Genomic DNA, 288,358 nt, shown 5'->3' with positions numbered 1-288,358 from the left:
CTGTGCTTCCATGAAGACTGGATATTACAAGCACTGCAGCAGTGATGAGAAAGGTGAAATTTTCATGATCTTCAGAGCTACCCAGATCACAACACACATTAGTATTATGAGGAGAATAAGGTTAACTGGTTTTGAAAGATGTGTACAGCATTTCAATAGTATTCAGCTCTGATCTTTATCTAGATTTTTATTTGTTTGTGTTTTAAAGTCCCATCTATTGAACCTAGAGGCCTCAAGTCAAAGAAAAGTATCACTGCTGCAGAGGTGCTCCATCATTTCTTTACTGTTGTTTGTTGCCTTAGCCCTGTAAGCTTGCATGTGCTCAATTCTTAATTTTTTAACTGTCCTTAGTCTCTTTATTGAAAAGTCTGTCAAAAATCTATTTGCCAATGGCAGATTCAGCAATGGAACACAGCTTTACTTGCCTAGTATGGAAAAGCAAAAATCCATTTTTTCTTTTGTCTCTACTGTTTTGAAAGCTTTGGTACATTAAAGTATGAAAAAAAATCAGTTCTACTTGCTGTTACTTATTCAAGTGATTAAGATGGTAAAGCTGTCAAAATGAATGCAGACTTCAAGAAACACTGAGCTATTGAAAATATTTTATTTTTAAGCTCTCTTAAAAATCCATTCTCAACATATATGGCACACCTCTTCTTAGCATAGTATTACTGAACAAGGTAAGAAGTCAGAAGACTGGGTACATATTATTGGTTTTAGTAAGTCACCACTCAGAGACAGATAGTCTTCTGTATAGAGGAAACTCACACTGGGCTTTCTCAATATGAAACTACTAAAACCCACACAAAACGCAAATGGGCCAAAAACACAAACAAGTTTCGAACCCACAATATATGAGTTCATATTCCCTTTTCTGAATAAAAATTCCCCACTGATGTCAAAAGGGCTAGAACAGCACCTTAAATTCAACATCTGCCTATCAATTTTTGATCACAGCACTCAAGGAAATTGTGGGGACAGAAAAAACATAGTTGCCATTTGAAATAAATTAAAGTAGCATACCTGCATAAAAGACACCAGGAACCAGGTATATTTATTCACCCCTCAACTCCCAATGTGCCAAATTACCTTCCTAAGCCAGAGTTTGTGGATCGATCACTATTTGCCCCAGTGTGCAGCTACCCCTGGGAGCTGTACGACAGCTATTACCAGCGCCAAGCCACAGCGTAGCGTGGCCAACACCAGCAAGGGACCACCAGGTCCGGCTGAAGTGGCAGGCAGAAGGCAGATGCAATTTTACTACCTCTACCATTTATTACTGGCATCAGAGCTTGCAGGTCCACCTTGAGGGTGGCAGGATCACACCACAGGATCATGAGTCCTGCAAGACAGTCCTGGAAGGAACAGGGAGTTGAACTCTATGATCCTTATGGGTCCTTTCCAACTTGAGATATTCTATGATTCTGAGTTACCTAAAAAGCCAAATCTCTGCTTTGCACATCACCATAAAACAACAAGCTTCCAGCAGCACAAGGTACTGCAGCACCATGTCAGCGTTACCTGTTCCTAAATGATGTGTATCAGAGCAGTAAAATTCTGCTTTCACACTAATGTGGAAAATGGAAGAGGAGGAAACATTAGATAGGTTAAAAGGGTTTTTTTTTTTATTTTAATTGAATCATCAAGATCAAATTTCAGAGCATGGAAATTTCCATGTCAGAAAGTGTAAAAGTTGTTTGGAAAAATAATCCAATACAAATATTTTAATTTCTTTGTAGTTCTCAGGTGAAGATGCTGAAACATAGCATTGACTATTTCTAAGCAGATCACTGTGGCTCAGTAAGTGCCTTCAGATTCCATCGCCAGTTTTCTAAAGGTCACCCTACTTCAATACCTTGCTGCAGTTACCTCATCTTTCCTGCTCAAGAGTATGGCTGACCTGGTCACCCTTTTGGGGAAGGGAAAGCACTCATTAATTTGTCCTCATCATCCCACTTCTCTCCTGAAACCCAAGGTGATTTTACCACCAGAACCACCATTGTTTTAGTGGCATTCAATGCCACTTGCAGAAGAGTTTCAAAACACAGCCTTTAGCTCTACATGCATGCCCTTTCACCTGCCAGGAGGGCCCAGAAGGTGTTTTGCAGTCCAGACAACCAGGAAAGCGATGCCTTCTCTAGGCAATGGCTGGTCCATTACACTGTCTGACCAGGTAAAGCACTAGCACAGATTTCAGATAAAGAGACCTAGAGCTCCTTTTTCTCAGGCTAAGGCCTCTCCTGAAGTTGAGGTTGTAGGTTGTTCAGTGATTCAGGTATCTTTTCTGGAAACATTCAATTTTTTTCTCAAGCATTTTGTCTAGGAATACAATTTTTTCAGTGTTTTTTTTTTTCTTTTTTTTTCCCAGAAGTTTTCTTCTTTTTTGGTGATATCTGTTGAGACTACGCAAGGTGGAGATGGATATTTTGCTCACCTCATGCTCTGCATGATGTAAGTCATTGGTTATCACAGGCAATGTCAAACACCTGATAGTCATCTGAAGATAGCACAGCAAGCAAAGAGAATGAGTAATGGTTGTAATATGGTTAAAGCCTAGAGTGAAAGTAGCAAATAAGAGGAGGACAGAATAAAGCTGGAAAATCCTGCACTGATAATTTATGTGATCTGAGGAGCAGAAACCTGAGAAGTATGGTCAAAACCCAAGACTACAGAAAGAAGTAGTATTCAGTGAGAGAAGAAGAGTAAAATGCTATGCAAGGTATTGCTGCGATATGATCCAGGTGGGAGACTGGGAAGGACAGTAAATTTCAGTTCAGAAAACGTTTACAGAAGAAATAAAAACTTTTTCACCTACTCACACAAAACGCCCCAAGACAAAAACCAAACCAAACAAAAAAACCCCACTAAACAAAAAGCTTACTCCCTGCAACAATCTCCTTTATACCTTAAGACTTTTCATGCTTATTCTATGTTTCAATTGCAGTGTTATCACAGGCTAAGTAAAATAGGGGAAAAAAAAAAAAAAAGAGGCCAACAGCACACCACATTTTTTTACTTTTTCTATAGCTACTCTATTAATCTGATGACAAAAAATGAGGTGGGAATTGAATAAAATATTGACTTTAGTTCTAGGGGTTCCTTAAGCAGTCAGTATCATTAATTTAATACAGAAATCTTCATGCATTTGGAAAGGCCTGGTGTGTATACATGCAGTTATAATTTAGAGAGGGGAAAAAAAAAATCCAACGAAACCATGACAAAAACCCAAGCACAGTCCAGTTTCTGAAACACTCCCATTTCAAAATCTACAACACAAGCTACATAAAACTATTCCATCTGAGGTACAATAGCAGAAGAAAGACTTTAAAATGAATTACTGCATTATAATCTTTTGGCCCCTTTTCACTCTTTTTTGTCCCTAAGTTTATTTCATTTTGTGACATGAATGACAGGTTTAAGATACCTGGGCAGAAAGACACTGCGGTACAATTTAAAGCATGCCACAGTACTCAAAGGGTTGAGTTTTTTTCCTCCCCTGACTATCAATTTTGTACCTGCTTTCGGTTGTGGTCACCACTTTGCCTCTGCAAAATAGTGCACAGTCAGAGGCTGAAACCCAAATGGTCTATATTACAGTAGAAACAGGCACCTGCAGAAGAGGAAATGTCACCAAGATGAAGATTAAAAAAAATTATTACAACCTCAGTTATGAGGGGCAAACCTCCCATACAAGTTTTGCTGTGGTCTTCTCAGGTCATGATTTTTTCTTTGTCTTCCTCATATAACAGAGAGTCAGGCAACTGTCAGAATACAGACATTGTATAATGCAGAAGGAACATGAGAGAAATACTATGAAAGTTTCTGAAAGTTTTGTAACTCACCACCTTGACAGGTTTGAAGAAGGCTATATTAATTTCCTGACACTCTGGCAGCAACTACTATGATAAAAAGGTAACAGCAAGAAGAAAAATAGGTGTCACTTCTCTGCATTAATTCATAATATCATTTCACATTCTTTAAATCCCTTCCTCTCCCATGAAGTCACCAGTGTAGGGGAAGGGAGCAATAATGAAATTCTGCTCTAGTGAAGGAGGAACAAAGAGGCCTTTCAGTCTGTGCATTGCTATGTGAAAACTGCAATTTATATTTAAGTTGCTCACTGAAAAGTGCTCATGCTGTAAAAGATTTGCACAGTACCTGTCCAAAGAGCTGCAACTGCTGCATTTTCAAATTATTCCCTCAAGAGGGGGCATTAAGTTGTCCCCAACTCACACCCCTCTGAAATCTGTATTTCAGGGGTGGGGGTTTTTTTGTACTCATCAAGATTGGGGATCAATGACTATGCACATCCATAGTGTAGCAACAATTTGTTAATCTTGAATTTATTTCCTGCAACAGAACATTAAGTGCATTAAATCACACAAGGCACAGATTCCTTTATGGAGCTAATACAGAGTGAAAAGCTGTACAAGGAAGGTACTAGCACAAGACAGATACATACTAAACAAATGTTATTACAGAAAAATGGCAATTAAGATTCTCTTAATTAGCCTGTCATTTTGTATTTATCATCATAATGTTTGTTTTACAATGCTTTATTAAATCTGGCTTTATGACAAACAGTCTGCTGGCAATGCATCCTGCTGTGCAACATATGGCGTTACACCTAATGAATATTAATGCTGTGAAGTACAAATGGTCTTCTGGGACAAGGGCTGATGGCTGGGAAACTCCTGCAGATGACATTATTATTCGAAGAGGTTAACTTCACGTGTTTCTCATCAGGTCTCTTCCATAGCTACCTGGGATTCTGCCTACAGGCTTTCAAGAGAAGGCTGTAATTCACTAAAAAAACTTCACAGTCCCATTCCAAGTTATCAGGGGTTTGGTTTTTTTGGTTTGTTTTTGTTTGTTTGTTTGTTTTTTTACAAAAAGTTATAGTTTAGTTTGATATTGTAAGTTCTAGTTTTTGATGAAACAAATACAGCCATCTTCCCAAGCTGAAACCAATCCTCATTTGGGATTTCTTACTGTGCTGGACAATGTCTGGTTTTAGTTGTTCGGCTCCTATTTGTGTTACGTGCTCCTTATAACAGATCTGGTGAAGAGAGACATCCCCCCCACAAGGTAGATATGTAGGGAGATGAGTATTTCCCCTGCTCACTTAGTTGGACCTTTGGGGCCAGCAGAGTCACAGGTCACAGAGGGACACAAAGGGACTATGGTAAGGAGCAGTGAGCAGGTAGCTAAGCCTCAAAGGCCACAGGAAAAACTCCCTGGGGTGCAGCATTTTCTGCAACTCAAAGTCATTGAGCATTTGCCATTGAACCTGGAGAAGAGGATCCATCTGCAAGAACACAGTGGCACAGTGGTGCACAACCCTTTCTACTTCTGTTCTGGCATACCTCTTCGCTTCTGAGTTTTCTATAAAGTGTTAAGCCTCACCTTTTCCTTTTCAATTTTGAAAGCCTTTCACTTCCCTCAGGGACCTAGCAGTGGGAAATCATCCAGGCACATCCATCTAACAGACCTTAAGTCCCACCACACTTACACAGAAAGAGAACCTGTATAATTGGGAGACTCTTGAAGATGCCACAGAACCAAGACTAGGCTAACTTTGAGTCACATGGCAGCCTTTGTTGAGAAAGCCTATTGATTACTTCAAGACGAGCTACTTCTACCCAGCACTGGTTCCTGCACTGCTTGCCTGGCAACTTCCCCTAGGGATGTCAGTTGGCAAGTCAGTGAAGGGAGAAGTGCCTGTACTATCCCCAAATTCCATTGCACAGATGTTTCAGTGGTACATGACTTAGCATTGTCTTTATTGGAGGCAGAAGGTCCCTCAAACCAGTAACTGAATAGGGAGAGTTCCCCTCCACCCGTTCCTTCTTGTGGAAGAGGTCTATCTATCAAAATGCTCTCTCCTTTTTCTCTGGCTGGAAAATCACGATACCAAGAGAAGTAGCCCTTTATGACTCCTAGAGCATATCCATTTAGGGATCTATTACAACTGGAGAGATTCCTACTCTGAACAAATTTCTTATTACCTCACAGCTTCAGGAGAATAGCTCAGATCTGGCAATGATGTGATCCAAGAAGTTATTTACTGGTCTTTTCAGCACATTAAGTTTTTAACATTTGATTACTCAATATGGTCTATTTTTAAACAAAAGCTACTTGCTTGTTTTAAAAATCATCCTCCATCCTCATCTCGAAAACAAAAACCCACAAAAAACCCAACCCACATTCAAAAGACCTGATTAAGTTTGGTCTGATTACTTCCCTTTGCACACACAAATCTAACAGAGTTTTTTGAAATTAATTTTGGACATTAAAAATAAGAGTCTGAAGGAGATAGTGTTGTATCTCAATGACAAGAGTGATTATGGTTTTCCCTGCACAAGAGACAAGCACATCATGTTTGTTTGAGAAATCTTCTAGATTCTTCTGGAAGCTTACAAATTAAGAATGACATAACAGACCTACCAGATTTCCATAACAATTTACTCCCAGACTCTCCATCAAGTCTGACTATAAAAATGACAGCTGCGCTCACCAATAGTCACTTTGTTTATGCTACACCAATTATACAACATATTCTCCTAAACAGCTGGGCAAAACACGCTTATCTGAATGCCATAAATGCTTTAGCCATTCACAGAACCACCCCAATATATGCTTTTGGCTTCCTCCTGCTGAGAGAAAAATGTCACAGTTAGAGAAAAGAAAAATAAATACAACACTGGCTGCCAAAATGCTGAAGATAGGCTGTTGGATTTCCCTAGATTTATTTTGAGAATATTACATTTATTTTAGCCTTTCAGTTGCCTGTTGCTGCAACAAATAGAAGATACTCACAGCTCATTTATACCCAAATATTTCTGGATAAGCACCACAGAGCCAGCACTAGCTGGAACAGAAGGGTAAATCAGCAGCTTATTGTAGGCACTATATAGCTTTATGGCTTTTGCAACACTTCCCAGCTCAAAAGCTTCAACTATCACACAGAGATGACCCAGGAGAATAAGAACACAGAGCACAGTGCGAAGCCAACCCTGCACCTTCACAGTGAACAAGCTCCTTAGGAAGACATTGACCCACAGACTAACCCTCACAAGGTCAGGCATTAGCTTCTCGGATGCATTCAGACTAACCCATACTTTTGACTCCAGTTTGGTTTTTTGTGGCCTATGGGCAGATCAGCAGCCAGGTCCTCCCTCACTGTAGAAGGACCACATCCAAGCTTGGACACAGCCTTTTGTTTAAGATACAGTTCACAGGAGTTTCAGTTTTAGGCTTTCTCGTATAATGCCCTAGGAACTCAGACCACCGTGAAGTTTGAAGTTTAATGAGGCAGAGTTAGAGTCACCATGGTCCTAAGTCTCTACCTGAAGTACACTACCTGGAAACAGATCATACTGTTCTTCCATCATCTCTCTAAAGATCTATGTATATAGTTTAGTATGATTTTATTTTGTGTATATAATCAAGGTTCAAGATTGTGAAATGTTTTCCAGGAACAGCAATCACTGTGCCTGCTGCTGTCAAAGCCAGAACAGCTTGGTCATTTAAAATGAACCAAGTCCCCTACGTATAGCTTAAGGCGTTTGATGATACCATGTGGACAGACAAAGCTTGTTTTCCACTGTTGGGAAGAGCTCTCAGTGTGCCTAACTCCCAGATCACCTCCCAGCTCCATTCCTCATTCCCAAACAACATTAATTTCCAGCAGACATCTGAAGAACTAATTAGACTGACAAATTAGCACAATATACTATTGCAGAAGAGCCAATAAAGATAGTTATGTTCTTTTAAGTCCTGAGGACCAGAAGGGTATGCAACTGAATATTACAGTGAATGAATTGGCGCAGAGATTTCCCTGTCAGCAAATAGTTCCCTTTCACTGCTTGAAGGAAATCACCTGCAAGATACCACAAGTCTGATGTGGGGTAACAGCAAGGGGAATGAATGGGAATCGCAGTGTATTTAAAAGCTATTCCATTTATCAACAAAAAACCGTGAAGTTTTGGCAGTCTTGGACACAAGGTCAGAAGCTGTCCTGCCAATGTCCTCCTTCATCGCTCTGTTTTGATGTATACCTTCTCTGTTTGGCCCACGCTTTTCCCCACTGCATGTTGAGATCAAAGTGGAGGCTAGACTGCCGCCCCCTTACTTGTTTTTCTGTATGTTAAAGGTACCATCAATAATGTAGGCAGATCTCTGGGAACAGGTTTGTTATTTAACTTTGACTTTTTTGCAGCTGGATCCAAAAATTGTAAAACATCATAGATGTTTCTGTTCAAGTGAATAAACAGTAGCTACTGCTTTATGGATATTTTGGCTTAGGAGAGAAGCAGTTTCTAAAAAGGCAAATTAATCATTTTTCATATGGGAGCTAGGGAATGCATCACACCAGATTAGACTGAATTTTAAGGTAAGCAGAGACATAACAGGCCAAACTGTCTGCAGTCTTGATACAATAGATCAGACAAACTCAAGCAAAAAAAAAAAAAAAGAATCAGGTGTGTTAGTGGGTTACACTATTACATTGCTCAACACAACAGATGGTGCTAGCTCTCTTAAAAGTTTTTTCTTCCTTTGCTTTCTTTTAACTTAAAAAGGTTTTTGGAGACATGGAAGATGCCAGAAAGATTCATTTTAGCCTAATGAAATTAACTCAACTTATTTGGTGATTTTAAGGACCAGTCTGCTGTCAAGGAGCAGGATCTCTCAAATTATTTGTAGTTTAAGGACATAGAAGTTGGCTCTTTGTGCCCTTCGGCTATTGAAAAAACAGGGTACCCACTCAGTTGCAGGGCCTTCACAGATGCAGTGTAAAGGAGTGCAGCCAGCATCAATCTGCCAGGCTCAGAAAAAATCTTCTAGTATTTGGTTCTGGGATGGGGTTTTGGGTTTTCTTGTTATTTTATACCCAGCAAAGAACACTGACAGGGCATATCAAAGAGTTGCAAGTATTTTGTTTCATTTAGTCTTGACCACTGTCTTTGCTGATATCTACCAGCTGAGTTAGTGGGTGGTGACTTCCAAAACTTCAGGTCTGCACTGAGGTATGAGCAGATGCACCACTACTGAGAGGACATGCCTAGACTGCTTCTCCTTGGGGCACCTACATTCACTTCCCTGGTGCAGCAGAGCTGCCCCCATCCCAGCAGCCCCTACCCAGCTCGGCACCCCCCTGCCCCAGTGCCCACAGCCCCTGTGGATGGGACAGAGAGGAGGAAGGTGATGATGAGAACCACAGCAAAGTTGTTGGCTCTTCTCCCTTTTCCTTGCTCAGTGGGATGGCTCGCTACCTGCACGCAACCTCAGGGCAGGACTGTCCATGGCTGGCAAAACACCCTGAGTGGTGCGGCCCCTATCTTCCTGGGAAGAGGATGCCCAAGACACTTTTCAACCACTGCCCAATCCAAATCTACAACAGCTGCTGAGAAACCCAGAAGGTCTTTCTCTGTCTGGCTTAAGGCTGAGATTTTGTTGCCTGAGGCAACTGCCTTCTTTTCCTATGCCCAAAGCCCATCCTGTTTACCCAGGAGATGCAATTAGCAATTTCCCCAATACAGCAACTATTTGAATACAATTTTCTGATTTTTTTCTTTCTGCTTGGTGGCTTAGCATACACTTTACTAACCTTTATTTAGTTTTCAAACTAGCAGGGTTTGTATCCTGATCAGCTTAAACAAGGCAATTTCCATGGCAGTTTGTGCTCTTGTTATCCAAATCTGGACTACTCCATCTGAATATTCAGATCACTGACCCCAGAAACCTCATCCTAAAGGCTGATAAAGAAGGTGCATTCTTTCTAATAGGTCTCATTCCTGATAAGGATCCTACAAAGTAAACACAACTAAAATATGCTTTTGAAAACTTCCCTACTCCTCCTCCGATTCCTGTCAGCTCACCAGTTCTGAAGGTATCTACCAAGGTCAGTTTGTTAAACACTGCCCCAGATCCCCCTCCAATGGCTTCATACATTTCTGGGGAAGTTCGGTTAAAACAAGCAGCAGACAGATGATAAAACCTGTACAGCCTTCATAGATGAAGCCTGCAGCTGCAAGAATCCCTGTGAGAGCACAGAGCTAACTTTTCATGGGCTGCTGAATCGGGCACTTTTCAAAGCCAGAGCAAAGTTCATCTTTAGAAGAGCATCTTCAGACTAACAGGCTCACAGATAAATACAGGCATTAAAATAACCACCTTCTTTTATTTGTGGTACATCAAAGCTGCTTACACTCTTGCACAGTCTACAGAGTATTCAAGGTGCAACTTTTTGGCTGCTTGGTACCTTATGCAGCTGCTTAGGAACATAATTCAACAGTGAGAGTTTCCCTCTGTTGCACATGCATGCCTAGACATGAGTGGGAACAGCAGCAGACTCCTACAGAGTTTTTAGCAAAACTGGAGGAAAAGCAATTAAAAAAAGACTAGAAGGTGGCTGGGCTGGCAAACCTGAGCTATGCCAGCTCAGCTGAGTGTTTTTGTTATACTTCTAAAGATGTTCTTTAAGCCACAGAATAATTCCCTTAAGAATAAGTAGTTGATAATAACTCCCAGCTGCCACTTTTACCCCAACCCCAGTCTTCCCATCACCACCAATGCCACAGCCTTGCTACCAGGTGACTGCTTTCTCCAAGCAAGTTTGAAGACCAGAATGCCTAGGTTGTAACCTGTGTCCTAAGCACATTTTTCCCATCACTATACCATTAAGCAGGTCAATTTAGTTGGCTGAAATGAGCAGTGTTTCCAGAAGATGTAAACATCTCAGCAAATGTTATGTCCTTAAGCAAACCAGCAAAGGTTAAAACAGCATTAACATTGATGACCGGCTTACGAATTGTTTCTCACACACAGAATGCAAGCAATTCACAATACTGTACTAATTCAATAACTAGAATAGCCGAGAGTCTTGTACTAGGTTGTATTTTTAAATTAATTGGTGCTGTATCAATCTTAAATGTCAAGTACCAAGTTTCTAAGAGCTATGCACCATCCATGAACATAACAGAAATGGCAGGTATAATGCATCATATCTTATATACTAATAAAAATACTGACTGCTATGCTTTATAAGGTCATGGCTTACTGCTGTCTCTCAACAAAAAAAGCTTAATGCAACACTGGTCTCTGCATGATATTCATAGTCAGACTTAATGAGGAGGAATCACAATTAATGGTTTTCTGCAAACCAATGGATCACAAGTGACAGGAGCTTATTCACAATTTATGAAGACCTGATTTTTTTTCCTCTTAGTGGGAAGACGGCAAGAAAATTGCAAAGCGATAATGAAAAATAACTATTACACAGAATATGGTAATGCAGGTTTATAATCAGAACCCACAGACTTGCCCATTGTGGGGGACTAACAGGCTGCAGGCTTGCAGCTCCAACAGGGGTAAGATTTAAGGCACACTGACAGAAAACTACTCGGGGAAGCATTTGCGAGTAAATCACCACTGTGTAAAATGACCTATAGAAGGCATCTTTCTGTATGATTTGTGGTTTGAAATATGAATCAGAAAAGACAAGGAGGAAAGGTACATGATGGGGGAGAGCGGAGCAGGGAGGCAGACTTTCCTCCGCTTACTTACCAGTCTAGCAACAAATTGGTCACAATATTACAAGCTTCTGCAACCCTCAGTACGCAGGTTTCAAAACAAATCTTACTCCAAATACCCAGAACTCATATCTAACTTGTGGGTCTAAAAGCTCGTCTGTGGCCCAAGCTGCAAGTGTTCCAGTTCCCTGGCCTTTTTTAGTTTTCTTTAGAATGAAAAATCCTACAGAGGCTTATGTTTATACCTTTGGCCACATACAGAGTTGTCCCAGTCTTGACACAGGTTGGTCCCTTGCTCCTTTTTAAAAAAGGGATCATGATATAGAAATTAGATATTTCTCTGTTTAATGTCCTGGAGGGAAAAAAGGTCAGGTAGTTTAGCAGGCAGTCTTTGAAAGCCTCTGAAGCACATTTACAAGTTAGGTCCACGCAGCATGTGCTGCCAGTTCTTATTTCTGTTTAAGGCATGAAATGCCTCCACCAGGCAGGACTTCAGTCAGTAAGGCTCAAGTACCAGACACCTTCCCGCAACCTGGGTTTATAGTTTATGTGAAGGAGGTTCTGGAAGAAGACTTCCCTTATTTACTTTCTCTGGCCCAGTTACTCTTTGGTTCTCTGCCTCAAGTTCAACTAGAAGCATGAAGAGGCTCCTGGCCAAGCCAGCCAGGAGAGCAATCTTCAAAGTAGCCTTCAGAGAGGCTGGGGTGAAGCATTTGAATCAACAGAAAGTGGACAAGAAATACCAGCTCCTAGACCAGGACCTACCAATTAGAAGTACTGAAGGATTAAGCTCCACTTCTTCTCCCCAACCTTTCAACAATATTGTCCCTCTTTAGATCACAGGGTCATTTTAAGACTCCTAAACTGCAGCTAGCTCTGCAGGTCCTCAAGAGACATCATTGCCACCTGTAATAGCTTGCACAGCCACCCTAGAGCTTACTTAGACCAGGAGTGTCAGTCGTGTGGTGCCCAAGCTGCTCAGTGGCTCAAACCCTCAACTTCTTTGGCTCCTTAAGATCTCCTGTATGTCAGAAAAGGAAAGCAAGATGACCTCCTTTATCAAATTTAGCTTGAAAGATGAAAAAATACTGAGTAATTTAGTAATTACACCTCACATCAAGGCACGTATCCAAGTGAACAGCAACACCTACAGGCTCTTCCCCTCCCTCTCCCCACCACTTGCAGAGAAAACAAACTGGTGCTACAATGGCAACTGAACAGCCCACAGTCAAACATGGCAGTGGCTGAGGCACCTGCACCCTGCCACCCCGGAGCAGCCAGCCATGGGCTGCCTGGGGTCAGGAGGAAGTGTGATTTGTGGCACAGTGCTGTGGAGGATTTGAACCAAGGCACTCAGTAAAACGTGCTTTGCTTGCTTGCTACTAGATGACATGCTCTTTTGCAGAAGGTGGCAGTGCCAGAAAAATAAAAACTGGAATAAGCTTGGAAGGGCTGTGCTTGCAGTACACTGATATAAAAATACTGGTGTCAGAGTGAGCATCATTGGTTCAAAGCTTCCATACCCACTACCCTCCTCCTCCTCTCTCCCCCTAGAAGAACTTTTAGCACCTAAAGCTAAATGTGTTTTCTATCTTAACATTTTGGTTAAGCAAACCCACTGATTGTTTTCCTTGTCGCAGCCAGTTACCAGGGAGATACAGATGAAGGCAGAGTGATGAAACCTGGCACAATAATTCCAGCTATGACATAGATTGTGCACTCTTAGATTAATTATTGAATTGGAGTGATTAGTTACAAAGAGAACTCCTGTTTTCCTTCCGCAGCAATACATGCAAATCGGAGCAGGCAGCTGGTGACATCAAAAGTCCTCGCCGGCACATCTGATTTTCTCCTTGCATCTGCAGAAGTCCACCAATTCAGATTTATACCGGTGTGGAACAGAGAATAATCAAAGCCAGCATGCACTATTTGAGTTAGGGTGGAAAGTGTCAGCAACCTTAATCTTTATAAGAAATCAATCAAGCAGGGCTTTAATGTAGTCTTGATGCTATACCCGAATCTGCTATTGCATAATGCTAGATGCATGGTAGGTAACATAGCTTGAAAGCAGGGAAGAGATAATTGAAATACACATGTAAACTATTACTCCCTGCAGGGCAGGCAGGGGGAGCAGCTGCAGGATGGCTTCCAGGTGGAGCTCCTGGAACATGAATTGCACCAGTCCCTGGAGAAAGCATATAGCAATGGAGCAGGGGAGAACAATACCCCTCATTTATTGACTTAAAAAACAAAATAAAGCTACAGATGCACACAGTATAACTACAAATAAAAGCTGTGACACGACAGTGGGACAGATCCTGGTTAAGACCCTAACAGGTTGCTTTCCTTTAGGCTGTGATAGTGGCAGAAGGCAGAAAGAAGGAAGAGGGCAGAAGGAGCAGGGAAGGTGTGAAGGGCTAGCAGAGACACCAGCATCAGCCATGTCCTAGGCTAACTCGAGCTTGCAACATTTTAGCAACAAAAGTGACTCTTAAGCTTGATGTAGTCCAAATAAAGCCAGTGCTGCACACATCCTACCTGCCCCCCGCCCCCCCCCCCCCCCCCCCCCCCCCCACCTTTTCAGCAATGGAGCACAAGCTGAGCCAAACATGCTGTGTGCTGGTAATGCTGGTCTGATGGGAAGAGCCTTTAGGGTGACAGTACACAGAAACAAAACAATCAGTAAAATTTATGCAGGGGTCTAATGGTTTCTCAATAACTGTAGGAGCAGAGAAACACCTTTAAAATCCCCAGCACATCATCTACTGTATTACATCTGAGGATTCAGTCCTAATGCTTCATTTTTACCCACACAGTTATTCTAGTCTCTGATGCCTGAGGACAAGAACTTCAGAAGTCACTCCATGCAATGCTAAGGAAACAACTGGAAAGCAGATCAGTTTGCAGGGACCTCTTTGGCATGGATTAGCTGTTGTGTCTAATTATTAGAAGTGATGGAAAATGGGATTGCTTCTTTTTACATGAAGATAAGTGTCAGAGCTGTCCTGAGCTGTGAAAGAATAATTAGTATGAGAAATAAAGCCAGAGCATTTCATATAAACACCCAGATGCACACATGGTGAGCTTGTAAAGCTGTGTGTTTGTTGCAATGCTATAGAAAGTAATAAAGCAGATGTAATTAATCTTGGTTATAAATGCACAAAAAGCCCGCACATTTACCCGCCAGCTACAGCATATGGTCTGCTCACAGTTGTGATTTCCTCCCCCATGCTCCTGGCCCAAGTGGATTTTGTTCCATCCTTCCCCCCATCCCTGGCCAGTTCCCATAAAACACAGATAGGTGGTTGAACTCTCTCAATCATCCCAGTTTGACAGCAAGTTTTCTTCTGCTTTACACTTTGAATTGGAAATAAAGCTGAGTGACATTGCAAGCCATGACATCAGCATTAATACAGCCTCAAATTTAGATTATGTATAAAACATTTCTTCAGCAATTCCCCAAACCATCGGTATTTTTCCTAGCGTCCAATTGCAATGTGTTAACCAAAAAAGATACAATTCACATAACACACTTGAGAAAGAGAGCTCTGGAGACCTTTTCTCTGGTGATAGCTTGGAGCTGTATACAGTGTAAACCCCCTACACAAGGGGACTGAAATGCTACGAACTGACCTGCCACCTGTTCCTGTCTCCCAGCACAGAACTTTGATGCTGATTTCCAAAACCCCATTTCCTTCCTGCACTTCCACTTTGTCCCACCCTTCACAGAGCAGCTAAGTGTAAAGCAATGGGGGACTTCCCGGCTCTTCTCAGTGCACAGGGGATTCCTGACCGCTGTGCAAGGTGGGTGTCCCATGGGGGCTGGCTGCCTCCATTGCAAGCGGGCAGCACACAGGCGGACACCGGCAGGACAGCAGAGGACCCAGCCCACAGCCCACTGCAGGCTAGGTTGACCGAGCAAGTCCTTTCAGGGGTCTACAGGCACATTTAAACCTGAAGATGTTCTGTATTTGTAGCATCAAAGTATTTTGGTCAAGACCTGTGCTATTTGATGTGCACATGGTTCTCATTAGTAAGGAATGGTTTGGGCTCTATGAAGAGATTAACTTTGGTGAACTTGTTCATTAGGTAAAAAACAACTTTCAGATGCAGAACTTCTGTGATCCTTACTTACCCAGGATGATTTTATGATATGAAATAAACCAGTTGCAAAATCAGTCTTGCTTCTTGCAAACTCTGGGAGTGAACAGCAATAAAGGGCATATTCATCAAAGGTTAGTGCTCAGAGTGAAGGAGTCCATATGGCTTTAGACTGGAGGTGGAGGGGGGGAAGAGGCGAAGGAGGGGGAAGAAGGGGAAAATTTCACTGAGGCCAAAAGTCATGAGAGCTGCTGAACATTTGAACGAGAAGTTTGCATCAGGAGGCCTGAATGCTCTTTCCAGAGATAAGTCCAACAGGCAGCGACTTTGTCAAACACTAAAGGGAGAGAGTAGGACTCTTAACACATCTGGTACTGCATTTACCATGCTCACTAGTGTGGCTGAAGGAGTCAGATGAGCATGCAAACTGAACAATAAAAAAATCCTGAAAGTCAAAATTAGGGCTATTTCATTTCAAAATATTTTAGTCTCATGATTTGTATATTTCACACAGCTATTCTTCAAGAGTTACTTAATATTGCATTGTTCCAAGACCCAGAACAAAACACTGTAAGCAAATTTATTCCAAGCCAGAAAAGCTTGATTACACTGAAAGTTTTGCCCAGTTATTCCAAAGTCATGTAGCCCATACCTTGAACAAGTGTTGAGAGCCTCCCACTACAGAAAAGGGAATTTAAAAATTCTGGATATTAAGGCTGGATGTTTAAAGTCAACATTAAAAACAACTATTTAATTACATAAAAATGAAGTGCGCTGACAAAATGGGAGAGAAATTTGTGTTGATTTAAATTAAATAGAAAAAAATATCTATAGGTAGTAGGCAAAAAGACCTCAGGAAGAAATAACTGTTCCTTGTCAGCCAAGGATAAGGAAAAAAATAGAAGACAGAAAAAGGCACTTTAGCCCTTCTCGCTGTGGACTCTATCACCCATTTCCGTGGGAGCTGCTCAGCACTCATATCTCCAAAACAGCACTGCAGATTGTCTCCAGTTTGCCAGCAGTCCGATACAAACCGGGCTGCTTGGCAGGACTTGGGGATTAAGTGAGTGAATGGGCCAGTGCCCCAGGCGCATGACCCGAAGTATCATACTGCAGTTTAGCTGGCATTTGCACCAGACCTGCTTCTACCGTATATATCACAGAGAGAAAAAAAATAGTTTGAAGTGTCAGTATCATCAAGAGATTTATAAATGGTGAGGTTTAGTTACAGCAGATAGAATTCGTGTCTGCATCTTATCAAATTGGGGCTGAATTATGCCACAGATCTCAAGTCTAAGGCAAGGCGCATTGAACAGACGTGCTATTCATTTGCATCCAGGGCACAAAGGAAAGGGCCAGATGTGGGAGGTAAGGTGAAGTATCATTTAACCATAGATGTTAAATCTGATCTTAAAGTGTGCCAAGGGAAAAAAACAAGTGAACAAACCCATCTGTTGTTGTTGGTTAACTCAATTATAGCCCCACCTCAACATGGAATAAATTCCAGTGTGCTGCACAGCTTTTCACCATGATGGAGCTGACTGCATCCCCGAGCTTCCCCACGAGGTAAGGGGGAATGCTTTATGCAACTAAAAGCTATGAGACAGCTGATCACATTTTCTCCTTGCCAGCACATGCTGTACAACCGAGACAGAGCTTAAGTTGGCAGAACAGATATTCAGAAAAGCTTGCAACACAATATCAGACTTCCCACAGTGTCTTTACACTTTCTCATAGTGATTCAGAAAGTTATTCCAAAGACTGAGAAAATGTCAGTTTAAAATATTCCTGTGAGAATTTGGCACCAGTTATCTTGCTTAGTGTTTTCACTGTAAATTAATTAGCTCTTCTACAGACACATTTTCTATTTATAACACTTTCCTCTGCGATATTGATGCTTCTTCCTGCCTAAATATTAGATGCCATCTGTGGGTTCCCCGTTGTTTCACCCACAAGTCAAACAAACAAACCACAACAGAAAGCACTGCTATCAGTGCATTCAGAAACAGAGCTGATTGTATATTTTAAATTTGGCAATATATAATGGACAACATGTATAGAAAAACAAGAAGAATTACACAAATAGCTGACCTGGCCCTCTGTGAAAAAAAGGTATTGACTCGTCTTCCCCCCAATGCTGAAGGTTTCTCATGCTCTAACCACAGGGATGCATACATCCCCTCAATCTTTATCTTCCACTGAAGTATCCATTAAGAAAATGAACCCAAACATCTCCTGCAACAAAGTCAGTAGAAGAACACCCCATGCAGGCTTTCAGCACTCTGAAGCCAACTGGAGAGCAAAACATCATGGAGGAATCTTGCAATTAAAATGAAAAACAAAATTCAATTTCTCACTGAATCCTGTGGAATAACAGAGTTTCCTGCCTCCTTCACCCAAGTCTTTGCTTTCTGTCCTCCCATCTCATATCAGCTGCAGACTTTGGCCATCCCTGAGTAACGAGGCTGCGCAGGTTCATAGCACCCAACCTGACGGCATTTCTTTCAACCCCCTCCTCCTGGTGGCTGTTGCCAGTGTCCCCCAGCCCACCTGTCAGACCCGGGGCAGCATCCCATGGGAAATAATGAGACACCAAAGGAAAACAGCAGTACAGGCACCTCAGGGCACCCACCAGAGAGGATGGTTTATGTTGCCCTGCCTTGTCTCCAGCAGCTCTTCTTCACCTCCAGGGAACCAGGGCAGGAATGATGAACTCCAGTTACAAATAGTAGGATGGGACCCTCTGTGGTTTTTAAGAATTTCATTTTATTGTGGACAGCATCCTCCTAGATAGGATAAAGGCAACAACAATAAGCTGTTCCATAGCCTGGTCTGGAAAGGTTTTGGTGAGTGGACTGGAGTTTGGGCTTTTAATTTTTTTTATTTTTTTATTTCTCTTTAAAGATATCAGATTCCATAATGCTTTCTTCCAAACTCTTATAATTTCTAATAACATATTTGCAAAAAGGTGTTAGGAAGAGATACAGATATTTTAAGGTCTTTTTTAGCTTTGTCATTCCCTCCTTTTCTCTTATAATAATGTCCTGGTTTTGGCTGGGATAGAGTTAATTTTCTTCCTAGTAGCTGGCATAGTGCTGTGTTTTGGATTTAGCATGAGAATAACGTTGATTACACACTGATGTTTTAGTTGTTGCTGAGCAGTGCTTACACTAGTCAAGGACTTTTCAGCTTTCCATGCTCTGCCAGGTGCACAAGAAGCTGGGAGGGGGCACAGCCAGGACAGCTGACCCAAAATGGCCAAAGGGCTATTCCATACCATATTATGTCATGCTCAGTGTATAAACTGGGGGGAGTTGGACAGGGGGCGGTGATTGCTGCTTGGGGATGGGCTGGGCTGGGCGTCAGTCAGCAGGTGGTGAGCAATTGCATTATGCATCACTTATTTTGTATATTCTTTTATTGTTGTTACTATTATTCTTTTCTCTTCCTCTGCTGTCCTATTAAACTGCCTTTATCTCAACCCATGGGTTTTACTCCCCACCCCCGCAATTCTCTCCCCCATCCCACCTGGGTGAGGAGGGTGAGCAAGCAGCTGTGTGGTGCTTAGTTGCCAACTGGGATTAAACCACAACAAATAATATGCAGCTCTTCTATAGCACTTTCAGAAAGAAATCCTAATGGATTGTGAAATGATGATAACAACATACACAGGGAAGTGAGACAAATTGTGAAAAGCCACACAGACTACAGCCAAGCCAGTAAACTTCACATACCCAAGACCTAACTCTACTGCTTTCTTCACTGGGCAGCTCTGTCTCTTCATAAGGGATTCGACTTATTAATAAAATGCAGAATAAATGCAGGTTATGGGAAACAAAATGATAGATAGAAAATACTTTAAATCTTCACTTTAATCCCAAGCGGCAGAGCTGCCATCTCATAATAAATTTCTTGTAATCCCCTACAGATAAATGGCATTTAAATTTACAAAAAAATAAACACCTCAACTGGGAATAGGTAGCTGGTATGCTTCAGCTAGAAGTCCAAAACAACTATATAAGATTTCTACCCCTCCCCACCATGAGAAACTAATTCAGTGCTATCATTAGAAATATGTTGAATAACAGTTTTGTTCCCCCTAAAAAATTTTTTTCTAAAAATTATCAGTCTTAACTATTGGAAGGTATATAACTCATGAGAGGATACAGGAGAAGGGGTCAGGAAAAAGGCCAAGAAGTCTTTGGAGACAGGAAAAAGTGGTGTGAAAGGGGTGCACCTGAAGAACATATATTTCTCTGAAGTGACTTGCAGACTCCAGAGAGTGGAGAACCCTGCATGATGCATCCAAGAGGTTTTTGCTCAAGCAACTGCAGAGATAAGTGTTATGCACCGAAAAGAGTATGAAGAAGCTATATAGGAAAAGCTGTTGTCAGTCTAACAATATTTTTCTTTCTCTAGATATAGTATGATAGAAAAGGAAAACTTATTGCCTTCATGAATTCTTATCAACATTTATAGTGTCCTTACATACCATGCATTAATATTTCACACATTCAAGATGTGTGAAAGTGTCCTTATACCACAAACATTTTCCCTTCAGCGTGCAGCAGAGATTCTTGGAGATGTGCATTATCATAGACCAATTACTTAGTAAACATTTCTGTACGATAGCTTTTCCTAAAGCTCCATACAGGACCCAAAGGTCTATGTCATTTGGTGCTGCATATAACCAAAACTGAAACCCAGCACCCAGATTCTTAACAGTCTGAACTCAGTTCCATGGATATTGATCAATTTTCTCCTTCATAATCTTATCACCATTTCTGATTTAGCTCCAGACAGAAGAAAAATTATATATCTTGACCAAACGTCTTTGTCCACCTTGCAAAACAATTGACATGTTTTATACCTCCCAGTGGCTCACAATACCAATTCACAGTTATAATCAGTTTTTCATCTTGGTTAACACACCATGAAGATCACTAGCCAGCTAATAGTTGTATCTGTTTCTTTCCTTATAAAACTGGGGAGATGTTAACAGACTCAGTTGTAATGTTGAATAATTCCTGAACACTGCTCTCAGATTACTGCCTCCACTCCAGCTAGAAGGAAAAAAAATAAAAAAAAATCAATTATCTTCAGCTGCAGCTTTGAGGTTCTTCAGTAACATTTTAAGCACAGATTTTTGCAAAAATAGAACCAATCTGTACCCCTGAAAGAAATCCTCAATCATAACCACTTAAGACTGCAAAATTACTAAATAAATTATTATTGAGACTCTAAACAATCACATTCCAGAGGCATTATAAGAGCAAGATGAAATTTCTCAAAGGCTTTGAAGCTGTAGTGCTCTTTGCATCTATAGCAAGCGCTTAGATTCAGCAGCTTTGCCTTGATTACACATTTCTTAATACATTAAAGTCCATCAAATTCCTGCAAGGCCAGCATAAGATGTTCTCAGTCAAACGCTTTCTAACCCTTGCACATACGGACTCCAATAGTAGAAGAAGGTGAAAGCAGAATACAGTCCCATGATTTGTTTGCCATTAATATTACAGATCATCTCCTCTTATGCAAATTTTAGCAAGAGGTAATGTAATGATTAAATAAGACCCAAGTTAAAAGCAATGAGGACTTCAGAGGGCAGGAAGGGTGGGGGAGGGAGAAGGAAGTGTGACACAAATAGAAAAAATAAAAGTGTTTGACAGAAGAAGGAAAACACAGGCACATATACAAGAGGAAAAATTATAAAGTGTTACACAAACACACACCAAAAGAAAAAAAAAGTCAATTCACCCAATACAAAAACATTTTATGTACTACATTTTCATAAGTCTTCTATTTACACAAATAATAGATGCTGTAGGAACCAAGGGAAAATTAAATGCTAAACTCCTACACAATCACATATAGTGGAAAGAAGTTTGTAACATGACTCTTAGAATAGAATGGACATACCAGAATCACTTACTGATATTAAGCTTGTTTTATCTTTTTAAGGACTCTTTCTAAGGAAAACAGTTTCATCAGGAGAACAGACCCAGTAATTACATACAGGTCTTTCCCCTTTTCAGTGATGAAGTACCAGCCATGCCTAGACTCAGCTTGGGGTACGCGTAGCACAACATCAAAAAGGATTGAGTGCCCATCAGGTCTCCTAGAAGTCCTTGGTTACTAAATTGGGAAAGCACTAAGTATGAATAAGAGGAAAATGATGGATCTAGGGAACAATTCTTTTGACATTTATGCTGAAGGTTCTTCCAGAAGCGGTTTATATCCAGGCAACTAGTCTTACCAGTGCCTATAGCTTCCTAATCAAATTAGAAAGATCGAGTCATTAGGGTCAACTGACCAGCCACAAAATGATTAAAGACAGTAATCAAGAAATCGAAACTAATTAGTACCTAAGCCTATTAAAATAGCTTAGAAATAAATTACTTCTACATGAATTTATGCCCAGAGGTCCAATTTTGAAAAGTAACAGAAGTTTCAGAGATTGGTAGGTACTAGTCACAGTATTCCCAAGTTGAATAAAGTGCACTGAATTTCACTGGGACACAGCAGAATACAGGAAAAAAGTGCATGACTCCAGGTCAGCATTTTCAGGTGAATGAGAAGATTTTGAAAGGTCAAGTGTGACAGGGCTTGAACAGTCTTCCATGGTTAGCTCATCTACATGGGAGCAAGACTACATTTGTAAATACCTAACTTCAGGAAATTTTACTCCTAGATGCAAGAGCAATAAAAATAATTGTTTTCAGAAGTTCTGAGAGGCTAAGGGGAGAAAGTTAGAGAACAAGTAATCTCTCTCAATTTGTAGTTATTGGAAAACCTCAAAGTCTGAGATGTTGATTTATGTGAACACCCAGAAGCTGAGGTACCCTCTTGGGCTTGTTTAGTATGCAGAACTGGATGAGGTGCCACCAAGTTTCTAGCCTTTACTAATGGAAATACTGCAAATGCAACCCTTCATCATGGCTTTTCAGCATGTTTGTATTTATTCTCCATTAAAACCAAGAAATGGAGATGAGCATGAAAATTAAAAGTTATGGAGAAGAGAGAAACATCATCCAACTCTTTCATATGTCAAGTTCAATTCTGTTTTCACTTAAGAAAAGGTTTTTGACTTGTTTTTATTAGGAACATGAATCTAAAGATATTTATGCATTCACTATATATGTTATGCATGAGCATAGACAGAGTGCTTTTGGAGACAACATCCAAGAACTGTGAAATTAAGCACATAATTCTTTCCATAGCTGAGGTTTTCTTGCTATGCTAGTCTCTATTGAAAGCTGTTGATACCTTTTAGGGAGCACATTTTCTTGCATCTCAGAATATCTTACTTCGAAGTACATTTACATTTTTTTTCTCATGGGAACAAGTAACATCACAATATGCATAACTAACTGGATAATCAAGAGTAATAATATAGCAAGTTTTTTTTACGTTCAAAATTAATGGTTTGAAGATTATAGCCAGAAGAAAACCAGAAAGGTTCCTTTTTTTTTTTTTATTTTAAAAACCACACCTAGTCTACTCCAGCCCTTTGCTTTTTGATATCTTTCTTTGGCTGCAGTATCATCCTGATTTATAGAAAAAGAAGTTTGCTCTCTTATTCCATAATGCAAACATACCTACCTGATACCTGCTACCTCCTACAAAAAAGCAAACATCATGTCTTTTGACACAGTAACAGGCTAAGTCCTAAGATTACTTATACTGCTTTTATTTCTCGTTGGACAGCCTACCACAAGGGGAAAAAAAAAAAAAAAAAGCTCCCAGCATCCTTACTGGAAGAGGGAGGGAAGAAAGGTGCTCTTGCTCATCAGGCAAGCAGAAACTACTCCCAGTGAAGTTGTGCTAAGAATATTATACTTTGTTATATGAATTCCATCTATGCTCAGGTCACCTTTTCTTCCTGTAAACACGACGGGAGTAGTGGGGGTGTTTTGTTTTGGGTTTGTCTTTTTGTTTCATTTGTTCAGGTTTTTTAAATAAGTCAGTCTTGGACTACCCTTTTGCAACTCTGTCAACTGAAGTACAGCTGAGCATGTGCAGTATACTGGAACTATAGTTGTCTGCCAGACATTGTCATTTCAACTGAACAAGCCTACTTTTAAGAAGCAACGTACTTTCCATGGAAGGTCTTATTTTATTTCATTTTTAAAGCATACACTTGAAAACTAAGCACCTCTGATGCAGAAGAATGTCTCAGAGACATCCTAGCAATCAGCAAGAATGGAAATTATAGACCACTCCCCCACCCCCCAACACCATGCTCTCCTCCTTCTTTAGGAAGTCAAGCAACAGTCACATATCTTAGCTTTTAAGTGAATGAAAAGTTATATTCCTTTTCAAACTTTTCTCCTTTCTTTTTTTTTTTTTTTACACCATTCCTTACTATCTTTCATCTGCTCACACAACTCTTGCCCGGCTTGTTCACTAGTTCTCTATGCCTTCTTTATCTGTTCCTTCCCCTCTACAAAATCACATTAATTTTCAGAGCTATGACTGTAGCAGTATCTCACACCCCTCTCTGATGGCCGTTCTTAGTCATTCACTTGCTCTGGAACAAATGCTGGGGCTTAGTACAAAAAGAATCATCTGGTGCTGGTTAAATGAGCTTAGATACTGAAAATATAATTTTTAACCATAGTGGACTATTCTAGCCATAAAAGTGTAAAGGAAAGTGAACACCAGCTGCAAATTTTGTTCAAGACTTGCAGAGGATTGCATCTGCATCACTGACTGAAGCAAGAGTACTGCAGAGGTTCGGTTCCTTTGACCTGAGGCAGGGCTGTGTTGTTTGGTGGGAGAAGACAGCTCCAGCTTTGGCTGGGGTAAGAGTAGGAGCACATTTGGACTGAGGGGCAGGGTGGCACCACTGTGCCCTGCTGATTCCTTCAATAGAGGAGGGGGCTCTGAGCTCACCTTTGTAGGTGCCTGTGCATGCCGGTGTGGGCTGCACTCATGTCAGTGGTATTAACTACTGAGAATTACTTAAAGTTTGTGACAGCCAGCATGGCTTCACTAAGGGCAAATTGTGCCTGGCAAATTTGGTGGCCTTCTACAATGGGAATACAGAGTTGGTGGATAAGGGAAGAGCAACTGACATCATCTACCTGGACTTGTGCAAAGCATTTGACGCTGTCCTGCATGACATCCTTGTCTCTAAATTGGAGAGACATGGATTTGACAGATGGACCACTTGGTGGATAAGGAATCAGCTGGGTGGTTGCAGTCAAAGAGTTGCGGTCAACAGCTCGATGTCCAAGTGGAGAGCAGTGACAAGTGGCTTTCCTCAGTGGACAGTATTGGGACCTGCACTATTTAACATCTTTGTTGGTGACATGGACAGTGGGATTGAGCGCACCCTCAGCAGGTTTGCTGATGACACCAAGCTGTGTGGTGTGGTTGACGCACTGGAGGGAAGGGATGCCATCCAGAGGGACCTTAACAGGCTTGAGAGCTGGGCCTGTGCAAACCTCATGAGGTTCAACAAGGCCAAGTGCAAGGTCCTGCACGCGGATTGGGTCAATTCCAGGCACAAATACAGGCTGGGTGGACAATGGGTTTAGAGAAACCCTGAGGAGAAGAACTTTGGGTTGTTGGTTGATGAGAAGCTCAACATGACCAGGCAATGTGCACTCACAGCCCAGAAAGCCAACCGTATCCTGGGCTGCATCAAAAGAAGCATGACCAGCAGGTCAAGGGAGGTGATTCTCTCGCTCTACTCCACTCTCGTGAGACCCCATCTGGAGTACTGCATTCAGCTCTGGGGCCCCCAACATAAGAAGGACATGGAGCTCTCAGAGGGAGTCCAGAGGATGGTCACAAAGATGATCCGAGGGCTGGAGCACCTCTCCTATGGAGACAGGCTGAGAGAGTTGGGGTTGTTTAGCCTGGAGAAGAGAAGGCTCTGGGGAGACCTTATAGCAGCCTTCCAATACTTAAAGGGGGCCTACAAGAAAGCTGGAGAGGGACTTTGTACAAGGGCATGTAGTGATAGGACAAGGGATAATGGATTTAAACTGAAAGAGGGTAGATTTAGATTAGATAGAAGGAAGAAATTCTTCACTATGAGGGTGGTGAGGCACTGGAACAGGTTACACAGAGAAGCTGTGGATGCTCCACCCCTGGAAGGGTTCAGGGCCAGGTCGGATGGGGCTTTGAGCAACCTGGTCTAGTGGAAGGTGTCCCTGCCCATGGCAGAGGGTTTGAAACTAGGTGATCTTTAAGGTCCCTTCCAACCCAAACCATTCTATAATTCTAAGTCGATTTCTGCAAGTGCATCATGAACCACACAGAACAGCACACAACTCTGCCTGCTGTCTTACACAGAAAAGAGTTAATAATAAAAATTATATGCATGGCACATTTCTCAGTGTTATGCGAGATAAGTGGCACGTCTGGCAGTAATTCAGTTTGAGCTTGTTATGTTTCTAAATGTGTGTGTTTTTTGAGGTTTGGCTACCAAATGCTGTGCTCTAATTATCATAGCTTCCTGGCGTTCTCTAGCCCCTGTGAGATATTTTTGCTGGATGTATTGTGCTCTTTGCAGTAGTAGCAGCTGCTGATAGTCACCTGGATACATTCATCAGGGCAGAGCTTCTTAACACTATTTCAATCATTTATGCAGGAAAATCAGTATTAAGCAACCCCAAAGCTCTCTAGTTCTTGCTAACATTAAGCCTTCAGTCATTCTGCTTACTGTGCTTTAAGGATATGCAAGTCAATTGCTTGTTAGCATTGAAAATGTTAATTTGGCTCTACTATAAAACAAACTCAATTCTGACAAAAACAACAAAAAAAATCAAAATCATATTAAAGTAGTTACAGCAAATTTCCCAGGTAATGAAGAAGGTATGGTCCTTCATTTCTACCTCTATCATTAGTTACACATGTTGAATTTTAAAATATTTTTCCATGATCATGGACTATACACCCTGGGAAAACAAGTATCTGGGGGAGGGAGAGGAATTTGCTGAGGAACATTTCTCTAACAGTAGTTTTTTCATCCATTGATTTACAAGCCACTGATTTACAAGCTGTGAATGAATAGTAGCCTTCAACAACAGGAAGCCAGGCCATTGAGAAACCCTATAGCGTCAGGTGGAGCCTGGAGACAAGCCTGTCTGCTAGCAGGGAAATTCACTCCAGGAGCCCCCTGTAATCAGAGCTGTTAACCAGAAGGAAATGTCTTCAATACTCTTACATGGCCCTTAATCAGATACTGACAGGGTCCCTTTGATCAATGCATTTTCAAAACGAGGGTAACTGCAGTTTACAGTATGTCTACACAGATTTCACAGTCAGTTCCCAATGTGCACAGTCAGAGGAATTACTCTGACTGCACCCTCTGCTTTCCTTTTCTTTTGCTGTCTCAGAAGATGGAGTCAAAGAGCCTCAGAAATTAGCAACACAGAACACCACGGATGCTTAATAGCTTTGCCGGTCCCCTGCACGCAGCAGGGAGGCAACCTTCACTTGTGTGTCTCATCACATTTTACAGCCTTGGGGATGGGGCAGCAGGAGAGAAAACACACTTGATCAGCTATTTTTGAAGGGTCCAAGGCTGATGGGGAGCCAAGGCTGGAGAAGCAGGCTAAACCAGTCTTGCATACATTTTTCTGTGGTCTAAATAATATCGTAAGGAAAGTATTACTAGAGATTAAGATCCTATGTCCTGGAAAGCTACCTCAGAGTGAATTACTTTAATCATCTACTGAGCATTAGATGTGTAGTAACTTACAGAGGAGTATTGCATGAAAACAATTAGCCTCGCCCAAAACTGCAGAATGCAAAATGCTACAGTGTTTGGTGTAAGAGGAGAGGCAAGAGGAGGCAGCTATCGACATTCCCTGTTCATCATTGCAGTGGCATTCTGCAACACGAAAGCTGGCACACCCCAGGACTAATTTCTTACTGTAAGGGTAATTTGGGAAACCCAAAAGGCTTGCATGCTTTTACTGCTTGAGGAAAGGGCCTCTGTTTCTAAGGAGCAGAAGATCACAACAAGAGGTTCCACACATTACAGAGGGAAAAGAGTGAAGGAACAGGAGCCTGGAGCGGGGGAAGATTGTTTTAGGTCCCATTCCACTAAAAGAATGTGCTCTGAGCAGAGAGATCATCAAGAAAAACAGGAATATATTAATCAGGCAGTCATTCCCCATCCTCTTACATCACCTGGTTATACCTTGGTACAGCAGGGGTCTAAAGCAGTGGGTGATCGTACACAGCATATGCAGTGAACTGTGTAGCACATATGGTATATACATTGCAGAAACATAAGATAAAAGCTCACCTGCTGTTCTGTGGCTTTCTTAATAGAGTGCCTATGCACCACTGGGTGAATTAAGAGTAGAGTAGCAGCTTTAACTCTAGATTTCCTCACCTCTGTGTTAGAACACTTTTCTTGTTTAATTTAAGTACTTATTAAGTCACTGAGGAAATGAAGGAAACTAAGAATGCGATGTTAAGACAGTGTGTAATTTAAATGGAGCAAAGGAGCCTTCTTAATTTTATGCAGTCTTATTATATAGTAAAAGATACCCCACAACACAAAACAGATACAGTAGATCTATTCCATAGCAGACGTACTCTGTGATAATAATAGCAATAATTACACACATAAAAACCCCCGAAAAATGGCTCAAAAAGGTGAAAGAATACTAACACTGTTGTTCACAAACATGTAAAGGAATCAGACGAGTACAAAACCAGGATTCAAATGCCCTAAAAGGCTGCACGCTTTCATCAATGAAGAGAAGAAAAGATTAGAACATCTGAAGAAGAAATGGTGTTTCATTTTGAGTTTGATACTGCACCAGTATGCAGTGTAAACGTATTTCATTAGACATACAATTAGTTTGGGTGATGGCAGCACCCAGAAAACTTACAGCATTTTATGACCATGATCTCACCTTGGGCTTACTACTTACCCCTTTCTCCTTTAACTATAGAAGGAGACAAGATAAAAATATTATACCGCAGTTTCAGCCTACCTAATTTTTGGTGCCCCAGTTAAGAAAATTGTGTGTGAAAAACAAACAATAGCTCCATATCATGATCTGGACCATATAGGAGACTAGGGATTTTGTTGGTTCTTATTTTTGGTATTTTACTGAAAGAAAACAATTTTTCTGGACTTTCCCACCACCCATACCACCTGCCATACAAGGCATATCATATGATCCTGGGTTTCTACTAAATAAATTTTAGATTTTCCTTTGTGCATAAAGTTGACTTTTCTACATGACATTGATTGGAGTAAGAATGACCTTCTAAGTAACTCTTTTTCTCTTTTAGGCTAATTCTGCCATTCATTTACAGTAACTTTTTAATACAGGAATTCTCAGAAACAGTTTTCCAGTTTCATGCATTATTCCATGATACCTGAAAAACATCAACAGACCATAAGAACAGTTATCTGTTAATGTTTTCTGTTCCCTAGTAAAGAATTTTTATCCTTGTTGTCGAGCATCATAGCCAAAAAAATTGTGTTATGAGCTATCAGAAGACACAAAGTAATCTTGTCCTTAAATCTGTATGTATTTTACAGGGTCCCATTCATTCAGGTATTCCCCCTGTTTAAAAAAAAAAAAAAAAAAAAAAAAAAAGAACAAAGAAATGGTAGGATAGGATAAAGATATTCAGCATGTGCTTAAGAAGGCTGTGTTCTTGGTAAGTGACCAAACAAGTGTAATACACCACCAGGAAGTTGCATCTTACAACTCTACCCTGAATTATCGAAGTTCCTACCCTTCATGTTATAAGAGGAGAGAAGAAATTCTGGAAACAGAATTCTTGTTTTTGCATCAATCTCTCCCCCTGCCACCTCCCTGTTGAATTATCAAACCACTGCAGGGCTTGTGGCACCCACCTTAGCACACGTTCGGCTACCAGGAACAGAGCCAGGTGGCCAGGCAACCCCGCAGAGCCCAGCACTGACCTGCAGTGGGCAAATGTTCAGAATTAATTGGTGCTCAGCAGGACTAAGAGGCTACTAGGCACTGGGTAGGAGCAATAAAATCCACAATATCAACCCATTGTAAGACTCTTGCTTCAGCATTTTGGTGCTTACTCCTGTTCTTACGTTAAACCATTTCATAAAATGAAAAGCTGGAAAAAAATTAAGTCTTTTCCTTTTCCCTCCCCCAAGACTTCACAGTGAAGCATGCTCTTTTGTCTTACCATGATGCTTTTTGTCTTATCTGTAGGACAGGCAAGAACTTCAAGGATGCATGACTATTTCAGGGAGAATTGAGACCAACGCATCGCCTAAGAAAGCTTACGCTAGCAGCCTGACATCTATCTTCCCTACGTCCATTATATAATCTTTCATTTCAGCAAATCTTTTTGCAGCACAGAGGAAACCAACCCAAAATGTGGAGAGGGAAGCTTTTATTCACATCCTTAGGCATTTGGGTACCTCCTTGATAGCCAAACACAGCTGACAGAAGTTGAAACAAAAAAAGAATAACATTAATGAGCCCAAATATGGCTTCAGTGAGTTTGGTTAGCCTAGAGTTTTGTGCCTGTTCTGACAGAGCTCGTGTCTTGAGGAGACAGCAAAGGATGGAAGTGGAAATCCTTCTTAGCTGTTCTATGGTGGATATCGGATGTTAGGATGTTGTCCTTGTGGATGTTTATACATATACATTTTTAAAGCAAAACATAAACAAACAAGGGAAACCACTGTGTAAGCCTAAATACAAGAGCAACCTTGTATGCTAGCCCAAAGATTGAAAGCAGATGTAGGGCTTTGTAATTAGGCCTGATTCAAGCTGCCTGAAGTGCATAAAAGCAGTTGTTTTGGAAATGGAGGGAGGGACTAGGGTAATGTAAACACAATTTATCTTTTTGCTGCACATGGCAACAGATTAAAGCAAACGCAAGCAAATTAATCATGTGGTGGGGGTGAAATCTTCAGGGAGGGCACTTACACACTATCATACTTCAAAAATGAAATGTTTAAATGTTACTGTTTCAGAGCTTGTATTCTAATTATTCAGATCTGCAACCTGATCTAAAAGCTGCACTATTTTAGGAAGTTCTATATTTATTGAACACATGCCTCTAAAAATGCATAATTAAAGCGACTGCGAATTCATCAGAAAGACATTACTGATAGCTGCCTGATCCGGTCATTGGGACATCTGCTTCGCAGCATTTGGATTAAGACCTTGTGCTTGGGAAAGATTGAATGCTAGCAAAGGCTTTTCCAGATGAGTGACACTGATACAAAATGATGCTTGGAAGAAGTTGTTGTAGATGTATCATATCATTTCATAAAAGTTTCTGTTGGTTTTTGCTTTACAGAGAATTGAAACACTTCCCACTCTTTACCCAAAGAATTGAAGTGTGACTGTGTATCAGCAATACACAGAATTCATAGGTTGCTCCAATATTCTTTCATGGTGAATTGGACCATCTGAATGTTGAATCTAATTATTAAGACTCCTCTGACATCCCCACCTGAATGTGAAATTCCTTTGTTTATCTCACTGCAGCCTACTAGATGCTGTCAATCACACACGTATACAAACATATTCTATTAAACTTAATGAAAATGTTACATTAAGCACTGAAGCCACGTAGGATAACAATCCATTACTTACAGTATTATCACACAGATAAAAAAACAATCTGCTTTTTTTCTTTGAGAAATAAGATCTGATGTTTATTAACTGCCTGCAGCTATAGTAAGGACATCAGCGTTATAAACATTCACTATTCTTAATCTTTGCTTACCATTTTCGTCACATAACTCAAAATGTTGTCATTATGTGGAAGCAGGATTTTAGTGAAGTAATTCCAAAAACCAAAGCATCACAAAAGGCCTGCACTCCTCTAGAACTAAACACATGCATTCCCACCGTACCTACTTTCATAACAGCAGTATTATGCCTCTGTCTCCAATTTTGCCCCTACTCAGTATATGAAAAGCAGTCTAGAATAGTGCTAGTCTATTGCTTGGTACAAGTTGAGTCACATTATGCAGCCACTATGTATGCAAACAGAATATTCCAGGTTTCTACACCAAACACCAGTTAAGAAGGAAAGAAGGTCTCAAAGCCCCCTCAGCACAGCAGCATCATACCACCAGGACTCAGCTCCAAATTTTGCCAGCAATTTTTTGTGTAACCTTGAGCAAGGCACCGAGGTGTGCTTATTTTAAGGGTATTGCGCTAATAGGCCTTGCAAGAAGTTCAAATACCTGTCTTCCATTTTTAAAAGTAGTTGCAAGGGCATACAAGTTTCTAGTAGTAAATACAGTTTAAACTGCCTGTCCCTGTGCTCAGAGTACACACAAAAAAATGCAGATAGAATTGCTCTTTCTCCCCTCCCCCCCCAGCACTGAGTTTTGTCACTTTTGTCTGGATCTAGCTGCTTTAGAACACAGACCACATATCCTTATCTGTATATACAGTGGTTTTTGGGAGAAGGCTCCATGAGCGGAACCTCCAAGAACAAACAGTACAAGTACTCCTTTTCTGTGCCACGCAAGCCGTTCTCGGCATCCTGCACCATGAAACTGCGCAGGGATTGTTGCTGCGACCACAGATGCAAAGGGTTTGGACAAAATAGAAAAAGGCTGAAGAGCCCCATATCTAAAGCTAGCTTTCTTGTAACATCACCAGTAATTATTTTTACTGATGTGGTTTAGGGTTTTTTTTCTTTCGGCTGAATATTGTAGGGTTTATATAGTATCAAACCGAAAGGAAGTACATAAAAGCACTTGCATCACTGCAGAGCAGCAGAATAGACTTTTTTTTTTCCTTTGATTGCTACATTTAAGACATGTTGACATTAGATTGTTGCCCTGCAAAGGGAGATGTGATGTTACACTTTTTAGTGTCTCAGAAATTTGCATGTTCCATATTAACAAAAAGAAAAATATCACAACAGCTTCAGTGCCGTTCCATTAGAAATTTAAAACAGGATAATGAGCTAAATATCTCCTTCATTTCAGATAATTAAAGGCTTGAATGCACTTTAAAACATTAGTGATTGGTGTAGCTTTAGCCTGAATGATACAGTAGAGCACATGCCAGTAAAAATAAATCTCACAGAAGGAGGAAACACTGAGAAGGGGGCTTTGGGATGCTTTCCGTGGGGCGAGGGTGGCATGAGCAAGCAGCATGTGGCTGTCTGACTTCACGCAGGCTTCTTCCACAGTCATCATCAATCCTCAAGTAACTTTGGCTTCTGAGCTATTTGCATATTGATTCACAGAATGCCTATGTACAGCACTGCTCAGAGAAGAGGAGAGTTTTGCATTGGGGTTGCTTTTTAGTGTTGTGGGAGGTTTTTTTGGGGGGTTAGGTTGGTTTGTTTGTTTTTTAATGGCTTTTCCTGTTTGATCATCAAGTCTGAGGCAGCAGATGCAGTAAAAGCAGGGAACTCTAACCCACCACAGTACTAAGGGGTTTGTGTTCCCCACAGTGAAAAAAGATTACTGCAGCCTCCGAGGCAGCGAAGCCAAAAGCACCACAGCTGAAGCCGATACAAAAAAACCCACAACACATACAGGAAATCAAACTCAGAGGCTGAAAACAATATATATATATATGGAGTGGTGTTTGTTTTGAACGCAGTGACATTAAATTCCAATTTAAAGGCAATTCAGGAGTCACTGCAACCATTTCAAAGTAGTCAGCCTAGTGGCTTATGAAAAAAAGATGAACCCTGTCTCAAAGCAGGGATCCAACCCCCCCCAAACACACACACGCTTTGGACCATGCCACCCCAGAACAACTTTTTAAGGGAAATTCAGTACCTTGTGTCACCTTTGAGAGGCTCTGCTCTCAGGTTAGAGGAACCTCTGTGTCTACGGAGGGGAGATCCCTTTCCTGGCAGAGGGCCCAAGCAGCAAGCCATTTTCTCCAGGGTTTCATAGCTACATCCTCACCATCTCCTGTAAGCAACTCTGCCACACTTACTGGCAGAAGCAGCAGAGCTCAGTACACCTACTCAGTATAATACTACCAGGGCCATAATGGCAGACAGTCATTTTCTTTCTTCTCCACAGAGAATAAAAGTGGAGAAGGGGGGAAAAAAAAAAAATTCAGCATCCCAAATTTTGTTTTACTAACTTGTTTCCGTTTCACTGACATCTCACTTTCTCAAAAAAAAAAAAAAAAAAAACCCAAACCAAAAAAAAACCAGCCTTTGATTGAAAGCTTTCAACTTTTACTATTTTACAATGCACAAGTGCTTTACCTGAGAATAATGTGGTTATAAGGTTTATAAGGTTTCTAAGGTTACGCTGAACCAGTATCTAAACTATATTGAGCTTTCTTCTATTTTCAAATACTAATTCATATTTTTCCAATTCATATTTCTAGCTTTCTGCCCGAAAGAGTGACTGACTCCAGGCTGGGGAGCCAGCACACCGGGGAGCTGCAGTTGCTCCAGAAGATGTCACTATTCTGCAGAAATCTTCCCAACAGGCTGGGGAGCTCTGCAGCTAGTAAGCAGCTATCAACACAGTTCAAAAGAATCAAAGGGTTTCCAAAATATATCTCTAATAAGCTCAGCTACTCTGTGCTTGCTCTCAGTGAATACAGCTCTACCATCTAGGTAGGCCTTTTCTCTAATACATAGTTAATTAATAATTTAATGTATGGCATTACTTTTAGTCCCTGATCATTTCACATTTGCTGAAATGTAAAGAAATTTACCCTTCAGCTCCCCTTTCCCTCTCAGGATGCTTGCTCTTCTCCTAATGTTTCAGTAAGGACAAAAACTGCGGAGTAGGATGGAGGAGCAGGGTTTCCAGACAAGGCGACAGACAGATACCTTCTCTGCTCCTTCAACCACATAATCTTGGCAGGGGGAGGTCTAAACCTTTACTGTCCTCAAGTATCTCCCCCCCACGCCCAGGATCAATTCTCATTGCAATCAACCAATGGCCAGATTTAAAACGCCTGTTAGATCAGCTGGATCATCTTTCAAAAGAGCAAGGTGCACTAGAAAAAGCAAAGGAGTTTTCTTCACAGAGCAAATCTGTAAGCTGAATGTAGTAGCAGCTCTCAGCACTCCTTTAGCATTTAGATAAAGTAATTCACACACATCAGCAGATGACGGCTTTATTATGAGTTTTGGGGGTTTTCTTTAGATCAAGACCATCTTTCTTGTTCTCATAGAATAAACCTCAGGAAAAAAAAAAAGAAAAATCTCATATCAGGACATTGGGCTGCACAACTGTTCCTGTAAAACTAGTTCTGAGATTTTATCCTTTTCTAATTTATCCTATTCCTGCCCTACGCATTAAGGACATTGTTCACAGCAAAAACGTTGCCAGTATCTCTTGCCTTGAAGGCTTATTTGCTCTTACTAGAAAAGCCATACACCACTGGCCAATCACCTGAAGGCCTGATCAATTGTTCTTCCCTTAGCTGATTTTCATCTCTGTGAATATTAACATATTTCAGGACTTGATCATTTATGAAAATTCTTTTGATCCCAACAAGTTTACCTTGTCAGGTCTCCCAGGCTCTGCAAGTGTAAAACTCTAGGAGATCTCCTTGTCCAGGGATCTGAGATCATATAAGGCATGTGTCTGGAAATTGCTTTGTATCCTCAAATATATAACTATAGAATATTTCCTCATTATGTCCACTCAACTACCAGTTTATTGAACTCTTCATAAGTGTCGTTGTGGCACATTAAAATAGCCCATGCCATGAGAGTTCAAATCCAAATCAGCACATTCTTGGCAATTGTTTCTGCTGAATAAAGAATTAATCTGTTGGTTGGTGTGGTTGTTCAGTGGCGGCCATGATAGTCAAAGGACATATGGAAGCATAGGAAAAGGTAACCCAGCCAGATTGCCATCATTCAGCCCCCCTTAAACACAGACACCCACCCCGATCGGGGCAGACACCACCCCCATCCATAGACTCTGTCAGCTATTACTATATAGGATTAGCTGAGATTTACTACATAACATGAAGAAAAGAAAAGCTGGGATAAACAGTGTTATCAGCTTCATAAAGATCTCCCTTTAATGAAGTCTTTTTGTCCCCACCACCACCACCCCATTTTTATTAATTCAGCTAATCAAAGGTATCACCACATTTACAGAGGCAAAAGAATGAAAGTGGTTTCATGGTAATACAAGTAGTTGTAGCAGAGACTTCAGGTTGCTTCCATCACCATGTTCCCACCAGTGATGAGCTTCCTGGGCACTCAATGCACTGCTACTGCCCCACTTCTACTCCAAAAGAAAAAAAGAATTAAAAACCCACAACCCCCAAACAACATACGCAAAGTCGACACACTGGAACACTCCCTTTTGCTGGGAGCTCTTCAAGGCACACAGTAAAGATAGTTTTCCATTTCACCTTCATTCAGAGTTAATAAAAAGCTGAGCAGCCATGGATGAAGATGTGTTACTGAAACCCACAGAAATGTAAAAGGTTTTAAATTGAAACTGTTGGCCTTTAAGTGGCTGTAGATAATAGCTGAGCTGCAGCCATGCTGCTTTTAATCTAACAGCACCGAGTGACAAATGATAGCACGAGGTGGAGAGGAATCGCCCCCCTGCAGAGTCTTGCTCTTTCATAAGTTTTTAGTGTGCTTAGTAATCAAATATGAAAATAAGCATGCCATCAACAGCACCTTTTAGTTTATGAAGGGACTTGAAATAAAACCTCACATACTTCTCATGCAGTTGAGTTAGAAGTTAATGAAAGGTTTTCCATCTGGAAATTATCATTTGCTGTAAACGTCTTTCTCCTTTCTTTTTATCAGAAAACCAAACATCAAAGTGTAAACAAGGGATTTTGGAAGTCTTTAACAAGCTATAGCATTTTCAGCTTTGACTGTGCTATGTAAACTATGGGTATAAAGTAGTTCCTCAACTCTATCAAGGTAACATTCTCTAGTCCTAGTGCTTTTTGCAAGATTTGTTTTCCTCAGCGCTTCTCTTACTGCTCACTGAATCCCATAAGATTTGTCTTCATCCTCCTATTCTCTTTCTGCCATTTTTACTAGATTTCATTCACTCCTGTGGTTTATCATCACATTCTGGTGATGATAACTGTGTCCTCCTACTTCTGACCCAGCTCCAAGCTTACGTTCAAGACTCCCATTTCTCAGCCTCTATGCTCTGCCATCCAATGATTTTTGACTTCCAATTAACCATTCAGCTCATCACATTGTCTTACAACTTAATGTTGTGCGAGATTGATTTCTAAACATGAGTAGTATCTGATAACCATAACTACAAAACAAGACATTAAACAAAGTTTAAAGCATGGTTTGCAGGGGACAGCAACTTTTGTCTCACTCCTCTCAGTAGGAGGCTTCTTCAGACACTGAAAGATCATTTAAATCAGTACTGAAACTTGCTCATAGCAGAGCAATTTTGGGGTATGCCAAAAACTTGAGCCTATACTAGATTATGCCAATGCAGTCAATGTGGTATTTTACTGATGGGTCAACTGATTCAAACAAAGTTGTTCCTGCAGAGAAGGAGGTGGTACACCTTCATTTCTCCATGGGAGGGCTGGGCTTTTCAATTTGGTGGGAGGGGACTGTGTAGCTGCTGTGCCAGAAGAAATGTGCAGGGGCTCAGGTGCAGCAAGCCCTTCTCACATGCTGCCAGGGCAGGACCCCAAAGCACCCCCAGCTCAAGGAGATGCCACACCTGCCCCATCATATCCAGAAGGAGGAGGAAAACGATGCAGGGCAATTCCCAGTACACAGGGGTACAGGCACTGCAGTAGAAGCATTCATTGCCCTGTTTCACTAAGCATTGCCTTTGGCCACACACATGATCCTAACATATGATAAATTGTACTGTCTCAGAGGACAACATGCAGCTCTCTGTCTCTGAGTACAATTTCCAAGTATTTCACGCGCTTCTTCTGTTATACAAAGGGTAAGTCAAAGCTCTGATTTATGTGAGGCTACAGCCACTGCTTTGCTTAGTGAGGGGGGTTTTGGTGTGTGTTTTAGACTTCATGTGCACGTACTGTGCACAGGACAAGCACAAAGGTGGTGATATTCAAAGGAGCATAAAGGACTTGCACTCATCTGTCATTCAGTGACAGCAGAGCGTGGACACTTGGCTTCTGCACAGCTCTTCCTAAGTAACTGTAACTTAATAAGTAGGTAGGCTGGCTATTCGGAACCCCATGCACCTAGTTCAAATACATGACAATAACACAGAAAACCTAGGGACATAGATGGAAAAAAAAAAATTTGTCAGCTCAACTGACAAATTCAAGAAGATACTGCTATTTTCTACTTTGGTTTATTCAGGGGAAGAAAAAAAAAAGAGCATGCAGGTTTAAATAACTGAATTTGTACAATTCACACTAAAGAAAACTCCAGCTCTTCAATGGGAAAGGCTCAGCAGTGTTCATCCTAAGTCACAGGTACATGAAGGTGACACGGACATAGACCAGACCTGGCACACTCCTGGACATATCTCTAGCAATATTTTAATTGCTGGAGCCAAGCCTCATCCTACCAATGCTATTGAACAAAAACTTTCATTGGAAGTCATGTTTTACATCCTCAAAAAAAAAAAAAAATTGGCCTTGATGGACTCTGCCTTTAGGTAATTAACAGACACTCCTAAGGGGTTTAGTTTCCGGTTTCCTAGCCCCCACTGAAATTCTGGTAATGGAAATTTGACATGCAGAAACTGAAACATCCAAAGCCACTGGTCCTATTAATTAAGGGCCTCCTGCCTTCAGATTTCTTCCAAAAGTCAGTTTTTCCTTTAGCACCTCCAGACCTCCCTTGTGTTACTGTTTCAGTTGCTTCGACTACAGCTCTGCAATGCCTTTACCAGAACTGCAGGGGTACGTCTATATGGTAAGACTGAAAAAAGGAAAGCCCAAGTCTTTCACTAAAGCTCACAAGGTTCAGTTAGATGAGAATCAGTCAAAACTCTGATCAGCAGAGCCTAATTAGCATAGATGTGGGCCTCTACCCCAGCCTGGTATAATCAATAGTAAAACACGCAAAACCAAGAGGAAGAAAGGATGGGCTGGAGACAGAGGTGATCATCTTAAACAACTGTCTAATCATTCATAACCTTGATTCACATATATAATAAATACATCCTCTTCCTTTTCATCAGCATGTGTTGACACCTACGGTAATTACTCCGAGAAAGTTAACTCTCTGAGGCAATATTTCTATCCTGCTTAATTGCACAAGTACCAACTTGCAGTCTATCGGTACTGATGAGCAGCGACATCCTCCTGTCAGCCAATTAATTTGTTGGCAGAAAATGCCACAGACACTTTCTTCTCTATCTTTCAAAGCCTCTCATGCAAACGAGGCAGAGTAATTAGCACTGACCTTTGGCTAATGCTGGTTGCCAATCAGTGGTTCTTCCCTACTCAGCTGTTGCATTTATATATCCCCATTTAACAACCAGGACTACAAAATATGCACGCGATGCTCACAGCAGGCAAATGGCAGCGCTCACAATCTGGTCATCATCAGGCTTTAGGATGTTTCCCCAGTACTGCTAGGGACTGCTACTGCAAGTGCCCAGAAGGAACAAAATTTCATGACACTCCGCACTTCATAGGATTAAAGGCAAATTTTAGACCAAAAAACCCCACAAACAGAAAACAAAATCAACTTGACAGGCAGTTTTCATTCAGAAAACTTACAGTGAAAAAAAAAATGCATGCAATAGGGAAGGTGCAGAAAGCGTGGGCAAACTGAAGTGTTACAGTCTGGTCTGGCAATGGGACTTGCTGGTCTGAGACAACCTTATGGAAAAGGTTATTTGAAGCTTCAAAACACTGAGGTTAACAGTTAAAAGTGACGACAAAATGCTCCATTGTTATTTTCAGAAGCGACTTCCCCAGGACATGGAAGGACGCAGGGGGCTGTCCAGATGAGGTACTCTGTCCATCCCCCTAGTGAGCCATCTCCCTAAACCTCCAGAGTTTATTCTGAGCTCCTCTGCTCCAGGCAAATTGGTTACAGTCTTGTTCACTGTCAAGCAAATCCAACGGAAGATAAATCACCCTGTGCTAATCTTTTACGGTCTACATCTAATACAAAAGAGCAGTAACTTGACACTTTAATCATGGTACCGTTACAAGCTGCTGTTCCCCAACAAGCCACGAGTGCCTCCCACGCTTGGGCCCGTCGTTGCGAGCCTCCCTGCAGCTGTCACAGAGTGAAAAATGCCATCTCTGCCTGTTTGCAAGCATAAAGATTAATATAGAAGTCCGTGGAAGTTGCTGGTGCCTACCGGGGCAGAAAAGGAAGTAAATGGTCCTGGAGGTCAGGTATCCAAGCATCCCCACCACAAAAGAGTTTCAGCTTGGGCTGAAGATGCAGACGTGCTGGCATGGGGATCACCACGATGGCATTCAGGAGCTAAAGGCTGTCTTCTCCATACACCCCAAATACATACCCAATAAGTTCTCTCTCTAGTTCTTACAAAGCTCAGCCTGACTCCAAATTCAAACAAAATTTGACCTTAGGAAGCCATTTGCCAACGGTACACCTTTCGACCTCCTACATCTATGGGGTTAAGCAACTGCATAAACTCTCCGTGGTGTTTTCAGGCAAATGTAGCAAAAGCATTTGCCCAGTAACATACACTGTCTTTCATGGATGGAGACAGAGAAAAGAGATACTTCAGAAACCCGTAACTAATGAACTAAGTCACAAGCAAATCTGTACCTAATTATCTGTCAGTGGTTTACACTTTGAAGAAGCTACCTTTATGTCCACAATAGCAGCTATGTGTTTTGAAATCTGGGGATAGCAAGCTGCAACACATTCATGGGTGAGCTTTATATGGGGAAGAGGGAAAGGAATTTGTTTTTTATCCTTATTATTTAATTGCAAGCCAGGTCACATTCCTGTAGAAGATGAGTCCTGTCCAAAGCATTTCCATTAGCCAACAAGGCAGACATACAGACTAAATCTAGAAGTAAAATCGAGACAAATTCTTTAAGTCATGCACACTTCTTTTTCTGAATTGCTCCACTGAACAACTCGTTCCCTTTGGACCAGATTAAATATTCTTGCAGAACTTTTCTTTAGAAGGTCCTGAGCCAACAGCTTCCTCTGAAGCCAGGGAAAACTGCAGTTGCTCAACACCTTCAACTACCAGGCAAGTTTGTAGATATACACATATGTATAGATCATATGTACATAACACACACAGAGCTGCAGGAAGATATTTGAAACAGAGTACCCTTTCTTATTTACTTTACAATCACCATGGGACACAACAAATTAACTGAACTAATCAGCTAATAGAGGGCATTAACTCTTTCAAAATCTAGATGTTGTGGTTCCTGAATTTGGGAATTGATACCAGTCTTTAGTTGCTGTGTTACTGATTATGTCCAATTATGGCAAAGAAAAAGGAGTCTGAAACATTTGAGCTGGAGCAGAGAGAGAAGCATAATTCGTGCCTTATGTTAGGCAGATCGTCTTCACTATTATAGCATTATTCAATTATTCACAATCTATTTACTGTCAAGGAGACAATCTGGCCATGTGCTCTGTAATATTTACCATTTCGCCAAGCTGTCTGATGCTAACACGTTCTATTAATATGGTACCAAGGGGTGACGCTGAGCGAAACTGCACTGGAGTAGTTCAAATCACGTTCAGCTTGCAGACAATTTGTCAAGGTGGGAGGTTGAGTTTCAAGCCTGGAATGTAATTCAATTCAGTGTCCTGACAAGAGGCGGCATTAGTGCCTTCTGCGCACAGGGTAAGCGATACTCCAAAAGACTGCAACAGACCAGCAACGCTATTATCCCACACATCCTCCACAAAGAATGCCTTCTGTGTTTTAGCACCACAAAACTGCTCTTTCTTTTTGCCAAGATAATTAACTGTGTGATCTTTTTACTTATCGCTGTGTCTGGCATCCATAGTTCTGACACATACATGACGTTCAGCATAAAACAGAAAACACCCCCTGCCTACAGAAGGGATTTGGGCAAAGTGTTGCTTTAAAGGAACAATGCGTATCATCGCTTTTCTGCTACGCTCACCTCTTTCCCCTAGCCATAAGTTTAAAAAAAAAAAAAAAAAAAAAAGAGGTAATCAACTTATATCAACTCACAAAAGACAACTTCTAACTCAACAAAAGGTTTGCAGCTACCAGGCAGCTGCAAAGTAGGCCAAGACCATCACTCTCCATGCTGAGGATAGATCCAAGATGCCTCTAATCCCTCACCTGTCCCTCAGCATAAAATTCTTTCCCTCCTATCATATACATCTTCGATTTAAGAAACATCTTTATAGTATGTTAGCCCAGCAACTACCTGCCCGGGAAAGAGTGGCAAGAGGAAGCCTGGAAGGGAAAGCTGTTCTATTTCCACCATGCAAATAATACATGTTACAGGGAATTTTATCTCTTTTTTTTAAAGGACTTACACCATAAAGTGATACAGCCATCATACCTGTAAACCTTATGGATTATAATGTATTCCATAAAAACAGAAACTATCAGGTCTAGGTAGCACTAAGAGCCATGCATCCATCCTAAGGCATATCTAGTTCAGGGCTTACAGGGGCCCAGCAAGTCTAATGAAAACAAATTTAAATCTCCCTACCCTCAACAGTTCAGGAAGCAAAATACTACAAGGATTAAGCCAGAAAGAGAGGGTCAGTGAGACACAGGAGGGAAAGAGACACGCAGAAAAGCACTGATTTCTTGGCCACCCTCTTGGGGCTGCAAGGATGGCGAGGGGGTCCCCAGCTTGGTGCCCCCGTGCCCACACCAGCTCTGGGCGACTGGGGAGACCATTTCCCAGAGCCACTGCTCCCCTTCACAGCACAGTGGGGGCTCTGCACCCACACATGGCTGCCCACTGCCTCCCAAGGCAGCGGAAGGATACAGCTGGGGGCTGAGGAGCAGGGCAGCAAAGCAGAGACCCTAAAGCAGCAGGGGACAGAGGGGTAACAAGGGCACAGGAAGCCCATATTCAGCAAAGGAAGGGAGCGGGGGGGGGGGGGGTGGAAAGGAGTGCGAGAGGCTGCTCTCTGCACTTCTTCATATTTAAGTCCAATATATGGTCACCATTACAAATGCAGAACATGATTTTGTCAGCATTCCCATAGCATGGCGCAAGACTTGTGCTAGAAGCACGAGGGGTCTCCAAGAGCCTTGACCAGAGCCTAGGAAAAACTACATGGGGATTTTTAAATCTCCATCAAAGCCCCAGTTCCCAGCAGCCATAGCACTTACTGGGCATTAAATCACACAATGAGGATCAGCCATCACAAGCTTTAACTTGCATATATCCACACTGTTCCCTTCAAGCAAGCATGCCAAACACAGCAACAAGCCTTTCACTCTCCAACACTAGATGCTACTAAAACTCCAGCTATGACAACTTTTTTTTAAAAAAAATGTACATACATGCAGCAGGCACGGAGTAGGGCAGATCAGAACCACAGGGACCCATGGACAAGTATGCTACCTGTCCAGGCAGGCAGGGACATGCGAGAGCAGGTGCACAAAAGAGGGCCACCACCACTCCTAGGTTCAGTCCAGCAGCTTTCACTTCAAGTCACAAAGAAATCTCTCACCCCAATGCAAGGGCAGGCACAGCAGAGCTCCCAGCTCATGCAGTATCCCAAGGTCACAGGACCAGGCACCCGCACCCAGGGGCTCCCCATGGAGATAAATTCCACCCCCCATTTCTCAGGGGTCTTCCAGCTCACCTTCAGCACAACAGCTATATCAGGAAACCCCCCTCTCAGTTGCCACATCATAGCCTCTCAAGCCAGATTTTAACCTGTGATAGCCTACAAACTAGCCCATACCATCCGCCACAAGACAGCTCTTGGCTCACCTCACATTTGAGAGCACCAACTAGGACAATGTGATGGGTTTTTTTACCTTTCATCAGCCAGCAGAGAGCAGCCCTCAGGAAGTCATGGTGTGCTTGGGCATTAGTGAAAGCCAGACACACTCGCCCCACATTGCTTTAAGTATGCACAGCTGTGACAGGGGAACCTCCATTTACACCCATGCAAAGAAGCTGCCTTCAGATTACATAGTATTTTAAACAGGTGCTGAGGACTATACATGGTAAAAAGCCATAAAAATGGGCCGTTAACCCCAGGGGTGATTTTTTTTTTTTCTTTATAACTGTTTTGAATTGATTCTGCAGGATAGAAAGCCAGAGTCACCAATTAATCCCAATATACGTTTTTCCCTGAGTAAAAGTTTGGACTGGATTTACTTTTATCCAAATCTGTCCCCTGTGTAATTGTGTGGAAGACAATCAAGTTACAGCATGGGAAAATATACACTTTTATATCTAAACATATGCTCCTTTTATTATTCACTGCAGATGGATGCAGGTGTAGGTAGTGGCTACTGATACCGTTTAAAAGCTCAGCTACACAGCTTCCCCTAAAGATAAGTGGACGGTAAAAAGAAAAGGTTGAAGCTGCACAGGTCAAATGTAAATCTCATAGCAACAGAAACAGAGGTTCCTGTGACAGTAGGGCAAATTTCTGGTTGCTTGGGTCTCCAGTGTTGCTCCCTGATGACCACGGGGTCCATGACAAGGGACTCCTGAGCACTTCATGCACCAGGGAATATACATCTAGATGACTGGGAGATGCGTTTTTGGGTTCCTGGGCATATGACGTATTTCTCTCCCGCATGCCAGTACATGAAACCACTCCTTCTGTATCAGATGATCATTTCCTAAGCATTTTCTGGAAGGAGGTAAATCCCTTAACCGCCTTGGAATAAATCTGCAAGTCATTAGGCATCTCAAGGGGACACAGGGCTCCAGCTGTGCCAGGCTGGAAGGCAGCGCTCCTTCCAGGCTTGGAATAGCAAGAAAGGGGACAGGCATCTGTCTACTTAAGCCTTAAAAACCAAGATACAAGCACAATACAATTTGATCATCTTTCATTTTTGTTTTTGTTTGGCTGCAACCCAGTTAGTTAGTTTTGATTTGATTTGTTGGTTTTTTTTCACTCTCATCAGTTAACAGGAATTAAACCAAAGGGAAGGCCCTGTGCATTTGATCAACCCACCCACATGGTTTTGTAAACATCCAGTGAATCTACACGTGGTATTACTCAGTTAATAAATAGAAGCTCATGTTTTCACCATCCCTGTCGCTGTGCAGTGTCCTGAAAGGTGGTGTAGTGCACCAGCTCCTTGCAGACAAGAAACAGGATGCTGGTTTTCACTGAGAAACTGCAGCTAATGTAGAATTGGAGTTCAAGACAGCAGAGATCCAAAATAGGGATTTCACAACACCCTCAGAGGCACACCTGCAAATCTGAGCACACTACAGACAATGCAGCAGTGTTTCTGGTGGGCTTCCGCCCACCTCTCTGTTTCAGAGGCTACTTGCCACTCCAGAGCCACCACTCTGTAAAGGAGTCACGTCCTCTTTGTCAGCAAAATCCTGAAAAGCAAAGGAGTTCAAGGCTATATGGGAAATGTTTTGCCTCTGGATAGGTTTTATACTGCTTGTAGCTCATGAAATTGCTTGTATGGAGAAAAAGAAAAAGGGTGGGGCATGACATTGGAGTTTGCACAGGTGACACAAACCTCTTCATGCCCTTCTGTCCAGCAAGAGGGTTTAACAAGATCAATCTTTCACTGTACGCTGTAGCCAGGAGAACAAAACTCTCAGCTTTGTGACTGTGCCTCCCTATAACACCCAGCTAAAAACACTGATTGGTTTTGTTGTGTTTGTTAGCTGATCTGTTAATGACTTCTTTAAAAATAACAGTCCTCCACTGGCTGCACCTGCACTGCTCAATGCATTGAGCCCTGGGACTGGTTGGCTCTGGTGGTGCTGGCTGCATGTTGCCTTGCTCTGGGGCCTGTTTGGTGGTCCAATGGCAGAATCATTATTTTATGTATGTGTTTACTTTTTTCTTTGTTTTTGTTCGTTCAGGGTGAGAGAGTGGAGGGCTGAGCTCAAGTCCATCAGGAAGGTGATTTCATACCAGGAAACAGGGGGTACAGGTGATGCGCAGGTGTGCGTGAGTGCTCAGCTGACTTTGATACCCAGAGAATGGTGTGGGGCACCAGCAGATGGATTTGGTGAGGTCTCATCCTGCCAAAGACCCTAAGATTAGCTGTCTTCAGAAACACACCCAAAATCTGCTTTAGATGTATGAACTGATTTGCTCAAAAAATGAGTCCGTGAGTGAAGAAGAAAATGGTGGAACTCAGTATAAATCTAGTATACATCTGCTAATTTTCTTCAATTTCCCAGCACCCACAGTGAAGGGCATAGGTGTTCACATGGGTACAAATGAAGGTTAAACGTAGCATATCATACTGGATAGATCTAAGATAGCCTGTGTCCTCTGTATATTCCTGTCCCACCACGTTGCAGGTGCATGGTTTTCAGCAGGATTGCTTGAAATGCCCTTGAGAAAACACCTTCTCATTAGAAAATGCTGATTTGTGGAAATTCCAGTATTCTATGAAAATTCTAAAAATATTTATCCCCAAAGCAATGTGATAGGCAGCTAGTAAGTTTACAGATGTTCCCCACCTCAGTTTCTCAGCTATGAGGACTGCCTCAGAGCAGAAAGCCAGGGATTTGAGGGAGCACAGGAAGCCATATAAACTCCAGCTACATCTCTGGCTTCAGCCTGGGCTCCTGGAAATTTCTAGTTTCTTGGCAGGTGGGCATGGATACCCGCACTCTCCTTCTTTGGGCATCTGGGAGTCCTGCATGGTGGCAGGCATCCCAGCGCAGCTTTTCAAATCTTCAGCAGGGCTGGAAATCCCAGTTTTCTGGCCTCAGGGTTTTATGCTCTATGGACCAGAAATCCCCTGAGCTCTTGAGAATCAGGATTGTCCAAAAAAATCCTCCAAAAAAGGTAATGCTGTGGAATCCACAGTCAGATGTGCTCTTCTGTTTAAAAAAAAAAAAAAAAAAAAAGATAGAGGCTGGGCTTTTGCCCCTTTTGAGGGTGCTGCCCGGCCCTTTGGCTTTAGCAGCACCCTTGGTGGGGTGGATGTGCCCTCCAGCTGCGTATCCTGCAGTGAACTGGGCACCGCTTGGCTCTACCCAAAGGACAACTTGTCCTTTCTGCCCATAGCCACAAGACGCGTGGCCTCCTTTCAATATACCAACCACTTCAACTTACCTGGATGGCAACTTTCAGGCTTTGGAGATGTTGTCATCCCTAATTTTCATGTTTTGAACTGCTGCTTTAACATAAGCTCTCTGATATGGTGGTTAACCACTATATAATAAGAAAATTAATATGTATCTGAGGTGCGAGTGATGTATATTGATGGCATTCAATGCATCAGATTTTCTCTGCTGATAACTGCCAGCGAATCACATACTTTGCAAGGCTGTATCCACTAAAGAGGTCCTGTCCTGGTCCAAAACCATCACACTGTGGGAAAAAACCCCAAACACATGGCGTATTTTTAACCCCCTGGGTTGCTGTTGTGATATCTAAATTATCATTAAAATCTACTCTGAGTTCCCAGATGCAGGCAGAGGTACTTGTTTCAAAACAGGACAACCAGACTGACTCAAACACTTTCTGTTTTTCTGTTTTTTTCACAATTTTTTTTCCTAAACTTTTTTTTTTCATGCAAATGTCAGAAGTTTACAGAAATAGGTCTCCAGCACAGGCTGGAGGAATTAGTCCTACGAACAGATGCGGATTACGCCAGGCTAGAGGACTGAGCTAAGTTTTAGGGGAACACAGCAAGATACAGAGCCCAACATTACAGCACTATAATGAGATTGTAATGGGTGTTGTAACTGCCTGGTTTTGAAGGATGATGTCTTTCAGCCCGGTGAAGGGCTAAGAGTAGATACAAACCGACTACTGTTCCAATGATAGGCCATTGATTACCTCCCGTTTCTCTGCCAAAGAGTAAACACCAAAGTATATTGTTTTATATAATTTATATAATTTTATTCAACAGCATGTTCCCAATAACATCAAACAGGGACTTCCCACAGGAACATGAGTTATGCACCTTTGCATAGGACTGCAGCTGAAAATACACCGAAAAAGCAAACGCCTAGAAAAGCTGATGGGGCAGCAGCCCTTGGGAGCCCATCATTGTGCTCCCGGCCCCAGACCCTCCAGCAACCCTTGGGTTTCCCACAGGGGAGAGGGTGGTCGACCCCTGCTCCGGCCCGTGGTTCCTCACCCACACGCAGCTCCCACAGCCAGGCTGCCGAGGCAGGGCTCAGCGTGAGCCTGGCTTGTCCTGCGGCAGCACCAGGGGCCGCAGTGGTTTGCGTTATTTTCTGCCCTGTTTCTTCGGCTGGCTCATACCACGTGCACCATCACAATAATACTTAGAACTGGTAAAAGTGGTCCTGTCCAAAGACAGGTTTCAGAGCCAGACACGCTAGAGCCTACATTTCACCTATCGTGAGACTTAGGATTTGAAAAATGCTGGTAGCAAAGAAGCCGTCATTGGTTCTTTTTTAACGTGTTGTCCCTTTTCCTGTCACCACTGTGAATCATTGTCTTATAATAAAAAGAAGGTATATTATGAGTACATGGAGCCAGTGATTGGAAGCTTTAATTGCTATCATCCTCTCCTTTAATTAATTCAAGAAAAAGAAAAGTTACAGTGAGTGGGGAGGTGAAAAGTCTTTTCTCAAGCCACGAGACTCTTTCTTCAAGCTTTTGGTCATGATTGGTACAGACTGTAGTGACACAGGTCCTCGTGAGGCTACATTAAATAATCTTTAACAGGATGTGCTTTAAACACAAATTCCACAAAAAACCAGTGCACTCAGAAAACAGTATAAAAACAGTGTTTTGCCAGTACCTGAAGAAATGCATGTGAAATTATTAGAGCTGCAAAAACATTTATTTCCACTTACAGAGCAAAAACTTGCCAACAAAATCAAGCTGTTTGATTGATTTCAGTTTTTATTAAGTCATTCAGGCCTGCTACAGCCATAGTCTCCATATTAAAATCTACTGCAATTTCATTTATTAAACATTAAAAAAAAATCATACAAGCAGATGCCATACTCTTAAATTTCTTGAAGCTACAATTGAGTTGTAATAAAATCCCCCAGTGCATTACCAAACAGGGCTGTCAAGTCATAACAGCTCTATTACAGCTTCTGCTTCAGTCTCTGCTAGTCTTTGTACAGACTGCCAAAATTTTCACCTACCCAAGGGAAGTTATATTCAACAACAGAGAAGAGGAAATTGTGCTCAGATGAGTTGTTCTCTCACTGAACAGATTGCACAGGTTGTTCTCTTGTTACTAAAATGGTGAGGGTGGAGGGCTGAGGGAAAGTGAGAGAAAAGCTACGGACTGATGAGCAGCAGGAGAGCAATGTGCAATTTTGGGTTTTCCCCCAGTTTGCAACTCCCGTAGTATGTCAGTATTTTGTAGCAATAACAACACAAGGCAGAGCAGCCCGGTGGCAGAGGGACCATACTGGGTGGGAATCAGCCCTGATTCAGGCATCAACAATATCAATGTCCACCTGAGACACTTCCAGCAAGTCTTGTCATCTGTCTGTGCCCAGCATACCAGGGAAACGGGAACGATGATATTTGTCTTTTAGTCCACAGGCTTTTCAAGAGCAGGGGTGAGAAGAGCTGACTACAGGTGAATCATGCACTCTGAAGCTGAAAAGACCAAGAGGCCTTGGGCCATGCCTCAGCTACACCAAATGATTTCTGTGAGATCCCAGGCTATCACTTTCTTATAAGACTTCAGTGACAAAGATTTCATAACTGCTTTTGCTGCCGATTTGAAGCTTAGCTAGTGTCCAGGTGAAAACATCTGAATTACTCAACAGCTACACCCATCATTGTATTTGTTTTTCTATTTGCTGTGATTTAATCATTCCCACTGTATAAAGTTGACTTAAGGCACATTAAGAACTTTGAATAGAAGGAAGGAAATTTCCAGTTGTTAAGTTACAAAGTAGGCCTGAGATCTTCCAAAATGCAATAACAAAACCAAAAAGAACCAAAGCTACTGAGGTGTTTAACAAAATCCGTGCTGCTACCTTGGCTCTCCTCTGTTGCCAAGGCACAACAAGCAACATACACACAGAATGAAATTTAGTAAGATATGAATGATGAGCATTTTCCTTAATAAACTGTTCTACCACTGTTCACTACTTTGCCTTGCCAAAGCTGACTGTGCCCCAGTAAGGACTGGGGAGTTGTTGTGCCAGGTGCTGGTAACCCACAGGGAAGCCTGACCCCAAGCTCCCAAGTTTGCAGCCTGAATGAAGCCCTCCCCCTCACTGCCACCCCCTGCAGCTGCTGCTTTGGGCCCTTCTGCAGCTGGGAAGCAGCCCCAACAGTGAAATCGTGGCCTTCAGACAGACCCCCGGAGGCTGTGGCAGTGTGGTGCGTGATGCCACGAACGCGGTGGCTGGGACTCATAACCAGCTAGCAGGAGCCCTCGCCTTCTGCTGAGCTCAACTCATGACATGCATTGGTGTGTCTGACCTAGGAAGATTAAAACAAAGATGACTCCCCCCCCAAATTTAACAGGACTTTTTTTTTTCTTTCTTTCTTTCTTTCTTTTTTTACCTCTGAGGTTAGATTGTTTGTGCATGGTCTACGAAGAAAAATATGTGCACATTACTCTAAGCTTATAATGGTAGCAATAAGTCTCAGGAGTGTTTCTCCAAGTCACAGTTGGACTTTTACAATATGCAGAACCCACTTTCAAGCTATCTCATTCTATTTTCTCCCAAATGCAAAGTGCTAGGCAATTATTGCAAGGTTGGAAATGCTGCAACCCTTAAATGACACAAGAGTCAATATATTTTCTTCCAAGAATCTTACATTCTTATGCTCAGCAAAGAGATTTATAATGCACCGTTCCTGTTCCAGATGCAAGACCCTGCACAGCATCTCTGGAGAGAGCGGTAACTTTAGCCCTGTGTCCACACTCGGCGAAGGCTAAATGAAGGAAACAGGAATGCTTCCCCCGAGTCCTCTACTTCTGCCTCTGATTTTACTGAGCTTGGTATTTCAGGTACTCAACCAGGCCTTTTTTTTCTCACCCTCCCATTGGAAAATTATTCAGTTCTTCACAAACTGTAGGCGAAATTTCTGACAACTCTCCTGAGCTTTCTCAGATTCTTTTGTACTGGAAGATATAGTTTTTCTCTGCATAGTAGTGGCAATATCTCCCTCAAGATATAGGGCTAATATTTAACCTAAAACAATAAGGGCATTTCATATGTCTAGTGATACAAGCCTATGCCATTTTATGGGATGAATATTTAAGAAATTACAGTTTCAGTATCACACTAACTCAGACCATTTACACATGGACAGCCCTATCATAGCAAACTCAATGTGTTTTACAGTGTGGCAAGAACAGTTACTTGGAGAAAGAAGTCATACCTGTTGATAAAACAATAGCATACAAGTATTCGGTTTTGAAAGTTTCCTTTTGGGCAAGCTGCTAAGACATTTTTTGACCATTGATTCATTTGGCTCTGTGCCTGTTGAGTCAGGATGCTGTATGGACACCAAAGACATGGACTAAGAAAGCATGCATCTGATCTGGATTTCAGATTGCTTCAGTAAGTTCAGAAAGATTAAGAGAAAATTTTCCAAGTTGATTCTTTCACTAGTTTCTCACAAGATGGAAAACTTCTGTTCTGTTTTGTTTTGAACAGCATCCCCTCTTGTGGCACAGTATCTGCTACAACCCACGAGGTCTTTCCTTTGAGAGCGGTGAACTATTTCAACTGCAATTTTAGCGCTCTCCTAGCAGGCACCTAGCAACAAAAGACTATAGCCAAAATCATTATATGGTCTCATTAGGTGGCCATATAACAGCTAGTGAGTGCCTGTACTAAACTTAACGATTTGGGCCAAGGAATGGATCCTGTGAGAGAGGTTCCTGTAAAAAGGCACCTAACAGACACCAGTGAAAATTGGTATCTCATTGAAGCAGGTAGAATGGGGTGGGGGGGAAAGAGGGTGTTGTGCTTGCCATAGTTACAAATAGACCAGATGATACATACAACCAGACTTTTTTTTTTGCAGTTTTGCCCAAAATGCTCTTCAGACTGGGAGTGCTTAAAAAATAAACAGCACTCAGTATTGCGGCAGCCAAAGAAAATAAGCTAAAGAGCTACTTGTATCCACAACGCTCATACGCTTTATGCCCAAAATACACAGCTGAGATAATGGAGGCTGGTCTATATAATGTGGACCTAGGTCACCATCTAGCACCACGAAACTTTATCTTAAGCAGTATTACCATAGAGAACCCGGGTAGCATGTGGGTGCTATTAAATATCTTTTCTCAGTACAAATGCATAGCTTAGCCAGCTGTGGTACTCATTCAGCAGAGACTATAGTGAATAGAAACCACAGGAGAAGGGAGAAAGAATACATTCTAGTTTTGGATGTGAAGGCTAGCGAAGGTCTCTGACTTCTTCAGCCCTGTGCTTCAGGGTGTCTTCCTCCTGCCTGGGGATGGGACTGCTTACCCGGCCTGTATAAGCACCTGCAGTATAAACACCAGGAAATTTATAAAGCTGTGTTACAAGGTAACCAGCAATGGTTGGTTGGTGCCAGGGAGAGAGGTTTACTTTGATTCGATCTGTTTTATTTTATATTGTTTTATATTTTATTTTATATTTGTTTGAAGGAATCTAATTATTTCTTTGGCTTAGTTGCGGTTCTTTATATTGTCCATAGTTGGGGAGGTGTTCACATGTACGTATTTGCTGCCTTTGATATGCTTGTTTTTTGAAAAAAGAATTATGGAATCTTATATGAAGGAGATAGCTTATGTATGAGGAAGAGGTAAAAAGGGGTAGAAAAATAATTCCTCTGTGGGTCAGCTCCTCCTCTCCCCAAAAACCCACATGCACAATGACAGAATGAAAGCTGGGAACGGAAAGAAAGAAAAATGAATTAAGTAATGGCATAAGATTAGAAAAAGAAAACCAAAAACCCCCAGAAAACATCTATAGCTAAACCTCAGAAAGAGATTTTATTTGTTCATATTGTTTCCTATTTCCATTTGACTGCCTTGGCAGGTCGCCCAGTGCTCCATCAGTTAGAGGAACGGAAGTTACAGTATCACATTGTTGTAGGGATTGAATTTTATTGCTTTGCTATTACAATTAGACAAGTATTAACTCAGCTAATGAGGCATAACTCTTTTTAAAAAAAAAGTATATACAGCTGGGAATTGTGGATTAGTCCTCCACTAAAGCCCCAAACAAAAACTTTATGAGAGCGAAGGAAAAAGATTAAAAATAGTAAAATAATAAAAGGTGACGCAGCTTTAAAGGGGCATACTAAAAGCAAGGAATCATTACTGTTGATTAGCTGACAACCAGCCTGAGGGAAAGCTGCATGTTTTAGCAGTGACCAAACCCACTCGCAAGCATCCAGCCAGCTGTGCAAAAAGACACACAGATACGGAACAAAAGATGGGAACAACCAGGATCCTGACTTTACCAGTCTGTGGGGGAGGATACCTATGCACTGTCCAAAAAATGAGCTTCAGAGGCACTACCCCTCTCAGTAACCTGGAATTTGATGGATTTGGGATGTTGTGTTGGGAGTTTCTTGGTTATTTGCTTTTGTTTTAAACATAATCTGTTTTTATTAAAATAATACTGTTCCGTAGCTAAAATTATTATTCTACCACTCTAAATCCTAAGTGGGAGGAAATGTCTACACCGGACACGATTTATGGGGAAAAAAAATCACAGGCAAACCTAAATGTCTGGTGGGACTCCATATAGTTAAACTTGTATGGCAAGAGATCAGAAATGGAAAGCGCAGCAAGGCAAGCAACTAACAGTGCAACTTTTGAAATATTGCTTCAGTTATCTCCTGTCCTAACTTTTGGGTTCTCCGGTAGGCTGGGCTATAAGCCACAGTGGATGGGGACCCCCTCTTGCCAGCATGGGGAGGAGGGGGTCAGGACGATGCTTGGTGGGCACAGAAGGGGACAGCAGGTACCAAGGAAAGTCTGCAGGAGGAAGGGATGCTTTGACACACAAAACTTTGGTGGTTTGAGTCTAATTTTGGGGCCTGTTGAACTGCATGAGGGAATATGGGAGCTCTGAGAGTAATGAAAGTGAAAAGAGTGAACCACCCTGTGAAAATAAATCGCTTCAAGCTGTAAAATATACACAGGGACTCATTTCTGCTGGGTGGGGAGCGGGGATGACAGGCAAATTAGCCTCAGAGATGCTTACTCGAATCCCTGGTCAGACTGTGGCATGAAGATACTAAACCTCCATTTTCTTTTTCATTCAAACAAATCGTTCTTAGCATACTATTTTTTTTTTTTTTTCTGGCTTCATTTCAGCTCATTGCATTAAAATTAAACATTATACTCTGTGCTCATACGAACACAGTGAGACTAAACGCTCAGCTTTCGTCCTTTCAGGCCTTGTGCCAGGAGGAGAAATCCAGCCCCGTGGGGAGGGCTGGGCTGGGGCCTGCACAGCGTTTTGGGGTGAGGACCGCAGCCCCCCCTAAGGCAGATGTTGCTTTGGCTGCGGCGCTGCAGATGCAGCGCCGTCACAGCACGCACAGCTGCTCAGCAACGCGGAGGCACGTGTACTTTGCCAATTGAGAAGCAGCCTCAATGTATAGCTACAGCACAGTTTCTTCTGGGAAGGATATGCCATACTTATGAGTAGCAACCCGCGGGCACCTTATGTACCCAGGACGATGATATCTATGGGTGCCTGAGACCGCGTGTCCGATGCTTGATGCTCAGACATGCTTTATGGTTCCTGAAACTGAAATTGCTGCTACAAATCATGGCTTAGTGATGAATCAGTTCAGATACAAGCTTAACATCGGCTTCCCTGAATCCCCAAATATTAAGAATACAAAGGTCTGGTTATTCCACACTCCTTTGCAAACATACGCTTTTGAAAGGGTTGGAAAACTAAACTCGGTATTAATTACAAATCTATGGTGGGTAAACTCAAGCAGCTCACTTTACTGAAGAGACTTAAAAATTGAGCTTACTAATAATGTTAGGATAAACTGGATGTAAGAGGAGTGGAGATAAAGGATATTTCCTCCCTTACGTAGATAGCAGCATGTAGATGAATGAAAAGATTTCTAACAATCCCAGACAGTGGATCTCAACTACCTTCGTAGGATGCTTGACCTTAGCATCCAACTTCAAAGTCATACAGTAGTGATGAACCTCAGTTGTTCAACCTAATTAAAAACAAATAATGGAATTTGCTAATCAAACAGATGTTACTATATGCTTCTTTTAATGGTGACTCTTAGTAGTTGATTGCTTGCCAAAATTCAAGACATAAGCTGAAAACCTAGGCATGCAGTAAAAACATTTGCCCATACATATTCTATTTTTATTTTACAATTAGGAATCCTAGGAGTCAGAACAAGCGATCTATGCCTTCAGGTTTGCAGAGTCTGTGAGATTTACTATAGCAACTTAAGGGACTAGTCCAAGGGTAGCCACTGGCTGTTCTCTTAGAGAAGTCATGGAGTCCAGGCAACTGAAGAAGAGCAAAGCTCATCCTGACCTTTTAAAAAGGGGAGAGAAGCAGAGCCAGGCAATTACAGACTAGGTATGCTAACCTCAAATACCCAGCATACATTTCTAAGCAGCTGGAGGATTACAAGGTCTTAAGAAACCAACTAAGATATGTCAAGAATAAACAAATCATGTCAAACTCATCCAATTTATTTCTGTGAAAGAAATTTACTTTTTTTTCTAAAAAGTAGTAGATGTGATTTATCTTGCCTTTGGTAAGACTTCTGGTGCTGTCCCACATGATATTCTTACGAGCCAAGTGGGAAAATATGGGCTATTATGAAATCATTGTAACGTGAAAGCTGAGTGAGTTGAAAAATCTTGTGTACTGAGTACTCTTCATTTATCAGAGGTTCTCTGGCCATTTGAAAAGCATAACAAAGCAGCCAAGAGAAGGCTGTCCTTCGTGTTTCGTGCTGTTCACCGTCTGCATTAGTAACCTGGATGATAAGCATGTGCATGCTTATATGTGAATGAATCAAGGCCGAGAGTAATATTTCTAGGAGAAATATTTTTAAATCAGGAAAGTAAAATTCATTAAGAAATACACAAAGAATGGGACTGAGGACTGAAAAAGCAACTGAGTGCACACATATAAATGGGGAATTACTGACCACGTAGAGATAGTTTGGAAAGGATCTGAGGAATTATAGTGGCTCAGAAAATGAAGGGAAGTCAATAGTATGGATATTTGTCTGATTTAACAGGAGCGGCAGATGTGAGACAGCAGAAGTAATTGCCTGATTCCACTTGGCACTGCTTAGGCTTTTACTGGTATAGATAATCTAGGTCTGGGCATCATTCCTTAAGGAATGCAAAGTGGAAAAACGTCACTTGGACATTACTGGAGAAAAAAAAAAAAAGAAAAGGGCATATCCAAATTTGTCGAACTGATTATCAGCAATTTATCCCTCCAGATTTGAGCTGAGACATGGTGGTGGGCTGCAAGGCCCACCTTGTTCTGCTGCTCTTCACGTGAGCGCATCCTACTGCTGTTCCAGACCTGGCTCCGAGTATTAATACTGTTTTACAATAAATGCAACAGTTATAAAAGCATTAATATCCACTGTGCCCTTCGGGATATAAAGCAAATACAATGTACCAGTAAGGCTAAAGGGATAGACGCAAGTCAGTGTAATACGATTGCTGAAGTGAAACCTATTCGCAATGTAAATAGTTTGCATACTGCATAGATCAGACCAACAGAGCTGCTCCCCTGCCATTCAAGTATAGCACTGAAACCCACTCATTAGAAGTTAAAATGACACCATATGTACACACTGCAGCACAGCATGAGGCACACTGGTGTTACGAAGAAAAAGTGGATTTCAGTGCAGCTGTTGTCATTTAAAGTTAAGTCCAATTCTGGGTAGCTCTTTTTGGTGATTCCCCCTTTCTATTGCAGATATGAAGACAAAATGCCAAAAAAGAGTATGCCACATCCACGTCCATAAAGTTTATCAACTTACAGACTCCAGGACAGGTATATCATTCATTGTTTTGCACCAGTAAGCACAGTAATATACAAAAGCATGCAAAATCATTTATGGTACAGAAAGATCCTGTAACTTCACTCTTCCAAGTAACTGGCAGACATTCAAACCACTCCTATTTATCTAGGAAGGTAATTCCTGAGATGCAAAGTTGAGTTGCATGTTGGCGTTTTCAAAGACAGTGTACTTCAGTGAAGCATACAGAAACAACTTTGTAGGGACATAACAAAACAGGAGCAAAATATTATCTAATACAGATACTCAGAGGCAAGAAATGATCATGGGGTTAAATTACAGTAAGCGGTGGGCTATTTTATTTTGTTGAAAAGTACATCTTTTACTGGATTCAACATAGTAATAAGATGAAGAGAGGTCCACTGGCAAGGGAGGAAAAAAAGCAAAAGTTTGGAAATAGTCGACACAACTGAAATAAATGACAGCTTTTTCAATATCCCGTAGGCAGGCTGTAGTAGATGATGTCTTCCCATATCCATGGAGAAAGTAAAGTCTTTGACTGATATAAGTCAGTTTAGCACAAATGCTGGTCTATCTAGGTAAAGCCTGCACTACTTGTTTCTTTTAATAGATAATATAGGTAATATCTAGCTTTCACTCTGAACCCATGCTTTAACACTCAGAATTTATCCATATTTAATTACAATTTTATCACACTTTTCTAATCAAATAAATTTACTTTGTCCTCCAAGCAATCACCTCAGTATTCCAGTATGTAAAAAATACTTTCATTATGTTTATTATAAAAATATAAATGTTTCCACTACAAATCATTTTACATTAGTAAGAGGCCATCTACAATTGCACAATATATAATCTAAATGAGTAAGTAATGCTTTGAAATACAAGTTAACGTAAATACATATTGCCAATCAAATCACATCTATACATTGCTTATTGAATGCTAAGTAACAGCACAAAACTAGATATGTTAACAGAAATAAATAAAATGGAAGCTATATTTAAAGATACAAAACCAATAATACGGCATGTCATTTTATGAGTAGTTGCATTTTCCTTGATGTTGATAACAGATGCAAGTCCTGTACAGGAAGATGGCCACACGAATTCTAGTATCGCTACTCCACAATGACGAATTGTACACTGCTATGTATACATATGTACACGGGGACAGGGAGTATAGGATGCTTGCAACAGAGGCCACTTACAGTACAAATCAACTTTCAACAGGGAGAGAAAACTAAATGTATTTTAAAACTCTCTACTCCTAATAGAAAAGAAAAGCAAAATTGAGTTTCTTTTTTCCCAAGGTTCAGTGAGATTTAATCTTTTATGCTGAGCATGCTCAAACAGCGGGCAAGGAGCATGACATGATACTACAAGAAAATTGAGGGTGGTTGGTGCAAAGTTTTCAGTCGTCATCTAAAACTCTAAGAACTGGTTCTGTGTTTTCAGAAGCATTTCACAGATGTCTTCCCCCTACCCCAGCCCCCCCTTCCCCGCTCTCCAGCGGCAGAAAGAAGCTGAAGAGAAATGCCACGAGGCATACGTTATAAAAAGCTGTACCCACACAGACAATGTCTGCAAATGGATTTCGGTGACTTAAATTCACTAACAATGTCTGATTTAGAGCAATCTCAAATGGAACAAAAGAAAGATTCTGAATGAACTAAGCAATGGAAAATAACAGCTTTTCTATTCAGCGTGCTGCATTTCATGACCAATTGTGGCAGATAAGGAGAAGCGTTCTTTACATCTTAAGTGCTTTATTTTAATTTTCTTCCGTTTTTCATTTTTTATTTCAACTTACTTTAAAACCCGCTCATTTTTCTTTCAGAAAATATTACTAATTATTATCCTGTGAGTGTGTTGCAAATCCAGTCCTTTACAGCATGCTCACTGCCAGCACTCATTAAAAAGTCTCTCATTCTGCTTCTATTTAGCAATGTGTGATAAATGTTGTGTCTCTACATTTTATAAGTCCTGGACCCACGAAGAACAATTTAAAAGCTGACTCAGCCACGCAAATCCTAGGAACCAATTCTTCCCTTACTTATGTGCCCTATGCTACACGGAGCTTCAAAAACCAAACCAATACAATAAAGAAAGCACAACCAGTTACCTGCTTCTGCATGCACAGCGAAACGCAGTATGCCATATATCATCTGCCTCTCACAGAGTCTTGGACTTTCAGGGATTCACTGTTATTCATCAGAACCAGGTTTAGATTCCAGCATGGCAAGTTGGGAATCAGAGTGGTTTCCACTAGTGCCCAAAGCCTGACGTCTGCGTGCCTGGCATCACCTCTGGAGTGTCAAGAAGCTTGTCCGTACATAGCACAAGAAGTGCCTCACACTGCGATTTAGACGGCTCATTTTCAGAGCAAAGAGTCGTGTCTGCTCAGAGTTGGGACCAATGTGCTCCAGAGCAGCAGCCTAAGAGCTCGCTATCGGGAAGATGCTGAAGATGGGGGAGGACTCTCGAATCCCACCTTCCAGACTCCTTTTTCCACTGCGAAACGTGAATGCTCTCCTAAAGATAGGCTCCTTTCTGCTTTCTTTCAAGGAACAGGTGCCTAAGGAACCTGTGCCAAAAAGCAAGGCTCCTGCAGGATAGCAGTGCCTGGACAGATGCCTTCTAGCTCAGACTTAGGTAAAATTACTTACCAAAGCCCCATTTCACAAGCTCAAGTCATCCTTTTAAGCTATCCACTTACCCTTGGTTGCAAGTCACCATCTCAGAGTAACTACCAGCAGCTGCCCACATGGCAGCACGCTTTCCAGCTCCCGGCGCCGGGAGCAGAGCCTGCCAGATGGAAGCCAGAAATGGAGCACTCCCCAGGGAACTCAAAAAGCACCCTCAGTTAATGCAGGAGGCAACCCTGACTCTTTTTAACGCTTGCTAGGCAAATCTCCCACCTGAACACCATCCGAGAACAGGGGTCCTTGTTTTGACGGGGAAGCAGGCCTTTGGGAAGTAAATGAGACGTGTGTGCCTGAGCGGGCCAGATACTGATCTAGAGATCGACAGGCACACAACTCTGCCAAAACTCAAGCCAGGGCTAAAATACCACTCACAGCAAATGGAAGGAATCTCAACAAGTCCAGACGCTTTGTCTAGCATCAGAGCTGGAAAAAAGACCATCTTTCTTTCCTTCTGTATTTCATATATGGTGTTGTGAGTATAAAATAATCTAGTAATTAACCCTCACACAATTTCTCAGGTTGAACCAATGAAGTTTTGATAACATTTGGCACTTGGCAATAATACAGCCAGGTTAAGGTATTTAAGCATAAATATAAACAATAATGGAAAAAACCCAAAGGAAATAAATAAGTCTTTTAAAAATTAAGACTTGTTTCTATATAAATGAACACAATTAGGGAAGCTAACATAATGGCAAGAATCTTCTGTCAACTAACTCAAAGTCACTACAAACTTTATTTCTGTATTCCTTTCTGAAGTTGAAATAGCATGTTACAATGACATTATAGTAAATATGGCCAGACAGGTAGTGAGGTATAGTCCTCTATTTTCCTTGCTTTTAAAGAAATAAAATACCTGTTACAGATCTCTTCTGTATAAAAATACTGCAAGTCTTTCTTTCTTCTTGTTTGCTGTATAGATCAAATACACAGCTTTTACGTCCATGGGTTTTTCGTGTTATTCAGTCACTTAATATTCAAATGGCTCTAGGTTTTAGTATCACTGGTTTTTACTTGGAAGGATTTTTTACATATTTTTTTCTTTTGAGATTTACTATCTGCATTAACAGTCAGTCAAGAGCACCCACCCTTTAGGATTAACAGATAGAAAACAAGTTCACTCCTATTTTTAAGGCATTTATACTCAATATTTGAGTGTCTTAGTGGGTTTGAAATTTCAACCATTATGTTTCCAAAGCTGTTGCAAAGAACTCCTTTAAATTCTGCCGTTTATCAGCCATCACATTTGCCCTGTGACGCAACTTTTCTCTCCTGAGCAACATCATTTTGGTACTTTACACAGGAACAGGGCTGTTCTTTGTGTGAGTTTCTAGAGCTTTGATACTGCTAACAATCTTCTTTTGAGGCCCCACAACTGTAACGCCGACTTTCTTCATGTCACTGGAAAAAAGAGAAGATGCACCGGGTGAGTGAGCATACTGTCTCTGTGTTTCCGAGGGCTGATGTGAGCAAACAGAAATCAACTTGCTCGTTTTATATTGCTGCATTGGAAGAGCCTCCTGGTATGGCAATACTGCTGAAACACAAACCCTGGTACGAAAAAATACTGAGGCCATTGTATGAAAACAGCAGGAGGCCACAAAAAAAAAGAGAGCAGAAACTCATTTAGCCTTGTTGTGTTTGCTTACCTGGGAGAAAAGACAACGAAACGGTGTTCTCCAGCGATACACACAGGGACTTAGGGGCAAGGGGCTCCTTCTAGGCCAGCTGCGATCCTGAGCCTCTCTACCATCTCCATCCCCCTACGAGCCTGATCGCTTTTCCCGAGTGGTGCCGACATCTCGCTATTACGTGCTGAGCCCTCTCGATGGTCGCCTTAACTCTGGTATCAGCACTGAGACTCACGGCTACATGACCAAGCTTCCAGCCTCTACCCTGTTTTTCACGTCTCGTTTCTCCAGGCTGTCCAGTCTCTTTGCTCCTTGCGTGACGCAGAAGTGGTTTAACACTTGCGAAGGGCTAACAGGCTCGCAGGAAATGGGGCATGCCTAGAGGATTTCGGCACTGTCCCCAAAGGGTAATTGTTAAAAAAAGCCATTAGCAGCCTTTTTATAAGTTGCAATAATACACTAATTAACGGCATTGATGTGTTTAATTGTTGGTACCGCAGCTGCTGCTTACTTCTTCATAACTTGTTGTGTATCCCGCTAGCCCAACAGGGAGTCAAGATTTCTTTTGACAGTAAGTTCCTAACTGTACTTGATGCCTTTTCAGGTGCAGAGAGAACATTACCCTACTCTTCCTTATCACAAGAACAAAGACAGATTGCATTTAAATGTAATGAACTTGCAAGTTGTAAACTTATAGGTTTAGCATGTTTAAATGTCAAAACTAGAGGCAGAAGAGAGTTCATCCCCTGAATAACTACTACCATGTCCGAGGAAAGCAGTGCTTGCTCAGTCTCACCTGGTTTGATGGAATATGGGATGGGCAATAAAGGAAAAGATTGGCACACATGCCAGCTGCGGGGAAACCCCCATATAGAAGGCAGAATATAAAGAATCACAAAGAAACTCCTAAACTGTGAGTGAAAGTAAGTTATGCTTGTGTACCAGATGATGCACGGCGCTACTGCATCAGAAAAGATTGGGAATTTCCTTGGCATCAGTGAGAAGAAACTATGGGACCATGACCTTCACACAATCACCAGAGCACCTACGTTTCCTGCATGTGTGTTGCAACTGCAACAATAATTTACATCTGTCTCTTTAAATGTAAGAATATTTGAGCTAAAAACTGGAAACTCCGTATAAGAACACTACTCTTACGCTTACGTTTAAACTTGTACCTCCAGCCACAACCAATGATGAAGAGCTGTAGTCAATTCAAACTTACTCTGTAGAAATCTTGGCTATTGTATCACAGGAACTGTACTCCACACCCGTGAAAATGTCTTTGCACTGTCCTGTCCGAAAACCATTGAGCCAATCACCTGTCGTGCGGAAGGCTGAAATGTCAATGTTACTTTGGTCCAGGAGAAGATTTGATGGCCTGAAATAAAAAAGAATGTGATGAAAGTTAGGGAGCAGGGATATGTATGGATTTATTTTGTGTCTAAACTTAGCACTGGCATTGGCAGGGGCTTCCAGGCTAGACGTGGCTTTTCTGTTCGTCTGTGGAAGTTACCTGCTGCTGAGGCCACCACACGTACTCATGCTGGCAGCTCTGACAAATGCTGTGTAATCGTCTTGCTTAAGAGCACCAGCTTCTCATGCCCACATTTAAACCACTGAAGCACCACCAATTCTTGAAGCGTATCGGTACCTTACAATTTAATGTGTGAAGCACTAGCAAAGACAAGCCTAATTCAGATTATATTTATGTGATTCACCTAGTCCCAAACAACACACAAAGGATGCACATTCTGGACTCCAAGTGGAGTGTGTTGGTAGAATTTACACATATCAAATGTTCAGAGTACTGCAGCCCACTGACAAATCCTTAATGCTACTACTAAGTTAGAAGCACAAATAAGACGACACCTGTGGCTTTAAAAAATTGTATCAAGTCTCAAAATAAAATGTTCAGTGAATTTGTGAGACAAATATAACTGCACGAGACTTGCCTTCTGCAGTGCACAGAGGCAGAAATGAGGAAATTTTTCATTAAATACATTTAGCCAAATGTAACATGCAATTGCCATGTCCAGTTTAAAATTGATGCTCACTCTAAGACCGAAACTTCCATAAGGATTTCATACAAATACTTTAGATGTGAGAACCAAATCATCTCCTGCCTTTGAAATTATCTTCCTGCTCATAAAGGATACTGTACTGATGTGATTTGTATCCAAGTTCTCTACTCAGAAAACAATGAAGAAACCAGTAAGAAACAAACAAAACCAACACCATGAATCAAACAAAACATCTGTCCATGCTGCTTTGCCCATTTAAACCTTTTTCCACCTGCATAAGTCTACCTATAAGCTATCGAGAAAAAAATATCCTTCTCAAAATTATGATTAAATGCATAATTTTTTATCAAGAAGGAATATATTGCAGCTGACACTGCACTTTGCATATTGCAAACAGCAAAAATGGCTGCTCCCATATTGATCCAGAAATTCAGTTCTGTCTGGTATGAACACTTGTTTTCATGGTCTTGTGAGCATACCGTAACTTCTTATTTGAGAGCATCAAGACTAAAAATAAATGCCAGCCCTTTCCCATGAAGTCACTAGAGTCAGGCTCTACCACACCTCATTTTAGCCATCTAAAAACACCACAAATAGGCCCAGCTAGTTTTCTGAGCTATTGCTGCAGTCCATGGAGAGATACATTTCCATGCAGTGGGTTTGTCCTCTCTGAGACAGGTCTTCCACACAAACAGCTTGGAGGAGACACCCAGCTCAGAGAGGTGAACCTGTTTCAGCTGTTCCTGCTCACTGACTTGCTATTTTTTCTAAGAGGTGTGAGAAGCTCCTGAATAGCAAGACGATCAGTAATTTCTTTCTACTAACACGATATTTTACTAATTCTAGTTACATTTCCCTCTCGGTGCTATTTAGTACAATAATGACTTCCTCATCTAGTCAGAGGTTACTAGAGTCGTCAACTCTATTTTTGCATATTTCCCTCCACTGACAAACATATGTCTGTATTGGACAGCTTTTCAGCCCCCATTCAGAAACATGCATGCTCCATATTAAGTGAAGTAACCCATAGTGACTATCTCAGGCTTAAAGCTAAGCATGTGCTTAGCTGTGCTACTATCATGGTGCTACTCATGAGCACAGGAGACTGAACTAGAGGATGTTCCAAGCAGTTAGCGCTGCAACTTTACAGTCTATTTTCTGCCCCATAATTCTTTTTCCCCATGGCTCTAGGGAAACATCACCTGCACAGGAGTCTGGCTACTACAGCTGAATCCATCTGAAGTGACCTTTGTCACTGGAAAGAAGTGAAAATGAGAGGTGGTAGGACTAATACCATAATTTAAAGGCAGTGGTTACACAGTGTAATGGGTAGGTAACAGTTATTGGTACTGGAGAACTGATCTGGGTTGTAAAACACCCTCTCCACCCCAAACCCAAGCCATCTCTGAGCACTGGAAAAAACATAAAGGGGGAGATTGTAAAGGCACCAAAGACAACAAAGTGTCTAAATACCACTGAATAAGCAGCCTAGAAAATCCAGACAAAACTTCTCAATCCCAACACAAGTCTATTAAGCTTCATCAAGATCTGCAGCACTGCAATAGCATACCCTTGCAGTACAAGTGACTTACACTGCAATCAGGAGATGCCACATCAGTTTTACTGAGACTTTTACCTTTGAAGAAAAGAACAACATAGCTTTGCTAAACAGTAACTCTTGGTATTTTCTACATATTAAACAGCACCTTTTACTTCTGATGTTTTGCCAATTTTTATCAATCAGTTGATTTCTTTCAGGCTCAGAAAATTATTTTAATATCTTCATCCCTTCTGGGATTGCAGGCCATAATTAAAGAGCTCATTAGATGCTTGAAAATCTTAACTCCAAAGCCACAAATAGACATTACACCACGACAGATTCACCATTCATTTTCACCAGGTCTCAGAGCAGCGATGTCCCTGATCAGGCACCTTTCGCCTGCCTACCTTCCCTCCAGAGCCCAGCCAGGACAAGGAGCTGCTGCGAACGACCATGGTCACTGGCACCAGCTATGGACCTCCCATCCTGAGAACAGCTATAGACGGAAAGGAAAGCGACAGAAGACACCAGAAACCCGCTCTGCCCCCAAAACAGTAAAGAAGGGAAAGCACAGCATGGCTGCAGCGTCACAAAGACTGAGCTCAGGACAGAAGATGCAGCACACTTCAGGTTACTGTTTTCACGCTAAAAATAGATCTTAGGCACCTAGGTGATATACATCTTTAAACGCCCTCCAGTTAAAGGCTCAGGTTAGATGATCAGGCCCAAAATATTTCTATTCAGTAGCTGCACAGCCTGCATCTCCCTGACTACTGTTTGTCCCGTGAAGAGCCAATGCTTTTTATTTATAGTTTTCTGGCTATAGTGTCTGGAATCCCAAGACATTTATTAAGAGTATTTATGAAGTGTTCTTAGTGATAAAGCATGGAGATTTTGTTCTTCCAGCCTAGTATGCCTTTTCAACTTAAATCTAATAAAACAAGGCCTGACTCAAGAATCACTAATGAAGAAAAAAAAAAAAAAGTATAAACAAGTTGAAATAGAACAGGTCTCTAGGATTAGGAATTAGAGTGGCCCAAAAGAGCTTTTATGTTTATTACTTGGATCAAAGTATCATCAGGACAAAAAATATGACCTAATTTTAATGCAAGTGACCTCAGAATAACCAGCACTGTAAAGTATCATTTTTCTCCTTGTAGGATTCCAAACAAAAATTAGTTACTTTCCTCCTCAGAGAGGACATCTGGACAGTTTATCAATGAACAGGAATTTGTCTCACTGTGAAGAGTCTGTGATGTCTCCTCGCATTCACCAAGGGAAAGCTGGGCTTTCAGAGCATCTGCACACATTGGCAGTTTTTTTCCCTCTGACCCAGCCCCTAGACAGAAGGTCTGAACGTGAAATTTATGGCCTGGGTGATGTGTACCATGAGCTCACACTTTACTAGACAAATTAGATGGGTTGCAATCCGTGCAGCTGTAAACGACGTCCTGCAGGGTTCCACCTGATCTTTTACAGCTTTTCATAAATCAGTACCTACTAGCTTCAGAAGAGTCATTAAAAAGAAATCATGGAAATTACATGTTTGCTCAGGGGAAGTGAAATAGAACATTTCCCTCTGTCTTTTCTTCTCTCTCCTCTTTTCTTTTTTTCTTTTTTCCTCTCTCTATTTTGTTGCTTTGACCAACTATGATATACCCCCTCGTGTTATCTTTCAACAGTCATGGAAAGGCTTTCTATCCTGTTCATCCTGACTGGGTGTCTATCTACGGAGTTGTATTTACTCACATGTGGCGCCCTGAAAAAAAAATCAGCAAGACTCAGGTTAGAGAGACAAATTTAACAGCGAGATACCAGTTACAAAATGCCCTGTTGCTGAAAGCTTTCTCTTGATCTGCCCATTACGTTAACAGCTGGAATTAACCTTTGAGTCATCTGCAGTAGCAGGGAGAACTATAGTTTGTTATCATTAGCACAGCTTTTTGTCAAAACACAGGGCAAGTCTTGCTGCACCATATAGTAAGGACAAAGACCACAGAAAACATCATTAGAACCCTTCCCAATATGGCATGGAAATCTCTGGTTGGCTGCTGCCTGGTGAGAAAGGGATACATTAACTTGTAAAATCCAGAGACTGAGACAAATAAAAGGAAAATGTCCTGCCACTTCTTCTGCATGAAGGGTGGTATTCTGCAAATACACGGAGGAGTTGTGCACACACGATCCTGGACTTCGTATTGCAGTAGCCTCTCTCTTTCCCTCCCTTCCTCCAAACAACACAACCAACCTTCAGTTTTAAAATCTGGACTTCCCCTTCCACAGTCAGTTTCTTTTAAAGGGGAAAGTATTTAAAAAACATAAAGTAATTTCCTGTGGCAAATTTTAGGTAATTATGAGCTGATTTTGTAAAGTGAAATTCCTCCCTAGGAGGGAGCCAAGCCTGGTTTGAACACAAATTCTATGTGCTTTATGATTATGGCAAGCTGAAGCACAGAATTCAGGTCTAACAAGAAGGATATCTCCTATTTCAAGAGAAAAATAAACCAAAAAACAACAGCTGGCAGAGAAAGCAAATTGTAGTTTTATCTTCTACAGCATGCAGAATCATAAGTATACAGGTGTATCAACAGGAGACTAGTAAATAAATGACATGCTGAGGAAAAGTAGAGTCATTGTGTTTACTTGATTATCCCTGGACCTTAAAGATAAGAATCTTTGGAGTTCCACCTCTTCATGCCCATTTTTAAGGTCCCCTTAGCAAAATTTGTAACTTAGTCCCTAAAATACAATTAATCTCTTAGGGTGGCATATTTGCTTTTCCCAAAGGGCTTCATATCGCGCTTGCACATTCTCAGAATAAGCAGGTTGTGACTATTCTTGGAAGTCAAAAGAGAGGTGGAGAAACGAAGAGGTGTAATACAAATAACCAACGAGGAAAAGAATGCGGGTGAGGCTGACGGCCTGCTGCAAAATGATACATCTCTCTCTAAATGTCACCATGGACTTCTTATTTTCCAACTCCATGTTGTCTGTTGGCAAAAAAACTTACCACAGGTTCCTCTAGGAAAATGAGCAAATAAAATTTCAACTGCCCCATAGGTCAGTCCTCCAGTCTTCCCTACTCCTTTAGCTGCCCCTCAGAATATGCTTTTCAAGGGGCTCATATCTTTTCAGCATCCTGGTGGGGTAATAAATCATATGCCTTGGTGTCTCAATGCTCCTCAATTTACTTTTTCCCCCCCACCAAAACCACTGAAGGCAAAAAGATACCAGCACGCTGCTGAAATGGTTTTCTTTTTCTCATAATACAGCTTAAGCTGTGCTTTTAAGCCGCAGAAGGAATGCCACATGGCCATTTCCTGGGATTCGCAACTGGCCCAGAGGCAGACCCTTAACGACAGCCAGTCATTATTGTTAGGACAGTCTACAGGCTCCTTAAAAGAGGGCGAGAAAAATGCCTGAGAGAGCTTTTAAAATGCTTTTCTGGCTCTCTGCGTCTACCATTTGCTGTGTACGACTTGCCCGCGCTATGAATTTCTACAGACTTTCGCTACAGCATTCGCGGCGTCAGGCAACGGCTCGTGCAGTTTCATTTTCCAGCATTTCCAGCGCAGAATTGCCATTAACGCTAACGAGGGCTTCACGTTGCAAACCCGGCACATCAAGCTGAGAACAGCAGAACAAAATCCCTCGGAATCACAGTAAACAGCAAACGCTGCCGCTCAGGCCACCCGCTGCTCTGGCTGCATCGCTGTTTAAATTATACAGTACCCAACTCTCTCTGCTGTGAATTCTTGTCCGAGTTTCACCAGCAGAGTCAAATTAGAGGTGTGAAACTGCAAATAGATGTTTTATTGTCTCTGTTAACAGTGAGCCCCAGCAACTTTTATCTTTGAAGGAACAATGGTTGATTCGTGTCTGCCTCAGGCATGGTATTAATGACTGCTGGAAAAGTCAGGTGAAAATAGTGCTTTTCTGTCTCTAGCATGCTAACTAACTGAAGTCCCTAAAAATCTCCTCAGTCTAACTCGTGGATTCCCTGCACACCCCGCACTATGATTAGACACCAAGGAGTATCATTTACTGTAATCTCCCATTTTTCTTTGTGATTTGTAGGTAAGTTCCGCCCCCCGCGCCAATTCACTATTTTATGTTTAACAGACTTCAGAAAGAGCGCTAGGGCTGTAGGCTTACATTACTCGAATTCTTTTAGAGCGAGCAGTCCATTTTAGGACACGGATTATATTGTTGCTGGCTTTTGAACGAGGCTAAAAATTCACACGTAGGCTTGCACTAGGTAGTGTTTGGCCAAACCCAGACCCTGTTGTTAATGCCTGGCCAGCCGCAAAGCATAAGCCCTCTCTGAAATGCTCCAAGTAAAACCGAAATCTCCTTCCTTCAGCCCTCCAGCCTGAAAGTTCCTAACAGGCAGAAGCAAACAAGCAATATTACAGCAGGTCAGCAGTATATGTCAAGCATCTGAAGCCTTCCGACCTGAATGGCAAAGAAAGGGAACATTTCAACGAAATGTTCAGCCAACACGAACAGTTGTTTCGTTGCAAATATTATTGTAAAAACAGGGCTTGAATTATGCTGCATAATGGAGCAGTCTGAATTTTTTATTTGACCTGTTCACTGCTCCAATTGAGTTTAGTTTTCATAAACATCCTACCAAGCTAGCATACTAGAGAGTTTCTACCGAATCATCAGATTTTAAGTGGAAACAAACTTCGTGAGGAGAAAACTTCAACTTTTAGATTGTAAATGATGCCTCTGGACAGTCGAGAGCACACATCATGCTTGACACCAGTGAGAGCGCCACAATGATGGGTTGCAAATAACAGGTCGTCTAAAAACTGCTCAAGGAAATTACTCTAGTGAATAATTCAAACAACATGTCGAATTCAAGAAAATCAGGATAGGGTTGTAAACAACTTGCTAACACACGAAAGAATGTATAAGGAATTATTCATACACATTTTTGAACACTTTTGTATTTTCATCAGGAAGAGTAACTTACCCTGACCCCCTAAATTTCCTGAACTGTATTAAAATAATTTCAGCTATGCTTTTTCTGGAAATAAGTGGCTTTCTTCTTTTTCTAGCCTTAGCTATAACAATAGTGGTAGAACTTGTATTTAAATGGAGAACTTCTAACACATAAGAGATCTGAAACCAAATATACCTCCAATGCTGCAGTACAATCCAGAAATAATGTGGGTTGGTTTTTTTTTTTTCAGTACAGTTACATAGTGTCATGAATTACCCAAAAAGATGTATTTTGGGGATTAAAGAAGAAAGATCCACTTAACTATTCATAGACTAAATTTTTTAAATTTTTTTTTATTCCCACAGTCAGGCATGCTGCTTCCACATCACAGAATTGGAACTTAGAAATTAATGGAAGATGTGAAATTTGTATAATAGTATGGGATATACAGTCTCAGGCCTTTGAGCAGAGTTCCAAGGAAGCAACTACACATTTTGTAAACTTCAGTTCCAGAGCCTTCAATACAATCTTAAGAGGTTTTACCCATGTACCTTAATTGTCATTCATGAACACATAGAATAGTGCATATTCATTACTGTAAATCAAAAATAACTTGACTGAGCTTGACAAGGTACCTTATTCTGGAAAATAGGAATTTGGCCTTACATTTTAAGTTCTACACACCTAAAAGGTGCATAGTTAACATGCATAATGGTCTTAATTTTGAAATTAGCATAAATATAATTTTAAATGTCTTTTTATTTTGGTAAGCAGCATTATTTCTTTAAAAATCTGATTTGGTTTCCCTATTTTAGAACCAGCTTTTCACTTTGTACATCTATCCAGAAATCCTTTAATCAACTGAAAATAAAAGGCCAACATAACTTCTCACATTTTGCAGCATGTAGCATTTATTATGTTATCCAGAGAAAATTAGCGGACTAAAATGAGTACTTGAAATTACGAAATAAAACTTTGCTTCAGAAGCCTCTATGTTTGAGAACGCAGATTCGGATTTTTAATCCTTTGAAAGCATCTTAAGCCCAAGGACTGACTGGAAGGCAGTTCGGCTGGCTGATGCTACAAGCAGTGCCTGGAGAGCAGAGAGAGGAGTCTACAAAGTGCAAGAGAGCCAGCCTTGCGTCCTGCCTCTGCTTACGAAATCAAATGGCTTTCATGTCATTTACTGCCTTTGCTGAATCAAGCTCACTCTTTTCCACGTATTTCATACTAAAGGTAGCTCCATGCCAGAAGAAACAGATGCTGAATCTTATTAACAACTGCTGCTCAGCCTCTAAGTAACACCTTCATCTTCAAAGATTTGGGGCAAACTTGCTAATTAATCCTCCTGTGAGGAAGGTAATTTAAATTTTCAGAGAGACAGAAAAGTTAGCTAAACAAAACAATAATCTAAAAAGTCCCAATAAGACAGCTGCCTTTGAAATGGATGTTTTGACATCGTCCAAAATAAAATGAGGACCAACTGATTTTGCAAAATATTTAATAGCTGCATTTCCAAATGGAAAACTGTTCCACAAATGTGTTTCAAACCACACTACCAGCATCATAGTAATAAGTGGACAAAAATCACCAGATAATTTTACAGAACTCCCCGTAAGCAGTAAGATGTGATAATGACTTTCCATATTAGATGCTTGGGCTAGATATGAACTGAGAATAAAGACACATAATGATAAATGTCTCATTAAAATCTCCTTCCTCTGAGATCCTCCTCTCAATTTGCAATGCAAATTAAGTAGCATTATCTGTGAAGACCCAAAGAAACTAACAAAATTGTCAGCTGTTAACTCTGAGCAACTCATAAAATAATGATCTTTTTTACAAGGAAGACTATCAGCTGTTTGTTTTCTGCATTCGATACATGAGAAATTCTTGCAACTCTTGCACTTAGATATAGCTACTAATACAGCTAGAAACACAAAAAAATTGTTACAGACCACTTAATAGAGAAATATCCTGAATTCTCAAGTGGTTTTCTCCCCTTGTTTGCAACGTAATTCTTTCCTCCTCTCCTAAATATATGCTTGCGGTATAAAGAAACAATAGCAGCAATAGCTCACACTGACTTCCACTTTACCAAAAAAGTTATACAGAAACAAAAGCAAACACAGAAGCAGTTTACTTTTCTGTGTGGATTCCTTCCCAATTTTGAAATCAATCACAGACTTGGCAGAAATTCAGAATTTCTAAAAAATCATGTGTTGGAATTAGAAATATTTTTCAAATTTTTTTCAAATACTTTTTCTTGGCAGAGGCTGCGAATTAACTTGGCTATTCCTGTGTTATAGCAGGTTCACAAAGACTAAGTAACTTTAGTTGCACCTACATCACAGATGTGAACATACACAGCAACTATAGGAAAGCTGCCATAATACCTGGATTACCTGCAACCCGTATCGGAACCCTTACGCCTCAAGGCCACACTGTCCTCTGACAGCTTAATTCACTTTGGGACACAGAAATGCTTTAAATATATTTCTAATTATACACTATGTTTTAAATATTTTTTTTCAAATGGCTGTGTAACAGTAAGATTCATATACATAAAATGATAATATACATTGTAACTCTAGAGACCTATCATATATACATATGAAAGATCAGAATCAGAAATATAAATAAGAAAAAAATCAGAAATATAAATAAGTGAAAAGAAAAAGAAACAGATAAAGAAAATGAAGTGTTATGACTCCATTTAAGATTTGTAGTGTATACAAAGTATTTCCAGTTGCGAGATTCTTGGCTTACATTTTTTTTTTCCCCACACAAATGAAACAACAACTACTAAGCCCTTTCAGACCGCAGCCTCACCAACTGGTTAGCAGGTGGGTGAAGTGATTCTGTCTCTCCTACTCAAGTTTAGAAAACTTTCCATCTGTTTTGTATCTGCATGAAATGTTCACAAATGTGAAGTAATACACAGTGGACTAAAAAATAATAAGCTCAAGAAGAAAAATAATGAACCTGATCAAAACTGGAAGAACTATGAACTCACTTCCACCCTAAAGATATCCAAACAACCTAAGGACTCTGTTATAAAAATGAACATAATGCTCAGAAAACAGGAAAGAACAGCAAGACATAAATCAAATAAAAATATCATGCGGCTGTGCTTTAGAAAACTGCATGACTTGTACAACTTTTTGCGTACTGAGTTCTGTTCCTACAGCCCTTTACAGAGCTAAATAACTCCAGGCAGCCTAAAGGACACAAAACACCCAGGTGTCTATAACCAGTGCTGGTCTTGTTAGCAAGAGCTTAAGGTGGCCACCTGATTAAAAAGTGAATTTTGACAGGTAAGAAAGAAATCAGCGATACTCTCTGTTTTACAAGGAACGGCAAAGGAATTTTCCCAGGAGTTAGAGATGAAGCGCAACAAACACCAGGAAAGGCATAATGAAACGTTTGCTGTGCTGAGGTTAGGAAAAGCTTTTGTCGACGTAAGGTTCGCAAGCACGTAGAACGGTCTGCAAAGAGATGAGCAATAAGGATAAAAGCATCCCCATGGGTATCAAGAAAATATTAGATGCCACGGAGTGGTCAGAGGGGATAGAAAACTGAAAAGGAAATACGGAATTGAAGGCTTTGACTCCTCTCCTGTATTCCTATGAGGTATTAGTATAAAACGTGCCCGGGCTATGGCCTGGAATCAGATGTAGAGCCAAGCACATCCTTCAGCTGAAGTCAGTTAACAGTAATGTACCCGAGGACAGGGATGTCTTACGCACCTCTAGCAATGTGCTCTCAAATAGGATACAACAGCGCTGTGACTATTTTAAACAAACATCAGCTCCAAAATCTGTAAGAAGAGACAGGCTTTGCATCTGCAACAGACATCGTCAGGTTAAACATTTTTCCTGACCAAGTGTATTCTGAACACCTACGAGCATATGGTGGGCATCAAGCATTAGCATTCTTCCAGTAGCACCACAGACATGGGTAAAAGAGAGCTGGGACCTCTATAATTTAGATTAATTGCTTATTATGGGTATGAGGAGAGGTGCTGCGGGAGTACTAGAGGCTCAAATAACAACTGAGAGCAGCCATTTGAGCCGATGTAATCCCCCCAGTCCTTGGGGCTGAGTCGCAGAGTGCTTCACCTCTGCAGCGATGCCTGTCCCTCTCCGTCTGCTGACAGTACGAGGATCCCGGCAGGGATCCGACCGCGGGTCTCCTTCTCGAGGAGCTGCCCTGACTCACGGCCCTTTCGTATCAGTGACACATTTCTGCACATAAGGCTAGGGCAAGACCCAAACCCATTTTAAGTCTGGCTTCTCATTTTTCTCTGTCAGTCTGTCAGGAAGCGATGCTGGACCTCCAGCGCTCCGTCCCTGGCCAGCAGCACCAGCGGCTCCCGCTGCGGAAGCGGCACACGTTACCTGCCAGCAGTGCTTCCCTTCAGGACACGAAGAGGGCGTGGAGCTGGCTGCAGCTTTTCAGCCAGGTCTGAGGTTTGAGATTAGTCAGTTTTGGCAATGGTTACACAGGGGTGATCACGGATTTCCAAATCTGCATAGGATTGTCCAGCACCCCTCATGTTGTCACCCCTAATTCTTGGTCATACTCAAGTTTAAGGGTAGCCTGGGTTGGTCGGCAGACACCGACAGGGGGAGAGACCAAGATGGAGAGATCACGGATCACAAGTTCCCCGAACTACAACAAATGCCTTCCCACAGGGGAAGGGCTTGGGCTCGCCCATGCCGGTGTGCCCACCACCTGGACCCCATAGGCCCCCATCGGCCCCCGGGGAGTGAGGTGCTGCAGAGAGGGAGATACACTGCACTGCTTGGGAATGTGAGGGGTGCAAGGACGGAGCAGCGGAAAGGTAATTGGGAAGGAGGGAACAAATGTCACCTTTGGCATTCCCCTCCTCAGAAATGTGCTCCACATCAAAGCCAAAGCAGCAGCCTGCCATGAGGAGCATTTTACTGAGAGCTCACCTAAAGCATCTGCGAGAAGTCCCCTACCGCGTTAGCGGCCTCCTTCCTTCCCCACGCTGTGCCATGAGCAGAGAGCATGGCATCGTGGTACCCATGTGCAGCCTCTGGTGCCTGCCCCAGTAAAGCATTTAATGAAACAGGAGCAAAGAGAGCAAGAGAGAGACGGGAGAGAGCAATCCTGCTCTGTGGTGCTCCCGCGCAGAACACAGCAGGTGCAAGCAGTACTCAGACTGAATTTGGTCTCCGTTAGAGGATATCAGCTTTTACTGGCTATGAACAGGTAAACTGGAAATGACGGTTCAACATTGTTTTCAGCTATGCTGTGGTTCAACCCGCTACCTGGAAGGATAGCAAACAGGGAACATTTTGCTTCTGTTTGTAATGCAAAACACGTAGCACTGGTTTCTGCAATCAAATCCCCAAATCAAAACATGATAGTCATGATTCCTAACTCCCCTATTCAGCAGATTGCTTTAGGATACCCCTACAAAATAATTGTTTTCACCTATCATTTGCCAAATGGGGGTACAAGATGTTTAGAAGGAATAAGCTTGACTGAGAAGATAGTGTTTAAACAGTTGAGTTTTTTTTCCAACTTTTTCCAATTCTGCCCCCTCCCCCCCCCACTACCTGGCAGGTAACAGAAATAATTGCTTTGGTAAGCATGTTGGTTTGCTATGTGTTAAATGCTCACCAATTAAATTATCGAAGCATAATTACCATGCAAGCAGTATTCTCTCATCATATATTTTTAAAAGCTAATCCCATTAGTATGGCTACCTTCCTCCTCCCATCTCTGCTTTCTTCTTCACGTGTCTGGAGTGGCAGCAGGAGGCGATTAGGATGGCCAGCCTCAAGCTCGGGCGCAACACAATGCCAGAGGCCAGGAAAGCGGAGGCAAGGGCCACGTCACCTGCACAGCAGGCTGCAGTATCAATGCGGTTCTTCCTGCTGCCTTAGCTCCATTGCCCTTCCGTGCCTTTCCGTTTGATTGCTATGGTGAGAAGTGTGCTGCGTTACAAGTAAAGGTCTGAGAGGAACGTTTCGCTGTGCTCCTTTTTGAAGCTTGCCTCATGTCGGACTCTGGTCTCTTGCCCACCGAAACACTCTCCAAGGCCTGGGTCTGAAGCAGCAGAGTGCATTTCTCCCTGGCTCTGCCTGCTTTGCGGACAAAGGATTTTGCACTTGCATTCATGCTGAGAGTGATTTTACATCTTTTCTTCAGCAAGAGTATGAAATTTTGTGCATTATATAAACCAATTCACTTAAGCCCTACTTAACTAAAGCTCTTATTTCACCACATCCTCATTACATCCTCAGGTGTCAACCCACTCTTCAGTTACCCTCTCTCAATAATTCTTACCTCATCATAGTGATGTTCCAGAGTGTGTTGAATAACCAGGATCATAAATGAATGTTTTTAAAGCAATGCACAATACTGCATAGGTTGGAAATGAATTCCTAGTTAAGTCATTGATCTAACAGGGAACATAAGTGCATTTTTAAGTTTCCGAGTCCTACTGAAAGCAAAATGATTATGCATTTGATTAAAGTTAAGGTGACTTGTCAGAGCACAGTGTAAGAATGTAGGATACGTCTTTGGACCCAATTCAGAAAGATACTTAGGAACATGGCTAGCTGTAAACTATGAACCACTAAGCACATAAAACACCGCATAAGGTCAGAAGGAAAAGGAAGATCACGTGATGGCCAAATCTGGCATCTGTGTTTTTCTCCCAAAGCTCTGCTCAATCTTACAATGGGTTTCATAACCCTAGCATAACACCTTTTCACAATTTGAATAAATAATAGCAAATCATTAATAAAAATAACAGCAATAATAATAATAAAAAATATTAAATCCTTCTCCCGAAGGGATAGTCATGAAGCTTTCTCTAGGCTTCAAGATCGCAAACAGCTATGGTTAAAAGTTGAAGAAGTGGGTGAACAAAATAAGCAAATTCTAATTATGGAAGATGAAGGAATCAAAGACATTTATTTATGTGCAATGTAAGATCTAATATGTCACCTTGCCGCCGCATTGGTGATTATTTTCAGACTGCTGGGATTACGGATCAGCTTATCCAGGATGCTGACAATCTGCTCAAACTTGGGTCTGTTGTTTCTGTCTTTCTGCCAACAGTCCAGCATCAGCTGATACAAGGCAGCTGGGCAGTCCATAGGAGGTGGCAAGCGGTACCCTTCATCAACAGCCTTAATCACCTGCACAAGGATAAAAGTTTTTGAAAACTTAAAGGCTCTTAAATCAACTTGTTTTTATCAGTTCTGTGAACCACATTAACATGGACATTCTGTGTTTAAACAAACGTGTTTATTCACTAATTGTCTTGTCGTGCAATGCCTCTGGTTTATCTGCAAAGTAAACCCCGCAGTAAATTAGGCATACAGAAAGTGGAGTTAAGATACAGTATGTGACTTTGAGGAAGGTGAGAGTCTAGAAAGGATCTCCAAAGCTTACACTTGATTGGACTAAATCCATAAACAAAAGCTACAATTAGTAAGGTGTTTGCTTAACTATGCCAAACTTCAAAAGGTCGTGAATATCTCTTGTCTGATCACCCTTAGCAACACATGCTTTCCACACACTCCAGCAGACACTGCAGTCGGCAGAAAACCAACTTAACTTCTCATGGGACATCCCGAACTGACAGACAGAAGGTCTTGTGGATGATCTCACAGGGCCAGGAAATATTTTTAAATCTTACTGCGAGGATAAGTGTACACTTCCTACGAGGCAGTGCAGGCCCAATTCTTTTATCATTTGTCTAGATTGACAAAATTTGTCTAGATTGTCTATCATCTGTCTAGATTGACAAAAAAAATTAGCCCAGAACTTACACTATTATGAAGCTTTTTAATACAACTTTTTCACTAGAGTATAACACCTCTTAAGCAGTCCTACAGTATCTATCTATTGCACCATGAATAAAAACCGGATGTATTCTAAGTAGAAAATGATAAAGCTCTATTCTGTTAATCTTTCCTTTTTATCTGGATCTGTTAATTTAAAAGCAGGAAAAACTATTCTGAGTCAGAACAGGGATAGGAAAACAGTCCATAGTTTAAGCAGCCATGAAGCAGAGGCACATAAATAGGTTAATCCTTCTGTTTCTGGTTTTAATGTGATATTATTAAAGGTATTCCACTAGTATATCAGCCTATGTAACATGGTTCATTAATCTCCACTAACAATAGAAAAACCGTTCATGACTAATTAAAAGAAAGACATAGTTTTCTGCAGATACTTGGGTTCCAGAGGTACTCATTTGAAAGGAAGTTTTCTTCTCTTTTTCCTTGTTTAACATAAAGTAGTGTACAGAATGTCTGACTACAACTATGTTACCGACGTTTTTTAATTTAGTACTACTAATGATATATACCAACCCCTTGGAAAACCTATTTGTGTTAGCAATTGTACTTCAGAAAATTTTGTTCGTAACTAACTCCTGTGGAATAAATCTAGGATTAATAAGACAACAGAAGAACCACCCAAAATAGACATAATAAAAATCTTATTTGGGGAAATGTTATGCTTCTTACAAAAATACTGGGAGAGATCCATTAATCATTTGGATAGCAGGCTTGGATAATTTACTAATGTTGCAAAGAAGCCTGTATTGGAAGTCTTCTAATCAGATCACTCTACTTCTCTATTTTATCCGTTGATTAGTTCCAGAAGTATCTCGGTTTCATTAAACTCTTAGCACAAATGCTTTGCTTCTCTTTTTCACAAACTCCAAGAGCAATTTAGTCTGTGTATTTGACATTTACAGAAAACTTCTACAGAATATTATACAAGTGGAACCAAAGGGGATCAACAGAAGTTTAGGAGGGTTTTCTAACAATAAGCTAAGGAATGTAATAGGCAATGACCTCATTGCAGTGGAATTGTTTGAATCATTCTACAGAAAATCACCAGCATGATAAAATTCTCTAATATGTTCCTTCAGAGGTCCAAAATACCCTGCTATAAAGATGCTGGCTTTTTGTTAAGTTCATTAGAACTTTTACTTGACCAGGGAGATTTGGAGGTTTTAATTTCTATACCTTATTCAATGTCAACGTCAAAAACTTAGAGCCACCTGGTTTCATTATGCTTCACTTCCTTTCACAGCTTGATCCTTTATTTGAGAACAGAACTCAGATAACAATATACTCACATCCTGGTTGGACATCTCCCAGTATGGTCTTTCTCCATAAGACATCACCTCCCAGAGAACAATCCCATAGCTCCATGCATCACTGGCTGATGTGAACTTCCGATATGCAATGGCTTCTGGTGATGTCCATCGGATAGGAATCTTGCCCCCCTAGGAGCAAACCAAAACAAAACAGCCCATTTGACTGTAATACAATGAATATAATTTTGCGTGATTGTTTTATCTCCAAGATTCTCAATTACCATTATATTGGTGTAAAAACCAGCATACGCTGGAAAATGCTGTTGCAAATTTTCATGAAAGCATCTTGTATGCTATACAGAGTAAAATACATTACAGTGCAAAATCTACTGAAGCTATATAGTATAATATACATACTGTATGTATGTACACATACATATATGCACACATACATATTTATGAGTAGCATAATATGCACAGATAAAAATAAATGGTAAGGTAAGTATGGTTGATTTTCAGTTATAAAATGTTTGGAAACTGGCAAGACAGTCAGACAGCATTAAGGATGAAAAAGCTAGCACGAGGTCCTTGCTTACATCCTAGATCCCTTTGCACAGCACAAGAGGGCTGGCTTTGGCTATTTGTAAGGTGTTTCAAGTGAATTCCCTGCTGGTGTGGAATCTGCATGGTTCTACCATGTTTTCACCCCATGTTTTCTAGGACATTCAAGGAAAATGAAGGGCCACGATGTTGCTCAGTTTCACTAATGGTCAAGCCTCCAGTCGCACAAGCAGCAACTGGGACCATATGCACAAATTTCCCATTCCAAAGCCGTCAAAGACAGTCACAGAAAGACATTTGGATGGGATCATCAGGGGAGAGTGCAAAAATCTCATCTGGAGAAGCAGTCTTAAACGTCTTTTACAGTCACAAGAGAAGCAAGCCATCATTAAATGATGTAAACTTGGAAAGAATTAAAGCTACCATTACAATTAATATTGTGGTTAAGGGAATGTGTCTCTCTGATCACAGCCACCATTTGGTGCCATAGGTCAAACTAGTAAAATGCACACAAGCAGCCTCAGGCTGAGTTTCTGCAATATGAGAATTAGAGGAAAGAGACAATTTCCCAGCAGTGCCAGCTTTGACAGAGGTTTTTAAGACTCTGATTTGTGAGTCACACATGAGAAAAGTAAGTCCTAAAAGACAGCCGTGGAAAACTTGTTACTTAAGGTAATTCTGGAGTGAATATGTTTGAATAGAGAAAACTGTGATAGTTCAAAGTCGTTTCCAGTTCCAGGGATGCACAACATGAGCAAGGATATATGCTGAAGATTTCACACTAGACTAGCTATTTGAGGTACCTCTGCAACCCCCATTATGCTACAGTCTGATCATACACCCATCCTCACAATAACCTGTATGGGAACGGAGTGCTCTTATTTCCACTGACTAACCAGCAAGAAATAAAGTGTAAAGATATTAATGCTTTGCCTACACTTCCATAAAGTGTACCTGCAATTAGGGTAGCCATATACTCACCAGCTTTAGATTAACTAGCTTGGTTAACAGCAGAAATGTGGACATTAGTGTTAATTACAAACCTAAATACAGCCCACGCTGGAGCCTAAGTATCTGTAATTTCATTGTTAATATTGCACAAATTAGATTAAATATAAGCAACACAGGTAGGCTTTACTCAGGCTGTAGTTTAGACCTGCCAAATGTCACTAGATACGTCTTAGAGGCTTGGCAAAGATCAGAGAGGGAATCTGTCTTGGCATACAGTTTTTATGGATCCCATCCTACTTACCAGACTCCCTAGCTTAACCAAAAGACAAAACTTCATTTTGCACACAACCCTTAAAATTAGGTAAATACTGAATTTCCACACTACTTGTGGACCAACAAATAGGACACAGCAAATAAACAGCAGTATTTGAAACCAGCGTTTCATCACAGAAGCCCGATGTGTCTCTTTTGCAAACTTGGAAATCTAGAAGATGATGTCCCTTGAGTCACAAAAAGTACATCGTATTTTCTATGCATTATAAGTTTATTCACAATTCCCATTGCTGCTCCGTAACAGTACTGAAAGCATAAAAATGATTTTGATTTTCTCATACTCCATTGAGAAGCAACAGTATGCCCACTTTACAAATGTCCAGGGTCCCTCAGTGAGTCCAAGGCACAGCCAAGAAACAAGGGAAGCTCTCCGGCGTCCTAGCCTCTTCACAACAAATCCACTTACGCTTTTAGATGTGGGGATGATAAAGAAGTCAATCCCACTTCTTCAATCTTTTTTCTATGCATACTAGTAGAGTGAACTTTGATTTCCAATAATGAATGTCAATGCCTGGGGAAAGTCGTATCCTAAATTTACACAAACAGCCATCACCACGAACAGAGTTTCCAAATCAAACATCTCCCACTTGTCCCACAGGCTCAGAAGTCGTGATTGCAAAACTGAGCGGACTGTACAGCACAGCTGCAAGGCCGAGGTGCCCGAGCGCTGCCTGCACAGAGCTGCAGGCGGGCGGAAGCCCGGGCTGCACGCCGAGGACGCCAGCCCTCCCAGCACAGACCTGACCGCCCACCCCAGCCCACCTCAACCGCCAGGACGAAACCGCCTCTACGCTACCCAAGGCGTGAACTGCAAAGGAGTTTTACAGATCAGACCCAGCCCCGTGGACCCCATCTGGAAAGGAACATGCAGCTCGTGAGGCTGCTGGAGCGCAGGCACGAGGGGCCACCACCATGCCCCACGGCTGGTGGGGGCTTCTGAGCTCTGTCCCCCGGCAGCGCTCCCACAGGCGAGCGTGTCCAGCCCGGACCAAGCCAGACCACCACCGGCGTTCGGGTTGGGAGAAAATGTTTCAAATTCCTGGCCAGGTGGAGATGTAAAAGAGGGAACTCTTGCCCCTTGCTGCTCCCAATGGTAGCACTGTCACCTCGGACAAGCCCCAAGCCTCTCTCGCTTCTGCTGATCCCTCCCTTCGTGCTTGGAGGCATCAGCGCTGCTGGAAAAGAGACTGCGCCACCCGATCCGAAAGAAACGGAGATACAGAACTAGGTGTCATCAATGGGCTTGTGGTGACGTAGCCAGGCTGGGCCTCATTCTCCAGCAATTGCTTCGGCTACACTTGGAATAGAGGGATGGCAGAACGTGTGCCTACAACGTGCCACGTAAGAAAGCCCTAGAGGCAAGGGAGTCACCATCCCTGGAAGTGTTCAAAAAACGGGTAGATGTGGCACTTCGGGACATGGTTTAGTCTAGTCTACCCTTGATTGGCTTAGAGTAGACTTGGTAGCGTAGGTTAATGGTTGGACTGGATGATCTTAAAGGTCTTTTCCAACCTAAACAATTCTATGATTCTATTTGTGGTGTTTTTCTTGCATCAGTATGATGGCTGGTTCTGTGAAACACAAAAGTATCATTTTGGAGTTTTCAGAATCTTACTCTCTAAAGAATCTGAACTTCTGTGGGTGACTTCAGGCTCACACTTTTAATTTCATGCTAAGATACAAAAATGGAGCCCTTCTAGCCGAACCCTAGAGAAATAATTGCCAGATGTCACTTGGAAAAATGCGCTCGTGGATGGAACATGAGCACTTTAGGCAAGGGCCAGAAATATCATATTTGATAGAAGGTCTTTACCTTTATAATCTCATGGAAAAAGTCATTTATACAATCAGAGAAACACATTTACACAAAATGACATTAATTAGTCTCCTAACATTTTGGGACTGCTTTATTGCAGGGTAAGGAAGATTATAAACCCAAAGTTCTTCTGGCTGTGTGTGTTTTAGTGAAAAATGAAGGTACATCAACCGTAGATTCCATTACAAGGAAATAAATTTTCTTTTCTAAGTCTCAGCTGTAACTCTCTATACAAGCCTACAGATACATGTAACATTACCATGAACTAGAGTAAAATAAGGAGAGTATTAAAATGTAGCTAAAACAGAAATCAACTGCCACTGAAAAAAGTGTAAAACTATAATTTTGCTATTCTGCTTCCCAATTTGTCATAAAAATGTCAATCTTACCTTTGTATTTAAAAGGGGACAGCAAAAAAAAAGTTCTGGTAAATATTTTTTAGATAAATAAACATTATAACACAAAAACAATTCCCCCCCAAAGGATTATGCAACATTCACATTTTAGCAGATGTCCAAATATCAATATATGCAGAAAATCTGAAGTCGTCTCAAACTAAATGCATAGTTTTCTATTGCTATTACCTTTGAAAATTATAAGGCTTGCTGTAATTCAGATAGTCTATTTTGAAATTAAAACCCACGATCATTCAGCATTAGAAAATCCTTTTCCACTTCCACCATTTTTGAGAAACAGACATCTCATCTGAACACATATCACCTCTTCAGTTTTCTACTTTGCCAGAAATCAGGACATTCTTTGCCAGGATTAAAGATATTTGCATAAATTAAACCAAACACTTTCTCCCAGACCATAGAGTTGGAGCTGGGAAAACTAAGCTCTCATACCTGTTTCTTTACTTGTCTCTTGTTTTTTACCCTCTTTCCCCAGTCTCCCAATATTAAAAATGAGTATAATGATACCTGCTCTGTAAACTGCTATGATGAAAGTGCTATGAAATCCTACTTGTTTGGTTTTGGTTTTGTTTTTTAATTACGTATTGTATGTCCATTAGGCTTTCAGGCAATTTAATCTTCTTTATCTGCTATCTCTGTTGCTTATCCTCCACTGGAAAATCTGAAACACTAATATTATTGGCTGGTATTACTGGGCTCCTACCCTTCAAAATCAGTACTATCAGGACTGAACATGTAAGACAAACTTCCTAAATGAAAAATCATTATAGATGTGCCTAGGAAAAAGGTTTGCCCAAATCTATTTGATACAGGCTTATAAAGAGAAATCTACATGTGCGTGCATGCAATTATTAGCTATCGGTAATGTATTTACTGATTCTTTCCTGAAGATAAATACAGGTTTTATCTATTTTTGTCATGGTGTTCCTTTAAGGGCATGCTCATCATGAAGCCAAATAAGCTGCCTGAATTTGAGTAGAAAGAAAGTATTAGTATTAGAAACTGTGGGAGTTTGTTATTGCAGCTCAAAATCCCAGGCAGTCTAGGTCAGAGAACCACTCACGGGGTTTGAAATTAGTGAGCCAGCAGTAACCAAAGGTTTTATCTGCTCTAGATGGAGCTGTGATTCGTACAGTATCTGGCCATTCAGCATAATTCATCTAAAGCAAATGAAGTCCTCAATTCATTTCTAGTGAGTCTGGCACTCCAGCACAAGGCAGCTGTTTCCAGGCCTTCATAACCCATTCCAATATTCTGATTTATAATCTGTTACAGGGTGACTGCCACAGGCACCTAAGCCACAGGCCTGGGGAGAGGAGAATCAAGAAAAATGGATTCTAAAAGAATTATTAGAAGAACTTTGCAGGAAAACCTGAAGGTAAAAGCTTGACATTAATTCATTACATGAGGACTTAGTCTAGTTCAGGAGATACCTTACTGGTACAGAGCAAGATGGTTTCATGTGAGTGAGATGAGCCTGACTTACCCTTTTAAACACCTGAAAATTACCTGATGCTACTTGTTCATCCCTTACTAATGAATATTTTATCTTGACATTATCTCCTCGAGTGTTAAAGGATAACAGAGCACTGCTGCTCTCCCTCATGCTTATCAGGCCAGAGTTTTTGTGGTTTTTTTTTTTTTCTTTTTCTTTTTTTAACACACCCTTCAATATATTCAGACTGTATTACAACATTTTTGCATACATAGGGAACGAACAAACCATGACAAACTCCTGCCAAGCACCAGTTGCAACAACGTGTGCATAACGAAAAGGACCCGTGTGCCCTTTTCTGCGGCACAGGATGGAGGAGCGCCTTGCCGTGCCCTCCTGCTCTGGCACCGTTACCTGGTGGCACAGGCTACCAGAATACTCGCCATCAAAGCACAGTGTTTTTTGAAGTGATTTAATGACAAGTTATCTTCATGCAAATATAATTACCGGACAGCGTTTTACATTGAAATGCCACGAACACCAGTGACGTATCCAACTATGCGTTTAAATAGTCAAAGTTCGTCTGCTGATTACTCAAATATTATGCCTTTGAGAGACATAATTACAGTCCCTCTGCATGTGTGGTGGTTAAAATTTACTTCCACTTCATACTGTGTCATTAGTCCACCTACTTGTCACACAGACATCTAAAAATAATAAGAATAAAAAGGATCAATTTGACAATGACAATTTTAATAGAATCTTGGCCTTTCAATTAAAAGTGAATAGGTACGGAAAACGTAGATAATTACAGTACATCCCCTCCGGCACAAAGGCTCAGTAAAAAAAAAAAAATCCAAACACTCAGTCAGCCCAATTCACATGCTGGCTTCTGCTTCTGTAAGCAGGCAGACCACAGGCTGCCAAAGGCCTTTTGTGGTATCGAGTCAGTGACAATAATTCAGGAGGTGAAAAATGACCCTGTCAGGTAGCAAAGTTTTCTTACAACTCTCGATTCCCTGTATTTCACATATGCACCTGTGATCTTTGCATTGTCCTTCAGAGCTCTTGTACAATAGCACGAATATCACAGATTATGTATTGATATATAAAGGGATACATACATTACTGATACATAAAAGGATACATGATCATATCCTTTATGCAAAGCTTCAGGCACAGCTTCTGAGAACAGAACAACATACCATTCCACCCAATCAGTGGTGTGTATTGAAAGGCTGCAGGGCTGACTGGGCTTCTTGGGGGTAGAGCAATCCCGAATTGCAATTATGAATTGAAGCAATGGAATTGTTCTCAGGCTTTGACACTTACAGGTGGAAAATAGGGGTAGAAGAGGAGGCTAAATAGATAAAACATCTATCTTTGCAGCTAATTCTATAAATTTCCCTAGTACCACTGATACTAAATGGAGAACCGGGGGAGGGAAGAGGTGGAGGAGAGACACAAGTCTCTACCCATTGACATAATACGCACTCTTTACTGTTTGAATGTTTGGAATTGTGGTTATAACTTGGATTTTTTTTTTTTTTTCTCTTTTCAAAGATCCTACTGAGTAGTTGTCATCCTTTAGTTGTAAAGGCATGCAATTGTTTGGGATGATGCCATTATTTTAAAAAGCGGCACTATTTTTGTCTTGGTTTTGCCATATAACTAGTGTCTGTGAAATGCACTAGCAGCAGCCTAGGAAACGGTCCTGTGTTTTGTGATATGACTAAGCAGCAGGAACATGAACTGCCAAGCTTTATTCCAGTGGACTGGAGTTCTGTTGCATCCTCATGGTCCCCAGTTGTTTAAGTTGAGGATCAAACATACTCCAGGGATACACTACCTGGACACTTCAAAGGAAACTTCAGCAAAAAGATGAAGCCTTGACCTTCTCTCAGAGCCAAGACATAGCAGAGGTATATTCAGCAACTCCTTTTGAAGAAAATTAAATTTGTCCTAGGTTGTATTTGAAGGTTTTAATTACCTGAGCATCCTTCTGCAGCAGTTTGCATATGCACCATAAATGCCAGATGGAGTTTACTGAACACAGATGATTACACTTTACAACATAGTTTCTTTCCATCTGATTTCACTATCTAAACGTAAATAGGCAGGTAGGCTTAGAAAATAGGTGCCAGAAGAAGAGGAAGAAGGAAAGGAAAAAAAAAAAAAAACAACACTGCACTTGGCCATAGGAAATTCACACGTAACATTGGCCAGGAACTCTGACACCCTGTACACCCTGATTTGTCCTAGCTCATCCGCAGATATAAGTTACTGACGTTTGCTTCATTTTCAGGGAAGTGTGCTTCCCTTACAAAGCTGTGTGCTATGCAGTTTGATGGGGAGCTATTTTTTCTTCCCTATACAACTTTTAAATCAAAGTTAACTAGGACTCAAAGATTTCTTCAGCTCTCCATGTGAATACACAAAATGCCATTACTAAATTATAGATTAGTTTGCATGCCCGGATGAATTTTGGAATAAGAGAATTGAACTTCTAAGCCTGGCAGAGGGATGTGTCTGAGCAGAAGAACATGAGCCAACCATGTGGCAAAGCTGTGTTGGGGGTGGAAGGAGACATAGAGACTTCTCACCCATGGAGATGTTAACAGAAAGGGCATGTGTAAGAAACATGAGATAAATACGCTATGTGTGGTGCTGGGGATTAGTAACGCATTTTGGACATCACATTTAAGGAAAATGCAGTTATGGTGAAAAGAATCTGAAGGACACCAGCAAGAAGAGTAAGCCTGGAAAAATTGCTTAGAAAATAAAAGACGGAGGGATGCGTGTGAAGAGGACAGCAATCTCCATGCATGTAAGCAGCTGCTTTAAAGGGGAGATTGATCACCTGCCTATGGGCAGTAGTGCTAGGACACAGAGTAATTGCCTTAGCTTGCAAGCCTACATCCTGGGGGAGGCAGGTTAAACATGAGACTAGATAAATACTATATCTAAAACTGTTTACCTCAGAGACGCTAACACCCATTACTTGCAGAGGAGTTTTTAAGAAGAGGGCAGGCAAGCATATCTGACAAGGCAATAAACCTCTGGCTGAAGTACAGACAATTTTCTCTTGAGGTACTCTTGCATTATATTAATATTTACTTATGAATGCTGCACCTATACTGAGCATAAAAACTGCTTTCTCCTACTAATGTCTCTTTATATTAACTAGGAGAGATCTCTGCAGACAGTTTTCTAAAGTGGTATATATTGCGTATTTCTAACAACGTACCAAAGCTTATCAGAGGTCAAAGAAAGCACTGAAAGGTCAAGTAAAGAATAGAGTCTTTATGCCTGGTGAGTTATGAAGGTACGATTGATAGATATGTATCTATAAATGTATGTATATATAATGTGTAAGAAAACAGCTAGGATTTCTTTACTCATTTGTCACATGTTATTTTATTTTGATCATGAAGAAGGTAGCATGCAAACTACCACAATAATTGATTGCTCCTGTCAGTGATCAGGAATGAAGGAAGCCCTAGGAAACCAACATTAAGATTTTGCTGATACATTCTACTCTAATCTGGTTTGTACAGTGAAGAGGAGACGATTACTAGGCATCACTGCAAATTACACTTGACTAAGGTACTGGAGATTAATGCCACTTTTTCTAAAGTTAATAAAATCCACTTGCAATGGGATTAAAGTGAACAACCAGACATCCCAGTGTAATATCTGCATACAAAAAGTTAAATGCATGCCTTCAAGGTTTCCACAAGAAAACAGAAGCGTTATTCAAGTGAGAACAAGAGGTGCAGCACAGCTGTATTTAGAAGGCACTGTGGCTTTTCTAAGGCTCTAAGCCAACAGCATAGCTTCCAGGTAGCTTTTCAGGCAAGACAAAATCCAGAAAAGAAACAGGCAGCAGCCTACACTATGGGCAGTCCCCTGTCTGATAAAAGCTTCTCTATTTCAGCACAACAGAGTCAGAGGTAAGTCCCCTCCTCCCTGATATGATCACATCTCCAAAAGACGGGTACCACTTTGTATATATGATATAAGAAGGAGAAAGCACAGGAGGTTTATTACATTGTTAAGCAATTCTTTTGTTTTGTTCAAGTTTTTACTCAGTTAGGGGCACAACAGCAGGTATAACTGATTCACCCTTGCAGAAAAGTGATTTCAGTATGCTCCAATAAAGCATATGTCCCATCATACTAGAAGACACAAAAAGGTAAAAAAAAAAAAAAAAAAAAAAAAGAATTGCTGGGTAGGATTTTTTTTTTTACTGGGTGGGAGCTAAATCAGCAGTGTAACAAGACCTGCTCAAAAGCACACATGAAGTCTTACATTATTGTGTGCCAAACCAACTGAGGCCTTAATTGTGGTACTTACTCCTTCACACACTCAGCAGAAAGAAACTGAAGCCATGAATTTCGCATACTTTAAGAAAAATAATCTACCAACAGAAACCGTATTTTTTGCGTTCTATCTTCTCTGAGACATGAATTAAAAAAATAGCTGTGATGAGTTTATGGTTTATTGGACATCTCTGGGCGTGCAAGACTGGATGGCCTCTGCAACACCAAGTATCAGCATCAGGGACTTCCTCAGATTTCAGTCTAACTTTATCACAACCAACAAGAATTTTAAAAGGATAAACAAAGAAACAAACTCACCCTTGTGGTGTAAGCAGCTTCTGGGTCATCTTCCAGTACACGAGAGAGACCAAAATCTGAGACTTTGCATACCAAGTTACTATTGATGAGGATATTACGAGCAGCTAGATCTCGATGGACATAACCCATATCTGACAAATACTTCATGCCAGATGCAATCCCTCGAAGCATGCCTACTAGCTGGATGACTGTGAACTGGGCATCATGTTTCTGGAAAACATTTCAAATGTTATTTCAGAGATTGTTCATGTTCCTCCTTGCACAGAATTTTTGATGAAGACCCTGGAAGCTCCTCAAGCGAAGAGCTTGTGAGTCAGGGGTCATGATTTAAATGCCACATGTGGAACTACTTTGATCTGCAGAGGATAATCTCCAGTCAGCTGAGGGAAGGGGACAGATTCTAAATTCAGATAAAAATTCATTTTTCCTGTTCTTGCTGTCATCAGAATTTTAATTTCCTAGACGGGACCTGTGCGAAAGCGGCACATAAATCTAAGTTGTGTGTGCTCATGAGATTGGAGTGTCAGGACACTAGGGAAACAGATGTCCAACTTCCCTGAAAGGCCATAGGAATTGCTAGTGAAAATCACAGCCTTACCCAATGGACTAATGAAAGTTTTCTATTACACAAGCATTTTTTCTAACAAAAGCAAATGCTGATCTGATTCAGTGGCTTTCAAATTCCATTAAACTCATTCCTCAAAATTGTCCTCAACTTCAGAAACACAAAAACCACTTAAACTCACTTTGACTTAGCCTAGAAACCAATAGTTGCGTATATTTCTAATTGTCTGCTTCTAGACACGTTTTAAATCTCCCAGCTCTTACTAATGCTGTTTGTTAACATCTAGCTTTGATATTGATATATGGGTACATAGAGAACAGGACAACAGTATGTCCTAGTGTGCAGCTCTCAAATGAATCCCCCAGTGCTGTAAATGTATCATCATGGGCAGCTCTCCAGCTCTTCCTGCTGCTTCTTCCAGAATTTTATTAAATACATGGGAGCTGGCTGTGCCACGTGGGGTGAGCTCACACAAATCGGTCTGCAAGACTGACTGCATTCATTTCATTTTTGATTAATATACTTAGGGGTGATATTAGCACTGTAAATATTAGACAAATAATAGCACAACAGATGCTTAAAGGGCGTCTCAGAATTCCCTTTCATAAAGAAAGAGAATAAGACTCTTAACAGTTCCCCACTATGAAACCTTCTTTAACTAGAGCCAACACAAGAGGATCTATATAGAACCTGGAAAAGATTTAGCTAGAAATCAGAAGAAGGTTTCTAACCATGAAAGGAATGAGATACTGAGATAGCCTTTCAATGGCAATGTGGAAAGCTAACTAAATAGCTTTAAAAGGCATTTATAAAAAGGGTTGTATGGCCTGGGTTGCCTGCGATGTTAATGAGTCACAAGGTTCTTATCTATGATTCCACACAACAGTAGTAAAAAAAACCCAAAACAACAAACAAACCAAAACCAAAAAAACCCACACTCGAATGAGCGAACAAGCTGAACAACTGTTTTGTACAGTCAGAAATTATTCTCCTTTCCTCAGAGATTTCTTTAAGGATTTTTAGCCTAAACAAAATATATACAGTTCAGTACAGATATATTTCATTCAGATATACTGACACATTATTTATATGTATTTTACATGCTCCAGTGGACATCATAACATATATAGTACATACTGAAACTAAGGTTGACAATATATCCCCTTTTGGGGTTAAACGTCTAGTTCAGTGTTATGAATTTGGGGGATAATGTCATTCAACCGTGGCAGAACCAAAGCAGTCTCCCAGACACAGCTGAGTTTGCCCTAACAAATTAAAATTAAACTAGTGTTTCCCCTCAGATGGGATTTCATTTCTGCTACACTTCTTGTTTTGCCACAAGTAAATCTTGGTGACACAAGGAGCGTTCAAATTTGTTTAGGCTCGCTACCAAGTTTGACAGAAAACAAAGATAAATCAACAACAGTATTAGTAAGTCTAAGGTTGGGGAAAGAAAACAGGCCAATAAAGTTTGCTAGCAAAACATTTCAAACACCCTCAGGTATGGGTTATTCCCTAAACATTTCATGTTTAGGAAAACAACTCTTGTCTCAGTACTATTGGTTTACTGATAAAATTTCCACAAATCCATTCACTTTGGAAATTGCTTAGTAAGACATACAGGCTGCCAAACAATAAGCATAGCTGCATTACAGTAGTAATTCAGCCCTCAGAAAAACAATTTCCATTTTTTGTGTGCCAGAATGTTGTTTTGTTTTGTTTTGTTTTTTTATTGATGTGACATACTAATAGAACAAAAGTGTTCTTCATTTTGGAATAATACTTACTGCAAGCAGTCAAAATGGACTAGCAGATCTCTACCTGGCTTTCTGAGCACATCACAATGCACACAAAACCAAATGGAAATAATGAGATATCAAGCAACAAGAGCTGACGTTGCATCAGAGTACAGTGGCAGCAAATTCATAACAAGAGCCAGTCCCGCACCAGGTAGTTCTCTATTGCACTTACCCGAAGGAAGCTGTCCAAGGAACCATTTTCCATATATTCAGTAACAATCATAACTGGTTTACCTGCAAATATATAACAGGGGTCAGGGATTTAAAATGAATACATAATGATCAGTAAAAACAGCCGTTCGGAAACGTGACCAAATCTTCCAAATCCCAAAGATAATTTTACATTTAGAAAGCAAGCAAAAGATACATAGGCAAAACCAGGTCTGGCCACAACATAACTGTGATTTCACTGACATCAACAGAAATGCAGTCATTTCAGCATAACCTGACACAATTTTTAGCAGCTCAAGTCCCAAGACACAAAGTGAAGCATCCTGCATTTTCAGTATACGGTGTCTTATCCATCACCGCTGAATACAATCCTTCAAATAATTGCCGACTTTATGCAAGGAAGTAGGTGTATTCTGCCATGCATTTGCCCCCAGGTTCCCTCTGGAAGGGAACTGGGTACTTGCTGTGGAGGGAGTCACCGCATCTCTCCAGCGGTGCCCTGGTCTGCACAACAGAGGTGCGAGAACTGTGGAGCAGCGCTCTACGGCACGGGCACAGTCAATATGTTCCTCAGATACTACGGTAAGGGGGAGACTAAATCGCGTACATGGAGGCAACAGCAAAACACCTCTTCCGCAGGAGGGTATTTACAAGAGATTTAAATTGTAGAGATTGAGTATTTTCCTAGCATAAGCCGATGCAAATGTTGGGGTGGGGATAGAGATGGAAGGGAAAGTGCAGAATAGAAGTAATACAGGGCACTGGAAAGAGAAGCAGAGCTGCAGCACAGCCACCTCCCACTGCTGGGGGTTAGCCCTCTTGCCAGGCAGTCCTGCCTCCTTCTGCAGCAGGGCCACCGACCACGCGAATCCCCCCCACCCCGCCAAGCGCAACTTAGCTGGGGGCCAAACACGCTGCATCCACGGGGCAGCGGCGGGCTCTGAAGAAACAGCCCTGCATCCTTGAAAAGCCTCTAATACCTTTCAAAACTTGTCCGTGCAGATTCAGATCAGTTCGTGAGACCATTCTTTCTACCCTAAGGTATTTTGTAACATAACCAAGATTTTTGCATGCAACTCTGACATGTTGGAGAGAAATGAAAGCAAAAATTAATGTGATTATGGTGAAGTTTCCGGACAAAGGTCATTGCCCTGCTAATATTTTACCATCGTATGGATTTTATTATTCCATAATATTTTCTAAAGCTTTGTTTATTTTCTCTTTCTGGTAGAGAGAAAGGTGGGTAAGAGCATGAAGTTATTTAAGGAGATGAATTATTATTTCATATATAATACAGGAAGGCATCTGACCATAAAAGCATTACAAAGGCCTGGATATTGTATAGCAGGCATAGTGATATTTTAGCTTTTAAAATTGAACAGCATGAGGCTTGAAAGAGGTACCCAGTATAATTAAAAGCAAGAAAGCCAACCCAAAGGATTCTATGATTCTATGATTCTTGAAAGCCATTAAAAAAGCAAAGTAAATGCTAACAACTCCTTTTTTGTTTGTTTTTCAGAAAATACAACTTCCACCAAATAGAAATTCTTAGAAGAGAAATATTAATTTTAAAGAATGAGTTTAATGTAGTGAGAAGAAAATCCTTTGTCCTCCTTGCATGGATTAATGGGTTAAAATACCTTCCTTCTGCTGTGCAAATGATGTGTTATGCTGTGGGAGACACACTAATGGGTAATCGACTGTCATCCATTAACTGGTAGGAACAAACTCTTTATCCAAAACATTAATCTTGAATTATATAGGATATGGTACAGATAAAAGACCCAACAATGTAAAACCTCAAAAAAAAAAAAAAAATTCTATTGCTTGCTTACTCTCATTAGCAAGAAATATGCAGTGCAAGGAAAAGTACCTAACTTATACTGTGTGTGTAACATTAACCCAAAGGCATTTCTGGTAACACAAAGAAAATGCTGCTGGATCTTTCAAGTAAAGTGCAGGGCACTGATGGGGCTATCCAAAACTTTCTATGATAAATCCACATACTTTGAAACCAGGAGACAGTTGCCTGGTTTCTGTATAAACTCAATTTTATGACACATCAGAAGACTGAAATTAGGGTAAGAAGCTATGTCTTTCAAATTATTAGGAGAGCATCTTCCAGCCTTGCTCACCCGTACTCAGAAAGCCCCAAGCGCAGGGTTTCACTCTCGTTCAGTTGGAAACGTGTCCATAATAAGAAGCATATGCTCTGAAGCAACACGGTGCACTTTTAAAAAGAACGTTCTGCATTCATTTATCAAAGCACAGCCGTTTATACATGATAACAACTTGTGTCAACAGTGTTGCCGAAATTTATTACACTAACAGGCTACAAATTGCTGTAAATTATTAGTAAACTAAGCAGAACATGTGCGCTGGTTATTAAGACTACTGCCTACAGCACGCCCAGGAGACCCGTGCAGCAGGAAAACGCAGAGCAGAAATCAACGTGAAGCAGGGGAACAGCTCTGCGGTGAAGCACAGGGCTGAAGCCTCAGCTGGTGGGTGCACCTCCTTCGTACTGCCGGTGGGTTGTCCCACTCGCAAATCACAGCCACCCCAGCTTGAGAACTTCTTGTACCAAATGGTCCTGTTACAGAGTTCACGACAATTGCAGTTAGTAGGAGCTGCTTCAGAAGACCTGCTTAGCATGGAAAGCTAGATCATTGCTAAGGGCCACCTGTCAAAAAGAATTTGGTTAATGAAGAAAAGGTCATATCGCCTGTTTAGCACGCATTACCTCTACTGAGAGTGATCCAGCAAATACTCCACAGGCTCTCGACTGACTGTACATAAACTAACGCTTCTGAGTGTGATTTAATAGCCATCATTAAAAAGTATGACCACTTGCGAATTTGTTGTTACAGTATACTGGTTTGTTTGGAAAAAAAACCAAACCCCACAACCTTCTTGTCCTTCTATCACCCTACAGAATGTTAAAGAAAATAAATTATAATCTTTACTTGCCTTTAGGCCACAGGATTTTACCCAGTAAAATGGATACAAATGGTTCCAGAGCAGTTTTCTCAACTCCTGTATCCAAGCTATCTGGAAAGGGTGTTGTATCCCTGAGGCTTTTATTGACTTCAGCTGGGAATATTCAGAGCTTGCTCTCTCATACTTAAATGTGATAGGCAGCTGGTGCTCCCAACCCCCCCGAAACAGACAGCAGTTTGCTGTGAATACAGCTGAGTAGCAAACTAATAGTCACTTATACAGAATACAGACAGAATTAGTAATGCACATTCAAAAGCAATGCACAAATTCCTGCATGCACAGCAATTAAATTATTTTCTCAAGTGCCACAGAAATACAAAATGTAACAAAATAGATTTCAGCTCAGCTGTGTACAGACCGATGCTGGCGTTTCAAGTAATTTTGGGACTGCAAATGTTCTTCTGACTGTACAAAGTGTGTGTCATTAAAAAGCAGGGGATAACTTGGATTTACACAGGCAGATCTGGCAGTCCTTTCCTAATGGGCCTGTGAGACCTAAGCTGAAGAATAACTTCTTTGTTATTTAAATCAGCAAAACAGACTTTCATGACCTAGTGAAAGCATTATTACTGTAATTATGTCTCTTCATAACATATAGGGTTTTACATACCTTTCACTAGTTATTTTTAGACACATTCTTGTGGGTTTTTTATTTCATATAATTTGTTGCAGTAAGCTATGAAATTCTTTCATGCCTGTCTGTGTTTGTGAAACCTTGAATCATGCAATTTTAAAAACAAGATTCCTTAAAACCAATAAAACCATCTACTTAACAACAAAGTATTTGGTATACTTCTACCCAGTTCAACTGGAAATGTGCTCAGCACATTCCAAGCATTTCACTGAAGTGGCAAGGAGCTGCTTTGCTGGCAGTCCTCTAGGATGAACTAGGAAACCTCCTACTGGTTTTTTTCCACTCCCCGGAAAAATCTTGGAGAATTCCTGAATTTTCGTTAAGAATACCTCATATAAAATCTTATTGATCTCCCACCTAATAACTACTGCAGGACTTTGATCATTAGATTTATCACCTTATGCTGCAATGGAAATTTAGAAAGTCTGTGAATTCACGTCTCACAGAACAAACCAGTTTTGGTACTTCACGCAACCTCTCTTTTCTACTATTATTTCCGTCTTTCTACGTCAAGGTAGAGGACAATCAGCACCACAAGCAATGAGAGCCAGAACTTGCCTAAATGAGGCAGAAATCACCATTCAGGAATGCCTGTTACAACTTGCTGTTACCTTAACAAAATTGGAGCTGGAGAGAGTTCTTCAAATCTGTTACTTTTCCAGGAACGTACCGTGGTTAGAGTTTTCACAGTTATATTTTTGTCTCAAAATGAGAAAGTGATTTGTTATCATAGACAAAAACATCCTTAAGAAAAAAAAAAAAAACCCAACAGCAAAAACACCCAAAGGCAGATTTAGAAAATGTCTATTAGTAAAAATATGAATATTATCAAAGAAATAAAATCAATTTTACTACTGACAGCTTAAAGCCCCAAGACTTTTTTGGAGATTTTTACTAAGAGGTATAAATTCTAGTGGATCGGGATCTTCAAAATGCCTCATACTGGTACATACTGAACATCACATGGAGTATTTTCCCTGCACGAAAACCAGGTAGGAAAAAGTTTGGATTTATTTGTTAATATACTAGTATCAGTTGCTGTAGCCAGGTAGACTGTTCATTAATTTGTGCTAATGATAAAATCTAATGATTTAGTTGAAAGCAGAACATATTGCTTCAGTGCAATTAGGAAACCTTAGGACATCAGCCTCCACGACTCCTAACAGATTATCAGCAAGTGCCTCTTGGCTACTTTGTAGCAATTTGTAGCTCTGGAGTTTATTAAACGTGCCAGTTTATTACTGAGCTGCACTGTTCTTCAGAAATACTCCTATTTCTCCATGATGTCTATCTTTTTTTCAAGCAGATCATTTTTATTTTGCAATTTTTTCCATCTCATTAACCGGGGGTACTATTTTTAAGTTCTTGGCAGCCTGAGAGCAGCAAGACAGCGAAGGTCCCGCAGCTGCACTGCAGGCAATTGCTTCTGACACCGTTCTTCATCGGATCCACCAGCGCGGGATTAGCTGGTGCTTGCACATGTGTAATTTTTTTCCCTGCTTTTGAGGAAATACAATATACATTGCAAAAGCCAAGCTACGTGCTTCCGCTGTTAACTCTTTTGAAGGATATTTGGTACATATTAACAGGGTTATAATATAAACATTTCTGGAAGGGTTTGCAGAGCATAAACATAGATGATTCAGTTTTCTATTTGCTTTTGCTCTTCCTTGAAAGATCAGAGAATCACAGAATAATTTAGGGTGGAAGGGACCTCCAGTGACACTTCCCATGCAAAACAGATGCCCCGTCATATCTTACTTTTAGTGACAACTCCCTCTAATCGAATGATATTAGGGTGGTCAAACTGTCCCATGATGCTTGCTTCTCCCAGGAAGTCCCTTCTCTGTTTTTCTGTGTAGCCAACTTTCAGGGTTTTGATAGCCACTGAAATTTCCTTTTTAGAAGGCAGCTTCAGGCGCCCACTGCACACTTCTCCAAATTCCCCTAAAAAAGTGGAAAAATGACAAAAGATGAAATGTAGTTATTTCACGGGGATTTAAGAAAGAAGACCTAGCGTTCAGCAAAAGTCCCTGAAGTGTGATGTTTGCCGGTGGGCCACAGACCGGAGCTCCAAAGGAGGCCTTCAGACAACTACTTAACATTTCCATGCTTGGGCTCTCCAGCTGCCGAACGGGACAATGTCACTTATTTACACTGCGTATCCAGATGACTGCAGAGCAGAGGAATGCATAAATGTCACCAGAAAATTCCCTTTTTGTTTCAGTTGATGCACTTTGAGACAATAGTAGGAGGGCTAACTGATTAATGCAGAAGTATCAGAATAGCCATGCACCCTTGTGAGCATTTTATATTCTTCATTTCTACCAAACAGAGATAGTACAGTTCCCAATTATTTTACTTATTTCAGTTAAAGTAGCAAGATAATTCATAACAAAAGAATTTACCTACACAGCTGTAAAGAAAAAAGAAGTCCATACATCTTTCTTCTGGATCTAACCATGCAAATACATACTGTCACTATGGGACTATGGGGCCTGATAGTCCACCATGAACACTGTGCCCACCGTGTATTGTGTGAGATCCCTAAATAGAAAATGGCAGATATCACCACATGTTTACTTTTATATAACATGGTTTATCCTTTGCTAAGTAACATCTAGGAAGAGTGCACAGGGATAATTATCTTAGCATTCAAATGAGCAAGTATTAAATATGTTGACAAACTGCTGGATGAAAACATCTCCCTTGAAAATTTCTGTATTTAACTAATGATTACATAAAGCATATAAGGAAGTTTCATTATCGTAAAAAGCATTTGAGCAGCAACTGACTTTTGATTCCCAATTATCCAACCCCCCACCCTAGATTTCATATGATATAATAAGCTGCACACACAACAACACAGTTAAAATTAGAGTAGCAACTTTTTGTCTCCTTGTTTAATGACAAAATAATTGAAATAATGACAAATACAATAAAGCCAGGGAATGGATAAAATATACAAGAAATATGGTGGCAAGAATTGCCCTACATGATTATTTACATTTAAAGACAAGGAAAACACTTTACTGAACAGAGAAAAAAGGAAGGGTGTTTTGTTTTGTAGTTTTTTTCTTTCAAGGAACTAGAGGGTGTCGCTGGAGGGCTTTAACACTAATTTTCCAACAAGACGTGCCTATTCATGTTCTTTTGTCAAAATACATGAGATCTAAATACAAATAATGCCTCATAGGCCATATTTTGCCAAGTGGCCTTGTGTAGAAAGTTTGACTTGGAAACAAACCCTGTAAATCTAAATCTAGCTGGCATAATTTTTATGCAAACTGGGAATTTTGTTTATTTGTGAGTGAAACGTCATGGAAAGAGTGATTATACTCTTACATATCAGCTTTTCCCAACTTAATATGTAATAATCCTAAATGTAATAGCATTACTATGCCTCTAAAGAGCAAAGGCTCTTGGAGCTCATTTGCCTACAATGATTCTTTCTTTATCTCTGCAGCTGATTGTTTACATTAAGCAACATCTGTGAAAACTAAAAATGACCAAAACCCACAGAAATAAGATATTTTTAATAGGCAAATTTCAATCATGTTGCTTTTCATATATTTAATGCTCAGAAATATGTGATGGATTGACAGCCCTTCACCATTGACTTTGGATGCGATACCACATGGGATGCATTTTAGATGTTACATTCAGTCCATTTATCTGCAAATTGAAATTATTCTTCCATCAACTGGCCACCAATATGGCTGGCATTAGAGTCCATGTCCCATTTGTGGCACTGCAATTCAGGAATGATAAAGGGAGTAATAACAATGACCAGAATCTTAAAAGTCAGGGCTCTGTGTTCACATTCAAAGTTCAAGGAATTGGTGTTATTTATCCACAGCAAGGAATGAGAAGAGACATGTGACAATAGTTTTGTCTTATCAAAATTATGATTATAAATAAGATGGACACCAACTCCTTTTTCTATACACAAGAGCCAAACCAAAGAATAGGTGCAGATTAAAATAAAGTTCAGTCAGATCAGGAAAAAAATTCTAACAGTAAGGACACTTGGACAGTACAAAAGATTTTTTAGGGAGGCTATAAACTCTTTTATCTTGGAGATTGTAAAGAATCATCATCTGTCAAGAACGGTACCTAACAAGTTCTGTACTGGGCAAAGGTGTGGACTTAATGACCTCTTGAGGTCACTTTTCAGCTTTATTTTCTAAGGTTTCTCTGTTAGAGAGCCAATTTAACCAAAAAAACTGAACAAATGTGTCATAGGGCAATGACCTTTCTCTTTTGCTAACCCAGGCTAGATTTGAGTCAACAACATAGAAGTGAATTCACTGTATCTTATCACCAGCTGCTGGCTGAGCTGCTTCATCATCTAGGCATGGTACTGTGCTATACATGTAATAACCAAAAAAATTAAAATTAGGGTATATCTTTACATACGTATATGCTACTAAAATAGCACTTACACTACATATGTTGTTTCTAACATTATTTGTATTTCAGGCTGCCAAGACATGCAGCAGCTCAGAAAACTAACTGTAAAACCTATTACTAGTAATTAATGAGTGTTGAGTTCTATTCAGACTTCGTAATTAAAAATATACAACGTCTACAAGTCATAATAACTAGTATACTTTACCAAGAGCAAACACTGCTTCAGTTCAAATACTAACCCCAGCTCAACACTGTCAGAGCACCGACAGAGGAAGACCGAAGCACATCTTGAAAACAGAAGGAAGGGAGAAAACTGCTTGAAATAAATCTTGTAATGTCCAGCTTCATATTCCCTTTTCTCTGTGTTTTCATGCTCCAAAAAGCTATAACTGAACCTCAGTTCAGTTACTGTCAATGGAGACTATAGCTATGATTTCAGCAAGCAGTCCAGCAATCAATCCTTCATTTCTGACCAGAATTGTATATTTGATATTCATTTGACTTTTGGGAAGGAAAAGGTTACGGCTAATGTCCATCAACACAGTCCCATTTAGCCATGGCTGCACAATTTAGAACTTGGGTGATTAATCAGATTCCACAAGGGCCTCGAGGGCAGTGGGTGCTGCAAGAGACTCAAAGTCAGATCCTTCATAGCAGTGGAGCTTACTGTTGTCCGTGAATATAAAACGGGTTTACTTGGAAAACAGTTTTGCTGGAAAAAGCTCAGTGGGCAGCCCAACTACATTAACTTTTGGTTCTTTCATATACAGGGCAGTATGGATGCTACATAAGTCTATCTGGTCAACACCCATAGTGACATGCAGTTACACTACATCTCTTTCACCCCAAATCATTATTATATGGTCCCAGTAAGAAATGAACTGGATCTCATCAGATATTGTTTAGGAGGAATAAGGACTTGTGTTTGAGTTGGAAGGTAGATAACCTGGCACTGATTTTAAGAGATGAGGTTGATGGTTTTTCATGTAAAGCCTTTCTGAAGTGTTTATTTTTAATTATGCTACACACATAAATATTGTATAACCTGCCCTGCAGACTGATATGTCTATTTACATACGGAAAGCAAAGCGATATTATTAGGAGGGCTGTTCATGATATAAAGATCTCTCTTCAGGAGATCTTAATTTATTTTTAAATAGGCTACTTAGTGCATCACTGGCATTTGCTGTGCATTTAGACCCAGGGGACAAGTAAAAGATGACTCTGTGAAATTAGCTACTCCCTTTACTTTGCTGTGTTTTAAATCATGATTGTACTGCTGTGCACAGAACTCCCTCGGAGTTAGAGAGGCACCTAAGCTGAATGTTTCATAAACCACGTGAACCTCAGCAGCATTCTACAAGCCCTCACTGAGACACTGCATACCTTCACAATAAGCTCGTGGACAGGTAGCCCCTAAATTTTAGAAATATTTTGATCAACAAGATGTTATGCTACAGGTATGTTTAAAATTTGAAAGAAAAGCAAGTGCTTGCTTTCATGTTCAGCAAAGCACATACTTAAATCTATCCCAAATCAAGAAACTACTTTCTGTAGTATTCTCTTGCTATCCAACTGGATTTAAACTAAGTGGTCTGCTTAACCGGATCCATAAAAACGAGCTGTTTTCAGAGAAAGAATTACTGTAAAGAAAAATCTGAAAAAGTGGCTCCTGACCTCAGTTTTCTTATGCTTAGCCTCCCACTAAAATCCCTTGTGTTTTTCTTGAGGTTCTTTTGGACAAAAGTATTTCCTTATTGCATTTGGGTATGTTTTCAAAGCTATGTAAGCTGCCCTCTATTCTCAGAGACTTCTGGTTAAAGCTGTGAAAAACTACTTGGAAAAGTACCTCAGAATATCAAGATTACTTGCCTGACTTGAAGGTCTCATTGCTTACGTCACATTTCAATGCAGTTAAATGAATCCCTTCTTCTCAAATCACTGTCTTATAATTTCATTCACACTTGCATTTGTAAAGAAGGGCAGGAAAAGACCAAGTCATTCAGTCAAATAACTCATTGACTCAAGTAAGAGACAGGAAATGCCTTTCTGCTTTTGGGGAGGAAAGAAGTGTTCCTGCAGAAGCAGCCTTGGAGGCACTCACTCCGAATGCAAAAGCTACCATGTGCTGAACGTGACAGCAGTGTAAAGTGATGCTACAAATGCATTTTGGAAACTCCCAGCACTCTGTAGCCTGTTCTTTCCTGCCTGGCTCTTCCTGTTGGCATCTCTGGCAACTGCTAATAGGAAATACTAACTGTAACACCATATGTAGTTTAGGCTACATGAACCCGAGTCATGGTCTCCAACAAATGGCTTTATTATATCTTGAGTCCAAGCATCAATGCAGAGGACCTGCAGGAACCTACTGTCACTTTCACTGGAGTGGAGCAAAGGGACTTATTTTTAAACCACCTGACTCTTTCAGGACATACCCCTTTTTTGAAGCCTCTCAGAGAACTCTTCCTCCATTTTCAGAGGCCTTATTCGGCAAATTTTGGTGTACCTCTCATTCTCATATGCTTTCTGATTAAAAATAGGTATGAACAATGAGCTATAAAATATGACATATCATCGATTCTTATGAATTTGTTTTCCAAATTCATATACCGCCTACAGCCCAAGTTTAGAAACCTTACATTTGTGAATGAAGGCTCCTGAAAGTCTTATAAGGAAGCATACTGCTCTTGGACTTAGCTTTTCAGTAACCCCCATTCTCTATCCCCATTAATTCTTTATTACGTGCAGTAAGCAGAGCTTTGCTGCCTTGACTGAAGATGATGGAAACAGTGCACTCTTGTGGGGCAAAATTAAAACCAGCAAGAAACAAAAATTCTACTTTTGCAGAAAATAACCTAACTTCATACAAGCAGTTGAGTAGCTGCAGTAAGAGAAGATGGATACTGCTTCTTTTTACTGGGTGATTCGGGAGGTGCACTGAGTACAGTAGCTTGGTTCTACTTTTTCTTCCAAATGAAAATCTTTTGCTGTGCACTAGGACTCTGTCTCGCTCACATCTTGTGATTTTAATTCAAATAGTAAATTTAGAGAGAAGCAAAAAATCAATAATAAAAGAACTAGTAATTTTCAATGGATTAAAAATCAATACTACTTCTCACCAATGCTTTAATTTAGCAGGAAAGGTAACACTTCATGATGTTCTGACTCAATGAGACAATCTGCCACTTCAAGGAGCAAGCACACATCCTATCAGGAACTACATGCTCCTTTGCAACATGGGCAACTCACTGTGATGAGACTTTCTGTAATCTCGCTCCTCTGCTACAAAATCCGCTCATTTTGACAGTCTGTTTTCTGTAAACCCAACAATCTACGGCATCTGTATGGTTCAGACTATTAGTTATCAGACAGACAACCCTTTCCTCCTAAATCGATAATTCAAATCCAAAGCAGTGACCAAAATCAATCCAATGAGCAAAGGTCATTGCAGTCTGATGGATGCATGGTGACTGGTATGAAATGAGTTTGTGGTTTCACTCAAGGCATAATAGTCAACAGCACTTTTAAGGGGAAAAAGAAAACATCTTCACAGTTGATACCATTTTCTGTGCTGACAGATTTTAAAGAGAAACGTAGAAGTGAGGCTGAACACTCTTTTCACTCCCATCAGTGCTGCGTTCAAGTGTGGGCTGACTGGTGTCCTTTGAAAAACTGTCTTGCTATCTGCTTTCTTTGGGGAAAAAAATAGAACTGTGTGTTGTTAACTTTTCATATGCACTGAAGTCAGCTGTAAATATAACCTACTAACTTGAAGACTTTAGAACATTTTCTTACCAGTCACAAGTATAAACCCAAAGATGTAAACCAGTATAAACAGCAAAAAGCTATCTTTAGTTCAATATATCTGATGGTCATTACCTGCTCCAACTACTTTATCAATGGATATATTAGAAGCATCTAGTTCCTTGGCAAATTCATGCACAGCTTGATTGGGATCCTCATACGTATGTGGATCTACGTAAGTTCTCAGGCCTGGGAGTTTTACTGTGTAAAAACAAATTCAGAGAGAAAATGTTACTTAGACTTAATTAATCCTTCTAAAGAAAGCTCATGAGACAATAGAAATCAAATCAATAGAAGAAAAAGGTATACTGCTTCTTCAAATCAAACTGCTTTTGTTGGGTCTTCAGGATTGTTAATATAGAGTGAAACCAGAGACACTAATGTAGTTATTCCACAGAAGTCTGAAAACCAATTTTAAATATATCTGCACTTGCCATATTCAACTGCTTTTCAAATATTAAAATACTACACACCCCTCCCAGCTTGCTAGGTTTAGATGCTGCCTTATATTGTCCCTTTCAAGGTAACAACAAAAAGGCAAGGGAACAAAATGTGTGATGCTACAGTCAACATGAAAAGTTCTTAGGAATATGTTAAGGAGAGCACATTAACTCAAACCTTTTTTTTTTTTTTTTTTTTTTAAGTCCTCCAACAAGATGCATAAGAAAAGAAAATTATACATGAACAAATGCACCTCTGCCTCAATCCCTCTGGTAGTACATCCAAGGATGGCAGCCAGTTGTTATTATTAAAGTCTGGTTCTAGTGCTCAGTTACTCTAACATCCATGTGATTATTTTGTCCCACTCTGCAGTTTCCTGGCCAGGGATTATTCTGTTTGCCCAGGGCAAGCGCTAGTTCAAACGACTGAATGATTTTTAAGGGCAGTTTCAAGCTCTCCACATCTCTTCCTCCAGCAGGACTGGGGGTGAGAGGAACATAATATCATTCCCAACCTTTCTCTCCAGCAAAGATGCTCAAGGCAAAGCATAGCCTCATTCCTCTTCCTCGGCTCAATGCCCTGCTTGTGCTTGTACCCGGTACCTTGTGTGCCTGCCTCTGTACTCATGTTAGAACACAAAGATGTTTTGTTAACAAAAAGTGAAATAACCCTTACATCCAGCTTGAAGATTTCTGCTTCCGACACAAAACCTGCATTCCTGGACATGTATTCTAGCTTTTCCTAACTGTACCAGTTGGTCTTGTAAAAGATATTAACTCCTCCTACAAACACTGCCTTAACCCACTCAGGAATATCCTTTCCAGCGTGGCATTATTATACTGCATCAATTTGTTGACTGCTAGAATAGTTAAACCTTTTTTGCTAGGGTTACACAGATGGGAAAAAATACCTTTGGACCATTAGTTAGAGCATACCATTGTTTTGTCAAACAATCCCAAGTGTATGTAAAAAAAAAAAAAAAAAAAATTATGGAGATTTATTGGCCTCAGAATTGACACAGAAATGATAAAACTGAGTTCCCAAGCTAATTGCCTTGAAAACAATGCAAACTAAGAGCGATGCCCTTAACACATGGGCTATGTGTGCGTGGCATTAAATGCTGACTGAGTTTCCATCAAGAGCCTGATGATTACAGAATTACTTGCAAGTAAAACAAAAAGTAATTGGCTGTATATTGCTGTTAGTTAAAAATCTCGTAAATGCTCCTTTCCGTCCATGCTGAATGTACATTACAGGCTCCCTCATACCCCCAATAAAAATAACAACAATTAAAAGCTTCTGCACTGTGGGGTTTTTGGCTGCAGATTTTTAATGCTGACCCCAGAGGTTCCCAAGATCAGGTGATGGTGACTGCAAGGAGAATAATCCCTTCACACCAATAATTAAGGGCAGCCTGTATAGTAACTGGGTTCTGTCATGAAAAACAGATAATAAACACATGCACATGTGTTAAGCTGTACTACTTTACAGCTCATTCTGTGCAAACATAATAATTTACATTTTCATTTTAACAGCATGAATTGCCCTAAAGGTAGCAAAAAAATAAAAGGGCCTAGCCTAGGAAGGCAAAAGGAGAGGATCTGAGGAGGTGAAACATTTTTGCTCCTTTGAAGTAATATTATAGGATTTGTAATAAGGCTGCAGGGAATAGTTCATGGCTGAAGCCTTTTTTAAAGTAATTCAGAATAAACTGACTGAAATAAACCAGCTGCTGTATTTAAGATGCTGAAAGTTTACGACAGGCATGGAAGTTACTTTATCCTCTTTTAGTTCACAGGAGCAATTTTCTTATTCTTTGAGAAAGACTGTAATTTAGTAGAATAAAGTTTCAACAGCCACACATGTACAAATCCTAACAGATAAATATCTGCAAAATCAATAAATAATTTTCAAGAATTTCTAACAGAAATACCAGGTCCACAATCGGCTCTGTTCTTACAACACAGTGAATCAGCATGGCACTACTCAGAAAACAGTATATAAATATCTAAAGCCAAATTAAAAGCAGTTTAATCCAGAGGAATTTAACAGCACTGACATGTTTAAGAATAGTGATTGCAACTTTCCATTGTGTGGGAGTAAGGAGAGCAAATTCTGACCTGTTACTTGTCTGTGACACTTTTTTTACTGGCTGCTTTTATTTTATAACCTCATTAAATTTGGATGATGAAGCATTAATTCTACGGGCCACATGTAACTGTATAGATTTTTTCGGTACTAGTTGGTTAGCGGTTGTTGGGCTGCACGAAGCAACCCACTGTTACAGCCTGGGTATCCCCTGACAGTGCAGGGGAAGGAGCACACGTGTTGTGGATATGCACGCTCACGGCTCTCTGGAGATAACGAGGGGCTCCAAACTTAAAATAGTAATAATATGAACAGTCAGAGAACAGTTACTCCATTGTCATGGGGATTAGGAAGCAGTTCTAATTTCCAACTACTGCAGGTAAATCCCTCATTAAAATGTTAATTCAATCATATTTGGTGGGGAGGCATCTGATTATGGTACCAACAGCTCTCTTCTTGCAGACGGTACAGCGCCACTGTTGTGTGCAAAAAAACCACACACATTAACCTTACAACATGCTAAGCAATAGAAATATATGGTTCAACATGATTTACATGGTGTAGCAGGATCTTTGTCTGGAGCTGAAACACTTTCAAAGACAAACTACTGCTTCTTATTAAAAACATGCTCATTAGACACCAAGAATTCTGTGGGTGAAAAAAAGGAATTTCCAGTCTTGGTGTTTATGAAGGGTGTTATCTTCACCCTGTAAGGATGAAAAAAATCTAAAATGCAGTGATAAAAACCCAAGAAATCCTCCCTCCACTCCTGATCAGGAATATTAAACTGTCACCTTCCTCTCCCCTCAGCTTCTCCTGCTCCAAAACTAATTTATTTCTATTTTAAAGAGGGTATGGATGGAGCTTTGACTGTGATCCAGTCTTCACAACTCACAGCACCTCTGCTGCGGAAAAGTGCTGCAGGGTTATGCACATTGCAGAGAGGATCCAGGATCAGAGAGGGGTTAAAATACTGCAGGATGACATCCCCCTCCAGCCATGGGCCATAGCAAGCTACTTCTTCTTGGTGGTCAGGATACATGCCCAGGCTCAGAAAATAAAACACTTCTTCGCCTGAGCATCTCCTTGATGGGATCTTGCTCCATGCTGTTCCTTTCACAGGGTACAGCCGAACAACCCAGAGTAGCCATGAATGAAGACCCATGTAGCCTTATTAAAAATAGGTATGCAAACATCAGAAATAGACAGGCTTCAGGTTTGGCTTTTGAACACATTTTGAAAGTAGCCCTCATTCCTCAGGATGAGCAAAATCTCACATCCTTAACTATAGACAATTTTTGTGATACAAAGACAATGTAAGTCAACAGAAAGGCTCTCAGTCCTGGATGAGACCCAAAGAAAGCATAGACATATTCATTCTTGCAAGTGGGGAATCAGGACTTGAACAAAACATGTTTGTGCACAGAGCTGGATTTTTAAAAAATCCCATTAATTTGTGAGACCCTTGTTTAGTAGTTACTCTTAATTTAAGAAACTACTCCAAATCACTTTTCAGCCTATGCTTAGAATAATTCCAAACTAAATTATTAGTGGGTTGACTTTGTCAAGCAAGCAATTTTCACTTCAGTCCCTTCAGTAGTCATCAAGACAGGTTTCACTGATTTTATATTTTGCTTGGGGAAAAAAATGTCATTTCTTAGACTTTATGCAGCCAATAACGAGGAAGTTGAAGTTACACTCTGCATTTCAGTAATGCACAGCAGAATCAATAGCATATTGCTAAGCACACGCACTGTTTGAACATCGACAGCGATGTTTTGCTCATTACTAACCTGAACACAGATGAAAGAATTTGAAACAAAGAATAATTGTTTGGGGAAAATCTCCTTACCCACAAGAGAAGAGATAATTCTCTTCCCAATTTCACCTTGGTTTAAGTGAAGTATGACATTTTCTTTTAAATTGAAAAATACCAGTTGTCTAGGGGAAAAATTCAACAGATCTGGAAGCATTAAAAGGCTTCAGTAACTTACAATGGCCATTCCCAAAATGTAGTCTTTTCTCATCTGTGCCATGTTTAGACTTCTTGTATCCACAGAATCTACAAGCAACAGAGAAAAAACATTAAAATAGAGAATTTTATATGTTAACTGCAGGTGGAAACAGAATAAAATATTTTCCCTCCACAATTAAATGCCTGTTTGAAAGTTTAATGATATTTACATTCTCTGTGCCCTATAGAGGCATGTTATGTTCTCAGGGAATTTGAGGAAATTGGCTAATGAGAGGATTTGTTGATTTTTGACCCCTACAGTTTAATTTTACAATTGCCTAAGAATGTGTTTATAGCGTTTTTTAACAACTGCTGCATGATTGGGGCTGCTAATGTTAGCGGGCTCATTACCGAGCACGAAGCAGTATTCGGAGCTCCTGGGCAGCAGACAAAGGAGAAGGTGCAAACCAGCCACGCTACTGCCCAACGACACCAATTTGCCATGCTCATCAAGGCCCCTCGGGGAAATGGAAGTGGGAGTAAATGTGCAAACCAGACGATAAACTAACCTCCCAATCAGGACGTACACCACAACTGTGAGGAGAATAATGGCTACCGCCGCTGAAATGGCAATCATTACGACCTGGCTATTCTCACTGGAAATGGAGAATGCTGGAAAGTTAACACAAAAATATATAAATAACCACACACATTCAAAAGACTGATTACATCACAATTGACACTCATATAGGGAGCAGACAGATTAAGTCATCACTACGTAGCATTTGGTCTCCTGTCAAATATTTAATCTACCAAGTAATTTTTCATCAGACAAATAAATACAAGAGAAGAAAACAAAAGACTCAGGCCTTCTTTGACAATTTACCAAAGTTGTTTCTGCTACTGCTGATTTTTACTCTCGCTGATTATAGTAACTGCTGTTAAACTGATACTTACAAAATATATATTTTGTAAATATAAAAATATATATGTAAATGCAAACATACATATTTTTTGTCATGGTCAGTAAGGAGTTTTTCCTTGGCAAGAAGACCCAGCCAGTCAACAATCATCACCCTTACTCTCACTTCTGTATGACGGAAAGTACTTTAATGAATTAAGCTTCCCAGCGAAGCCTGACAGTATCCCTGTGAAGGCTGTGAAAAGCCAGGGCACACAGAAGCAGATAGAAGGACCATCCATGGTTAGTCAATGCCTATAGGAAAAAGAAGGGCTATTTTCTGCCTTATGTTGGATGCTTCCCTGCAGTCCCTAAGCATGGAGCTTCAGTGCGCTAGACTGCTATACAATGACAGGACACCTTTAGACCTTAGGTATGATGAACCATCTTCAGCAGACACCTATTGAACTTCACCGAGCATAGCAGAATTAGGCTCCTTAGCACTACGCTTCAAGTTAGTTGTGCAAACTGAGCTGAAAGCTAGCCCTCCTGCTCCCCATAAATTGGACAATTTGTCTTCATGATGGCTTGAAGTCACACCATTCCCCTTGGGAAGAAGCCTCTGCCTATTACAGACCTACAACTCTACTCACATAGTTATGATCACTTGGCAATAGGAATCAAGTTATGCGATTTTGTGTCTATCTGTGTAACCTGTACGCTTGTTATTGAGATGTGCACCACTGCCTCCTGTCACATTTTTGCTCAGCTACATTATTGTTGTTACTATTTTTAATATTACTTTGCACAGAAAACTCATTAACTTCTAAATTACAAAATTTGCTATCACCGCAACAGATTTTTTTTCTCCTTGCTGTACTTGTCTGTCCTAGCTTGAGTTCCAGTTTCATCCGGTATGCCAAAGCTACACGTCACCATAACAGCAATTTGTAACTATTTTTTTAAAAAAGAAGCTTGTTTGCTTTTCAGAATAAGAGCTGAGGTGGGGAAGGGAAGAAGTGGCGATGAAATACATATCTCAAAAACACATGGATGCCGAGTGCAAGACCATTTGGCTTATGCTAGTCGTTTTGGTTAAAACTTCGTTGCTTTTAGCAGAGCACTTCTTACACCATGGGTTCTCAAGCCTTATCAAGAGTACATGAATAAGTCTTATTAGAGTGTATCAGAATTATAGTCCTTAGTTGTGTTATAACTCTGAGCAGTAGATCTGTCTTCTGTGAAAGTCCTACCTTCTAAAAAGCAAACAGTCTTTGATTATGCAGCATTAGTCTACATCGGTAACTCGGTACCTAAACAAAGGATGACTTTTTGATGCATTAAGCCACTTTCAGCTTCTAGCAAATGAAAGGTCTGATTTCCTATATAGTACCAAGCAATGAGAAAGTAACATTTAAAATTATGAGCTCTATTAAGAGTCTTTCTGATATAACAGCAGAACTTGTAAAGAATACCAATAAGGTCATCAGTTAAATAATGTTATTATCTAGACATTAGAGAAAATAAAAAGGAGGGTTGGCCGAGTAAATAACTTCCCCAAGGCCACCCAGAACGTAGTGACGGAGAGGAGAAAGGAGGCAAACTGCCCAACTCCCTGACCAGCTACTCAACTGAACGACCATCCTTCCTGGCCTGTGCATATTAGTTTCATCTCAAGGCTACACAGGAGACGTCAGCAGCAATGTGGAGAATTACACACTGACCCACAGGAGCAATGGACCAGTATAATATTAATTCTCTTGGAGCAGGGGTTTATAGACCATAGGGTTCAGGCCAAAAATTTGGAAGAGCACAAGGCTGTGAATCCCGTTTTCTATCAAACTTCCTCTCTCAGCAGGTATCGATTCTGGCACAAGGCAGCGGTTGGGTGGGGAATGGAAGAACATACCACCTGTGACATTCATGGTATACTCTTTATGGCATGTTTCAAGTTTAATGATAAAACATAAAGTTATATAGTAACACTACCCAGAAAGACACCTCACAAATAGTTATGAGTCACATTTACTAAACTAGAAAGGGAGTGAAAGCAGCCATTCAAATCAGTCAGAAACTGGGCAGAATGTCAGTTTAAACCATTTGAACAAATACATACAATCCGGACTGGTTTCAAATTCAAACTTGCGGCTGTTTGTCCCGTATCCAGCTGCAGTTCGTGCTCGAATTTGGAAGACGTAGGTGGTATCAGGTTTGAGGCCACTGATGGTAACATTGGTGCCTTTAGCTCGCAGAATAGTATAGCTTGTCTCTTGTTCCTGCTTTTGGGAAGAGAAATTATCAGATTAAAACCACACCCTAAAACCCAGAAACAATAGGCGGTTGGTACAAAATGACTATAATCACCTGGAGAGCACCAGCATATTTTTTGAATATTTATAGCCTGGCAGATGCGTGTACAGCTATTCATTCTCAATCAGCTAAAAATATTTTGATTAGCAAGAAATCCAAATCATCAGAGCTTCTACGGCCTTGTACTGTAAATCAAATACTAAACATGCTAAGTATATGACATTTCATTAAATGGCTTTGCATCATTTTGCCCTTAGTCTGTAATACAACAAGAAAATTAAGATTAAAGTTATTTAAAAACCATAAAACAGATTTGCCTACTGCACTGAAACGGAAGTTGTAACAGGCCAACTTAGACGTTTTAGGGCTCTGCAAATCTACTGCAGGATACAGTTTTTACTGCCTCACGTTTTACAAGACAGTGTTTACCTTTATAACAGTCAGAAGAGAAACTCTGCTCATGCTCCTCATCTCAGCTCTGCGAACAGGCAAATGTAACTGGTTTTCTATTATACTACAAAACCCGTGAGACTGATGCGTCCATCCTCGTTTGGGCAAAACCCCACTGAACTTGCTCCTGAATGAGTCTTGGGCTTTAGTAGCCAGAAAGGAAACGTGTGTTTGCTCCTTACAGCTTTTTGCTGAAGAGCAAGGTGTGTGTCCACTAGAGATGATGTGCTCACATGCTTAACAGTCACCTATTTCTGACAATGGTTTTCTATATAAAATAAGAAATGGACCATTTTGTAATTTAGTGAGTTTGGACATACTTCACACTGTGTAAAAAGCTAAATCTAATAAAACTATGTCTCAGTCCCACTGCAAGCACATAGTCTAAATATTCAAGCATGCATTTGGGGCCTGAGGTACTGCTTATTTTACTAAAGCCATTCTGTACCAAAGGAACATTTTTGGCTTCCTAAAAATGGCAGCTGGAGCTGCCTCAGAAAAAATCTTGGACAGCAGCCACGCATGTGTGGAACTGCGAGAATCTCAGTTGTTCAGGTTTGCAACGATGAACTTTTTTATTCTAGAGGTGGTGGGAATTTCATATGCTCCCCTTTTACTTTGAACACTGTGAAATACACTAAAATAATTGAGTTTTCCCTGGTTGAAAGCAGAATCTGAGTTAAGTTAACGTGTGCCAGATGCAAACAATCTCACCTAATTCCCACTATGTTTTATAGCATTGCATTAGCTTGCAAGGTACTGACATTTTAACTCTGACAACACTAGAGTGCTGATGCATGAGTGCAGAGGTTGGAAAATACTCAACACACTCATTGTCAAAGCCATCTCACCTTCACGTGAAAAATTCAAGTGACTAGAGCTGTTTTAGTGTGTTTGCTCTACAGCACTGCCTAGAGTACGAAAGTTAGGTTTATTCTAAGTTAGTAGGTTGACATCAGAAACCGTTCACTTTGGTGCTACAGAAGCCTAACTACCCTGTTGTTGGCAGTCTTTGATATAGAAAGAAACCGAAACATTTACACCATAGTTAAGGAAATTGCCAGAATCTCCACATAGCATTCAACATGATGCACATGAGTAATCACAGTGAAGGCCTAAGCCTGTGCCTAAAAGTTACCATCCAGAATCAAAACCTCAAATAGGGCGAGCTGGACTTTGTCTTCAAAGAATGACTATAAAAATGTTTACCATGGCCCATTTTCATCGCACACTAAGAATAAAAAGGAAACAAGCATTGGACCTCTTCATGCTTTCCCAATACTTCTCTGAAAAAGTTTTCTGTTACAAGTTCAGGGGAGAAAACTTACAGGAAGACAGCGTAAGGAGCTAACAGGTTTGCGTAATATTATTTATTTTTGATCTAACAAAGGCCTAGTATTATAATTTGTAGGCTTTCCTTACCATTCATTTGAAAGTAGGCAACTATTTTAATTTCAAAGACATAATAACCTTGTCTTTAAAACGTAAAATCTTTTGTGTATGCTATGACTGGACATGCATTTTGATCTCACTTCAGGCTGCTTTTATGAAATGCAAACATTTCCTTCTTGTGCAGATACATACGTGCAAGGGAAAATACAGTCATGGCCCTGTCTGTTAATAATCTGCAGTGGAACTTGGAAAATAAACGTTTAAAACAATAGTATGGAGGACGTCATGGTATCTTTGTTTATGGTAAGTTTTTTACACACATATTTTGTAAGTCATTTTTTACATTACTAGTAATCAAATCAGTGAAACACCACATAAAAGCCCAAGTTTATCTTTCTTGGGGATGAAGTAAAACTTCAGAGATACAGCACTATAGCTGCCATAAGCAGAAGGAATATACAAAAAGGAGAGTCAGTCTTTGCCAAGCAGAACTTTAATCAAACACTTGCCTGATGATGAATTTGAACTTGGATGCACAAAGCGTATTCTCCTGAATATTTCTGCATAGTTTACCAGACACAATCTTTACTGGGAAGCAAATCCCACTACTGTTAGTGTCTCATTTGCAAATGACATTTTATAATTTTAAACTATGTTTTATAAAAGACATATTTTGGATACGTTTCACATTTATAGTGGCAGTAATAGCCAGAGTGAATGGTATGTCCTTTTTCAGATAAGCACAGTTAAGTGTTTATATTATAGGAGGAAGAACATTTTCTCCATCGGCTGCATGTACACTTGAGAGGCCAAAACCAGACTACACATCTTATGTGTATGGAGGGCCGGGCAGGCGGTGGGGTGCTCACCTGACATGGCCACGGGGTCCCACTGCGGTGCTGCGGGGCTGGGCCAGCATTTTGGAACCCACAGTCCTGATAGTGCTTCCCCGTATTGCTAGGCGTGAACTGTTTGTCGATACGGGTTCCTACAAACCCCGTGGAATATATGTGCCCTACCTACCCAAAAAGCCAGAATAATAAGGGTTTAAAAGTAACTAAGTGCATTCGCATAGAATTTACTTTTTCAGCCTCAGAAAGAGCACCAACTAGGTATCATGATTGATTTGTTGGCTTTAACCAGTCTACCGAGCACACAATTTCAATGATGGCAAAGGCAAATCTACTTTAGTACTGTGAGACTGCAATTAAATTTCACTCATTGTTTGCAGCAGACCTCACCTTAATAAAGTGTGGGGGATTTAGTTATCATAATTGTAAGCCACTTATTTAAATGAAGCAATTAATAGTTTATGTGTGGTATTTAGGTGATGGCTTTTTTCGTATCTTTGCACGACAAGATACTCCTTCCAGAGAACATAATTATGTGAGCAAGGACAAGGAGGAAACAAAGTATCTGCTTGTGTAAGAAAAAAACCCGTGACTTTTGTTATACGTGCACTTTGACAGATGCGACACTTAAAATCCAGCACAGCATTATTAAGATTTTCCACACGCTTTTTACCAATAAGGCATTAGAAAAAGTATAGGATATCGTAATTTGGATACATGACATTCTATTTTCATTCCAAACCTATTCTAACGTCCTGAATTATCAGTAACATGCAGTTGCCAATAAATGCCATGTATTCTTTGAAATTTAAGAACAACTTAAGAAAGTAAAAAAAAAAAAAACAAACCCAAACCCCACAACCAAAATATTTGCATGGACAAGGTGCATGACAGAATTGGGCTGACCTGTATTGCTCTATTAATGCTGTATTTATTAATTTCTAAGAGATTACAAAAGGTATGGCAAGTAAAAACAAGCAGGAGGGAAAAGAATGCCTCAACATAAATCATGTACCAGCAATCACGTACGACTTGTCAGGAGAAATACCCAGATTGCTAACTGTGAGGGGTTTATTTCCTAGCAGCTGCCACTTAACAGCAGTGGGTTTTTGATGAGCGCAACCAAGATGATTTCTGAAGCAGAAAATCAAACGGACTGGACCAGTTTAAAAAGAAAGCTCTCTTTTCAAAAGAGGAGGGGAGGGGGGCTGCTTAGAGATCTCAGGCTGAAAAGCAGCATCTTCCAAAGGTGTTTGGAGAAGAAATGAAGAGTAACAGTCCAGCATGGGCTGCTCTGACCTCAGGTAAGTTTAACATGTACAGAGTAGTAGTTTTCAACCTTTTTCAATTTGCAGACCTAAAAAGGGTAATGGATTAAAGCCTCCTGACGATAGATTTGCTTTTCTTGGTTACCTTTCATAAACCCCGAGGAACAGGCTTCTGACTCCCCAAGGGGCTGCAGACCACACATTAAAAACACTGGTGTCAGAAGGTTGTTTTTTAAAAAACCCTTTGCTCTAAGTGGTCTGGCTCCTATCGTCAAGCAGTTGGCTCTTTGCTTTAAGAAAGCTGTCTGGTGCATATGAACTCTTGATCACAGACTTCAAAGGGAAGAAACACATGTGCAAGATCAGCCTCATAAGACTGGTTGTCTTACGAAGCTGTCTTATGACAACCAGTTGCTCTGTAAGACTGGATATACTCGGTGGGAATAGCGGCCGCGTGCTCAGTCTGTGCGTACAGCAGCACTGAAAGATGACAATTTTCTTGAATAAAGCAAGCCAATTTCCGTGTAGAACGATGACCAAAACACCTCAAAAAAACCCAGATACACAAATAAAACTTCTCGGTCGTTCAATTGCAATGAACTAAATGTACACGGGGGAAAAATTCTCTCCCTTTGAGGCAACTAAAACCAGAGAGATCACCCTAACGCCACAATGTGCAAGACACCCGTGCGTTACGTCCAGCAGCCCACGGTACTCATGCAGCGCCGCCCAGGCAAGGACTTCCACTTGGAGACGGGAGGTGGGGCCGAAACGGGGCTGCTGCAGCTCTTGGAAAACAAAGGTACGGCCAACGGCAGCAAGAGCAGCCAGGTTGGTCTCAAATGAAGCACAAGTTAATTATGCAGATAAATAACCTGGCTTGTGCAAAACAGGCTGAAGTTCTGGAATCTTTTAGGCACAGGCTCTTTGTGAGGTAAACAGCTCTTCCAAGCCTTACTAAAAGGCAGTATCTATTTTCTTTTTTTTAAAAAATTGGAAACAAGAGAGCCTAAATATTTCCTGTCTCCCTTCAGTGCTGAGGATGTACAAATAAAGACAATCTGATGCATGAGCCCATTCTCTTTTAGTTCTCAAGCCCAGGATCCAGACTTGATCCTGTCCCCATTGAAATAACAGAAAAAAACCACAAAGTGAAAATCTATAGGCTACTGCTCTATAAGGTGAGACTGAACTGAAATGTTCAGGAAGCTTTCTTTTTCCCCTTTTATCAGTAGTACTACATATGTTCATATTTTTACCGAGGTCTTTGAAGGTTCAAGTGCTCACAAAAAAAAACCCTACCCAAAATCAGATGACATATTGATTTGGGAGAAATCTTTTCAGAATATGGCCTTCCGATGCCCATTCTTCGGCTGGAGATCAGGCGTGGACCATCAATACCACACAGTTCCACTGGTAAGCTCCATGAGAAAACTTTCTAAAGATTAACTGAATACCCATGGAGTCTTTTTAACAGCCGTTTCTAAGTGGATATCGGTACCACATCTTTCCTGGTATGCATGAAATATAAGCCTGATTCCTAGATATGAACAGCATTAGTAAATGCTAAATTAAATCATTATTTCTGACACTTTTTCAAAGTTTGTCAACTTCAATAGCAACATATTCCATCAAAAGGTCTCTCTGACCAGTACAAAAATGGTTAATACTGCTCTTCGCAATCTTCACACCAATTTATGGTCTTTTCAATTCTACCAGTAAGATGTACCAAAAAACCCCATTCTGTTATAAAGATTTATTTTTTCCTAAATACAGATCTATATATGATTTAGAAATCAACAGCTGTAAATACAAAAAAAGTCAATATGAAGCAGAACCTATTTAATGGCAGATTTTCTTTGATTTGTAGTTATTTACATGAAATTTATGAAGAATTCATTTATTCATGAAAAGTGGGAACTTCTGTAGCACAAACCAGTCACTAAAAGGATTGTGCATCTTTTCCAAATCATTTTTGTTTAAAAGATGCTCACGCCACAGGGAAACACCAACACATGGATGCTGACAAATAAATGTATGAATACTGACAGCATAACAGAACTGAGTAAGTAAACTGTACTCAAGGAAAAAAAAAAAAAAGTATTACAGCTTGTCTGCATTACTTTCTGTATTTGTTCTGATGTGTTTGGGGAAACTTGGTAGAAAACACAACTTAACAATTTCACTTCATATTTTCATGATGTTCTCCTTACCAAAAATTGAACCGTTTCAACGCTTGGTGTCATTGAGGCAGACAGTGAGTGAACTCTGAATACTCAACATAGGTGAGATGCAATAATTTCATTACAGTATTACCAGCACAAAAACCTGCCCTTCAATCTTTCTCCCCACCTTTTCATAGTATTTGACCTCGTAGTCCAAGATGATCCCGTTCGGGTGTTCGGGTTCTTGCCAAGAGAGAGACACGCTGTTCCTGGATGTCCTGTCTTTCCTTATGACTGTGATGGGGGACGGAGCTGTAAAGGGGACGGGGGGAGGAGGGAAGAGAGAGAAACAAACTGACTTTATCTCAGCTCCAATCCTTGGCGAAGAGCACTGTTTCCATTTAAAAGACTCATAAGCATAGGTCTGGACTTGTATCAACATTCAGCAGCTGGATTATAGTCCTAGAACACATGCCTTAAAGCATACTGGCCTCAAGGAAAATGAACTGAGACTTTCTGTTAGACTGGCGGACCAGTGGCAAGACAGCAGATGGTTTCGATCTGCTACTACAGTGTAAGCAATGAAATAGATTTGATATAGTAAAATAGAGAACAAAATAACAGTACTACCTATTTGTTATAACGCTGAAGTATTATCATTACCAGACTCTGCAGAACTCTGATAACATTTTCATATGCAAGTGTAAAATGGTGCTGGGATGCATTACGTACAAGGAGCTCCTGGTATCCACGGCTAGTAATAACCATCAGCATACTGCAGAATACAGCCTCTTCTATAACATTATTTGGTAAGCTCTCCAGATACAAATTGCTCCCATATACAATTCTCCTTTACCACTTTTCTTTGAAAATGAAATTTGAAGAAAAAAACCTAAACTGCAAAATAACCTCATTTCTGATCTGTATTAATCAGTTAGGCATGAGAATTGATTGCAAGCCACAGACACACCCACCACCCAAAACTTGGAAGTACTATCAACGTTGGGGGGGGAGGGGGAAGGGAATCACAATTACCGAAGATTCTCCAACACCAGTTCAGCTTTAGACCACCCAGCTCTACGCGTTGTTCCAAGACCAGGCCTAGGTTTCCTGGACTCACTGAAAGCTATGCAATTTTTAAAATTATTTTTTCTGTTTCTTTTGGGTTGGTTTCCCACTCCAAATGCTTCTCTTCCATGGCTTTGGCCAAAATTCATCAGATGATAGCTTACAGATCACACATTAAAGGTTGTAACTGTCATTTTTTAAAAAATCTTTTACCAATAAACAGCCTTTTATCTTAACATGTAAAACAAATGTGTTTAGAAGTTCAACATTGTGCTATCCTTATAAAAAGGCTCTAGCTGATTTAAACAATTTAATTTCAGCTGAATCCTATGAAGCTTTTACTGTTCATATAAAACTAGTTGTACTTTACAGGCATTACACATTTTCATACATTAGCCTGTGCCCTTTCTGTTTGGGTTTTCATTCCTGCAAGAGATCTTTCAAAAGCCAGGAAAAAAAGAAGTTTTAATTAAAATAAACTTTGGAAAATTCATTCTGTGTTTGATTTTGCTAAACTTCCATCAAAACATACCTTCTAGTCTTGAGTCAATCTAAATGTTGACATCCTCCTTTAATTGAGTAGAGCATCTAGAAAGCACCCGCAAAAGCACATATATACATACGCACACTTCCACATTCATTCTGGGTTGAAACACAGCCTCTGAGCAGCATTTTCACATGTCATGTGGTTCACAATAGCTTTCTGAGAAAATTAAAAGTTGCAAAAATCCTTTTTTTTTTTTTTTTCTTTTTTCCCTAGCAGGAAGACTTTATCCTGAATTTAAATTACTGAAAGCAGATTTTTGAAGGTTTTTTTTGGTTTTGTTTTGTTTTGTTTTTTTAAAGTAGAATGGGAAAGAGTCTCTGTCTATTTTACTCAGACTCACCAGATCTATGCTTGCTGAAGAGCTGAAAAGCATTAGGGCAAGGCATACAGGACTGGTTTGTAACAAACATCCTTCAGTAATTCCACTTGAATGCCACTCAGGCACAAACCAGTGCTAGAGCCAAAACACAAAATGGTTAGCTGGCTGGACTGCTCTACCATAGCCAGCTCTACGTTAACTCATATACCCATGCTTGCTGCTTTTATGCTCTTGTAAGTCATTTTTATGTCTTCTTTTTAAGTCAAGCTATTCATCTTTTTTTGTATGTGAATAGATTGCCAAGCCCAGTACCCCAGCTGGTAACACTTCCCATTAAGGTAACATTAATACAGATTTTATGAATAATTAATATATGATCAACAGAAATGGCTTTTCCCCTAATAAATTATGGTAATTTGTGCTCTAACACATTCTCAGGGCAGGCTGAAATAATCTTATACGCTCCAGTACAGATGTGCTTTAAAAAAAGCTTTCTTCTAACACAGTATTCATTATTTTGAGCTCATTTACACACATCTCTGCAGATGCTACCAGTAACTTATCTCACACAGCAGTTTATTAGAAAAGCGTCTGCTTGAGGTTATCAATAACTTTATAAAACATTCATATACCTCTTCTAATCCCTAGGGTTCCCAAAGCTGCTTAGAAATTATACATACAGGGTGTCTGGAAGAGACAGCATCCCACCGCATGGGCAAATGGAGGGGAGATGGATAATCCCAGGGAACACACAGTTTCAGGCACCTTTAATCCCCCCCCCGCCCAGAACAGATCTGAGTTTTGCAACACAGACCTGCATGCCAGGCCACTCCAACAGCTACTGAACCTCTGAGCTATGGAAATTATGTATTCCAGATCTGTTTAAATCACCATCTTACCTTAACTATGTGAATTACAAAAGTTACCTAGTTTTAAGGTATTAATCTTCAGCACATAAAGGAACAGTGTCTTCAGATATTTCGGCGGTCAACTATTTCTAGAGGATAAACCAAATTATTTGTGTTCAGAGGCGAAAATATGTATTTGTAATTTAATTTTAATTTTTAATCTTGTATTTTTTTATCATCTTGTTAAACTATCTTGTATATCATCTGAGCATTTTAATTGCGAAGCGCACAGGGTGTTAAAAATAAAGACTCCATGTGTGGGTACACACTTCATAATTTTCCTGCTGTTCCCATCAGCTCCGTGTGTTCACATTGGACTTTACAAGCAATAGCTGACTTTGATCCCCCTCTACGTTTCTGTTGACAAAACAGAGGCCCGGAGAGGACAGCCCTCACAAGAACCTCTTCCAGCAGATCCTCTCCTGGTACTATGTCAGGCTTACAGCTCTTCGAAGCACAGGTGAAACCGAACTGCGCTGCTCCTGGGATGATTTCAGCACCGGGACCCTTCTTCTGCAAAAAGCGGAGCAGAGGGGGGCAAAGATAAATCTTGGAGCGAGCATCCCCGATAGCCAGCCTTGCAGACTCCCCGCGGATGGGGGCAGAGAGAGGAGGCGGGATCCTGTGCCTGGGGGGGCTGCCGTCCCGCACAGCCCCTCACAGCTGCAGCAGCAACCTGGCTTTCCCCAAACCAGACTCCGCCGTATGCTGAGAGACAGAGGCGGCCTGGCTCTTCTGCTGTGCCTGCTGCCCTGCACAACTGATATCTTTCTCTCTTTTTACTAAATTGTTTCTTTGCCTACATCCAGAACTGACTCCTCTACTAACACAGGCGATCGACTGACGAACATGCACTTTGATTTGACCAAGATGAGATAAAATGGTTTGACCAAGATGAGATAAAGTGAAAAAATTACCAGCACAGCACATGGCATAACTTTTCTTTGCTGGTCTGCAAGAAGCTGGACTGTTAAATTTTTAAATCTTAATGCAATCTTTTTTGGTTCTCTGCTATACCTGTTAGATAGGTATGTTTGAAAAGTGGTAGAAGTCCTTGAACCCCAGTTTAAGAAAACATCTTGTTCAGATGACTTCTAAGTTTATGCTTAAATCTACTGCAATCAATGGATTTAAGATACGGTAAGAGTGAAGGTAACCTGCAAGTATGCACTGTCCTGCACAGAGACACTCATATGACAACAGAGGTGCCTTCCTGACCTACGGCCCCAGCTCAGGGCTGGTGTGCAGGTGGGAGGAATAACTTGACAATTGGACCATGGAATTAATTTCTTTTTGTATGCATCCCTAGAATACCATGCGATAAATCAAAACTTATAAACTGTGTTCTACATACTGTCCAAGCGGAAGTCAGCCTCAATTTCCATTTTGTAACACAACTAATCCTGTTAAAGGAAGTTAACTTTATAAACCACTGAACAATGAAGGCATCACCATGAGCAGCAGTGCATAGAGTCTTTAGCCTTCTGTACGAGGAAGAGAGAAGCAAGAGCTTCCCGTTTCCTGAAAACCATTAAATAACTACAATAGGATGAGACTGATTTCAAATTCAGGCTACAAAAAGGAAGAGAAGAACTTCATATTTACAATAGCCAGTTTTCATTGCAGTTCCAGGATTTTCCTTTCTTAAATGAAAAGACAATTAGACTGTGCAACAACAGAATGTTAAAACAAATATTTAAAATGTCTGCAGCTCTCACTGACAAAACCACTTTTGTACTATGGGTTAGCAAATAATGACACATTACGAAGCTTTTTAGGATAAACTGAAGTTTTTAAAATTATATTAAAGCATCAAGAGCAATACAAAGTTGGTTAAATTAATTTGTTATTTAGAAAACATATATTTCAAGGTAAAACTTAAGCAGAGTACTTCTTTAGACTAAGTTGAATAAACACTGTTTCAGTGATTTTTTGGATAAATCCTGTGGCTCATATACCTCTATATAGTTACATTTTTATTGGTGTTTTGATTAATGTATTAGTACTCAACTTCTTCACTGAGTAAGACTTGGGGTTTTTTATAATTAACTTTAGGCTTGTGTGGCCATGCATTAAGAGGTTTGGTCTCAATAGTCACATGCAATGCATATAGAGGCATTTTTATGCATCAGATGGTTACTATTTGCCTGGCACTACAATCTAACTGGTTTATGACTAGTTTAAGCAGTTAATATGAACATTCAAAACTCCCTAGAGTTACAAAGGGAAATGTACTTTGAGCGCTCAATGTTGTTAGGTAGCATTTGTGACAACTGGGAATGTGGATGTTGAAAAGGTAACAAACGCAATGATCCAGGGAGCTTAGACTCACAAGTGTAAAAACCTCCTCACTCATGACTATTAAAGGTGCAAGCAAATAACACGAAGGATCTAGCAGAGACGACGATAAAACTCTGCTCAAATTGATTTCCCAGTGAAGCTGACCCCAACAGATCATTTGTTTTCCTCCAGTTTAATAGCAGCTGTATATAAATCTCCTTATTGACTTTTTCCTCGGTTATTGTTTTCATATGTGACTGGTTTACAGATGTATATATATACTGGAAGAAAATTCCCTGTCCTGTGACAGAGAGAACTCAGTATTAACTTTGGGAAGCCATGTGTGTACAACTGCTGAAACATTTAGAGTCCTGTTGTTTCTTGCTTAGGTCTCTAGATCATAAATGAAATTTTAGGGAAGGATTTCATTCTAAAACGACCATGGCCTGCTCACTTCCAGCTTTTGCTTGCAACCAGCTATCAGCATCAGAGAGTAAAATATTCCAAGCTAAGCTGAAAGATGGTGATCAAGAACATACCTGAGCCAGCAGAACTGACTGTATTACCCAAACTGCAACTTCTTCTGCACTGCTGAGTAAACGGAACACGTGTTCCTTTTTCTTTCTTTAGAAAATTGATGATTTTATTATCTAATCATAATACTGTCATCTGATATAATGCATAAATTCTCTTTAATGTCTATGATGCCCCTAGGAGGTATTGTGGAACAAGAGCAGTAAATAGAGATCATAATCTGAAAATTCAATCTGCAGACTCTGACAGTAGGATCCACTTGGACCCACCCCCAAATCGGTAAGTCTTAGAGGACCAGTGTCCAAACCAAAAAACTATCATGCAAGCCCAAGTGGAAATAGCAACGTTTGAACAAACTGATCTCTCACTTAGAGGCAGTTTCTCCAGAAAACTGGAGTCACATCTGCAGAGTCAGGATACACGAGAGAACTTACGCCGGTGCAAGCACTAGGCGCTCACGTATGGCTCGGTCTGGCACTGCCAATAATGCCGCACGTGCACGTTTCACTCACGCAACAACAACTCAACACCTGGGTTTTTGTGAACCAGCCTTTCTATCTTTATGTTTATCCAACCATTCCACTACCAACCAGCAGTCAATTTGTGACAGAGTCATAAGTAATAACTCGCAAATCAGCATAATGACGTCACATCTCTGTGGGATGATCACATTACGTCTGTATGAATTGCTACACTTGTCCTTGGATCCTTTACATCTCCAGCATCTAGTCTGTGGATTAACGTCTAAGGCGTTTATTATAGAAGCCTGCTCCCAGAAAGCACACTTGCGCTATTTCAAACCTTCTCTGCATTGCTATTTGTTTTCTCCATCAAGCGCAGCTAACGGCACTGCCTCCCTCTACGCGGCTGCGCTGAAGCAAGGCCGATCCCACAGGCACATTCCAAGAAGGCTGTCAGCCCTGGGTCCCCAGGTGCCTCCCAGGAGGCAGGAGGAGGAGGAAACAGTTACACTTTAACAACACTTTGGAAACCTGCTAAACCCTACATGCTCCTCTTCCAGGTACAATTAGCCACCTCTTCAACGCGTGTGCAGACACAGTCCTTTGCCCTTTAATCTCCAGGACACGCAGTTAAACTGGCACAGTCCTCGTGTTTGCGTTCCTGCACCTTTTCGTTGAGCTGAAGCAGGCTCGATATATTTTTACGACTTGGGCTGTAAAACGTCACCTGACTCTGTAACATCATTAGGCGACTGTCAGCCAGAACACAACATACCTTCCCTGTCGCCAGGGACCAGGCATCGGGGAGTCCAGCCGTCCCAGCAGCAAGAGACCCATGTCAGCACACGGGCAGGACCCTCACATTGGATTCAGGCTGGATCCTACTAGGATGCAACCATAAGGAAGTGGGTGAAAAGGTTCCCAGTTTCTGGCAGAGGGCTATCCAGGTGTGGGTATTTGCACATATCAAAATGCGGAAGGAAAGAAATAGGACAAAACTTTACGGACAAATAGAAGCAGACTAACTTTGGATGAAACAAAGCTGTGTACGTTTCTCCCAGAAACAGGACAAATTTTAAAGACTGATTCGTTCATGGCTATTTTAATGGATGACTGCCTGCTTTCTGGCAGAAGTACCCAAATGTATCTGGAAGCTGGTGGACTCCAGTCTGTGGTTATAGACTCCAGAGTGGCTGCAGGCATTGCACAGGTGCTGTGAAGGAAAGGCAGCAGGGAACTGGAAAGTGGAAAACAAGCGGCTTCAGCAGGAATCACACTAAAAGGCAGCTGCTTGATTTCGCTCTCAAGTGCGGAGAAAGGCAACTGTTCTGGGCAGCAGCTGTCTCTGGACAAGTGATTATCAGCGATCATTTCTCACTCTAACAAATAAATTCTAAATTAAAAGCAAACTTCATTAAGTGTTGCACATTCATGTTCTCATTTCTCCCTCTTTTTATTAAAAGAGATAGCAAATGGCTTCCACAGCGCAAACAAAATGTTAGACTTGCTCATATGTTTAACATGTGTGTAGTAAATCATGGAAATGCCATGTCCATTTGGGAAGTATCAGGCTGCACAAGGCACTCGCTTCAGAAACTGAAAATTATGGTGCCATGGCATTCACAGCTGCTATTTCAGAGAGGAGACAAATGCCATATATGCTTTCATAAGGATTCAGCCCAAAGGTACTCATAACACAAATGTTATTCTTTCTGTTCTCTGTTTGAGATGGTGATGATGGAAGCTTTGCAATACTTCATATTTTTCACCGAATGTGTTTAAGACCATATCAGTTTAAAATAAACAGTTTTGCTTTGCCTTCTCTACCCCATTGTTACATTACTTTATGGGATGTTAGAGCCTCAGGCTTCCTGGTGTGAAGTTTTCAGAAAGAAGAATTTATTCACCGTGCCCATAACATCAGCGGTCAGGTGCTGAGTAGGCTTTCCCTTTCTGTTAAAGTTTAGTTATTTCCTCAACCAGAGAAATCCCGTTCACAATTTAAGAAGTATGCTTAAGAACCATCTCTAGAAATGCCAGTATCCAAAACTGGAGAAGACAATTGCACTCAGATAAGTAATTTATGATATCAAGTATTTCTCTCCTTTTAAGTGATCACAAAGAGCTCCTGAACCGGTCTGTCAGTAAGTTCCATCAGAGTCTTTTCAACCTGGTCAAAACCCACTATGAATGGAAACAATATTTCTCAAACTTCTTGCCCTGTCATTCTTTGGTAGTTTCACAGACAGCTTTGGACTAATTGCTTTTGTAAAGGTTAACCAGGACAGGAGAATCTCTGATGGAAAAGACTTGAAAGATGACCACACCTCCTTTCACTTTCTTTTGGATTTTGGGATGATGTAACCTTTATTTTTGTTTGGTTTTAAACATTTTCTTTATATATAGAAGCATGGTTTACTAGAAGGAATGCTGGAAAGAAAGCTCTTTCATACATATGCTGCTGTAGAATTAAACACTGAAAGAAAAGTAAAAAGAAACAAAGAAATCTAACTTCCTTGAGGGATTTCTGATGTCAAGCTTACAAATTCTGAGGATGTTCACTTTGCAACCCTAGGAAGTTGGCACTAGTGAGCGGCAGGAAAGTCTTTAATTTTCAGAACAAGGTCTGCTGGCTTCAGAGGGTAGCTGTCTTGATGAGCAGGATGACACATCCTCAGGCTCAAATCAGCTTACATAGTTGGTGTGAGGAAAAACCAAAGTGCATGTATGTGAAGACTCTAACATGCAGGGATGCATAACCTTGAAACTACAATTTGGTTTTATATTAAAATGCTTTTTAAAAATAATTATAGCATTAATAATTCCCATTGACAGGAATAGTCCCCAAGCCCAAGAAACAAGTAACATTTTTTTCCCAGCTGTCCCCAGCCTGCAAATTGTCTAGATGAAATAGCTTCAAGAAGCAAGGGAAGTTGATAGTTTTGTTTACAATGACGAGGAACACAGCCCATTTCCCTCAATGATTACCGAGAATGCTAGCACAGATAAGGGAGACCAAGCCAGAAGTCGAAGGAGTATTATTTAACTGAATGCTAAGCATGCTGTTTACCTACATTTCTTTTTTTTCACTATTTTACCAAAACAAGATCTTAAATGAGAATCCACACATAGTCGCATGTTAAAGACTGTAACAGAAGCAAGTAGAGAAAACCATTATCCACTGATTGCTGAATACAATTTCACCATGACCTCTGGAAAAGGTAGCTAAAAGCACTGTAAGTGAAAAACATTACCTGAGCCACAAACTTCACCTGCAAACTTTCTCTAAGGTCACGAGTGTTCACATGAGGACTGTGTGCGCACAGGAGAGAGCAATGTACGTCACAGACTTTGAAGCCCCGGCAGAGCTTCCTTGACGTTCAGGGGAAAAGGGATCAAAGGCTTTGCAGGAAGAACATCTCTAGCTAATAGCAGGCTATGCATGGAGTGACAGTGTTAAAACACTTCCCGTTTATATCCCTAAAGGAGGAGTTTTATTGAGTTAAAATGATCCTTGAATAGCCTCTGGGCTGAACTGTAAAACACATTTGAAAAGCATAAAATCTTTATTTATGCCAGGAATGTTTGAAACTCAAAAGAGAAATGTCATTCAAAAAAACCAAGCATGTCCTAGGTATTCGGTACGTAATGGGGCACAGCTGTAATAACAGTCGGTGAACCAGAGGCTCCCTACATCATGTCATTAGCTCACTTTTAATAAGTCTATCTTCTTGTCCTTTTTATAAGGACCATAGGGAAAGAAAGAAATATATCATGCACCAAACATCTGTGGCTTTCTCAAATTGTCTCTCTTAGAAGACAGATCTACTTAAGGGACCTGTCTTGGGATATAGATTGTAAAGTGCACACAACCCTTTCTAAATATGGATTTTATTTAAACAGGGAGCATCACACATCATTTGCAAGTTCCTGAAGACAGTGCAGTCTAGCTTAACAGAATAAAGGCTGAACATATAAATAGCATCACAGTTTCTGCAAGTAATCAAAGCCATATATTGAAATAAAGCTTGGTGCTCAACTTGGTGCTGAATTTATTCCCTTGAAGCCACAGATTTCAGGCAAATAAAATTCTAGTTCTGAGGAGGTTTTAACAACTTTTCCTGGGAGCCAAGTAAGTCTTTGCTTACAACAGCACTGAAAAATCTACTGATTCTTTCTCTGCTTTAAATGTTTATCCCCTCAAGCTGAAACTAAAGGATGGCTTGAAATTTTCAATCTGCAAATGACACATGTAGATCAAGACATTACAAACCATCTACGTCTACCCTTTAAGACTCTCCTCCCAATGATCCTAATTTCTGTACCTAGTGGTCAGTTTTATTCTCAAGTTTTTTTGAAGAATTTTCATCCTGGCCCCTTGCAAAAACTCTGCAGTGCCTTACCGGTTACCTTCTTCTTAAATGAACTTATCCCTTCTGTGTTTCAAAACTGCTAGATTTGACAGCTAATATATTTAAGACACAGAAAGAGGAGTAAAAATACATTTGATTCAATACATGGAACAGACTGGGCTGTGTGTTGAAACCTGAAGAAAATATCTGGTTGATGTGTTTCTACCACACAGTTATTCATTAATCCAGAAAAAAATGAGAGAGAAAAATGGATTCCTGAGTCAACTTCCAGATCTGATACTGCCACGCAGAAGTGCACAGCTGCGATTGCAGTCATCTGTTTTCTTACACCTTTTCATGCATAGGTGAAGTGATTAAGCATGACAATTAAACAGGCTACATGAATTGTTCTGCTTTGTGGGTTTCAGAAATACAAAAAACAAAAGGAGGAGACTCCTGATAATCAGACTACTGCTCTTCTAGGGAAGCCTGAGATGATATATGGTATATCTGGGGTTTTGTTATTCGTTATACTACAGCTGTGCGTAGATGCCTCCATTTGGATCCAGGGGTGGTTATTCTCTTTAAGCTTCCCATATGAAAAGAGCCATACAGAGAAAGGAATCAACATTTTGTAAGTGCACAACTGAATTGTGGGGGGACCAAAACTCAGCTTTAGGCACTTAATCGAGGAGCATAATCACTTTCTATAGTTACTAGGAAAAGACTGTCATCTCTAGGTAGAATTTAGCCCACAAAAAGCCTCCTGTGTTTCTTTTGCATTTCTTTCTAAAGCAGGTAAGTGGAACTTCCCATTTATACTGGGTTTTTTTTTTTTTTTCTTTTGGGGCGGGGGGGATGTGCGTGTGTGTGTTTGCAGCTATCTGAATCCTATATGGATTGTGTGGAAGAGCTGGGTTGAACTGAGGGCAGAGTTTGAGGGAGTCTCTTGTTACAACATGTCCCCTTTGCTCCTCTCCTGATGCCAGGATATGTGACAGCAAAAAACTCTTTGGAATCGATTTAGTACTGACACTGGCTTATTGTAGCTGAACTCAGTTGCTACCACCATTTGCAGCTGCACTGTTGAGAACTCGGTTTACAAGGCCTTAAGTCCTTAAGAACTGATCAAACATAAAACTACATTAAAGCTGTTACACTGTGCTTTTAGTGATTAAAAGAAAACAGTCCATTTTATTAGCAAGCAGGCATGCAGTAAAGACCTGAGGTATAAAAAAAAATATACCCATGGGCATCAGCATGGGTATATTTGGAAAATACAGAAGAATTAATTATTTTCACTGAACTTTGTTGCTAATAATTATTTTGCTGGAACCCTGAACATTGAATCATATTGGAAATAATAGAAGGGGTAAGAGCTCAGGAAGAAACACATACAAAGTTGGGGTTTGGAGAGAAAATATTTAGTCTGACATGGAGTAGCTGCTCTATCTGGGAAAATGCTGTCGCAAGAAGAGGGTCAGGACTTAACCCCCTTGTTCCCATCTACCCTGTAACAGGGTTTTGATTTTGCTCATTCTCTTTGCTCTGCCCCTGTGGACCCTCTGGTCTAACCTGGACAACTGGATTTGCTACCCTACATGGTGATCCAGACCCATTTGAATACGGTACATAGAAATTAAAGACAAAACTGTAGACAAGCTCTCTTGGGGCAGCAGTTAATATTCTAGAGCTTACACAGTTCTTAACTAGGAAGCCCAAAGACATCTTCAAACATAAATTATCTGTCTCCATAGTAAAACTGTACTAGTGTAATGTAAACTTGTTTATAAACTAATTTGTTCAGATCAGTTCAAATCCCAAAATGGGCACTCTTCCTTTAAAGTGTCCCAATTAATTTAACATCAACAAGTAGGGAAAAGCTAATTCTTAGAGTAACACAAGTGTGACAATGCAGAGGTTTGCAGTAGTTTAACTGAAATGTTCACATGCAATTTAAAGCTGCTTCCCCCTGTAATCAGGCATCCTAATATTCACATGGGGAAAACTAGTTAGTGGAAAGTAGGTCTCAGTTTACTCATTGCTGACTCCAAGGGGGAGTACCATCGCTGTTTGCTGTAGGACTACAGCATACAATAATGCGGTACAATACACAGATTAATAAGACTGGATCCTGCAGGCTCTCTGATGAAAAAGCTTAGGAAGAAGGTGGTAACCCACAGGCAATTTAACTAAATCAAATCTCTCCCTTTAAAGCCATCTAGTCTTATGGAGGTATTCTGTAAAATAAGCCAATCCTACTGCAGTTTTCCATATTCATGTATGCATAAACTTTATGTGCTGTGACAAATGGTAAGAGTTTTGATGTTATCACTGCTAAATAAAAAGAAAAAAAAGATTCAACAATACTCCTGAATTTCTTTGATGCAGGGATATTGAGGTTTACAGCTCCTCTGCACCCATAGCCTTACTCTCTCTCCAACCTGAGTAAGTGTACGGGGAGTTTACTCCCCCAAATTTAATTGAGAAGGCCTTGCTACATGGATGAAAAGGCCAGAGTTAAAAGAGGACAGTAATTACTGAGAGAGAACTTACCTGGTCTCCTTCTAGTTGCCGCTATCCTCTTTGCACACAATCATCACACATGGACTGAGGTGGAAAGGGGCATCTGCAGATCACCCAGTCCGACCTCCTGCTTCCAGCAGGGTCAGCCAGAGCAGGTTGCTCAGGATCTTCATTAGTCAGGTTGTGAATACCTCCACAAAGGGAGATGCCACAATCTCTTTGGGCTACCAGTTCCAGCGCTCAATCACGCTTAGAGGAAAAAAGTTTTTTCCCTACGTTTAAACAGAATTTCTTGTATTTCAGTTTGTGACCATTGCCTCTTGTCCTGTCACTAAGCACCACTGAGGAGAGCTTCACTCTTTAGTGTCTTTAGTCTTCTTTAGACCCTCCCATCAGGCCTTTATATACATTGATAAGATCCACCTGAGCCTCCTCTACTCCAGGCTGGGCAGTCCCACCTCTCTCAGCCTCTCATATAACAGTTGTTCCTCTCCCTTAATCATCTGAGTGACCTGTCACTGGTCTTACCTCAGTATACCCATGTCTCTCTTGCACTGGGCGGGGGCAAAGCTGGACACACCACATGTGGCCTCACCAGTGCTGAGTAGAGGGGAAGCATCACCTCCCTTGACCTGCTGGTAGTGCTCTTCCTGCTGCAGCCCCAGATGCTCCACCAGGACCTCCAGGTCCTTTTCTGCAAAACTACTTTCCAGCCAGTCAGTCTCCAGCATGCACATGGGGTTGGTCCTCCCCGGGTGCAGGATGTACTCAGCTACGGAAATGCTAAAGACTGACATTGAAAATAGCATGCTGGAGGAAGCTCACCAGAATTACATTCCGGAAAGTTAGGAAAATACAAAGACTCCAAGCTTCTTCACAGTGCCAAAAACATGACTGTTGAGGAAATGTTCTGTATCAATTTTACACATCATCTTATTCCACTTTGGGACACAGACCTAGAATAAGAATTACTTACAAACTAATTCTAACACCATCTCTAGGCAAAACTAGAGCCTTTAAAGGTAATGACCAGTGAATGCTAGTAGTTTCTGACTTAGCTCTTAAGCAGTTAAATAAATTTTTATCATTAGGTATAGGCTTATATCCAATAGACTTATACAGATTGTACTTACACAGATACCACATTTATTTGTTAGATAGGAAGTGCAGCCCCCTTCAGGAATATAGCAAGTTTTGTTTGTTATTGCTCACTTTGGGACTTCCCCAAGTTTCAACAAGTTGAGGATGCTTTCGGTATTTGTTTTGTTTTACATGATAAATACAGCAAAGACTTATTTATTATTTATTAGACATGCCACTATCATATTGTTTGCATGAGTTTACAGTTGCTAGAACTAAGGAATACAAAGCTAAACAAAACTAAGCAAGCAGATATTAGATCAAACAGAAAGAATTCTTGTGTGGTGAACCTTCTCACCAGGTCTGCTGGGAGGAAAGGATGGGGACAGCACTGTGTGTGCTGGGATACCAGTGGGATGGCCAAGGCTTCCTAAGACCCACCTGATAGATCAGTATCTGCTAATGGCACAGATTTCTGCAAGTTCTGAAAGTTCTCCTTGCCTCCTCTACATTGCAAAGATCACTGCAGAGAATATGTCTATTTAAAGTGCTGTTAAGTCAATTAGGTCCTTGGTTAAAATATTAATCTTTTTGCTCAGCATTCCTGAGTTATACCTACAACCTGTATGACAGTGTGTGATACCGTAAACGCAGTGATAGGGCAGAAAAACTGTTACTTTTTCACACAGCACCTGCAAAACATATACAACTCATATGTCCCTGACCCAATGGCCGTGTTTCACACTGGAAAACCTCCTCCCTCATTTTTGTAAACTGAATACCCAGCAGCGTGACTGTGTTGCCCCGACCAAATCTTAGTCTTTCTTCAGTGAATTCCACATCCTATTTCCATTTGGAATCTCCTTGGGCTCCAGTGTGAATTTTCTGCTTGCTACAGACCAAAGGCAGTAGATGCAGAACCACCCTGACCTGGACTGGATGTCTTTTCTCTTTGGGTTACTTGTAAAGCTCCAAGGAATGGACAACTTCCTGGTCTTTATAGATAAATGCATTTAAAAAAAAGCCCATAAACTGTGCTCAGAAAACCCAGCAAACCTAGAATATCTGTGCCCAGACCCCTGATCACAGTAGCAACAAGCCAGGCAGCGTGGCACGGCCGTCAGCCTCTCTGCGTGGCACATTCACAATTAGCACGCCACCTCCAAGGGTACTGAATTCTGTATCCTCTGCCATAGCAGCCAGTGACCCTTTCTAAACAGGGCTGATTTGCTGTTATTAGGAGATAAGATCTGCGTGGTGCAACATATTGACATGAGGTGAGAGCTTTCTTAGGGCAGCAGCAGAATGCTTCAATATAATTCAGAGGAAGCTGTATCAGGTGGCAACTGAAGGCATGTATTACAGTGCAATCAAAGAGGATGATCAACAAACTAAATTAATTAGAAACGTGTGCCCTTTCTTTTACTTCCACGCCAAAGACAGAAACACTTACAGGAATTAGAAATATTGCAGCATCATACCTGTCTAGCCATATTTTGCAAGAGACCTTTCTTTTTTTTCCAGACATTAACCTTCATTAACCTTCGCTGGAAGGGAAAGAAAACAAAGCGCAATAAAAGCGCTGCAAAACTCAAGCCACACAGTTGGAAGAAAAAACCCAATCCATTTTCTGAAAAGATTCTGAATGTCCCTCAATTCAGGGGACTGGATCTTGGCTTGAGAACAGTTTTGTACTGTAAGATGTATTATCCTTCTTGCATTCACAGCACCAGCAGAATAACAGTCTGGCTGTGTTAAACTTCACAAGTGACAATGAAGCACGCCTTTCATAGAATCATAGAATTGTTTAGGTTGGAAAAGACCTTTAAGATCATCCAGTCCAACCATTAACCTACACTACCAAGTCCACACTAAACCAATCAAGGGTAGACTAGACTAAACCATGTCCCCAAGTGCCACATCTACCCGTTCTTTGAACACTTCCAGGGATGGTGACTCCACCACCTCTCTGGGCAGCCTGTTCCAATGCTTGACCACCCTTTCCATAAAGAAATTTTTCCTATTTTCCAACCTAAACCTCCCCTGGTGCAGCTTGAGCCCATTTCCTCTCGTCCCATTGCTAGCTACTTGGGAGAAGAGCCCAACACCCACCTCACTACAACCTCCTTTCAGGTAGCTGTAGAGAGCGATAAGGGCTCCCCTCAGCCTCCTCTTCTCTAAGCTAAACAATCCCAGTTCCCTCAGCTGCTCCTCATAAGGCCTGTTCTCTAGACCCTTCTCCAGGAAAATCTTATTGAGATTGTTAGTTACAGACTCTAGAACTCAGAGTCACTGTAAAGGTATCAGTGAATTTTTCAGCAGCATTTAAGGTGACCCTTTTTGTGTGTGTGTATATATACCTGTATATGTGAAATACAAATATGTGTATGCATGTGTGTATGTGATCTGTTTATATACAAAAATGGAGCTGCTGTGCAAACTGACTGACTGTTAACATATCAGCTGAATTTATTTTAACACACTCTGGCAGATGTCCCAATTGCTGCATTACAGAAAATTAGTACTATGCACGTTCTGATCTGTTAGGCTGGTGATGGATTCATAGGCAGAAATGCCCATGTGTATGGTGAGAAACATGGAAAGAAATGTTTGTTCAATTTTCAACAGGCCTTTGGAGCTCAGAGACCCAGCAAATGTAATGGCAACTGATACCTGTCTTAAACTGAGCTCATCCGAAGTAAAGATGTACAATGTCTGACTTTTACCGTCAAGAGAACTGCCACAAAAATCACGTTTTTGTCATTAGAAAATATAAAACCTTCTGCAGTTCTGCCTCAGGCTCTTGGAAACTCACATACTTGAAAACCAGTGTTTTGGGTGGGTGAGGAACATTCTGCAGAACAGCTTTCATTCAGCTGGGATGGGTCCTGACAGTGCTTGAAAAAAGCACATGGATACTGAAAATCCAGATTAAAACTGCAACTTCATCATACCCACTGCAAGCGTACAGGCCTCTCAAATCAAGCTTGGCAGAAGCGAAAGAGCCTGGATTCAGGAGAGACTGAGGAGATCCGGGTTGTAGGTACCTTCTGTACCTCAACCCTCTCTCCAAAACTCGCAGGCTACTGACTGACATCATTCCTTCTGCAGGCCTGTCAGGGGTTTTGTCCCCAGGATCCGTCCGGTCACACTGAACCGTATCACCCCATGCGATACCCCATCCACAGAACAACCTCCCAAAGCAGTACGCCTCTCCTACTTCCCTGAGTCCTGCAGAGCTCGGTCCAAAGCTTTATCCAACCGGTGGATACCTCTGTCCTTGAAGGACTGTACCTAAAGTCAGACAGCACAAATAATAGCCCTAGAGTCATGACTGGCTTTTGGAGTCTTTTGGTCTCTTCCAGATCCAGCTCAATGGTGATTTAATTCTTTTTTGAAGCGCTCCCTCAGTTAAACCCTTAATTATAATGTCATCTTAGATCTTCGGACTTTCTGCCCCCACTCCCCGCCCAGGAGTTTAAGTATGACATTAGCTAAAAATATGCTTCTGATATGTCCCTTTTGTGATCTAACCAGGAAGGGAATGGAAGAGAAATTGCATTTTTGTAATTATGCTTTAAAAGATTACTTATATACATACTTAAGGTCTAATTTTAGCAACTTGCAGAACTTCTAGGGGAATTCTAATACAGCAAACGGATTGGCAGGATCAAGAGATAGCACAATTAAGCCTGTAGTAACCCGCACCACCTAAATGTACTTAAAGCAAAAATGGGCTGTGCACCAAAGTAGAAAACAAACAAACAAATTGCTTAAGCAGCCTATGGGTTGCATTAAACAAAGTTGCTATTGCCAGCAATGCATTGACTCTGCCATGTCACGGGACTGTGCGTTCCAAAACAAAATCAAAATCCACCTTGCATCGCAGTGCAAAGACAGCCAGCTCTGGGCCCTGGGGAAGCACACTGCAAAGCAGCAGGCCTTGGCAGAGAAATACCTTTCACTGATCCTAGACAGTTCATTCTATGGAGTGTTCCCAGGTGATTTCTAACTGCTACAGTGATGAACAGGCTGAAAGGCAATATCTCCGTTAAAAAAAAAAAAAAACAGAAGAAAAGAGAACAACTAAACAAAGGCTGCTCAAGTCGCTGACACAAATATCCAAAAAATGTAACTATAACAGTAGCAAATTGTTTGGAATAGACACAAAATGCAAGTTTCAGAGCTGAAGTCAATAACTAGCTCAGAAAGAGATCACAAGAAGATGTTTCAGTTGGGTAGATTCACCTCTGTCTGCCTACTGCATAGTTAGACAGTCCTCCAGAGCATTTGGAAACGTAGCGACTGCTGTCAGGAAACAGTCTGTTCTCACATTTTTATGCCTCCCACTAAAGCTGATCTGTGATCTGAGGAGAAGAGATATATCCTCTTTGGTGAAAAACATTGCAATAACACAGCTCACTAGGACAATGTCTACTTAGAACAATGTTAACTTGGTTTGTGCTTTGAGGAAGACAGAAATGTAGGTATTTTGGGGACGGGGTGTGGGATGGGAGGAGGTGGGAGAAGACTCACTGCGCACACGCATGCTTTCAGTACAAAGCTTCCTGATGGTGAACCGCATGGAGCAGAACTACAGAAATTTCAGGATCTAGTCTTTCTCTTCACTGGCAAATATTGCTCCTCAAAAAATGGTACCTAAACAAACACTAGAGGAGAGTCGAGATTCTTCACATCTTTCAGCTAAATGGAACGTTGTCAAATGAGAAGCAAATGGTAGAATATTGCAGCAGTGACAAAAGCTCTGATCCGACAGTCAGGGCATACTGCTGTGCTCATGCAGGGCCTCAATGACTTTAATAAGCCTCCACAGAAGCAGAGCAGTCCCTTTGTACACTATCAACTATGACACCAGGACCTAATTCAGTATTCAGCTCCACACCCCCATCATGTTGGCAATAACTCAGAGTTGGTGAGACAACTTGTAAAGGATAAAAAAAAAAAAAAAAAAAGCAGTGTTTTAAACCTCTCTATTTTAATGTTAGCTTTTTATGTGTCTAACATCAAAGAATTTTTTCACTTCTATTTAATCAAAATTAATCACTAAGATTACTACAGTAATTTATGTTGGAGATTATTGAAATGAGTGTTTTATTAAAATCTGCTTTTATTAATAAAACACATTCTGGCTAAGGAATCATGTGAGTCTGCTATTAGAGACTATTAACTGGGAACTGGGAGTTAATCATAACAGTCATGCTGCCAGATCCTTTGACAGCAACACACACTGGGTTTGTTTCTGCTTTTACTTTTACTAGCATATTGAAGTCAGTTAGTTACCCTAGAAAGGAAACAAAGGTACGTACATCTCAGTAGTTTTGAACAAAGAAAGGGTAATCAGAAAGAGACTCACCAGCCTGATTAGTTGTGATGCTGACAGCAGCAAATTGCCTGGAAAGTGTACTCAAGTCAGATACCCCGTTGACTGCATCAATCTCAAAAGTGTAATTGGTATGTGCCAAAAGGTCCACTACTGTCACTGTGGTGTTGGTGAGTCCAGTCTGACGGGGTAAGAATCGCACGTTGTCACTACATGGCTCACACATCTTGATGCTTCCTCCACACTTTTTGCAAATGATGTTGAAAGTGACATCTTTCCGACCTCCAGTGTCAAGAGGCCAGCTCCAGTCCAGGATAACGGATGTCTCATTGATGTTAGAAATAACGTTTCTTGGAGCAGATGGTGGTCCTATAAAAGGAAACAGGAGATCAGAGGGATGAGATTTTTCTGTAGTGCTCTAAGATGGGAGTAACAAGGGTGCAAAAATACAAAAGTCAAAAACATAAAGCACCAAACTCATCTAGTTATTTCCTATAGAGAGTCCTGGAATATTTCACTGGACTACAGACCTAGACTATCAAGGACCATGTTTTCTTATACACAGACAGTACCCTCAGGGTGCAGTTCAGGATTGAGGGGTGAAAGTGTTGGTAGCAATTTAAAAATCCTAGCTCTCCTTCTTGAGTCTGACAGAGAACAAGAAAAAGAAAATGAAAACAGAAAGACATAAACCCAGCCCATAAATTTTTGGTAGCCCGTCCAACATGTAAGAAGACATGGGAGGCAGTGGATGGCTGACTGCAATGGGACGTGAGAGGAAGCAAGCAAGCTGCTGAGATACAGATGGAGAAGCAAGAATGACAGCCCCGAGCACAATGATGCTACTCACTGGTGCAAGCCATGGATGGAGGGTCTTTCTCAGAGCGAAAGTAATTCTTTTCACACCTGCAGTTCAGAGACGCATCTTCGTAGGTAGAGCTGTGAGGTGGGCATTTGGCACACTTCACGTTGCCGGCAGAGGCTTTGTAGAATCCAGGTCGACAAGCTGCAAAATAACAGTAGTATAGCTTTAAATTACATGGACATCTCCTCAATTTTAACATGTGACTTTGTTACTGCCCTAGGACCTATCCATATGTAGATCACATTTTGCAGATGTTTATGGTCTAAAAATACACATTTTTCTCATAATGAGAAAGCTGATGGAAATAAAACCTCTTGGCAGAATGGAACTCTTCATGCATCAACTTGGATTTGCATTTAATTTTGCCTGGAAAACAAAACAGAGTATTGCACCACCAAGAAGAAACATTCTCTATGTCGCAGTTTGAGAACTTAACTTATTTTTCTTCTCTTCTGGTTAATTTACCAAAACACTGGCCCTATCCTGCATAAGAAGCTAACTTTATCCTCTTTCTGCTGCCAAGGTTTGCTTACAAGGGCACACTAATTATAACGTATGTCTCTTCAGTTCAGCAGGACTAAGCAAGCCAAAACCAAGAAAATAACCTGAACAGTGAAAGTTCTATTCCATGTCTGAAGGACCATGCATCAGGCTCAATGAGCTGCTTCTGATACTATCAGGAACTCGCATAGTCTGTATGAGGAGGGTGTTTTTTACATTAATCCAGCCCTCTAGGGATGGTGCTTGAACCTGCAAAAGCTGCTTCTGAAATATTCTGGGTCGTGGTGTTTCATTATCACTGGCACACTCCCTCTGTTTTGACTCCTGTTGCATTTTAGACTGATTCAGGGCCATGTTTGTATCAGAAGAGAACAGCCTTTGAAGTAAGCTACAGAAATGAAAAATTTAGCAGATAACTTTTTATGAAAAACCCATGTAGTGAAAGAAGACTGTTGACTTCTTTCCACCAAGATGGTATCACCATCTGAAAATAAAAAAAAAAAAACAGGAGACCAAAATCAGCTAAGAATCAGCAGACTCTACTGTTCAGCCGCTGCTTCCACCCAAGACATGCATCCTTCTCCAAATGGAATTTACCAAGTAAAAGCATTCTGGCTGACACTGGCCACCCGCAGGTCTGTACTCATACCTACAACAACCATACACAAACACACAACGTAACAAAAGGGAGCATATCTTAAAATGCGTTCACCTTTTGCTACACTTTGGTTCCACAGCAAACACTGCCTAACGCACAAGCACACTAGGAAAACCCCAATACATTCTCATTACAAATATAATGTTAAAAAAAAAAAGAGCAATACAAAGGAAAACACGACTTCTTTTTGTGTCTGGAGCCCAGACAGTTAAGATAAAATTGCCCAGGACCTGTCACTGAATTAAATGCTAATTTGAAGCCAAAAGAATGGGTTCACCAGTCTTAGTGTAAGCCTAAACAGGGACACGCTTTTCAGTTTTGCTTATGGAGATGAAATGATTCATAAACGTAGTATAAAATCCAAGATACAAGACCATGTGTTCTTTTGTGTTCATTCATGCACTGCCCAAGCAGAAAAGTGTTTGGTTGGGTACCCTGAGGTGGAAAAAAGTCAGAACAAAAATCCCAGCGTCTTTGTAAGTGACGGGGGAGAGAGGAGAGCTGCAGCATTAGACTGGATGTTCAGCTTCCATGTTATTGTCCACAACCAAATGCTGGTGCCAAACACCCGAGTGAAACGCACTGGCGAGTAAAGAGAAGACAACCCCCTGTAACAGTTGTAGGTCCTATTCTGAAACATCCTAATAAAGGAAACCCTCCTCGCACGGCGTTGAACATAGCGTGAGAAGCATGAGGCGTTTCGCAAGGCAGCGCCGATCTCAGCCGCTCTTCAGCACTTCACAGCCCTCGCAAAGCAAGGCGCCTGGCCGCAGCTGCTGCCTCCGACTTCCACACCAGCAAAGCAGCTGGGAAAGGCACCCCCTGCTCCAAGTTCTCTCCTGCAAGCCCTGAGGAAACAATCCCAAGTTTGAGCCCTGCGAGGCGCGGGGCCGACCGGCAAGCTGTGAAAGCAGAATTGGTAGAAGCGACCTTGTGGCGAAGGTGACAGAGCCTAACGCCGACCCGCCTGAGCTGGCACAGCCGGTCCTCCTCCGGCTGGCGGTTCTGGTGCTTCCATCTCCTCGGAGGCTGCAAGGGTGTTTGGGGATTTCTGTTTAGCGTGAGGAAATAAAGGAAACCTCAGCCCCTCTTAAACACCTCCACTAGGAGAAAACGCAGCAGGAAACGGGATTTTGGGGGTTTTTTTTTGTTGTTACTGTTGCAGCCTTTTAAGACTCAAATCACATTCCCTCCCAAATACTGCCCCGCGACACATGTGCCGTACCTAAGCGAGCCTCTTCGGTCTCCCTCCGGCTGACAGAGGAGCCTCAAATGATTTTACGGTCTCCTGGCACAGCACAGCCATTCCTGGCCCTAAGACAACGAGCCAGGCAGAAAAGAACCAATGCCAATCCCGCTCTTACCAGCGCTAGTAACTAAACAAACACCGTTAAGAAACAAACATCGCACTACATCTGTCCAGATATTTACGCAGCAGTTTCACCAAAACTTCCCGTGGAAGCTCCCGCTGCCAGGCATTAAATTCAAATGGTTTCGCTGAACCCTGTCTGCTCAGCTTGAAGGGAAATTTTTATATTTATGGGCAGTCATACACAAGACCAAGATGTATTTATGACTAGATACAGTATAATTTTTTCATTTTTTTAATAATTTCATATACTAGTTTAATGTAAAGATTGGAAAAAGACTAATAACCTAAACCTGAACCTTTTTCAAATTGTTGGTCTTTCTACAAGACACAATTTCCACTGCTGATTAAGCATAATTTATTCATAGCATCATAACACATGAGTATTCATTTACAGGACAGAACTACAGTAAGGCTGTTTATCTGGGACACTTTCAAAGCGCCTACCACCAACATTTTAATATGGCCATGAATTTAATGTAAGTAAACAAGCTTGTGTAAGAAGTGGACAGGTTTTATGGGGTGAGGACGAGAAAGGAGGGAATCAAACTGCTCCATTAATAAATGTCTCTTTCATCCCTCAGGTGGAAACTCGTAGACCTCATTTAAGAAAAGGTGGTGGTGGTGGTGTGGGGCCAGAGAAAAAAGGAAGCAGAAAGAGGAGCATGCAGGAAACACCCTGGTAAAACGAGATCAGGCTTCTTTTTTTCCAGAGGGAGAGGGATTTCATCGTTTCACACTTCTGCTATCGTGGTACAGAGTGAGCAGTTGGAGCAGGGGGATGAGCTGGCCGGACCCCTGCTGCCCCGGTATGCCCTAGCGAGGGCATCCCAATCTCGTGTCTTCCCCTCAGGCTGTCTCACGCTTTCTGCCTTTGTCAGACTAATTTAAGATTATTCAAAACTGCAGCCCAAAGGAGGGGAAAAAAAAAAAAAAAGCAATTATACTTGTAATTGAAGCTTGGAAAGGGGGGTGCCAATAGAATACGTTGCCAATGTAGTTACTATTATTATTCTTTTCCTAGTCATTTTTTAATTCCGATACATAAAAGAAAAAATGAAGCCTTTACTTCAAAAGGCATTTTTTTTTTTTTTTTTTAATGTCAGAAAAATTGGATTACATGTACTGATGGAAGAAAGTTTGGCTTTTTGAGGTGAATACCATGGCTTTGGTTTCAGTCAGGTTGAAAATAAAAGGACTAGCACAGGAAGTCTTCACAGAACCTCGAATTTCACCATGGGAACCAGCTGTGAACAGCACTTGCTCCTTCTCAACATTTTCTTCCAAAAGCTAAGGAATTTTCCTTTCCCTCACAAGCGGGAATGATGTGAGAGGAAGTAGAAGCAATGGGCTGGGAAGAAAAACCTCTCAGCAAACTAAAGTGAGTAAGGGAAACCTTGAAAGTTTCGACATACATGATATAAACCGTACAGCAAGGCTGTCTGGGTTTGCTTTTTAAGAAGGTCACCTCAAGTCAGATGCCCAGTATCTGTTGACCCTGGTAACTCCTGTGATAACTCCAACCTGAAATATTATTTGAAATCAGACTGCATACAGTTTTAAATCTCTTTGAGTGAGAGCCACACTGACTTTACTGAAGTCACCTGCTGGTAAGAGTTTCAGGACTACAGTTGTCCTCGTTACTGTACGAAAATGAATTTCCTTAAGCCACAACTGATGAGTCTGTCTCAGAGACAGAGAGCAGGGAAAACTATTTCGGTGAAAGAAAAACAAATGCATGTAGCAATCTATGGTAGTTACTGCTTAAAGAAATGTGACTGTCTTTTCAGCAGCAAAGTGAATTTTCCCTCTGTTTGATTAATCTGTTTGAGATGAAAGCATGGACCTAATTAAGGGTTAAATGATTCATTTAAATTTGAATTAATTTTAAATTAAAACATAGAGCTGTTAGTAAATAGGAGCATTTCAGTATTCAAACCTTGCAGCTCTCTATACACAGAGCAATATCACCAATTCCCAGCCGTAAATACCAACTAACGACCTGAGCCCGTGCTGCCTGAGCAGATGTCTTCCCTGGTACTCCAGGCCTGACAGGGCCCATTTCCCTGCACAAGGTCAAAGCAACTCTTTATTTGCAAAATGAACCACACTCCCTGGTCCTACAGGAACTCTGTTTTTTGTGCTCTCAATAGAGGTGCTATGCTTTGAGGCAAGGCTCAACACCCTGGAAGTGGATAGACACAGCCATGAAACTGGGTGTGCAATGGGCAGCATCCACCAAGCGATCGAGGGTTTCCTTCCTTTGTTCCTCTGCTGTTCAATGAAACAGCCCGGGGGCGAAATGCCACTGTGGCATTAAACAGCAGCATTTAGAAAAGAAAGGCATTCAATCATTGTCCTGGTTTCAGCTGGGATAGAGTTAATTTTCTTCCTAGCAGCAGGCATAGTGCTGTGTTTTGGATTTAGCAGGAGAAGAATGCTGATAACACGCTGATGTTTTAGTTGTTGCTGAGTACTGCTTACGCTAGTCAAGGACTTTTCAGCTTCCCATGCTCTGCCAGGGGCACAAGAAACTGGGAGGGGGCACAGCCAGAATAGTTGATCCAAACTGACCAAAGGGCTATTCCAGACCATATAACGTCATGCTCAGTATAGAAACTGGGGGGGTTGGCCAGGGAGCAGCGATCGCTGCTCGGGAACTGTCTGGGTATGGGTCGGCGGGTGGTGAGCAATTGCATTGTGCATCACTTGCTTTGTATATTATTATTACTATTATTATTATATTGTTATTATTAGTAGTATTCTACTTTATTTCAATTATTAAACTGTTCTTATCTCAACCCAGGAGTGTTTCTCACTCTTACTCCTCCGATTCTCTCCCCCATCCCTCCAGGGCAGGGGGAGTGAGCGAGCGGCTGCGTGGTGCTTAGTTGCTGGCTGGGGCTAAACCACGACAATCATAAACCTGTACAGCTCACGGATACCTTAACATTTCCCCATCACATGCGTTAGCAAGATGGATGACAGCAACCCTGGGACAAGCCTGCTGTCCCTGTCCCCTGCAGAGAGGACAGGGAAGCATCCCCCATGAGTGTGGTCCATGTTAGAGGGGCTTTGCAAACCACTCTCGCTGTCACCTGTGGAAATGGCATGCCAATGAGCAGCAGTGGAGGTCCTTATGCTGGACCTGAAGCCACAGGATGACTTTGGCTGTGCAGGTGTGCTGGGAAGTGCATGCTACCAATTGGCTCACCTCAATGCCCGTGTAGATCCTTTCATCTTTGCAATGTTCTCAAGTCCATTTTAAAAGCATTTACATGGCTCTTTTTCTCACTACGCATATTATAGTCATGCTCTGGAGATGCCAACAGCACTAAGTTTATCATGAGTAACACAATTGCACGTTCACCTACCCATACATACACGCGCATGTGCAAAATGAGTTGTAACACAGCTGTCAGCTTGTGAAAATGGATGGCATAACAAGCAGCATAGATTAACCTTATAAAACTCTCAAAACCATTATTTTGCTCAGGCGAGTAATTTCTTTCCCTTCTTGTGCTTGTTTATTTCTTTGAGAAACAACAAAAAGGTGAAAATTTGGATTAACTTTAAATGAAGATTTCAAAACTGTTCATTTCAGACTTCCGCCAGAGATTATATACAGCCATATGTGTTACTCCTGCTATATTAAAACCAACACTATATCGATATGATCTATGATACAGTATAGTTCTTGCTCAGATACATGAAGCTTCGGAAATGACAGTAGAATTCTGCCCTGAGTCATCCCATCCTCAGTTTGCATCACATGTCATTCACAACACTGAAAATGTCTCATTTTTTCCTCCCTTGTTCACTCTGGCACCTGCTCAGCAGGAAACAATGCTTTATAACGTAGTTTCCTGCAAAATCCCTCAGAGCAGGGAAACCATCTTCAACAACTCTCATTGTCCATTAGTATATGAAAAGCCACATCATCTATGGCATTACATATGGATACATCCTCTCTCTACTGGGCCTCTAGGTACTTTCTTGCATACTCACCTAGCCCAAACAGGCTTCTAAAAATTACAGTGTATTTTTGATTCTTATTTCCATTGAACCTAAGGCACGCTTTTCGTCACCATATCTATATAAATAGTAAGATACCACTTAAGGAAGTAGGTCTCAAAGCTAAGTACTACTTCTTATAGTAGAAATCGACGTACAGGGCTGAATGTCACTGAAACACTTCGACAACTCCCTGTACCTGCTAAGGAGGAGGAAGAGGAGGAGGCAAGGGCAGCCCAAATGCTTGTCAGCAGCTGGGGATCCCCACTAAAGGCTACTGCACAGGCAGAGCACGCTTTCTTTTTGCCGGGCTGCAGCAGTGGCACGTACACTGTCTGTACTCAGGGCAGGAGGGAAAGAAGATTGAGAAAGACTTTAGTGAGGGCTAAAAGCACTGGTGGGGATGAACCCCGTTTACCTCCAAGGTAAGAATATCCCCAGGAAGAGGTAAGGACATTGTCTTTCTCTCATTGCCTACAGGAGTCTATTCTGTTTGTTGGGGAAATAAAAACAATTATTCCTAGTATTCTTTGTATTCTTACATTGTCTTCCCTCTAGTCTTCAGCACGCTATATGTAATACCTGAAATAATTACAAAATAGGTAGCGCTGGGACCAGCAGCAGAAGCAACCCAGCTGTTTTTGCTAAGCTTTATAAGGAAATCAATAAAATCTCATATTGTATTTTCTGTGCACAAGGCATACTTTTTACTCTGAAAATGCAGGCATAAAATTAAGAGTTGTATTTTAAATACTAAAGTGAATTCCCACCACTCCTTTCATTATTAGCTGCGCAACAGCTCTGGAAAAATGCTGTAACTATACTATAACCTACCTTTGGGGGAAAACTACTGCAGAAGGAAACATGCATCATGTGTACTTTTGCATCTCTGGACTGGAAAATACAGTAATCACAGCCAAAGCTGCTGACAGATTTGAAGATCTACTGCAGCTGTCCACTGCTAGAAGGACTCAACAATTAACACCACTGGTGCAATTTCTTTCCTATCACTAGGCCTCCTCCAACAGTAAAAGGCCAACAATCTGAGGGCTCAGGAAATGATCTCTCTTCTCCCCACCTCTCTGCTACCCCTCCAGCCTTTGTGCCAGCACGATGGACTGCGCGGTATGCAAGGGGCAAGGATTCAGTGCAATGTGACACTGAAATGCCTCTAGAAAAATACTCTTCGGAACAAGCACTTTTCATTTTTTACACCTGAAAGCTGCTGCTAGCACAAAAACCATATTCAGTAGTATTTAATCTTACTCATGAGTAAATTTCTGCTTTTTCCTCCCCACTTCATATTTTATAGTGATCTGTGACCTTAACGTATTTTAATCAGATGCTTTTTAAATTGGCTTTGCTCCCAGGTCAAGTCATTCAGCAGAAACAATTCCTGTTCTTTGTTTAATAACTGTTACTGGCAGACATATTAATTATATGTACATAAGAGATAGCTTTATCCTGAGGGAATAACACTGCACCTTTCAACCGCAGTCTGTAATAGCTCCACGTTATGCCTTGCAGGCTTCTGTATCTCTTTTTATGAAGTGCATTACAGCCGTGATTGCTACCAGCAATATTGTTGAAAGTGCAATGTCAAAGATAGCAGGTCTAAAACACAGCATTACAGCAAGGATGTTCTCGCTTGTGGGTACGCAAATATCTTGTTTCAAAATGCAGAAGGCATTTCAGCTTCTTTGCAGGCAGTTTTGGGGAAAAGAAATCTTTCATTAATAGGAAAACATTGAGAACCACAGCCTTGATTCAGAATTAAAGCAAAATAAACAAAGTTCTACTTTAATTCCACCCATTCTTAGTGAATCACTTAACTATTTAAACAGGGAATTTAATAAACCCATCTTTATAAGCACTGTTTTTCACTTTCCCTAAACAAGATGTTTCCTGAAGCAAAGCCTGGACACACTGAGATATATTAAGCTATCATTTTGTCAAACAAAGAAATTCCATGTTCTGTTTTTTGAAAACTTAATTTAATCCACACAGAGACGAAAAATAACTCCCGAATTCAAGAAGCATTGTAAAAAAAAAAAAAAAAATCTAAATTAAAGAAATACCAGGAAAAAAACCCACTAGCATCAACTTGAACAGGAAAAAAAAAAAAGGTTGTAAAAACACACACACAAGAAATCTGGAAGTTTCAAATGACCGGTTGGCAAGGACAAAAAGTAAAAAGATACTTTTTCCTTGAACTAAAATTACACTATTGACTCCTCAAAAGCAAACTAGACATAGGATCCTGACAGCTTCAAACAATAAATGTTTTCTAACATCAGGCTGAGAGTGCCACAAAGGGGTAACTGCGGTACCACTCTGGTTTAGTCTTTCCTCAACCTCCCCCTCTCTATGTCAGAAATTTTAAGAAGCCAAAACCACAAACAAGAACAATCAACCCACCCCTGCCCCGCCCAGAGAGCAAACCAGGCAGACCTGTTAGACACAGCAGCCCCTGTCCCACAGGACCCAAGCTCTTGGGAAGATGTTTCCTTTCCAGCTCAGTGGAAAAATCGAGATAGTGCCTGGTAATCCTCCCAGGCTAGATTTAGCTAATAAGTGAAAAACAACTTTCATAACTTGGGGATGTTTATATAATTTTCCTGTGCCTGAACCAGGACAGATTAACCGTTTAACAACATGAAAAGTAATATATAATTAAAGAAGAACAAATTAATTGTCATACAGATTACATTAGCCCTAGCAACTTACCTTGGTGCCCATCTTGCATCTAATGGTAGGGCCATATGAAAGTGCAAGAGAAAGGCCAATAGGCGATGATCATTTGACGTCTCTCATTATTTCACCCTCATCCTTACAACCTAGATATTATTTTAAAGACCTGGAAACCCAAGGTTTGATATATCTGCTAATTTTTTTTTTAACAAAAATTACGAGAATCCTCCATTGTACTGTCCTTCATGTAGAATATCCAAATTTTTTTTTCTAATTATTGGTCTCAATGAATTTCTCCGGCATTGCTCTGCAGTCTAGGTAGTCAATGTGAAGTGAAAAAAATACATCTGTCCTTCAGTTTACCTTCAGATTTGGTAGCCTTTTAGCCAAATCAACACAAGACAGGAAGAACAGCTGCTCCTAATGTAGCCTCTCTAAGCCATTCCTTACCTTACAAAGATCTATCATGAACTTATCTTGTCTCTGATGACCAATCACAAACTTTTCAACCAGCTTTTATAGGAATATCTTCTATGCTTTTGATTATACTCATCTCTAGTTCTGCAGTGCCATTTATCAGGTGGAAAATGCTCGTTTCATAACGCTTCTGATGAAACCGATTGATTTATATATTGGACTACATTTTATCTCTTACCCTCTGTTTCTAATTTGGGGCTTTGCTTTGTTTTTTATTTCCAGCAATCCATTGACCAGGCTTACCTCTCCCAGCTGTGTGTGTCAGTGCGCATATCCCAAGCCAAAACAGTTAATTCAGATGTACAAAAAGTCTACATTTTCTCTCTGGGAGGGAGGGAGGATGATTTTGCATGTACTGAGGCTGAATGTTCTTTTGCAAGTCTCCACCCTTGTTAATGCATACAGGAGAGCGTTGCTGTCCCCATTTTGCAGGGAAAAAAATTAATGCGGAACAGGCTCCAAACCCAATGTTCTTTCTTCCAGTGACACCTCCTAATCAAAATGCTGCCTGGTGGGTTGTGTGATGTTACGAAGAGCTCAGCCCAGCTCCCCAATGACATAGGTCCACTACTGCAATTAGCATGAATTAGTACTTTTGTTAGTAGTCTCAGCAGAGCTGTCAAATTAATTGGAAAAGAAATTTAACAAATGCCTTTCCCCTTAGAGATATTCTTTTGGGTCAGGGTTGAGGCATATTGATTGAGCAGTGTGGGGGAAGCTTATGTTCCTTATGCCCTCGCTGAACCTGTTTTGTTGATAAAAAGAGAGGACTTTGGTTTCTGGAGCTGTTAATCCGATACCTGTCACAAGCAGCCCACTGACATAAAAAAAGACAATCAATTGTATAACACTGAAATATTCCAGCTGCTGGTAAAAAAAAAAAAAAAAAAAAAAAGGGAAGAAAAAAAAGAAAAAGCCCAATTAATGGCCAGTGGCTAGAATATCTACACATTCATTTTTCATGAACTCTCACTTTCTCACACCTCAAAGTTTGTTCTTTTGGTTTATCTCTAATTTGCAGAGGTATCCAAAAGATAGTGCACTGTTTCCCCAATTTTAAGATACTTCTGAATTCGACCACTGGAGGCAAGACATGGCGAGACACATATAAGCCTTAAGGTTTAGGAAGCAAGCACTGGAGATGCTATACTGTCCTCCCTTATCAAAAAAACAAGCTGGCATTTTTAAGCACTCAGATTAACAGGAGACAAAAAGCTAAAATTGTGTGGCTATGCCTCATTCGATGAGGGCTACCGAATCCCTTACTGTTATTTTCACTGCCAACCATTGACACATTGCTGCTTGAATTCACTGAGAGGTGGTGGTAGGAAAGGGAAGCTCTCAAGAAGAGAAATGGTGCTGCAATGGCAGGTGCTTAAACCTGTATGAAAAAATTCCTGAGGTTTAAGCTGCTGTCATTACTTGCTGACATAAGTCTGTGAAGTAATTTAGCGTATCAGAACATTGTCGTAATTTGTAACAGCATACAAGAAACAGCCGTTGCTTTGCTAGTGATGCTGTTAACGCCACTTAATGGGCGCATTACGTAAGTGTTTTAGTTCTGATCTGGAGAGCACTTTTAAAGCAAAATCCCAGTTCTCCCCTCTTGCCATGATCTGGTTCACAATGTAAAGTGTCTCTAGAGCACGCGAATAGGTACACTAGATGATGCACTCCCTGCTACAGGGAGTCTACCGGACCTGACTAGAGATAATTCTGGAGTAAAACGCACTGAAATGGTTATGGTGTTGGTCCAGGGACCTTCATGCCAACTGCTTAATGCTACTGATCTTCTCCTACCTGGCCACACTACTTGCTAATGTAGACTTAACTCATGATTACCAGCCTTCAAATATCTCAGTGCAGTCAGCATTGCTAAAATCGTTAGATATTTCCATAAGAACAAAGATTCAAAAAGCCCTGGTAATGGAAAAAAAGGATGATTTTGTTTTTGGAAAGCCATTAAACATCTAACCGCAAATAAACAGATGATATCATCTGTATTTTACCATGTTTAATAGGATGTGGAACAGGCACAAAGAGAGGTTTCAGTGATTACTAAAGAAAGGGTTTAACCAGAAGACCAAAACATTATGGCTTCATCATCATCTTAACAACCTCCCTTCTTCATGTGCCTTTTTCACTGACTGTATTTTCATCCTTCCAGTGGAAAGCCTGAAAGTTAAACAGTTACGGCCTCTGGGGACATCTGTGCACTGACAATCTTCTCACAGCTCAAAGGAAAAGCCTGAGGCTTTTGCAAAACTATCTAACCACTCAAGTGCAGTATTTATATATTGTATGCTTCAGCTTTTATCTGGACTTCCTTGGTATTCTGCTTTTTTAAAAGAGAACTCTTAATTACTTAACATGCATTTTCTATGCATGTATTAAAAATGTCTAGCTTTGCAGGGTAAGCCATTATCCGCTGAACAAAAACCCAATTAAATGTAAATTTTAAAAAACCCCACAGTTCAGCATTTTTATTCACTAGCCTGCTACCTGTGTGAATTCAAGGGGGGTAGAATCTCAGCTGTTTAGAAAACAAAGAATCTGATATATCACATTTTACAGGGTATTTGCTACAGAATTGAATCTCTCCTTGTAGCGGGGAAGCTTTACAAACGGTAACAGCAACAAGAACTCAGTGTTCTTCAACAGCATTCACTTTGCGATGCAGAAAATTCACCAGAAGGGAGAGGAAACTAAGTTTTGAGCACTGCATTCTGTATATATTTTCTCTAACAAATGATACTGCATGCTAGTATAAAATGCCGCATGTTCGATTAACAGTTTCCAATTCCACTGAAGCTCACCACTAGCAGCAAGTTAACACTACTGCATTTTGTGGGGAAAAGAACTGAAGAACAGCACTAAAATGTATTTCATGACTCTGCATTGTTTTATACAAAAGCTTTTGCTGTATAGACATCGTACCATTTTCTGACTGAAGGAAGAATATTGTAAAGACAAAGGATTTACTCTGCCGTTGTTTTTAATTTTCATTTTTCTACTTCTTGCTTTAACAATTCAAAAGCAGAAGTGAAGGAAGCTGAAAGGACATACAAACCCCTCAAAAGTTGAAAGCATTTAAGGCAAATCCACTATGAAATACGAAATTTTGCATCTATCAGTACCAATTGATGGAGAAGAAGGATTGTGGCGGGTTTTTTCCTACTAGGAATATTCCCTCCTACTCCCACTAGAATTCTTTGGAGTTGACTAAGACTTTTGAGCTGCACACTCTGCAGTTGAGCTGAAATAAATTTTCTGCTTCATCTTGGAAATAGGGAAGTCAAGTTACAGCTGGTTACTTTGCTTAGCAAAACTCTGATCAGAGTTCTGTTTCTAAAAGACCTATTTTACTTTTTCTGACCAAATCAGGTCATAAAACCTGATGGCACGTTTGATAATGAAATAAATTATATGGTAGGATATTGAACCAAAATTGGATCTTACTGGGTCAGGGCAGCCCATTGCTGTCAAGATTAAAAGTGATAGACCATCACTGTGATGTATATAAAACACAGGAAATTGTTGCATATTAATAGAATAGTAGTTTAATCAGCCCTCTGAAGAATATCCAATATATTCAAGCACAGACATATTTTGATCTGGTTGTAACTGTAGTGAAAGGCCTATATTTTATCATTTAATAAAGCCTTTTAAATCTTCTATTATGTACAAAAATTAAAACAAGTTACAGCCATAGAGAGTAGAGCAAATCTCAAGACAATGAAAAAGGTTTTCTTTCTTGGCTAAGTCACACATTCAGTATTTGTATTTATTTATATTATTTTAAAGAACAAAAAAGCATCTGAAAGGAAGCACTCTACACACTCTAAACTTACAGGCAAATAGCACAAAATAGCACATAAAGCCAAACAATATCATGTTTGTTGTGTCCAAGAGACTGGACACAAAATATTTCCTTGTTTTATTGCTAACTGAAAAACCAAGTTAAACAAATCAGTTCAGATAACTGAAAAATATTCTTCTCGGATTCCTTTTGGCAAAGCTATAAGAAAAGCATACCTAAGTCCTCTATTCTTTTTTCTTCCACCACCTTGTATTGCCGTACAGCAAGGAACTCTCTCCCTGCCCCTGATTCTCATAAATTTCCTTGCAAAGCCTGGGGCGTCCAGAGTTTCAAGACAAAGCAGGTGGAGGTTGCGAAGGCACAGAGCCTCACTGAACATCCAGCAGTAGGCATCACTGGGCACTGGACAAGAAACCTGCCTTCCAGACCCTGATTCTTAAATCAGAACCACATTGAGATAGATAAAATGAAGGTAATACCATTGCCTTGCTTTGCAGGAAAGATCCTGAGGTACACAGCACACTTAAAATGATTTTTTTTTTTTTTTTCAACAAACAAGAAATAAAACCCACAGATAAATGAGATCCTAAGAATCCCTGCTGGTCTCCCAAGCTGACACAGAGAGGAGAATAGGAAAAAGTTCCTCCCTGACTCAGTAAGTGGTTACATGTCCCACACCCATTACTAACCGTGTGCATGTCTGAGAACCCAGGACTGATAAGATTGAAATGTGCACGTGAGGTAAAGGCTTTGCAAATTGGTTACATCATACACAAGCTTCCTGGCCACAGCTGGAGCTGCCAGCCCCGTGCTGGGATGCTGTGTGCACCGCAGGTGGAAGCCAGCTCCCGAGGCACCCTGCTGCTGTGGTGCAGCTCGTCCAGAGCACAAGGATTCAGCCTGGGACAACACTGGGCTACTAGAAGAGGTTACCTAAACTGTGTCTTTCTGCAAAACCACGTGTCAGCAGATCATGAACTCTAATTTCACCACCAAAACCACAGAATGAGTGTCTACATCGTTTTGTAAGCCCCCCGTATGCAGTTGTTCTCCTCCACAAGTGGCTCTGTTCTTCAGACAGATTAATCCAGTTAGTTGAAGTATAATAGAAACCTCGGAACAATAAATGGAAAACATCATAAACGTGCTCTGCAGCCAATATAAACCTCAGTGCCCATGTAAGTCAGCAAAGCTTTTATACTTTTTTTTTTTTGTTGCTCCTCTCCTTGCTGCCTGTGCTGTATGTCAGATTAGAAGTATACAATAAGCGATTACGATAGGCAAGTATAACTGTATTTTAAAGGTACTGTCAAAATGCATTAGTGAAATGCCATATTATAGCATAACTAATCTGAAATGATCTTCTACTAACATGAATATCACTAATACTGTGGTCGGCTGTACTGACATCCCGAAGTAAGACTAAGACAGCTTTCCACTATTATAAACCTGGCACCGCAAACCCAACATCACGCCATAGCAGCTGATTAAGCACTCACATCCCCACCTGGCACCAAGAAAATGGCACACACTACCCTTCATTTTGGCTTGTTCCCACCTTATAAATTAACAGTGCAGTGAACCTCCTTTGGACTGCCTTCAGTACTGACAAAATGCCCTTGTCTGAACAACGCATGGCCAGCTACATAAGAGCAGGCAGAAGGGCAGGTAGCTCGCTCCAGTACCGTCACAATTTCCTCCACTGCCCTGTGCCACTTGGGACAGGGATTAGGAGCTGCTGTGTCAGGTCCAGCTATGAACAGGGCCACTGATTTGCACTGACCGGGAAGCCAGTCACTTTCAGGTATAACTATAGTTCTCTTTCTAAGTCTTCCCTAATGAGGAAAACTTTGCTTCTACGTTAGGACTCACTGTTAAGGAATGTTTTGCTCTTTTCCCACTTCCTCTCTTTGTTACAGCAAACACTGGGTTAAATGTGTGTACAGCAAATACTTGAAATAGGCTAGCAGCAACGAGCCTTGTTATTCTTGATGAATAATATAACTTAAGAGCTGTAATGCTTACAACTGATTTAATAGCTGCCAACGGTCCCAGTTTAGAAAAGAGTGATGCAATGCTTGTAAATTTGCCTTGAATCATATTAATCCCCCCTGCTACCCTGCAAGCAGTTGGAAATGTGACTGCCCTGCCTGCTTGGTGGCACCCTCCTTTTGCTTTGCTTTATCCATAGCAATGGTTCTCTGACTCCTATCCTCAACTTTTCAGAAGTTACTCAGAGACTGACACCACCATGATCAATTCAGTATGAGACTCTCACCCAATTTAGTGGCCACTTCCAAAGTTCAGAAGCAAAGATTAAACTCAGCGGATCATCGTGGGGAAGAAGGAACAGCACTTCCCAGTGCGGGCTCTTCTAATGAACAGAGGGACATGTGGAGCATTTTCTGAACATCCTACAAATCTCTCACTCTGAATCTGCAGGGGGAAAAAATAATTATCTAAATATTCACCAGAAGAAACATCCAGCTGCCTAGTGGCCAGGGGCTGAAATTCTAGACTTCCGGCTTGTAGGATGATTGGTACCTATCAGTCTTTGTATATCTGCACTACTGACAGCTCTGAAATGAAAGCTAGTTTCACAAACACGTGAATTCTTAAAGAATTGCAACTGCTGTTACCAATTCTTTCTACCGTCTTGAAAATACCAGTTGTTAATATCACATTGCCAAATCCTAGATTTAATACTGAAAATCCACCCCCTGCCCGCCTCTCCATGCACTCTCCAAAGTGTCCAATAAAGTTTGGACTTTATTTTTATCTCATCCTTCTTACAGTCTTTTCTCCATCTTTTACAACTGTGGCACAACAAAGTCAGAATAGGAGTTAGGGCTCAGCTAGTAGTAAAGGAAAGTGTTCTATAAAAAGCATCTTTCTCCTAAAACTCCTGGGTTACAACGTGCTCACTTCGCAAGGTTTAAGGCAACATGATTCCAGCCTCTGCAACAGCATAACAAGATTTCCAAAGTGGCGGGGGAAGGAAAATAAAACTCTCAGACATTAGGAATGCTTATCCATGGTGGTTTCATTGCGTATGGCTAATGTTCAAATATTTTAAGCAAGCTGTAACAGCAGCCATCACCAAGCAAAACCAACCCGTTTTCCCCTTGCATCTGAAACGTGGGAAAGGATACAGCAGAGCTCCCTCTCCATTTTTCTCTACCCTTTGACTATTTCAGGTTTTCTTACAAAGAGAAATTTCCTCAAGAAAACATTTAAAAAAGAAACCTGTGGCCCTTTCTAGGGCTACTTCTGATTAGGTAATTTCTGTTACAGAAAAGCATTGTACAGCCAAAACAATTTCAAAATGAAGCCTATAAGCAAATATCAAGTTGAATTTTCTACTGGACCATAAACAGAGGGAAGGCAATATTTAAGAACATAAAGAAAACAGTAGAAAATGCTAATAAAAAAACAATAGGAGGCAAGACAAAATATTTTAAATTAGCATTTTACCCGTCTAATTTGTATTATTTTCAAACAAGCCTACTAACTCAACACTTATTTGCACTAAGATGCCACAGTCCAAGTAAAAAGTAGAAGCTGTGTGCAACATCTCAGTACTATCCTTCCTAATATACAGGAAAAAGTTACTATGACATTTTCATAGCCAAATATTCTATGAATTCCAGATTACTAAAATAACTCAGTTTTATAAGAGCTCTTGAAACAGTTCCAATTTAAGCAAGAGAAGAGTTGGCTTGGATGAGCAGTTAAGAATCCATGTAATTATTCAGTCTTCATGTTCGCTAAATTTAACATTGGCTCTTTGGGGATGGACTCCAAGAGATAAGACAGAACAGGGCCAGTTAGACACTGCCACGTTCAGTGGTGAAAAACTTGGGAGTGACAACCTGGTTATCTAATTGTTTGCAGCAGGCAGCAGCAGTTTTAAGTAGCAAATTAATATGTTCAGGGGTTATGCAAAACAAGAATAATTTACAACAAATTGGTATCAGGAGCACTTTTAATCAGCCACAATCTGAAAATCCTGAATTCCTATTAAAATAAATTGGAATTGCATTTGCTTCTACCTAGCCTGATTTTGACTGCAGGAATGTTGAGTAGCGAAAACAGATTAGTAGCGGCTTGGCTTTATCTATAGACTTTATCTCTCTGATTATATACTTGAGACTGGGAAAATGAGCATACAAAATAACAGAAAAGGTTATTATACAGGCCAGTCTTTTGCCTACATATGGAAAACAGGGTCTAACTCTTGAGTCCAAGAGATCCCAAATGACTGATCAGCTACTGAAGCAGTGACTTAGTTCAGGGGTAGATAAAGAGAACAGAAAACATAAGAAGAAGTGTGGGGAAAGAAAAACCCCTCTCCTCTGGAAAATTTAAAAGGTTGTTTCCAGGGGTGGCGCCAGTGAAAGGGAACTTGATCAGAATATACATGATAAATAACCAGTCAGCATGGGAAAAGTAGGTAAGGTTGATCTTGCCTCTGGTGAGAGGCTGGAAGTTCTCTCAAGATCCCTGCTTGCCCACTTTGATGGCCCCGTGGTAAGGTCCTTCCCCTTTCTCTCCCACCTCAAGACAAGGCCAGGAACTTCTTGGATGGGCCTTTAAAACCCATGAGAAAGAAATACTTTCACATCATCACATATTCACAAGTAGAAAAACAGACCACAAACAACAAGCACCTAAGATTGATCAGTCAGAAAGATGCCACCAGACTAGAAAACTACTCATCCCCATCCATTCTACATGGTAGCCCCTAGATTTTGTAGAACTACACCAGAATAACTGTCTAAGGCATGTTTTGCTCTTTCAGCAATTGCTATAGAAATTTCTGTGTATCAATATTTTTCTTAGCTATATCTTCACACTTCAATCTAAAGCTTTGCATTTTTATAGCCAGCAATAAAATAAGACCACTCCTCCTTTGCAGCAGCTGAAATATATTCCTAATAGACACATACTAAGAACTACTTGTAAAAAAAAAAATAAATTTTTTTCTTTTTAAAATCTTTCTAAAACTCATCTCAAAACCCTCACTTTTTTGGAGGTTTTTTTTTTTCCTTGGCCTATGTTTAGAAGTAGACGACAGAGTTCAACAACTGACTAAACACATCATAAGAGGTTATCACGAACAACAGCAACTGCATTTGCTTATGTTCTTCACCTGGTGTACATATGAGGCTGTAAAATGCACTTGTGTAAGCTTCCTTCGTTGTTTACCGTGGACTACAGGCATGGCAGATCCTCGCCCTTCCTCCACATAACGACTTACTCAGCTGCAGTACCTCCTGGGCACAGCTAAGCTCTAAGAGAACAACTGCAGCCTGTATTAAGCCATTGCAAGAGGTTTCAGCAGATCCAAAGTAATTCAACCACGTGTCTGTGGCTCTGTGTGGAAGCATTTAATACAATTTTAATTTGGTTTGCTGATGCTAATCACAGTTCATGTAACTACTGGAGAAAGATGGACCACCTAAATATGTGTATTAACCTATTTAATTCCATGACTGTAAATCTCTCTGCACATCTTTTGCTTAACAGTAGTTTATATCAGCTTATCTTAAATAGCTTCTTAATCAATCCCTGTTAAAACAAAATTAGCCTGAAATTAAGCCAGGATCTATACAAGAGTAGCACTAGCTTAAATAAATCAACCAACCACCTCACCTAAGCTACACAGCTTGCTGATGCACTAAACAAGAATATAAGCACTAAATCCAAGTAAGAGTTTCTTAAATCAGAATAATGTCCACATACGTGTTTGCAATTATCTAATTAAGCTGTTCTCCCTAATCAGGACTAATCAGCATATCTAATGGAAAATCTGGATGTGAGCCAACAAGATTTCCTGATAAATGTAGATCAAAAATCTATGGTAAAATACATGTTACAAAAAGTCTGATTCTGGCATTTCTAAAATTTCTGTGGGAAAATCCCAACATACACTGGAAAGAGGCTAAAAACATACAAATTCTACATCAGTAGTTTAATTGCTTAATTCCCAAATTTTAGGACAGGACTGCTGAGTTCCATCTTGTCCTGTTTTTCCATTCTCATTGTCTTTTGTCTTTCCACAATAGTATCCCAGGACTTCTCTATTTTTTCATTTTGCTTTCTTTACTTAGTTGAACATTTCTTGACTCTTCTTCCTCAGGTCGGAGCCACGCCACCATTATAGCTCCTGTGATAGCTCTCACACATTTGGTCTGTTCTAGTGGGTCACCCTAGTGTGCAAAATAAACCAGACCAAAACATCACAGCTGTGTTCTCATTACATTCTCCCTTTCCCTTCATCTGTGCCATTATATTACAAGAATGATTTTCTGTGATTTCCTAAAGGCTTATTATCATATAGACACAGCAGAGTATTTCCCTAATTTTCCAAAGAACCATTTTTAATTTTCCTCAGAGATTGTGGCTAGGAAGGATTTCCCAGTTGTCCTACAAATGAGACTTTCATCTTCACAGTTGCCTCTAAAGTGCAAGTCACCCATCCAGCATTCTTATTTTGAAGCTGTTTTAATTAGTGCTTCATTTCTTTTAACATGAAGTTTGGTGAATGCAGCTGTTTCTAGGATAACTTCAAATTCGGACAACGATTGATTTCTGTTAGCTTGATCTATGATGATTCAAATGGTTCTTGTTAACTGGTATTTGCCCAGACAAATATGAATATATATATTTTTATTTATATGTATAAATAATATGGGGTTTATATATAAGGAGAACCATATAAGCACTAATAAATAAATGCAGTAACATTAGTTGTGGGAATGTCTTATTAGGAAGAACAATGCATATATTCCATTATTTACTGTTTTATATTCCTAAACATAAAATCTTAGAAACATAACACAATCATTTTCAGTGTTAGTATGTTGATTTCCTTTAGCTATCTACTGTTTAATTAAGCTAAACATAGTTGTTTGAATATCTGAGATACAGAGTTGCCAGACACTACTAAGAACAACCTGTGGTTCTGTTGCAGAAATTCAGGTTCTCTTCCACATAAAGCTGATTCAAGCAGCAGACTACCAAACTTACTCCTATTTCAGAATAATCCTTTGTTGGAGTTCAAGATTTCTATTATCCTATACTCAGAGAAATGGCCTAATGAGTTCCAGCCTGTTCCATCTCTTTAGAAATATTCATTCATTATACAACTCCAAGACCTACTCCTTGAACAGCCCATGAGGCTGCGAGCTGGGCACAAGCAATGCAAAATTCCTGTATTATCCCACTCACTTTCTGCAACTGAGATTAAGACCTAGCACAGAAGAAAGGTAATAAAAACATTCTCTGGTTTATTTTACTGGTGAGCTTTGGTATTCATAATGAATGAGAGAAGGAAAAAAAAAGAGAGCAAGAAAGAGAAAATGATCAGCTATAATAAACTGCTGAAGTTTTCTTCAAATAGAAAGGATTTGAGTATATGAGCCATCGAATAAAAAAGAAAATGGTCTTTGGAACAGCACTGCTAAAATACAGTATAAGAACCTGCACGGAAGATATTTCCTGAGATAAAGGGGTAAGCCGGCAGAACAAGCACATGCATTGACTAATGCAAAAATAAATACAACCACATTCAGAGACATACTGGAACGTCATCAAGGCGGTATCTGAATTCTCCAAGGACCACTAGGCAACTCCGAGGATATTACCCATCCCCATAAAACGTCCTGGGCTAATGCTATTGCAGATGTGGCAAATGCAGTTGACAAGACTAGATAAATGGATTTAAAACTTCAGTCAGTCCATATGGGGCATTTCAGAGAAATCAAGGCTGCACAGAGAAGAGAAGCTAACCAAAAGCAGACACTACTAAACCAAGGCCATAAATAGCTGTGCAATGGGATACTTCTGCAGAAAAAAGCCAATACAGAGTTGGTATGAAGAATGATGTGTTGCTTCAAGATCATACTTTTGAACTTCATGCAAATAGCAAGCATGAAGCTACAATTGGAGCATCCTACATTCTTATCGAAACTTCTAAAAATACTATTGTATTAGGGAGAGGACAGTGAAATTTCTGTTTTGGAGTTGAAGAAAGAGTACCATTCCCAGGCATGTCCAATCTTTCACCCAGTATGCTGGGAGAATTTGGTCCATCTACCCGTTACCTGGTGGTGAAGTGCATGTGTACAGTGTTTACACTAGAAATGCCCCTCAACTCTGTCCAGAAAAGCATCCAGAAAATGTCAGGAAAGTAAATGCTGTATTTGTTTAGAAAGTCCAATTTTTTAAAAGTCATTTCAACAGCTAACCAGAGGAAAAGAAAAAAACTGCTAAAATTTAACATTATTTGTAAAAGCCTAGGAGGTATTCATAAAAAGTGAGTCAAGTGCAAAAGAAAAATGCCTGTAGTCAAGAAACTAAAACTAACATCTTAAAAGATGAAAAGGAAACTACTAAAAATGGATAGCGTAATGATTTGGCAAAGGAGATTCTGAGATCACCATTTCAAACAGAGGTTTCAAGGTTGTATGCGACAAAGAACTACTGTAGAAAACTAGCAGTACTATCATGTAATAACCCAAAGCTAAGTACAAAATGACTCCAGAAGCTCTTTTTCAGCCCTAATATCTCTGACTCTTACTTTCAACCTTTGCCATGACGTGATTTTGTTATAAACAAAGAAGCATAATGACCTTGCTGCCTGTCAGCCATTAGACAAGCAAGTGTGAGCACCAAACACTGAAATGTGGTTACGACCCACATCTTGACAGCACGTGTTCTGGGACCTTGGAGTCTCCTCTTGCAAAGTATAATTTAAATGACTTGAACAGCTTTGTTCTTACCAGCTAAAACTCAAGGGTCTTGGCAGAGTGGTTGAGAAATATTGTTGCAGCACTTCCCTACTCTAATCCTGGCATGAGCTACTGTTGTTAATCCTTTGCTTTCCTAAGAACTAAATTCATTATTTTAAATACTCATGGCAGATGCTGGACTGGTGCTACTCATGCATGCACAGAGAGATGAGGGGCCCTCCTTTTGCCCAGGTGATGCAACTGCATGGAAAGTTAATATCCTTCAATCATGCCCTTTAATCCTAATATTTTCATAAATAAGATACTTTCGACTCTTGCCAAAAAAAAAAAAAAAAGAAATTAATTTAAATGCATAGTAAAAAAGAGGAAGATTTTAAAGGTAGATTTCAGACTGAGCAAAGCATTATCTACAGTCCACTACTCATATTTTCAGAAAGGGCAGCGAGATCCTTCAAAGTCTTAACTACTAATATTAAATTAGACAAAAACAAGAGGAAAAATAATGTTACAAGAACAAACCAAATAAGTACTGTAATAGAGCCACATGAAGGCTGAGGGGAGACCTTATCGCTCTCTACAACTACCTGAAAGGAGGTTGTAGTGAGGTGGGTGTTGGGCTCTTCTCCCACGTAGTTAGCGATAGGACGAGAGGAAATGGCCTCAAGCTGCGCCAGGGGAGGTTTAGATTGGATATTAGGAAAAATTTATTTACGGAAAGGGTGGTCAAGCATTGGAACAGGCTGCCCAGAGAGGTGGTGGAGTCACCATCCCTGGAAGCGTTCAGAAAACGGGTAGGTGTGGCACTTTGGGACATGGTTTAGTCTAGTCTACCCTTGATTGGCTTAGAGTAGACTTGGTAGTGTAGGTTAATGGTTGGACTGGATGATCTCAAAGGTCTTTTCCAACCTAAACGGTTCTATGATTCTATGATTCTATGAATTACAGCAGAAATATTTTTTTTTATCTGGCTGTGGAAAGTTTGGGGAAATTTGCTCCCTTTCTCTGATTATATATTCATTGTGTATGTGTTTGGTAATCCTAAAGAAAGGTGTCAAGGTGGCAGCACAAGCAACGCCAAATCCTTTATTTTGGGCTGTATCACAAACAATCCAATCTTCTCAAATTAAATTCCTTCATTTTAAGTAACCATTCTCAGTAAAGGCAGAGAAAATTAATTTCCTTTTTGATGTAGTAATTCCTTATTACATTGCTACTGTACTTTAGGAAGAAGCTGCTACATTGCAACTACTAAACCAGGGCTACTTTTGAACCAGTGATGTATAAGCAGGTGGGATCTAATTCTCGCAAACAGGAGGAGAAGAAAAACAGCGTCAGAAAGCAAAAAAATAAGGTAAAAACTCAGCCGTCCCTGAAGGAGAGAATAGAAATCTTCAGCAAAAAAGAAATGCCATTAAAAAACTGAAGATGCAATTCCTATTTTAAAAATGAAGTGTTAAATAAAGCCATTATTCACTGCCCCATGACAAGTACAGCTTTTTTTCTCAGAAATCATGCAGTGTCTTTTTTGTGGTACTAAAAAAGGAACAGATTTAAAAAAAAAAAAAAAAGGAGGCCTCTTACCTTTTAGACAGGGGAAAAGGAACCTCTTATTTTACTTACACTGTAGGCATAAGAAACATTTAGAAACACACAGTCTGGAAGTTATACATTGTGTTGTGCCTCTATAAAGAGAAAGTTAAGCAAACACTCTGCAGTGGGAAGATTTTTTTTTATTTATGAAGAGTTAGCAGGGACCTGCTGACAATTCAGATAAACAGTCATTTTGACATTTTAACATAGTATACTGATGTCTTCCTTTAATTAGGTGGTTTTCGCTCGCCAGTAAGCAGCATCCATTTGAGACTGCTGTTTCACTCTCTGTGTGGCCTTTGGACTGATGAAGCCACTATTTGATGAATATCTGGACAAAAATACTGTTTAGATAATTCTCGTTTCCTGTGTCACCTTTCCAAAACTCAGCACACCATTCTGAGTGTCATCTTCACATGCTGAGCGTTGGTTTAATCTAAGATCAAAGGCTTCGCAGACACAGTGCTGCTGCTTTGACTTTCAAAAAGCTGTTGTAACTGATTGCCTACTCTCGTGGTTTAGCCCCAGCCAGCAACTAAGCACCATGCAGCCGCTCGCTCACTCCCCCTGCCCCGATGGGATGGGGGAGAGAATCGGAGGAGGAAGAGTGAGAAACACTCCTGGGTTGAGATAAGAACAGTTTAATAATTGAAATAAAGTAAAATAGTAATGATAATAATATAATAATGATAACAATAATAACAATATACAAAGCAAGTGATGCACAATGCAATTGCTCACCACCCGACGACCGATACCCAGACAGTTCCCGAGCAGCGATCGCTGCTCCCTGGCCAACCCCCCCCCAGTTTCTATACTGAGCATGATGCCATATGGTATGGAATAGCCCTTTGGTCAGTTTGGATCAACTATTCTGGCCGTGCCCCCTCCCAGCTTCTTGTGCACCTGGCAGAGCATGGGAAGCTGAAAAGTCCTTGACTAGCATAAGCACTACTTAGCAACAACTAAAACATCAGCGTGTTATCAACATTCTTCTCCTACTAAATCCAAAACACAGCACTATGCCAGCTACTAGGAAGAAAATTAACTCTATCCCAGCCGAAACCAGGACACCTACTCTTAACAAGCAAGAGACATTTTGATGGGACTCACTAACTTGCACAGAAGAGTAATGAGTTGCTGCCTATTGCTGTCCAGTCTACACAAAAATACAGTGTAGGTGATCAGCAAGACAGAAATGCAGTCCACCTTACCATGTGTCATTTAACCACTATTTTATTTCCAATACCAGTCATACGAAAAAAACAAAGGAAAACTCTGCAACTCGCAAAGTTGCTGCTGAATACTCAGCACAGGAGCGCTGCAGGACTTGTCCCTTCCAAATCGGCTTAGCTGGATCCTGTGTAGGATTTGGGGTTCAAATACCCCTTTCCATGCAACAGCCAAAAGCAGCAACTAGCACAAATAAAGTGTGGTACTCAGATAGTCAGAAACACGTGTGAGGGGAGCCAGATAGCTGCAGTGAAGAGGGTCAGTTAAAAACTGAAGGGTCAGTTACTGCCTTTGCAGTTCCCGGCTCAGCACACAGCAGAGGAACGACTCACGCTGAAGCTCTGCTTTTGTAAGAGACAGAAAGGCCAGGCTTAGGCTTTCTCCTTAATTGTATCGGATGTTAGGAAAAATGTGAGGGTTGAAATTACACGTGGAAGTAGCTCTTTTTATGGGATTTCTCGCGGCAAATAAATTAACACTAGTTTGAGCGCTGACTGGTGCTATAGGATAACCAGATTAATTAAAACAGGAAAAAAAAATTGGAAATTTCACAAGGCTTTTCTTCATATAGCCCATTAACTTGAGCACTGGCAGGTGCCAGTATTAATTCTTCAGTTCCTTCTCCTTTGTTTAGTTTCAGAAATAAGCCTGGCTGAACAAAGCTGAAAAGAAGCAATGGTGGAGGCTGCAAAGGCTTTATAATTACACTAGAGGGAAACAGATGAGAAAGTGCTGACTACATATTACAACATTTGAGATCACGCTACATCAAAAAGCTGCCCAGCTTGCTGTATACAATAGTGAGAGAAAACTAGCAAAGTTTGTAACAGCATTAGTGCTGAGTGAAAAGAGCACTCTCTGATGAATTTTGGCATACATCAATTAAAAATGCTTATCTCTCCTGAGGCTTATGGAGTCTCAGAGGGACCTCAAGTGACAGCAAGTCTCTGCATCCACCCAGGTCCAAAAAAAAAAAAAAAAAAAAATCCATCAAATCATATGCCTGTGGTTCAGCTGGGATGTCAGCACATTCGTTAAGATTTCACTGCCAGCCATCTTCAATTTATCTCCACTGACTGGGCACTGAAGCTGTCATAGGGCAGATTGTAAACCTGTTCAAAATACATCAAACTTCTTGCGAAACAACAAGAAGTTCATCAGGAGAAGAGATGTTTTCATATATCATGCCAGTCGGGCACCCATGTCACATAAATCAGCCCAAACTTTTAGCCATGCAAGACAAAGTTTCTTTCTTTTTGCTGTCAGTAAGCGACAGAGTTATAAAGTGCAGGAAATGATCCTTGCACATAATCTCATGCAACATTGCACTTCAAGGTCCTCAGTTAGTGGTTTAATAATAACTCTTCAGCCTAAGTACCTAAATTGCCTAAAAGGTATCTTCGACGTGCAATCTTGTACTGATCTCATTATTCAAATATTCTGTAAAAAATTCTCGTTTCCTCCCCTTTCTTCCAGGCTTGGGCTTTTGTTCAGGACTAAAAGTGCATTTATTACTTTCCTCAAGCATCTTTGCATATACATCAAGCTGTTCTACATAATTAGGTTCTGCAGGTTTAGAACATCACAATTTTTCTCCAAGCCAGCCATCCCTCGCATGCCTCAGGAATGCTAAAGAAAGCAGCTTCTTGTATAACTCGGATGTTTGCAAATGCCCTCTCCTTCGGGAAAGGTGAGGATTAATCTTCTTAGAACTACATGCCCAGTGAGAAGTGCTAATAATTGAACATTAGAGATAAACTGCTAAAGGTCACATCATGGGAGCTAGGGTTTTGATTTGCTCACTAGGCCAAACATTTTGCCTCCCAAATAAATAACTACAAAACCAACAACAACAAAAGTGAGTTCATCATTGTTACTGCTCAAGTCTGAGTCTCTGAGCATGCCACCTGGTTTCATCCATTTTTCCAGCTTTGAAATAAGGCCTTCAGGATGCCTCCGACATGTCATGTCCTGTTAGGAGAAGGCTTTACTATTTCCTAATATTGAAAGAGTTTATGTGTGAAAATCCCTTCTTGTGCATAAGGTGCTTATTAAGCTACTAACTTTTACAAGAAATAGTTCAATTTATTTTAACTCTACTAACCTTTATACACTGAATTACATTCACTTACATGGTCAAATGCCACAAATTGGATATTCTCATGGGTGATGCAAAAAGGATATATCCCTTTCGCTTTTTATCATTTTGCAAAGTTACAGAAATGTGTAGCATCCTGGGTCACAGAAAATCAGCCAGGCTTCCAAAAATTTAGCTTCCAAAGCAAAAACTTCTGCTGGTAGATTGCAGTCTATCTCACAACATATTCTTACAAAGCAAAAGCATTACCAACTTCATGTGGCCAGAAGTTGAACTTTAAGAGAAGACATCATCCTTTTATACAAAATAACTTTATCGAAACCCATTCAATTGTACAAATATGCCCCAAAAAGGCTGAAATATAATTTACAAAATTTACAGATAAAATGTTGTAAATTATCATCAGGTACAGAAAAGAAAACCTACCCACACCACCAAGAAACATGACTTCAAAAATTACAGGACCAGTTCATTCAAATCTTGAATTCAGCTTTGCTTGGGGATAACGCAGAGCTCTTCCGTGCAAAATACTTTAGTGTATAAATGTATGATTTCCCTGACATACTTGGCAGCCAAAACAGACAAGGCATTTCTGAGAAGGTGACTTTGTGTGTGCAGGGGAAGCTCCTAATTTCTCCTAGACAAAGCTTAAAGTAAAGCTTAACAATCTAACCTCTCCCCCCAAGACCAAACTAAAAGTATAGGTAAGAGAAAAGTGAGGTTAAACATGTTCCTTTATTCAGAGCTGTTCAGAAAACTACTTTAATGAGGGACTTCCAGGGTCAAAAAATACCTTCAACAACATAGTGCTTTACTGAGATGTAGTCTATCTACACAGGCAGCCTAACACAGAAAATTAAAGGAATTCATATTACAGTCACAAAATGACATATTCTAATCAAAGCTTCCTGTATTAACTGAAAAATATTTTTTTCCAATTTAAAGTGTTCAGTTTTGTATCAAAAAGTTAAAGATGTCAATTCAGAGCAGACATTTATCATAATTAAAGTTTCTACCAAGAAAAATATTTTTCTGGTGTAACCAAGCTCAGGTTCTACTATTTCTAACCAGCAGCAGCCATATCTCTATGCATGGAGTTATACCTACGTTGCTATGTATGTGTTTCCACAGCTTTGCAAGTCCCATGTGAAGAAAATGCAGTCTATGTATTGCACAGATGTTAATAGTCCATGCCCGATTTCTCACTGAGTTCCTACCCTATGCCCATATCCTTTCTAATAAGGAGAACTTTATTATATACTTGGCCTTGTAAAGGCAAGGTTGCCTTTCAGCAGGAAACTGAAAACCCTTATCAGCGAACCAAACGAGACTCACAGTTCAGCACAGGCACATCCTTTTTTATGTATTCACATGCTGATCATGTGATCAGCAAACTGATCAAAATCCTTAAAATTCTTTGTAAGAGCTACCTTTCTAAGATGGTAGCTAGGTACCATCACCATATTTTAGTAAATGCTTTAAACTAAGAGGTTAAAAGCTTTTCCCTAGTTCACACCCACAGTCAATGGTAGAAACTACTACAGACCTCTTGATACCATGTATTTTACATCTGACAATGACAAGTCTTCTGATGTTTCAGCTGAGGCCTTAATTTTCCATCAAGTATTTACATCAGAAAGCCCCTGGGGCTCTCTAAAGAGTCAGCTGGAGCAAGGCCATATAAAACATATATTCAAAGGCTTCTAGAACATCACAAGTTCATTTCAAAGGTTTTGCTGCTGCACATATACCTGTGTGATACCAGCCCTGTGTGTGGTTGTGGGGTGTTTTTGCATGTCCACACAGAGACCAGATCAACAGCCTTCTCTCCGGTAGGAGACTAGAGAGAGCGCTTTAAAAATAACCTATTGCATGGCAAGCTACTTTTTTGAAATTCATTTTTTTAACCTACATCGTCTTCTTGGGAAAAAGTACGTGATGACAAGCTCATGGAAAACGCATGAATGTTCCAACTAATTATCAGCTATTAAAACAGAGTTTTCACCTAGTAGGGCCACTCAAAGGGAATCCCACTACACTGTAACCTAAAGACATCCGTTCTGCATTAATGTAGTCCAGTGAGCAAATAAAATGCACTGCACTGCTGCTCCTGTACTCATTACATCAGTGAGGCTGCCAGTTCAACAAGTCACACAGTGTAGTGAGATTTCAGCCTTTGATGCTGGAAGAAAAAGGCTTTGATGCTGAAAGGAAAGAAACAATATGCATTAAGAAAAAAACCCCACAAGAAGTCTGAATTTTTTTTTCTTGTTTTTTCTCCCCTCAGGTCTCTATTACCACCGCACTGCCACAGGTCTTAAACTATACCATGCACACACCCTGACGTGGACATACTCTACATCAAAATATCATCCTAACTTTGTCAGATTTATAAAACAATAGCATTTTTCTTCCGTTAATGACTGACACATTTTTCATAGCCAGTCACATAGTGAGAGGCATCTCATTCATAATATGCTTTTCATTCTAAACATCTGCCTAAATGGATGCCAAATACAATTTGTGGGTAGGTTAAATACTTAACTGGTAACATGCCTTCTCCGACACAAATGAAGTACTATGGTGCTGTACCATGTTGGCATTTACAGCCCTTTTCAAAGACTATCTTAAATAGCTGTAGAGAATCTGAAGTCCACTGTACTGAAGTGCTTGTATGCAAGCAAACACAGTGGTCTTTATATGATGAGCACCATTATATTAATGAATATTTGCACTAGTAACATTTATTCTACAAGGAACTGAGACACCAACAAAAACTTGCACTTAATGTAATTCCAGTGGCAAAGACCTACATCTGCAATTGAACAATGCTGTAGTATCACAAGCCTGAAATAATGTCCTACAGTTTGCTGCTAAATACTGCTTTTGTAAGCCTCTTCACATTCATGCGAGCATATCAAACACAAGCACACTGTAGTAATTACAATCATATTTATAGTTAGAGGTGGTTTAGAAACCTGTTTTATTCCTGTAAATTATACAGGGTAACTCTGGGATTTTTGACCAGCTCTTCAGTATTATCTCCTTCGGAAGGCTGGGAATCTGCAAAAACACACAAGTATTGGATCCTTTGCCCCTTCAAGCGCAGAGATTCTCTGCTATTTCTTAGCTCAGGGGGCAAGGGAAAGAATACTGGCATACCCCACTCTGGTTCCTGAGCCAGGTTTGGGCACAGCCAAAGTCTGGCGAAGGATGTGCTCTTCTGGTGCCGCAGAGCACTGGGCAGGTACTCTGCACGGTTCCAGCTGGATCTCTCTTTCAAGCACACTGTTCCAGCCCTCTACCCAGCGAGGCAACCACCCTGTTCCACATATTTATCAGCTTGTTAAAACTGAGTCCATGCCAAACTACTTCATCTTCCCTAACCAGTAATCTAACACCATCTACTCCTATTGATCAGGTCTAGGAAAAACAACCTGCTTGGCTCCTCCTGTCAGACCTAAAGCACCGAAGCTGTCAATTCAAGATACTGAGATCTTGTAAGGCATACAAAAACCATTAGGGTTTGAAGCCCACCTACCGCAGATAAGAGTGTTTTAACCTCTATTGACTAATACCAGAGTCATGCCAAACTTGCTGTAAAGAATAAAGATGGTTTATGGTAAATCATACAAGTGTAGTTTGAAGATCTATAATTTGTCTCAATTCCAAGTTAGAAGAATGATTTCTCATCAGCGCAACAAATACTTTAACATTTTGGCTTCTGAAAATGCACATAACACCTGCACAGTCATAGCTCTTTCTAGAATCACAGCCGTTTTAAGAAGTTATGTAAGGTAGCTAGTGCCAGGACAACTGGCACATTTGCATTTCCTACAAACCACTTGTGCTAAGAATATGCTCACAAATCTACAGAAAAAAGAAAAAATAGAGAAAGGAAACAACTCATCATTATACATTACATTAAATGGAATTCGGTCACACCACAATCAATGTTGAAGCCACTGCCATCCATCAGATGTAAGAGCTTGGACCACAGACAAGGAACTGAAGAAGACAGGGGGATTCAGCTCTCAAAAGGATCCAAGAGAGCCACAAACTCAACCACACAAACCTCAGGGGTTTATCCATGAGACTATTACATCTTCCTTTTAAAGGTGAAAATTAAAGAAAAAATGAAAGATGTTATAAAGCCATTATTACATCGATCATCAAGACAGCCATAATAAAAATAAGTATTTTTCCCCCAAAACATCACCTATGACACACTTCACATTAGAATCTTGCACAAACTACTTCAGAGAAACAAAACACAAAAAATTTTACTCTTTCAGTAATGGAAAAAAACTAATCCCAACTATATTAAATTGCAAAGGATGCTCTTACATTAAGTAAGATGCTAGAACCAAATATATCTCATAAAAAACACCTAGAGATATGTTAACACAACTTTCCCACATTCCAAGAAAAGCCTTAAAAAGTTTACAATTAGACAACAGTAAAAACTATTCCTGCTAAGCTTTTTCTTTTCAAGTCCTGCAGGATAACCTGGGAACTAAAGTGGGTAGATTCTGGAATCATGCTGAAAATCAACTATATTGAGACTTTCCAACTGACTAAAAACTATTATCATTCAATTTATCTATAATTTACAATTCCAGTGGTCTAGCCACTACAAAACTAAAACCAGGACTTAACAAAAAAAAACTGAGAAAAACCCTGCAAACACCAAAAACCCAGCGCCACACTGACTTAAAAGGTACCCTCCTCACTCTTCTGCAGTACTGTATCAATGAGACAACTTACTGAAAACAGGGAAGAGATGTTGCCTAAGAACAACTGATAACAGTTTTCCAACTACTTTTAGATGTTCTTGTTTACAGACACAGTTATAAGTTAAAAAATATTTTAATAGCATTTATATCACTTACTTTTTCAATTTCAAACCATTAAAGACTGTTGAACATCACTGGAAAAGGTACTGGAATGCGTATGTAAAAAGGAGTTATACTGGCTACTCAGAAATTCGTGAAGGCTAGACTATGGTTCATCTCACGTCAATAACATAGTCCTCTCATGTACATGTTAGTCATCTTACAGCTTTTATCTTGAGAACATCATCTGTAAAAGCAAGCCTACTGGTAGACTTGGGAACAAGAAACTTTCTTTTTGGTTGGTAGTCTAGAAAATAGAACATAAAAACAATACTAAACTTGGCACACCAAGTAACAAGCCAACGAGAAAATGCAACAATTCTGTTTCCTCTATCTGGCTGCTTTTTCTTGAATTTTCAGAGTGTGTTCAGTCACCAAACCTCCTCTAAAGCAGAACAACTGATGCAAGGCAACACCCTCTTTTTAACAAGCAAAAAAAATACCAAAGTCAGACCGAAACTCTATCAAGACACATCTCTTCCAAAAGGGTATACTGCATACAGAAATGGAGATTGCCCTGAAATTAGGCTTTTTAACTTTCTAATTTTAAAATTAAGCATCAATTACTAGTCAATCCTAGTCATTCTTCACAAGACATTCATGGAAAATTTATTAAGATATTGAAATCCTAAGGGCTTTTTTTATATATAATTCAGAAATAAATTTGGAAAGACAAACTAAATATCCTTTAAATAAATAACTTATAGGAATACTGGATTGCATATATAATTTTGGAATAGATATGTTAAAATAAAAATCAGAAAAAGTAAACATTATAATCCTTAGGAGCTCTGTTTATTAGTACGTGAATCCTGCTCTGCTAGCCATTTAAGAAAGATGAAACACTGTATGCATACAAACTTCATGTCTAAATTATCTTATTAGCATACGTAACAAGCATTTATGAATTTATTGTAATAGAGTGATATTCAGACACACTGTGCTGAGGCAACACCCAGAAGACAAGTTTTTAACATTCATAGCTGCAGTCCTGGGCATCTCCATCCACGTGGTATCTCCATTGCTCCCTCTAACCCACCAGTGAGCTTGTGCCATACAGAACACTTTGTAAAGGGCCACCTGCCTGTCTCTCTCAAATCTGTGTCGACAGGGTGATTTCTTATCCTCAGCTTTTTACTGAAAAAAAACAACTTCAACTGCCTCAATAGATATTTTAAGGCAAATAAATTTAAAGGAAGGTTAGAGACAGAATGATTCAAGCTGTCATTACAGAACATCAGTGGAGAGGTAATATTTTTAGTTGTTTGTCGGTAGAGAACAAAGAGCCCATCATAAACTCTTTTGCACCAAAGACAGTACGCTCATCAAAGTAGCACAGGACTGCTTAGATGGTAAGCACCCTGGGGCTGGGGTGAGGCTTTAAAACCTGCAACAGATAAGGAAATGGGAAGAGTGCAAATAATATTACTTTGCATTTTCTGACAGTTTTCCTCTACGCGTCTTAGAGACGTTTATACAAGAGGGTATTGGTCGTCTTGTGTATCTGTCGTAGCTGAGACACCGCGTGGATGAGTAACGTGTCTAAGGTTATGCAGTAAGTCAAAGATGGAGCAAGGGAGCCAAGAAGCCTCTATTCCCACTTGCCAGCTGCGACTTATCTTTTCACCGCCTTCTCCTCTTTATCACTTCTATGTGCTCAAGCTAAAACTGGGTTTCTGGAGGCTCACAAAGCTAGCTACACTAACCACTGCCAACAGCCTAACTTCAGACATTTGAATATCTTACAAAAATTAGCTTGCTGCAAATAGGAAATAGCCAAACAGTATATGCATTTAATACAGGTCCTCAGCAGAATTTAAGTGCTTGCATAAAAGCAGTAAATAAATAAATACAGGAATGCCTCTTCATTCTGACTAGAACTGTAACATACCAACCTTGGAAGGTGTAAAGAAAACAAAAAAAAAGAAGGCTTTAATGTCTGTGTCCTGAAGACAACATTTACCACTGCCACCCATCAAAACAGTCATTATTAATGGTACAGACCACGTAACTTATGAGAAATATACTTTGACAGAATTTTGTATAGTTTTGGCACAGAGGCTTTGTTCAAAAATAGATTTACCATGACAGATGTCCTCATATGCTTCAAAATTCAACAGTTCCTACATGCAATTCCAATGATAAGGAGTGAGGAAGAAATGGTGTCAATCAAACACTCCATTTCAGCTATTGTAAAACTTGTACAACATATGACTATCAGTTTACTATATATCAGTTTCCAAAACTGTATGCCGCACGATCATTTCTGCCTCGTGCTGCTAGTATCTCAGCTGGATTTCTTATGCTCTATGACATGTAGCAATTGAAACCAGTGCAAAAATGAACATAAAGCAGTATAAAATGCTACCAGTGTCATACTCTTCACTCTCTTCTTCCTGGAGTTAATAACGACATAAAATGCATCGTATGTGAATATCACAGTTCCACCTAGATCTCTATAGGTTAATAATGCCTTTTTTTTTTTCCTTTTCATTTTCCTTAAAGCAGGATTTACAGTGAATGAAAATCCTGATGACTTAGGCACCAGATGACTGAGCAGAACAATCATGAACAACAGATCTAATATTTTCCGATTACTTACTGTTGCCCTGGTGGGCCAAGACCACCACAGAAATGTTTGGCACATTTCTCAGTCTTAAGAGGACAAGTTTCCATGCTGCAGAACATACAAACATTTTAGATAACAATGCTCATGGATGCTGGTAAAAATCAAACAGACATAAAATTGCATCATCGTTTTCTGGCTGATCTCCATTTGAAGCCCACCAGTATGGGAAAATTTCACTGATACTGTCTATAGAGTATTAGCTAAAGCCTTAAATAAATATAGGACTCTGTTCTTCATGGCTGTCACCAAGCAGGAAAACAGAAGAGTGAATCTTTCTGTCCTCCTCACCAGCACATTACAATACTCAATACTTCTCCTTGTCAAAACACCAGAAGCTGAACATCAAAATTGCAGGTAGTAGTTCAAACAGAAAATATATTAAGATAACAGGCAAATATTCAATTACAGACTTCTTTTGTTCTGTGAGTTAGAAACTCATTCCCCACTGGCAAAACTTCAAAGCCTATACAGTGAGCACAAGTGCCTAGCTGCCTTCATCTTGTGCTGTAGCTGCAAAGGATTCCAACAGCAAAATCTGAATCCCATATGATCAACTATGTTAGAGTGCTGAAAATAAGTAAATGTTCCAATAATTCAGTCGCTGGTTAGCCTCAACTTTGACTCAAGCTGTTTTAATTAAATTTTTGTTTGAGAAAGAAAAATCAGCTGAAGCGATGTTTGGTTTGGTTTGCCATCCCATCCTGGAAAAAAAAAAAAGTTATGCCTAAATTCCTGTAATGGTGAGGCCAGCTGATCTTTGGAGGTTGATCTCCTGCTGTGCATCCTCCTGCTGGGAAAAGTTCTGGAGGAGGTATACTCACTTATCTACTTAAAATCTGAAAAAGTTTACTAACTGTTCTAGAAGACCATGACAGGCCAGAAAGCTTCTGCTGAAAAAGTAGTGTCTGATGAAGTGGCCAGCTGATATAAGCCAGAATACTACTTCCAAAACCAACACAGCTTCATCATTTCCCATCTTTAATTTTTGTCTTCAATTTGCATGTGTTGCTTTTGGGGCTGAAACTTTTAATTTCTCAAAATTTGGCTCTGTTGGCTGTGTGTGGCATGTCTGCCTTCAGGCCACCTGGAAGAACCAAGGGGCCAGGCTCACCAACACTGCAAACACACTTGTGGCTTCTACCCAATTCCCACATCGTTTTACTTGGTTCCTCTTTCAGGTTGTTGATTAACTGGATAAAAACCACACAGAGAGCGCTCTACCACTTTCACAGCATGCGTACACGCAACACATGCAACTACACAGAGGTAGGTAGGTATCAACACGAACTCCAACCATTCCTAACAGCTGTTCTGATGGGGCTCGTAATATGCCTGAAACCCAATCATAGGACATCTGACACGCTGAAAAACAGTCATTCCCTCCAGGATAGTTCACTCAGCTGAGATCGATAGGAATAGAAACATCACTTGTCACTGCTGAAGCGCTTTGATTTCTATGAGCTGTACAACAGGCAGCAGAGACAAGACGACAATGTGTCCCCTGGTTTGCTTCACCAGATCCTGGCAGCCTTCATATCGATCTAGCGTTAAATCTGAGCAGCTCTTCCTACACTGCTGTCGTGAGGATGCAGACGGGCTGTCTAATGCAACGCTTACCCTTAGTCTATTTAAAAAAGTCTCAGGTTTCTAGACTTATTTTTCTCAATTTCTGAGGAACAACTTACTGAGACTTTTGTGAAATATAATGTTGTACTGAAAGAATTCCAGAGGGTTTTCCAGAGACTGAATAATGAATAACATGCACAGAAGTGATGCATTTAATGCCACTCTATGCATTTATGGATCACGGGTACCCTTTAGACTTTTTTAGTTTGCCCTGTACTTCCCGAAGAACAGATCACAATAGGTCCAGACATCTAGGTTTGTAGTTCTTGTCTTACTAGTTTTTGGGGGTTTTATTAACTGCACATAATATATACAGAGGAGGGAAAAAGGCTTTCTTTAGGGAATTTGAGAAAAACAGTAGTTATTAATTTTTAATTCTCAAATGTAAGAATAGGACAGAAAAAATCTAGAGGTAATTTACAACTGCAAAACAGTGTTATTGTCAAGAAACAGCACTTGTGTTGTTTTAAAAGGGATTAGGCATATTTATGGTATTCAAGCAATATATTCTGCTCCTTTTAAAACATTCCAAAATAGATTGAAAAGAGGGTATTTTTCAGTCTTGCATGTAATTATGCTGGCAACGCTAAACGGTACTCCTGATGGTCTCTATACTCAGCACTCACGTGTCAGCATATTATCTAGTTTTAAAAGGCTTTAACCCTAGCTTAAGCTAAAAGTTAACAAGGACAGGGTACAGCACCTAAAAGACATAATGCACGCTTACCATGCAGTGTACCAACTATGCACTTTTATAGGACATTGTTGAAGATGAATGCCCTCATTTAAGAAACAGTGGGATGTCACTTGTGATCAATTAGTCAAAATCCTATGTGTACAACTGGCTGACGCACCAGCTTATTTCACTGAATACTGAGCAAATTGAGCCATTTCTCTGAATTTTCAGCTCCATTTACCCTAGGAATTTATTAAACAAATCTTTAAGCCCTTAACCAATTATCTATAGACAGCTGCTTAAAAGGAAAGTATAAAATTAATTAATGATGGATAGCTCATGACGTTTCTTTTATAAATTAGGTCTTATCTGGTACTTTATCTGTAAATATTATAGTACAGCAATTGTACTTCATTGACCTTTTCCATCTTCTCCCTGAAAGACAAGCAGAGTGCAGCTACTGTATTAGCCAGGACTGCAAAACCTTTTAAGCATATTGTTTACCGCTCAGAGAAGAATCTATACCTGACTGGTAACAGTTTGCTTTTAAGTCAGAGAAGGCCACTTTTAGCTTAAAAGAACATGATACGTTTCATTAGGAAGGAGGCCACTCTTTCTGGTTACAAACATATAAATAAATAACAACGGAAAGCACCCTGCCCCTCTTCAAAAACCTTTTAAGGGATGATTTTTAAGAGGCGCAAAATGGAATGAAGACAACTCACTCCTAATGAATGTCGATGTCAGATAAACATCTTGAAAGTGCCCTTGAAAGCCTGCATAAATCAGTTTGTTTGGGTTTATTTTCAATAATACTGCTGATAACAAACTGGAAAATATGACAACTACATGTGACAGCACTTCCGATAGGAATGATTTCCCAGACCATGTTCTCGCCATTACGGAGCTGGACCATGGCAGGCTGATGCCAGATCCTGCAGCCCTTTCTATCCCCACGCGGTCCCATTCACTGAGGAAGGACTAGTTCAGGAATGAGGGCAGCAAACAGCAGTGAACATATGATAAAAGTAAACAGGTACCACATTTCAGTTCCTTGCCGGCAGTGAAATTTATCACTGCGTCCAACCTGGGGAGCTCCTTAGCTGCTCAAAATAGAGGAGAGCAACATCTGGAGCTAGAGACACCCTTCTTTATCAAATCCTGCACCATATTCTGTGTTAAAGGTTTCTTGTGGGGAAACAACCCTTTTGGATTGCAAATGTCCCATATCTAACTGGGTATCAATACACATTTTCTGTACTGAGCCAAATATTTTAAGGGCAACTGTAATAGTCTGATTGAGATATTCTGTTAAATGCTGGTCTTCCACATTTTATCCTAACACTAGTTTGTGCACATCCACAATGGCAAGAGAGCAAGACAAAAGAGAACTGACAATACGGATACTATATGTGACACCAACTAGATCACAAAACAACTTTCTGGTAGAGGAAATCAACAGGGAATCTGGAATGTCCTCCCGCTGGGTCTACACATGGTATTCTACTCAGTGAATGAAAAACTGGATTGTTTTACTGTAACAAACACAGGGAGCAATGGGAACCCAGAGCTGCAAAAGTTTTCATTTAATGAACTCGGTAAACTAATCACGCTTCCATAACTCAGTCTGACAGGTTGATTTCCCACCTGAAAGAAGGCAGCTTCTTCGACCTGAAACCACCTACAGAGCTAACCACATGCTCGCTGCTGCCTTTATTCAAGAGATACGACATACTTGGATACTGATAGGGAACCAGCAGAGCACTGGAATAAAATCAAGCAATGTGCCTTGAATCATGCTCCAGTGTGCTTGGGATTAGAAATACATCTTCAAAAAGGGAAAGGTGACCAAGGAAAGTTATCACAAATCTGTCTTCAGGGTAATCTTCATTCAGCAGCAAAGCTACCAAAGTCCAGTTTGAAAGGTTTCAGGGGAATTAAAAAGGTGCTATTTCAAAGACATACTGTAAAAAGTACAAACCCATTGTGAAGCTTCTAAAAGCAAAGACAAATACCATCTGTGAACCATCTTTTTTTTTTTGTACAGTGAAGCATGACCAGCTACCTAATAAAATAAGATGTTGCCACTCTTCTTATAAAGATTAAAAACTTTGTGAGCTGAGCTGACACCTCACAAAAAATTTCCAGAAACAGCATCGTCTGAGTATCAATTGTATTTAGCTAGTGAAAAGCAAGATGCTGTGGATTTCTCCAATTTGTGTTTAGATTTATCAAAAGTTCATGTTTCTAATCTTCTCCTCAACTCCAAACTATTTTTCAATGACAAGTCACTTTCTTCCCCGTTAGAGAAAGACAGACAGAAATGTCATGTCCTGAAGTTAGATCACAGCTTTGAAAATATGAACTGGTGTGACCGACTGTTCTTTCTATAACAGATACTATTCATACTTTAAAAAAATTCTGAATTCTGTTCCCTTTCTTTGCCTGACTTCATTGTCTCCTTATTTTTCCATCTTTATTGTATGTAGTCCAGGAGCTCTTGCTCTCTATAGATCTGATTCAGGAAGCGTGTTTAAAGTACACTTTAATTTAAGCACGTACCTACATCCTATGGAGTGAGGCATATACTTAAGTGCTATTCTAGATGAATGCCTTTTTCCCTCTGCTCTGCCATTTTTATCCCCTAGAGGGTCTTTACCAGGTAAAACACAGATCCAATTGTGTTAATCCTACTAATTTAGGGTTTATTTAGAATGGATCAAGACAATTTTAAACCCCTTACTGCTTAAAAACTCCTGTCTTCTATCATGTTGTTACTGCAAATTAGTATTAAATGTAGATGAACTAAACGTATTCAACCTCTGGTCTTACACAGTTGGAAATTAAGGTAAACAGCACTGAACTTTTGTTGTTAAAGGAAGAAAGTTAAAAAGGAAGACCTTTTTGATCTTAGGTCTCTAGATTCTGGGAAAATAAAGATCCATATTGAAACATGAAGTGGTAAGAAATTGTAAAACACTGACAACTCATTACTGCGAGACAGTACAAAGTTCTGTCTGAAAATCTAAAAGGTACGTGGAAATGCTTCTGTAATTTAAGCAGAGTTAGGAGAAGGTGATCATTTTAAATGCAACTTTTTGCTGGCAATACGAACACTTTCTGAGATGCAATCACAGTATCGGTACCATTACCCTGACAAGCACATTAACGCAAACACTTATTTTAACAAATTGTTGGCTCGTATTCTTATTTCATCAAGCATTATGTCATCACCTAATCAGAACCTTACTACAAAGGATAATACAACAACCCAGACAAATGTTTGACTTCTCTGATGTGGGTTGAATGCCACTCTAAACAGCTCATCCTGTCCTTTCTACTAAAGCAATGGATACTCATCTATGTCTATGCTACATACAGTCTGTCTGCTCATTTTCAAGATGTTCAATTCTGCACCTTTGTAAAGTAAACAAGTGTTATTTATCTGTTTTTTTTTTTTTAAAAAAGTTGCTTGAATACCTGAAACTTTGAAAAGTTTGATTTCTTTGTGTAAAAAAATTCTTTTTATAATTCTCTGGAATTAAACATAGCCCAGGATTGTAGTTCAAAAGCTCATCCCTGATTTTTTCTATCCACTTTTTTAAGAGATTATTTCAATTTTGCACTTTCTATTCAATGACAAAAATACCTCAGCTAGAAAATCCACAGTGGGACTTCCCTTTAAAGATGAGGGCCTGGTCTTCCCAGGAAGAGATGACACTCAGCTGCCAAGCCTGTTGATTTCATGCTATACACCAAATTCCAATCTATAAAATTTTAAGGGAAGAAAGGTCATTTCATAGGACAATTAGTTAAAAAATGTTAGCACATTAAAAGCTATGAGTTTAATCCTTCAATGTGATGCTCACTAAATGTAAGCAGAGAGAGCACACAGAGAAAAAAGCTACTGTTACACTTTTAGCCAAAACATGATCTTCTGGATTTCTGTAACAATCTATGCTCACGTTTTGTAAATTAAACAGTAACTAGGAAAGCAAGCTTGAAATAACATGTCTTAAATCAGAGTTTCCATATCACTTGGAGTGCTCACGCTTTGTCAGACGTCAGATACGTGGCTATCGACTGCAACAACATCACAAGCGCTCCCAGAAAAATCTAAAACAGTAATTGTTTGAGAAAAGTAGTAAATTTCTCAGACCAAATACTGTACTTTAATTAAAAAAAAAAAAAGAAACAAAGAGCTGTCAGATGGCAGAAAAGAACAACAACACGTTTTTTGAAATATTCATGCTGGAAGTGAGCTCTAATGCTTATTTGGAAACAACGTGATGTGGGGAAGCAGGGGGAAAAATATTTAAAGATTACAGATTAAAACTAATTGTCTTGTTTAAGTCTTCAGTTTAAGATATTTGCCAGACATATGTAAATCCATCTTTGGTTATTTTATTTTTTTAAATGGGAGTAAAATTATAGTGGTCTGGATTAGTATCACAGCTGCACTCCCTCAGAACATCAGTGACTCACAGATACGCCCTTTAATGCAGAATGCCTCCTTTAGTGTTACAGAAAAAAAATGTCATTTCCTGCATTCTGGGGGAACTTTGGCTTCCTGAGAGCACCAGCTAGCTAATTGTCATAAATCTTCCTACCAAATGCAGAAAGCTCAGTAAAACTCACTCTCTTACTTAATCAAACTTATTTTATAAGGCTTTTTTCAAATAACATGTAAGTAGTTAAACTAGCTCTCTACTGTTCACTGCTGCTTTCGGCTCCTGTTTTTTAATTTACATGCCCATGTGAAACTGCTGTATCAAAAATAGGAGAGAGCAAGTTACCTTCACCTATGTTATTATTCAGGCTTTAATTAGACACAAGGTATAAAGGATATACAACACTATTCTCCTCACAGGCAGGCAACCATTTAAAAATTCTCTTCCATTCAGTCATCTTTTGCCCTGCCCGCAAGTACCAGCTTGTGGCAGGTAGAATGATCAACAATCCATGAAGGTTGGATGTGAAAGTCTCAGCATGGCACGTGGCTCTCTCCTCACACTGAGAACTCAGTCAAAACTTATTAAAGAGCCTTTCAAATAGCATAGTATTTTCATTACCATAGGTCGGGTTCTGTCTGCATGACCATAAAACCCTATTCTTAGTAATTTGTAACTTAGACAAAGATGGCCAAACCGCAGAAGTGACTTTGGATTCGCAGAAGTGAAGCTGGATTGTGAAAGAAATTTATGGCAGTCAACTCATAGCACTGTTGACAAAGCAACAAAGCTTTATTCTAAGATACAAATTTTCCAGCACTATTTCAGCAAAGCACTGTAACCTGGAACAAGACACCTAGCATTAATAAATGAGTGGATCAGTCTCTGAGTCCATTCAGCCCTCCACTAAAATTTGTAAAGGATGAAGATTGTTCTGCCCTCTTTTGTGAGGTACAAACTAGACCTGCACTGAAATCAACATTACATAGGAAAATTGTAAACATAGGTTAAATAAACAAACATATTTAAAAATAGCTCTAAACAATTCAGATGTATACTGCCAAGCAAGTACAGAAATTGTGTATCAGAAAACTTTTTCAAGTGATTCAAATTGATTTTGCTCAAAACAATGACAGAGTCTATTAGCCAACAGTAGTTACCTAAATATGGTTCAGTGCTGTAAGAGATGTACAAGAACAAATTTCTAATGCTACATTTAATCCTGCCTAAATAGGGCATGAAACAGAGTTTGTAGTCTTGCTGTGCTTCTCAAGTCCCTTAAATAAAAAGGTAATCTATAACTCGTTATAAACAATTCCGAAGAAAAAAGGGGGGGGGGGGGAAAGAGAGAGACATTTCATCCTCATGTCCAGTGGTTCTCAAGGGAATATTCCTGTGAGTACATGTAAGATGATAACCCATTTACAACAGCCCTAGTTTTAACAGTGAAAGTATCCTATTAGCCCTTTGGAAGCCCTGTTGGGACTTCAAACAGCAGGTTTTGTGGTTACATGCAAGCATCACTGTGCAAAGGCTAAAGCTATCTAGAACAATTGTCATATTCCTATTTCACTTAGCATTTGTCTTGGTCCATCAGGTTAAAAACCCCCAACATTTTAATATCAGAATCTCAAGTAATGCGCTATGAACCCCGTTGACAAAACTGGTAAAGAAACGGCATTTCATTTGTTTATGATAGGAAACATTTTTTCTTCTCACTCCTAAAAAGGTTTTCTAAAACCTTGGAGGGAGCCAAAGCTTTCATTATTTAGTACAAATGATTGCACAATTTTTACTTTAGAACCCCATGTTCCCAAAAAAGGACCCTATAATTTATTCCACACTCCCCCACTCGCAAGACAGATCACATTCAGTCGTTTCAGCCACAGAAGACATGGCTATATGAGCAAAGAAAACATCAGTAAGTTGCTACACATAGCCACAGTAGCAGCCTATTTATAAGCTTTGTCGATCCTTTTGGAAAATGTCAGGTTAGAAGATACGTTTTCTTCCAGGAGAACATTACTTGTTAAAATTAAAGGGGTCACCTGAAAAAAACATTAAAATAGGTTTCCTCTCTCATCTTTGAGGCCCAATAACATTGCTCCCATTTCCTCTGTTATCTCAGTCATTATTAACTGAGGGATATGCTTCACCTCTAAATACTTGTACAGGAAAAAAAAAAGAAAAAAGGAGCAGCAGACAGACATTCTACTAACCTAACTCTTCTAAAGGAAGAAAACAGCTCAGACCATGATGAAAATGTGACCAGCAAAAGCTATGATGCAAGACATGGCATTCTCACCTAGGAGGTCTAATGGAGCTCCTTCTGGTTTCCACACTTATGTGAGCCCATCATGTTATCTGGGTATCACAAAGAGAAACTAACTTGTTATTGCAATGCACTCACCAGAACAGGGACCATTAGCTCCTTTTTAGAGATGGAATACTGAGGCCAAAAAAAGTCACCAAAACCATCTGGAGAATATGGGAAGGGGCTTCGGTAGAATTGCTCAAACCCTTGATAATAAGGCACTTTTCTTCTGAAACAACAGAAGCTTTGCTATTAGGACTTTGGCACAAGCAAAAACTCATAATTCCATGCCATTCCTGGAGTGAGAGGCAGCACATTTTGGCAGCATTTTTTCTTGACTCAGCCTAGTAAATACCAGCAGTAGGAAGGGATTCAAGTGTTTTCCTTCCAGAACTACAGTGATTCTGCTGGCACAAAAGCTGACATTTTTGCAAAGCTCTAGATACAGTGAAAGGCAGGACAACCTGCTGCTCTGTTCCAACCTCAGGTATATGAATTACACATGAATGCAGTGCACGCACTGGAAGAGCTAGGAATGCAGTCAATGGGTGAACATACTCAGAGTCTGAAGAGCAGGGGTCGTTAAGATACAATGCTAAAGGATGCTCCAACAAAACATCAAAAAGGCAGCCAACGGTGGGAAAGGCCACAGAACACAGAGACTGACATCAACTGGATGAGAATCAGGAAAGGAAACAACATGAACAACAAAGATGGATCAACCTTACAGACCCTTACCAACAGTTTATTAAAACCATTTCTTCCCTGAATCCTCTGAACACCTTTGTTAGGACAGACAATAGCAGAACTCTCCCTAGCCACAGTTATACTGGAAAATCAGCCAAATAATGGCAGCTCTAATTAGAAAATGGAGGCTACAGTATTATGCAAATGTGTTTGATTTGGTATCCCACACTCTGAACTACTAAGCAGCTATATTACACATGACACTCAAACACCTTCTTACAGTAAAAAAGCATCTAATTTCTATGGCCTTCCTTTAGTCTTCCGTATTATCACGCCAACTCTCCAGGCCCTGAAAGCTAAACGCAAGGAGCAGTTGTAAGAAGAAAAGTACAAAGGAGGAAGAGGACTAACAGCTAGCAAATGCACTACTCACAACACATAGAAACACTAGTGTGAAACAAAAGCATTGATCATGCCATGATCTGACCATTTTTGTCAAGTAAAAGTTTTGTAATCTCACATTTTCCTCCCACTCTGCTTTATTACAGTGGGAGAGGCTCAATATGTATCTAATGTATCTAAAGAATACCGGACACCAAGAAAATGAAGGGAAACCAAAAAGGTTGTATCAACTGGAAGCAAAAGGGGTTGAAGCTACAGGGAAAAGATTTAATGAGTTCCAGGAGAAAGAAATACATACATGAGACTGACATCTCTTAGACCCCAGAATAACTTCTCAAAAGAAACAATGGAATCCAGCACTTTGGATCTATTTCAGGTAGGATCAAGCAAAGCACAAAAAAACCCTGTACTGCAGGAGGCAAACAACACTGAAAGCAAAAGACAGAACCAGTAGGTCTTCTTTCTCTTTAGCATACACGTTTCTAATTTTGTCATTAGAAATTTTTGCTATGGATTTCCTTTTTTTTGTATCATAAGAATGATTATGAAGCAATTGAAAGTGAAATCCTTAATGCTATAAGCATGCTGGCCTGTTTCTGAGCAGTCTTCATAGCTTCATTAAATTTAGGAAAATACTAAAATGTCTAAACACAGTCTTTATGAATGTATATAACCAAAATAAAATCTTGACAATGCTTCTTTAGAAAATTCTTAGCACAGCAAAATAAATAAATCTCTCTGAATAACATTCCTCACCTGTTTTAACAAAGAGGAAAGCTGATATTTAGAGGATCTGTGTTCAGCCCTGAGTAGCTGTTAAAAATAAGGCTGTGTGAAATGCTTTTGTCAAAATGCAGACCACATAACCCTTATGCCATCAGAGATTTTCTCCAACCTGCTTTCTGGTTTTATTCAAGGATTTGGACCAGTTTTATGAAAGATCTTGAAACTGTTATAATAAATTACTTCATATCAAAATTATGCCCTAGTTTCATACCAATGCTTCTGCATAACCACTGAAGATGGAGAAGCGTGACAGAGGTGCGGAATCAATGCGTACAAGCAGTGAAACCTGAACACTTTGATTTTTCACATTCCTGACTGATGAGGCTTTGGGCAATTCGGTTTATCTGTAAAAAAGAAACCAGCTGGAATCCAGAAGGCCTCTGGGTTTTGCACTTAGGGCAAGCACTGAGCGCTGGCAAAGGGGACAGTCCCAGGAGCCAGCCTTCCTCCCCTATCTGTAGGTGCTACGGTCCAACAAGTAGCCCAGAGCAGCCCAGGACCTTTGCTGGCAGCAGCCACGCGTCCCCAGAGGGAGGGAGGGAGGGAGGGAAGGGGATGGCCAGGGATCCCGGCCCCAGAGCGGGGAGGCCGACTGAAGGAAGCCGAGGCAAGAGGAGGAGACAGGACCATTGCTCCAGCACGGTGCGGTACCTGCTTTGCTTTCCAGGGTGACCTATTTAGACCATTCTCTAGTCAGAAATGGGTACAGACCCACATCACAGGTGAGATCTAAGAAGCTTAAAAAAAGTACACAGGCCTCATGTACGGTCCAAGGTAACAGCAAGTAAAGTTTCCCCAAAGCTGCAAAAAAGATGAATCAAACCCCACAAAAACGGGCAGGGCCAAACAGAGCGGGATATGCTTGGCAGATCTGCAGGTTGTGACACCACATTACAAGCACAGTACATTTTCCTGTTATTTGTCACGGAAACTTTTGAAAGCAGTTTGAATTTAACCAACACAGGTTAAGTAACACTGTCTAGCTGATCCCCTCCATGTGACTGGTGCACCAAGTCCTGAGCCCAGCAGTTCCTGACACTTCTTTCCTCGTCTGTCATTCCCCTCCCCGATTTCCAGTGGGAATTGCAGTGTGGTTGCTCATGCTGTGCTTCTCAGGAGTATTTGCTGCCTCCTCATTTTTTTAATGAGAATATCCCAAGGCCCCAGTAAGCCTATTTCATAGATTCATAGAAGCTGGAGATGGAAAAGACCTGGGTCATCCAGCCCATGCCTTCGCTTCCCCTCCCTCCTTCCCTGTTTGGCCACTATGGGATTGTTTCCTGCAATGTATTTCTTTCCTGTTTGCTGGCCCAGTAATGTCTGATTTATCCACTGCATAAAATAACCGCAGATAATTAATTACATGCTTTCAGGGAATATACAGCAAACCGCCTACCCAGAACTCAAGCTCCCACACCAGCAGACAGACGACTGAATTCATTTACAAAGCAAACAATAATGTTGCTCACCAGCTCCTTAAATTACTTCTGGAGGCCTTGAAACATTTTCTGTAACTTTCAGAATTTGGCTTTCTGAGGATAAGGTTACTTTTTCCCACTGATCCAGTTTGATTTCTGCTAATTTTCTGCTACATGTTTTACTCAGTTTCATTTACAATTTAGTTACCAAAGAAAAAGAGCAGTCTCAGGGACTGCGTTTTTGGGTTTTTTTCCTTCTCCTCAGCTTCTACCAGCAAGCTTTGCTGTGTTGTAACAGCAACGCAGCATAAAATGTGTCCGAGAAATGAATAACATCTGAGGAAAAGGATGTAAGGAAAAGAGTTTCACTTAAGAAAACTCTTGTTTGGCATTTTGTTTTAAATATTTTTTTAAAGGTCAACTGCTCTTGAAGGACTTTAAAGGTTGAGTAGGAGGATCTCAGTATCTGAACAAAATAGAATATATCATAAGGTAGTGAAGCAGTGCAACAACGTTATGCATGGGGAGTTTGACAAATTACAAGGTCAGTGATCATCATACTTCACCTGCTTCATTTTTGCACTTACTATTTATGCTCCATATTGCAAAAAATACACAAGTTTTCTTGCATTTCTTTTGCTGCTTCGCACATAGTCCTCTCTCTCTCTCCCCCCCTGCCCCCCATATGTATATTGGTCAGGAATACCAAAGCCACAGTGTTTTTGACTCACCTGTGTTTGGTCCCAAAGGTACCCCCAGTTTTCTTGAGAGAGGCACCTTTCCTTCTCTCAAAGGTACAACAGAACAACTGTAAAATGAAGCATAACAGCAAACACCTACCTATGTCCTACGTTTTCGGCAAGCTCTGTTCAGCGTAGGTCTTATCCCGTCACACCAGAAGACACAGACTGCACCGATGCATTCTTCTAAGTGCAGCAACATGTGCCCAGGCCCTGCTTTTGGCTCTAGATAAGCATTTTTAATGGTTGGGGCAATTTTCATTTGAACCTTGGGGAAACAAATCCATTAGTGCTGTCCCGAAGCTGTTAATTCTGCCTGGAGTTAATGCAGACTTTCCCAGTTAAAAGCTGCCCACAAGTCTCATTCCACTTCTTGACTCTCTTGCGTGATTTCCTCTGTCGGTCTTTGCCTCCTTTCCTGCTTTCTCCCCCACCAGTCTCCTGAATCTAAGACAGCATGAAAACAAGCAGGTAAACTGAAGAATGAGAGTGTCAAAAAAATTCATATCCATCTCATTCTCTCTCATGTTTCAGCTTGTGGTTCATTTTCTGAGGAAACGAGAAGTAGATAACCCTCTTAAAAAGAGGACGGACTTGCACAGATGTTGGGGAAGCTTCTCACAGTCCAGCAACCTGAGGGACTGTACAAGTAACCTGAAGAACAACCAGAGCATGCTCAAGAAGGTACACTCTATTTTCTTTGCAACGCTGAACAAAAAAATTATTGCATCTATGAACTCTTCCTTTAAGCCACACAGGAGAAAATTTGTATGAAACAAATCATAACACACAGGGAAAAGACGACAACAGTAGGCTAACGGTAGGTTAACAGACCAGTTCCTGTAGTGTTAGGAAAAGGTCTGTTCTCAACACTCCTCTTAGGATGTCATGTCTCCCAAAATAAGCACCTCCATTTGTGAACTGGGGACTGGTCTACTTATTAAAATAAGCCACGTTTTCTACTGTGCCCTTCAAACCTCCAAAGGAGAAAGAGCTAACAGTAAATTAGGTTTGGACCGATAATTTCCCCAAAAAGACTGACAGAAGAACACATATATATTGACTGTTCGATCTCTTGGTCTTATTTTCATTTTGTATCAAGAAAAGCATTATGCATATAGCTTTGCATACAGACTAGTGACAGGTTAAAGAAGATAAAGATCTTGTTTCCAATCAGGTGTACAAAATACTTTGATACCTCAAAGATATCCTCTGTGCACCTGAACCTTCCTTCACGGGCTTGTTTCACTCAAATCCCTTACAGAACTTTCAAATCCAGCTCTGAAGCTGCCTAGCCCTAAACCTGCAAACTGCTATACATTAGTGTGCCTTTGACTGTAAATGTACTTACTAGGAACGCACATCTGGAGGGTTTGGGGGAAATGGCAATGATAACACAGCCACTATCAGCCTGTTTGAGGATGAGAGGGGGAATCCATGAGCCCCTGTGATCTTCACCAGTACTTTCTAATAATTTTTTTGAAATACCAATACCCAGCCCTTCAAGCTTACAGGCTTTTTCATTTCAGAATTTGAAAATCTTTAAGCCCCAAGTCCATGGTTTGGGATGCTATCACTGCATACTGTGAGCTAGACTTCCTCCTTTTTTTGCTTTTGTAATCTGTGGATGAAAGGCCCCGTGCAGTTCAGAATATCATAAATTCAGTTTCCCCAAGAGTAAAAACCAAACAAGATACATACACTATGTGCAGGCTCTCTTTGAGGACAGTCTTGCCTTTGAAACAACTAAGATGCAGTGTAGAATGATAGCCATTGGTTTTAATTGCTACTAAAAAGAACAGCTGAAATTCAACTATTTCTTAAAGATACCCACCATACCCTCATTTCCTAAGCAGATAGATCAAACTTTTTAAAATTGCACTTTATGGGTTTTTTTTTTTTTTTCTATCGAAAATCTCCCTGCTATCACAGCAAGGGCTTTTGAAGCTCATTCAAAACCACAAATATTTGGAAGTGCAGCCTGTGCTCTACTAATCAAGGCAAGCCCTTATTTATAACATCACTGCTTGACTCGGTAATCTCCGCAAAAGCCTCCCCTCTTTTCTTTATATGTGAGACCTGAAACTGGCCTTTATTTTTAATATACCATGAAACCAGGACCTGATCTCTCCCCATTATACATAGGGTCATTTCTGACACACATTCTCTTTTTGATGAATTCAATCCATGTTACAGCTCTCAAGAGACTAACTGTAGTTAGAGCATGATCATAGCAACTAAGGCTTACTCAGAGTCCTTAAAAGTTTGGGGTTTTTCTCCCCCTCTCTGTCTCTTTGTTTGAATAGGGTTTTTTAATTCCTTCCTTTCTTAAAGAAAGTAGTGAGTGAAAGGAATAAGAAGTATGCAAACTATTACATGATGGTAATTATTCTTATTTCGTAAGCCTGAAAATCCTCCTTTTTCATATACTAAAACCCTTTCAGATCCTCTGAGCACAAATGTACTGGATTAACTTCTATTATGCACCTCAGGAATCTCTAGGCCAGAAGAGGTGACATTAGCTTCCACAAGAAAAGTCTCCAGAAAATTATTTATGGTTATTCACAAGGGGAAACTGCAAATCTTCCAAAAATGCAAGCATGCCAGCAACTCCTGCTGGGATCAGGAGTATCACTTGCGGCGCTGCTTTAACCACTGTTTCACCTCCACACTTGTCAATACATAAATCTTTCATTATCGCTGGGAATAACTGAATGACACCTGGGAACAGTATTGAAGGAGGATGAAAAAACAGCCTGAAGATTCCCATGTTTCCCTAAACCAGATGAATTTGAGAGGAGATTTATCCAAAATATTATGGTCAGGCTCATCTTAAATATATTCCTTTTATGTTCAGAGCACTCTTGAAACGGGATAAGAGATAAAGAATCATAGAATCATAGAATCATTTAGGTTGGAAAAGACCTTTAAGATCATCCAGTCCAACCATTAACCTACACTACCAAGTCCACCACTAAACCAGTTAAGGGGAGAGTAGCAACCCCACGCCTCCTGGCTTGGTGGCTGGATTATTCTTTAATGAAAGTAAAAACTAGGACTCATTAAGATTGGAAAGGACCTCTAAGATCATCATTCCAATCATCAGCCCAACATCACCATGCCCACTAAACCATGTCCCGAAGTGCCACGTCTACCCGTTTTTTGAACACTTCCAGGGATGGGGACTCCACCACCTCTCTGGGCAGCCTCTTCCAATTCTTTACCACCCTTTCCGTAAAGAAATTTTTCCTAATATCCAATGTAAACCTCCCCTGGCACAGCTTGAGCCCATTTCCTCTTGTCCTATCACTAGCTACTTGGGAGAAGAGACCAACACCCACCTCACTACAACCTCCTTTCAGGGAGTTGTAGAGAGCGATAAGGTCTCCCCTCAGCCTCCTCTTCTCCAGGCTAAACAACCCCAGTTCCCTCAGCTGCTCCTCATAAGACCTGTGCTCCAGACCCTTCACCAGCTTCGTTGCCCTTCTCTGGACACGCTCCAGCACCTCAATGTCTTTCTTGTATTGAGGGGCCCAAAACTGGACACAGTATTCCAGGTGTGGCCTCACCAGTGCTGAGTACAGGGGGACAATCACCTCCCTGTCCTGCTGGCCACACTATTCCTGATACAAGAAGTCCATGCCCTACAGTTAACGGACACAGTATTGTAATTAATATGGACTGACTATTTCATTAGCAACACGGAGAGCCCACGTGTAGAGAAACCATTGTTCTCATATCAAAATGTATTTTAACTCTCTTTCTAAATAAGAAGAGATAAAACTCATCAGTTTTCAGAAACTAGACTTCAGGTTCACTCTGGTGATTTATTAGAGGCAGTAACTGCTAAAGATGGGCTTGTACTACTATGGATTTTACTGGATTAACGTTTAGGATATTAAACAATTTAGGAACAGCAATCTTATGGCATGGTTCAATCTTCTTTCCAATGTGACATCTGAAGCATGCTTTGTGGGAAGAATATACCCAAACTATTGAGATTATATTTGAAATCTCATCCAAATATCAATCCTATACAATCAGATCAGGCAGCTTTCCTCACTCTTGCAAAAATCCTGGTTATTTAAATTCTTGTCACTACCTAGCACGATATATGTAAAATATAATAAATTTCTGTTCTTAGGAATATACGATAAGCATACAGTCAAAATCTAGGTGTATCGTAATCTCAGTGCCAGCTATCAAACTTTTGTAAAGAAGGGTCTAAAATAAAAACATTTATGTATTTTATGCATTTTGTTTTCAACCTATAGTTCTTGGACCACTTCTAAGATACTCTGCAAAAATTAATTAAGAAAAGGAAGCCCACAGCCAAGCTTAAATTCACTATATAGATACCTGCTTTTCCAATGGGGGGAAAAAAAAAAAATCAGGATCTGAAAATCCCCCCAAAATGCTGAAAAACAGTAATGCATGCTGTTGCAGGATTTCTGTGTTATGCTGGGCTGGTAAAAAAAAAATTCTAGGATGCAAGGTGTTCAGGGAAGCAACCCATCTGTCTCCCTGTGTTTATAAGGTATCTAACTGTTAAAAGCACACCAAGTGTCAAAATAAATATTAATAATATTATAAGTGTCACTGTCATTAATAGCAAAAATATTACTCTACCAGACAAAAAACATAACCTATATATCTCAAAGTAGATCAAAGATATGTGCATTTACATTTAAATAGTAATATATGGTGACATTTCAAGTACAAACCCTCATCTCCACATACTTGCAAGCCACTCCATTAAACCTGTGACAGATACTTACTGGGATAAATCCATATGGGACCTTTATAATGCCCTGTGCGTGCATTGCTGGTCTTATTTTTCATTTTTATTTATGTTCAGTAAGTATCTTCCTTATAACCATGTTACACAGGTGGAAGCTGGGAAGGCTACCTTTCATGGTTCTGTCCACCAAATGTCCCTCTGGAAGCAGCAGTGATCAATTCCCGTATGTCACGCATCCTTCCCAAATGACACTCGTAGCCCAGCTAGGTCACGTTCCTATAGTTTGCTAAGCTGATGGCTGAGGTACATCAATTCTGCTTGAATAAATCAAAAAACAACCTTTGAACAAACTAAGCAGCAAACAGTTTTGGGTCAGTCATGAGTATGCTTACAGGGAAAAAGTTAATCCATTCATCTTTATTTTTTAGCTAGCTCCCATCTCACATATTGATACCTCATTTGAGTATTTGCTGCTGATTGAATATTCAGCTCAAGGTAAAGTTTCAAGTGTACAGATTTATATTTGCTATGCTTCATTACAGTTGAGTCAGTATTTATGGTATAACATGTTAGAAAATACTTCATACCAACATTTAAAAATGTCTTTCTGTTTTCATGCAACAACACTAGAGAAGGTGAAACACCTTTGTTACCGGCTGTGCTCCAACTAACCCACCTTCCTTCAACAGAAAGGAAATCTTGCAACAGTTTTAGAGAAATTGTTATATGTGCATACATATAAACACTTATGTTTGTACACTTGCACATAAACAGGATGACATTTCAGCAATTAAGGTATTTCTAAAGGGATGCTACATGAGACTATTCCTCTGCTTTTCTTGCTCTGTCCAGATTCTTAAATAAATAAACGAATGCAGTACAGTGTGAAGATGGGGCAGATACTTATTAATGCATACTTTTGCCCTGAGCCTTCAAAGAATTAAAGTGACCTTCAAAGCTGATCAGACAGAGCCATGGTAGCATTCCTACTGGTCACAGAACCAATAATAGAAAGTTTAGCATCCCTGTGAGTTAGACTTACTCTTTCCACTTCAATTTAGATCAGAAATACACTAGGCGACTCTGTGCTATTAGGTATGAACTGAGTCCCCAGACAGTTCGATTTAAATTTTATTCAAAACAGAGAGCCAAAACATGGTCCTCTGGAAGAAGCAAAAGTCAATGGAAATCCATCCATGAAGAGATAAATTTGTAAGTGAAACATTTATATATAATTCATAATTGCCTAATATCTGTAGCCTGATACATACTAATGCCAGTAAATTTTTTTGTCAGGAGAGCATTTAGCCAAACAATTAAGTCAATATTTGGTCAAATGTTACAACAATAGGTTTGTTTCAAATCCAGTTGTACCTTTTCAGTTGGTCAAATTAGTCTCACATTAATTCATCCCTTCTGTTTTATCTGCAGACGGGGTACAAACTTGAAAACTTCACTAAGTACCTAAATTAAAATACATTAAAAAGTTTTTTTCTTTTAAAATTAAAATTTTTAAAAAATATTCCATGAAATCATATGGCTTAACTCAGCTACTACTTCATTGAAGTTTTTATATCAAAAAAATACAATCCTCTCTTCTTGAAGCTTTTTCCTTGAACAGAGCGGGACAGGTAGACTCTAAAGTTGTACATCATCAGAATCCAAGCCACCAGAAAAGTGAAAGTATGACGAGCAGCACGGGGGAAGAAAGGGATATTTATCGGTCTAGTATTACACCTTTTTGCCTTTTTAACCTACTATTTCAGTGGAGGTTGGAAACACTTTGTATCTTACTGTTTCAGAGTCTAATTGCTCGTCTTGCATTGAAATATATCACAAACGTGTTTCAGAAAGCAACTGAGATAAGCAATGTGCTGTGGTATCTGCTTCTACCATTTTCTTCTTCTCTCTAGGAAAAAAAGAGAGGAGCTGATGAAGAACTAGTGCATCATGTCTTGCATGTTACCATTTGACAGGAACAGTTTCCAGAAAATGACCTCCTTACAATACAGGAATTGGTGTGAAGGAGATGACTTTTTTCCAGGACTGATTCAGTCATGTCAGATTTATGACCTATTCCTCTACAGAATACTCCCCATCACTGAGCACTTAAGGGTCCCTGTACTGGTGACTGGACTGTTTTTAACTTGTTTGCCATGAAAGAGGTTGCAGCTTGCACAGGACAGAAGTGAGCACTCCACAGCACCCAAACCTCTGCTGTAGCTTGTGTAAATGACTTACCCGACCTACATAAACATACCTTTCCTGAAGAGGCTTCTGAAGTGCTATACGTCACCCACAAGCCACAGTAAGGACCCCATTATTAATTTCAAAAAGCCAATTATTTTTTCAAATGCCCCGCCCTCCAGATCAGTGTACAACCTAGTATATTACTGCCAAGTATTCAAAACAATGATGCTGTCCCTCAAGTGTTTAAGTGTATCGAGACATCGGCACCCCAGAGGGCAGCAGCAGATACCAAAGATTAACACCCATGACTACTCACCAAGGCTTCCCTCATGACCATCCTGCTAACGTGTTATTTTAACAAGCTGTTACACTTTCCTCCCTAACCTGCAGCGTCAGGAGGAAGCCCAGCCCCAGCCCCTGACCCTTTGCTTATCTTCAAACGTCAATTTTGCCTGTGCAGCTCTCCTGCGCTCCAAGGGATCAGCTGGCTGGAGGGGGACAGACGGCAGACCTATTAGCACCTCCACAGCTCAGGCCGGTCTTCTTGATTACAAATTCATTGAAATTAATTAATTTTTAATTTCACACTAACCTCAGCTATTATAAATCAAGCCAACCAGGCCAGGGAAGCATTCACTGAAATATGAAACTGTCTGCTGAAGAGGCGCCTGATCACAGGTTCAACTTCAGCAATCTGTCACTTGAGAGACAAGAAGGAAGCAAATTACTTTTCACAGAAATTATTAGAAAATATTGCCTTGATTAATTATGCTGTTTCAGAAAGGGCACAAAAGGAAAAAAAATATTATACCAGTTCTGAGCTCTGTAAGCCAGGGTCTGGTATTCCAACCTGCTGAATGGTTTAATCATCTGGAAAAACTATTTTTTTTTTTCCCCAACCTTTTTTTTCTTTTTTCTTTTTTTTTTCAAATGAAGGAGTGTAACTCCTTTTACACAATAAAAGTAATGAAAAATAATATAAAATATTAACATCCCTGTATCTATGGAAGTAATATCTAGGCTCTTCGTAAATGTTTTTCTCACCATCGTCAGACTTCTCTGCCATAGCTCCAGGGAAAAGGAAATAATCTTACTTTGAGATATTGACAGGTTTGATACAGATTCACTTGATATCCTTCTTCCTGCTTTCTGGTGCTTTGTTAACATGGAGCAGTTACTTATCAAATATATCTCTACAACAGGAGCATGTTTCAATTCCATCAGAATTAAATCTCATGCAAGATACACCACCTCCTCTCATCAACAAAATTGGGGGGGGGGGGCTGCTTGCTTTCTAGTTTTTGAGGTTCAGATCTATTGTGTTGGAAGTATGAATTCAAACCTTGGTTAGACTTGGTGTGACCACACTGGAATAAATGGAAGAGTAACTACTTTCATAAACTCAGAGCATAAACCTGAGTTGGTTGAAATATTACCCTTTTAATATTCATCTATTGGGCACCACTAAGTGATAGTATAAGAAATATGACACTAAATATGATGCATTCAGTATACATGTAAAATATTAGTTAGTTTTAGACAAACAGACAAAATGGGACTGAGCCCAGAGACCTCCTATACTACTCCTTTCTTTCTGTACTCAACATGCATTTTGCACTCACATCTACTTATTTTGAATGCCAGTTTGCTGCAAATAAGGTTAGTTTGCTTCTTAAGGATAGAATTTCATAGCCAATATCCTTACAAATGTAAGAACTATTACAAGAAGTACTGTACCAAGTAAGACCAGACCTCCACCAAGACTTCTGTGCTTACTGGAGACCACCCCTCTAACTGCCTATGCCTGACAGGAGTATAGCAACAAGACAAATGTTTTGATGCTTTCTCAGAATATTTTCCTAGACTCCAGCTATTTGTGGTAAAGGGACTTCTTGAGCCAGAGAAGGTGCCTTTGTATTTAATAACCTTTGATAGATTTTTCTTCCATCATTTTTTATACAGTCACTTTTTGAATCCATGTACGTTTTCAGCACCCACAGTGTCTCACGTCAAGCAGTCCCATAACTTAAAATGCAGCGAGACAATGATAAAACAGGTTAAATTAAGGAAAGAACTACAGATGTCCTCTAAAATGCAATGATAAAACCACTGCCCCACACCCTAACATATTATGCATCATTTACAACTAGTTGGTAGCGTAGGAAGTTGGAGGAATGTAAAACATTTATTGCGATTATTTTCTGTATCGTGTCATCTGCAAAGCTAAGAGTATTCATTACTGAGAATCTAAATTGCCTGAGCTTGAAAGCATCAAAACGAGAAAACTTCTAAAAATCAAGGTCACTATATGGCTGTCCAGCACTTTAGCATGTATACATGGAAAGGATCTGACTTTTTTATATATATATATGTATATATATATATGAGAAATGTGGCAGTTTTACAACCTTAACCCTGGTCCTCCTAGGATAGAAACAGAAGATTCAATGGAAAGGTGGGAATTTTCTCTTTCCCAGAAAATAAAACTTACATCAAGCTTTGTTGGCATTAATATTTAATTTTAAATTTAAAAATCAATGATACCTTTACTAATGGCACCAATTATACCAATTTAAAACTACGATACTTTTAAGAATAGGGAAGATACCCCTGACAATTTTGCCCCCCTTCATCTTTGGACAGAGATGGTTTCAGTAAGAGGATTCAATATTTGAAGCAGGAAATGTATTTCTTTTCCAAAACCAGAATGACTTCAAAGCTACTGAGACATATAAGATTATAGCTGATTGGAAAATCCTTCACCAAACAATTTTCTGCTCAAAAATACTGTTACATCAAGATTGAAATCCCTTTTCAAAACTGACAAGATGCGTGCATGCGCATACATATTTGGGTGACTGTGAAGAAAGTAAATGAACAGTCTATGCTTAAGCATACAAATCCAAGAATGTCATCCTAAAAAATAGGGTTATTGGAAGCTTACCGTCTGGTATTTCAAAAATACCCATTTTTTGAGGGTGTTTAAATCACGGATTCTGATATTACAACCTGTTTCATATTCCACACATACACTAGCCCTACATTGTCAGGTGGAAAAAAAAAAACAAACCAAACACATTGAGCTGTTATGACAGTATATGCATGAGGCATGATCCTTCTGTATGGATAGGAGAGAGCTGAAAGACTGCTCACAGCTGCACACGATATTTCAATAAAATTACTGTGCTCTGCCACCGTTACAAACAGTCCAGTGCAAATGTGTGCAAGTGCATTTCATAGCTGTGCCAATTATGTACGTGTATGCTACATGCATGTAAATACAGGCACAAACACTCAAGACAGGTACAAACTGCTAAAAAGCTCTGCTCTGAAACGCATACATACAAGCATCTTTAGACACTCAAAGAACCCTCACTGCTGCCAACAAGCTCCCAGGATGAGCAAGGTTACAGAAGATCCGTGAACTGGGACTCATAGAAGCACCGCAGCTCACCACTGAACGCTTACATTTAGCTACTTGGCAATTCCCTCAGCAAATTCACTACGACAAGAAGTAATGGAAAAAAAAAAAAAAATAGAAACAAGAATTAACCTTTTTCAACATCGTCTTTGTAAGTAGTTTGTGTCACATGTCCTAACTTTTACGTTCAACTTTATTTTATTTGATTCCATTTCCTCTTGAACGACTGATTTTTCACAGGCCAACAGAACACAGTAGCTGAATTAATCATAGAATCATTTAGGTTGGCAAAGACCTTTAAGAAATAATACCTTTGATTTGAAACTTAACCTTCAAAACCGAAGTCCAATTAATGTGTCTGCAAAAACACAAAATGTGAGACCCTTCGTTAAACTTTTATCTTATTTTGTAGAATATTAATTAGGAATAGCACCCATTACATTCATACATAATTTACTGAGCAAAAAAAAGCAACACCTCTTCTGTAAGTCACTAGGCAGATGAACTGTGAAAGTTAAATGTACTAACTGACCTCAAGGAAGACCATTCTAGGAACAGAAAAAGTCAGCTCACTTTCATTGCAAGGGGCTTTCTCATATGATCTCATCCATATTGATACTACATTTACCTTCATTCCACAGGGGGAAGAAAAGAAAAAAAAAAAAAAAAAATCTCACTTCTGATTTGTTTCAAGCTAGATGTTTTCCTCCCCTGAGAAGGTTTAAACACACATTATGAGCTTGGTCTAGTAATCATTCAAAGTAAAATTCTGACTCAAGCCTGCAAGAGCTTTGTCTGCGTAAGGACCACAGGCTTGGCCTCTTGCGAATACTTTCACTTAATACTGAAAGGCTTCATTGTTTACTGTATTACCAGAACATGCATATGCGCTTATAAATGGGAGGCATTTATCATTCTCAAACAGTGATGAGGTGGCCACGGTTCATGAAGCAAGCAGAGAGATGAGACTCAAGAAATCTGGGTTCTGTTTCTCACTGGGCAACAGATTTACATCACGAAGCAACTGCATCTTTTCCTATTTTAATACTCTATTTGTAAACTGTAGATGATATTTTATTTTGCTGCAGAGTGCTTTTAGATTAATGAATTAAATTCCCTGATTGATCATTAAACAAAGAGACTTCTTCGCAAATATAATCATCAGCACAATGAAATATGAATGAGATACTGTTCAATGAGATGCAGGGGAAGCAGGAAATCTCTCATTTAACGGAGTTAAAATATTTCCATAACATCAAGTTGTGTTTTAGACCACTTTCACTAAAAAACATTTTCTAAAACCATCAAATTTTGTGTTCCTTATATGGAGGGTCAATTTTACCAAATAGAGAAAGGAAAGAGAAGTAGTATATCGGTAACTTAAGGGATGTAGCCTCTCACAACCCTTTTGGGGCATAGTATGCCCACTCCTCTGAGTGGCCATGTAGTTCAAGTCCTTTGAGCTGACAGATGTTTTTGCTTTAGCAGCACCTGTACAGCACGATTGCTGCCTGCCCCTTCCTGTGGGTCACACTGCTATCACCACAGTCCTCAACCCTCTCCCCAGCACAGAGCTCCAGCGTGCCTGGGACCGAGGCAAGCCCAACGCAGGACAGCACAGGAGGGCAGCGCAGCCAAAAAGAGCCCCTGGAACTGGGAAGCGACTTCTCTAGTGTGCACCTGTGAACCCCAAAGCAGGCAACCTGCAATCAGGTCTGAAAAACAGCAGACTGGCTGTTTCCGTACCAGGAAGGACCTGCTCTCCGAACACCGACAGAAGTTGCACTACAGTAATATTTTTAACGCACTCAAAACAAGACTAGCACATGGTGGAGGAAGTCAGAAAGTAATAATCGACACTATACTTGGAGAGACAACTTCCCCTAGAAAAGCCCCTGGGGGTATATTTACCAGAAATGCCAAGAAGCAATGATTTTCCTGAGTGAAGAGGATGAGCTGCACCAAGCCAGTTCCTGAGCATCGTCTGAATCCAGGTGATAAGAAAAGGTCGTATCAACAGTCAAGAAAAAACACGCAGTATGGGTGAGCTATACAATGACTGGACCCTGAAGAAAGGAAAGGGGGGGGAAAAAAGGAAATGGGCATAAACACCAGAAAGAAGGCAGGGAGGAAATAAAAAGTAGGTTATGAGAGCAAGTCACGGAGGAGCTTGCAGGAGAGCCCAGAAGACCCACCATTTTTCCCCCCTTCCAAAAAGGGATGAGATCCTGTAGCAAACTGGCTTGCACGACAACACCGCGATAGGGAAAGCAGTCCCTTTCACCTGCGCAATCAGCAGTCCCGGGGACGCGATCGTCCAGGCTCGCCTCACCGCAGGTGCCATCAGCCCGCCTCCCCGCAGCATCCTGGGGCGGCTTTGCGCCTGCTGCCATTTCGGAAGCGCCGCAGAACCGCAGGGCGAGCGCCTCGGCTCAACAAACCTACCAGGAACTGGCATCTGGGGGAAATCGCTCGTATTTCAGAATTAAAGAAAGTCAGCGAGCAAGAGGCTGCAACTTAAAAAGAGAGCATTTCAGCTCTCATAAAAAATACGTAACGCTTGTGAACAAAGCTGAGAAGATACGAACTATAAAGTACTAACAAAAGCCACCCAGTCAGATCGTAATAATTTACTGCATTATTTGACTAATTATTTTTAAGCAGTGCTCTGTAATGAATTATGAGCTTTCCTCAGGGTAAAACAGACTAAACCAGCTGTTAAAAAAAGTAACCGAATCACAGTTCCAATTTAGCCCAGCAAACAAACATTTTTTTGGCTACAGACACTAGAGCTGCTAGGGTGTTTAAATAACACTAATACTTAATTTCCGCACCGAGTTTTGATTCTTTTCGCTGCATATGCCTTGGTAGCTAAGTCTTTAAAATAGAGTTTTAAAACAGACCTCCCACATTTCAAAGCGTTTATTATTTATGCCGAAGTTTGTCTCCCTTCATCAATTCAGTTAAATTCACGTAAAGTCAATTTCTTTTTGCATTAGACCTATGTGTTTTTAGATGAAATGTGTAACACTTATCAGTTGCCTTTTAAGATACCTTGCATTAGGTGAAATGCCTCTACTGCAAGTTTTGTTACCTGGCATTACCGACAGGGCAGTATGTTTGTGGCAGCAGTGGCCTGCGAGCCAAATACGTCCCCTGGTCACTAAGCTTAGTTCATGCAGACTGCCAGCCCCAGCATGGGGTCATCCAGCCTGATCCAGCAGCTTCTGCTCAGGTTAAGACAGAGCGTCCCATGCTGGGACAAGTAGCCTCTTCAGGCTTCACCCCCATGGTTTCCATATGTTTTCAAATAAATCTCCCTGTCCTGTGTTTTATAAATTACTCTCTCAAGACATGCAAAGTGATTAAAGGCCAGACTTCCAGTTCTTCTCTTTGTGGGATTCATCTATGTATTCATCCATATCTGAACAGAGATATATGCAGAGGAATGACAGAGAGAAAATATACATCAGGACAAAAAGAGGGGGGAAAAGGACAGTTTTTCTTTTAAGGCATTGAAAGGACTTACTTGAACCAGAAGACCAGACCCAAAGCCCTCAGGCATGCTGCAAGTTCAGTCCTGTGAATGTAGTAATTTATGCAAATTTCTAAATTATAGGGAAGGAGCATGACAGTTGCAAACTATTTCAATATATTGTTAATTGAAGCATTTTTCATGCATATGGCTATAATGAAACTGTGATCATGAGGACTCTGTAAAATACAAAACCAAAAGCAATGAAAACAAAGCCTTCAGGTTATCGTAATTCTTCTGTAATGAGACACGTGTGGGCAACTGGTGATATTTTTGGTAACTGATAACAAATATTTATTTTTTAAAAAGCCTTGAAATACAAACATTCCACTAAGTTTCTTACAATTACCCAGTATACATAAAGCTTGCAGAATTTGACCCCGAATAACGAGAGTTCTAAAAACATCAGTGTGTACGTAGCTATCTACATTCTAACCTAAGTTTCACCTGGACCAAATTACATCCACAAATACACAATTATTTCAAATATTTGTGCTGGCAAAGCTCAGCTGCTGCTTTTTTTTTGTAAGACATTATTTTTAGATTAAATACTTGCTAAAGAACCTCTTTAACTACATATTGGTTTACTAAATTGATAATTTGAAAGTTGGACTCCATCTATTAGTAAGATCACATGACCAATTGCTTTTGCTTTCTAACTGGATAACATGCACTTAAATTAGTATCACACAAATGTTACATACTTCATTGAAATGTTTACAACTTCATGCTGATGTTAGTTGTAGAGGCTAGCCAACTGGAATCTAAAAGAATACCACTTGACTAATATTATTAGCACACCACTGTCTTATATTTTAAATTACCATATAATACAAAGTGGTGTTGAATGACAGAGCTAAAGATCTTCACTAGGTAAACTGGCTAAACAATTGATTCATTTCTAATTTTGCAAATTTAATAATCTGATTTGTAAGGTATTTCACAAATACAAAAAGAAATTTATTCACTGATTGATTGTACTGCTTTCCTAACTGTAGAGTGACGTTGTTATTTAAGAGGAATAGCATTTTATCAAAAAGCCACATGTTCTCATCTGTCCAAGAATTTCTTGGTTTTTTAAATGCTTGGCTTCTTCCCATCAATGGGAACTTTGCAACTGATTTCAGAGATTGCATGAGCAACCCCTATATGCAGTCAGAGTCTTTGCATGTAAAATGTAGACACAAAGAAAGAAATATACTCCACCAGGCAACCATTCCCCCATGCCCCACCTTTAGAGAAGGTGAAAGCAAGCTTTGCTGATGAGGAAAGCATTCCTCCTCATTCAGGCCACTGCCGTTTTCAGCTGACAGACTCCAGCATGCCATCATCTGTCTCTGTCACAGGTTCCACCGACTCCTACTGAGAGCCAGGAACGAGCATCAATCCTCAGCCAAACAGCCTGCCAGCTATTTGAGATAGGAAACCTGGCTTTCTCTACCCACCCACTCTTACCAAAACAGGAACACAGCAGACAAGGATAAAAAAGTAGCCTGTGCAAAGGTCTGCAGGTCCATCACAGCATGAGAAGGTGAAGTAAAAAGTTATGTCAACAACAACAAAGAAAAAATGAATGCTTTGATGTTATGAATAGCTGCTGATGCAGAAGGTGAGGCATGCTTCATGCACCATAACCCCTTCCTCCTGCCTTCTCCACACATGTCCCCGCTCCTCAGGGAACAGTAGCCACAGAGCCACTGGTCATTTTTACTGCTTTGTTTTCAGTCAAACCTCTCCAGAAAAAACAAACCTTTATTTTTTGGAAACACTTTATTAAAAGTTATGAAAGCCTTGCAAGCATGCTCTTGATGATTCTCCAATGGGACTATAAAAAATGTTTCATACCTCTATCAATAGTTGTCTTCATAAACATTCCCCTCCCACCCCCCGATCTCTATACAAGATCGCAATTGTCACACCTTTTCATGTTTTCAACTTGACATAAAGGAAACTCCTAATGGGACCTGGTGTGAATGATTCTGCTTACATCCAAGAGTCTCCAGTGTGTAACAGTTAAGTTTGTCTGACTCCAAACTTCTTCGTAATTACTACAGGAAGGAAAGAATAATACACTTCCTTTTTCTTCAACTAGAAACCTCCTCAGATTACTGCAGGACATGACTGTTATCCAAAAAGAGTAAGTGTTTCCAAATTGGTTGCAGAGACAGTATGCAACCTCATATTTATTCTTTGGTTTGTTTCTCAAACAAACTTTGGATACAGTCAGATTTTCAACTCATAGAAATAGTCCACAGAAAGAGTCAACAAAACACATCATCAAGCACCACAAAACAAGTCACAATGCCCCAAATCAGATTTACAATCCATAATAAAAGACCAAAACCCACAAACGCATCAAAACACATCATCTCTAAGATGTCAAGAGCATTTCCAAAGTCCTAGCTCACAGCAACAGCAAAGAATTTTTTAGAGTCTCCCAAATGATCCTACAAAATCAGACGTATCCTGCAGTACAATGAATACATAAACTTGTGTTCATATGTGTTTGCGCAGCGGGACTGGTAATCTGATAGACCTGACCAAACCAATCCGGGGAAAAATGCCCTTCCTGCCCTCAAACCTCAAATCTAGCAAAAAGATTAATGTAGAAGGCAGGAGCAGAACATGGCACCAACGGTGCCTAAGAAAAGTCAACTTTGAGGAGCATCAGTATCCTCGAGCTACATCTGATTACTAGCTGTGGCCAATCCAATGCTTCAGAGGAAAATGAAAGATGCAACAACTCAAAAGCCAAATTACTACATTACAGTGGAAAAAAATCCTTCTAAACAGTGTAAGTTTTAAAGCATGGTATGAAAATAATACAGACTACAAACAGACAATAATTTATGAAAAATCATCAAATTAGTATGCTTTTTATTCTGCTATCTTTTTGAGAATTATAACCTGGGACTTCTTTCTCTAGTAGAGGGAAACTACTTACACCACCACGTGTACTCATGAATGCAATATAATATATGCACAATACCAATATGCACTATATTATATCGCATTCATGAGTAATATATTAAAATATTTCCTGCCATACAAAAAGAAGGTAATGCCTGTAGATTGGATGATCGTTTCAACCTGGTGGATGTGCAATCTGTGGATGCACATCTGGGGATCTGATGCTAACATGCAAGTGTGAGGTAACAGCTTGACTGCTATGACTGCAAGACAGACAAGGAAGCTTCCCAACAGATGGGTAACTGACAGGCTATAAAATAATCCCTAATTATAAAAGAATTTGGGAAAGATGGCAACGGTTGGACTTCATGATCTTAAAGGTATTTTCCAACCAAAACGATTCTACGCCTGGGTTTTAAGGCAGTAATTTAAACAGACTAGCCCTGGAAAGTAATTATTGCACAGAAAAACAATGTACTCAATTCCAAAGAAGCCCTTAATCCATGTTTAAACAAGCTCTATACTAAACAGACTTTTGCCTGAACACCTGCTTTTACCACAGGATTTGGAGGTTTTTGTGTGTTTTTCAATTAAAAGACTAATATTTAACTTTTGGGGGGAACAGCAGGGTCTACTTGTTCAGTGAAGAGATTAAGAATTAAAAGGTTAGGTTGTTATCACACTGCAGATGTGAATCAGAAGTAAAACTAGAAATCCGGCTGAGTGAAAACTAATGTCATCCGTATTACAATCACATTTCAGATTCGCTGTGGATTAGAATGGATCAGTAGCATGGCTGCAGTGTGGGGGCGAACAAGGATTAGCCCCTACTCAGCCCGAAAACCTCTGCTACCCTCTTCCTCCAGCCCTCTCAGGGATTTATCACCTGCTACCCTCCTCGGCACTGCTGTAAGCAAGTGGCTAGAGAGGGCAGAGACCGGGAGGACTCAGGACGTCCCCTGCCGCAGCCCCGCTCCCCACACACCCCCTCCCAGGCCACAGCAGCTCGTTGCCTACCAACACAGCACGAAGCAGCTGTTCCCAAAGGATGCGGATGATAAACCGCACCTCTGCATCATGCTTACAGAGGGAAACCATTGATATACATGGCCACTGGCAAGTGCTTTACCTCGTGTCCCTCTATTAGGTGCTCTGCAGAGCAGGGCTAAGAGCACGGGACAGAAGGCTCTTCGAATCGCTCTACCGGGAAACAACAGTCCACTGAGTTCAGGACAAGATGCAGCCCTTTGGTTTGAAGTTGTTTCCGTAATTTCTGAGACACTGCTAGGTATACACTCAGAGCTCTTGAAAATTCAGCGATGTGAAGAAACATCAAGGCAACATTCGTAAAATACTGGCCGGAAGAGAATCGGACCACTTGCACACTGCCTTCCTCTGAAGGGAAGGCTCTTGAGAAAAAAAACCAAATCTTTTCTAGACTGTAACTTCACTTAGACAGTGCTCACTGAAACACAGGAGATGCGTCCCCATTTACTGTAGTTCAGATCAGCTTTAAGTCTTTCAATGTAACACACTCATTATTACAATTTTATTATAATTATTTGCAGACCAATTCCATGCAAGACCTTCCATATACTCAAACACAGACTTCAAAGTCACCACTGTTGTTCTCCCCTGAAACTTGAATATCTTTTTAGCAGTCAGGCACAGAGCAAACTTGCACAGAGATACTCATCTTCCTTTAAAACACCATTAAATCATATTCCTGTCTGAACTCAAATCAATATCCTTCCCTTTCTCGTAAAAGCCTCTTACTTTCTAAACTTTTTTTTTTTTTTTAAAGAACACTACCTGCAGCATATAGGTTTCAATGAAACAATTACATAGGTATATTTTACTTACCATGGTAAATTTTATCCTCCATTCTTCTCTCTCCTCTTGTTCTCTTTCCTGTTCTGACCCTTTTAAAAAAATGTCTTTAGCTTGCTTTCTTCCACCACCTGCTGTGGTTAGTGGGGGTAGAGAAAAGATATAGAAGCTGATTCCTGTTTTACTGTTAATTTCGCTGCCAGTTCATCCCCTCAAACAGTACAAGAAACAAAACCATCTTGCTTATTAAATGTCATGCACAAGTAGCAATTACATGTCTTTCTAATTCTGTCCCCTATGTTATACAAATACATATTCATATGGCCTTGAGGTGAAAGCTCTGGACACTCCATCTTCGCAGTCAAAGATTATACACTGTATAAAAATGGCAGCTAAATGAATGGTCTATTAGTGTATGAAACGGAAGGTTCATTAGCCGCGGTTAACTGAGATTTCTGAACTTTTTCTTCTTCTGCTAATATGTCCTGCTTCCTATCCAACTCCGGTTGGTTTTTTCCAGGATGAATACCAGTTTTACAGCTGGAACAGTGATCTCATGTTCATGGTTAATACACCTTGACTTCACTTCAAGTCACAATCCCTCAGCCCTGCTTCAGTTTTCCATATTGTTCTTTTGGGAGCAAAACCTGGAAATTCCTTGAACAGATTTGAAGAGCAGCTTGTTAAAATAACTGCCCATACCTGTCATCTCAGTATTAGGATCGCATTACCAAAATAAGGAAAAAATCCTGTTAGACCTTCAGAGAATTCAAGTTGTTTTGCAATTTACATTACAGCAGCTGGAGATGCCCCTGTTAAACTGGAACTACATATTATTGAATATTTTGCTTGTATTTATTTGTGTAATAATAATAATGACTACATTATGCCATTCAAAATGAAAGCAAAGGAGCAATTCTTATTTACTGTATCCTACAGCCTCCTACTATTAAAGTGACACTAAAAAAAGTGCTACAGAACACATTATAAATAAAACAATTCTATATGTGCATACCTAAATCTTAGAATTGCCTCTACAGAGATTAAGGGACTGTTCACGTTAGGTCAACTCCTATATGAGGGAACTCTGTATAATGTTGCAAAATACCAAAGAATATCTTTAATATCTGACTTTAATACATTTGCCAAACTTTATGTCTTGTTTTACTTCAGCTGGGTAAGAGATGACCATTTCAACACATTTTACTGCTTTATAATAATCACTGTAGAGATTTTCTCTTTTTTTCTAAGAGAATGAAAGACAATGTTTTTCTTCCTTAAACAACAATTTTGTGCCACATTCTCATTATACAAAGGGGGGGGAACGAAAAAAAACCCATACATTCTTAGAGGTAAGTACACCGGTGGTGGAAGATTTTTCATCACTTGTTTACTGGCATTTCTTAGAGCTAAGAGCTGGGTACTTCTGAGTAATTGCTTCTGTTATTCACCTTCCATTGAAAATCTCTGCCAAATCAAAGAGAAAAGAGTCTATGAATTTTTTACATAGAACTAATTTTTGTGAAAAATGGTTCCTCCAAATTGGAGGACAAATTAATTCTTCCCAGGATTTTGAACTCCTGATAACCACCTTACTCCTACACGTAAACAGACCACTATGGCTTAGGCTGAGCACAGTAAATGACTACTTTCATTAGGTTTCATGCTAGTCACAGGCTCAATTTACTATAATTTAAGTACGTGTACACAGGCAGTGTGACTTAAGTGAATTCTTAAATACTCTGCTAAAAGCATATGAGCTCAGATATTAGACATACGCTCCAACAATGCATGTCATTTTGGTTGAAAATTTTGAAGCAATCATTCTATGAAACCTTGATGCGTATTTACAGCACAAAGAGTGGCCTGGACAGGATTATGAATAAACTGCATATTTTTAAAGCCCATAACCCTTTTCTGCCACTTAATCACCATTATTAATAAAAAAATATTGTTTAAAAATAACTACAAAAGAAGTATCATGGGATAAGGTATGATTCACAAAAGCCTACAGATTGGAAATACCAATGGCAAGTAAAAATGCATTACTTCAACCATGTTGTTGAAGAGAAGTGTCCTGTATCACTTCTGCAGTTATTCAGGCTTGGCACAGTGTCAACTTTTACCATATGGCTTTTTCTTCCCTTGTTGAAAGTGAATCTTTCTGTCAAAGAGCAGCTGTTCTAAATTATCACATCAAATTTTAACCTTACAGTAGACAACCACTGAACCCACAGATTCATGACAGTGAAATAGTTCTCCTCCTTGACCTATTAAGGATTTGTCGTTGTTCAGGTCTATTTCTGCCTTAGCACAAGGGCTACACAAATTGTCAGGGTATCCGATGCAGGCAGGTACTTAAAGCTGAAGCTACGAACAAATTCTAGGCAAGAAGCTTCTCATCTTCTCTCCCTAAAAAGACTGTGTGAAGTCCAAGTTATTATGTTCCTGTTGTGCTATCAAGAATAAAACTGCAATTTCAAATGCAAAGAAAATGAGACATTACAAATGCAACCCCTGTTACTCAGTTTGTAATCCAAAGAAACAGTCAATTTGATACTTTTCCTGCAGTCTAAGCGTTTCAATAAAGTCTGATATCAATTACTGGTTATGTAGATGTCTGCCAACAGCCTGTTTTGACAACATCTTGTGCTTCATGCTGAGGAGTAGCAGACATATAGAAGATTCTTGTCGTCTTGTACTCATCTTTCAAGATGGTTCTTACTTTAAGAGCATTTTCCTCGAACATTATCAGAACTTACAGCTCTCACTACAATTGCTCTCTATCAAAGTCTAGTACCAGCTGTCAGTTGTAACGCAACCCCCTGTTACCCTTTATAAGTTCCACTCTGGAACTAATAAGGGATTGTCAAACAGCTCTATACACAGACGCGAGTGGCAGAGAAACCGATGGAAAAAGCCTGCGTTCAATGAATTCACACCAGCGATACAACCTTTGCGCAACTCTGAGCTAAGCCGATATTGAAAGTCACCCAAGACAGTACAAGCAAAACACACTCAGGATGATACTATTAATTTAGGTTTTAATCTTTTGAAAGCCTCCAAAGAAGCAAAGCCATTAAAATGAAAAGGTTAAGGAAATGCCAGCAAGATCCCTTAGGATTCTCTGTAATAGACATCCATAAGATATTTGCAGCAAAATCCTGCACAAAAATTCAACAGTAGTGGTCTCAAACATGTAAGTGTCAGAGAACTAAGGCAAAAATGTCTGTGTTAAAAAGGGGAAGGAAATGTCTCGCACACACTTTTTAAATTGTAGGCAGTCTGGATCGATATCCAGTATATTCCACTACTTTGGGGAAGGTTTGTTGGGGATTTTTGTTCGGGTTTTGTGGGTGGGGCTTTTTGTTGCTTGAAAAGCAGGTGAGGGGGCAAGGAAGAAATTGCCAAAATATGCCCAATGTGGCATAGCAAGTGCCACCTCTAAACTGGTAAGAGATCTGGACTGAACAATCATACAGTGCAACTGTATTAAGTTGTATTTTGTGAGTCATTAACACTTTTGCAAATATTTCACCTTCTGAGTGAACCTTTCCATTTCCCAACTAGTTTCAAATACAAAAATTCAATTCTGAATTAGCTAATTATGTCATATGATGACACCGTAATACTGAACAACTTGGAGAGAAGTATTAGTAAGCTTTTTTAAGGAACACTAACGCTAGGTTTCTAATCACTGAGCATTAAAAAATAATAGAAATATTTATAATGTTTTTGTTTTAAATACTTCTATGACAATCTACAAGAAATTTAGTAAAGATTCTTCTCAAGTAACTACAGAGCACTGAAACAACACTTTTCTAACTTGAGAATCTGTATAATGTATTAAAAAAATATCTTTTCTAGTAATTTCACAATGTTTTCTTTTTAATTTTTGCTTGTTTAGGACATGTGACAAATGTGCTCACAAACCATAAGATTCTGCCCAAGAGATTTTGCCTTTAAAACACACATTTTAAATCTACAGCTTATGATTGACAAATCATAGAATATTTTCAAAATTTGTAATACTCGGAAAATGTTACATAAAAAGTTGCCTGTGATCTTTGTGAAGTGCAGAATAATTCTTCCCCTATGAAAAATCATCTGGATATCTCTGATATAACTTCTGTAAGAGTTAAATAAACTCTAAGCAGGAAGGTAAATCCTTCATTGTGTGCTCTGTTTATGTACTTATAGAATATAAAGTGGATGAAAACAATGAATATTTTACAAATAAAGTGATTCATAATTTATAGCTGCTGTCATTTTCGTTTACTAGCTTGAAAGATTTAGAGTCCCTTTTAAAAAACATCTCTCTTGCTTTTTAAAATGAAAACAATACTTCAAACCAAAGGAAAAAAAATACACATCAAACCTCTGCTTTAAAAAATGTGAATCCCTAGTTTTTTCAGGTTTCATGTAAAAGGAAAGTCTCTTAATAGTTCCATTATTATATATGACATGACATACAATATGATCAGTTCCTACATTTTATTAAACATAATTGTCTCTATACAGAGCCTAAGCATTAAAACCATACACTTTTGTAGTGTAAGCAACACATCCAAGTCACTCGGCTATTTCCAAGGGAAAAATGTTATCATCTTTGCAGTTGCAGCAAGCACTTGTGCCTTCCGTCTGTTTTCACTTGCACAAAGTTGAGTAGTTCCTCACAGTACCTTTTTCTCTTTACATGTAAAGTTATCTTTTATCTATCAATATAAGCAAGTAAAAAGTGTATTTACTTATGCAGAGACAAAATGGTTATTTAAAGCATGGGGGGAAAAAAGAAATCTAGAGAAATGTTTTTCATCCTTAGTATTAATGATGTTTTACATATTTTTTATCTCAAGTACAGCATTCATTCCACTGCAAGAATTAAGCGATGTATGAGATGGTTCAGATTTAGCAGCCACAGATGGCATTCCTCTCATATCTCCATAAACTCAGAGAGAGAAATATGATTTAGGATATGCCACTCTACAACTCAAAGCACTGAATAATTTAGTGTTAGGGAAAATTTTGTGAAGTCATTTTTGCAATAACCAGGCACAGTGGGTGAACTTCAGCTCGCTCTCCTTTACCCCTTACTCCCTTTTCTCCCATTCAATCCACCTGATTAACTGCTAAAAAATATATACATAAGAAAGGACTGTTGGATTACATACTCTTTTTTTTTCTGGCTTTGTTATAGAAAATGTGTCAGTCACTTGTGGTTAAAACTTACAATTTTATTAGATAGTATTACACAGGATATTTACAATTCAGACTTACTCAATTCCAGCAACTAAAATTTAGAAACTACACCTTGAAATGATAGCATGCAGAAAATGTAATTCTGTGCTTTTTGAGTCATTCTATTCAGGCCCACCAATTTAATTTTCCATTTGATAACTGGAGCCACAAAGCTCATTTTTGGTATAAAGAGTCACCTGTTAGAAGCATTCAAAAGAACATTCAAGCTCACTCGTACTCCCACACGGATAAACAATTGTTCACTGCGCATGTGCTAATTAAGTATATCATCGTGAAAAATATCGTTTCCCACGTCCAGCTAGTCTTTCTGATGTGCATGAAATAAACCAACAACAGAATAGACACATTCAGGATGGAAGAGATTTATTATTCCAAGCCTGCCAGTGCAGGATTTCCTTTATCATCTGGTTACTGCATTTTTAAAAAACATCTCCTGAAATGAGGCTTCCATTATTTCTCCAAGGAGACTTCCAGATTATTACAGAACTGAAGACATTTTTTCTAACATTTATCCTACATTTTCCCATTTATTTTGATAATATTATGCAGCTAACCAATCTTCACATCATGAGATCTATTTCCTCTCTGTAGCGTTCAAAACAAAACTAAGCCTAGCTTCTCCATATACAAATCACTCACTGGGCAGGTGATGTGAATGCTCCTTTTGTTTTATTGATCTTTGGGCTGTTCCAAACACTATGCCACTGCATAATCTCCTGGTGTACTTGCAACTTAAATAGCGAACACAAGCCTCTTTGCCCTTTTCATAAAAATCACATTGTTTACTTTGAATACGTACAAAGACAGTCAAAAAGGATGAGTAGAGGTATGGACCAATTAGCCTGTCCTCCAAATAAGAAGGCACTAGTAGAGAGGAAGAGTTGGGAAAACAGGTATATAGACATGAGATATTAGACATGAAAGATCTAGAAAATTGTTAGTAAAGAAGCTGAAAAGGCAGCAGTTATTTTCTCATTATACAAGGAAAACCTTATCCAACTGACTTAAAACTGAAGGCTTAAACACAGCAAGAAGATACGTTTTTCACACAAGACAAGTTATGGCATTCATTACCATAAAAACAGATTAAAAATATAAAGAGTCAAAAAATAGACAAATTAGCAGGTGACAGGTCACTAATTCCTATTAAACATAGCTTTTCTTACAAGATGTACTTAAGTCTTAGGAAGTCAACAGTTGACTGGCAGAAGCTGAAAGCTATACTCAGTAAAGCAGTGCTTTATGCAGTTTCTTGTACTTTTCCTTAAGAATCTACTGCTAGCCACTGTCAGAGAAAGAATACTAAGGCAGATAAACCTCTAATCTAATCTACTATGGCTGTTTGATGGGGAACAAATTGAAAAGATGAGTTATCCCTGTTGACTGGGGCACAGCATGGAGACTATCAGAAAGCATTAGGTTCAGTGTGCAGTTCCAGCCAGTTGTTTTTTTTGCAATTGAAACAAATTAAAACACAGTAGTTTTAAGAGAGGACATGCTGTAAAGACATAGTTTGGCCAAAATGGCATGAAGACAACTATGAAATACTACAATAAGATTAAACAGACAGGACCCCTATGATGCAAGTGCTAACTAAGATGTAGTAACAGTCTACAGTGGATGACATATACCATATTTAGTTAACTAACATATGTGTTAGCTAAGGGGAAAAGAAAAGTATGAAAGAGTGGCTTTTCCAGCATGCTCTCCGACACATCTTACCTTACCTTATACAAACCTACTCCCTCCAAAATACTGAACAGGCGCAAAAGTCTTTGCTAGTGGAGGCACTAAATCTTAAGCTGTTAACCTAATGTATACCACGAAGACTAGAATTCCTAAAGGAGAGGTATAGAGCTTGCTTTTGAGAAATCATTTCTTCGTACATGCACAATAATGAGGACAAGGATGGTCACAGCAAAATTGGTCCTGATTCTTTAATTGACTGACACGTATGTATCATACATGTACAATGCTTATTATCTGGTAGGACCCAGAATAGAACAATAATCTTTCCAACAAGAACCAGTACACTGAGTAAAGTCAACAGTCCAATTTTGGCTTTTCAGAGCTTAGATACAAATGTTATAAAAACATATATGTTTTTATATGTACATGTACACCAGTAACAAAAAAGGCTTAAGCCTTATGTCATCTTTTCCTGATTATGCCAAGAAGGGGAAGCAGTCATGGAAAATGGTACAATTTGTGTTATTTGAGGGTATGACTATGCCTTAATATTTTTCCAAGTACCAAGACAAGCTGTTCTGAATGAAACTAAAATAGGCTGATCATATACCATTAGAGTCCTTCATTTTAATCATTAGTGATAATCTCCTTCTAATGTAAAATTACATTGTTTCCGAAAACAGCATTATGGAAACAAACAAAATAAATCAGAAACAGTCTGAATGTAGGATCAAGTAGTGACAAGACACTAACTTGTTGAATGCTTCCAACTACTGTGAAGACAAGAATTTCTATTACTTATTACTCTTTCAAACTTCAGTGGAAACATTTTTTTTTTCCTAAATTATGACTTCATTCCAGCCCATGCTTGTAATACCATTTTGGATCTTTAGACTCTACAATTCTGTCTCTACTGCCCTTTTATTGACAAAAAAGAAAAAAAAACCTTAAACCCCAACACCCTAAAAGAAGGAGCAAGAGAAGAAGAGAAGGAAAAGAAGCGGAAAGGTACAGGAGCAGCCTTGAGCCTGAGGTCAAAACTGAACTTTTTTCCAAGCCTTCCAACTCCTGCTGAGTTACTGATGCCGACAAATGGGAGGTTTTGAATTACTGACTGCTTTTAGAGTGCCACTTCAATCACACCACACTGAAAATATTCGATAAATATGACTTCCAATAAAAGTTAGTAGAACATTATATGTTAAATCAGAATAAACCAGAAGGACCTGTCGCTATTGTTAATGATTTCATCATATATCACTCCCGTATATTCAACAGTTGGCAAGGAATTAAAAAAAAAAAAAAAAAAAAAACCCCACACCAAAGGGGGGGTAGAAAGAAAAAGATAGTAGTTCTATGGTCTGATTTTGTGCCTTCCAAATCATGTATGATACACTCACACATGGATGTGAACTCACTTCTAATCTCTGCAGAACTCAGTAGGAGCTGCCTTGCCTACTCCAAGCATCTGAGAACCTGTTTTACATAAAACAATTTATTTTGCTTTACTTTGTTTAGCTCAATTTTTGCTCAGTTGTAGTCTGACACTTTCTGGAGTGATTGTCTTTTTGTGCTCATGTGTAACTGAAATTCTAAACCAACACCTTTCAACCATTTACAAGTACAGAGGTTCTATAGGAAGCAAGACTATATACAGTGGTTAAAAGGGTATTACTAACATTTTAGCCTTTTTAAGTGTAGCTATAGGAAGCCCTAGATAAGCATTTCTGAATAAAATACCCTCTCCTAGATTCAGCTCTTAACAGAAGAGTTTAACTTTTTTTCTTAATATCAGTAGCCAACTGCAGAAAAGCAACAGTCTCAAAAGATTCAGCTCCCTAATTTATTCGTTTTGAGGGCAAAACCAATTTAAAAGCTACTTAAAAGCAAAACCAAACAAAACACACTCTTACCCCTTCCCTCCCACACCTCCCTGGCCTCTTCTCAGAAAAAGTCACCTTAATTAGAACAACAGTTTTCACAAGAACCTGGCTATGGGTCTGGTGGGCTCTGATTTGGTGGGCTCCTAGTAGCTCCGCAGGAATTGCCTGTTTGACATAAAGATTGCTGTAGGACTGGTGAAAAAGGAATACATGCTCTCTCAACCAGGTTCAGAATACTTTAAATTTCTGTTCTTATGGATATATGCATACGCACATGTACACCAACACACATACGCACACCCCACAGTAAATAGCTACTACTCCTTCCATCCATGGTATTTCTACATATTACTGTTTAACTTAATTATTTCATGGAAGACCCTTTGTCACAGCCAGCACCCTTTAAGGCACTCTGTGAAAAGAGGTTTAAGATTCAATTAGCAAAAAACTTCAAAAGGTTCTTTTGTGAAAAGCAAAACGTAGACCACCATCATTTTGGTTGATATTAAAATTAGATAAATATAATATGCATTTCTCTTAACGTTTAAAAGACCATTTCTGGAAAAACTCAAAATCCCTGGTGTAGCCTTGTTCTTGGGAGCATTCACATAACCACAGTTTGCAGAAACCAAAAGTTCGGAGAAAATTATTTTGAGTTAAATACATAAGTATTCGTGAAAATGCAATTTTGAAGTTCAAATATTAATTTTTCAAATGTATCTGCATTTAGGAACTATGCTACCTGAAACAATGCTACCTGCTTTTTTCTGACCAATCCAAATTAATCAACACAGCTCAGTAGCAAACGTTATACATCAAGCCATAAAGTTTTAAAAAAAAAAAAAAAAAAATCACACAAAAGAGGTCAAATATTTTGACACAAACAACACATTTGAGAAAAGTATAATCTACTGCAAGAAGTCCAAGAGTGTTAAGAGAGACTAGATTTGCTACATACTGCATTAACTAAGAATCAACTGTTGACCCTTATCAGATATTTTTAGCAAAATTACATTATTTACACAGATTAAATAAACCCCATTTTCATGGTGATTTTATGAACTAATTTATTTATCTCAAGAATTTGGAGAAAGTTAACACGACCCAATACACAGAGTAGGGACGTAAAGTGAAGCCCCTGTTAATAACTGAACTATGAACATGGAGTGCATTGTTACCTTGGCACGCAAAGCCTCTTTCTTCATAGCCAGCATTACACAAGCACTTCCCTATGGGCACTAGCCATTCTCCTTCTGTACTGCAATACATCTTGGGTGGCTCTTCCTCCTTGGAATGATTGACACAAGAGCCCCGCACCTCCACCAGTGACTGGGAGTCCATGGGTACCGTATCTGGAAACATGGCGAGGTTCTTGACAGTGAAAGGGCACTTTTTGAAGTACACTCGCACTGAGACTAAGGCAACACACGCACCTACATCTTGAAAAGCCAAATAAAAGCCTTTCCTGCTGACAGGCCCCACCTCGCGGACTTCTGTATTCAGCTTGAGAATTCGGTCCCCAAGATCCATTTGGGTGAAGCTCTCATCAGCTGCAATGGTGTCGATCTTTGTAAACTGATGCTCTCTGAACTTTACCAAATGGTCATCATCGGACTCCATGTAATACAGATTGAAGGTCTCCTTGCAAGTGCCCAGAACTAGAGGGATACTATTACAGTCCCTCAAGGTAAACTTGAGCTCCACATATATCTTCTGAGCTGAATTGCGTGGAATCCAGTTTGTTCGCAGCCAATTGTTTTGACTATGGTCCATAACATTGCATACTTGGTAAGTTCTGATTGGAGTATAATGCTCATCAACACCACTAATCTCTTCCCACTGGAAAAAAAAGAAAAAAAAAAAGGAAATATTTTAAGATTAATGATTATACCAATAAAAAAATCCCATTTAAAGACAAAAGCTGTGAAAAAGCAAAAGTCACTTTGCTTGGACATCACTATAGAACAGACAAAGTCTGGCTGAACTTGCACTTACTTTTTTCCTATTAAAACATATAAACATTTTAAATGAACACAGAATTCACCATTAAGAAGTCAGTTTTTACTAAGTTATTTCAAGGTGGCATGACAGAGATGCTACAGCTGTTTTGCATTATTAAAAACCTGTGATTTCTTGAACTATATGCAGTGCTGTCCTTTTGATCATGATCCCAACATGTCTTTACTACAACCGCACTCACCTCTAACAGAAGAGGTTCACTAGGATAACACCACGTTTTCACTGTTAGAATCAAGTTGTATTTCAAAGATTAAACAAGATTTAAAATCTTACCAAACAAAAGTCAATGGCTCCTACTGGAATTCCGTATAGTCACAATAAAATGCTACAGTTTTAAATTTATTCAAAGCATGACAATCGATTTTGCTTGGGATATATGTTCTCTGGACAAAGTCAAGCTTAGCCCAGTTTCCAGAGTTATTAAAAGTTACCACCAACTTACTGTATCTTGGTTAGTTAAGTCTTCTATGGACTATATAGACTATGACACTAAAATGATTTTTGAAGAATACATAGTCATTGTTTGTTTTTGCATGTCATCAGCTGACAAACTTACTTGACCCAGACAGGGGGAGGAATGGGTTTCCTATTTGTGAATTACTCATGTACCAGTCCTACCTGATTTCTGAAGTCACACTTATTGGAGAGGAATATTTACCAATCACAGGAAAAAAAGAAATTCTAATGGGGGTACTTAAAGTAAATATTTACTGTTAGTCATTTACCATACACAATTAAGCAACTTAAGATGTATCTTTCTTAGCTTTCTCCCTGAATAGATGACCAGGATCAATTTTTTTGTTTTGTTTTTTTAAGGTCATCATTCTTCAGCTTTTATCCACACAAAAACTGCAGTTGTTCTATATTCCGGGTCTTAAAATGCAAAATGAAGAGTCTTACCACTAAAGCGCAGGAATTAAAACTCTTATTACAATGAACAATACCTGTTCCAGAATCACAACACCGTTGAAGTTGAAAGAAACCCTTCCAGATCTTCTAGCCCAAACCCCTGCTCACGCAGGGCCAGCCAGAGCAGGTTGCTCAGGATCCCGACCAGTCAGGCTTTTGAGTATCTCCAAAGACGGAGACTCCACAGCCTCTCCAGGCAGCCTGTGCCAGTGTTTGACTGTACTCAGAGTAAAAAGGTTGGTCCTTATGTTTAAATGGGATTTTCTGTATTTCTGTTTGTATCCATTACCTCTTTGCCTTTCACTGGGCATCAGAGAGAAGAGTCTGGCTCCATATTCTCTATACCCTGCCATCAGGCATTTATACACACTGGTAAGATCCCCCTGAGCCTTATCATCTTCTGTTCTATGCTTCAAATTTAATTACACAAACAAAAGAGGTAAACTCCTATCGTGACAATGAAGTGCATACTAACAGAGCATACGGTAGTACAGCAGCTACAGAAATCCTTGATTGCTGTCACCCACACACACAGCCTTTGCAAAACACAGAAATGCTGCCCCACGCAACCAGATGCGGTGCAGCTGGGGAGCAGCAGAGCTTAAAACAGAGCTGCTGCATGGTACAAAAACTGGAGATGCAAAGTAGACAGAATTAACTACGTTGTGAGAAATCACTGACACTCTTCGGGGAAGATGACAAAGAAGAACTTCTACCAGGAAAACATCTTCCCTCAAAAATCAAGTCACATCAATGCTACATTTAAGATCTCAGTCTAACGATTATTCATTTTACATAAACACCTTTTGCTGAAGGATCTTAGTGTACTGCAGAGCAAGCATTAGGAGACAAAAGTACTATTTCCACTGTACGGACAAAGAAACTGAGGTGCAGAAGCACTGACTGTCTTTACAGTTTCCTGGTTTTACAAGACATGCATCACACATACACAAAGAAAGAAAGAAAGGGAAAAAAAAAAAAGTGGACACATCAGAGTAACATCTGAGAGTTCTCAGTCCCAACCCACTGACTTAAGAAAGTTTTGCTATGACTAAGAGCTGGTCTGCACAAGGAAATTTTCCACACACCACTGAAGATGTGATTAAATCACGCTGTTAAACCAGCAGATAAAACCAGTACAAATACTCTTCCTTTAACTGAAACAAAGTTTATTTTAGTTCACTTTACAGATCTGACTATACACAAGTTTTATCTCTTCCTGACCAGTTCAACAGAGTTAAAAACAGTCTTGGATGTGTATCATACAGCAGTTGAAATGCTGCAGCAAGCCATAATACGCTACATTGCCAAAGAGAGCTAGCAGTGCAGAGCCCGAGTCAAAGGTACTGACACTAGAGCTCACGGCCGCTTGAGAGCTGGGCACCACGTGGCAGCCCATTGTACAAGGGCCAGCTCTTGCCTGCATAAGAAGCAGCTGGACCCTGGCTCCCCGCTTCTGCCAAGTTCCCAAAACTGAGTGGAGGACCCTCCTCTGACAGCTGTCCTTGTACAAGCACAGCCCCTCAGCCAAAAATATAATCCTGTTGCAAAAAGCCGTTCAGATGCCATAATTGCCTCCCATGAATCTGGATGTACCTATTGAACTACAGGTTTTACCTGGACAAGTAAAAATTAATTTACAATGACTGGATGAAACTAGATAGGATTATATAATGAAACAATTTTATGGACATTTAAAGCAGCTCACACTGATTCATAAGTGATCTACTTATTATCTCTTCCATATAATTTCTAATCAGTTCAACATATTTTACATGTCCAGTGGGAGATAGAACAAAACCAGGAACTTGCAGAATATAAAACATCTCCAGAGCAGATGTTATTTTTCTGGACAAGTCCCACTGCAAGTTTTTTTTCAGAAGTTTCTTATCCAACATGCTTACACAGACAGTTGAATGCAGATGTATGCATTGTGCAACAAAGGTAGCACCCACTACTATGTTCTTGACCTAGAAGCTGCAACGTGCAATTATCGCTTCATTAATTTGTAACGAAGACCAAATTGCTTGGAAACAATTGTAGAGTGCCATGTCAGTCCACTTACATAAACAAAAAAATTTTGAATCTACTATTTAAAGCTGAAGCATTGCTGAATGGAAGCATCAGTCTCACACTGGGCGCTAACATGACCAAAATACTTTAACTGTTACAAAACTAGGGAGATTGCAGCTATCACTTTAGAAAGAGTTAAGGTGAAACAAGTCACCCAAACTACAGGAAGAGTGTCCAAATCAGAACATGTACTAGATTCAAGTAGATTTGTGACTTCAATAATTATTATGATCAAACTAAAAAACAAGCAGTACATTTGCATTGCTCATACATTGCAACTTTTCCCAGTAAGCTACCATATTGCCATCCCCAAGTGATCTTATTCTAAACAGATTATCAAGAACATCAAGAAAATTTCCCTTCCACGACCCATGAGTTTTTTCTATTAAGTGATGTTTCTCAAACACTTGTATTTGTAGTTGTTTTAATTTTTATTTCTGCACTTGTAACTCATGTGTTCAACTTGGCTCTGCAAAGTTACAAGTCACATAATTACTTACTTTTTTTTTTTTTTTTTTTTTTTAAAAAAAAAAAAGAGAGAGAGAGAGATTCTTATTCCAGGGATGGAATCAAGGAAAGAAAAACATAAAACAAAATGCATGCTGGTCAATAAAATAGTGCATGGTTTTTTATTTAATCATTATTGTCAATTGCTCCTGAGTTGATTTCAGCAGCTCAAATGAAGGCAAGCAGTCTTTCACTGTAAACCCTTATACATTACATTCATGGGGCATCCTACAATATAGGTCTTTTGAGGCATCATTTATAAAGGATTTCTCAGCCCAAACTTGTTCTGGACACACATAAATCACAAAGTTCCACATTGTTTTACTGCTGCAAAATGCTAAACTCATGCCCACTTCAGATCAAGGGGAGACTATGCATGTCCTCTTTAATGCAAAGTCGTGCGGTTTTAGCATCTCTTCTTTTTCCAATATTGCTCGTGTAGAGCCACCTCCCCCTTATGCTGCACTTGAGCCCTGCTGCTTTTAGAACAAAGTATCAGATAGTACCCAAACAAGACTATGCCTCTCACAGCATTTCTTTTCAGCACTAAAAATCTACTATCATTACACAGAGGATAAAAATCAATAAGCAAACAAACCTTTAGTAGTTGTGAATGTCTACTTTAGCTTTATAGAGCGGTATTGTCACTAAAACATGCTGGCTGTTAAGAGGCTAAGTGGCAATAGGAAGCAAACCTCCTGCGTGGCATTGCCAGATAGCCTATCCAGTGTTACGGTATTCCGTGCAATTTTACTTTGTACAGGCATTATTCTGACCTATATTCCCAAACAGCTAGCTGAAATAACAGAACTACTAGGTAGGAGTTAAAAAGTAAAGGAAGAATTAGGAACAAAGAGTATCTAAAATATTTTAAACACATAATGAAAATTCTGATTCGCGGGGGTCAGGAATCAGCTAAAAGAAAAGTCCATAGTTACTACTTAGTAATTAAAGTGAGTCTTTGCCTCTTAGGGCACAGGAAGAACAGAACAGCATTCCGAGTATGTACGAACCTGGACAGCTGGGGCTAGAACAGGTCACAAGGCAGAGCGCTATAATAAATAATAGGAGGCTGAAAAGTCATGAAGAGGAACTCAGCTGAAATGGAGGTGAGACAATGAAATGCAAAGAGAACAACGCAACAGAGATATGAGGCACGCTGAAAGAAAACTTAGATGTAAGACAGATATTTACTCCATATAGGGCAACCAGATGGCAGAAAGGAACACCCTTCTTTTCACCTTCTGCACAGAATCCAGCCTGCTGCAGTCTCAGCCTCCCCTCCTCCCACCTTCAGCTTCCCAGAACTACTCCCATCCCATGGAAAACTAGTATGGGGTGGGGGCCTAATTTCTATTGAATCAACCTTCCTGAACAGTACATCATAGAAGCATGCGACCACTAGTACTTCTGCAGGAATAGGAATGTAATGCAAGGGGCAAGAAAGCACCCAGCAAGAAAGTACGGCCACCAAACTTAGCTACCACAGAAACCCACCTGGAACTCAAAAAAAAAAAAAAAAAATCTATTTCTGAGGACACTGCATTTTCCCATACAAAATTTCATCTTGTTGAGGCTTTGCTTAGAGAAAATAAGAACAGTTTACATTTTCGTCCTCCAGACAGATGGAAAAGATAAACCAGAAGGTATCAGAGGAATAAGCAGAAAGATGAAGGAGAAGCTGTCACAAGGAGACAGACAGACTGCACAGCAGCAATAGCAGAGAAACACTGCAGAGAATTTGGGCACAGGCACTTTCCGAGGAGTTAGGAAAGACCAAGAGAAGGTTACCTGAGCCAGGAAGGAAGGAGGGAACTGGCGCGATGCAATATTGAGGAGGAAAGGCATTGGCGGGAGTTAGGCTGAGGACTTAAGAAAATCTGTTGAGATGCCAGCAGAATGACTGCATGGAAGATCTGTACTTACACTGTGTATATCAGCATTGGTGGGACCCAAACCTAATTCTCACCTCAACTACCTGCAATTACTTGGGCAACTCTGCTCCATGGGACATTAGACTTCAAAGATGTCCCAGCTGGCATTTCTTTCTTTCAGTACTGTGCAGCTACAGAACAAATGGATATTTACCAGTCCTGGCTATGTTTAGACTGGAAATTAGTAGCTGGTTTCCAAATACTGGAAGAATGAAGCAAGAGAACCATCTTCCAAGCAGTCCAACAGGGATGATAAATGCAAATTTTTTTAAGAAAGACATTTATAAAATTGTGTCAGGGATTTTATGACAGCATGATCAGGGAGCTGGAAATCTGAGGCTGTGATATGAGGCTTTGGGTGCTGGATTTGTTCCCTCTCAATGTGGGAATCTAGGACATGAGTCTAGAATCATGAATCTCGTCAATTTTTTCATCCTTCCTGTGGCATACTTCAGTTTTTGTGGCTTTTTATCTTTCATATCAAAAATCTCAAGTTTACATTAAGAAATTGAAGGCTATTTTGTGATGTACAATACAACACATATGCAAATGCATGATTCCAGTAAAGTAAATGTAATCTTTCAGTGTCACACTACCATAAACTCCTAAACCATAGAAGTCCCACTAAAAATGGAGTTTGATAATTTTTCAAGGCCCCCGGTGGAACCCAGGCAGCTAACTCTCCAAGACTCCATTGGCAATCTCAGACAACAGCCTAACAATATTTATTTACAATTTTATTTTCCATTAAGAAATTTGGTATGATGATGTATTTGGTATGATTTGGTATGAGCACCATTTCAGGTCCAACCGTCCTTTAACATAAATTAATAATTCTAATAGTGGCTAGATGGGACAGAACTTAAACTGCATAACCACTGTCCACCCTAGAACACAGACTGGGAATACAGTGCTGAGAAATCAGAACAAAAACAGTAACTGAGTGAAATGACTTTGAAACCTCACGAAAAAAATCTTCACGTGCTAGGATGTCCCACCCTTGCTGAGCAGAGCCGAGCAGTCAAATCATTGCTTATTTCTAAACTAATTTAAAAAAATGATTTTTTTTTTTGTCAGTGTAATTGCTTTTCACTATCTGTGAGGCGTTCACAGAAGCCTCTACAGAACCACCATTCAAATTCTACCTGAAAAACCCATTTTGTTCTAATACTGAAAACTGACCCTGCTCTCCTCTACTGGCTCTTAGTATTCAGTACAGTTTTTCAGCCAGCAAAAAAAAAAATCACCTTTATTACGCCTTGCTGAGCAATGACAGAAAGGTATGCATTCCCCTGTATGCACACTTTCTGCCTTCTGCTATTTATTCAAGCAATTCCCTTCCCAAACAAAAAGATCATTATGATAGGAATCTCACATTTCAGATAGTCAATGCATGCACCTTTTCAACATTTCACTGACAGAATACCAACTGGCTAATAATCTTTCCCCCCCACCCCTTGGTTGCCAGGAAATCACAATAAAAAGAGGTAAACAAACAAGCCATGCCATGAGCAACAGAATTAATGAAGCCTAGTTTCCTACAAATCTGTCTCTCATGCTTGGTCTCCAACATGGACTCTGATGTCTAATAAAAGGTCAGAGCAAAGAAGTCTCTTCCTCATTGGGAGCATTAATGCCATCTCTGTCTCTCTCCCTCTTCCTTTCTTCTATTGCTTATTTTCATAAATCTTGTAGGGACTTAAGCCTTTGGAGACCTCTGCTCCTCTGTGAAACTGTTAAAATTCACCCCTGAATTAAAAAACTATTAAGTCGGATCTTCCTTTCCCTTGTATATACACACACTTCAGTGCATACAGGTCTGTGTAGTTTCCATTTTCTCCAGAGATTATGCTAAAAAGAAGGCAATGTCTTCACATACAGGTCAAGCATAGTATTTAAAACTCCTAAGATTAGTGTAGACACTATGCATTTCTATTAAGGTTTTAACAGGAAAAAAAATAACCTATATTTGCAAGCAGAAAATCAAAATGGTTAAAATGTTCTGTTATGAGCTTAAAGTTAGGCATATGAGGGTTTCATGCAGCACTTGGAAAATGCTGAAATATTCCAAAGCTGCGTAACACATGTTCAACTATAAGTACCGACATCACTGAACAGCAGGCATTTGAGATATTACTCTATATTATACTAATACCAATTAGAATTAATATTTTACTCAGTGAGTAATTTTATATGAAATTAATATTTTTTTAACAAAAGGAAAAAAGTTACAGCTGGCAGTTCAGTAGAAGTCCTGAGTATGAGCTTAAAGTAGACAGTCCTGGTGAAAAGTTCATTCCATTGGAAATAAGAGAACCACATAAAGAAGTATTTGATATATTTTTTTCCCAGTTTTTCCAGAATTATATTTCTTTGTCCCAGAAATATATAAACATTAAGTTCATTTTCTTATTGTGGAAAACAGAAGTGCTACCAACAAACATTCTCAACGAAAGAAATTCGGTTCCAGTGACATCCTTCTCAAGTTGATATTACAACAAATTGTTTTGTATATTTGTTGCTGTAACAGTTAAGCATCCTTCAGCATCACACAATGTTCTCAGCTATTTATCTTAAGTGTGGGAAATTAATCCTCATTGATATAAATCTTTAATTTGTTCTTTGGTATATATCTGACACTTGCCTAAGAATCCTTGATCTTGCTCTCAAGGGACATTTGCCATTAACAAGAGCATTGAGTATAGCCTGAGTTGAAAAGTTGAAGTAAAAACCCCATCTCCTAAGAAAGATGCCTCGTGATAAGCAAGATTTTCAGAAAGGACTAAAAACTGAAGAAATAATATTGGGCAGGGGGAAACCACAACAAAAAAGACAAAGCATCACCATCGCAGACATCTGTATCTCCTTAAAGGAACCCAAAAGATTTACAAGTCATTTTCTGACAACTTTGTGCTGGTCACCTTAATTAACTGAAGTTAACTTTCACCTTAACTTTTCACACCTGACATACTTGATACCATGGCAACATAGCAGGCCAAGATTGAAAGTTTCAGACATGGGAATATTCACCACTTATCTAAATGACATTTGTATTGGGGGTTTTTGAAAAAAGAGCTCTGCATGAGAGAGTTTGGCCTAAAAATCTTTCAGTACGATAATAGGGAATTATATCCTAATTAAACATACATATATATATATATATATTTCAGTCTAACACTTTTTTTCTCTGTTGCACACTCTCCAATATTTCAAGCATTTGCACCATGCTGAAGCACACATTTGGGAAACAGGTTGTAGGATTTAAGACAAGATTAATAACTTTAATGCCTGCTTTGTTTTAGTACTTAGATGTTCTGTTGACTTTTTTACTGTAATGTTAAATACGTCCAAATTCAGATTACTAAGAGAATCAAGCTTTCACATATGTTGAACATGATTCTAATGTATCCTACTCAACTTCATGCCAATACACAGAGGAAAAAAGCACTTTTTCAGTTACTTGAAAATAAAAATGTATTCAAGGAGATTTCTATAAACACAGCCAAAATTCTGAGGAGGAGTGAGGAAATCCAACAGCCAACAAAAATTAGCACACATTTTCAAACAGCTTGAGACTAGGAATAAAATAATTCAAATCTAAATGATAAGTGGAATTTTCCCATATACTATATAAAAGTTTAACAAAATAGTAACAGAATGCAAGAGCTCTGAAAGCTTGCTATTAACAAAAACCCTGTAATGACCACGATAGAAGAATGCGTTCTGGACCAGGTCATCAATATGAAAACACTTTCCTCGTAACATCGCCAAAGGTGCTCATGCAAGGCTCATAAATACCAATCAGCTGAGATTGGAGGACAGAAAATGATCCGATTTGGGAGTTTAATATTAAAGTTCAGGAAGTACCACAGAAATTTTCTTCTATATTTGGCTTTCAAAAGTCAATAAAATTACCTGCTGGCACTGGGTCTCCCCCCATTTCTTACTTTTAGGTTTTTTTTCTAAGTTGCAAATGAAAGAAGATGAAGTTGCATTGCAATAGTTTTCCAACTAAGTTACACACACAGTGAAATTATCATAACCATTGCATACACACTTCTAAGACACAGACTTTGGTACACTTTTTCCTAATGCAGTTTTACTAGTCTATGATTTTACATCAACCAGTCATAACTGTTAAATGAAAAAGCTCTACTGTGACAGAAAATGAGCATATTAAAGAGAATTTAAGGTTGAAAGGAGTGTATATTGGTACAAAATGACACACAACAATATTCAGTCTAAGATCCACCTAGTATTACCACTGTGGTGTTCTCCCTCTCTGTGCAGTTACCCACTTAAGTCTTCACATTTGTGGGAGCAGACAAAACACACCTGGCAGCATATCACTGCATTCAGGAGACTTTGTTCGTAACCTCAACCTAAAAGTTGGGTTTTCTTCATAACTAAGCAAAACAGTTTCAGAATTACAACCAAGACAAAATCTTAATTTCTTGTGTAAGAAATCAGAAACTCATTAAGAGTATCCAGATATTAAATTTGGCCAATGAAGACTGAGATACAGCACTTTGCCATACAACACATAGTTCCAAAGTTACCCCAAATTAGCCAAAACAACCAGGTCTAATGGAAAACTCGTATCTAACCTGCTGCCTGTTTCGTTTTTTCATGTTTTTTTCTTTCACTATAAGCAAAGCCAAAATAGTGAAACTCAGGAAAAAAAAATTCCCATGTTTTTGTGTTTTTGTTGTTTGGTTGAGTTTGGGGTTTTTTTTAGGGGGAGAAAAAGCAAGCCTACCCTTATCCTCTCCCACAAGAACATGCTGTTCCCAGCAAGTGACCTGACAAGAGAACTGGAGAGAAACTGTATCCCGTGACATGACAACGGTATCATAGTCTGGTCAGAAATACAAGACCTTAACAAAAGACTCTTAAAAATAAGACCAGGCATGGAAGAAGGTGGAAAGGGTGAGAACCTCCTCCCTCTACCTGTTACAGCTGCATCATCCTCTGCTACCTACAGTACAATATATATTGCCACAGTGATGCAAGTATCTTTCAAAGTAAATAAACTTCATTTCACCAAGGCATAACAAATACGTACATAATTTAACATAAATCTTGACCCTCTCTTCCTCTCTCAACTGATAAACAAAAACACCAAAAGTGTTGGATGCACTAATGTGTCTCAGTTTTTAAAGAACCTTCATCTGGGAAGTAAAATAACATAATAAACAGGGTTACAAAAAAATAAGTGCAACTGTGTTATAGGTACTAAGCACAAGTAAACACACAATATTTGAGAAAGCAGGAGTACACACCTTGTCACAGGAATACTAGACTAACAATTAAACTAAACTGCAGAAAGATAAGTAAAGCCATCTTTTTTTCCCCATCTCTAATTGCTAGACAGCTGAGTACCTCATCATCAAACTTGTAAGGACAGCTGATTCTCACCCTTTCCAAGCAAAATCCTCTAAATCACAGTGAGGTAAAAAGGTCACTACAATGAGGAAAACATCTGACTGTCTAACTTTCTAACAGACAGCTGAATCCAGCATTCAAATGCCCATTCAGAGCTCGGACAAGCAAAACATTTACAGCTTTATTTTTCTCTAGGCTGCATGTCTCCTTGAGAAACAGGTTTCAATCTTCTTTATTTCACAGGTTAAGCAGATTCGCTGGGAAGTTCTCGACACAACAGTCCCCATGGCTGAAATCTGTACTGAACTACCGCACACATAGAAGTACCTTTCATCCATGAGCACTGTACAAACTAGGTAAGATTCAGCCTTTAAGCGTAGCTGTTTCAGAGATGGAAATAAGCAGCTGTTGAGTACAATGGGTACTTCAGCAAGCAGAATTTTATCCAAGATGGAACTCACCCAAGGCTGTGGACATGGCAATCGAGTGAAAAACTGTCTTCAGTAATTACAATTAGAGATGATTTCACACTTCATGTTAGACATAACACTTTCAGCTTTATGGCTCATAACAATAAGCTCCTGCTAATATTTAATAATAATACAAATAAAAAGCATCAGGTCCTCCAGCACTATCCTCTGCTTCACGTAAAGCACTGCCTCTGGATGTAGCCAGACAAGTACTGATGATGGCAAACATTTACAAAGAAATGATCATGGCATAGTCATTCAAGAATGGAAAGAAGCCAGTTCTCCAAACTATTTGCTGGTTAGGTAAATCTGAGGATACTCCTTGTCCACATTTATGCCTCGGTTTTCTAATGCATAGAATAGGAACAAATTAATAGTGGGGAGATATATTTTTCAACTATTTTAGTTATTACTTGGACTCTAACAAGGAATCGATCATGCCTTCATTAAAAAAAAAAAAAAAAACAACCCCAAACCATTAGCAAATGGTTTCAGAACCAGCAGCAAGCAGGAATTTTTAAGCATGAAACCATTACTTCAATAGGAAAACACCACTGCAACAGAGAGAGTGAAAAACATTTGTGGCACAGGAATACTTAAAAATTCACATTTGAAAAGTCTCTGCAGTTTGTTGCTTTGTATTTGCCAGGAAAACACATAAACACAAAAGTATTTACATCAAAATGCACAACAGGTGCGTATCATAGCATTTCCTTGGTACAGTCAGTCTCTCAAAACAATGTATTTTTACACAATGGCATTTCCTACAGAAATCCCAAACCACCCCATGTTCTCCTATTGTCATTAACACAACACTCAATGTACACTGAAATTCAGTAGTGTGCTGAATGTAACTGTAAAAAGCACCAGCTGGCTGTATTAGAAATGGCATTCTTCCAGGTCTCAAATGTCTTCTTTATATACAGTGGAATCCTGCCAGCTGTTTAATATTTAGGGCTAATAAATATAATTGGCAGTACCACTGCACAAGGACAAGTCACACAAATACACATAAAACTACTTCCCAACAGCAAATCTGATTTGTTCTTGGATCACCAAACCAAAGATGGAAGCAGAGTTCTGAGCAAATTTTACATATCTGTCTTTTTTCTTTAATCCAAACAGTATTTGCTTGTTTTCCAAGTGCAAAACTGAACAGAAGAAAATACCAGGCATCGTTATACCAGCTGCCCTGAGACTAACGTAGCCTTCAACCAGCGTTTTCCACAGACCGCGAATAAAGAGAAATCATCAAGGACAGTGTGCTGAGGTAGAGAGACAGGACACAGCACAGGTTTCCAGGGTGGGAGGCAGATCATCATTCATTCCATAGAAAGTGCTGGATAACTCCAGAAAACAGTCAGGCAGTACCAGCCAGTCCAGAAATGATACATATTCCCACAAGCAACTCTTCTATGCATGTGCAGCACAACTTTACCTCTCAGAAGCAGGCTAACTCCGTGTTGAGTGGAAGGTGAGTGCAATGCACCTGAGAATGCATACATAACACAGTTGCCTTATGGACGTGTGCTAAGATTTGTGTCCCCATTTCCAGCTTTCTGGCAGACTTGATGTTGGCAAGGCCACTACTTCGTTGCCAAAGTAACAGTGCAGCAGATTACTGCCGAACATAGTAGCCTTCCCTCCATCTCAAGAGGGTTGGTAAATCCAAAGAATTGGGCCCCGTTACAAGCAGCTCCACAGATGCTGAGAAAAGCTTCAGGATCTGTGGCCTCCAATGTGTTAACCACCTTTAAGATCACACCACTGGATGGGATCCTGCACAGCAGACAGCAAAAGGCAAGTACAGTGAGTCTTTCCCTTCTGTAAGACCTTGAAACCTTCTTCAGCTCCCTGGCACAACCTAGATGGAGAGCTAATCTAGAAATGGGAAAGTTTAATTTGCGCCAGTGAAGCATAGTTAATGCTTCACAACTTCGTATGAGAGAACAATTTAATCTAAAAACTCAAACAACTTCCATGACAGGTGGAGCCCACAGTCAATCTCATAATAGCCTACTCAGTGTAGTTACCATCACTTAGAGGCATTTGGGTTGTTTTGTTTTGTTTTTACATGGCAATGCTCTTTTTGGATATTCCTCAGCCAGAGTTCCACACTCACACACCTCCATGCTCCCATCTTCAGCATCATTTCTTAATAACAACTTGAGGAGTTATTCTTTGCATTCATCATTTCGCACTTTCATTTAAAACTGCACTATTAAGTATAGTTACTTAAACTACAAAGTTCACTGTCATGACTACCAGTAGAAAAATGTTAAACTGGCATACACTAACGTTAGTCATTAACTGCCACTTCTTCAGCTTCAACACAGCTGATGCCAACAGCTATGGCATCCCATTGCCTAGATGCCCCCTTTCATACAGAGCTTCATCCAGTGTCCAGACTTACCTCTCCTACATCCCTGACACATATTTCAGCCGTAGCAATGACCACAGCCTACGCTGCCTCCCTTACCTCAGCTGTACACCAAGAGCTTTATCTTTCAACCTCTTTATTCAGGCACTGAGGAAGGCTCGTATTTAGAACGAGCATCCTTACCCATACAGACTGGCTTCCAGCCTGGTAAGCAAAAGGTCTCATCTAAGGACTAACATGGCCCCCACCTCCCTACATCAACTCAGGATCAGCTAATTGAACCTGTGACAACAGGTTAACCAAAGTCCATCAGCAGCTTTGCTGTCAACAAAGTAAGTGAAGTACTTAATACTATGATCCTCCTATAATAAGTCAATAAAACCCAACATTTTTCCTCCTAAGACTGCGTTTTTGTTCCTGTAGAAGGCAACACACACACTCTTTTCCTTACAGGAAACAACATCCAAAATCCTGTCTCTGCCATCATACCTTCCCTTTAATGGGGATAAACCAGAAATAGTTATGAGATGTACCTGAAAACTGTAACATTGTTTCCTCCAATCCCTTGCTTGGGAAGTACTGCAAAAATGGTAATAAATAAAAATAGATTTAAAAAGTAATACCTGTACTATCACATAGGGCCTTGAAAATTAAGCACATGTTGAAATCAGAGCAGAATCATTATGCTTAAAAGGCTAAGTTAAAAATACCTCTAAAAAGTTTATTGTTCTTTTGTCTGGGTCAAAAGAGTAATGATAATTATTATATTTTTACTGTAATTCTATGGAAATGAATTTTCTCACTACGCAATTAGGAAAAGTTAGTTTTATGCACATATTTCCATAGTTATTTTTAGTTGAAAAATATGTTTAATACAGGAACTCGTAGCTTGACATTTCATATTTTCTAAAGACAAATTTGCTTCAGTTCAACAAGAAGAAAGTAATTAGACTGGGAATTCTGGAAATAGTCCAGATATCTTCTCAACCTCTGGCTAAGTTGCTCTTAATTTCTCAAGGCTCTGAAACATTATTAAACAATTACTTTTCATATGTCAAGCTAGGGATGAAAGACGAACTCATGCCTAATATGAGATAAATAAACAGAAGTAACTCAACCAGGACTTTAACCAAAGACTCTTGAGGAGCAATGGCATTAGCTAATCTTCACAGTTCTATACCAGAGCAGTAAGTTGGAGATGCATCATTTTCTAAAAACTCTGTTCATTATTTGAGAAACGGTACACACTGTGAACTGAAAAAAAAGTAATAAGTAGTTTTACATGCAGGAAAAAGAACAGTTAACCATAGTCCCATAGCCATTGGGCAGCTTTCAGGTTCAATCAGCTTCAGTCTTGGGTAAACAGAAGCTCATTAGATTAAATAGTTCAGAAACATAAAAAACCCCCAAAAGACCCAAAACCACCTTGAAAGAAATCCGTTGTTCACACCATGTTACCTGTATCTTGCACAGCATCTTTGCTGTAGACCTACGTCATGGGTCATTGCAAGCCCAAGGAGGAGTCAAAGGTCTCCTGGGAATAGGATACATGCAATACTAAAAGTACTGTCATATTTTAGAGAAGTCTCACAAAGAACCTCAAATTAAAATCTCATTATATAGGTATATTTGTATACTTACTACGTGGGAGGTTGGCAGACATTAGCAGGAACACAAACTCCTGACCTATATTCCTAGTAACAAAATTCCTCCATAAGACCTTGTGTGTAAATATGAGGCTTATATTTCATTTTCTAGCTTACTATCGTACAGCGGAGCACAATGTGCTTCAAGAGATACACTACACTAATTATCAGTGCTATCAATACCTTACTGACGAGATTAAATATGGTTCAGGGAATTATTCTAAAGCTAAACAGAGCTCATCAGCTGTAATGCTGAAAATATTTCTATCGCTTGCTTTTATTTACTCAAGCTTCATTTCTTTGCCATAACTAGCTTGGCTATAAACGTACACAATAGTACAGCACTGCAGGTTTTTGTATTCAAACATTCAAATTGCCTCACTTCTAGGTCCTGTGGTAAAAAAAAAAAAAGAAAAGTTAACCTTGCACTGCTCTCAGTAAGACACTGATTACATACTGTGAAAAGCTCAAAATGAAAGCAACTGCACAGGAGAGAGGGTTTTTTTCCATAAACCACAGCACTAAACATAAATGAAAGCCTGCTGGAACGTGTATTGATAAATGTGAGTATGTTTGACTCCGTTCTCTGCATTTGTGACTGCGCAGGGGGAAAGGAAAAAAAAAAAAAAAAAAACAATCAGACAAGGCTTTCACTGTTTTATTTATTTTGATGAATTGTGGCTCCAGAGGTTACAGTTTATGCAGAACCAGAATACAATGAGAGCCTCTATTTGCCCGCAAGGTATCCCTGCAGTAGTAACCATATGGTCTTCCATATTGTCCTGACAATGACCTCAACAGTAATGGGTGAATCACCACTCAAAGGATAAGAGACAAACTAACCTTCACGCTATCTCATTCCCCTGGGCTTTTCCTGCCCAAAGGTCAGGAATTGTGTCAAATTATTTATGCTTCTGATAAAGAAGACTCAATCTCAGGACTCTCGAGATAAACCCATCACACACTTTTCATGTGAGTTAAGTCTCTGAAGTCCCATACACCAAAAGGTAAAAATTACACTTTAATATACTTGGTTAGCAAAGCTACCATATGTAAGTAACTGTCTTTCAGATCTTTGGCTTTAGTCACTTGCTTCCCAGTGTCCATCTGAACATGTTGTGAGAACGAAATTCAAAGCCCACACATTTCTAAAGGAAACCTGAGTTGTCAAGAATCCTTGCCATTGCTGGAATCAGAACTCTCTCTTACAAAACGGATGGGACCTAGTGAGAAACCTGTCACATGAAAACACTTGGAATGTGCTGCAAGCCACAGGAAACAGGAAAAATTCAGTACTGCTACTGATTTATAACCCATGAAATACAGCTAGTAATACAGATTTACTGATACGCAATAAAGTTCAAAAGTGCATTTCATAGTTGTTTTATATTCACATGTCCCAGAGCCAACATCCTAATTGGCAATGTTTTGGAAAATGAGAACTACAGCTTGAACCCCATATGCCACTTACAGCTTACAACAGCAGAAAATGAGATGGAGAACATAGGCAGCTGATAGCCATAACACACAGAATTCCATTTTTGAAACGATAATGAACAAAATTATTACTGATGAACCTCTGTGGTGCAATAGCCAAAATGAAAGGAGTTAGGCAAAAAAATGAAGCGTTAATTATACACATTATCCAAACCCCATATTTCATATACCAAACCCCATATTTCATATACCAAATTTTCAAGTGATAAGAATAAACAGTTCTGTCATGAAAATAGTAATTTGCCCCCCAAAACAGCCCAAAAATACAAATTTGTTTGTCTCCATTTCATTTTGTCAGGAATTAAAAAAAAAAAAAAAAAAAAAAAAAACCCAAAAAACCCTAAACCATATTTTAAAAAAAAAAAAAAAAAAGGTAGGATTTATAACTAAAAAAACCACAACATACCTTTGAATTCATGGAAATATTTTATGCAGGTTATGCAGGTGATGCTAAATACACACTTTATGCCCAGCAGTTTTATAACTTATGCATTAAACATTCTGGAATATTCTCATCTGCTATTTTTAAATGCAGTATGATCTCATACTAAATGAGAAACTGTGTTTACTGTAATTACACTGCATCTATTCCATTCAATAAACAAGAACACTTCCAACAGGAAAATCATTCTGTTGCCATTATTGATAAATCGGTAATTATTTACTTAAACTGAATATAAAAAGTCAGTGAAAATACTGAAAAATCATGCTTCACAAGCCTGAATATAATTTACCTAGATTTAACACTTCATTCACTATACGCAGAGATTTTGGAAAGAAAAAAATTAAATATTATTTACATATCTACTTACACAACAGTCTTAGAAGACATTGCTTAGACTTAGAAGTATTGCTAAGTATAATTGTGTCGACAGAGAGCCCAAGTAGATAAAAATAATACAAGAACTTTTTTTTTTTAAAATAATGAGGCATCATTTTTCATTATAAAGGACATTATATCCACCATATACCTATTTTGTACTGTAATTTCTCTTTTAATTAAAGCATTTTTGAACTCAATGAAAACTCAGTTTCCCACAAAAAATGCTGGACTGAAAAGACAAAAGACCTCTGCTTTGAAAAAGGGTGACAAGAGAGTAAAAGCACAATTTAGTTACGATTTATACTACCTTTCATGTGTGCAGGTTCCTGAATTCAAGTATAAAACTGTAATTTCGTTCTTGAGGGTGGTTTTTTTTTTTTCTTTTTGCATTAGCAGGCAGATAGTACTTAGAAAAAAGCCCAAACTTAGTCTCTGTTTACTTTTGCTGCTGTTGTTCAGGTGTTACATATTGGTTTTAGCAATGGTTTTCTTTATTTCCTAGAGGTGTAGGGGGGACAGACAAGAAAAGCAAGCAAAACAGTTTTCTAGGTAGATGTTTGACAAAGTTTTTGTAATCTTAGCAAAGAAACAGAAACATCAGCATGCAATGTATGTGATTAATCACACAGAAAGTCTCATCGTGAGCCTCCCACAGCGGAAATTTGTTCACACAAAACATTCAAATAATATTTATGAATGATCCCAGTTTGAACAAACTTTTTTTACAGAAGAAATTTAAATGCGCAGAACAAATTATAAATTGTTTGCACTGCTCTATCTCAAAAGGCAAGGATGTTTTTTTCCAAGCAGAAAGAAAACAAAAATACAGATTTTAGGGAAATATAAAAAAAAGTTAAAAGAAAAGTATCAGGAGCTTAGGTGGGAGAGAAAAAGTGGGGACAAAAGGATGTCAGGCTTGCAAGACTAGGCAACAGAGAGAAAGACAGTAAGTGACAAGAAATGAGAAAAGAATGCTGCTGCAATAAGAAAAGGAAAAAGAATAAACAATGATTTAAAATCCAGTGCAAAAGTGGGTATGATTCAGAAACTATTATGGACAAAGGAGTCAAGGAAAGAAAGCTGTAATTGAATCAAGTGAGATACTTAGACACAAACAAAGAATGAAAGTTGGGAAAAAAGCAGGCATTGTAAACATAAAGGTGGTAGTTTGTACAAGAACTACTCCCAGCCACTTGAAAGTTTGTCAAAGAAGCAGAGACACCAAGGTCTGGATCAGCAGGTAGATAAAATGAAGACCAGAGAGAGGGTGGAGCAAATTCATGCAGCTTTCCAAAAGCTAGGAAGGCAGCTCCTAATTAAATCAGAAGGCTGTGAAGGTGACAGAATATGGAGGTAATACACTCATGTTCTTTGGAGCCAAGCTGTAATCTGACTACAGCAAACTGGGTATCTCCACATGCAGAGTGTGGCAATTTAGGTAAGAGTGACAATTTTGCAATATCCAAGATGGGACATTTTGCACATGAGTTTGTTTTTTTCAAGATTGTCTCACACAATGTTCTAAGGCAGAATTTAAACTTCACTTACTGCCAAGACACTGTCCTTCAGAAATAACCACTGTCTGACTACTGCAACACCAAGCTGAAATGAAAACACCACAAACAAAATACCTTGCCAAAATACTCTCTATCTGATGTCTTTTTCTTGTGAAGAGTACAGAAGTGCGCACGTGACCTCTAACCACCACATGGAAAACTGATTGAACTTGCACAGTAAGTGAAGTCATGGCTCCACAACAGCTTAACTGCTGATTCTGCTCTGCCCTACTCCTACCTTCCCTTCTGCTCTCTGCGTTAGTGTTAAAGTGGCAATGCAGGGAGCTGATCCAGGGAAAAATCCACCTGAATGTCAACCTGGCAAAAATACACCAAAACCAAACCAAAGTTAAAAAAAAAACAAAAACAACAACAACAACAAAAAAAAAAAAAACCCACAAAAAACACCAAAACCAAACCACCCCTAAATAAAGCCACAAGAGTGGCTACTATGATCAGTGATCACAAAGTGTTAATGCCAGTTCCAAGGCAGGGGACGGAACAGAGGGATGGGGAGTAGGGAAGACCTGGGGAACCACAGGCTGGTCAGCCTCCATCCCTGGGGAGGTGATCAAACAACTAATCCTGGGAACCATTTCCAAGCACACAAAGGACAAGAAAATGATCAGGAAGAGTCAGCATGGCTTCACCAAGCAGAAGTCATGCTGACCAACTCGACAAACTTCTATGATGAAATGACCGGCCTAGTAGATGAGGGGAGCACAGCAGATATTGTCCACCTGGACTTCAGTAAGGCTTTCGACACTTTCTCCCGTAACACACTCACAGAGAATCTGATGCAGTATAGGCTAGATGAGTAGACAGTGAGGTGGACTGAAACTGCCTGAACAGCCAAGTTCAGAAGGTTGCAATCAGTGGCACAAAGTCTAGCTGGAAGCCAGTAACTAGCGGTGTACCCCAAGCATCAGTAGCGGGTCCAATCCTGTTCAACATCTTTATTAACGATCTGGATGATGGGGCTGACTGTACCCTTAGCAAGTTTGCTGATGACAAAAAACTGGGAGGAATGGCTAATATGCCAGAAGGTCGTGCTGCTGTTCAGGGGGGACCTTGACAGGCTGGAGAAATGGGCTGACATGAACCTCATGGAGTTCAAAGGGGAGTGCAAAGTCCTGCACCTGGGGAGGAACAACATACTTAAAACTTTTACTCAGCAAAATTGTATTCCCCTGCTGAAAAGCGCATTAGTTCACCATGACCCAAACATACACAGATAGCTTTGGTAAAAAGACGCATAGAGCCACATACTTGCTTTCCAGATTACTTCCCCTTCCACACTGATACCACTCTATACACTGCAGCAAAGAGTTTATAACAGATCCAGCACTGCTGGTTTCCTGCATAATTTACAGACTGACCTCATTCTGATTCTCAGAAGAGCATTCTGCATCCGGCACAAACCATTTGACAGTGCAAGTGAACTTGTCCATCTCAGCAATAGTACCAGCAAGCACAGCACAAACCTCAGTAAAACAGCACCAGTTTGCAGGTGATTTAAGGTTAAATTGGTAACTTGGTAACTGCACTTTACAGCATCTGTATGCATACAGGTCACAAAGTTGCTTCTTTAAATTATGATGACAGAACTGTGATGTAAACCAAGGATGAGAAACAAGAGTGTGTACAGAATACCTGTGCAAGGTCTTTTGTTCTTACATAAAAGCACTTTCACAGACACCTTCTTCTATGATCCCTCAGATCCAATCAACAACATTTTCTATTCCACAAGTCTGTACCCTAAGGGCCCCTTCCCCTTCATCAGCAGGAAAGGTATTCTCAATTCACAGTAGGAACACAATTTCTGTTAACTCTTTCCAGGCTGTACCTGGCAGTCATTCATTTGAACAGTGCTCATTCAGTCATGACAGCAATTTGGGGGTGACTGCACATGTGTGATCCAAGTAGGGAAGAGTCAAATGAGATTGCATTTAACAACTTCTCATTCGTGACTCTAAAGAACAGTACAAGCAAGCATGTCCAGCTGTTCTCCTAATTAAGACAATTTGGTCTTTAACAGGTTTCTGTTGTCATCGGCATATATAAGGTAACTGAGAGATGTAAAAAAGGATTTTTAAAAAAAGACAAGATCAAGTATCTTTTAGAAATAGAAAGAGACATTCTCTGCATAACACCAGAGGTAAAGAAACGAATCACTTTTGGTGGTGGCCAAATTCATGTCATCAACAGTATACACAACCACCTGCTTTGACAGAGAAAAGTATAAGAGACAAAGACTGAGAGAGCCCTGTAATGGTGGGCAGACTTCTACTCATTCTGGGATGATGTAGGTGATGTCAGTATTTGAGAAATACTTAAATACTTTCTTTTTGGTTGGTTGGTTTTTGTTCTGAACTGGAGAAAGAGAAAGATGATAACCATATCAGTGTGACAGAATTCCCCTCAGTAAAACAGAGATGTGACAAGTTGAAAAGGAGTCAGAACATATTAACGATGATCATACAAGACAACTGCATGCTAACACGCCCCATCACCACATCCTTCATTCTAAAAAGTCTGGCAGTTTTCTCACAGACAGCACATGAAACGAAAAGCAATACTCAACAGACCTCAGCCCTGCAGAATAACCACCCAGCAAGCAAATCATTTCAAAAATCGTAAGGAGATAGATGATATTCCTTACAGTGAAGACTAGCCTCCATTGCCTGTGGCACATGTATCTGTGGAGGGCTATGGTATACCTGTGCTGAAATGATCCTTTGCACCAAATCTTAGAACACAACACTGCACACTGTACAGCTATATGAAAACAGGTCTTGCTGAGTTATTGCAAGATTGAAAGTGTGTAATGGCAGAGTAGTTTGATTTACCTACCTCATACCAAGCTTGGGAGAAAGCACAGTACAAAACTAGCAGCTAAAACAGCTGACAGGAAAGGAGCCTACGCCATTTTTGTTCAGGCTGTCTGGTCACTATAAAAAGCCCTTCTTGTTCCACGACTGAACCATCTGGAGGTCACTTTCCCTTTATTGCAGGTCTTCTAGAAGAGTAGCAGATCATGAAGAGACTGGAAGAGTTTTTCCACTTCAGAAAGCTGCGGTACATTATTTTCAGGTACCCAAACAACATTTCTTTTGGTATATAACACCTGTTCCTGTGCTTTACATCTTTTAACAGTCAGAATAACAATCAACCAAATCTCATACAATGAACAATGTAAATACCCTAGCATGAAACTATGCTCGTTAAAAATCCATTTCCAACTTTTCAAAACAGTCTTATTTTCTACATTGATGAACTTAAATATATATTTGTATAAAAACACTCTGTCTTGCAGAAACGGCCTAACATCCATGCTAGTATTCCTGTTTTACGATCACAAAATACAGCACTAACTTAAAATTGAAGATTTAGCTAGAATTAAAATTATTTACAATGCAGTAAATGACAAAGAAACTGAGACTTACACAATAAAGAACACAGACAGATTGGTTGTGGAAAAAGGAAGAACTCTAGGAAGTATCTACCCTACAAAGTAGGTCACCTAACGAAAAAAAAGAAACTTTAATGTTCCTGACAGCGAGATAATGGCACTTTTTTGTAGGAGGTAATTCAGGAAAAAGTATTTTTACTGCTACATTTATTACTTAAAAAGTGGTAGTACTAAGAAGGAACAATCCCATTGTGCAAGGCATAATAGGAATATGTAAGAATGACTCATTTCTGCCCAGAAAAAGCTTTTCAGTCTGAATGGTAGGTGCTATTCTGTAGCATAGATTTGAGAAAGAGGGTCCCATGCCTTTTTACAGTGAATTATCACAGCAAGAAGAATACAAGACATCTCAGAACAGAAGCTCATGTTTTATCGGCCTAAGTGTCCTGGTTTACAGTAGCTGCGATGTCCTGCTTTAAATAACTACAAATCAGAAAACTCAAGTGGATATTTCTGTAGCATTTGAATGCAAATATTTGTACATACAAATGGACAGTAAGCTTTTATGCCACCGTTTTCTGAAAACTGAGACCTTAGATAAGAAGACATAACTGGACAAAGTTTGGCTAAAACCATCTTTCTGCTTGTGCTACCAGCAGTCACCAACCAACACTTAGCTAGCAGTAAACACACGTTGCAAATAACCCTAGAAATTAGGTCAGAGTGAAATTTTTCATTCAAATAACTTACTGATAAAACCAAAAACCTGATCCTGTTTGGGGCAATCAAAACTATATAGAGATTCCAGGCACTAGCTTTGACTGAAAAAATGGAGAAAAGTTGAAACAAAGTGTCAAAAAGAGCATTTTTTGAAGATCATTATTTGCTTTCACTGTTTCAAAAAAAAAAAAAAAGTACATAAGTACATTACAGAAAATGTTCGGTGCTTTTTGTCTTACACCTATTAATGAAAATATTAAACATCATTAAACATTTATACAAAAAAACTGAGATCCAAGAAACTATACCGGTTTAAGTTAACCTGTACATTTTTTTGGTCTTACTTTAGCCAGAAAGTTTCAAACAAACAATCCAAAATCTTACTCTTTTTCTGTGGGAGGAAAAATACATTACTCAGCACTCATGTAAAAATGAAAAAAAATGTATTGAACTTTCTGAAAGTCAGTAACTTCTGAGAATGGTATATTGTAACATAATGCAGGAAATAACATAGGCAATGTCTTCTTCGCCTAACAACTTCATATCAGACCACTTTGTCACTATTCCATTTATTTTCCAATGAAGAACTGGTTTCCTTAACAGTAATTTCTTTGGCTATTCTGTTGTTTTATCTTTGCTTTGTTTCTCCTGGGTTGCTCTTTCTCTTGTTAAGGAGAGGAGTGTGGGGCAAGCACAATCCAGCAGCCCTCAAGTGATATGAAACATTTGCCTGTTCACTCAGACAGCAAAGCCCCTTTAAGTACACTTTGCATAAACAGACCTCTAACAGCCTCGCAATTATCAGTAATTTGAATCAAGTGACCAAAGCAAAGGTTAACTTGGAGCAGGAGAAAGCATGGCAACTAATTAATATGTCAAAGTAGCACTCTCTCTTCTAAAAGAGTTAATGAAGCTTACGAAGGACACATGTGTGCCTTTTGTTGTCCAGGCCTGCCTGGGCAGCATGGTGCAGCTGAGTTAGGTTAAATTGCATGGTACTTACCAGGCTGTCAGCGGCACCTGGCTGCCCGTGCCAGTGTCCTCTCCTCCCCAGCACCCCGCCTCAGCCCTGCGCTGCAAGGCGATGCCATTAGGCAGCCAGTAATAGCTGAGGATGGTTAGCTCCACACTGGGCTCCTGACATGGCAATGAAGAGCAGGCATACAGGATGAATGACAAGGGTTTTCTGTTCAGGCTCATATTAACAGCCATCACACAAAAAAACCCCCAAGACTCAAAGCAAAAAAATCAAACCCAAAAAACACCCCCCACACCACCATCCTCAGTGTCTGCGTGGCTGTTAGTGTGTGTAAGATGATGATGATAACCTCCAAGCCAGCTATTACCATACTCAATCCACAGACTGACAGTGACAGCTTCAGACTCTAACAATAAAATAGGTTTATCTGCTACAAAGAAAACCTTTTCATATTCTCCTCCTCAAATAAGTTTCTTATTTACACTACACTTCCATCTGGAAAGAACCAGTACACAGTCCCATCCTGTTGCTGCAGAGAAATTATCCTTCTCATTTTGCTTTTTGGGAAATGAGTACACTGTAAAATTTAAAAAAATCTAGTAAATTCAAATACATGAAAATCTACACCAAAATACTTGCCCACAGTGAAGCAAAAACTATGTGAAATACTGTATATAGATGTGATTTGCAAAGAGTAGTTTCATAGGTAAAGAGTAAATTACTCCTGTTTCTACAACCATATAAAAATCCAGTTAGTTCTAGGACCATTGAACAGCCTTTGAAGGCTAATTATTTACTTATTTAAGTCTGTTAATCTTCCAATTTTCATTACATTGAAAAATTTATTTTTTTTTAAATAGCTGCAAAAGAGAAATGGTGATTTCCCCCAAACCCAGGGTTCAGTCCTTTACTCCAGAAGGAAAATTATGCCTCTAAAGAAGCTCTAAGCTCTCAATCTTTGCAGTATCACTCCTTCCATAAGAAAAAACCCTCAAGAATTAAACATCAATTATGGTAAGTTCAAAAAACACACAAAAAAACCTCCTAACCAAACATTCTGTCTCTTCCTACTCAGCCAGCAGGAAAGCACTCACTTCTTTCCCTCAGAAAACATCATTCATCCTGATTAGTTCACATTTGATCATTTTCAGCAGTTGATTCTTTTTCCACAGATGTCTGCACTTACACTGCGACACCATGAAATTGAACCTGCCAGGCTTCAACCTGCAAATACATTACTCAGGACAGTAGGCATTCCCGATAGCATTTTCACGCTTTAATTACAAGAAGTATCAATTGGTCTTATTAATCATCAACTGAGAAATCCACATTTGCATGATTTTGACCCACTGACAAATTAAAAGAGAAATATTCACCAAGACTCACTTCTTTGGGTAGCAGGTGAACCTGCTATGAACATGTGCACAGAGATGCTTGACTGAGAAACACACCTACCTACAATCAAAAATCTCTTAAATGTTTCTTTTTACAAGCTGGGACAAAGAACAGCAGAATTGAACAGTTAGAAAACAAAGCTAATAGGAACAGAACAAATTTGAATTTCTCAAACCCCCAAAACACTCTTTTCTCGGGCAAATTGCACGCGTGACAAAGAGATTTCTATGCATGTAATACTGGCAGTGGTATTTGCTCCTGACAGTACACACATTTTCCGAAGAATGTCTCCAAAGAACACGTTCAAAGCAAAAGCTTTTAGCCTTTTTCACAAGGTATTTGCATGCTATCCAAACTCAGCAGACAGTGTGGAGAGAGGTGATGTCTCACTAGTACAAGGTAACTCCTGATACACGTCCTACATGAACCTCATCAGCCATTCAGGGAATAAGCAGCTGACTACCAAAGATGATTTCACACATCTTTCAGTTCTAGTCAGATCTGCATGTGAATTTGACGCTTTATGGAATCAGATATGTAACACAATTTGGAGAACTTTAAGATCCCAAACCATCAGATAAGATTCAGCTAATCACACATTACTTCCTCTGCAAAAGGCAGAAATAAACGTGTTTTATGCTGCTTTCCCCAAGACACAAGGCTTCGTAATTATGCCAACCAATTTTATTCCCCCCTCTCCCATCCACACTGCCCCTACTAACTTTGGAATCTATTAGCCAATTTCAACCAAATTTTAGAAGACAGGGGTCCCAAAGGATTTCTATGGGCCTTGTAAAAGTCAGTGGACAGGGAGAGGAGAGAAATACGTTGCCCCTTTTGAAGGGCAAGGCTACGGTGTGACTTAACAGCTGCTTGGCCTGCCATCCAGTTAGCGTGCACACACAGACACACGCACACACTTTTTGGAGCTAAGTCCAACATAAGAGGACTGCCAGTTGTCCATTGAAGTTCGGGAGGCAGTGAATGAAGATGACAAGTGTAAAGTGAGAAAGCTAGCGTCTACAGGAATCAGTCTGAAACTCTACACAGGGAATGACGATGGACAGTAGAGTAATGGCACTGCTATGAAGAAGTCACAGGACATTTGTGGACAAGCTAGGGTTAAGATATCAATCTGGAGAAAATAAAAACGGCTTTGTTCTGCCACCTGTGGAACAAGCTACTGAATTGAATTGTCCAGATATAATTCAGTAACACTGACAAAATAGTCTGAGCTCCATTACATTTTAAGCCACTGCACATAAGGAAGTATAGCTGAGTGAACAGCAGCAGGCATTAGCATTTTGCAACATGTGGCAAGGTTTTCAAGAAAGTAAAAACCTACATAACCTTTGTGATTATAAGCAGCTTTAACAACTTGTAAGAGCTCACAACCTATTTTTAATTATCTTAGTCCTGCTAGTTCAAAAAAAAAAAAATCATCCAGTGCTCCAACCATCATCTTTTCAAAATTACTGCACAATCAGCTAACACTTCTACCTACCAAGAAACACTATCCTTACCCCATCTCCCCTGGAACACCAAGTAGTAATGGGAAGCAGGAATGAATCAAGATGCTGGGTTTGCCCTACAGGTCAAAAGATCCTGACAGTGTAGAAAACAAACGGTAGGCTGATCTCAGAGCTGCAAACTCTTTACTAAAAGGCCAGTTAACACCTCCTGAAAGAAAGCACCCCCACCAGATCCTCAGAAAGACAGGAATACAGAAAATAACATCATTTCCTCTCATTCTTCACAAAGAGACTTGAAATCTAACTCTGCTCCACTGTGTATATGCATTATGATACCACCTAATTAGGTGACTCTGCATCTTTTTTCCCACAGGACCTTCGTGTTCCAGGAGAGTGGGAAATCATGCTGAATAGTAAGATCTGGTCTGGATTCAGATACTTCTGGAGAGAGCCAGTTTACAGGCCAACCACAAATTGTATTTCAACTACTGGCCACAGGTCAAGATGCCCCTGGATTTGGTACAGTGGATATGGAGTATCCACTTAGCTATACCTTAGGACGCCTGGTCAGCAGAGAGCCCAGGCTGCAGAGAGACAACACCTGAGTAGGGTCAGCTTCCTGAGCTGGACAGAGAAGCTCACCAGTCATGGGGAGAGCCAGAATCCAGAATGAAGGCAGTGAAAAAGGCTCTCAGCAGTCTGACTGTGACAGAGCCTTTGCTCAGGCATTCATTTGGCATTTTACCAGCTCAGGACTGTGAGGAGTTTTGCTTCTGGGATCTTTGGCAGTTAAAATGTTATAAAATGATCCGTGCTAGTTAGACAGTGCCTCTCAGTGTACAAGTTGAATGGTGTTTATGCAGTGAATCAGCATTTAATACTGGGTGTCACTTTTTTTTAAGTTTCTGAACTGATCGATTAAAGACTCTGAACATACAGTCATTCACAATGTTCTCTTTCCTTAGTCTCACATTAATACCAAGCAGCAGATCCAGGGACCACTGAGATGAAAGAACAAGCAAGCAAACAAAAAACTTCAGTGATTTTAGGGGATTTGGACATGGCCGTGAGAGATGTTTACATGAAAAATATCTGATCATACAAACATATCACAGCAGAACTTATCTTAGGAACACATATATCTATATTATGCCATAGGCATCCACAACACATCAGAGCTCTGCAGTGGGTACTACCCACACCAGTGGAAGTTTCTGGGGCACTGTCGGGATTCTCATTAGAAAAATCACTAGAAAAACATTAATCACATATAGAAGCAGAAGCTGGAAGGCTAGCTAGAAGACTTACTAAACTGCTCCTACTCAAGTTTACACAGAGTTTAAGATCCAATCAAAGTCATAAAATGCATCACCAAGAAACTCCTTTAAAAGACAGAACGTGCAGCAGCAGTTGACAAGCTGGAAAATTTAAATCCTCATTGTAACAACTTTACCTGAAACACCTAGAGACAAAAGTGAGTAAACAGTTCAGCTCCCAACTCGTCAGCTCTTGTGTCAAATCTATACCTTGCATTTCAGTCTGAAAAATCTTTCTTTACAGCCACATTTGTTTCAGAGAACTTTACTCCCAATGTTATAATTTCAAGGCAGTAACTACAAGCCACATAATTTCTGCATTGAGAGATTGCCAGTCATAGCTAAGTTATTGAGTCACTGACCTGAACACTATCTTGTGCCCTCTTCTTGTTTTATTCAATTTATTATGAGCAAACTCAAAACTATTAAGAGTTCTTTCACTCGTCCAACAAGATAAAAATGAGCTATCTTGGGCATGCTAATTGAAAAGCATTGTTTCCCCTCTTCATTAAATACTTCTATTTTAAAAGAGCCTCATATTCATCTGCATCTAAAACATGAAAAGTCAATTACATAGACAAGAAACTGAGCACTCAAGGCAGAGAAAGAAACAAACGCCCCAAAGACTCCAGAAGCTTTCTTAACTAAGTTATAATGCATGAATCCAAACAGAATCTTTTTGTTTCTGCTTTTGCTTTTCCCTGAGTAATGACATACAGCTGTATTTATGCTGCTGAATATTTACATAAAATGTGCCTGCAACCTGTGTAAGATAAGCAATTGCATTTTGCTGTTGGAACATTAACTCTTGGCTTTTCTGACCCGTATGTTCAAAATGTTCCGCCTTAATATCCCCTTCATTTTCTTTGCCCTGAATATTTGTGCACACAGTCTGCAGACCTGTTTCGTGTTCGCAATGCTAGAATTCCTAGCTGCACTTTGATCATGGCCCAGTGAGTGGTAATTTTCTACCTTGAGCATGTCAGCCTAATAAAATGAACAAACTGTTCCCAGTCTCAGAGATTTAAAAACAAAAAGTCCACAGTTGCCAAAGTTATCTGCTTCTTATCAAGATCCATGTTTGGCACCAGATGCATTTGATTCATTCATCATTGTCAGTGCACTCACACACTAATTATTTCAAATTGTTTCCTCAGGCAGAGGTCTAGGACAAATGCAAGCAAGCCAAAAATAGCAGTTATGAATAATTATGCATAATTTACCTCAAGGCCTGGGCCAGTCTATCATTAAAACTTCTTCTTGCCACCTGTGATCCAGGCTAATTGTGGACTTCAAATTAGTTCAAGATTTATTTTTTTTTTTAAATACAATGCCAACATTTAAGCAATTAGTAGTTTTCTGATGCTTTAAACATTTCCAATAAAATGCCAATAAGGTTCCTCCTTTACCTTCTCTTTTTACAATGCCTTTGTATTTCATATCCTGACAACAAGTTTGCTAACAGGAAAAACTTCACAGACAAGGTCAGCACATGCAACCTAACTGTAAGACTGCAGAACAAGGTTCTTAGAAAAGCACAATTCCTCTTGCTCAACCTCAAAGGAAATTCTGATGCTCCAAAACGAAAGCTGTTTCAGTCCCTAGAACTTTCCCTATTACCGTTCTAACCCCTTATAGAGAAGAGAAATTTCGTAACACTGACATTTCAAACAACAACAAAAAATTGATAAAAGACTTGCTCTTGAAAATTCAGAAGTATCTGCTTAAATTTATAGATAGCAGACTCGTTAATTCCAATGGGATCCAAAGAGGTGAGCAATGCAGGTGTAGAAGGTTTTGCAGAACTAGAGCCTTATTTCACTCATTGTAATGAATGTACCTTCTATGTTGTTGTGCTGCTTTAACTATTAAAATTCCAGGTTTAAAATAATAACAGCTGAAAGACAGCAAGCCCACCCTAAAGATTTCCAGAAGAAACATGTATCATACCAAAAACTAAGTGTACATACCACTGATAGTTCCTAAACACTACTCCAGTTTGGGAACACAGTACAGATGTTTCAGAGAAAACAGAAAATATGTAACAGTAGCCAGAGCTATCAATGCACAAATCACAAGTATTGCTTACTCAGGGAAAACCATCTATTAATTCCTCCATTCCGGTATGGATACACAAACATCAGACCTCTCAGCAATGAGAAATACTCCACTGTTCAGTAAACAGTGTAAGACAGGCAGGAACCAGGCCAGCTAAACTCTGAAGTCATTTGAGCTAAGGATATGCTTATGTACTTTCCTGATTCAAGACAACAAAAAATTATCAAAGCAGAGACAAATTTTTAAAAAAGGTTACATTCGGTAACAAAATGTAAGATACTATTACAGAGGAAACACACACAGGAAAACATGAATTCAAGCTGTCTTCTGGATAGCTACTTAAAACACTAATTACAAATAGCTCTTCTATTAAAATCAGATATTCCTAAGATATTAATGGATGAAGTTTACACAGTCTGATCAGTTCTAAAGCTGACACACAATCCTGCATCATCAACACACTTTTAACAGCAGACAAAGAAAGCTAACATGTTTTAAGTTGGAGCTTACTAAGCTTCCCAAACAGAAGAAAAAATAAAGCTTGCAGTGCAATTCTGTCGAGTATCCGATGCTTTGGCATCTCCACCTGAGTTAGAAAGATAGCTGCACTGAATGTCTTTGCACCACATTATTTTGCGTTAGGGCGTCTCCTGCTGAACTGTACAGAGCAAGCTGCGTATTTCTAATCCTCAAATAAACTAAACTGAAAAAGGGCGGGAATGCTGAAGAATGGATACAGAAAAGGGAAGAACGTAAATTCACTTACTCTACAGGGTATACTTGTGGCTGCCATGTCATTGAAGTGTCTTGTGTATGTACTGGACAAAACTTGTTTGACATTGCAGGTATAAAGTGATTATTATAAAAATATTAATATCAGAAAACAATGTTCAGGAACTTTCATTTACATACATTTACATAGCTTGCCATCTTGCCCCTGTCATGGCCCAATTCCTATGAACATCTTCAATTTTACATAACAAATTTCCTGTTGCTGAGAGAGACGATGCTAATGTCTGATCTCAATTCTGTGTCGAATATAGTTGTGGCTGGTTTACTGTTATGGACCTTATACTACTGAAGTTTGTTATTTACTAGTCTACTTGTGTTTGTTATAAAGAGTTAAGAAGTGCTTTACACTTTGTAGAATAGATGTCTCCAGGTCCTTCAAGACTGAATTAACGCAACCATGGTGGACTAAGTTTTGGGATTCAAGTGACCTTTTCCCACTTTCATTTTCCATAAGGAGAAAAAACAAAGGCATAAAATAATCTTTCAGCTGTTTTCTATCCATCACACACATGCCTTCAATGCAAGGCGTAGACTGCTAAATGCTCCTCAAAGCAGATTTATTTTCATTATGGACAACTTGAAAGCTTTGTCATGGGCAAAGTTTTCACAACAATTAGAACCAATAGGTAGTATAAATACCAGTAATCACAATTTTTCTTTCCTGCCACCATACATGACATTTACAATTGATATATACACACAGAAACTAGTGTCTAAGTTGTATATACAACAGAAGAATTAATATTAAAAGTCATGGAATGTCATTCAGAAACATCTGTATGCTGATCACTCAACCAATACAAAAAATGAAAGGTGTTTAGAAGGAACTAATTTTGTTTTCTCTTTGTCACATTGTGATTTTAAAGTGGCAAAAACAAACGAAAAAATACAATTTTCATAAAATGAAAGAATTACAAGTTCAATTGGACAATGAGTAGTATTTATGTTGAAATCAGTTATTTAAACCCTAATCTGGCCTGATCTGCTTTTCTATAGGGAAAGACATTTTTTTAAATTGCAGGGTTAAGATTATGGTGCATATTACTTTAAAACATTTATTAAAAACGTTCATGAAATTTCCTGTTGTTCCCTAATTCAAGTATGCTGGAGTCAGAAACAACCAAGTTGTCAAAGTCCAAACTTAGAAGGGTTCTTATGTCCCCATACAAGGAGGATTTCCTTCAACGATACCAAAATGTGAAACAGTTATTTTCCCTTCAAGTGATAAACAGTGCCTAGCATTCCTGCTTACTGTATAAATCAAAGTGTTTTCCCCCTTTTACTATCTCCACATTTCTAATTTACCACAGTTCATTGTAACTTCAGCTTTGTATACAGACTGGATGCAAGCAATTAATAAATCATTAATAAACTATTACTTTCAAAGAGAACTATTACGTTTCAAACACTTGACATGATTCACTGCCTTCATTCGAGCAGTCCCTCTGCAATCACTGTTAATGCACATTCTCATAGTCATTTGACCTTCTCTTCATTGCATCATCACTTATTACGGGTGAAAAACTTCTTAGATTCCTTCAAATCATACCTATGCTTCCATCAGTTCAAAACTAGGAGACTGACCGGTGAGTTTGCTTTTTACTATTAGCAACAGAAAGGGATCAACAATGGCAGAGAATCCAAAGAAAAAACAGAAATGGAAATTGGGTAGACTGATGCAAGAAAGAGGAGTTAGAGAGCTATGTACTTTTGCTAAACAGACCAAAACCAAAATGATCACATAACACCTATTTAAAGAGCAAACAAATACAAAAGGACCTATTTCATATGATTCACCAGGGTAAAATTGAAAAAGCATTAATTAAACAAAAATTCCCATTAAGAAATAGGAGACTGATTATCAGCAAATAATTCAGAGCGGTGAGAGATATAAAGCAGGCCGCAAAAAAATCTCTCAGAGGAACCCCATTAGCTGGAATTTTAAAATTAGGCTGAATAACGTATAAGAACACATACTTTAGGGATCCAACCAGCTGATTTAGAGGATGGAAAGATGCCCTTTCAAGTGTCTTACTTTCTCAGTTCAGTTGGATTTATTTTGCTTCTTTGCATGATACCTGGTTAGAAGGTCTGAAATGAGAAAAATACTGAGCCAAGCAGTAAGACCACCTGCATTACTTCAAAGAACACAGAATAGCCCAAGTTAGGTTTTAACAAATAGCTTATTCCAGCATGTTTACATGCTGATTGCTAAACAGAACAAGGAAGGAAAGCACAATCTTTTTTACTGCAGTTACATACCATGAATTCCTGTCCCTATTAAAAAAACCCTAGAAAACAGTCTAATACCATAAAAAGCACCTCCTGACCAGAATTCTTAGAGGCCCATTAGCTTCTGTCCAAGAAGCCTAATATAGCAAGATTTAAATAGTAGGGTGGACTACTGAAAATGTAGATACTAATAAAATTTCCACTTCTTATACATATTGCTGCAGCAGCTCTATGACTAATAAGGTGGAACTGTGAGTGACCACTATTAGCGACCAGTCCCTTAGGGGAATGGTTTTGATGCTTGTTTGCATTCTCCCCTCTTCCCCTCCCAGGCTGGGGGGTCTGCAAGGCTGGAGTATCCAGCTACAGCCTCAGTTATTTTAACTCTTTTCTATCTGTAGATATCTGTAGTTATCTTTTCTATCTGTAAATATTCTTTTATATATTTTTTGTACCGGGTAACACAAGAGAAATGTAAAGATAAGTTGAAGACACATTCTATACTGTTACTTTCTATAGCAGCGTTGAAATACAGCTCTGCCGCTTGAAGTACTAGCTACTCCATCACATTTTTCAGGAACAGATAGGTGAAATACTTTGCTATTGATCCAAGCACAAACACTCACACTATTCTCAGCCACAAGGTCTCACACCACTTCTGCTGTAGCACGTTGGGCAAAAGCTCCACGGTAAGGCACGGTGTTTCCTGCTCTTCTGTACTTACAAAGCACATTTCTCCTAGTTATAAAACTCTGAAAACTCCAAGCCCAAAGGAAGGTGTGTGTGTGTGAGGGGGGAAGTAATGAGTCTTTGTACTGGTCTCTAAAAAGTTCTTCTGTTTCTGATCCACCTGTTCCCTTTCAATTTAAATCTGTTTCTTATAGTCCTTTCAGTGCTCATTTTTAGTACTAGAGTTACCTACAAATATTTTATCCTTGTTTTATTACATCCAGATACTGTTTAGGAACTAATGAAATCTTACCATAAAACAGATTAATACAATAAATTATACTATGAACTCCACTATAACATCACAGTCGCCTTAAATAAATTACCCTCAGTAAATTTTACCAAAATAAACACATTTGGTTTTTCAACTACAGTAGCACTGATACTGCTGGATTATTTTTTCCCCATATGCCTCAATTTTTTCTCCAGACAATGCTGCTCTCAAGCAGCTTTATTTCATGTCTCTTCAATGCTACACCCTCAAATTATTTGTCACAAAACATCTGCTTTGAGTAAACCAATATTTATAGAAAAAAAAAAAAAGATAAAATCCTGTTCATTGCATTTGCACAAGCAGGCTAAAAACAATGGGACAACGAAGTATCAGGTATTTGTGACAAACTCTGGAACAAATTCAGAGATGCTGTGAAGTATGGTGTGAGTTACACATAGCGAAATACACGTAATTCAGGGTGAAGAAGACTGGCTGATGTTAAGAAATATCCCCCTCCCCCCCAAAAAAGAATAATTGGACGGCTGTTTTATTTCATGATCGTACAACAGCGTGCAATTCAGTTTTCCAGGAAAGCCTGGAAAACTCTGTACTCCAATTCTGCATGGCACTGCTGCCTCCATTTACCATGGCCACAGACACAAACGTATCTACAGACTGCCTTAGGAGTGGACTAAGGAAGCTTATCTTTGCATTCACGACCACTGTGCAGTAAGCTCAAAGAGCCGGAGAATACTGGAGAAAGTGACAAAGCCCCATCTGTCACTCAAAGGCAAAATTTGTCAGTGTTTGACCTTCAATTGTTTTGATTTTTTTTCTTTTTTATCTGCAAGCTAGTTTTCCATTTTCATTTTCCCACATCCATGCTGCAGTTCCTGAGTAGAGTAAATCTCTCTTTTTTCGGATATATAATGTCTTTTAATATCCTGTGCTCTCTTATCACACCGCAGTCCTCCCCTGTAATATAGTGTCCATAAATTTTTCAAATTATATAAACTTTAACAGCTATGGATGTGATTGAAATACACTGTGAACTATTTTGCTCCTACAAAAATACTCTATGGAGGTTCACATTCGTTCTTTACACTTAAGTAACATCTGGGTCATGCAAATATAAAAATGGCAAGAAAATTATTTTAGTCCCAAACTCCAAGTCATAAAAGACGCAATACGAAAGATGATATTTTTTCTGCTTTCCTCTGATATGATATACAGTTACTTGACCATGAAAGGAGTAAGCATTTTAAGTCAAATACATATAATTAAAATGCTAAAACGCCAAAATGTGATGTGTCATTGTGCCAGCTGATAAACGTATCAGCCATAAACATATCATGTGTACATGACATACAGATCACGCACCACAAATGAAAACTAAAATTAAATACGGTTTTGTTGAGGAACCCGATGTGTTACATAATACTGTTTAAAAAAAAAAAGGACAGCGATCCTTAATCCTCCAATGCAGTTCTCTCTAAAATGATCCCACTCACCCACTGAAATGTTTAATTTTTGCTACTTTTTTCAGCTTTCTGCTGGGATAATTTCACCAAACACTTGCATTTGCTCAACTGAAACTCTGCCTTGGGTCAATTCCAGCCAAGCTTATACCTACTAAAACACTGTATTGGCTTTTGAATTTTGCAACTTATTTTTCATGTCCTCAGCTTCCAGGTACCATAGTATTCCACTCTGTGCAGACCCCCATGGTACACTCTATATAATGTAGACAAACAATCACAATTTGTCACAGAAGCTCAAATACGTGGATTTTGCGGCAAGTTACACTTTTGACAGATTTTTGGAGAGGCCTAAGGACATACCTCACACAAGAAGTTTCTAAAACTGCAGGTTCAATACCCTACTAAATTGAGCTAATGATCCTAGTGAAGCATTCTTGAACAGTGGTTTAGTTAATTTTAAACAACAAAAATGCCTACCTGAAGCTCTTTACTGGTACCCAATTTACTGTTTATAAACGCCACCACAAGAAAACATTATCTTGCAGTTTAGAATGTGTCAAAACACTAACAGAAGATTAAAGAACTTCTGCTCAAAACATTACAGAAAATCAGAAAATCAAGTCCAAGGAATAAAGCAACAAGTTACACAAGATATTGCTCTCCAAACACCAAGACTTTTCATATTTTTGAGACATGCTTAATGATATATTAAAAACCACAATTCAAAGTTTATGAGCTCAGATGAAAACTCCATACCTCAGGAATTTTACTTCTTGTACCATTTGTTTAATTTTAACTCTTATTTTACACTGCAGCAACTGGCACAAATCACCATCAGGAAAGAGAAAACTACTTTCTCATTAAAAATTATGTTCTTATTCACCTTCTCATAGCCTCAAAAAACTTACGTTTTTATGTGATTTTTTTCCTGCCAGCCCCTGGCTGGCATTTTCCTTCTTTCTTCTCCCCACCCCACCCCCCTCAAGAAAACATGCCAGTGAAGACGTATAGCACCTATGCAATGAACAAATTTTCTCTTGCTATTTGTCACTAAATAACACAGACTTCTAATTTCATTTCAGAAAACAGCAATACTTCATGTTAACCAACTATGTGCCTATGCCATTACAAAAAAAAAGGGGAGGGGAAGATGGTTCTTAGTTTTAAGAATAATCAAACCTGTAAAATTAGCCCAACACAAATAAGTATCGTAACAGCAGCAAAACTTCAAGTTAGGATTCTAGATGTTATACTCACACTAAATCGCTTAGATTTAGTGATTGCCTGAGAAGAAAATGTAATTTCATTAACAATACTCTAAAAATAAGCATTTATTCTGGTTATACAGTGATATAACCACAGCATTTAAGAGCTGTTCCTCTGAAATCAGCACATTAATGCTACAGTAAAAGATAGTAAAACAGAGATCAGATTTGCACCCAAAGAATTTCCTATTAATATTTAAATCAACAAAGAAGGGGAAAAAAAATAAAAGAATCACTAAAGCGTGCATACACACACATTCAAAACTCTTCAGACACTATGATTATAGCTGCTATTGACATTATGCTGCAGCCTTGGAAAAGCTCATTGCAAATTACCTGTCAGTCACAGGCACATTCTGTTCTCATGACTTTCATATCATAAATGGATTTACTTTAACACCACTAGAAGACTCAATGCTTGAGTTCACAGAATGGTCAGTGAAACTTGTTCTATATACCACTCTTTAGTAAGACCAGAACCTAAATAAAAACCATTCTGTAGTATATTGAATCAATTCAGATTAGAGCTGTTAATGTCACATGTCACTACAAGTTACTAGTGTACAACAGTAATAGTTTCTTCTTTCCCCTCAAGAAATATTGAGATATATTACTACATCTTACTACCAGAAATAAGGATTTGACCAGGCTTGTGATATGGAACATCACTCACTATCTATTAAAACCAAGTTGCCATGATCAGGAATACTATGAATCTAAGCTTGACTAAATTGATTTTTTTTTTCCTCATTGCACACTATATTGCTACATCTCACCTGAAACTGTTATGTAGTCTGAAATGCTCATTATTTCTAGCAAACAAGTCCAACCATTAAAGGATTTTGTACAATATGTGCCCACTTTCCTTTATGCTTCTGACAAACACTATTGTGTTTTTTCTATTTCTCTATGAAAGCGATACTTGAGAGATATTTATATGGCTACTCCAGCAGCCAGACCCTTAAAGCAGATCTGAATGGATCAGGGGAATACCCAAAAGCTCTGAATAGTATCTACAGCAGTTTTCCTACGCCTACAAGCACCAAATAGCCAGAGGCAATATCATGAAAAACTGACATTAAACTGAACACTGTATGCATGTCTAAGTGCTGCCTATATGGCAACTTAAATTCCAAGGTCTATAAAATAAATCACATTTATGTGGTTTGATGACTTCTCAAATAAGCTATTTGAAACTATTCAGAGCTGTGGGATGAAGGCAATAGACCTAAGGGAGACAGATCAGAGAATACAGAGCAAGTAAACTGGTCCTAGGTACAAGGTAGAGGAATTTATTGCCTAGACTTTAAGTCTGTATACATGGTATGACTTTATACATATAATTACCCAGTAAGTCTTGTTCTGTTATTCAGACTTCAGAAGCAAGGCATCTAATGAAGACTTAATTTCTCAAACGTAAATTTGGAGGAAAGTGGTCCAAGCCAAATCATCTTTTGCCAGTGAAACCAAACAAATTGTTTGAAACACTAAGGAGAGCAAGATCAGAATACTTGCTTCTCTCTTCATATCAAGAAATCAGAAAGTAGGAAGTAGAGTAAGAAGGAATAACCTTTATTTTAAGAGCAATAAGAAAGCAGTCAATCTCTGGAAGACAGATATCACATTGCACATTGTCAATACATTGTAGTACAAGATCAATGACTATCAAGTTAATTTCACATTCACTCTTGTACCATCAATCATAAAGAACTTTATATCAATACAGTGATCCGATCTATAGCTTCATTTGAATTAAACTGAATTCTTTTAACACTTAATGCTTTCTCTGGGAATGGTAAGATTTTTTTCGGGGAGTGTTTTTGTTTGTTTTTTAATTTCCAGTAAAATGAAAATATGATTTCCAAGACTTGACAGTGTTTCCTTCAGTTCACATTCACTGCATTTGGCTGCTCTGATATACTAGCACACTCCTTAGCACTGTACGTTCTAGTGTAATAAACATTAGTTTATGAAAAAGTATGCATAATTCATGCTCTTTTAGGAGATTCTTCTTAAAATTAGTTTGTACGTACTTAAAAAAACATGGAGATCTTTGCATGATGAAAAGCCAAGATTCATACAGCAGACTGTAATGATAAAACCCCTCGATCTGCGAAATACGTTTGTGTTTAGTGCCATATAATTCAGAGAATGCCATAAGCTATAACTATGCTCCCAGAGTAGTGGGGTGGGATGTTACTGTTGTTTTTAAATTACTGGTAACAGCTCATTTTCCAATGGGAAATTCCTAATAGGAAAGTAGAGCTAACATGTTGGCATACGGCACCAAGCACCAAAAGGTCAGTTGATCAGCAGCAAATACTTCATAACACTGACTTTCTGTCATGAAAATTATTCAAATACTCCATTTCCCTGTTAGTAATTTCATCAAACTACTGAAACAAGTAGTGCGGTCTCCCTAAAGCTTACCTGTATTTCCAGAGCTGAAAATTAAAATGCTGTATTGTAGACCTGACCTTTGCCAACTGCTAGCAGATGTCAGGACTTTTTGTACTGGCTGCCAGTCATCGGAATCAACAACTTGGAGAACAGCTTTTCATTTCACACTTAGACAACCAGAACAGGGGTATTTACAAACAGCACAAGGACTGTATCTTCTGACACGGACCACTGTCAAAACACAAATGAGAGGCAAAAAAACCCTGTTCACAAAAGAAACTCACAATTCTGAAAGTGCTGGCACCTGAGACTCCTATTGAATGGTAACTGTGAAACCTGCTGGTGCTCCCACCCTCACAATGCAAAGCAAGACCTTATTCCACAGCTGAGAGAGATCTTTCACCAGCTTAGCACATCAGAACCAAACACAGAAGGAACTAAATAATAATACATATGAACAAACTCCTCTTCCATAAAATTGGTCTCAAATGCTTGAATCCAAGTCCTAAATTTTGTGAACTGTATTCACAAAATCTTGTGAACTGTATTCACAAAAAAATTGACAGAAGAGCTCCTTGCAGATCAAGGTACTGATTACTTCAGAAATTCAAGAGCAGAAACTTCACCTCCATTTCTGTTCTTGGGCACTAAGTACAAAGAAGCAGAAAGAGGGGAAGGAAAGAGAGCACTTAGGTCTCCATGATGCAATCAATTTCATTGAGGTTAAAATCCTAAAATACTTTTACTGAAGAGGTAAATAATTCTTGTGTGTGTGTGTACACAGATAACTGATAAAGTAAAAATCTGCAGAGAAGGAACTCCCACAGCACCCAAATGTTAGCACCGCTTTTGCAGATTCCCTAGAAAAGGCAGCCTGCATGTCATCAAACTGCACACACTTTTCCTGCATACTCAGTTCTCACTCTTCCCCTTCCTGTTTATTGTGTCCTAAATAAACATGGAGTCCTCTGCCTTTGCTCACGGCACCTTTTCCTACCTGCAGTATGCGCCACATTGATGAAGCAAGAATATTTCTCAAGAATTGCTGCTGGCAATCTTTGCATGACAAAAGATGCAAGCTGACTCAAAAACATCATGTCCGTAGAAGTTTGAAACCTTAATAAGGAAAGTGAAACATGTAGAAAGATAAATGGACAGACAAAAAAACACTTGTATCCAGAAGAACTCAAGCTGACCTTTAAAGACTTAAGTAAGTGTGAGAACTAGACTCACATTTACTAAGTTCTGTGAGCTGCTGCTGAGATCTGAATTCATCTTCGTACCACTAGAGTTTAGGAACACTCCTAAAGGGAGATGCTGTTACTTTTGACAGACAAAAGATGCTACCCATGGGGAAAAGGGAGACGTGATATCTTTTACATTGACAAAATATTTTCTATTTCTTCCTCGCATCCACAGAAAAGCCTTCTCATACACAAAACAAGAAAGAAATTTAAAAACTGCTTAAAGAAAGCCAAAATAGCCATTTTCCATAGCCAACTGGACTCAGTCAATTCCTGGGTAGACAGATAGATGCAATACATGTTATACTGCCCATACAAGTTCAATGTCATGTTCTGACACCCAGACCTTTTACAACTGTGACCATATTATCATCTTTTTGTCTCTGTCAGAGTCAAATTGAGAAAAAATTTAATTTTCACAATGTATACATGACACTTGGTTAACTATTTTCTTTTAGGGTTTTCTCTTCAGCATTCCAGAAACAATCTATCTGTGAAACTATGGCTGAAAGCGCCTGAAAATTAATTCATTAAACAAACTCATTATAGACCAAAACTGTCATGACTTATGCAACTCACAGATAACAAGTATGTACTGTAAAGCTATGAAACAGGTGTGTGTGTGTTTATAGACAAAAAAGGCTGCATAAACATATGTAACTTTGCACAACCATCTGTTTTTCAACTACTTTATCAGGCAAAAGAGTCTGTGCATGGCTACAAAGCGATCTGCATTTGCATGACCTTCACAGAAAAAAAAGGCCACAGAGAGCTTCTACCATGTTCATAAAAGTGAAGGCAAAGAACTATTACAATTTTGCTTTATATTGTAATACTTTTGGCCAGGATTCTGTATTCATTCTACCCATTAAGGAATCTGCTGAACCTTGGAAAAGTCATTTTTTAAAAAAAAGAGAATTCCCAGCAGCAAAAACAGTGTTTTGGAATGGCACAGGAGGCCTCATAGTTGTTAGTTTTTTTAATTACTCTCTTCATTGAACAACACAGAAACAACAGACTTGGAGATGCACAGCAATGTCAACTGGTGTAAGCATTGCGTCTTAATGTTAAAAATTAAAGCTGATGGTAAAGTTTTAATTTATCAACTAACTCAAATTTTATCTGTACGACACAAGGGCAGTTACGATTTGGGGCAGGTACTACAACAGGATCCGGCACCTGCTGCCTGCCTACCTTCTGGTCTCCCACCCCCTACCCTCCACCACGCCATTCTCAGCCCAGTTACTTTACAGGACCAGTAAAAGGATTCAGCAACCAGCCAGAGAGTAACACCCCAGTGATACACCATGACACTGCTGACAGCTTCTGACAGAATTACAGAGGGCTGCTATGGAAGGAGTCACTGCTCCGAGAGCTGCCCATTGCCCACCTCCACCTTTCGGGGCCCCCGGGACCACAGACAGCCCTTTGGAGAGAAAGGACCATGCTGCCATACAGACCACAGGGCAGGAGGCAAACATGGACTCTCTTCTGCTAGTTTAATAAACAGCAAGAAAAAAGTATTTAATCTGTAAGCCATATGGCTCTCTTTCTCAGTTCACAGCTTGCTCACACATAGCTATATATTTTAAAGTAAGATTGCATCCTTCATTTTTCTTTTCCCTCCCTCTTCCTGAATTTTCTCTCTTTAGCTCTTCTCCTTAGTTCCATCTCCTTCCACACATTTGCTGTAGACATCTATTACATTGTTATCTACTGTTTGCCCCCATATCCCTGCTCCTTTCCATGCGCAAAATGCCAAGTGTCACCAAAAAAAGCTAATGCTAAATCATTCCCACAGCTAGCCCAGTATGATCTTTCTTGCACTACTCTTGGTTTACACATTTTTAAAGCTTTGTGGTCATTGAAACAATTCTTTAATCTAATTTTGGTTTTATGCAAATCCCATGTTAATTAAATTATCCTAGGTTATTTCTAAGATCCCTCACTTTTGGTTTCTTTTATTGGCCCATTCTCTCAGAGATAATACAATATGTCTTTATTATTTATTTTGCCCTTTTGGCACTCTTCCTTTATTATCATTTCAATATTGCCATTAACCATTCCATAACCTTTCCAGTTGCCCAGTATCTATATATATTGCTCATACCACCCATCAGTGATTGCCTACTGCACTTCTGTATTCATTCTCTCTTCACAGCAAAGGGATTTATAGCCATTTTGAACCCATGACTTCTCTTCAGACACTTATTTCACCTCTGTCCTTTCCAGCCACGACTTTATCCCACTGAATGTCCAGCACACAATGCGGTGCCTAAATGTAACAGTCTATATTCATTTCAGTTCATCACATTTACAAAACACTACTCCTATTTAGGATGACAGAGGTGGAACAACAACAAAAAAGACTACATCAACTAGTTTCTTTGTTATGTTCAGTGCAGGAACATTACTTGCATGAAGCCGTATTTTACTTTTAGTTACAATGTAAATCTAACACAATTCCTGTCTAAAATGGGTTCAGAGGTAGGTTAACAACAACTTTGATACACTATAGACCCTACAGCTCTGTCCATCCTTCACTTCACCCGAGTGATAGACTTGCTAGGATAAAAGTGATTCTGTCTCCTGCTAAGAATTAAGTTTAGCAAATTTATCAGGGTAACTCTTCTAGACATCCTTTTCATTATTTCTCTTCTGTTTTTCTACATAAACCTTTTCACCTACCCTACAGTGTTAAAAGCACTCAGATGGGAAGTAACTATGTCAGCTATGGTAATGGTTCTGATGCTCCTTCGCTAGAAGCAGAGACCTCCTAAAATCATCTTGTCACCTGACATATCAAAAAGTTTTCTGTCATATATTTATATTAAGAAGCAGTTGGTCACTTCCCACTCGCATCTCCAACGTTTTACTCCTGTATCACTTTCTTCTATACCATTGTCACGGTTTAACCCTAGCCGGCAACTAAGCACCACACAAGAGCTCACTCACTCCCCCTGCCCCGGTGGGATGGGTGAGAGAATCAGAAAAGTGAGAAAACTCATAGTTTGAGATAAGGACAGTTTAATAATTGAAATAAAGTAAAATAGTAGTAGTAATAATAATATATACAAAGCAAGTGATGTATGATACAATTGCTCACAACCTGCTGACTGATGCCCAGCCAGTCTCTGAGCAGCAATCACTGCTCCCCGGCCAACTCCCCCCAGTTTCTATACTGAGCATGACATCGCATGGTATGGAAGAGCCCTTTGGCCAGTTTGGGTCAGCTGTCCTGGCTGTGCTCCCTCCCACCTTCTCGCTGGCAGGGCATGAGAAGCTGAAAAGTCCTTGACTAGTGTAACCACTACTTAGCAACAACTAAAACATTATTCTCATCCTAAATCCAAAACACAGCACTATGCCAGCTACTAGGAAGAAAATTAACTCTATCCCAGCCGAAATCAGGACAGTCACGACCAGCAGATAGTGCAGAAGTTGTTGTTCTCATATAATTTTCAAATACTATTAATACTCAATGCAATTTTTTATTAGGATGCAGAATCACATTTCTGTGGAAAACATAGTGAGCGTGTACATACATTCCTAAAGTGCTCCTCTCTTAAATGCAGAATCACATGCTTGAGATCTTCTAAAGGACGTTAATTGCTAGGAATATAAACATCGATTTTCAACCATACATGTATTTCCAAGGCCTTTAAAATTCTATTCATGTATTTATGCAGTGAAACACAGATGTACATCCTGTGTGGGATCATACCTACCACTTGCCACTGCACCTCATGTACCATGCCTCAGAAGCCCTCCAAAGTCAAAGGAAGCTTACTAGAACAAGTAATTCCTATGCATCTGAGAACAAAGGAAGCTTGCTAGAACAAGTAATTCCTATGCATCTGAGAACTAAGGAAGCCTGGCTTCATACAGATTTCTATCTGGTGCTCATCTGACTTTAGGTTTAGTGCTTTATCTAAATGATTTTCTTGAGTTGAACCTTTATAATGGCTGTCTTCCCTATATATACTGCAATGGTTAATAACTACAGTTTGAGTGTGTTTACTCAACGGAAGACTTACATCTCTACATGAAACGCAGGAATTAAGTATCTTTGAGACTTACGCTGCCCGACCCCTCCAGTCAAACGTGGCTGAAATCAGAGAGACAGTCTTCAAAAGTTATTAGGGATGGATGAAAAATAACAGAATTCATATCAGGATTACTAAAACCTATTTCCTTAATAGATCAAGCTAAACATGGCAGGATTCAATTCTAATATTGTAACTGTGTAAATGGTCTTTTTTTTTTTTCCAATTATATATTATCATCATTTTTAGTAATACAGTGTGGAGGAACATGTATCTGTACACACGTATGTTCCGGAGGTGTGCACCAACACCACAGCTGAAGAATGTCCTCGCACTGACAACACGCCTTACAAGATCTTTCAGCCTTTGACAGAAGGTCACCAAGTCAAGTCAAGAATGCTTGTATCTTAAAAGAACAGCTGAGGTATAAAGCAATATGAATTACATTCTTCCAGAATACCCAGCTCTGAGAACACACACAGTTAATTCTGCACAATCCACAGCAGAGCACTGAAGAAAACCTCCACACTATTCTCATCCTACTGGGGCTTCAGGAGACTCCAGGCCTGGCACTCAACTATATTCAGCAAACTCCTCCCATACAGTTGGTAGAATCTTGCCGAATGTAAAAAGAGGAAACAACTGGACCAAAGCATCCACTGGCAAGAAACACAGATGGGAAGATTGGTCTGTTCCTCCTGTAATGGTGAAGGAGGGAAATTTAGCGGTAAAAAGATAAGCTGAATGGAATGCCCCACCACTCCCAGTTTTGTTTTTCTCTTCTGCCCACCTTTTTTTTTTTTGTTTTATAAAAACATTTTTATTAAAAAAAAAAAAAAAGGAACAGAAATTGTAAGCAGACTATTTCTTGTCCATTTCCCAGGTCTCTCCTGGATGAGTACCTTTTGCTGAATTTCAACAGGCAAATAAAAGGAAAAGAACTTGTAAGATTTTAATTCAAAATCTCTGTTTTACAGAAAAACGCAAAAGATTTGAATGTGTATATTTAAATCAGTTTTTCTAAACAAGGTATAATCAAAGAGAAAAAAAGCAGTGCCCTAGTTACTAAATGAACTTGACTTCTAAATAAAACACATTGCAAGCGATCATGCCAACATTTGTTTACATTTGGTCACAGCTCCACCTTTAACTCAACTAGTAAACTAGGTTAAACAAACTTACATCATATTTGACCAGTGTTTGTAAATATCTCTAACACGCGCCAGTTAAAGTGCATATGTTTTTAAAAAGTTCACTTCCAAACATGTCAGAAACAATTAAACATACATTTTATATTTAACATAAAATAGGATGGCAGGCATAATCCTGCAAACTTTTGTACATCAGTCATTGCAAGAGTCCAAGGGAATACCTTCAGTTCAGATACTTCCTTGCCCCACTGTTGAATTATTTTTGTTTTTAAAAGGACATAGACGCAATCAGATTATATACTTAATACAGATTATATACTTAACAGATTGTATCACTCTTTTACACCTTCTATATGGAGACCTGCCATTCTTCAGATTAAAACACAACTCCCAATCAAGTAAAACTGTATTTTCTTTGCTCTGTCCTCAAAATCACTACATTTCAACCCACATAACACAAATAGCAGACCTTTCACTTCGTGTCTCTATTAATAGTGGTTTAACCAAGTTAGCTCTATGAGTTCAATGCTGCCCTCCACCTTCTAAATCAAGACATTGCATTAGTGCAGTCATACGCAACATCTCAATTTTCAACACGCAGCATGCCACGTATCTATTAGTTTTCCTAGAATCTTAAGAACACCGACACCCACCATTTAATTTCTATTTCCAAAATGTTCTCCATTTGTTCAGCTTCTGCTTACATTTTATTTAACAATACTTTAAAATAAAATCACAAACTCTTCAGGAACTCAGAAGCGAGGTAGTCCACAATCCACCCTCTGCTACAGCACGAGACAGACAATGCGTAGCCTTCTCTTAAAACACTACGTAAATTAAAGATGTGGCAGTACTGACGTTCACTAAGTGGTTTCATCCAAGATTTGGGAACTGTCATCTGCTCATCGAATCCCATCCTCTGTGCTTAAAGCCAGTATCTCTGTTTAGTCACATGTAAACTTTGGAGATACCTCCAGTTAGTTCTCAGTCTACAAGAGAATAATAATTCAGGAGTGCTGTGGTACTGGTAAATCAGTCACATAGCGGAGGGAAAACTTCCACCTGGGCTGCGCATTTATTTTGTGCACTACTTGCCACCCTGCCTGTCCTTCATCCGCATAGTACCTTTCTACCAACCTTATTAACGTTCACCCTCTGGATGTTTTCATTGTAAGAGGATGTTCTAATCTGAAAACCATTTACTTCTGAATATACGCTGCTGAATTACAGTGCCATCAGGAGAAGTGCAGCTCAGCTTCTCCTCTAAACATTTCTTCAGGCTAAAACACTTCTACATAAATGCTCTACAGTTCAAACATTTATTACCAGGTTTCAGAGTAAAATTAAATTACCGTCATGGATACGTTATGTTTATTAATAAAGTGTCACAAAAATATTAGTGAAAGCTAAACAGGTAACACAAGGGTATCAGGGAACATAAACGCTCAAGTTCCAGTAGCAATGGTTGCTTTGCCAGGCTACACATCCCGTAAGTTTGATGGAATGCATTGCACATTATGTATCAAACTACACGGCCAGGAAGAAAATTAACTTCTGAAGTTCTGGTTGGGGTTTTAATTTTGCATTAAGTGAAAAGTGGAAAAGCAAGAATCCTGTTTGTTTGAACTTCTAGTAAATGTTTACACAGAAGAGGTTCATGAAGGCAGAGTTTTGAACATGACAGGCACAAACATCACTACTGAATCAATCTCTGCAGTATGAAGGAAAGAGTCAGAGTCACAGGGAAGCTGGGAGTTAACCCAAGCTCTCTCCCTCCCACAAAAGCCAAAGGGTCCTGGCTTTCCTCTGGAACATGAAGGTTGTTGTGGCCTCTTTATTCCCTACTGCCACATGGGAAAGAAGCTCCAGGTCTTCCAGAGAGAAGGCAGCAGGAATAGCTCTGCAGATTTCAATCCTGATTCTTCACTTGCCCTCACACCTGACACCTCTCTCTGCACAGGCTTTGACTGTTTAATGTCATTCTACCCAGAGTTCTCATCTTCAGTTCAGCTGCCATTACTTCCTTAACTCTCTTTTTTTGTGCCCTATTCACCCTCAGGAAATATTTGCCTCACTCAAATCAGAAAAGCACTCCTGATACCAAATCTTAAACAAATAAAATCTCCCTTTCAGGCAGAACATACAAGCTTAAGATTTTTGGCTATCATGGAAAAAGCTCTTAGAAAAAGCCTTGAAAACATTTAGATTCTAGACAAACATGCCTCCTGTTACAAGAGTTTTTGGATAACAAGCTAGTATAGGACCAGACTTCTCATTTTTAGGAGCTGTGGAGAAGCAAGCCATGCTATGCTGTTATCTTCTCTTTCCAAGAAATCTCAACTCCTCCAGAACCCAGCTTCTACTTGTCAAATCCCTGGGTGGTAAAAGGAATGTAAAATAAAAGATAATGTTGCTTGTGAACTGTTTCTAGACTGAAACACTTGATCAGTTACATAGATAAGGCACCTACCTTCCTACTCCATTCCCATTCTTCGATTTTTTTTGCCATCCTAGTAGATTTTCCATGTATTCATCCCCTCCCCCCAGTTAAGGAAGCTACTATGGCAATGAGCACGGCATCATGACTAGAAGACTGCTCAATACCAAGCCAGTTAGAGGACAAAAGCACATGACATGAGGAAGCAGGGATTGTTCAGTCTTGTAAAAAGAAAAAGCTAAGGAGTGATCTAATCACAGACTGCAACAACTTGGAAGGGACTTAACACAGCCAAACTCTCCTCAGTAGCGGCAGATGGTGTAAGAAGAGAAAACAGCCACAAACTGTGTCTTGAGAAATTCAGATTAGGTATCAGGCGGAATTCTGTCCAGTAGAAGCCTGCACAGCACTGAAACAGGCTGCCTGGAGAGGCTGCAGTATCACCATCCTCAGATGCTTCCTAGACTCCACTATCCAAAGCCATAGCTGTTGCCCTGATAAAACGTCAACAATAGTCCTGCATCAAGCAGGAGACTAAATGGGCTAGATGGCCTCCTGGCAGCTCTTCCAAACAACATTTTATTATTTTTCTGATAATCTACATCTCTGAAACTGAGACACATTTCAGTACCAAACTTTAAAAAAAGATTTCAAGTGAAAAGTTGATTCTGATTCATGCCATTCTGCAGTCTGATCCATAACCAACACTAACGTTATCAACCCCTCCCATCAGTCATAATTTCTGTGCAATATCAGAACTGGAAGCAAGTTAATTCACTGCAAGTTTTTTATCAATATCAATGAAGTCTAAAGAGGCACTAATTAAAGGATTAGTGGTCTAAATCTACCTGTAATGTTCCAAGATAAACAATTGATAAAGCATACAAAACCCTCAATTCCTACCATACCATACCCTAGCTTTTCTATACGGAAAGCACTGTATGTGAATGTTGACCTCCAATTTAGAAACTAAGCTTCAGCTACTGTAAACAGTAACTGTCCTGTAGATTTAAGAGATTCACTTTCGGTTTAGGGGTTTATTTCGTTTAAAAACAAGAACATAGAGCGATTCCAATTTTTTCCCTGGAGTCTAACTAAAATCAATTGTCAGCCCATTGAGGAAGGATGGTGTTGACTGCCCCTACTTGTCTAATGTAACGGCACACAAACCACATAGCAGTACAGCACTCGTCCATACGTACATGTGCTAAAAGACAACCAGCAATCATTCTGCATGTCTTAATTACCCTTTGGGGCCCCCGAAAATCCAACAGCTGGAAATAAAGTTCTAGTCTGAGAGACATCGAGGAATAGCAGTTAGGCAGGGGAAACTAACACACAGATGCAAGGACCAAATGTCACGGAGTAAAACTCGCAGATTTCATCACCACGTTACGTGTGAGATAGTATCTACACACAGTACAAAGAACCCTTAACCCCAGCATATTCTTCACAGAGCTCAACCACTGATTAAAAGCAGAACACGGGCACGAAACGTGCATTTCACGGCAACACCTTCCGCTCCAAACCAAATCAAGCACACGAAGAACTGAAATATCGCCCGCTTGCTATGTTCTGCAGCCGGACGGCATACCTAAAGGGAACCACAGTACCTGCCTACAAGGCCGCGGCAAGCCTAACCGTGCGGGAGCCAAAAGGTGCCGGTCACTAGCCCGTGCCCCGCCGCTGCCCGGGGGGCCCCGGCCCCGGCGGCGCTGAAGGAAGAGCGCCACCTGTCGAGCCGCCCGCGCCTCTCCGGGCGCCGGGACGCGGGCACGGGGCGGGAGGGGACAGGGGAAGGCAGGCAGGAGCGGGGAGGCCGGGAGCTCCGGGCCGCTTCGCTGGGAGCGAGCCGCGACAGCCGTGCTGCGCTTGCTGAACCCGCGCCTCTCCTTCGCTTTCAATGCTGCTACTACTAGGAGGGCCGTAACGGAAGAGCAAAGCGCTACCTGAAACACTTAGCGCCCTCCCCCCCCCCCCCCCCCCCCCCCGCGTAGTTTTTAACTTTTAACCCTCCTCCAAGGCGGCCCGTGGCCTCCTGGCAAGGGAGGAAGCCCAGCGGAGTCCCACCGCCGCCGAAGGGCTTGACCACGGCCGGGCTGCGAGGGGAACGACAAGGCGGGTCAGACGCCGGCGACGCTCCTCCTCAAGCACACCTCCCCGCCGGACACCGCAACGCCGGACTGACCCCTCGGCCGCGCTCCTCCCTCACGGGCGCCCTCACACACACACGCACACCCCCGGGGAAACCCGCCGCCCGTTTCATAGCGGTCCCCCCCGCCGCGTCCCGCTGAGGGGGCCCCGCCTGACGGGCAGCCCTGGGCGGGACCGCCGCCCCAACGGCCGCAGCTCGCGCCGCTGCTTGGGCGTTAACGGCCCGCGGGCTCAGGGAGGGAAGGAGGGAGATGGAGGGCGGGCGGGCAGGCGCTGCCGCACGGCCTCGGCCCGGGGGTCCCACGTCCCTCCTGGCTGCTGCCCCCTCACCTACACTCCAGCCGCCGGACCGAGCCTGGCGTTGTCCGCAGCCCCGCTGCCGCCCGGGGCCGAGCCGCCGCCGGCGCAGGGAAGGGAAAGCCCTCGCCCCGCCGCCCGCCGGGCCGGGGACCCGCGCACCTCCCGACACTTGAAGGAGAGCAGGCCGCTTCTCCCCGCTGCTGCTTCTCGCGTTTTCGAAAGGCCAACAAGGAAGGCTTGCGAAGTCGCTCTGGAGGAGTTAAAGCGTGCGAAATTAGGACATTAATTAGCAGAATCCGCAGGCTGTTTTCACAAACAACTCTGAAAGAGCGGGGGGGGGAAATTAAGCAACGTGTGGGTCTCCTGCGTGGAAACTACTGCATTCTCAGTCTCCCTCTTTCAGCCTAAGAGCCAGCAAGCTACTTTCCAATACTTTTTAAAAGAACGATTTTAAAGTGTAGAAAATACTATTCTACAATCATTTCACACTGAATATTTTAAGAAATCTGGGGGAAGGGGGCGAATTACATATCCAGAATAAATTACCTACCAAAACTATTTAGACTATAAAAAATAATGCACAACCACAGCAGGCAAAAACGTTTATGGGCATTTTTAACTGGAGACTGTAGTTACTCTTCTTGTGGTCTTGATGTTATAAAAACAGTCTTAAAATCCACAGTAGTGTGCCCCTGCGATAAATAATACTGCATTTCATGACAGTTACTGTATTTACTTTGTTCTATTCTGGTTTATGCAAATAAATTCTGCACAAAAGAAAATGAATACAGTTATAAAGTAAGCATTTCCTTACAAAGGGAAAAATATCTCATGGTGATCAGGTCATTTGAGAGAACTTCTCACAAACGGCCTGCGTTCATGCTGACAGGGCTGACAGAAATAAAATTCTGCCCGTGAGGAGAATGCTGTCGTTTCTAAGCTTTGAAAGTTAAAAAGAAAAACTGCAAGCTGAAGTAGCTGCAATTCCAATGCTAAATAAGATCTTTATTCAACTCTTGGAATAGAAGCCAAAACTTGCACTTTTTTTTTTTTTTTTTTCATTTGAAACCACAGAAAACTAATACCCAACCTTCAGCAACCAATTACCAGTAAGTAAAATGACTGATGAGGCTAATGAAATATGGGAGGGGGAGATGTCCCATATTTTTCATTATAAAAAATGTTACAAAGACATTACAGTTACTGTATACTTAGCTTTTTTTGTTGTTGTTGCAATTTTTTTTTAAAATAGAAATCTCATCATTTGAGGTAACATGGTAAAAATGCTACTTTCAAAACAAAGGGAAAAAAAGGCTTAATGATGATCACAGAATAGAAATTAACACACTTTTTACTTTATGTCAAGTTAAAGGCTGTTTTTAAAATGTTCCAAAACACAGTACCGTTATGATCATACTGAATTTTTCAAATGAATGCAATACAGACTACAAATACCAAAACAACACATCTAAAGAATAGCACAGTGCTCCACATTTTAAAAAGGCATTTCTTTCTGGTAACAATTCATAACAAGAGTCAGTCATAAATCTAATTCTGAAATAAAATGCATTATCTCAATTTTTTTTCCAAATGATTTTGCCCATTTTAGTCAACTCCACCTGATTTTTTTTTTTTTTTTACTTAAACTTCCATTTTAAATGCATGCTTAATGCAAGCAGCGGAAGATAGTGCTCAAAAACAAGCCAAAGCCAGCTAAAGTACACCAAAAGCACATTCTACCCTTGACTACTCACAGACTGCTTCTGAAGACATCAACTGGATATTATATTCAGAAAGCAGTACTAAACAACGCTGTCATCTGTTTTAACAATATTCATATAATTAAAATAATCATCTGGCATATCGCACAGCTTTATATTGCTAAAAGTAATACCTATCAGAAAGGGGAAAGAAGTACAGGACAAATAAATTTATTTTTCATCATGTTTGGATTCTGTGTAAAAGAAGCACATGCAGACTGAAGAAACCACCGTTGCATTCTGATTTGAGGTTCTGAGTGTGAATTAAGAGATTTTACTTCAAAAGAGGCAGATTTTTAAGTGTCCCTTTCCAAAGCAAAATCATTCACTTTACAATAATAAAAATAAATTCAAATAGTTTTATTCTAGAAAGAAAGCAAAAAGTCGAAATAACAAGAAATTCTGCTTGATTACAGAAAACCGGACATGAAGGGAAGGACCTGGGAAAGCTATAGTAAAAGTACTCTTATTTTTTAACACTGTCTCTTTCATTGTATTGAAAAAAGCACAATAAAATGGAACAAATATACTTCCAATGCACACTAAAAGCAAGTATCTTCGTAATTTTTTTTTGGTTAATATAATCTTTTTTTTCCCCCCACTTTCTCAGTCAGCCACTCGGTGTAAAACGAAACGAAGTCTATGATTCACAAAAACAGAATCCCAAGTGGTTAGTTTGACTTCCAGTCGCCAAAATAGTCTGTTTGCATTTCAGACCCGATACACGAGTCGTGAAAGGCTGGGTGACAGTAGGAAACATACGAAGTTGTAAGGAGACTGGAGCTCAGGCAAAACATAGATAAATCTTCGTTTTAACAGAATGCATTGTTTTAAGAAGTACTAAGGAAATTCCACTGCTAGTGATTAGGAAAAAGAAAGTGTATAACATGCCTGTTTTCATTTTGAAAAAAAAGTACTTGATTTTTTATTTTACAAAGATACCTTTGAGTTTCAATCTTTTGTCTCGTACTGATTGTTTGATATCATTTGTTTTACTCTGAAACTCATTTTCACAACCACCTGGTGATTTTGGTAAGGCTCCCCACTTCAAACACAGTATCACTTAGAAGTTGACAAGATAAGTTTGGTGTCTCAGACAAAAAATGAATACAGACTGAGATGTCAATCAGTATCAAAAGAAAACTAAAAATAGGTTGTTTCATAAATTTTTGTATTTGTCGGCCAGTTTGAAGGGTTTTTTGACAGCTCAGCTGTCCAAAGATTCTGCAGTGGTGTGAAAATAAGGGGCACACGTACAGATGAGAAACATTCTGTGTGCCCAGCTGAGGGGAAGGCTGAAGCGTGACACCAGGAAACCCACTGGAACAAGGACCCACTGCAAAAAAACCTTCAATCACAGGACGCAATTAACCGCAAGACACAAAGCTGCAGGAAAACAAACCTCGTTATTTCCACTGCTCATGGAAATACTTATTAATCTTGAAAACATCTTCCATATAAACACAGAAGCTTTCCATTCCCAGTGGCCTGAATAACTGATTCTTGCACGCAGCTTATTTGAGTGCACCTTAACCACAGGCAAAATAACTCTGCACAAGTTCTCCTCAACCTTCATCTAGTCACAAGTGATATCCAAATGCTTATTTAGTCAGTCTTCTTCACTCACTGTGTCCATGATATCCCACAAAAAAAAAAAGGCCAAAAAGTTTTTACAGTGCCACACATTAACCAACTATTGAAACCAGAACACAGCCAGGGAGACTGAGGCTGTCATGGGTAGGCAGTAATAGAGTCTGATGTGACAAACTATTTTTAGCCTTTTGAAATATAAGAAAGGAGGAATTTTCCTCATTTTCACTTGGATTTTGGGATTCTAACCCAATTTCAGTTGATGGAAAAACTCATTAATCTCAGTCACGCATGCTGTAGCCTTCCTAGCACAACACAAACTATTACAGAAGCAGGGAATGTTATCCTTCTCTAATACTTATGAACAAGTTTCCATTGCTGAGATGATCAGCTTGCTTGCTTTGTCCAAATGAGCATGAGAGTGACCAGTAAGAAAAAGCAAAGTTATTCACACCAGATTTTCAAAGTACTTCAGTGTGCAGTCAGCAGCTAAAGTACATGCCCAAAAGTTTAAGGTACTGAGCACAGCCAGCTCTCAAAGAAGTCAGATGCTTCTGAAGAAACTTGGGGACCCAGAAAACTTCTGTCTTCAAAGACAGTACCTTTATTTCCCAACCAGTCTTTTAAAATTTTGCCTGCAATTTACTAACTTTGGTCGCATACAGAACAGGTTGGGGTTGTTTTTTTTGTTTGGTTGGGTTTTTTTGTTTTGGGGGTTTTTCTTTGGTTTTGTTTTTTTGGGTTTGGTTTTTGTTTGGTTTGGTTTTTTTTTAAAATTATCTATTAATGACAATAATAAATGCCAGCACATTCTTTGCTCTAGCTACAAGCAAAACAAGATAAGCATGATCTGTCTTTTACTTTTCCACTGACTATGTAAAAAAAAGGTGCCCCAAAATTTCAAGTCCATAAATAAGAGTAATAAGTGGGTAAAGATCAAGTCACAAGTTGGGTGACTGCAGAACAACGTACTACAATTATGTCACAGTTTTGTTTTTTTTTTTTCCCCAAACTTCCTGAAGAACACGGAGCTAGATCAAACTAGAAACATCTTTCTTACTAAAAAATGATGCTGAAACCAATACAACTACTCGCATGAATATGCAGAGCGGGATTTAGAATGTACTCTTTTTGTTCTGTATGAATTATCCATCACGTTTCTATTGTATATTATTAAAGTGACTTGCTTTTTTATCCTCCCAACCCCCACATCTGTGCTGCTGTAATTTACGTGAATTGCAGTTAATGATCACTTGCGTTATGCTTAATCAGCATATCAATAATATACTCTGCACAGACTAAGTAGCTCTTCTTTCTTTCCCCTTTAATGAAACCTATAGAAATGGAACTGGTATTTGACTGATTGGCATTACAAAAAGGTTGCCTAGGCAGGTGCTGGAGATGGCAGTACAGGATACAGGCCTTGTGGCTGCTGCCAATCATGCTCAAGCATCAGCAAAGCCCACTATTATATTTTTTAATTCCGTTGCCTTGCTATCTAGAAGGGACAATGTTTTGTACTTAAGGGATTTTAATGAGCTTGACCAGATGAGTGTTACTGATGCCAAGACTGTGGCTGTGTGGGATGGTTCAAGGAGAGATCACATTCTTACAGGGTGATACTATTAACCATGGTCTAAAATGCTGCCATTACAGTGTTCTTATATGGGACACAGAAATCTTTGAATACAAATGACCCACAAATCTTAACATGAATATTCAGGAATTTCTGGAAAGCTGTTATTATATATACCCAAGTTGAGGCAGACTTAAAAGAATAAAAAAGAACCACTGAATGCTGAAAATGACAACCAATCAGTTTGGGTCGTTTTGCCCAACATCAATCAATATTGTGTCTCGATAAGATAAAATTATTAACCTAGTAAGAGGTTTATTAAACACTTTGGCTAAATTATTTTTAAAAATTCTGTAAGTCACCAGCTTCAGTATACTGACATTTATGGCTTCAGATGAGAACACTGCTGCGAGCTGGAGAAGAATTGGCACAACACCAATATTCTCATTTGTGAATCACAGCCTCAAGTGTAGCGCTATTAGCTTTACCTTGTAAATCACCACTATGCTATTAGCAATCTTTCAATATGATGTGACATCTTTATTATAATGTTTTTCCACTAAAGTTTAAGTTCATATTTTAGTTAGCTCAGAGACAGATGCAGCCATATTTACCAGGTTTAATTAATTGACTATAAATAAAGGGCTGTAAAAAGAAGGCATCTCTTTCACACGGTGTTCAAGTTGTCATCATTTTACAGCAAAATGCCAATTCAGATAGGATAGATGTTACTATTTCTATACTTTACATGCATGTTTCAATACGTAAGCTTAAAATTTCACGGTATTTTGAAGGCTACAGTTTAGAGTCTCAGTTCTCTTACAAAACCACTCACAGTACATGATCTACATTAATTTACTACCATGCGATTTTTAACTAAGAATTTCATTAACTTGTAAGAAGATCCGTACAATTCCATGATCTACTTTGGCTTTGATATCTGTGGATATTACAGTAAATAGGAACAGCATGCACAGGCACACACAAGTTGTGCTGGATTTACCTGACAGAAACTTGCAGAAGCTAATAAAATTGCTTTGAGAGATCTGGGGGCCCTTTTTGGTGGGGTGATGTAGCACATCTGTTTTTCTTATAGCCCCCGAGATACCCTGTATCATTCCCTACCAACTGCTTTAGGCGTCCAAGGCAAGAGAGGCACAGCTGCAGGGAGCAGAGCAGTAGATCTGCACAGCTGCAAGGAGATGAACAGAGCAGAAGAGTAAAGCAAAGGAGGGCAGGGCGGCTGGGGGCGGGGGAAGGGGGGGAAAGAAAAAAATGCAAGCAGAGACCAAAAAAAACCTGATGAGACAGAAATTGCTGGAGAGTTCCCTCTTGGACATCCTGTTTATAGAGGTTTCTTATTGGGAAAAGTCAGCAGGAACAGCCACTAGAAAGAAACATGAACCCTCTTCCCACTTCTTCCCCATGAGAATGGAACAATTTGTTCAGAGACACAGAGAGAGATCCATGTATAAACCTAAAAAATAAACCAAGCCTTAATCCTTAAATACTGCTAAACACCTGCATAACACTTAGTATCAAGAAGGCACTACTTAAATATTAACAACTGAATCCCATAAGGCAGAGATGCAAAAGTACTGTTACCACTAATCTCTGTAAAAGTGGTAAAGGTGAAGTAACAGCTTGCCCAAAGCTGCAGAAGAATCCAAAAGCAGATGTTCACGATCCTACAAACAAACCAATGAGCAAATACCTGCCCACACCGAGAATTCAAAACGCAGCTGGTTTGGAAAAAGGGCAGTCGCTGGACTCTTAGCTAGCACCTCCTCGCCCTTATCAAGACTAGAGACAACATTTCCCAAGGTCTCAGAAGTGGCAGTACTCTCTGGCAGAGGTTTACTCGTAGGGTAGAAGGCACAGGCAGGCAGAGACTCATGAAAACTTCTAGGAGTTGTCACCCTAAAGGTGGGAAACCAAAACAAGACTGCCATAGCGGAAGGAAACAAAGCACCATGAGGGCAGGCACAAGTGACAGGACAGCAAGAGAAGGAGCCACAGGTATCCGGGTGCCTTCTTTCAGCAAAGACTCGATGGCACAGCCTTCTCTGAGGGCGAGGGAAGCTCCAGACACCACAGCTTCAGCCTGCCAAGTGTTTGGGGTTTGTTGTTTGTTTTGGGTTTGGGTTTTTTTTTTTTTTGGGCGGGGGGGGGGGGGTGAAGGGAATGACAGACACCAGAATGCAGGAATGCAAAAGTCTCCTTCCACAGCTGTGGTATGCAATGTACAAAGAGCATAATGGGTTGTTCCTACACACAAACACACATACACATTCCACAGAGACAAGGAGTTGGGGAGCGACCAGATATCAGCACCACTGGACAGCTATACACTGATATTAAGTCATCAAAAATTTTCAAAAGAGACTGGTGGCAAATGCTATGGAAAAATGGAGTTCGGAAGCACAAATGCTCTAAGACTGCACTTTTACCTCTCCAGACAGAACGCCTAGTTTCATTAGACCTGGATACAAGGTAAATAAAGAAAAACAACCCTCAAGAACATTATTTAGACATTTCTTTAATAACATTTTAACTCATAAGTAACAGTACTTGAACAATTCAGGACAAAAGTTATCAAATAAGTACTTACATCACCTGCTTATGTCCACACATTTTTCACCTTCCATGACTTCCATCTGAATAAATTAGCAAGTAATACTATGGAACAGTCCCATGATATCTTTTAGAAATACACACTGTAGTAGAAGAAGGAACAGTACCTAAAGACAGGGGGGTTTTTTGCTCAATGCACCTCTTGCTTTCATTTTCTCCAATAAGAGTGAGTTCTTCCTGGGGATGACATGCAGTGCAATGTATGTTCTAAAGAGAAGGCACCATATCTATATAAGCCATATATTGCAAGTTTAGAGCAGACTATTTTTGAAGCTCCAAAGAACCAGCGTTACTGCACAGTGTCCTCTGAAGAGGAAACAATGGTTAAATAGCACATTGGTCTGTAGCAGCACTTTTCCATTTCACAGTCTAGTGAACTCACCCCATGTGATGGGTAGGAGATCCAGCCCAGCTCCCCTTGAATTGTTTTTGAATCCAGCAGATTAACTACAAAAGAAGACAAAATGAAGAGGAATGAGTTTCATTTGCCTCTGTCCAGTTAACCTCAGTTGCCCGTACCAAAATATGTGTTTATTTGGGGACCTTGTGAAGCAGTTGATTTGTTCAGGTGGCCTGGCAGTTAGCTACAAAGAAGAAAAAGACAGACAAATGAAAAGGATTGTCTTGTTTATCTTAAAACATGGTATGAACAGCAGACGGGAAACTTTTCAAAACAAAAAAAGTGACAAAAAACAAACAATGGATGGCTGGCCAAATTAATTACAGCAGGGGGTGGGAACAGAGCGCTTCTATCAGCTGTACAAACTACAGCGTTTTCCCCTTGGACGCCTGAAATTTGGGTCAATGCATCTAACTACATGGGTGAGATCTGAATATTTTAATCATTATTTGATTAAAGGCCTGTGTTTGGCATATATAATTTTCTCAGAATACAGGAATAAATAATGAATGCTGATTAAAGTCTTTCCTGCAGTTCTTTCTTCCTTCTGATCTAATTTGTTCTCAAATTGTCTTGTACTAGTGAAGTGTTTTCTAAATGTCATGTGTAGCACATTAGATACAAAAGTAATTATTCACAACGTTATAAATTCAGACAAACCTACTTTTAAAGAGTGCCATCAATTTATTGCTAATCTTGCTGTTATCTGGGGTTTTTTTTAGAGGCATGCAACAATTTTCAGAGTAAGAGGGAAGATTTTATTTGTAAACAGTCTGATATAGACATTTTCCAGTCAATCAAATCACCATGGTTTTACACCCATTTTAAAACATGACAGGTATTTCCAATAAGTAAATAAAAATTAAAGGATACTCTTCTTTGGTATTTACTTACTTGTTTTTTACAATCACAAAAATAAATTCTGTTCCTAATCCTGGCCCTGTCGTCTCCAAATGCTTAACCCCATAGCTCCCTAACCATTTATTTATTAACATGAAGTAGAACGTGTGAATTGATACAAAGTACCATACAAAAAAAACCAGCCTCTATATAAATACAAACCTGTGAAGTGTTAGTACACAACATGGCAACACTGTTCGCAACTGCACCAATCTGTGCACCTTCAATATTTATTATCTGCAATTTGGGCTTACTGCCCTCCTCCCCCCATTTTTTCCTTCAACATGGAAATTACTGACAACAAGAAGAAAAAAAAAAAAAGAGCCCATCATATGCAAGGGAATTTTAACACCTGAGAATGATGGAGCTATTAGAGGTGGCCACTGCAGCAGTCTGAGCAGCTTCAGCTTCTGTTTGGAAGCCTGAAGGGTTGTCACTGCTCCCAGAACCAGATGGTCTGGGTATTGGTACTCAGAGAAAATAAAAGTGTAGGACTAGGAAGGGAAAAAATGATGGAAATTATCTATGAATCTGCTAAGTTAAGCTATTTGTATTATTTCATCATTCTCCTTTTAATTGCTGTTTCATTTTGGACATCACTTAAAAAAAAAAAAAAGAGAGCTATGAAAGCTTTTTTTTCCCTCCTGTTATTGGGATGTAGGGGAGGAGACACGGTAGGGAAAAACAGGCGCACAGTACTAGAAATAAGTGTTACTAGAAGTAAGTACTGTTATAAACAACCATAATATACACATTTGTCCACGTTGGTGTGCACACGCATTTGTTGCGTATGTGTATATATGCAGTGCTATACTACCATGAATGAGCTGCTCTGCCATCTATGTGAGGAAAAATGTTTCCCCCTGCAGTTATACACCCCTTTAAAAGAAAACAACAGTACTTTGAATTTTTACCTACATCAATAAACAAAATATCTTTCCTAATCTTACAGAAAGACCATAATCCCATATTATATATTTCTGAGCTCTGAATTTATCAATAATTAAATTCTCAATCACCTACAAAAATAAAAATCAGTTAGCCCTTTATTGAGTGCATTGGGCTCTAGGCAGACTATTCGGAAGCAAGGTTTGCATCTATAAAAAGGAAATACTAATAAAAATTCAAAAAGAAAAAGTGCACTTCTTGCTTTTGCAACTACAAATTCCCACCAATTATGGATCTCCTGGGATAAGACAGATACGTTTGTTGTGCATCTGCAATACGTGGTGGTGATGGAAGTATGACTTCTGAGGTAAAGTACTTGGCAATAAGTTGCTAAGGCAAATCACTTGGAAGTAAACTTAAGTAATATTCTTTAAGAATAAGCTTCTTGAAAACAGGATTGCAGCCACTCTGGAATGTATTAATTCAGTCCAAATTCATCAGCCTCATCTGGAAAAATAAACAGGCAACAGAATTAACACCTGGTGGTAGTTTCCCTCTCCAGACTTGCCAAGCAGCCTAGCAGTTAGAGCACGCCCTCAAGGTGCAGATCAGCGTTCAGCATCACTGTATCTCTCTGTGCCACCTCGATAATGCCAACTCCCTACTGCCGACCTGTCTCTCAGAGCAGGTTTACCAGGTTACCCGCTACTCCTACGAGAAGTACTCACGTGGCAATTATATATTCAGTGCAAGCCATGTGTGGCCCACGGGTGGATGCCCCAGCCACCGGGCAACTTGTGTTGCAATACACTGAGATCAAATCTACAACATTAATATTTTTTCAGCCTCTCTCCTTCATTCCACCTTCCTTCTCTTTCTCATCTCCTTCAAACTGGCACTGCTAGGCAAACTACTTTTCCATGCTCAGATGTGTTTCACTACATTTTAGAAATCCTTAGAAGGGAGGTTTTCACACTGACTAAAGTAGGATTCTAGTTCGGATGCAAGTCAGAGAATGCAAGTAAGTACCTAAAAAGAGTGGTATGAATACTCCCATTACTGACAAAAAATATCACAGCAAAGCTATGTTCCAGACCTGTAACTTTATTAATAAAGTAGTTTTGTGCTAAACATACTTATGTGCTTTCATACTGCACAGTCTTTAACTTCCTCCATTTTCATTTGTCCAAGATGGATCAAAGCTTGTCATGTCAATTAACTATTTACTATCTAGCAGAATAAGATCAGAAAACCTTAAGTTCCTTCACCTATCTAGCCACATGGTCTTCAGTGATTATAGAGAACACTCATTCCCTTTTCATTTTTTTTTTTTGGTGAAATGCCAAGAAATAGAAGACCAGGGGAGGGAAAAAATACCCAAAGAAAGAAAATAAAATTATACTGACCCCTTTGATAACTGTTGCTTTGCCTGGATGTCTTTATCATTTGTCTAGTAAGAATTATATTACAGGCAAGCCGAAGCAGAGAGTAGACTGCCTGAGTGCTGAAATTGTTCAGAATCCAACTGAAATTCATACATACAATACTTTTTCCCTATAAAAAAAAATGGAAAAAAATTACCTTTCACTAAAAGTGTACTGTTCTTCAACAGTATCTAAAATGCAAAACGTATTTTCTTTCAGCTAGTCACCTGAGCAAAACACACCCCTCTCCCTGAAAAAAGCTTCTATGATGCTTATTTTTTCTGTGACTTCATCAGAGAGTGGTACACCTCGATAGAGAGCAAACAATTAATACAGAACTTACAGGCTGCAATAATCATAGTCCCTAGACAAAAATGATAGGGAAGGGCAGCATTACATTTTGTCATTATATGTCCTAGTATTATATATTAATCTGGAAACTGAAAGCAAAAATAGCATTTCCCTGCACTAAGGCTGAAAAAATACATAAAGAATGGATTAGATACTAATTGTCTGATTTTTTTTTTTTTTTTGCATGGATTTGTAGGATTAGGTAAAAAGTGAAAAAGTAAAACTTTACACAAGCACTTCATTACTCATTTCAACTTCTTTCAACCCTGATATATCCTCTAGTGTAACAAAAGGCAACACTTGGTTCACAAAACTGACCTGACCAATTCATGAAACATAATATGATGACGCATTCAGTCAGATCATGATCAGTGGGCATATATCAGTGTGACCCTAACATTATCCCACATATAATTAAAGTTAAATGAAAGCCCATGTTTAAATGTACTACAATTGCCTACAGCCACGTATTTACCAGATGAAAAGAGGGAACTGGAAAGAACAGGGTTTAACCTCTCCTGTGGCACTGTCCTGTGCAAGGTCTGTATCTTTAAAAAACAAAAACAAACAAATTAAAAAAAAAAAAAAGAAATAGAGGTCAAGCTACTTCATGCTGCAATACATTTTCTTTCCTTGCAAAGGTAACAACCAGGTACTCCAGAACAAATGGCCCAGTGAAGAGCATGGCTGTGCAAGCAATCATAACTGCAGGTCAGATACGGTCCTAACTTCAGGGTCCGATTATCCACAACTCTCATGTTCTTAAACGGGGTATTGGGGAACAGAAGAAAAGGAAGGCTTGGCATATTATGTCCCAAAAATAAAGCAAATAACTCTTCTTCCTTTCTAACTGGTACTGCTTTCCAGAAGAGAGTATAGAGGTAGTTTTACAAGTCAGGCTACATGAAAGAGAATCAGTACTTCCAGGCTCTTTCTGAAGCTTATGCGTTTCTCACCCAACTCATTGGCACTCCTTGTATCTCCTCCTCCTGCAAAACTGTGTGAGTATCATTCACCTAACTCTTACAGAAACCTCTGAGGTTGACCAGCTGGTTACTAAGGGTAACTCTTAAACTAGCGGAACAGCTTTGTTGCTATCAACGATCCTTTCCTACAGAATGTCTTGAAGAGGATCACTGGTTATGCTAAGGAGACACAGAGGAGTTCTCATAGAATCATTTAGGTTGGAAAAGACCTTTAAGATCATCCAGACCAACCATTAACCTACTCTACCAAGTCTACTCTAAGCCAATCAAGGGTAGACTAGACTAAACCATGTCCCCAGTGCCACATCTACCGTTTTTTGAACACTTCCAGGGATGGTGACTCCACCACCTCTCTGGGCAGCCGGTTCCAATTCTTGACCACCCTTTCCGTGAAGAAATTTTTCCTAATATCCAATGTAAACCTCCCCTGGCGCAGTCTGAGCCCATTTCCTCTCGTCCTATCGTTAACTACTTGGGAGAAGAGACCAACTCCCACCTCACTACAACCTCCTTTCAGGTAGTTGTAGAGAGCGATAAGGTCTCCCCTCAGCCTCCTCTTCTCCAGACTAAACAACCCCATTGAACTTAAGAAAAAAAAAAACCAAAAAACACAGTGCTCTCTAGTCTCCGTGTCCTACATTGGTTCCCATCATGTAATTAACTCCCTTTAAAACAAGTGGTAAGTGTGAGGCAGAATTTACTGGTATTAAAATACTGCAGTGCTATACAAACTGAGCAACCATCACTTCTGGCTCTAAAAATCCGTGACTTGGTCCTTCCGTACAACAGCCTTGCTCACGGTACTGTACACCATAACCGTTTCTGCCAAGTGGCAGCATACGGGCAAAATGCCGATTAAGAACATGTTCTCTTTTTAGAAGCTCTCTCTCCTGCCCAACTCTTCTGGCCTTCCCCGCTCACAGCTGCAAGAGAAAGCATTATTCGTTCCCTCAAGATGCACCTCTGCCCAGGAGGTAAAGATGAATCTCTTTCCAGCAACTGGAGCAGGGCTGCGGACGCAAAATGCAAAGCTCGCTCACTCTCCTTTTCACGGCATCAGGCAGAAGATGAACAAAGGCCCGGGTGGCGTTTGACACACAGGCCCACTCATGCTATCGGAAACTGCTTCCAGGTTGCGGGTGATGGCAGAGGGTCTGCTGCGAGGCCCACTAACAGCAGGTTTCATCAGAAGTAAGTAATGACAGTGAAAGAAAAAGAACTGTAAAACTAACAAGGTACCCCAGTACAGTCTGAAAGCAGCCGCGTTTCCAGAACACATAGAGTAACGACTGCTACAATGAACTGAGCACAGTATAAATACCTCCCCCCGTAAAAAAATAAATAAATATTGCGCCAGGTAGAACCACCCTGAGATCGCCCTCACTACCTAAGAAATGGGGAGAAAAGCCTGCTAGGAGGCAACTTGCAATATCTAAAGAACAAGCTACAAACAACTGCACCGCTGGAAAGCATTTCCAAATCATATTCTTTGTATTGAAGATACAGAGTAATAGTCAATGAGGCAAAATATATAAAATATTTCTTCTTCAACTAATTAAAATTTCCAATTAAAAAAAATCCCAAAGAACAAGAAACCACCACTAGTTTGTGTTTTCCTGTTTGGCATCAAACTGTCAGTTTAGAATATGCTAGTTAGTTATTAACAAAATGCTAACAAATGGGAAAATTAAATTTGCTATGCAACCAAAAAAAAAAAAAAAAGTGGTAAATGCCTATAATTGAAACATGTCATACAATCCTGAGCAGCAAAGAAAATACTTTGTGGCAGGAAGTCAGCCAAATCTTGGTTTTGGGGTGGGACAGAGCGGAGTCAGTGCAAACCCTGACATACATTTTTAGAATGGTGGCCTCTTCCTGGCTAAAGGGACTTGCACCTGGATTTTCATCCACCTATGGGCACTGATCTGAGTCTTCTCAACTTTCCATTCCGCCAGCAGTGGCAAAAGTGAGGAGCTGCAACAGATGAGCTTTGTGTCTTTGGTTTATTCTGAGGCTAGAAGCAACATCTACAGACACACAAGCTGGGTCCAGGCAAGGCCAAAGTTGCACCTTGGTGCCTTCACTGTAATTGCCAACTAGGATCAGCTACCACGCTGATGTTGCTGAAATCATGCTGAAATTTGCTAAGGTAGACCACAAAATCTTTGGGAAGGGACAACAAATAAATAAATAAGTAAAATCAGGAGATAAGAAACCACTCCATGAAGCAACGCTAACCAACGCAACACTCCCTTCATGGAAGGGTGTTCCACAGTGAAGCCTGGTTCTAATCAGCAGACTTGGGGCCTGATTTACTGCTTACCCATTAACAAAAAAGTCAAGTCTGCTGTGATTTTATGGTCCTACATTTCCCCTCAAATGTTGTAACGAAGATGTAATTATTGCTCAGAAGAAAATGACCTTAGCATAAGACACCTGCTAGGTCCCCATCTACTAGCTCTGCCTTTACAGCTGCATCTCCCTCCAGCCTGGGGCACCCTAGGAGCAAAGTGACACGAAGCTACACAGAGTAAAGTCTCCTAAAAACAGCCAATAGAACATACCTTGTAACGCATAGCCAACCCAAGTGCCAACAAAGTTTGGCCTATTCACTACAATGCTTTTCCAAATGTGAGATTTCTCAGCAAGATTTCTGCTACAGCTCAAAGACGGACTACAGTCCTTTGAGAGGCACAGTGATGTGAGGTCTGCACTTTCAACCCTTCTTGCCTGCGCCATTATACTGTACAATACAAATCTGATTTTGTGCAGAACATTCCAAATTTGGCAACTGTCACGTTCAATCTGTGGTTAAATTGCTGACTGAAGAACTCCACCAGGGTGAGGGCGAGAGATGAACAAACAAGGGAAAACCAAGATGAATTAAAAAACAGTTGCTCCAATACTGAACACAGGAATCTTCACAAAAGAAGACTGGATAGCCCAAGCCTCCGTTATTTTCATTTCAATGTTCATTAAATAACTGTTTCCAAAATTAAGAGATTGTGTTACAAATCTCAGATGAAAAGACAAAAGACTAGCAATATGTGTCAAGTTACCCTATAGATTATTGCTTCTATAGAATATATAAGATTCCTACACCAATTTGAATTATTTGACAAACTCTATTTTTATGACAGTTGCCCATAGCTTTTGAAGAGGAGGAGTTTCATTTTCCTCCCAGATTTTAGTCTTCTCATCAAACACATTCCCCCAGAGCGTCTGAGGCCACATTTAGATACCTCAGTTTTTCCTACAGCTGAATACTGAAGCAGCCAAAGCAGGAACCTTACTGCAAGTTTCTCTCAGAAGGCTGCCACGAAAGAGGGAACACAAGACAACGATGAGCAATGCAGGAATGCCTATAAATAAAAGCACGGATTGTAAACTGCAAAACCAGAGCCCATCAGGGAGGCTCTACGACCGCATAGCAGCCCACTCCCTGCTTGCTGCGCGCAGCATGAATTTCCATGCTGCTGGGGATCAGCAGCACTCCCGTGCCCCCTTCACGGTGGCTCAGACCAGGCTAAGCAGCAGCCACAGCTCTGCGTGGGCCTCAGCCCAGCCAGCCTGGCTTTCATCACCTGCACACGACGCCAAGTAGAAGCTCTCCAGCAGTCTTCCTCCTTTCCCTAAGTATGGAGCCTACGTGCGGAAAAGGGACAACGCTATCCTGAGTCTCCTGAACAGACAGGACAACGACAATCGGGTCCAAAAACAAAAGCCTCACATGAGAGGTTTCAGAGAGCAAAACTGCACAACTATGCTGTTCCTTAGCAGACAAACCTGGAACTGATTTCAAAGCAGAACAGAAAACAAGTAACCATTTTGTTGCTAGAAATCTTAGGAGCGTTCAGGTAACACCAAAAGCCGTTCCCCCCATCCTATTGCGGAGGGACTCCAAGCAATAGCTAAGGCTATGCAGCGTATGTAAAGCTTTCATCTTACCCTCTCATCAATCTGTATTGAGTCTATGTAGGTGTGTGACACACTCAAAGCTCCTACCTTAGCACCTTGCAGAAGTTATTCTGGCTACTGTAAAGAGAAAACAAAGACAAGCCATTTCTGCACCAGTGATGACATATGAACTAGCAGCGCTTTCTGTAGGAGTGAGGTGACAAATCTGTACACTGCTTTTTCTCTGAGTACCTGTCTGCGTTATGTTGACAGCCGCCCATCCATTCTCATGGATAAACACAGACAAAACAGATTTGATTTCTTTTTTATTAGTTTGAAACATGAGAGTTCTCTTGATATTGTTAAAGTGGCGTAAAGCTCAATTTCCAAGTATGCAAAAACATATGACTGGTGGGCTGGAATGCAATGTTTAGCAAAGGGGCCTAATATGGTTTCAGTTTTATTAGGCTATTTCCTGTAAGTTGATATGTGCCAGTTCTTTTCATTAAGACAAGGATATAAAAATTAAAAATGGATTAACCTAATGGGTTCCAAATTACTGTGTCGCTTTCACTTCTTTGCGTTCATTTTTTTTTAAAACAGTTCCAACTGGTCCTTTTCCAGTACTGCCTACAAGAGGCATAAACCCTTAGATACCTGAATTACTGTTCAGCTGAACTCACATTCAAATCCAAATCCTGCAAATCTCATTCTACTCTACGACTATAGCATTAAATCAGACATGAGTGAAGCACCATGTTAAACATGTGAATGCAAAATGGGGACCAGTGTTAAAAGGGAGTTTAAATTGCAGAACCCAAGTTCACCTTTCTTGGGGGAGAAAAAAAGAAAAATTATACCAGAAACTAAGGATGAGATTCAGTTACCTAAACCCAGACACTCCATGCCTTTCACCAGCCCAGAACAGAAGTGGGTTTCTCACAGGATGTGTCGTATTTGCCAGTCCTGTTGGGTGCCCAAATCTTGAGGCACATAAAATGGCACCATATGCCTATGCCTATCCAAAACTCAACAGCAAACATTACTCAAAAAAATTTAATAAGCTCTAAAGCACTTCTCAAAAGGGCTTAAGCACACTGCACAACTAAGTCTTTTTACTTCTGCATTCCTCCTCCCTCAGGACAAAAATAATATTCAGTATTCAGTAGTTTTGCAGAGTTGAGCTCTCCTAAGATCTGACAGATTCAGGGTGTACCAGAGCATCACAAAGATCCCCCTTGGGAAGCCTTCTAGCAACTTAAAGGAAAAAAAAAAATGTTGCCACATAATGTCCATGTTCACTTAAGGTAAATTGAGAATTCAAAACCTAGTATGACATGCTCAGTTTCTAGAAATCTAGACAGCGAAAAGTGTCACGGAAGAGATACCTGGGCACACGCAGCACCCATGACTAAAAGTTCCTAAGTTCCCACAAATTTTACTGCAGTTCAAATATATTCAAGGTCCTGAAATCACCAAGAATCACAGCAAGTAATCAATAGTCCTTTGATGACAGAAATTTTTGAGACAGGGACAAGAACATAAGCCCAGCAAACAACCATTTATTCATTAAAAAGGCTGTGATACCCACCCAAGTGAATCAGCTGGCAGCATGTCACAACTCGGAAAAAAACTGCTTTTAAGAAATTCCTTGCATTGGGCACAGAAAAATAAAAACCCTTGCAAGTGAATATAGTTGTGTTGGGTTTGATTGTGGGGTTTGGGTTTGTTTGTTTTTTTTTTTGGGGGGGGGGCATGGGTTTTTTTTTAGTTTGAAACACAAAAGTTAAGACTTTAAAAAAAAATTCTGAGAATCCTGAAGTACTACTTTTGAAAAGCCAGCTAGTGAGGTGTGCCTTGACAGTTTTGTCAAGCTTTTCTTCTCTACTTCCATGAATCAAGGGCTTTAGCTTGCATGGGCTATGAAATGCTTGGGTTCTTACACAGCTACTCCACAGATAAAATAAACCCACAGAGCAAATGACTAAACATCTTGGTGCAAATTGGGGGAGTAAAATGCCAATAGCATAACAAATCTCCTCAAATGTCATGTTGAGAAAATCAAGATGCTAAAACCAGTTTTATTTTCCAATACAGTGATGTCACCAACATGATATTTTCATTGTTTGCCAGGTTAACAGAATTTATGGAGGTAATTAATGCAGAACATGTGTGCTGAGCTATCCACATGAAAAATGGAATTGCCCCGACTTCATTTGCTGCCTTTGCAACCAAAACCCCACTAACATCTTTTTTCACTATTTCCATATGTGAGAAATACAAATATTTATAACAAAGGTAAATGCCTAAATGACTGCTCTATTCCCATCTATCCACAAGCCAGTTTTTCAGACCCCTGTCTTCTGCTTATTCCTCTACTTCCATTACCTTCCTGCAAACAGCTCCGGTTTCCATCATGTTCCACAAACTAAGCATGTTCCTCATGCCTCTTCTCCAGAACTGCTTTCCTTGGTTAGCACGGGCAACTTCTGCTTCAATTTCTTGAACACCCTCTGTCCAGCTTTCACCCAGCTTCGGAATCAACACAACCAACTAACTATGGAAAAAGCAATGCCATTAAACATACAATTCCTTTCCTGTGTCTTTTTTTCTGGGCATCTACAGGATCAAAGCATCCCTCTTCTGGTAAACAGCATCTAGTAAGAAGGAATGGACATGCGGACTTCCCAATCAGGAAAAGAAAAGATGATCTTTGCTTTCTGGTTTTTATGGCTGAATGTTGATTTATGGCAAGGAAGAGACAGAAGAAAAAGCACAGGCATGAGAGAAAGACTGCGGGGCAGCATGGGTGGGCAGGCTGGGAACAAAAGAGACTGATGAGGTTTCCCTGCAGCTGGGTTACTTCTAGATGGTTTGGGTGAGCACAGTACATTTTCCATAGCTGTAACCACCTTCTCCAGGAAAGCTGAACTCTCAGCCATTGCTAGGACATTGCTCTCTGGGGTAGATCATCCGTGGGAGAGAAAAATTTTTGCATGACAAGGCCCTTACCATCTCAGAACCTGGTTTGATATAAATGGTGCTCTCCACAGCTGATCATGAATATTAAGGCTGGACAGCCATAACTTGCTTTATTTTGGTTTTTTTTATGGAAAGCACCATTACAGAAGGATTAAACAGAATGGTAAAAATGCTTCCACCCTGCCTAAATGGCAGTCTCTGTTGAAATTCACCACTGGTAAATCATAGTCATGAACCTTACTAATATAAACAAAGCTTAGCCTTTCAGGGAAGCAAGGAATTTCTTAATTTGTGCTTTGCTCAGTGTTCAGATCATTGTCAGCACTGAATTCTGGGCTCCTAACACTGTCATTAATTGGAGAAAGTTTAGATTTTGGTCTGGTTTTTCTAAGATTCCGGTCCAACTTTTATTTCACCTCCACCTACTTATGCTGTTCTTTCAATCCTTCTCTCTCCCTCTCCAAAAGAGACCTCTCAAAAAGCCTTACTTCTCAAAAAAAAGCAAATGGAGCAAAAACCCTCTGGCTGCCTTCTAGCTTCTCAACAACTAAATCAAGAAAACCAATGTCACTCACTGCTATCTGTTACTGCACAAAGTTTGGGGGAAGCCTACCATGGACCAAAACATATTTTGGTGCTTTAATTATTATTTATTTAAATGGTAACTCTTCACTCTAGATTTTCTACAAAACCCTCCTTCCCTAGGCACCAGTTTAAAAGTTCTGGTTTCAATAATTGTCCTCTTATGTGAGGCAGCTATGCTTGAGCACGTTTTTTTAATTATTATTTTTAAAAGAAGAGACCAATGCAATGTGAACCTTTCCATCCAAATATAGATATAAAAATGGTATGAGAAACCAGCTGGGGAAAAAAAAAAAAAAAAAAAGCACCATACCTACACCTTATTACACTAAACTGCCCTGACTGAACTTTAACATTCATCCTATTGTTCACTTAATTGCTAGCAAGTTTCGACCATTGTTCGTTTGGTCTGCTATTCTTCTTTCATCAATATTTTTCCAGCAGATTAATGGGATTTTCCTCCATATTTTGCCTGAAACAGCAGGACACAGTAGTTTAATGAAAAAAAAAGGAGCGTGACACTAAAGTTTCTGCTTACAGTGTGTCTGGTTTAATAAGATCTCTGCAAATTTAAGGCTGTACATGCTGGTGTTTCATTCAGTCTACCCGTCACTCACAGATGTGGAACTCTTTTGTCACCATCCTAAGATTTCTTTCAGACAGGATTATCTTTATTTCTCTATCTTTATTTCTTCCATTCATTCACTGCAGAAATTTAAAAGGAATCTTACAGTCCAAGGGATGGAATTTTAATCTTACACCAGTTTCACACTGCAAAATGAGTCCTTAACACTGCAAAATAAGTACCTGTGCTAGGATTTATCAAGCGCCTAAGAGACTAAGATGCACAATGCTACCGGTGGGGAATACACTCCTAACCCAGCAAATTACTACCACATTCTGCTTCCAAAATTACACCACTGGGAGTTCATATCTAATCTTCTGAATTAAACTATTTTCTTCTAAGTTTTGGATATTGTTTAAAACAGGTTAAATATAAAAAAATAAAAGCTACTGCTCTAAAGTGTTTATGGAAATAAGGACTACACTGCAGTGAATTTTTAGCAAAATGATCACTTAGAAGTAGTCAAATGCATTTGTAAACAAAAATTCTTCCATTTCACTGTATCATTTCTTATTGTAAGTCTTTTCCTCATAAATATGTTTTCAACAATGCTTCAACAAATCAAACAATTTGTTTTCATAAGAAAGGAAATGTTAAAAAAAAAAAAATTAAAACTCCCTATAGCTCACTCCAGAAAAGCAACTGTTCAGATGCTGGAATTATCTTTTCGAAAGGCAACGGGTTAGTGAGATCCCTCTGCCCCACCTCTGAAGTTTTATCCAACACTTCTGGACAAGCCTAGTCAATTTTGCACCTTAGGGCATCAAAATGACCTTTCTGTGTTTCAATACCAGCTCCACTGAGTAGAGCTTTGAACTTTAACAAAAGTAAGGACATTATTATATCTCCAGTTATTTATATTTTTTTTAAAGAAAAAAATCAAACAGCAGCTACAAAGCGGTGGTACCTACAAGAACTACAGGTACCCTGTGGAACTAACTCAGGCTCTATATAAAAATCTACAAACAGTACTGTTGTATTCGGTAACAGCTCTGTAGTGACCCTCACTGGTGATAAAATCCAGAGCTCTGAAAACAAGAAAATGAACACCTGCATCCGTATTTCTAAACTTTCATCGAGTGGGGATTACAAGAACAAGAGCCATTACATATGCTCCTAGAGGAAAACTTGCAAGTTCTCAAATAGAATCGAAAGTAAGTATACTAATAACATTTCGCTTTGGCAGATAATAAAAAAAAAATTAAAACTAATTTGAGTATCTTCCCAGGTGAGAATGAAAAATTTAAGTTCAATCAGAATATACTCCTGGTTTGCAAAGATTTCATGTAAACAACTGTTAAACTTAGTATGCCTATGTTTAATGCTTTCCCTTCTGGTAGTGCCTCTGAAGCCTAATTTCCTGAGGCTGAGAGTACAGAAGAGTTCTAACCCGTTTCCATGCCCTGACTGCTTCAGGGGGCAGCAAATACTTTGTATCCAAATTAACTGCAATAAGAATTAATTGCTGTGTCAAATTTGGACATCTTTGTACTTCAAACATCTGCTTTAAGTTTGCTATAGACAATGTAGTGATTTTTCTTTCTAATACACCGTATTGAAATCAGCAGTAAGTCAAGACAAACTTCAGTGACAAACAGAAAAGAAAATAAATTATTTCATGTGTTACAGCCTGCTATCAAAAATGTTGACAGAAAATGAGGAATTTAACCAACTTCTCCTGTTGCACAGGATTTTAAAAACACCATGGTGTGAATTTTAAAACATGTTCGTTATTTGTCTAATCATACAGCTTAGGATTAAGCACAGGAGCTTTGAATAAAATACAGCTGTATGAAAAACAGCCCTCTGGACCCCCATCACTTTGAGCTTTCTGAAATTAAATGTTAAAAGGTATCACATTAAGATTTCTAAACCTACTTTTACCTACTTTTGCAGATAAACACTCAAGAGCAAGCTAGAGGCAGCAGCAGGAATTGTGTCACGATACATGAAGACTTATCTGGATCTAATGATAGCTGACATACAGTGAGGTGAGATTTGTGAAAAGCATTTCCCTGTGCAAGCCCTTTAGATTCTACTGAAAAGTCCCCAGTATTGCCAGGCTTTCCCAAAATTACATGCGAAAGTTGGGCAGGCATTTTGCTCCACGTGCAAACACCGCATTTTTCAAAACCATGCCAAGAGCTGTCATTACTACAAAGGCAAAGTAAGTCATCTTTAGCAACTTTAAGCATTAACAGAGACCAGCCCAGATAAAATGGTGCATTTAATTGTGCAGTTACACAAAGTTCTGAGATGGTAATCAATGAATAAAAGATGAAACCGCATCTCCAAATCCAATACAGACT

The 288,358-nt window shown here is 39.8% G+C and overlaps 1 protein-coding gene across 1 annotated transcript; it reads right to left on the bottom strand.

Moving 5' to 3' along the window:
* Positions 1-60,576: 60,576 nt before the first annotated feature.
* On the bottom strand, positions 60,577-273,453 carry EPHA3 (EPH receptor A3). Its single transcript, XM_075714456.1, has 16 exons — positions 273,397-273,453; positions 213,637-214,297; positions 137,155-137,310; positions 136,338-136,673; positions 117,076-117,200; positions 110,569-110,731; positions 108,121-108,223; positions 107,592-107,659; positions 103,144-103,269; positions 96,613-96,798; positions 91,219-91,280; positions 88,683-88,892; positions 78,570-78,719; positions 76,418-76,611; positions 62,138-62,293; positions 60,577-60,682 (listed from the first exon to the last, which is right to left on the bottom strand). Exons 2-16 carry the CDS (start codon positions 214,229-214,231, stop codon positions 60,577-60,579), a joined length of 2,736 nt encoding a protein of 911 aa, XP_075570571.1. The 5' UTR covers positions 214,232-214,297; positions 273,397-273,453.
* Between the last annotated feature and the right edge of the window lie 14,905 nt (positions 273,454-288,358).

This window comes from Pelecanus crispus, chromosome 1 (assembly GCF_030463565.1).
Source record: "Pelecanus crispus isolate bPelCri1 chromosome 1, bPelCri1.pri, whole genome shotgun sequence".
Classification (NCBI taxonomy): domain Eukaryota; kingdom Metazoa; phylum Chordata; class Aves; order Pelecaniformes; family Pelecanidae; genus Pelecanus; species Pelecanus crispus.
Note: the sequence above shows the minus strand (reverse complement) of the source record. Positions and strands in the feature narration are given on the sequence as shown.

Excerpts from the sequence above, each read along its gene's own strand:
- EPHA3 (XM_075714456.1), bottom strand. The coding sequence starts at position 214,231 with ATGGACCATAGTCAAAACAATTGGCTGCGAACAAACTGGATTCCACGC. Across the intron at positions 78,720-88,682 it reads AAGCTGCTTACACCACAAGG|GGGGGCAAGATTCCTATCCG; the intron begins GTGAGTTTGTTT and ends GTTTGCTCCTAG. Across the intron at positions 60,683-62,137 it reads ATAGCCAAGATTTCTACAGA|TGACATGAAGAAAGTCGGCG; the intron begins GTAAGTTTGAAT and ends TCTTTTTTCCAG.